We start from the raw sequence: 282774 nt of genomic DNA, 5'->3' as shown, positions 1-282774 counted from the left end.
GCTTGGTCGCTGCCTGTCCTTTCTCTGTTACACAGCAGCGTGCCTCAGGCTGTTGGCTTTAGTCACTGCAGAACCTAAGAGGTTTCTGTTGGGTCAGAATGAGTCCCTACTAGCCACTAAGAAGCAGCTTCAGAACTGGGCTGCTGTTGTACCTCCTCAAATGCAGTTGCTCTTTTAGCTTATGGGGTCTGTATTGTCTCACTGTGAAGAATAACCACAGAGAAGACATTCTCCCTTGGCCATCCCTGATCTGCCCCACCTGAACCCACAGAAGGCCAGGCCTGCCTTCAGTGTTTTAAAGTATAAAGTATAAATGGGTTGAATTCAGCCACTGAGGGAATAAGAGTGTGGGGTGGAAGGGGAGGTCCGCCTTCTTTCCCTGTTAGGACCTTGTGGCACTTTAGTTTTGGTCCATTTCTGCTCCACTGCCATTACATGAGACAGGCATGGCCAGGCCGCAGCTTTCACATTAGCCACTTATTGAGAAAAAATCAAAATTCTCTTCTTAGTTATTTCTTCCACTTCTCTTAACTTTATTTTCTTCACTTCTGACTTAAACATTTTTGGGAAGCAGGTTCTTTTGTAGGAAGATGTGAACAGGGATACTGGGGTGGTGATTAGGGAGACTGGCTGTGGGGTTCTGTGTCCTGACTGGGTGAGGATACAGCCGGGTAAAACCAGGACGAGAAGAAAGAGCCAAGCTGCTCTTCCGCTGTCATTGATTGAAGCTCAGACTTTGCCGATGAAATGATGAGTCTGAGTTTGACACAGAGGCCTGAGTGTCAGTCGTTCAGACGGCCGTTGTTTGAAGGGTGACCTCAGTGATTTCTTTGATTTGCAGCGTCATCTCCAGCAGTATTCAGCTGCTGGTTCAGGATCTGGATGCCGCCTGTGATCCTGCCCTGACGGCCATGAGCAAGGTAAGGTCGTGGGAAATGGCGTCTTACAAACTATCGAGAGCAGCCCCAGGTGGCGTCGACTGTCTGTGGCTTCTCTAGGCTCATTGGAGCTTGAAGGACCAGCTGAGAGGAGAACGGAACGGCCCCGGAGTTCCTGAGAGCACTCAGTGTGTGTTGCACCCGGGTCGGGTCAGTTGCTTGTCCTTTTAGAGACAGAGCATCACACAGTATTGGAGGATGGCAAAAAAAAAAAGAGACGAAGTAAATGTGTTTGATGAGTCTAAAGGAGATGTTGTCTGTGGTTTATGTTTTTTAGAGAGAGGGTCTCTCTCTGTCACTCAGGCTGGAGTGCAGTGGTGCCATCATGGCTCCCTGCAGCCTCGACCCTCTGGGCTCATCCGTCCTCCTGCCTCAGCCTCCCAAGTAGCTGAGACCACAGGCGCTTGCCACTGCATCCAACTACTTTTTAAATGTTTTGTAAAGCTAAGAGTCTTGCTGTGTTGCCCAGACTGGTCTTGAACTCCTCGCATCAAGCAGTCTTCCCACCGAGGCCTCCCAAAGTGCTGGGATTACAGGCATTAGCCGTGGTGCCCCACTGAGATGGATCATTTTTAATTACTGAGCGCTCCCTCATGTTCCTGTTTTTGGCTTTTATGTGCCTATGCCTTTTTTTCCCAAATGAATGTCAGTTCCGTAAGTGCACAGACCATGTCTTTCACCCCTCTTTTTTCTCTCGTGTAGTCTTGAATATGGGAGATTCATTTTTGTTAATTAAAACTGAGTCAGCCATGTTCCTTTATTTACGTATTATCTTTGATTAGTGTCTGACACATGCTGAAAACCTTGGTGTGGTCTCACCAGAATGGGTGTTCTCGTTAGTGCTTAAAGCAGTAACTTCTGACTCATTCTTCATTCTCGCCCACTGAGAGGTTTTTCCGACTCGTTCTGAGCTCTGGTGCCAGGGCGAGAGTCCTTGATGAGGCTGTGAACTCTGGTTTTCTAATATCCTGGTGGCCCATCAGTCAGCCCTTGGCCCTCAAGTCCCTCCTTTGGCACTTACCGAGCACTACCTCATGTTCCTATTTTTGGCTTTTATGTGCCTATGCCTTTTTTCCCAAATGAAGTCAATTCCGTAAGTGCACAGACCATGTCTTTCACCCCTCTTTTGTCTCTCATGTAGCCTTGAATATGGGAGATTCATTTGTGTTAATTAAGTTGGAAATGGGTCTTTGTTATGCTAAACCCGAGGAACATGAAGCTGCAACTCTAGAACTTTGCTGAGCAGGGATTGGTAAACTAGAGCTTGGGAACCAAATCTGGCCCACTGCTTGTTTTTGAAAATAAAGTTTTATTGGAACACAGCCACGTTCCTTTATTTACGTATCCTCTATAGCTGCCTTTTTGCAATATGGTGGTAGAACTGAGTCATTGCAACAGAGACTAGCCCACAAAGCTAAAAAAATTTAATATTTACTCTCTGACCCTTTATAGAAAAAGTTTGCCAGTGTCTGCTCTAGAGTCCTAGGCTCTTGTAGCAAATTCTGGAGAAATGATTTCTCTGGGTCATACTGGCCAGTACCAGAGGGCAGTGGGAGGAGCACTAACTTTGGAGTCAGACAGACCTAACTCTTCCAGGGCTTCCTTTGGGGGTCTTGAGCAGAGGATTCACCTGTCTGGGCCAACGTGACCTCATCTGGGCCCACGTACCCCAAGGGAACTGTGGATCTCTGCATCCCAGCATTGCTGTGAGGATGAAACACGGAACACACAGGTCTAGTGCCGGGCACATAGTAAACACTCATGAAATGTTAGTTCCCTCTCCCTCTTGTCAGGAGGAGTGACCATGTCACAAGGTTGTGTAAGCAGACATTTGGTCTGAATTTGGTTTTGCAGTAGATTGTAAATATTTAACAAAAATAAGATTAAAACCAAAACGTAGGCTTTGGGGTTTTATGAACTGAAGTGGCAAGTCCTAAAATAGCTCACGTCACAGTTTTATTCAGAAAGCTCATCTTTTTCACGAGTCCAGTGCTGACAGGCACGTCCGGCATCCTGGGCATTCACAGGAGGACGCTCCGGGCAGGCGGACGGAGGCCGATCCGGGGGATGCTCCGGGCAGGCGGACGGAGGCCGGTCCGGAGGCGTGGAGGAGTTCGTTTTGCAGGCTCTGCTTATCCCCTCCTGCTGGTAACCATTCCCCACATCCTGAGTGTGATCTGTCCCAGCTGCCGTCTCTCCTGAACTGCACACACTTCAGGTCGGAATGCAGCTGGTGAAAGCATTTTCACATTTACCAAAGGAAGAGTGGATTTTTTTTTTTTTTTTCAATAAAATCACAGTTGGAAGGGGTTTAACACTGCAGGTGTTGCTTATACCAACTGTCAGTTGGTTCTGTGGATTTCCCTCAAACCCTGCCTCGTCCCACCCTCTACTTCTCCCCGTGCCCACACCAGCAAATATTCACAGAGACCGTGCCTCCCGAGTCCTTTGTTTCTATCATAGGAAAACCACAGACTTGGGGACGCAGCAGCTGGGAGGCCGTTACTTTTTGTCTGAGTCTTCTGGAGTTGTAGCAAAATAAAATCCATGTGATGGAAGTAAACAAGCCAAGTGGTCACAAATTGATTCAACACGCATTCTGTGTTCTTTATGCCTGCATCCTGTTTTGTGTAGTTTCTTCTAGGATTTTAAAAAACTTCTGTGATAATGATTGTTTCTGTCTCTGATTCTATCATTTTTGCCGCTGGTTGGACAGTTCAGTTCAGACCCTGCCCAGCACAGTGCTGGGAGCTGCGAGGCTCAGAAAGGCGTAAACCTTTGGCTGAGGTATTTAGATTCCAGGAGCTGAGGGCAAGAGACGTGTAAGATGACAGCGACACCCGGTAACTTTACTAAAAGAGGTGAGGAAATCAGTGCCGTAAGAAAAGTACGAAATACGCCCTCTTTAAAGAGGGAGGAGTTCATATCCAGGTGGGGAGGCAAGGAAGGCCCTGGTAAGGAAGCGGTGTTTGAAACAGATCAGGGTGAAGTTCTGAATGAATTTGTGATTAGGAGGGCAGTTCAAACGGGGTGAAAACGTGAGTAAAGTTCTGTGAGGTGAGGAAAGCTGAAGAGTTTGGTGAAAACTGCCACTCTCAGTCAGCATCCCAGGGGCTCCTCCGGCTCCTCCTGTACTTGGACTGATAGGGTTAAGATGGGAAAGGAGACTGCCCCCAAGGAGCCTGTACCCTGCTGGGAAGAAAACTGAGAAGAACCAGTACTGTAAATAAACGTATCTTAGAAATGTCAGAAGGACGGTTGACTTGCCAAAATGGAGTGTAGTCGCTGGATGATTCTGAGTTGACGGAGGGAGCTTTCCTTGACAAGATGGATTGAGCCAGGCCACTTGGTTAAGTCATTTTCGTGGGAGACCTCATTCTCGTGGAAGGCGCCTTGTGGCCTCCGCCGTGGTTGGCATATAGAGCTTTCATTATCTGTCTCTTCACTCCACTGCTAGGTCAGTTTCTGCCGCTCCCTCTGGAGTATGTGGCCAGTTCTCCAGCCATAGCCATGTTTACTTCCCTGAATACACATTGCTCTTTTGTGGCTTCCATGCCTTTTCTCATTTTATTCTTTCTGCCCACAATTTTCTTCCTGCCATCATCTGCCCAAGGAGCACATCCTTTAAGATCGAGTTCGAATGTCTGTCCCCGTTTAAAAACCTGAGGTATAATTCACATACCATAGAATTCACCCTTTTAAAGTGTCCAGTTGGCCAGGCGCAGTGGCTTACGCCTGTAATCCCAGCACTTTGGGAGGCTGAGGAGGGCAAATCATTTGAGGTCAGGAGTTGGAGACCAGCCTGGCCAGCATGGTGAGACCCCGTCTCCACTAAAAATACAAAAAACTTGCTGGACGTGATGGGGCACACCTATAGTCCCAGCTCCTCAGGAGGCTGAGGTAGGAGAATCACTTGAACCTGGGAGGTGGAGGTTGCAGTGAGCTCAGATCGCGCCACTGCTCTCCAGCCTGGGCGACAGAGTGAGACTTATCTTACGACTAAATAAAGTGTACAATTTAGTTGTTTTTAGTATATTCACAGTGCCATGAAACCACCACCACCATCTAATTCTAGAACATCTTCATCACCCCCAAAAGAAACCCCATACCTCTCAGCAGTCATTCTCCATTCTGCTGACAACCATTAGCCTACTTTCTGTCTCTGTGGATTTGCCCCTCCTGACATTTCGCATACATAGAATCACATGGCGTGTGGCACGCCGTGCGCCTGGCTCTCTTCACTTAGCGTCGTGTTTTCAGGGCACGTTCATGGTGGGGCATGTGTCAGCACTCCATTCCTTTTTGTGGCTGAGTGACATTCCATTGTGTGGATAGACCACATTGTGTTTATTCATTCATCTGTTGGATGTTTGAGTTATTTCTACTTTCTGATTTTGAATATTGCTGTGAACATTCACGTACAGGTTTTCGTATGAACATGTTTGCAGTTCTCTTCAATATGTACCTAAAGGCTGGGCGTGGTGGCTCAAGCCTGTAATCCCAACACGTTGGGAGGCCAAGACGGCCGGATCATCTGAGGTCAGGAGTTCAAGAGCAGCCTGGCCAACACGGTGAAACCCCGTCTCTACGAAAAATACAAAAATTATCCGGGTGTGGTAGCGCGCACACCTACTCGGGAGGCTGAGACAGGATAATGGCTTGAACCTGGGAGGCGGAGGTTGCAGTGAGCCAAGGTCTCACCACTGCACTCCAGCCTGGGCGACAGAGGGAGACTGTCTCAAAAAAAAAAAAAAAAAAAAAGTGCCTAAGGAATGGAACCGAAAGAGCCGTATGGTCAATTTATGTTTAACGTTTTGAGAAACTGCCAAACTGTTTTCTGAAGTGACTGTGCCATTGTATATTTCCACCAGCAAAGTGTAAGGGACTCAGTTTCTCCACATCTTCCCCCACACTTGTTTTCCTTTTTTATTATAGCCATTTTCGTGGGTGTGAAGTGGTATCTCATTGTGATTTCAGTTTGCATTTCTCCCATGACTAACATGCTGGTCACCTTCTCAGGTGCTACTGGTGATTTGTATGTTCTCTTTGGACAAATGACAATGAAATGTTTTGCCTATTTTAAAATTGGGTTGTCTTTCTGTTGAATTGTAAAAGTTATTTTTATATCTGGATACTAGACTCTTTATCAGATATGAAATTTGTAAATATTCTCGCGCATTCTGTGGCTGGGTTGTCTTTTCACTTTCTTGATAATGGCTTTGATTTTCTGAAGTCTGTATGTCGTGTGTGTGTGTGTGTGTGTGTGTGTGTGTGAGAGATATCTAAAATACCACTGCCTGATCCAAAATCATAAAGATTTACTCTGTGGTTTCTTCTACGAATTTTAGTTTTAGTTCTTAAATTTGGGTCTTCACAAAAAAGAAAAAAGAAAACAAAAGGAAAAAAATGTAGGTCTTCAATCCATTTTGAGTTAATTTTTGTATATGGTGTGAGGCAAAGATTGAGCAGCATTCTTTTGCTGAAAGATACTCAGCTTTCCCAGCACCATTAGTTGAAAAGACTATTCTTTTCACGTTGGATGGTCTTGACACCCTCGTAAAAAATCAGTTAACCATAGATGTGTGGAATTATTTCTGGGGTCTCAGTTCTATTCCATCCATCTGTATGTCTGTCCTCAGCATCTGTATGTCCATCCTCAGGCCAGTACCACACTGTTTGGCTATAATAGCTTTGTAGTAATCTTTGAAATCAAGAAGTATGAGTCTTACAACTTTGTTCTTTGTCAACACTGTTTTGGCTCTTTCAGGTCCCTTACAATGTCAGCATTTCTTGCCTCAGCCAGAGCTTTCCTCTTTCTCCTTCGAGACACCGCAGTACCTAGACTACCTTTCTGCTTTGTTATATGATCATGTTTATGTCTTTGTCTTCCCTGTTAAACTTTGAGCAGCTTGAGGGCTGTGTCTTACTCATTTTGGAAACCTGTGGCATAGCACAGTACTTGTGTAACTGTGGTACTCCCTGAATGACTTTGAAGGTAAAGAGGGCGTGGGGTAGGAGACAGAAGAGAAAGAACCAAAGGACCACAAACACCCTTTTGACCAAAGATTGGTAAACAAGTGAGACACAGATAGAACTCTGCCGCACAGACGTAGCCAGGTGGAGCTGGTAGATGTAGAGTGGGAAACTTGGACATCTTTGTGGGAGACGGTGGGGTCACGGAATCCTGGAAACCTTCAGGTCCATAGCTAGTGCTGTTGAGGATGGAGTGATGCTCCTCGATGGCACCTAATAGCAGAAGGGCTTCTGACTTCAGCAGGTGGCATCCTGGAGCCGATTGAAGAGATGTCAGAATGAAGGACTAATTTTCTTGATTTTTAGTAAAGATGAGGTCTTGCTGTGTTGCCCAGGCCAGTCTCAAACTCCTGAGCTCTAGTGATCTTCCCACCTCGGCCTCCCAAAATGCTGGGATTACAGGGCGTGAGCCACTGTGCCTGGCCTCCTTATTGCTTATTTTCTTAGATAACCTCTATGAGTTGATAATAAGTTACTATTTACTGAGCACTTACCAGGAATTAGAACTCAATTAATTTCATTCTAACAATAAATTCGTAAGATGGCTATGCTATTTCCCCTTTTCACAGATAAAGAAGCTGAAACGTAGAGACATTAAATCACCTGCTCCAGATCTTTTAGCTACTCGGGAGGCTACAGTGGGAGGGTCACTTGAGCCCGAGAGGCAGAGGTTGCAGTGAGCCGTGATCACGCCACCACACTGTCTCTCTGTGCAGGATTGTGCGACGCCATACAGAGAGAGAGTAAGCCTTTTTGGCAAATGTGGCAACTGAGGCAAAATCAGCTTAAGTCACCTGCCTAAACGTGGAAGAGCCTCGGCCTCCCAAACTGCTGGGATTACAGGCATGTTGCCATCGCGCCCGGCCTGATATTTTTGAAAAAAAGAATAAAATTTAAATCACCATAATTTCAATTAGTTGATACATTTCTGTCAGTGTGTGCCCAGTCCTGGTGGGTCCACATGAGTGTTCGTGCTGATATGAGTATGAGTTCTTCAAGCATTCACCATCATCATGGTGTACATTCGTCTGCAGCTTTTCTTGATCTGACACCAGGACTTTTCTACAGAGGAGAATATGTGTTGAGCAGCCGCCCCACATGTTCCAATCTGCGGTGAACGTTTTTCCCTGAGAACTAATGAACTTTCCTTCTGGTATCTTCTTTCCTTCCTCCCTCCACTCCCTCCCCCCTTATCCCCCCTCCCTCCACTCCCTCCCCCCCCCTCCCCTCCCCTCTCTTCCCTTCCCATTATGCCCAAAGCCATATAGCTTATAACAGTGAAGCTAGAAGTAAAACTAGTTCTCCTGATTCTGGAAAAAGTAGTTACTTGGAGTGTTTTGGTGGAAATAAAAAGGATTCTGTCTTTTAGATTTAAATCCTACAAATCCTTAGAAATGAGTACGTCTGGTTATGCCCCTGTACGTAGGATAGAGAGCCGCGGGCTTCGAGCAGGGGCTGCTGATCCCACGGTCCCCTCCTCTCTCCAGGCCGTTTCCTAGGGCTGCTCACATCACTCAGTTAAGTAATCCAAGTCTCTGTTCAGAAGCAAACACACTTAGTGTTTTGCCCATTAATGGTAGTTTTAGGAAAAAACAGAAACTGAATAAATTAAATTTTCTTACAGTCTGGCACATAATTTATATTAGGTTTCAGGATTGTGAACATGTATCCATTTAGGAGGCTGCATTACGATCCCCCAAAGACATTTTGAAACAGTTAGAAGAGTTCTCAAGTCTGTTCTCATTTTCCTCAGTCATTACAATGCAGATCTGTTTCAGAAGACTGAGGGAAAGCCACGGCTAAGAAATCCTCAAGTTCACTGCTACGTAGAATCAAGACAAGTCTGTTCTCATTTCCGTTTTCCTCAGTCATTACAATGCACATCTGTTTCAGAAGACCCAGGGAAAGCCATGGCTAAGAAACCCTCAAGTTCTACCTAGAATCAAGATACAACTTTCTTTTTCATAAAAAAGATTTTTCCCATTATGATAAAACTAAATCACTTCCATTTTAGAAAAATGCAGTTTTTTTGTTTTTTTGTTTGTTTGTTTGACAGTCTCGCTCTGTCCCCCAGGCTGGAGAGCAGTGGCGCGATTTGTGCTCATGGCAACCTCTCCCTCCTGGGTTCAAGCAATTCTCCTGCCTCAGCCTCCCAAGTAGCTGGGATTACAGGCACCTGCCACCACACGCGGCTAATTTTTGTATTTCTGGTAGAGACGGGGTTTCATGGTGTTGGCCAGGCTGGTCTCGAATTCCTGGCCTCAAATGATCTGCCCGCCTTGGCCTCTCAAACTGTTGGGATTACAGGCATGTTGCCGTCACGCCCGGCCAGATTTTCTTGAAAAAAAGAATAAAATTTAAATACCCATAATTTCAATTAATTGGAACATTTCTGAATTAATTGATAATTATCAGTTATCTAAATTTAGTGATTTTTAGTGAGATTGCAAGTATTTATTCTTATTTTAAGAGTAGCTAAAATTTACTGTGGAATTAATACGTGTTGTGAGACACAGTGTTAAGAGCGTTCCATGCATTATCTTTCAATAATAGATTATAGATGTTACCATCATCCCAGTTTTATAGATGAGAAAACTGAGGCTCAGAGAAATTAGGTGACTTGTCCGGGTCACCCCTTTAGAAGGTTGCATAGTGTCAGAACTCAGACTGCTGACTCAATTTCAGCATGTTGAGTACCATCTTAATGACCTTTCCTGCTAACTTAGCAGTTGTGCTTCTGTAGGCAGGTCACTCGCTGTCCTCAAGCCTGTCTCATCCTCATTTATTATTACTCACAAAGAGGAGTAATAATACCTCTTCACTACGTCATTCATTCATCAGGCAGCAAGTTCATGTGGAAGTGTCAGGCACAGCGCCTGATACGTAGTAGATGCTTGATAAACGTTCCTTCAGCGCCCGGTGGGTAGTAGGTGCTTGATTAACGTTCCTTCAGTGCCCGGTGGGTAGTAGGTGCTTGATTAACGTTCCTTCAGTGCCCGGCGGGTAGTTGGTGCTTGATAAACGTTCCTTCAGCACCCGGTGCGTAGTAGGTGCTTGATAAACGTTGCTTCAGCGCCCGGTGTGTGGTAGGTGCTTGATAAACGTTCCTTCAGCGCCCGGTGGGTAGTAGGTGCTTGATTAACGTTCCTTCAGTGCCCAGTGTGTGGTAGGTGCTTGATAAACGTTCCTTAAACACCCAGTGCATAGTAGGTGCTTGATTAACGTTCCTTCGGTGCTGAGTGCGTAGTAGGTGCTTGATAAACGTTCCTTCAATGCCGGGTGCATAGTAGGTGCTTGATTAACGTTCCTTCAGCACCCAGTGCGTAGTAGGTGCTTGATAAACGTTCCTTCAGCGCCGGGTGCGTAGTAGGTGTTTTATTAACATTCCTTCAGCGCCGGGTGCATAGTAGGTGCTTGATAAACGTTCCTTAAGCGCTGGGTGCGTAGTAGGTGCTTGATAAACGTTCCCTCAGCGCCCGGTGCGTAGTAGGTGCTTGATAAACGTTCCTTCAGTGCCCGGTGCGTGGTAGGTGCTTGATAAAGGTTCCTTCAGTGCCTGGTGTGTGGTAGGTGCTTGATAAAGGTTCCTTCACCTCCTTGGTCCCCACCCAATGCTCGGTGCCATGCTGCGCTTGCCAAAGGTACCTATAAATATATCTGATGCTGCGGGAGTGAAAGGAGCCCCACCAGGCATCAGAGTGAGAGTGAGCGTGTAGGTGCGTGCCTGAGTAAAGTCCACTGCTTGAGGCCAGCATCCCGGCAGCCTCAGTTATAATATGAGACTTCAGTTGCCTGAAATGCTCCCAGAGCCCAACTGGCTGAGTCTATGCTCTGTGTCTCTCTAATCCGGTGAAGAAGTAGGAATTTAAGTATTCAGATTTTCAAGAAACCTCTTTCCAAGCTTCGTATGGCAATAGGAAAAAACGAGATCCACTGAAGCTAGTTGTGGAGCGCTGTTCTCTGATCCAAGTTCCTGCTACAGTAGGCTCTCTCTAGCAAGAGTGCTGGCCCCCCAGCCCCGCCGTGGAGTGTCACACAGAGCACACACTTCCTGCCCAGGCAGCGGAAGCCGGGCTCTGGGGACACGCTGGGCCCCGCAGTCTCTTCCTGTGGTGGTTAGACTGGGTTCCGGAGGTGCTCATCATTTTTATGTCTTCAAACTGTCTTGTTTAGATAGTACCAGTTGAACGCCATCTGTTTTCAACTCTACCCAAGCCCCCTAAACAAAAAGCACAACAAGAAATAATTTTAAGTGTAGAGGGGTAACTTATAAATGTCCAGTGAAAAGTTTACCTGGAAACGTTGAGGTCTTATTTCTACTGATGGCTTTTCATGATGTTTGTTCTTCCAATGCAAGGCACTGTTTGTTTCCTTTTTTGAAAGAGTTCTTTGGGCCGGGCGTGGTAGTTCACGCCTGTAATCCCAACTTTGGGAGGCTGAGGCAGGAGGATTGCTTGAACCAGGGAGTTCAAGACCAATCTGGGCAACACGGTGAGACCCCCGTCTCTACAAAAAGTATTAAAAAAAAAAAAAAAAAAAGTTTTTTTGTAATTCGCTGGGCATGGTAGTGTACACCTGTGGTCCCAGCTACTTGGGAGGCAGAGCTGGGAGGATTGCTGGAGCCCAGGAAGTCAAGGCTGCCATGAACTATGATTGTACCACTGCACTCCAGCCTGGGCAACAGAGACTCTGTCTCAAAATAAAAAAATAAAGAAAGAGTCCTTTGCTTGATCACTATGTTTCATTAGCTTCTCCTTGAGAAACAGGCCTTACCTGGAACAAAGGCCTAGTTAAGTGCTTTTATTCTTTTTTGCAGGCAAAGGTGGTGGGGTAGGGGGTGGGGGTGGGTCTGGGGGGAAGTTGTCTAGCAAGCACCTTGGTGTGGGGTTTGGGCTTTAGATGGACCTGGTTGTCCCAGCTTTGAAATTTTGTGCAAGATACCAAATCTCTTTGAGCCTTTTTAATTTCCTCATCTACAAGGTTGTTGCGAGAACGAAGTGAGATCATGTGTGAATAGTAAATGAGATGATGTATGTTTAGGGCCGGGCAAAGTGACCTGCGAAGTTCGGTCTCAATGTAGCTGTCTCAGGCAGTTCAGGTTGTGACCCAAACCTTCAGTCATCCATGGTGGATGACGGCGAGCATCAGCCATCTGAGGCTGGAGTGCAGCGGTAGAATCGCAGCTCCCTGCAGCCTCAACCTTCTGGGCTCCAGTGACCCTCCTGCCTCAGCCTCCCTGGTAGCTGAGATTGTAGGCATGTGCCACATATTTTAAAAATAAGGTCACCTTTTATTGTTTTCTAGTACTTTAAATCCCTTTCTTAGTTCACTGAGCTGACTGAAGTTTAAAATCATGAATCCATTTGGCCTTTGCTAATACTCGTTTTAACTTGACCGGTGGAGTCGTGACTGACCAGGGTATTAAAGCAAATCAGCTCTTTCCACGTGTTTCCAAATGTGGACACGCACCGACGTGGCCAGTGACTATCGAGGAGTTAAGTGATGAGCGTGCGGAATAACCCACACCGACCTGGCCAGTGACTATGGAGGAGTTAGGTGATGAGCGTGCGGAATAACCCGCACCGACCTGGCCAGTGACTGTCGAGGAGTTAGGTGATGGCGTCTGGGAATAACCCACACCGACCTGGCCAGTGACTATCGGCGAGGAGAGTTAGGTGATGGCGTCTTGAGATAACCCACACCGACCTGGCCAGTGACTGTGAGGGGTTAATTGTAGGTGATGGCGTCTTGAATAACCCACACCGACCTGGCCAGTGACTGTGGAGATTGAGTGATGAGCATGCGGGAATAACCCACACCAGGCGGTGGTGGCTCAAGCCACAATCCCAGCACTTTGGGAGGCCGAGAGGCAGGAGATCCGCGAGGTCAAGAGATCGAGACCGCTCCTGGCTAGCTGGTGAAACCCGATGCACTGAAAATACAAAACTGGCCGGGGCGGTGGCGGTAGCCTGTGATCCCAGCTACTCTGGGAGGCTGAGGCAGGGGGAGAATGGGGCGTAAACTTGGAGGCCCGGGGCTTGCAGTGAGCTGAGATCAGCCCTGCCTCAACCTGGAGCCACAGAGACTCTGTCTCAAAAAAAAAAAAAAAAAAAAAAAAAAAGGACCCACACCGACCTGGCCAGTGACTGTCGAGGAGTTAGGTGATGAGCGTGCGGAATAACCCGTGGAAGTTGAAGAAATCTCGGCCCCTGCTCGGTCTTGCTTGAGTCACTTTGTAACTGGTAACAGAGCACATCACCACCTCCTTTCATGGAGGACTGTCATGTTTCGATCGTTGCTGATAAACTGTTTTGAGATTTTGAAATACACAAAGCTGCCAGCCTGGAAAGTAATAGTCATTTCTGTGGAAGAGCGTCGCGTCCATGGGCTTTGGGGCGTCAAACCCTCCCAGGTCGCTGTATCTCCCCAGAGCATGCTGCTCCGAGTCCTGCTGCAGAGCCCAGGAAACGCTGACAGCACCTGAATTTTGGCCTCACCCTGTGAGCTCATTTAAAATCACCTAGGATGCTCGTTGTTTGGATGGGTCAAATCTTCAGAATCCAATGGAAAAAGAAGCCTCTTGCGCAAGATAAAAGATAATGAGGAAAACATTTCACGTAACCAAAACATTAGAGTATTAAGTCAGTTCATATTAGACCTTTCTACTACTTCTTCATTGTTGGTTTCTGTTTTTTCCCAGTAATAAATTAGAGTTCTTTTTCCTGTGTGGAGCCTGGTTATGAAGCCTTGCATAAGACTCTTCATGTCTCTGGGCCTTGGTTTTCTTATCTGTGAAATGAGGATGGAGGTCCCTTCCTGCTTTCTTGTGGTTCTGTGTGTACACATCGCTGAAGCTTTTAGAATACAAATATCCACTGATTTGAAAAAGCATTAGGAGTCATTTGAGCTTCCCACGGCTGAGGACTCATCCACGTGCGATGTGATTCTTTTAAACAAGCTCTCTCAGTATTGAATTTTTCCTTTCCCCAGGAGCTCTATAAAAATAGTGTTTTCTTGCCAGAGACACTGGGGCCTCAGAACTACTGACCTCCTTCTACGAACATATTATATGGTTTGTGTTTGGCTTAGGATCTCTTTAACAGCCCATCCAGCTCCACTGTGAGAGGCTGACTCAGCAGAACCCCCCAGACCATTCCCACTCTTCGGGGTTAGCGTGCCCTTCCCTGCCAGCCTGGGGCAGACTGGGAGCTGGTGCTGTGCCCGTCTCCTGCACGCCGCCTCAGGGATGGCACACTGCAGCACTGCCTCCTTCTGTTCCCAGGTCTCAGTGCTGCCAAGTGCCACGTAGTCCAGGAATCCAGCCAGTTTGCTGTAGGTGTTTTCCAGAGCCTGTCATTAGGGCTCAGGTTGAAGCAGGTCTGTCACTTTTGTTCACAGCCTGTTCAGGGACCACCTTGGTGCTCTCAGCAATGTTCTCCCCCCTTCGCCTCACTCCCGCCCTGTTCCCCATGTCTCCGTCTTACCCTCTGGTCCACCTGAGTGTTTGCCAGAGATTCTCTTTCCCTTCCCCTTGTTGAAATCCTGACATGATCCCAAAGGTTTTAGGAGTGTAAGATTCTACACGCATACCTCTTCAAGTGTTTTATTATGGAAATTTTGGAATATATTCAAAAGTAGAGGAAACGATATGGTCAGCCTCATGTACCTGCCACTCAGTTTCACGATCTTATCTCATCTGCACCTCTTCCCAGTAACTTCGTCCCCACACGTCACATCATTTCTAGTTTTCTGTGTTAAAGAATCCCAAACTGCTCCCAGTTGACTGGAGAGAAAGGGGTCTGTGAATTCCCCTCCAGGTTTCGTGTCATTTAGCCCAGCCACTGCTCTCATCTCCCAGGCTGCCGGTCAGCTTGGGAGGGGGTGTTCCTCCCTGTCCTGCTGCGGTCCCCTACTGTGGGGCACTCGGCAGGAGAACAGGATCCTTTACGTGTGGGTAGCTTAGCTAGGAAGGGAAGGCTGTTTCAGGCATGACGGGGACAAGGCAGGAAAAGGAAAGGGCCTGGGTCAACCTCACTGTCGGATCCACTGGACACACTTGTTTTTGTCCTGAGTGTCAGTCCCTATGAACAAATAAGAAATTCCCCAGGACAAAAGCACCTGATTCCTGGGATACCAAAGCTGTGACCTGATTTCCACTCCAGCCGCTCCCTTCCCCAGCAACAGGCGACACTGTTCTCCTGCGAGGGATTCAGCACCTCGTCCTTTCTCCCTTGCAGATGCAGTGGCAGAACGTGGAGCACGTTGGGGACCAGAGCCCCTACGTCACCTCTGTCATCCTGCACATCAAGCAGAACGTCCCCATCATCCGTGACAACCTGGCCTCCACACGCAAGTACTTCACTCAGTTCTGCATTAAATTTGCAAAGTGAGTCCTGGGCACTCTCATCTCTGGGCTCTTTTTTTTTTTTTTTAATAGACTTTATGTTTTAGAACAGTTTTAGGTTCACAGCTAAATGGAGCAGAAAGTTCAGAGCTTTCCAGTGTACGTGACCCCCACACATGCACGGTCTTCCCATCACCGACGCCCCACACAAAGTGGCACATTCGTTACAGTAGATGAACCTGCTTCAACACGGCATTGTCACCCGGACTCCGTGACGTCGTGCTGGACCTTCCCTGGGTCTGGACAAATGGACAGTGACGAGTGGCCGCCATTTCAGTGTCGCAGTCAACTAGGTTGTTTTTAAAACCATACTTCCCACCAGCACCCTCACAGTTTGGGTGTCTGCACCATCCAGCTGGGGTTCGTTCTGGTGCCTGCAGTACTAATTCTAATTTATACACAGAAGAAGCTTACTAATAAAACTAAATCTACTACTTAAAGTCATAGGCAACAGTAACAGCAGTACAGTCCCCAGCCACGTCAAGGCAAACAAAAATGAATGGGGCCTACGTTGTTTTGAACTGTGCAGGCATACGCACCCCTTGCCCAGGATTGGATGATTAAAATCCTTTTTCAGGGATTCCCTGTATGCATTCTGTTTCTCTGAGTGGCTTATAAATGCCTCTTAAGGGTAGGAGCCATCAGTTCTGTTTCTTTAGAGCCTTCTTCCCCTCCCTCTCCCTGGTATTTTTTACCATGGCTGCTAGAATTTATCTATTAATACTTGGACACACTCTTGTTCCGAGGAAGGCACTAGAAATTGGGATGCCCAAGTCAGGGAGCTCCATGGCCAAGGCAGGTGAGTTCACCCTGAGCCGGCATCTTCTTGCTGTGTCCTCGGGTGTGGCCATTTCTGCCCTGAGTTTTGAAGCGAGGAAATAGTTCGGTCCTTTGCCAATCACCATCTGGCTTAGCACCCTTTCCCGTGCTACCAGGCGGTGTTGAGGGTCAGTGTCTCCTCTGACCAGTTATCAAGCAAGCATTTTGGCAGACGTCTCAGGGAAGGGCTTCAGGACGGTCAGCCCAGGCCAAGCTGCTGTATCTGGGTTGTTCCCATCCAGGCCCCAGCTAGCGATTCAGGACTCCACGTTTCTGTCTTCCCCAGATCTCCCCTGGTTTTGCTCTGCCTCACAAATGAACCCCTCAGGACTAACAATTACGGAGCGGCTTGTGGTGTCAGCTTTACTTTCTAGTTTGTCAAGAAAGTATAGAGTGGACTGTCCAGGGAGGCATGACTGTTTGCAGATGGCAGACGGACCAGGAGGTGGAATTCCCTCACTCCCTGGGTGCCCATTAGCGTGTAAGAAGCGCTGCTGATAAATCACACTGTGACACTCCCCATAACTGCTGGAGGAAGCAGCGTCTCTGTAAAAATTTACTGTGACTGAAAATCTCCAGGGTGGCTGCTCTGGGGTCTGATTGAGTTTCTGTTAAGTGAAGGAGGAGTCCGTTGACTTATCCAGTCCCAGCGTCTCCCATCTCAGTCATATCATTGAGCTTATACGTTAAGTGAAGGAGGAGCCGGTTGACTTAGCCAGTGCCAGCGTCTCCCATCTCAATCATATCATTGAGCTTATACGTTAAGTGAAGGTGAGCCAAGACTTAGCCAGTCCCAGAAGCGCCTCCCCCATCTCAGTCAAGCATTACTGAGCTATACTAAGTGAAGATGAGCCGCCATGACTAGCCAGTCCTGTGCCTCCCATCTCAAATACATCATTGAGCTTATATAAGTGAAGGAGGAGCCGCTGACTCCCAGCTGTAGTCCCAGCTCTCCCATCTCAGTCATATCATTGAGTTTATACGTTAAGTGAAGGAGGAGCCGGTTGACTTAGCCAGTCCCAGCGTCTCCCAGCACCAGCCTCACATTCTCTCAGAGCCCTTGAATTTCATTGCTAAGCCCAGGTTGAGTGCACTGGGAATTGGATGCCCATCCTCACATCTGGAATTGTTCAGCCTGGGATCTAGGAAGTGGTTTTCTGTTTTCATCCATGGTGCCTTCTCATCCCGGTAAAATCCTGCTTAACAGAGGTGGGCTTGTGAGGAGACCCTTCCCTGGCCAAGGGCAGCAGCCACCACCGCCCTGATGGCCCAGAGAAGCCCTTGGCAGTTACCCAGCACACTGCTTGGTCTTCTTCCCACAGGACGCGTGTCAGGTCCTCGTATTCCCCCCACCCCACCTGTAGAGCGGTACAGACAGCCGGTTCAGGGGCACAGCCAAAGCTTTTTTTTTCTTTTCGATACAGGGTCTCACTCTGTTACCCAGGCTGGAGTGCAGTGGTGCGATCACAGCTCACTGCAGCCCCCATCTCCTGGGCTTAGGTGATTCTCCCACATCAGCCTCCTGAATAGCTGGGATTACAGGTGCTTGCCACCCTGCCTAGCTAATTTTTCTATTTTTTGTAGAGATGAGATTCTGCCATGTTGCCCAGGCTGGTCTCAAACTCCTGGGCTCAAGCAGTCCGCCTGCCTCGGCCTCTCAGAGTGCTGGGATTATAGGCATGAGCTGCTGTACCCAGCCCAGAGCATGTTCTAATGTGAAGCAATTTAGGTTACAAACCATTGTGTGCACAGTTGCCATTGGTCATGAGTTCAGTCTCACGTTACTTGTCTGGCTCTGGTTTCCAGCACTGAGGAATTCCTTCCAAATAGCCCCTTGTTTATTCTCCTTCCTGATCACAAGTCACCTCCAGATCTGATCTCCGGACTCCAGTTTCCTCTCCCTTAGCTTGCTTTCTACCCCACCCATGCAAAACCATAGATGTTTCCTTTTACCTCTGTTTGCTGTCTAAGCAATAGCAGCTGTTCCTACTGAGACATCTGAATCCATAGCCTGGTGGAAACTGCAGTTGAACTACAAGCAGCTTCCCTCATCCACGGAGCTGATCCTCCTCCATTCATCGAGGAGATGATGAGACAAATCTCACAGTAGTGGTTGGGAGGGTAAAATGAGAAATCACATAGTAACTTCCCGGTAAAGTGCTGATACCAAGCTGACATTCAGAGCGTGGTAGGCGGCCGGGCGCGGCGGCTCACGCCTGTCGTCCCAGCGCTTTGCGGGGCCGAGGCAAGTGGATCACTTGAGGCCAGGAGTTCGAGACCAGCCTGGCCAACATGGTGAAACCCCTTCTCTACTAAAAATACAAAAATTAGCTGGGTGTGGTGGGTGCCTGTAATCCCAGCGACTCAGGAGGCTGAGGTACGAGAACAGCTTGAACCCAGGAGGCGGAGCTTGCAGTGAGCCAAGATTGCGCCACCGCACTCCAGCCTGGGTGACAGAGCGAGACTCTGTCTCCAAAAAAAAAAAAAAAAAAAAATGTGTGATTTATTCAGTGTGCGTTCACTTGAGCGTCTCCTATGTCTCAGACCCAGCGTTAAATGCTTTGGCCTAATAAACATGGCCCCCATCTTCATGTGCCTTAACAGTCAGGTGAAGCAAAATGGACCCGTAAGCAAATGAGCATAATGAAGTAGGTTAGATGTGAGGGTGGAGGCCTGCGGACTCCATGGAGAGTACGGCGAAGGCAATGGAAGAAAGGCTTTCTAGAGACGCCGTTGAACAGGATCTGAGAGGTGCGTGTGTACTGACCCACAAGCCCCTTCTAGGAAAGGGAGGGAGCAGTGTAGGCATTAAATAGCCCCCAGAATCCTGGGATCTGCAAGCAGCTCGGTTGGGTTGAAGCCTAGGGAGGCCAGGGCTTAGCAGGATAAGGCTGGAGACGGAGAATGAAGAATCAAGGAAGCCTGGCCAGGCTCAGTGACTCACGCCTGTCATCCCAGCACTTCTGGAGTCCAAGGGAGGAGGACTACTTGAAGCCAGGAGTTTGAGCCCAGCCTGGGCAACGTAACGAAATCCTGCCTCTACAAAAGAATTAAAAATTAGCCAGGTGCAGTGCCTGTAGTCCTTTCATCCAGTCTGACTGGGCCAGCTTCGATCGTATCCCCTCTCAGGACACACAATAGTCACCAAAGGAATGCCGTGCTCTGACCAGCTGAGAATAGTTAGAGTTCACTGGGGGTCTAAGATGGATCCGGTTTTCCCGGGCCTGCCGGGGCCTCATGTAACTAAACAAACCCAAAAACCAGGGCTTCGCTCAGAAGAAAAATAAGGTAATGGGTGCTGGTGGGCGACAGTGGAGTCCACTTCGATTCTTCATTAAAAAAGATTTTTTCATGGAGATACGTGGAACCTTAAAAAAAGTTTTTGCATTTCTTTCCTCAAGAAAGAATAAGCCTAATTTGTCACTTCTTTTTTATCCACAGCTCCTTCATTCCCAAATTCATCACTCACCTCTTCAAGTGCAAGCCAATCAGCATGGTGGGAGCAGAACAGGTGAGATGAACTTAGTACCAGGCGTTTGCCTGGCAGCTTTTGTTGTAGATCAAGCACATGTTCTTATGGTCCAGATCTACTTGGCAGGAATAAAATTGATGATGTCCCCTGTTTGAGGACAGTATGATGACTTACCCGGAAGGTTTCTTAATTCATTCTTCCATTTATTTTTAAAAATTGTGTTTGAATGCCTACTAAGTTCTGGGTGCAGGGTATAACACAGCAAGCACCACAGAAAGGGCCCTGCTCCTAGTGCTCACACTCCAGTAAGAAGAGGTAGCTGGGCATGGCGGCTCATGCTGTAACCCCAGCACTTCAGGAGGCCTGGGCGGGCGGATCACCTGGGGTCAGGAGTTTGAGACAAACCTGGCCAACATGGTGAAACTCCATCTCTACTAAAAATACAAAAATTAGCTGGGCATGGTGGCAGGCGCCTGTAATCTCAGCTACTCGGGAGGCTGAGGCAGGAGAATCACTTGAACCTGGGAGGCGGAGGTTGCAGTGAGCCGATATCACACCACTGCACTACGGCCTGGGTGACAAAGTGAGACTCCATCTCAAAAAAAAAAAAAAAAAACTAACGAGAAACTTGGGATACCGGCCGGGCGCGGTGGCTCACGCCTGTAATCCCAACACTTTGGGAGGCCGAAGTGGGCAGATCATCTGAGGTCAGGAGTTTGAGACCAGCCTGGCCAACATGGTGAACCCTGTCTCTACTAATAATGTAAAAAATTAGCCAGGCGTAGTGGTGGGTGCCTGTAATCCCAGCTACTTGGGAGGCTGAGGCAGGAGAATCGCTTCAACCCGGGAGGCGGAGGTTGCAGTGAGCCGAGATCACACCACTGCACTCCAGTCTGGGCAACAAGAGCAAAACTCCATCTCAAAAAAAAAAAAATTTGCCAGGTGTGGTGATGCATGCCTGTAATCCCAGCTATTCGGGAGGCTGAGACAGGAGAATCACTTGAAGGTGGAGGTGGAGCTTGCAGTGAGCCAAGATCGCACCACTGCACTCCAGCCTGGGCAACAGAGATTCCATCTCAAAAAAAAAAAAAAAAAAAAAAAAGAATGAATCCCTGTGACAGGAGGCTGAGATGAGAGGATCACTTGAGGCCAGGAGTTCAAGACCAGCCCGGGCAGCATAGTGCAACCCCATCTCTCAAAAAAATAAAATATTAGCTAGGCACAATGGTCCACACCTACAGTCCCAGCTGCTCAGGAGGCTGAAGTGGGAGGATTCTTTGAACCCAGGCTGAAGTGAGCTGTGATCGTGCCACTACACTGAAGCCTGGACAACAGAGTAAGACGCCATCTCCCCTGCAAAAAAAAAAAAAAAAAAAAAAAAAAGTATTTTATTAATTATAGTAAGCTCAGACCCAAAGCCAATATCTTCAGAAAAATGCCAGTTCATCCAGTGCTTACATCCATTGTTATTTTTTTAACAAACCCACAATCAACATCCTCTGTTTACTTCCGTTTTGAGGTGTAGATGAGAAAACCATCTGCTGGAACTGGAGTTTTACTTCCTCAGACCCCGGGCCAGTGCCGATGGGCGATAGGGAGTGTGGGTCTTGACAGGCCCGGACTGGGGAGGGCGTGGGTGGGAACTACAGGGCAACGTGGCCCCTGAAGGCTTCTCACCTGAGTTGAGGTTTAGCTGGGCCTGTATTTGCCCTGATGTCTGGGTCTTGAAATGCAAGCAGCCATGTAGCTGTAGGCATGTTGACTCAGGCAGCAGGACCATCAGAATCAAGTCAGCTCAGCCGTGTTCCCAGGCTGAGACAGACGCTGCCTCCGGTCACGGAGCGGATGCCATCCAAACTTGAACAAAAGCTGTGGCGTTGGAAGCTGAGACTTAGCCCCCCCTCATCTGTGTCTGCCTTGCCACAAGGATGCCAGGTCCCGAGTGGAGGTTTTGCTCTGACACTTCTGCCGAAGCTGGGCTGGGAGACATTTTTCTGCTCTCTGTTCTCTGAGAACTGTACGAAGTGAGTTACTTATCTTTGGGCCCCAGAGTCCTCGAGCGGTTGCAAGGGCATGTGGAACCGACCCACACCGATGTGGATCATGCTTCTTGCTGGTTTGTGATCTTCAGAGCATCCTGATTTGCGGGCTCATCCCTGATTTGCAGGGTCATTCGTTAGTCTGATGGCTGTGTTCACCTATGAAGGCTGTTCGCTCCCTTGAGATTAAGGATGAGACAAGAACATCCGCCGTCACCGTTTCTGTCCCGTGTTGTCGGAAGTCCTGGCTGGGACAACCAGGCAAAAAATAAAGTATTCTTAAAAGAAACCAAATATATACAGATTAGAAAGGAGGAAACTAAGCGGCCATTTTTCATGGAATATGTGATTATGAGTGATAAATCTAAAAGGATCTACAGATAAACTGTTAGAATATAAATTTAGCAGGCCGGGCACAGTGGCTCACACCCTTAATCCCAACGCTTTGGGAGGCCGAGGCAGGCGGATCAGGAGTTCAGGAGTGCAAGACCAGCCTGACCAACACAGTGAAACCCTGTCTCTACTAAAAATACAAAAATTAGCCAGGTGAGGTGTCGCGTGCCCGTCATCCCAGCTACTTGAGAGGCTGAGGCAGGAGAATTGCTTGAACCTGGGTGGTTGCAATGAGCTGAAATTGCGCCACTGCACTCCAGCCTGGGTGACAGAGACTCCATCTCAAAAAAAAAAAAGAATATAAACTTAGCAAGGTTGCTGGCTGTAAGGAAAGTGTTTTAAAATGCATTTCTATATACCAGCAGCAAGCAATGTAAAAATGAACATTTTTTAGTGAAATACTTTTTTCTTTTTTTGTTCTGTTGCGCAGGCTGGAGTGGGTACGGTGGCACAGTCATAACTCAGTGCAGTCTCAACTCCTGGACTCCAACCGTCCTCCTGCCTCCACTTCTCAAGTAGCGGGGACTACAGGAAATGTGCCGCCACACCTGGCTTTTTTTTTTTTTTGGTAGATACAGGGTGTGCCTCCCTGTGTTGCCCAGGCTGGTCTCAAACTCCACCCTCCTCAGCCTCCCAAAGTGCTGTGATTACAGGCATGAGCCACAGCTCCCAGCCTTAAATGAAACCATTTATAATAACATCAGGAAACGTTAAATACCTAGGAGTAAATTTATCAAAAATATACAAGTCTTCTACACAGAAAACTGTACAATATTAAGACACAGAATCCACAAAGACCTTTAAAATGACAGGATCGCTGATGTTCATTGATAAGAAAGACTCGAAAAGAAAGAAATGTGGAGTCTGTCTGAGCCTGTTGTGGCTGAGGAGGCTGCCCAATAAAAAATAAATAACAATTTAAGAAGCAGTAAATTATTCCTAAATTAATCTGTAGGTAGAATTCAATCCTAATTACTGTATCAGTTTATCTATAGATACAGTAGAATCCCAGCAGGGGTATGTGTGTGTGTATGAATTGATATGATGATTTTAAAAGTTAGATGAAAATACAGAAGACAACAGCTAAAATAATCTTAGAACAGAATTGGAGGAGTTAAAGCTCAGGGTATCAAGACTTATTGTAATAGTATTGTAATTAGAACAGTGTGGCACTGGCCCCAGGGACAAATAGGCCAACAGAACAGATCTGAGCTGCGGAATAGACCTACACATATGTAGACACTTGATTTATGACCAAAGTGGCATCATTCATTTTAGGAAAGAGAGTCTCTTCAGGAAATAGTGCTGGGTAATTGGATATCCATATTGGAAAAAAATTAATCTTGACCTTAGCCACATACCATATATAAAAAATCAATCCAAAGAGGATGTGGGGAAATTAGAACATTCACACATTGCTGGTGGGAATGCAAAACGGTACAGCCATTTTGGAAAACAGTTTGGCATTTACATAGAGTTACCACAGGGCCCAGCAATTATACTCCTAGATATATACCCAAACGAATTGAAAAAGGCAGGGTATGGTGGCTCACACCTCTAATCCCAGCACTTTGGGAGGCCAAGGCAGGCAGATCAACTGAGGTCAGGAGTTCGAGACCAACCTGGCCAACATGGTGAAACCCCATCTCTACTAAAAATACAAAAATCAGCCGGACACGGTGGCGTGCGCTTGTAAACCCAGCTACTCGGGAGGCTGAGGCAGGAGAATAGCTTGAACCTGGGAGGTTCAGTGAGGTTGCAGTGAGCCGAGATTGTGCCACTGTACCTCCAGGCTGGGTGACAGAGTGAGACTGTCTCAAAACAAAAGAATTGAAAAAAATGTGTCCGGCTGGGCGTGGTGGCTCAAGCCTGTAATCCCAGCACTTTGGGAGGCCGAGACGGGCGGATCACGAGGTCAGGAGATCGAGACCATCCTGGCTAACACGGTGAAACCCCGTCTCTACTAAAAAATACAAAAAACTAGCCGGGCGAGGTGGCGGGCACCTGTAGTCCCAGCTACTTGGGAGGCTGAGGCAGGAGAATGGCGTAAACCCGGGAGGCGGAGCTTGCAGGGAGCTGAGATCCGGCCACTGCACTCCAGCCTGGGTGACAGAGGGAGACTCCTTCTCAAAAAAAAAAAAAATGTGTTCACACAAAAACTTGTACACAAATATTCATAGCAGCACCATTTATAATAGCCAAAAAGTAGAAATAACTCAAATGTCCGTCAGCTGATGATAAACAAAATGTGGTCTATCCATGCAAGGGGATATTACTCAGCCATTAAAAGGAATAAAGTACCCATTCATGCTACAGCATGAAGAGCCTTGAAACCATGTTAAGTGAAAGAAGCCAGAAAGGAAAAGCCACCTATTGTGTGAGTCTGCTTTTATGGAATGTCCAGAACAGGCACATCCGTGAAACAGAAAGTAGATGAATGGTTGGCAAAGGCTGAGGGAGGGGGAGATGGGAATGGCTGCTAACGGGTAAGCGTTTCTTTCTGGGGTGATAACGTGTTCTGAAACCAGATCACGCTGACAACTGCACAACCTCGTGAATAGACCTTAAAAACCACTGAATTGTACACTTCCAAAAGGTACATTTTATGGTTTTTGAATTATATCTCCATTTTTAGAAAATTAATTCCAGATGGATTATGGCTCTAAAAAATAAGACAGTAAAGCTTCTGGAAGTTACAATATAAGAGAATATCTTTATGACCTTGGGTTAGGCAAAGATCCCTTAAACAAAACATTAAAAGCACTAACCATAAAAGAAAGGATTGGTTATTTTGAGTACTGAAGGCCTTGGCCAGGTGTGGTGGCTTTTGCCTATAATCCCAGCACTTTGGGAGGCTGTGGCAAGAAGATTGCTTGAGCTCAGCAGTTTGAGATCAGCCTGGGCAACACAGCAAGACCCCATCTCTACAAAACAGTTTAAAAATTAGCCATGTGTGGTGGCACATGCCTATAGTCCTAGCTACTCGGGAAGCTGAGACAGGAGGATCAGTTGAGCCAAGGAGTTCGAGGTTGCAGTGAGCTATGATTGCACCACTGCACTCCAGCCCAGGTGACAGAAAGACCCTGTCAATAATAATTTAAAAGATTGATGAGCCGGGCACAGTGGCTCAAGCCTGTAATCCCAGCACTTTGGGAGGCCGAGACGAGTGGATCACCAGGTCAGGAGATCGAGACCATCCTGGCTAACATGGTGAAACCCCGTCTCTACTAAAAAAATACAAAAAAATTAGCCGGGTGAGGTGGCGGGCACCTGTAGTCCCAGCTACTCGGCAGGCTGAGGCAGGAGAATGGCAGGAACCCAGGAGGCGAAGCTTGCAGTGAGCCGAGATCGCGCCACTGCACTCCAGCCTGGGCGACAGAGCAAGACTCCGTCTCAAAAAAAAAAAAAAAAAAAAAAAGATTGATGATACCAAGTGTTGGGAAGGATGTGGAGCAGCTAGAACTTTCCTACGTGCTGGTAGAAATGGAAGTGAGCATGGCCACGTTGGAAAGCTCCTAGGCGTTAGCCAAGCATATGCCTACCCCATGATCCAGCAGTTCCACTCTTGAGTAGCTTCCACCCTAGAGAAATGAGGACTTTATGACCACCAAAGACATGTGCACGAACGTTCACAGCAGGTTCATGAGCAGGAAATAAGCTACAGTGATAGAGGGCAGGAGAGTTTGTGGGGAGGGAAAGGAGAGCATTGACCGGACGAGAGCATGAGGGAGGCTTCAGAGATGCCAGAAGTGTGCTCTGTCTTCTGTTAGGCAGCAGGGTGTGCACACGTCTGAACGCCGATCGAACGGCATACGTGGTGTTTGTGTACTCTGTGAAAGTTCTACCTAATTTTTTAGAAAAGAAAAAGAAATAGAACATGTGTCCACCTTGGTCCATCCCTCCTGGTAGCCTGAGCTCTCTCCCCTGTGCCACCTCATTGAAGAACTTTCTCGGGTGGGACCAATATGGTTCACACATGTGGTTTTGTTCCCATGGTTATTTGTCTTCTAGGAGTGTGGGCCTGTTTCTTACTTACTCAAATTTTCATCACTCTCAATAGTCATCATGTCCCCAAGAATTGTAGGAGGCTCCTTAGGAAGCAGAGAGCCCCTCTCAAAGGTTTCCATTGCTGTGTGATCGGCGTTCATGGGCGTGGCGTGCTGGCCACCCTCGCAGCCCGGCATCCCGTCAGCAGCATTAGCCAGCCCACACCACCCCAGAAATTATCGCTGAGGCAGAAACGAATTTGGCAATAGCCACCTCTTACCCAATGTCTCATGCCTAAGAAGATAAGTATCAACTATTTCAAAGATGAAAACTAGCAGATTTTCATGATAAATGGGACCTTTCTGTCTTTACTTCCCACGGAGAGCCGCCAAATCTGCCAGGCTCGTTCCCACCTTTTCTGACTGCCTCGCTTTACATAAACCTGAGCCCAGGGTTTTCACCCCTCAGCTGTCTGGTAAAGACAGAATTTTATGGTGACTGGCCAGGGAATGAAAATATCATATCTCCCTGTATATGAGGGACACTAGAGAATTATGTCTGGTGCGTTCAAACCCTTCTTGTCACTTAAGACTATACAATTATTTATGCATATAATATATCTCTGGGAAGTAGAAAAAGTAGGAAATATCTCCATATGCTTTAAAATACAATGACTGGTTTTTTTTCCTGCCAACAAATGAATGCTGAGCCATGGCTTTGATTTTGACAAGGCTCTCAAAATTTGCTACATGGAAGCCAGAGTTGAGCCTTGAATGGTATTCTTTAAACAAAAATTCCAGTTAATTAATGTACAGAAAATAATGTAAAAAACAGTAGCTAATCACCCAGCTCAGCAAAATATGTAACATGTTTCCACATTTGCTTTCCATCTTTTTTTTTTTTTTTTTTTTTTTTGAGACAGTGTCTTACTGTGTTACCCAGTCTGGAGTGCAATGGTGCGATCTCAGCTCACTGCAACCTTCACCTCCCGAGTTCAAGCAATTGTTCTGCCTCAGCCTCCCGAGTAGCTGGAATTACAGGTGTGCACCACCATGTCCGGCTAATTTTTGTATTTTTAGTAGAGATGGGGTCTCACCATGTTGGCCAGGCTGGTCAACTCCTGACCTTAAGTGATCCGCTCACCTCGGCCTCCCAAAGTTCTGAGATTACAGGCGTGAGACACCACGCCTGGCCCTTTTTTTTTTTTCTGTCTTTTCCTAAGAGACAGGGTCCCACTCTGTCTCCCAGGCTGGAGTGCAGTGGTGCCATCATAGCTCACTGCAACCTGGAATTCCTGGGCTTAAGCCATCTTCCCACCTCAGCCTCCTAAGTAGCTGAGACTACAAGTGTGTGCCACTGCGCCTGCTAATTTTTTTATTTTTGTTTTGGTAGAGACAAGGTTTCACTGTGTTGCCCAGGGTAATCTAATACCTGGCCTCAGGCGATCCTTCTGCCTCAGCCTCCCAAAATGCTGGGATTATAGGCATGAGCCGCCACACCCAGCCTGCTTTAGATCATTTTTATGTAAAGTAAATCATTACGGTTATTGCTGAAGACCACCCTCGTGAACCCCACCCTGCCCATCCCTTCCTCCATGCCCCAAAGTAAAGACTGTTCTGATTTTGATTTTTTTCTCATATGTGTTTTGATATGTTATATGTGTATATATTCACAAATGATATATGATTTTGTTTTGCATATTTTAAAACTATATAAATGGCATTAGACATATCATTTCCCCACTTGCTTTTTTTGCCCAACTTACTATTTTCTGAGATTTATGCATGTTGATGGATGCTGTGTGCACCCATTCATTTTAACCTCAGCATCATACTCCACTGCATGAATGCGCTGTCATTTGTTCATTCATTCCACTGTTGATGGACGTGTAGGTTGTTTCCAAACTTTTGCTTTTATAAATAGCAGATGCAGGGAATGTTTTTACGTGGGCAAGAATTTCTCTAATGGATATAAGTATAAATGCTGTTACGGGTTATATACATCTCCAACTAAGGAAGTGTCACTAAATTTCCCCTAACGTGCTTGAACTAACTTCTGTTCTCACCACGAGTCTGCATTTCAGTGTGGCTGTGCCCATGCTAGATTTATCACCTGTTTACCTCTGACTCTGATGGGTGTATTATGGACATCTGTGGCTTTAATTTGCATTTCTCAGTTACTAATCAGGTGACGTGTCATTTCATATGCCTTTCGGGCATTTGGTTTCTCGTAAACCAGTGCTGCGTCATCGCTGTGGTTCCGGCAAGGTAGTGTTTTACTTTGCAACCAGCCGTAGTGTTTGCCTTGTTGTGAATCCAGTGTTGGTAGGTTTGCCTGTTGTGAATCCAGTGTTGGTAGTGTTTGCCTGTTGTGAACATCCAGTGTTGGTAGTGTTTGCCTTTGTGAATCCAGTGTTGGTAGTAGTTTGCCTGTTGTGAATCCAGTGTTGGTATTGTTTGCCTGTTGTTGTCGCTGTTGGGATAGTTCGTCCTTTTCCTGTTGATGTGTAGGAATCTTCATGTTCTGAACCCCGTTCCCTTGTCAATGTTGCACATATCTTCTCCTGATTTGTGTCTTGTCTTTTACTTTGTTTGTTTCTTCTGATATAGACTCCTTTCATTTTAGGGTAGGTGGTTCATTTTTTCTCATGGTTGACATTCTTCTCCACCCATAAGCAATGAAAATAATCTCTGTATTTTCTTCCTCTTTTTTTTTTTCTTTTTTTTTTTTGAGACAGTGTCTTGCTCTGTCACCCAGGCTATAGTGCAAACCTCCCAGGTTCAAGCGATTCTCCTGCCTCAGCCTCCCAAGTAGCTGGGATTACAGGCATGCACCACCACACTCAGCTAATTTTTGTATTTTTAGTAGAGATGAGGTTTCTCCATGTTGGCCAGGCTGGTCTCAAACTCCTGACCTCAGGTGATCCACCTGCCTCAGCCTCCTAAAGTTCTGGAATTACAGGTGTGAGCCACTGTGCCCTGTATTTTCTTCTTAAAGTTTTTCTTTGTATATCTAAGAATTTAATCCACTTGGAATGCTTTTGAGGCTTGTACTGGGCTCCTCGGAGGAAGAGCAGTAGTCATTTCCACTGTAGTTCTAGAAATTGTGCTCACGCCAGGCCTTCATGTGGGCTTGGGCAATCTGTGCCATTCCCCCTCCTGGAGGTTTACATACCATTTTCTCTGAGCCCTTGGCCTTTTCAACAAAGCAGACACTGGGATAGTAAGAATTTCCATCTCTGGAAATCCAGAAAGGTCCAAAATGCCCTGCACTTTGCTGGCTACAGTTGAATGACCTGTGTGGTGCAGGTCTTTGACTAGCTGCAGAACCACGTGAAATTGCTCTGACTGTGGTGTAATTCCTTACCACATCTAAATTATTCCACATGAAACACTGACGTCTTCCCCACGTTTCTACCACTGTCAAAATTATAATTGCCTTAACCCTTAAGTTCACAGTATCTCTCATTACTTAGTTTCTCTTTAGTCATTCGTTCTTCTGTCCAAAGCAAAGTAAATGGGAAATTGGAGGATGCAAAGTGTCGCGGGGCCTGAAGAATCCCATTTCTCACCTGCCTGATAGGATGACAGAAGGCTTTCCCAAAGAAGCAGGCAGTGGCAGAGTACAGGCCTTGCCCTGAACATACGTTTGGCCGTTATCACTGGAGTTTAGTGGTGGCATTGGGAGCTGTCACCCCACTGCCGCCGTTGTCTGCTTGGTGACCATGTGGTTCCATTCTCCTAAGCCATCTCAACAGGCCAGAGTACACCCTTCTGGCTTCAGCCATTTCTCTGCTCCCTGGTTGCCAAAAGCAACGGCGGCAGCAGAGCAGGGCAGTCAGCAGGAGTAAGTGTGAGCTCGACGCCAAAACCACCTAGGGACATTTACCTGGCAACCGGAAATGGAATTGCAGCTTCCCGTCCACCTTTTGTCTATCCTCGTCCGTCGCATGAGATGAGTCTGGCGAGTTGTTAATCCTCTGGAACTTTTTCTCATCTGTAAAATGGGAACGATAAATAACCTCCAGGGTAGGTAAGGCCTTACGCAGATTAAATGCGACAAAACGTTCCTCATGTCATTCCCAGCAGTCAGTGGGCCTTCAGGACTATGGGTGTCCTTCTAGATAATTGGCATCCCAGAGAACCAGAACAAACAGGGGGAAAGGTAGATTGTTGCCAGGATACAATGTTTACATTTGGGTAAATCTCCTACATCCTCAATAACATCCAGAGAAATTCAAAGTACAACGATAATGAGTTACTCTTTTTTGTGTAATGAATAATCAGGATTTGATGAGTTTTCAGTGCTGATAAGGGTGCAGTCTACACTGCTGGCAGAGGTGTAAATGGGTCCATTCCATTGGAAAGATCTTAAAGTTTACACCGCCGCACACATCACAGAGTACTGCAGAACCATTAAAAATCACTGTTCTTCTTTAGAGATAGGATCTTGCCGTGTGGCCCAGGCTAGAGTGCAGTCAAAAACCATGATTTGCTTTTAAAGACTACAAAGACGGGAAAGTAGAATATAAAAATTGTATATATTAAGTGAGAAAAACAGGTTATAAACTGGTATATACGTACAGTATAATTCTGATCTAGTTTTATGGACGGGTTGTCATTTGTTTTTGAGACAGTGTCTCCCTCTATCACCCAGGCTGGGAGAGTTACCGTGGCACAATCTTGACTCCCTGCAGCCTCAACCTCCCAGGCTTAAGCAGTCCACCCACCTCAGCCTTCCCCAGTAGCTGGGACCACAGGTGCGCACTACCACGCCTGGCTAATTTTTGCATTTTTTGTGGAGGCGGGGTTTTGCCGTGTTGCCCAGGCTGGTCTCAAACTCCTGAGCTCAAGCGATCCTGCTGCCTGGGCCTCCTGAAGTGCTGGGATTACAGGTGGGAGTCACGGCTCCTGGCCCCCGATTCAGTTTTTTATAGACGTACAGTAGGCCGGCTCCTTGATGTCGTTTTTCCTAGGTAATGGGAATTATACATAATTTTTTTTCTTGTATATTTCTGTTTATTTCCCAAATTTTTTGCAACGAGAATGTGTTACGTGTATAATGAGAAAAACATGCCTCGTTGGCCTGGGTCCACTCGGCACTGGGTCGCTGGAAGGGGCCGGTAATGCTCTGCTTTGCTCCACAGCTGCTGCTGGACACCCACTCGCTGAAGATGGTCCTGCTCGATCTCCCCTCCATTGGCTCACAGGTGGTGAGGAAGGCACCGGCCAGCTACACCAAGATTGTTGTCAAAGGCATGACCCGGGCTGAGATGATCCTCAAGGTGATGGCTTGTGTCTTTCCCGGGGATTCTGTTACAAGGGGCCGGTTATTCAATCTCTTTTTCCGAGAAGCTTTGGTTTTGAAAGCACAGGGTGGGTCCCGTCCTCACCGGCCTCAAAGCACGTCCACCTTCTTGGGCTGGGCTGGATTTTGGCCTCATCAGATGTTGTTGAAAGTCTGTGGATCGTTACTGGGGCTCAGGAATTCCTTCTGACAAATGAATTTCTTGTTGTTGTGGGATTCTCTTGTCATCAGATGCAGTCAAGCCTGGAGGGCAGGTGGTCGCCACGGTGAATCAGTGTACGTCAGGGCTGTGCTTCTCAGCAGGAATGTCAGGCACAGCCCTCAGTTCCTCCCCTCCACATCAGCCTTTCTGGCTTTCTGTACTCTGCCACTTTACATGAACTCTGAACAGATGTTGTAGTAACTGAATCTAATCAGCAAATGGATTTTTAAAAGCTCCATTTAACAAAAGACTGTACTTTGGGTGAGGAACGTCTGAAGCCCTGAGCATCTGCCTCTGGTTTCCAGCTATTTGGAAGAGCGGGGATGAGGCCTGGAGAACAGATGGTCCTGTGGTGAGATGGTCTTAAAAGCCCAGGACCTGTAGGCTCTTCAGGGCACTTCCTAAACCAGATGACTCAGGGACAGCAGGAGTAGGAAGTGGCAGCAGGGCATCAGTCACCGGTGGGATGTGGGTGAGGATGGAGCAGCCTGTGTGTGTGAGGATGGAGCAGTCCGTGTGGGTGAGGATGGACAGCCCGTGTGTGTGAGGATGGAGCAGCCCATGTGTGTGAGGATGGAGCAGCTCGTGTGGGTGAGGATCGAGCAGCCCGTGTGGGTGAGGATGGAGCAGCCCGTGTGGGTGAAGATGGAGCAGTTCATGTGTGGAGGATGGAGTGCCCAGGTGGTGGATCGAGTGGTGGATGGAGGAAGCCTGTGGTGGATGGAGAAACAATGCGCGGAGGACGTAAAGAAAACCGCGTGGCGAGGACGGGTTGCCCGCGGCGAGTGACGGATACGCGTCCATGGGCCTGAGGACGGAGCAGTCCTGCGTGGTGAGGGGACGGATAAGTCCGCAGGGTGAATGGAGCAGTCCATGTGTCGATGACGGATATCCGGTGTGCGCAGGATGGAGCATCCGCAGGGTGAGGCATCCCGGCAGGGTGAGGATGGCAAACCATGCGGAGGACGTGATTAAGTCCTGCGGGTGAGGATGGAGCAGTTCATGTGCGGAGGACGGAGCAGTCCGTGTGGTGAGGATTTGGCGTCCATGTGCGTGATGACGGGAGCTGCGTCCGGCGTGCGTGAGGACGGATATGTCCATGCGTGGTGATGATGGATAAGTCCGCGTGGTGAGGGGATGGAGCAGCCCGTGTGGGTGAGGATGGAGCAGCCCGTGGGTGAGGATGGAGCAGCCCGCGTGTGGGTGAGGATGGAGCAGCCCGTGTGGGTGAGGATGGACAGCTCGTGTGGGTGAGGATGGAGCAGCTTGTGTAGGTGAGGGTAGAGCAGCTCATGTGGGTGAGGATGAAACTGCCTCATCATATTCTTCCCCTGCTGCTTACTGCTGGGGAGGAGAGCATGCGGTCTGGGAATTATCTGCAGAGGGTGCCTGAGTGAACTCCTCCTTGCCATTCTTTGGTTCAGCCTCAGGAATTCAAAACAAATCAGTCTGCTGGGGAAAGAAAATCAGATACTGCATTCCAGAACCAAATGGAAATGAATGAGGGTTGCAGTGCAGTTCCTTTGTTTGTGTGTTAATTGATAGTTTAACTGAGTTGTTACGTGAAGTTCCAGATTTTAAATCTTCAAAAAGGTGAGGCAGCTTTGGCATTTTTGTTTTTGCAGAAATCCACTTACTTATACCAGCTCTTTTTGCCACCCATTTCTCAGGAATCACAGTACATCAAGGCAGAAGGATCAAGCACCGTGTACCCGTGAAATCCTCCAGCAGGGACCCTCTCACGCAGGGTTTCCCAAATGGTTCCGATAGTTTAAAAACCACCTGGGACCCCACCCGGGCCTACTGAATTACGGTCTTTAGAGGAGGGGTCCAGGAACCTGTACGTCACAAAGGAGCGCAGGTGTATTTAGGATTCAGCAAATTTAGGACATTGCTGTAGTGGCATGTGACGATGAGATGGGCCACTGGGGCGTTTGTAGGTCGTGTTGCTGCTGCTTAAGGAAACCTCGCAGAATCCATTTTGTGCTCGGCTGGCAAGTGAGGAGTGCGTTTCCTGAGGGGCCTGCTCCTGTCTCCCCTGCCGTAGGTAGTGATGGCCCCTCATGAACCGTTGGTGGTGTTCGTTGACAACTACATCAAACTCCTCACAGACTGCAACACAGAAACCTTCCAGAAGATACTGGACATGAAGGTTGGTGCAGGGTCCTGTGTCGTCCACACCTGCTCATCCACCTCACCCTCAGCGGTTCTCAACCGGGGGGTTGGGATACAGGTTCCTGGGGGGCTCTCTCAAAATGCACGTGCCTGGCTCCACGGAGCAAACCGGATTCGGAGAAGCCTCTGGAGGAGGATGGCCCCAGGCCTGTGCCCCTCGGGATTCCGACAGGCCCTGCATGCCCTGCTGAGACCCCCTGCACAGGGAGGATGGGGCAGGGGCAAGGGGATGAGGACAGGAGTGTTGTCCTTCCCACCGTCTGGACCTGCCCCTTCTGTCTCAGCCCCTTCTTGACTTGCCCCTTCTCCTCTCTCAGCCCCTTCTTGACCTGCCTCTTCTCCTCTCAGCCCCTTCTTGACTTGCCCCTTCTCCTCTCTCAGCCCCTTGACCTGCCCCTTCTCCTCTCTCAGCCCCTTCTTGACCTGCCCCTTCTCCTCTCTCAGCCCCTTCTTGACCTGCCCCTTCTCCTCTCTCAGCCCCTTCTTTCTCTTCCTTTACCGTTTCTTCCCCTCTCTTTTTTCTCCCACACTACTACCCAGGGCTGGTGAGTCCCCTGAGGACAGGGTTCGCCGTCAGCCTGGAGTAACTATGCTGTCTACAGAGCCTCTGCTGACCCCATACCCAGGTACCGCGCTCTCCCCTGTGGGCCGTTCTGGCCCAGACTTCCTGACAGTTCTCCTCTCTCAACCTCAGGGGCTGAAGAGGAGCGAGCAGAGCAGCATGCTGGAACTCCTGCGCCAGCGGCTCCCCACACCGCCCTCAGGGACGGAAAGCTCCGGCTCGCTGTCCCTGACGGCACCCACACCGGAGCAAGAGTCGTCCCGCATCCGCAAGCTCGAGAAGCTCATTAAAAAGAGACTGTAGCAGCAGCAAGGGGCCCTTGCTCCTGGCCGGCCACCCTCAGCACCCCGTTCCCCAGAAGCCCCCGACCCCTCCTGTGCTCCCGGCACTCTCACATCGTCGGTCTTCACGCTTTCGGGGACATGTGGGTTGTAAGAGTCTCTCCCAGGCCCTGTCTCACTTCCTGCCCTAATCGAAGATGCTGAGCAAGGGCTGGGCTCTGAGGGCGGTTTCCACGATCTCCGGTTCCCGAAGCAGAGGCAGCAGGAGGGGGAAGATCCCTCAGCTGCCCTTGACTCATGTAGCCTCCCCATGGCAGTCGCACCCTCTGACACACGGGCCCCACCGTGCACCCACCCATCCAGGCAACCTGAACAAGGATGCCTGGGTCTCACTCCTCCTCCCTCCGGCCTCCCTCCCTCCTCCCTCCCTCCCCCCTCCGTCCTCCCTCTCTCTGTGGCCGGCTGAGGTTTCCCCTTCTGCCAGAGCTGAGTTTCCTCTCCCATCTCTGGGCTTGGCCCTAGGGCCTGAGTTAATGAAGTGGCAGGTGACAGGCTCTTCATGGAGGCCGTGGGACCAGGCGTATTCCCATGGAAATCCCAGTTTCCTGGCCCATATTTTGTTTCTGATGCTTGTCATGACCTTACATGGCCAGTTATCCCTGTGTTCCCGCGGTTTCTCAGTTGTCTCCAAAGGAGAGATGTCCTCTGTGTCTGTCACCAGGAAGGGCGTATGTGCCAGGCCTTCAAGCAGGTGTCCTGTCTGCCCTGGGGCTCCTGACTTGGATAAGGGCAGACCCAGATCTGACAGTGGCTCTGCCTGGCACACTCGCCGGGCTGTGTGAGCAGATTCTTTCCCTCTTTTTTTTTTTCTTTTAGAGACGGGGTCTCTGTCACCCAGGCCGGAGTGCAGTGGCACGATCTAGGCTCACTGCAACCTCTGCCTCCTGGGTTCAAGCAGTTCTCCTGCCTCAGCCTCCTGAGTATCTGAGATTACAGGCGTGAGCCACCGCGCCCAGCCCCTTCCTCCAATTCTTTACTCCCACTCTGCTCCTGGCTTCTAGGGAAGGGAAACCAGGAAGTTCACTTGGAAAACGTTTCCTGGGCTTTCTCATCCGATGAAGCCATGGGAACACTCAGAAGTCCATCCCCTCGAATCCCTTTCTGCCCACTCATCTTCAGGTCCACAGCACTTGCCGGCGTCATCTGAAATAGCAAAGGTGATGTGCACTGTCCCATTTGTATGTTCCTGTGTCATGAGAGGGAGCCCGGGGTTCTGGATGCCTCAGGAACAGAATATGGACCTTAAACACCAGGCTGAGAGCCTGGCCTGGCACGCAGCCTGCCCCCGCCTGCCCTTGCTGTCCACCACGGGCTCTCTGCAGCAGGGCTTGCCGAAGAGAGTGCTCCCGGCCTCTCGCATCATCCTGCATCCAGAGAACAGGCAACATATCGAGCCGTTACCCTGATTCACTCGGTTCCCTTGAAGCCAAGCCTCAGTTAACCATGACCACAGCTACAGCCAACCACTGTTGTCGCTGCCCGCTTTTGCTCAAGAATGATATCTTGACAGGCACAGTGGCTCATGCCTGTAGTCCCAACACTTTGGGAGGCCAAGGCAGGAGGATCGTTTGAGCCCAAGAGTTCGAGACCAGCCCAGGCAACGTAGAGACCTCTACAAAAATAAAAATTTGCAAGGTGTGGTGGCATGCACCTGTAGTCCCAACTGCTAGGGAGGCTGAGGTGGGCAGATTGCTTGAGCTCAGTAGTTGGAGACCAGCCTGGGCAACCTGGTGAAACCAAAACTAAAAAAACTTGACCGGGCATGGTGGCTCACGCTTGTAATCACAGCACTTTGGGAGGCTGAGGCGGGTGGATCACCTGAGGTCAGGAATTCGAGACCAGCCTGGCCAACATGGCAAAACCCTGTCTCACCTAAAAATACAAAAATTAGCCGGATGTGGTGGCAGATTCCTGTAATCCCAGCTACTGGGGAGGCTGAGGCAGGAGAATCACTTGAACCCGGGAGGCGGAGGCTGCACTGAGCCGAGATCACGCCACTGCACTCCAGCCTGGGTGACAGAGCAAGACCCTGTCTCAAAAAGTTTTCAGGACAGAGGAAATTTCCTGAAAATCCGTAAAACTCGTAACAGCCATACAGTAGGAACAAGGTTTGAAAATCTGCCTGGAAACCTGATTTCCTCGTCCCCACCTTGTTTCCCAGCATAACTACTGCTCTGTGCCCCTGCCCTCTCTGCCAGCCCTTCTCCCCGACGCCATCCAGCTCTGATCCTGAGCCTCATTTCTTCATCAGCTTCCAGAATGTCCTTGCTAGCCGGTATGACTCTCATGCATCGAGCATCTCAAATTCGAGAATGTGGAGGAGAAAATAAGTGGTGTGAGAAGGGCGTGCAGCCTTTAGTTGAGGTCTGTGAGGAAAAGATTCCAAATAAGACAAGGGCAGGGAGGGGGTCGGGGGAGCCCCCGGGAAGCCCTGTAGAAGGCCCCCCAGCCCACGGGGTTTCTGTGGTAACGCAGCCTGAGCTGTACAGTTGAGAAGGGGCAGTGGGGCCCATCTCCAAATAGCACAGCCAGTTCAGCCGTCTGTCCTCGACCTGGGAGAGCTGGGACAGCCAGTGGACTCCCGCACCTGGTTCTTGTCACTCCCAGCGTTTGTGTACAGATCCCCACTTCTCTTTTTGGTTCGTTGGTGAGGAGTCGTTTTCCGGACGATTCCATCACAGCATTGAGCTGTCAAGCTCCTGTTCTCCACAGTTGGTGGTCACAGCCAGGGAAGTTGCTGCCTTGATTTGTTACATTGTCAGTAATCCCCAAGGAGCCAATGGATGTCAGTAGGAGTTCTGTTCAGTGTCTCCTTGATGGGGACTGAGTACTGTGTAAAGGCACTGTGTTTCTCTTCTGGGGGTGTGCAGCAGAACCACCTGGGGCCTTTTAAAAACTACGGATGCGAGCCTGGTGCAGTGGCTCACGCCTGGAATCCCAGCACTGTGGGAGGCCGAGTTGGGCGGATCACCAGCTCAGGAGATCCAGACCATCCTGGCCAACATGGTGAAACCCTGTCTCTACTAAAAATACCAAAATGAGCTGGCTGTGGTGGTGGGTGCCTGTAATCCCAGCTACTTGGGAGGCTGAGGCAGGAGAATCACTTGAACCCGGGAGGTGGAGGCTGCAGTGAGCCAAGATCGCACCACTGCACTCCAGCCTGGCGGCAGAGCGAGACTCCATCTCAAAAAAAAAAAAACAACAAAAAAAAAAAACCATGCCTGGAGATGTTGAGTCCATCAGTTTGGATGGGGCCTGGCATACAGGTTAAAAGTCCCGTAGGTAATTATAACGTTTGCACCTCGTTTAGAGCCATTGCAGCAGAGACAGGTTTGCTTTGTGGAAGGGCTCCTGCCGCGCGTTTTCATGCGTGCCTGTGTTTCTGACTCTAAGCTACAAGTGTGCCGACGTTGCACTTGAGCTGGTACCAGCGTGGTAGATTCTTTTTTTGTCTTTTTTTTTGAGACGGAGTCTCACTCTGTCGCCCAGGCTGGAGTGCAGTGGCCGGATGTCAGCTCACTGCAAGCTCCGCCTCCCGGGTTTACGCCATTCTCCTGCCTCAGCCTCCCGAGTAGCTGGGACTACAGGCGCCCGCCACCTCGCCCGGCTAGTTTTTTGTATTTTTAGTAGAGACGGGGTTTCACCGTGTTAGCCAGGATGGTCTCGATCTCCTGACCTCAGGTGATCCACCCATCTCGGCCTCCCAAAGTGCTGGGATTACAGGCGTGAGCCACCACGCCCAACCAACGTGGTGGATTCTTTACTGATAACAGCTTTCATTTTAAACTTGGGTTGGGCCGGGCGCGGTGGCTCACGCCTGTAATCCCAGCACTTTGGGAGGCCGAGGTGGGCAGATCACCTGAGGTCAGGAGATCGAGACCAGCCTGGCCAACATGGTGAAACCCCGTCTCTGCTAAAAATTAAAAAAAAAAAAAGCCAGGCAGGTGGTGGGTGCCTGTAGTCCCAGCTACTTGGGGAGGCTGAGGCAGGAGAATCAGTCGAATCCAGGAGGCGGAGGTTACAGTGAGCCGAGGTCCCACCACTGCACTCCAGCCTGGAAGACAGTAAGACTCAACTTTTGTTGGTGGGGACCATGCCAGGAATTGGGCTCTGAACATACTAATTAGGATTCTTCTTGTTTTGATGACCAAACCCCAAGCAGAAGCTTTATTTATTAACATCACTTCAAAAATAACATATCAAAGGAGCACCCTAGCCAGGTGCTTTGGGAGACTGAGGTGGGAAGATTGCTTGAGCCCAGGACTTCAAGACAAGCCTGGGCAACAGAGTGAGACCCCATCTCTGTTAATAAAAAAATAGGCCGGGCACGGTGGCTCATGCCTGTAATCCCAGCACTTTGGGAGGCCAAGGCAGGTGGATCATGTGAGGTCAGGAGTTTGAGACCAGCCTGGCCAACATGGTGAAACCCCATCTCTACTAAAAATACAAAATAAGCCAGGCGTGGTGGTAGGCACCTGGAATCACAGCTACTCGGGAGGCTGAGGCAGGAGAATCGCTTGAACCCGGGAGGCGGAGGCTGCAGTGAGCCGAGGTCATGCCATTGCACTCCAGCCTGGGCGACGGAGCAAGACTCTCTTAAAAAAAAAATAAAAGGAGCACCCATGGATGAAAGCAGCAGCTAACAGCTCTGTGATTCAGCCAAACCTAGATATCGTGCCCATTCCTTCCCCTCGGTCCATTTTCTCTAGCCCCTTTAAAAACCAAAAAACAAGCAACTTTGAAGTCACATTGGGTTTAAAATAAATAGTGATAATTTGTATAATCAATAAAGGGTTCAATCTGCTCTTACTATGGGGATTTTTCTGAAAGCTGGCTTAGCGGTGCCTCGGCCAGAGAACATTCTGTGTGGACTCTGACAGTGACACAGGAGGCGTAGTGGACAAGGTGTTCTGATCTCCAAACCCAGCTCAGGGATTGAAGCTAACTACCGCCACTCCTTCCTCTCTGGAAGAACAAAGAGCCAGTACCCAGGACTCTGCCCATCCCCGAGAAGGGGTGCCTGATTTCTTACGTCTAGGGTGGCTCCTCCATGCAGATCAGACAGGACTGAGAGCAGACCAGCCGAGACCAGCATGGCCCACACAGGGCAGGTCTGAGGCTGCTGCCTGATGCAGGGTATGGCACGAACCCTTCCTGAATTGCCTCGGATAAGGAGACCTGGTTCCCTGTTGACAGAATGCCAGGGGAAATGCCGCAAGTGCACCGCTGGAAATGGGATTCCTTCCCCAGGAAGAGCCCTCGCAATAACCTGCCGCAACCTGCCTGCTTGAGGGTGACAGCAAGTGTCTCACACTTCTTGCCAACTCCAAGTCAGATTCCTAAAAATAAAATAGAGCTGCACTGGGCCATTTAAGCAAAAGCCTTAGAAACATGGACACGTGGAATGCTGGCCTACATGACGGGTTCGATTACATTTTATATATTAAATAAAAATTCCCAGTTTAGTATTCATCAGAATAGCCTCTTGGACCCTCGAAGTTCCACACCTTTGGGAGATACAAATTTCCTTAAAATAAAGGGATTTTTGTGTGTGTGTGAATAGCTTTCATTTTCTCCATCTGGAAGTGATTTATCCCTGCATGTCAGAGCACAAAATACTGCCATAAATTAGAGCGTTACTGGATGGCATTTGCTAGAATGTATTTCCTTACCGCTGACAGAAAACAGAGCAGACTCTAGGAAAGAATTAGCAGGCCCCTGACCTTGGCCCCTCCCAGCGGCTGCCCTCCCTCCCCTGACAGTCTAAGGAAGCAACGTGTGGGAGCAGAATGTGGCCGACCGAGCCCAGTCCTGGCCTGTCCGGTTGCAGTAGAGTCTCTGTAATGTGTAAAGTGTTTCGCTTCTGACTTGGAACCCTTCTTGCCCTGTGAATTTCTATCCTGTGAACATTCCCTTCTCTGTCCTTGCCGTTCCCCTCACAGCCTGCTCTTCCAGTGACTGCCAAGTGATTGCTCTCCTGCACGCGTGTGTCCATCCTGTTTCCTTAGTCGCTGGATGGACGTTTTGCCATGAAAACTCTTTGGGAAGTCCTGTGTCCTTTCAACAGTGGAAAGCTGGCTGCGGCCCTTCCATGAGGCTCCAGGATCATTACCTCGTTTCCATTCTTTCTTTTCAACAGCTCCCCATTGTACTAGGGAAGCCAAGGGATCAACCTAATGAGAAAAGAACCTTCCCTGTAGCCCACCTGGAAGGGCATTGCCTGCCAGCTCCTTCCTTCTCAGCTACGTGGACAGGAGGGAAGAGGAGGTGGCAATCCGTGGGACATGAAGGACGTGTCCACTTGAAGTGAAAGCAGCCTGGGATTGGAAGCGTCCACAGAAGACCTGATCTGCAAGGCCTTGATCTGGACCTGGCGCTTTGACACTGGGCGAGTCACCGATCCCCTGAGCATCTGTTTTCAATATTGCTGAGAGGGGATTATAATGAATATTGGCTGTGAAGGTCACACAAGACCGGGCTATATGCACTTGCTCTGCAAAAGCCATAAGACAGTGTGAAGTGTGATCGTGATCACCTGCGGGCAGGAGCCTGTGGCTGTCTTGCCTGGACTGGCTTTTTTAAACATGGCCGAGTGGTGACAAATCCTGCGGCCGCGTGCAGACTGCATCCGCAGCGAGGTCAGCATATCTGGTCTTTGCCTTTTTAGTTCATGGCTGTGATTTCCAGCCTACACGAGAGTTTTAAAAGACTGAGCAGGATCCCCTTCCCCTGGCAGCTGCTGCTTCCGTAGCATTTCGGGAGAAACCTGCAGACACTGAGAAGAGAGCTTCCTCCCTCGTGGGGCTGGTGGCGAGGCTGCCTGTTGTGGAAAACAGGGCACATCTCCTGTGAATGCGAACCATAAGGGTTGCCGGAGGCTCCCTTCCAGAAGACTTCCTTAGGTGTCTGGTGACCACAGAGCAGACACTTCTCCCGACAGGGACAAAAATTCTGCCTGCCTTTGTTTCTTTTTCTTTTTTGTCCTTTTACTTATTCTTGATTTTGTTTGTTTGTTTGTTTTTGCTATGATGCCCAAAAAACTAAGCAAGATTAACTTGGGACAGGCAGTTCTAACTGGGAACCCTGAGCTCGCAGGCTTCCCAGTTTGGATTACTTTCTAATTGTGTTTCAAAGATGTTTAGACTTTTCCCAAGGCCAGCCTAATCCTTGTAATCAGCCCAAAAGTTCCTCTCTGGCTCTGTCTGTCCCCTTTGAGGGTGTTGGCTCAGAGAACCTGGGGTGATATGAGATGTTAAAATAAAAATAATGTCCAGTGTCTGGGGCGATACGAGATGTTAAAATAAAAATAATGAGGCCGGGCTGCGGGTTCAAGCCTGTAATCCCAGCACTTTGGGAGGCCGAGACGGGCGGGGATCACGAGGTCAGAGATCGGTGACCATCCTGGCTAACACGGTGAAACCTCGCTCTCTACTAAAATACAAAAAACTAGCCGGGCTAGGCATGGGCGCTTTGTAGTCCCAGCTACCGGGAGGCGGCGGGAGAATGGCACAAACCCGGGAGGCGGAGCTTGCAGTGAGCTGAGATCCGCCACTGCACTCCAGCCCGGCTACAGAGCAAAGACTGCCTCAAAAAAAAAAAAAAAAAAAAAAAATGTCCAGCGTCTCGCCCCTGGGAGTGCTGCTCACTTCATTCCAAGGCTCCAGGAGCTTCTGCTCAGTCATCAAATGGAATTTGCACAATTGTCTTCCTCCTGTTTGGAGTAATTTTTCAACAAGTGAGAATTAAGAACAGCTTCTCAACAAACTTCCCTCTACTTCCAGGGCCAAGAAAAGTATTTGCAGAGTGGGCTGCAGCTTTCAGGGGTCTCAGGTGAAATGGTGGCAAGAAACTCCAGCTCCCTTCACGTGTTTGCTCTGTGCTGATGGAAAAGGAAGGTGTTTCTCTGCTGACAAAGAGACCCCGTTCCACAGGGTTCTTCACAAAATCAAGCACTGCGATGGACCGACGGGAGCAGCCACTGGAGGGCTTTAGAAGACAAATGGAAAACATATCAAATGCTGTATAAAGAAAACATCCATTTACACATACAGCCCCCCACAGCCTCATACCCACACCCAATATCAAATACTATATGTTACTGCTTATTATTAACACAGCCCCTCACAGTTCATAATGACACCCACACAATGCTATATAAGGAAACATCAGTTTACACACAGCCCCTCACAGCCTCGTACCCACACCCAATATCAAATGCTGTATAAAGAAACATCAGTTTACACACACACAGCCCCCTCATGAAGATTATTTACACCCCTAATATCAAAATGCTGTATAAACATCAGTTTACACACACACAGCCCCTCACAGCCTCATACCCACACCCAATATCAAATGCTGTATAAAGAAACATCAGTTTACACACACAGCCCCTCACTGCCTCATACACCCAATATCAAATGCTGTATAGACATCAGTTTACACACACAACCCCTCACAGCCTCATACACCCAATATCAAATGCTGTATAAACATCAGTTTACACACACACAGCCCCCTCACAGCCTCATACGCACACCCAATATCAAATGCTGTATAGACATCGGTTTACACACACACAGCCCCTCACAGCCTCATACACACACCCAATATCAAATGCTGTACAAACATCAGTTTACACACAGAGAGTCTCCCACAGCCTCATACTCATGCCTCTCACATGCTTGCACAGCCCTAAAGGATCCAGAGCATTGGCTCAGCAGCTGGCCAGCTCGGAGGTCAGAGGAGGGTGCTGAGGGGAGTGGAGGTCATTTGGGGTAGCCCTGGGCCCTGACTGCACAGTCCAGCTACCGTGTGGCCTGCCTGTATTACCTTTGGTCATGAGAGGGTCTGGGCCATTCAGGGCTATCTGTACATGTTGGTGGGGTGGGAAGGAAAAGGTAACTGCGTATTTACTGTGTCCTGGATACGTTATCACATCTCATTGGATCGAATTCCTGCTAAGTTTAACTCCGTTTACCGGATGGGACTTGGAGGCTCAGAGAGGGTAAGTGACAGGCCCAAGGATATGTGGCTAGTATGGGGGCGTGCCAGGATTTGATGTGTGACTAGTGAGGGGTGAGCCACGATTAGATGTGTGACTAATGAGGGGTGGGCCAGGATTTGATATGTGACCAGTGAGGGGGGAGCCAGGATTTGATGTGTGACCAGTGAGGAGTGGGCCAGGATTTGATATGTGACCAGTGGTGGGCCGGGGTGATATGTGACTAGTAGTGGCAAAGTTGATATGTGACTAGTGAGGGATGGGCCAGGATTTGATATGTGACTAGTGAGGGATGGGCCAGGATTACGATGTGACTGAGTGAGGGGGTGGGCAGGATTCAATATGGCGAGCTGAGTGAGGGTGAGCCAGGTTTGATATGTGGCTAGTGGTGGCCAGGATTTGATATGTGACTAGTGAGGGATGGGCCAGGATTCGATATGTGACTAGTGAGGGATGGGCCAGGATTCGATATGTGACTAGTGGGGGGTGGGCCAGGATTCGATATGTGACTAGTGAGGGTGAGCCAGGATTTGATATGTGACTAGTGGGGGGTGGGCCAGGATTCGATATGTGACTAGTGAGGGGTGAGCCAGGATTTGATATGTGACTAGTGAGGGGTGGGCCAGGATTTGATATGTGACTAGTGAGGATGGGCCAGGATTGTGATATGTGACTAGTGAGGGGTGAGCCAGGATTTGATGTGTGACTAGTGAGGTGGCCAGGATTTGATATGTGGCTAGTGAGGAGTGGCCAGGATTTGATATGTGACTAGTGAGGGATGGGCCAGGATTCGATATGTGACTAGTGAGGGATGGGCCAGGATTCGATATGTGACTAGTGGGGGGTGGGCCAGGGGATTCAATGTGATTGAGTGAGGGGTGAGCTGGAGTTTGATGTGTGACTGAGTGAGGGGATGGGCCAGAGTTTGATGTATGTGACTAGTGAGGGGTGAGCCAGAGTTTGATATGTGACTAGTGGTGTGGGATTTGATGTAGGCTAGTGATTGTGGGATTTGATGTGTGAGCTGGTGAGGGGTGGGCTGGGGATTTGATATGTGACTAGTGAGGGGTGAGCGATTTGATATGTGGCTAGTGAGGGGTGAGCCACGATTAGATGTGTGACTAATGAGGGGTGAGCCAGGTTTGATATGTGACCAGTGAGGGGGGAGCCAGGATTTGATGTGTGACCAGTGAGGAGTGGGCCAGGATTTGATATGTGACTAGTGAGGGATGGGCCAGGATTCGATATGTGACTAGTGAGGATGGGCCAGGATTCAATATGTGACAGTGAGGGTGGGCCAGGATTTGATATGTGACTGAGTGAGTGGCAGGGTCCGATATGTGACTGTAGTGAGGATGGGCCAGGATTCGATATGTGACTAGTGAGGGGGTGGGCCAGGATTCAATATGTGACTAGTGAGGGGTGAGCCAGGATTTGATATGTGGCTAGTGAGGAGTGGCCAGGATTTGATATGTGACTAGTGAGGGATGGGCCAGGATTTGATATGTGACTAGTGAGGGTGAGCCAGCATTTGATGTGTGACTAGTGAGGAGTGGCCAGGATTTGATATGTGGCTAGTGAGGAGTGGCCAGGATTTGATATGTGACTAGTGAGGGGTGGGCTAGGATTTGATGTGTGACTAGTGAGGGGTGAGCCAGGATTTGATATGTGACTAGTGAGGGGTGAGCCAGGATTTGATATGTGGCTAGTGAGGGATGGGCCAGGATTCGATATGTGACTAGTCGGGGGTGGGCCAGGATTCAATATGTGACTAGTGAGGGGTGAGCCAGGATTTGATATGTGACTAGTGAGGAGTGGCCAGGATTTGATATGTGGCTAGTGAGGAGTGGCCAGGATTTGATATGTGACTAGTGAGGGGTGAGCCAGGATTCGATATGTGACTAGTGAGGGGGTGAGCCAGGGTTTAGCTCAAGCCTTCATTCCAACATCCGTGCCCTTTGTACTACACCAGCAATTTTCAAATTTATTGGACAAAATTTTACACTGGATTGCCACTATGCAAAACAGATAAAAGTATTTTACGAATATATGAGTTCAAATATTTTTCACAGGAAATCAGTAAAAGCATTGAAACTATTCCAGTAAATAGGAAGCATTTTAAACCAAGGTTATGGATGAAAATGTGTATGTATCAACCCCAGTTTACTTCTGGATTTTGCTTTGGTTGCACAGAATAGAGAAATCTTGATTTAATCCAGCTAAGAATTTGCAAATAGTATCCATTTTGTTGCTTTTTTTTTTTTTTTTTTTTTTTTTGAGACGGAGTCTCACTTTGTCACCCAGGCTGGAGTGCAGTGGCCGGATCTCGGCTCACTACAAGCTCCACCTCCCGGGTTCACGCCATTCTCCTGCCTCAGCCTCCCGAGTAGCTGGGACTACAGGCGCCTGCCACCTCGCCCGGCTAGTTTTTTTGTATTTTTAGTAGAGACGGGGTTTCACCGTGTTAGCCAGGATGGTCTCGATCTCGTGACCTCATGATCCGCCCGCCTCGGCCTCCCAAAGTGCTGGGATTACAGGCTTGAGCCACCGCGCCCGGCCTTGTTTTGTTTTAAACAGCTCTTCTTGGAGTGGTAGAGGCTCTTCAATTAAACAGAAGTGGCAGGAGACTCTTTGTCTCCTGAGTCTTCACGGCGGTGAGCAGCCCTTGGAGTAAGAGGTTAACACAAGCAAGGGCCTCCGACATCTTACATTTGCCCCAGAAGACATTTGAGGATGTGCGTTGCGTTATTACCATTTTTAATGTTTAGTTTTTAGAACTGAAACTAAATGCATTTTAAAAGTGAAGTTAGGGCCAGGTGCGGTGGCTCACGCCTGGAATCCCAGTGCTCTGGGAGGCCGAGACGGGTGGGTCAGGAGATCGAGACCATCCTGGCTAACACGGTGAAACCACATCTCTACTAAAAATACAAAAAATTAGCCGGGCCTGGTGGCGGGCACCTGTAGTCCCAGCTACTCGGGAGGCTGAGGCAGGAGAATAGGGTGAACGCGGGAGGTGGAGCTTTCAGTGAGCCAAGATCGCGCCACTGCACTCCAGCCTGGGTGACAGAGCGAGACTCTGTCTCAAAAAACAAACAAACAAACAAAAAGGGAAGTTAGAATAAAACTTTTGTAGAGGTTCTCCACCAAAACATCACTGAAGATTTCCAGGTTTCCCCAGGTGTCCGTTTGGAAGCTGCTGCCCTCCTTGACACATGTCGTTCATTGTTTTTCTGGATTAGATGGGAGGGGAGCCTTGGCACTGTCACCTAGTACAGGAAAGGGCACGGTTTGACTTGAGGTAGCCACCCATTCAACAATAGCACCTAACCTCTCTCCCAAATTCTGTGCAAATTCAGGTTGAGCATCCCTAACCCGAGGTGCTCGGGCCCAGGAGTGTCTTGGAGTTCAGCTTTTTTTGGATTTTGGAATGTGTGTATTATATACGTACCAGTTCGGCATCACTAATCGGAAAATCCCAAATCCAGATTGCTTCAGTGAACGCTTCCTCTGGGTGTCATGTCGGCACTCGAAGTGTTTCGGATTTTGGAGCATTTTGAATTTCGGACGCTCGACCCGTAAGGCTGGGGGGCACAGTTGAGTTGAGGCCCTGTGGCCTTTGGAGATAACACGTGAGAACTCTCTGAGTAACCCCTGGTGCAAGGCAGACACGTTCTGAGAACAAAGCAGTGTCACCGGGATGGAGGAGGGGTTTGGTCAGAGTGAGGTGGGCGATCAGAAGCACCTGATCCTTCCAAAAAGCCCCAAATCTTGTGCTGGAGACCTGGCATGACCGCGTAGGCAGCGCTTCCCAACCTTTGCAGCCAGAAGTGAGGACATGAGTAACTCCTGTTGCCTCAACAGAAGAGGCTGCTGGGGCCGGAATTGATGGGCCTGGGGACACCCCCCTCCCTCCCCAGCCCCGAGGCTAAGGGGATGAGTATCTGCCCATTTGCCGGATACCTTTGCGGTGGCCCCAACTCTCCAGTTGGGAAACTCGGAATTGGGGCATGAAGGTTGGAATTAGAACATCGGGGTTGGGGGGCCTGTTTGTTTCCGTGTCGGGAACTCTGTCAAAGTCCCTCCGTTTGTAGATGGGACACTGAGATCTCAAGAATATGGATCACTGGCTTACTCCCCGCCATAGAAGAGGAGTGGCAAAAACTAAACCACCCGTGTGCATGCCGCTCTCGATACCACACCGCTTTCCCTAGCTGTCCAGTCCTGGGGTATGTCCTTCGCCCCACCCAGGTCCTCAGAGATTGTGCCCTTTCGCCCTCTGCTTGCAGAAGTGAACACGGGTCCCCCCGCTTTTCCTGATCCCACTCCCCCCACAGCCCGTCGGTTTTCTTAGTGCGTCAAGGGGAGTCCACTGCCCTCATCCACACATGCATTCCCGCCGAGCAAGTCAGCCTCCATCTCAACCTCTGTCCTGACCCTGCTCTCGAAGGTCACCCGTGCCCTTCTTGCCCGACTCACATCTGTCCTGACCCTTATGCTGAAGGTCACCGATGCTCTTCTAGCCTGACACATTCTTCACCTACAGATGGTTCCCGACTTACGATGGTCCCGCTTAACGAGTTTTCAACTTTACAATGGTGCAAAAGTGATTCGTGACCAGTACAAACCCTACCCGGAGCACCTGTACAGCCGCTGTTTTCACCTTCAGTGGGAACGGATGCGTAAGATGAATCACATGAGACAGTCAACACTCTATTGTAAAATAGTCCTCGTGTTACAGGATGTTGCCAAACTGCGGGATACTGTGACTGTTCTGAGCATGTGTAAGGTAGGCTAAGCTATGACATTGGGCAGGTTAGGTGTATTGAATGCATTTTTGACTTAACATGTCCAACTTACAGTGGGTTTATTGGGACGTAACATTCATCAGTGGAGGGGCATCTGTGTGTGAGTCCCCGCTCCCCCCGGAATCCTCCCTTAACTGCGTGAGTCCCCTGTCCCGAATCCCTCCCCTTAACTGAGTCCCCTCTGTCCCCTGATTCCCCTTTAACTGCGGAGGCCCCGCCTCCCTCTCCTCCCTAACTGCGGAGTCCTCCCCCGGATTCCCTCCTTAACCGCGAGTCTCCGCCTCCTGATTCTCCTTTAACCGCGCAGCCCCTCCCCGCTTCCCCAGATTCTCCCTTAACTGTGTGAGTCCCCCTGTCCCCGGATTCTCCTTGCGCGGAGTCCCTCCCCCGGATTCTTCCTAATCATGCGAGTCTCCGTCTCCCCAGATTCTCCCTTAACTGAGTCTCCGTCTCCCCAGATTCTCCCTTAACTGTGTGAGTCCCCTGTCCCCGATTCTCCTTAATCAAGGAGTCCTCCCCTGGATTCTCCCTTGCGCGTCCCTCCCCCAGGATTCTCCCTTAACTGTGAGTCCCCCTGTCCCCGGAATCCTCCCTTAACTGTGTGAGTCCCCCTGTCCCCGGAATTATCTCTTAACTACCTGAGTCCCCCTCCCCCGGGATTTCTCCTAACTGTGTGAGTCCCTCCCCGGGATTCTTCTAACTGCGCGGAGTCCCTCCTCTCGAATCCTCCTTAACTGTGGCGAGTCCCCCTCTCCCCGACTCCTTTAACCTCTTTGACACTTTGTTGTTTTTATCACCTCGGGACTTGTTAGTCTTGTTCCCCAGCACTCCTCTCCTTCTGAGCCTTGACAGCGGCCAGGCCTTGAGGTCTTAGGCCCCCTGTTTTCGTGCCAGGCTCCTGAGGACTTACCTGCCATCACAGGTGCAAACACCAGCTACACCTGAGCTCCCCGCGATTTTCAGTTCCTGTCCTCTAGCCCACTCCCATCATTAGCTTATATGCACCATCTCGAGGTACGCTCAGCCGCCTTCCTGAATCCCCCATTTTTCTTTCTTTCTTTCTTTCTTTCTTTTTTTTTTTTTTTTCCTTGTTTTTGAGACAGAGTCTCATTCTGTTGCCCAGTCTTGTCTCCAACTCTTGGGCTCAAGTGATCCTCCCACCTCGGCCTCCCAAAGTGCAGGGATTACAGGCGTGAGCCGCCGCGCCCGGCTGAATTCTCCATTTCTAAATGGCTCCACCTTCCTTTCCTAGAGCCTCAGTCTCAACACCGTAGTCACCGCTAACGACTCTGTTGTCAGCCAATATGGTTAGTTTATCATAAACTTTTTTTCTTAATAATTATACAGACAACAGTCACAGAAATCAAAAGAAAATCTTGCCCCAACAAATCAAGAATGGAAGCCCCAGGAAGCCCGCACAGGCGGGTCTCCGTGTGCGGAAGCCACTCTCCCCGGGCTCCGGGCTGGGCCTGCTGCACGCCTCTTTCCTTAGGTTTCTCAGAAGGTGCTAAGGAGCCTGGCTCCAGCGGGTGACTTCTCAAAACCGATGACACTGATGGCTCAGTGGTCTGTGCTGCTATTTACCCTATAATATTGCAATAGCAACACTCATTTTTAAAGTGCAATGGGCCGGACGCGGTGGCTCACACCTCTAATTCCAGCACTTTGGGAGGCCGAGGCCGGAAGATCACGAGGTCAGGAGTTCGAGACCAGCCTGGCCAACATGGTGAAAGCCCATCTCTCCTAAAGATAACAAAAAATTAGCCAAACATCGTGGTGCACACCTGTAATCCCAGCTGCTCGGGACGCTGAGGCAGGAGAATTGTTTGAGCCTGGGAGGGGGAGATTGCAGTGAGCCGAGACGGCGCCATTGCACTCCAGCCTGGGCAATAGGGTGAGACTCCATCTCAAGAAAAAAAAAAAAAAATTAGCCAGTTGTGGTGGCAGGTGCCTGTAATCCCAGCTACTCGGGAGGCTGAGGCAGAAGAATCACTTGAACCCAGGAGGTGGAGGTTTCAGTGAGCTGAGATCGTGCCACTGCACTCCAGCCTGTGCACAGCCTGGATGACAGAATGAGACTCTGTCTCTAAATAAATAGATAAATAAATCTACATGGAAATATATTAGAAGTGCTGCTCTCCTTTGAAGACTTCTCTGTGTCTTTATGTGGGAAAAGGAAGGGGACACTTTGCTTAAAAATAAAATAATAATAATATGAAGCATATTTTTCTGTGGCTTAACACTATAGTTGCCCCTCAGTATCCACGGGGCGTTGGTTCCAGGGCCCCCCACCTGCCAGATGACAAAATCCTGGATGCTCAGGTCCCAGGCCCCACGTCAGCCCTGTGGAACCCGTGGATACCAAAATTTGGGTCTTGACTTCTCAGCGTCCTGAGAATTCTGTATTTTTATTCCAGAGTTGGTTGAATCTGTAGCTGCAAAACTGAGGGATGCAGAAGGCTGTACATCTTGGACTTTTCCCTTGCCGTGTATAAATCTACTCAATCTCTGCGTGGTGTCTTATAGCTCAACTATGCCATCATTTTTTTTTCTCTTTCTTTCTCTCCCTTCCTTCCTTCCTTCCTTGTTTTTTCTTTTTTTTGAAGGAGCCTCACTCTGTCGCCCAGGCTGCTGGAGTGCAGTGGCACGATCTCAGTGGTGCGATTTCGGCTCACTGCAACCTCTGCCTCCCAGGTTCAAGGGATTCTCCTGCCTCAGCCTCTTGAGTAGCGGGGATTACACGTGCCCGCCACCACGCCTGGCTAATTTTTGTATTTTTTAGTAGAGACGGGGTTTCACCACGCTGGCCAGGCTGGTCTCAAACTCCCGACCTCAGGTGATCTGCCCATCTCGGCCTCCCCGTGTTGGGATTACAGGCGTGAGCCACCGCGCCCGGCTCCATCATTTCATCAGTGCTATGGTTTGAATGTATATGTCCCTCCAGAATTCTTACGTTGAGACTGAATCCCCGACGTGATAGTATTAAGACGCGGGGTCCTTAGGAAATGGTTAAATCGTGAAGGAGGGACCTCAAGAACGGGATTATGACCTTACAAAGAGGTGCAGGGGAGCTGTGTGATGCCCTGTGACTTTCTGGCTTCTGCCACGTAACAAGCAACATGGCACCATCTTGGAAACGGAGCAGCCCTGTCTGGGCACGGAGTCCGTCAGCACCTGATCTTGGACGTCCCGGCCTCCAGAGCTGTAAGGAACAAGGATCTGCTATTTATCAATTAGTCTGTGGCACTTTATTACAGCAGCGTGAACAGACTGAGACAGCCAGTCTTCTAGCGGCATAGCCAACAGGCTGTGTTTAGTTGTTTGGTATTAGGATAGCGTCATCTCTGAAAATCTTTCTGCAAATGTCTTTGCTTGCGTGTACTCACATTTTTGTAGGACATTATCCTAAAATGGTTACATTTCCACTTCAAATGATTAAGGCCGGGCATGGTGGCTCACACCTATAATCCCAGCACTTTGGAAGACCAAGGCAGGCAGATGACTTGAGCCCAGGAGTTTGAGAGTGACCTGGGCAACCCTGTGAAACCCCATCTCTACAAAAAATTATCTGGGTGTGGTGGTGCGCTCCTGTAGTCCCAGCTACTCGGGAGGCTGAGGCGGGAGGATCGCTTGAACCCTGGGATGTCAAGGCTGCAGTGAGCTGTGACTGTACCGCTGCACTCCAGCCTGGGTGACAGCGAGACCCTGTTTCAAAAAGGAAAAAAAAAAATCAGATTAAAGGACGTGTACATTTGAAATGTTGCCAGCTCTTGCCAAAACACCTGCTGTAGTTTGTTTTGCTGCACACCCCCATGGTGGGTGTGTGGGCACCCACCGCACATCCTCACTCACCCTGGGTGGTTTTTCCTGCTTGTTGAGATAGAGGATGTAGTTTCATCTCTATCTGTAGAAACCCAGTAAGCAGAGGTTCCCCTTTGGTTTTCATTGCACAAGACCAGCTGTGACCCAATTGTGTCTTACAAGAGAGTGTTCTTATTCAAGGTCTATTGAGTAAACACCCGTGCCTTTCCTCCCGGTCGGGGGTCCTCCAGTGCGTGGCTTGTGCCCTTCCTCCCGGTCGGGGGTCCTTCAGTGCGTGGCTTGTGCGCTTTCCTTTCCTCCCCGGTCGGGGTCCTCCAGTGCGTGGCTTGTTGCCCTTCCTCCCAGTCGGGGGTCCTCCAGTGCGTGGCTTGTGCCCTTCCTCCCGGTCGGGGGTCCTCCAGTGCGTGGCTTGTGCCCTTCCTGCCGGTCGGGGGTCCTCCAGTGCGTGGCTTGTGCCCTTCCTCCTGGTCGGGGGTCCTCCAGTGCGTGATTCTTGGTTCGCTCAGGATATCAATGATCATCCTTTGTATAGGTAGTGAGGTCACATGTTGCTGTTAAGTGGTTTTTCTATTCTTTGCCCCTTTCCGCAGCAGCAGGTGGGGCATCGTCTATGCCGTGCGCTCAGGTGCAGACGGTATCAAGATAATTGCTCGAATTCTTGTGTAGACTTTTGTAATTCTTCAGTAGAGACAAAAATCTTGGACTCCATGCCATCAATGTAAGAATGTTGGAATGCTGTTTTGGTTTGTTTTCTTATTCTAAAAGTCTGCCTTTAAATGTTAAGCACCAAAATGCTGAAGGATTTTGCACCAATCCACACTATCACCACAGGGATGGGACGTCTGGACATAAACATTTTTTTCCACCTAAAAAGAAAGAAAGTGGATTTTGCCCAGCAGGTGAGAAAAGAAAAGCCAGAGAGGCTTAAAGTCTTGTAGGTCCCTGAGAAGAAAGCCGGAGCCCCAGCACTCTGGGCCGAGCCCTAGTAGGAGAGAAACCCCCATCAGCTTGAGAGGATCCTAATCTAGAAGCCACTGCCTGGGTTCCAGCAATTCCCCTGTGAGGCTGAAGCCCCCATAGAGAAGTTCTATGTTCAATAGAGTGCCAGGAGACAGAGAGTGAGGACCTGAGGGTGCTGTTCAGCCAGAGAGGCCTAAGGGGGAGGCCTCTGTGTACCGCAGAGTCCCTCCTACCCCATCATGGGCAGGTAATGGCTGCTAAGAGCTCCCAAGCTCCCAGTAGTAAAAGGACCAGCACATTGGCCGAGACCTGGATTTGGGACAAGCAGAATGCAAAACAGGCGGCACGTGGATACCAAAGCAGAGAGTAGCACTGGGTGTGGTGGCTCCCACCTGTAATCCCAGCACTGTGGGAGGCCAAGGTGGGCAGATCACCTGAGGTCAGGAGTTCAAGACCAGCCCAGGCAGCCTGGCCAAACCCCATCTCTACTAAAAATACAAAAATTAGCTGGGTGTGGTGGTGCACGCCTGTAGTCCCAGTACTCGGGAGGTTGAGGCAGGAGAATCACTGGAACCTGGGAGGCAGAGATTACAGTGAGCTGAGATCGCACCATTGCACTCCAGCCTGGATGAGAGAGCAAGACTCAAAATTAAATTAAATTAAATTAAATTAAATTAAATTAAATTAAATTGCTGATAATAGCCGGGCAAGGTGGCTCACGGCTATAATCCCAGAACTTTGGGAGGCTGAGGTGAGTGGATCACTTGAGGTCAGCAGTTCAAGACCAGCCTGGTCAACATGGTGAAACCACGTCTCTGCTAAAAATACAAAAATTAGATGGGTGTGGTGGCAGGTGCCTGTAGTCCCAGCTACTCTGGAGGCTGAGGTAGTAGAATCGCTTGGACCTGGGAGGCGGAGGTTGCAGTGAGCTGAGATCGCATCTCTGCACTCCAGCCTGGGCCACAGATACTCTGTCTTAAAGAAAAAAAGCAGAGAGTGGCGCTCAATGGCTGAGCAGAACAAGTTACACATCAGTAGAGGCCAGGGAGGTGGGAAGATGAGCACGGGCCAGGTGCTCACCACTAGCCTCCCAGCCTTGCTGTCAGGATGCCAGATAAGCCTCCCAGGTGCCACCACCTTGGCCCAGCACCCCTCCCTTCTCTGCCTTGCCTTGCTTCTCCTCCTCTCCTCTTCCTTTCCCTCCCTCCCTTCCTCCCTTCTTCTCTTCCTTCCTTCGTCTCTCTCTCTCTCTCTTTCTCTCTTTCTTTCAACAGAGTCTCACTCTGTCACCTAGGCTGGAGTGCAGTGGTGCGATCTTGGCTCACTGCAGCCTCTGCTTCCCAGGCTCCAGCGATTCTCCCCCCTCAGCCTCCCAAGCAGCTGGGACTACAGGCACACGCCACCACACTGGGCTAGTTTTTGTATTTTTTGTAGAGATGGCATTTCACGGTGTTGCCCATACTGATCTCTTCTGAGCTCAAGTAGTCCTCCTGCCTCAGCCTCCTGAGTAGCTGGGATTACAGGCGTGCACCACCACGCCCAGCTAAGTTTTGTATTTTTAGTAGAGACGGGGTTTCACCATGTTGGCTACTAGGCTGCTCTTGAACTCCTGACCTCAAGTGACTCATCTGCCTCGGCCTCCCAAAGCGCTGGGATTACAGGCATGAGCCACCGTACCCAGCCCTCAAAGGGGTGTTTTTAAAACTTGATGTTTGTGTCTTGGTCTAGCTCTGCAGGGTTCAAGGTTTTTTTTTTTTTTTTGAGAGGAAGTCTTGCTCTGTCGCCTAGGCTGGAGTGCAGTGGTGTGATCTCGGCTCACTGCAGGCTCCGCCTCCCGGGTTCCCTCCATTCTCCTGCCTCAGCCTCCCGAGTAGCTGAGACTACAGGCGCCCGCCACCATGCTCAGCTAATTTTTTGTGTTTTTAGTAGAGACGGGGTTTCACCTGTTAGCCAGGATGGTCTCGACCTCCTGACCTCGTGATCCGCCCGCCTCGGCCTCCCAAAGTGCTGGGATTACAGGCGTGAGCCACTGCGCCTGGCCCTAGGGTTCAAGTTTGAACCCTACAGGGAAGGCAGACATAAAGGAAGCCACGGGGCTTCGGGACCACCCTACCCCTGTAACCAGGAGGACTGAGAGGCACTTTGCAGCAGAACAACCACAGCCTAGTGCCTGCGAGCTACAGGGGCCCTTTGCTACCACCAGTATTGGCAGCAGTGCCCAGGGCTTTGGGCGGTTCCTGGCAAGGGGCAAGGAGCAAAGGGCAAGGGGACCGTACCCGTGTGCCACTGCTGCCACCTCTCTCAAGCGGCTGCAGGGCCTGATGGTGCTCGCAGCAGGGGCACCCTATCGGAGGACCGTGGTGGTTCACTGTCACATACCTTAGAAGAACCAGAGGCCAGGATAGTGAGGGCTAGAAAAAGAAAAGAAAATTAATAGCAGGCATTCCATGTGTGTGACCAGGTTTATTTATGAGCTTATGAAAGACACCTTTGGGGATTCTTATGAAAGACGCCTTCGAGGATTCCCAGACGTACTTGTCAGTGGTTGGAGATGGGGGTGGAAGTCCTACAAGGGAGGGGGGAGAGGGGCAACCACACAGCCCCAGTTGGCCCCAGGCAGATGTGGCCTGGGAAGAGATAAGACCCTCCCTCACCCCAAGTTCTTCCCCCTCTGGCTCATTCTCAGTAAAGACCCAAAACTGAAACACATTTCTTCAAAGCATGTAAATGTCTTCAGCAAGTATCATGCTGCGAACCACAGCTGCCTCCAGCCTACACGTATTCTGCTCTGAACTGGGGTAGGAGAGGGATGCATGAAGCCACTGCCGCTCCTGGGAATGACACAGCTGGTCACCTGTCGTTGTGTGGAGCAAACAGGCTGCCTCCAAGGGCCCTCGCTCTCCGTCCCTTCCCGGCAGCCCCCGCAGACCCAAATCCTCAAGGGGTCCTAGAGGACTGTGGAGAACTTTGAGCCTGCCTTTGGAGTGTGGCCACACGGACCAGACATTTGATCCCTGGAGATAATGACAGCACGCCCTTCTAGCAATTCAGCCCAAGAGCCAAGGGTCTTCGATTGCTCAACCAATGGCTGTTTTTCTGGCCTGCAAGTCCTGGTCCAGTGTGAATATGCAGAACGGAGCCAGAAGTGCAAGTGTATTGATGCAGCTCCAAGGAGGCCATGGGCCCCGGCTCTTTGCAAAATCCCATCTGGAATTTATTTTGCAGAAGACAAGGAAGGTCCTTTTCTGTGTAACTAGGGAGCATTAGGGAGAATCAGCTCTTAGCTTACAAAGAGGCCTCCAGAGTGGAGCCGTGTTTGACGGGCATCAGGGGACTCCCCACACCGGGCACACTGGACTGACAGATGCCAGCTGCACTTGCTGTCTGGGTTTGTGTCATCATTTGGGCCTGGCCAGGCCCCATGTCTCCAACCAAACTGATGGTCTCCCAACCAAGAGATCAGAAAAAAAAAAGCCAACCGGGCACGGTGGCTCACACCTATAATCCCAGCACTTTAGGAGGCCAAGGCAGGTAGATCACCTGAGGTCAGGAGTTCGAGATCAGCCTGGCTGATCTCAACATGATGAAACCCCGTCTCTACTAAAAATACAAAAATTAACCGGGCGTAGTGGCGGGCTCCTGTATTCCCAGCTACTCGGGAGGTTGAGGCAGGAGAATCACTTGAACCCGGGAGGTGGAGGTTGCAGTGAGCCAAGATCGTGCCACTACACTGCAGCCTAAGCAACAAGAGCAAAACGCTGTCTCAACAACAACAACAAAAACCCCAAACAAACAAAAAACAAAACAAGCCAGCCTGTTCCTTCAGACCTGATAGTCCTAAAAGTGAGAAGTTTGGTAGCCCTTTGCCTCTATCTGGTTCAGGCCATCTTTGCGAGTCCCAGAGGCTCAGGGTTATTAATCGACCTCATCAACATCTGTGCGTACACTCATATGGGTTGTGTTGTATCAGGTTGTGTTTTTAATTCAGTTCGCTTCTTTACTGAATATGACAGATCCCTTTCGATGTTCTTTGAAAACTATCACCTTAATCTAAAATAAGGAGCAAAATAACTTTTTGTTAAAAACGTTTTTAGGGCAGGGTCTTGCTCCACCACCCAGAAGTGCAATGGCGTGATCATAGCTCATTGCAGCCTTGACCTGGGCTCAAGTGACTCTCCCACCTCACCCGCCTGAGAATCTGAGCTCACCCTCCTGAGAATATGAGACCACAGGTACCTGCCACCCACCTCACCCTCCTGAGAATCTGAGCTCACCCTCCTGAGAATCTGAGCTCATCCTCCTGAGAATCTGAGACTCTACAGTTACATGCCACCATGCCAGGCTAATTTTAACAAAAATTTTGTAGATGGCTGGATGCGGTGCTCACACCTGTAATCCTGGCATTTTGGGAGGCCGAGGCGGGAGGATGGCTTGAGCCCAGGAGTTCAAGACCAGCCTGGGCAAGACGGTAAGACCCAGTCTCTACAAAGATAGAAATAAATGTTTAAAAAAATTATAAATTATGAAAATAGAGCAATAAAAATATAAACATAAATTATAAAAGTAGAGCTTTACAGCTGGGTGGGTGGGGGGTGAACTCCAGTGGTCCCAGCAACTCAGGAGGCAGCAGTGTGAGGCTTGCTTGAGCCCAGTTCAAGGCTGCAATGAGCTATGATCGTGCCACTGCACTCCAGCCTGTGTGACAGAGAGAGACCCTGTCTCTATTTAAAAAAAAAAAAAAAAAAAGTATAGAGTTGGGGACTCACTATGTTGCCCAGGCTGGTCTCAAACTCCTGGGATGAAGCAATCTCCGCCCCTTGACTTCCCAAAGTGCTGAGATGACAGGCCTGAGCCACCATGCCCGGCCATAAAATTCTATTTTTCAAAAAGCATTTGGGTTGACTGGTGCATATGAAGGAAGAGAACACCTGGTTCAACAGCAGACAAATCCACACACCATGAGCCACAGAACAACCCAAGACCTGGGGTCTGGGAGCGGGAAGGTGTCAGGCACAGGGCAACAGCCAGCATGTGGGGCCCAGGGTGTGTTTAATTCACTGTCTGGCGGGGCTTACTGACAACACGCTGTTCCGAAACAGTACACAGCAGCGGTGTGGGGGTTCTGCCCTCTTCCTGTCTGACTTAACTCCCATTCGGGCAGTGGCTTAATTTAGTGCAGAAAAAACCAAAAATGCAGGACTGGCATTCATGGTGAGGCAGCTTTTGTTTCTCAGACCCTGCCGGGAGAGGCCTCGGGCCAGAAGCCAAGTCCCCTGAGGACACTGCATCTCCATGACCCAGGCGGAGGGCTGAGGGCCCCGCTCTGGAAGGACAGCTTTGAGAAGAGACCTGTCTTGCGCAAGCCCCTGGTCTCCTGGGGCCTGCTTGTTTTGTCTGACTTGCCCCTGATTTCTAGGTATATCCCAGCTGTTATTCAAAAGCAGGCCTGTCTTCAGAGCTGGTAAAGGTAGAATGGGCTGCCTTTCCCAAGATTTGATTTGAGTTTCTTTAAGCAATGTCCTTTGGAAAACATCTAGATAAGACGCAGGATGATGATGGGCCCAGTAGCGAGGCCCTTCCGAAAATCCAAAGCAGATTAGCTGTGTGGACTCACTGCTCAGGACTATGGAAACACTCCTTACTTTCAGAGGCTGAGCCACATGGCTCTTATGTAAGCACAAAGAAAATCGCCTTCTCTCCCACCCAGAAGGACTCTCAGGCAGGTTGGAATATGAGGAGTTCAAGAAGATGCCTCAGCCAGGCCACGGGTGCTCTCTGGGTTCCCCTCATGTCGCTTCCAGTTGGCTTAGGCTTCTCTTTGAGCTCTTTAAAGACAGGGGCGTGACCTTGGCTCACTGCAACCTCCACCTCCCAGGTTCAAGCGACTCTCCTGCCTCAGCCTCCTGAGTAGCTGGGACTACAGGCGAGCGCCACCACGCCCAGCTAATTTTTGTATTTTCAGTAGAGACGGGGTTTCACCATGTTGGCCAGGCTGGTCTCAAACTCCAGACCTCAGGTGATCCACCTGCCTCAGCCTCCCAAAGTGCTGGGATGACAGGTGTGAGCCACCGGGCCCGGTCCCCTCCTCAGCGTATTTTGATTGTCTGAACAGAACTGTGGGAGCCATGAGGGGTGTCAGTGTTTGGTGCAGCTTATTGGTGGGGTGGCGGCTGAACAGTTTGGGGGAATCTGCATATGGGACCCCGGTCTCCACCTCAGCTTCTCCATCAGTGTCAGTCCTGGGGCTGGATTCTCTCCAAGCCCCTCTGATTTCTTGTATGTGTCAGCATATCTGTAAAGAAGGAAGGCTGGGTGCGGTGGCTCACTCCTGTAATCCCAACACTTTGGGAGGCCAAAGGGGGAGAGGGGTAGATCACTTGAGGTCAGGAGTTTGAGACCAGCCTGACAAACATGGCAAAACCTCGTCTCTACAAAAAATACAAAATAGCCAGGTGTGGTGGTACACGCCTCTAGTCCCAGCTACTGGGGAGGCTGAGGCAGAAGAATAACTTCAACCCAGGAGTTCAACCCAGATTTAAGGAGGCAGAGGTGCAGTGAGCCAAGATTGCACCACTGCACTCCAGCCTGGGTGACAGAGTGTGATTGTGTCTTAAAAAAAAAAAAAAAAAAAAAGATTTTGGGCGCGGTGGCTCACGCCTGTAATCCCAGCACTTTGGGAGGCCGAAGTGGGTGGATCACGAGGTCAGGAGATCAAGACCATCCTGGCTAAGACAGTGAAACCCCGTCTCTACTAAAAATACAAAAACAAACAAACAAACAACAAAAAAAAAAACGGGCATGGTGGCGGGTGCCTGTAATCCTAGCTACTCGGGCGACTGAGGCAGGAGAATGGCGTGAACCCGAGAGGCGGAGCTTGCAGTGAGCCGAGATCATGCCACTGCACTCCAGCCTGGGAGACAGAGCAAGACTCCATCTCAAAAAAAAAGGAGGCCACGCTGGGTGACAGGAACCTCTCCTCAGTGCCAGAGTGGCACCTTGGCAAGCCCTTTTAGTAGATCTGGCTTCCTGAACCCAGAGGACAACCTCAGGACCGCCGTCTTCCCGGACACCTTTCCCAATCTAACCAGGTTTTCATGCTTGGCAGGCAAATTCCCTCCAGTGAGTCCAGGTCTCCCACTACCAACAAACCGTCTTTCTACAACCCCAGAAAGCACTGAGATTCCTCCTGTGATGCCACCTGGCTGTGCAGATGGTGGGATCCAAAGGGGTAGGAGGTACAGCTGCGTCCTTGTGTCAGAGGCCTGTGAACCGGAGTGACTCCATCTTGAAAAGGAGCTGGGTAAAATGAGGCTGAGATCTACTGGGCTGCCTTCCCAGACGGTTAAGGCATCCTAAGTCACAGGATGAGATAGGAGGTCAGCACAAGATACAGATCATAAAGACCTTGCTGATAAAACAGTCCGCAGTAAAGAAACCGGCCGAAACCCACCAACACCAAGATGGCCACGAGAGTGGCCTCTGGTCGTCCTCACTGCTACACTCCCACCAGCTCCGTGAGAGTTTACAAATGCCATGGCAACGTCAGGAAGTTACCTTAGATGGTCTAAAAACGGGAGGCATGAATAGCCCACCCCTTATTGAGCATATCCTCAAGAAATAACCATAAAAATGGGCAACCGCCGCCGTCGGGGTTGCTCTAAGGAATAGCCATTCTTTTGTTCCTTTACTTTCCTAATAAACTTGCTTTCACTGTATGGACTCGCCCTGAATTCTTTCTTGCGCGGGATCCAAGAATGCTCTCTGGGGGTCTGGATCACGACCCCTTCCTGGTAACACTCGCACTGCCCATTTGGCCAGGACTGTGCCCTGTGGATTTTGTCATTTATTCCCGCAGACCCTGAATGAATGAACCACCTCCCAGCACACAGGTGTGTGCCAGGATTTACCTTCTGTGGAGGGACGATGCTGGCTTTCTGTTCGCAGCAAGCTGTCTCGGATCAGCTGTGTGACTTAGGGCAAGTGAAATCGCTCTCTGTTTCCTTACATGAAAGTGACAGGTAAGGGACGTAAGTGGAGGGAACTTGGCCAGCGGGTCTCTAAGATCTACCTGCTCTGAGTTTCTGAGTTTAACAGATCTGTCCCAAGCAGGACAAATATCCTTGATCTTTGCAAGGATGTGGACTGGGCTGCCACTGTCTCAGCCAGGGACGTGCAGGGTGTGACTCCTCTTCTGAGCTGTCCTGTAGGTCTGGGTGAGGTTCCAGCTCCAGGCCCTCGGCTGAACACCCATCAGAACGCCCAGGGGAGGGGAGGCCTGCTGGTGGAGCGGGGACTCCCCGCACTTTCTGCTGACCTCGGAGACCTGTGAGAAAAGGGACTGGATTTGGGAACAGCCCAGTCCTACACCCCGCAGCCACGGAGACGGGTTCCCACTCAGGATAAGGCTTCGTTGGTTGTCAAGCCGAAGGGCTGGGGAGAAGGGCTGTCTGTTTTTCAGAAGGGGTTCTCCCGGGGTGGGGTGGGCAGCGCGGTGAGCCCCTGGGAGGGAAAACCTGCGGTCCCCACTGGGCGGCCGGCGGCCCTAGAGGCAGCCCGCGGTCAACCTGCTGAGCTTGTCCACGAGCCTGCGCCAGCCGCAGGTCTCTGCGCTGCGTGTCCTGTGTGGCCACAGCCGAGCACCGGGGTGACCCGCGCCTGCGGAGCCCCTGAGGACAAGCCTTTCTCCGGGACGGGCAGGAGCGCCAGAGCCCGCCTTCCTGGGCCAACAGGCGGCTGCGGCCATACGAAGCGCGTGAACTATTAGTAATTTCCAGTTGTTTGCTCGCTGGCTTCGCCCGGTCCCCCGGGCCTCTGCGGGATGGGATTCTGCTCCGTCTGGCTCCCCCGAGCGCCAGGTCGGAAGCTGTTAGCGCCTCCCCGGTCCCGCTGGACAGGGCGAGGGGTCAACGCGCCCCCAGAGCTCCAGCGCGAGCGGGTCCCCGCGTCCACCTGTAGCGCGCCGGGGGCCAGACCGGGCTGGGGGCTTTCGCGCTTGGCGTCCGCAGCGCGGGGATCGGCCTCTGGGGGCGGAGCCGGGAGCCAGAGGGCGGGGCCTGCCGTGTGGGGGCGGGGAGTGGGCGGGGCCGGAGGCGGGGCGGGGCCTAGGCCGGGGCCGGGAGCCAGAGGGCGAATTTCCCAAACCGGGGCCACCGAAGCCAGGGGCAGGGCACCACCCGTGTAGGGGAGCCGGGGCGATGGGCAGGCGGGGGAGGGGCGGGGCGGGGCCTGGGGCGGGGCCTGTGGGGCGGGCCCTGGGCCAGACCAGGAAATAGGAGCAGAGACCTACTCCAAGACAGGGGCAGAGACAGAGACACAGGGGGCGTTTGGAGGGAGTGGGGCAGAGACAGGGCTGGGGCAGGCGGAGACCAGAAGCTGGGAACCCAGGAGGCAGACAGCAGGGCAGAGGGAGGACAGCAGGGAGGGGCAGGGAGGGCAGCCGGGAGGCAGCAACCACGGCCTGTCTGCCCTCATCTGACCCGTTTCAGTGCCCTCAGAACCACGCGTGCACTCATGGTGACCAGCTGAGCCTGAGATGTGCCCGAGCTCATGGGACTACAGAAGAGGACAGCGCCACAGCAGCCCAGGACTCAGGCACTGGCGCCCCAGCCAGCCACTCAGGAGCTGTTGAGGGGCAGCAGGGGCGGCAAGCTGCCTGGTGCAGAGCACTGGAGCCGGACGGCAGCGGCCCGCAGCTCAGGTGATGGCTGACTCCCTCCCTCCCGTGACACGGCGGCTCCCGCCCCCCGGGCGCGGTGTCGGGACGGGGCGGCCATCGCCGGGAGCCCGGGGCGGGAGCGCCGCGAGCCTGGCCAGCTGGAGCCGGTGGCTGGAAAATTGTCATCGCCTGGGAGGCGCGGGAGCCCCGGGAGCGGCGAGTCGCCGTCTCCTCCCTCCGGGGTGGCGGCCCCCGGGGCTGCCTGGCTGCGGCTCGGCCACATTCCTGCCTTCGCCGGGCGGGGGGCGCCTGGAGGGAACCCCGGCCCCCCGGACTCCGGCCCGACACCCCGCGGCTTGGGGCTCCCACGGGGCTGCTCGCCTCCTCCCAGCCGGCCCGGGAGCGGGTGTGCCCCGGGCTCCGCATCCCAGAGCAAAGGGGCCAGAGCCTTCCCGACCTTTAGAGAAGGTCCCTGCCCAGCCTGCGGCCTCCCGGGGCCCCCTCTTGGCCTGAACACGGGGAGCCGGGTCCCGCACATAACGGCTGGGAGGCCTTTAGGTGGGTGGAAACTTCGACAGAGTAACCCGTTTACTTTACTTTAAAATGTTCATTTAAAGAGAAAACTCCACCTAATCTTTTGCCTTGGGAGTCGCTCAGATGTTGGTGTTTGCTGCCTTTACTTAGAAGTCTGCAAAAGCCACATCCTGCCGGCAGCCTCAGAAAAGCTGGAAGTGGGGCTGCAGCCCGGCCCGGCCCCCCGGGGATGGGGACATCCAGCCCCCTCCCCCGGGTGAAGTCGGCGGCGGCCACTGCTGTCCCTAGGGATCCCCACGGGAGCCCCGGTGGTGCTGGTGGTCTCGCCCCTCCCACCCTGTCTCCCGGTGGGCATCAGGGCAGTTTCCTCATTGCCATCCCAAGGCGGGGCTGGCTCCAACTTGGCCTTCAGTGCCCTCCCCTCTGGCCCCACCTGGCCTTGCTGTCCACCTGCCCTGGCCGCAGGCCGGGCACACACACCACACCAGCGTTTCTGCTGCCGCCCTCCACCCGCATGCCCAGGGCCTCTTACCTCTCCCAGGAGGTGTCCTGCTGGCCCCTCAACGCCCAGCTCACGTCACCTCCTCTGGGAGGCCTCCTTGATGCTTCCCAGGGGCCAGAGCCCGCGGCCACATCCCCGTTCCAGTGGCCCTTCATTCATGTGTCTGTTATAACCTCTGCTGCCCCTCAGCACCCCAGCCTCAGCCTGGAGCAAGGGCCGTGCTCAGGGAGGGTCTGTCGGGTGGGCGGGGATGGAAGAGCAGAGAAGGCACAGAACCGAGTGCTCCTGTAGATGCCTGGAAGAAGGCGATGGGGGGTTCAGAGATCACCAGCCTTCTCATGGGGACACCTGGGAGGTGCCCCCTTCTGTTGGGCAGGGTCTGGCAGCCAGAGAACTGGGGGCAGAGCAGGGCCCACTGTCACTATTTGGGGGCTGTTTGCAGAAGCCAGCGCCCACACCTTATGTACCCTACCCCCCCTGCCCCCCACCAACACACACACACACAATTCACTGACCTTGGCTCCCACCCACCCCCCCTCCTCTAGCCTGGCCTTGCTAAACCTCCACCAAGGTCCAGGACTTGGACCCCCAGGTCCCTCTGTGTCTCCATCCTGGCCTTGCTAAGCCTCCACCCAGGTCCGGGACCTGGACCCCCAGGACCCTCTGTGTCTCCATCCTGGTCCTCTTTGGCTTTCGCTTTTCCACCCCATGCCCCCACTTGACACACCGTGTCCTGGTCTCATGATAGAAACGTTTGCCTCCTTCTCCGTCCTGGGAGATGTGGGGGTGGGGCCGCTAACTCCACGCCCTGGCGCAAATGTACATCCTTCTCTCAAATTAGGCAAAGAAAATGATAGATCCCAAGTAAACCAGGGAACATAAAGGGCTTCTGAGTTCAGACTCCGCACTGCGTTTATCTTTGCACGCTTAACACAGAAGCCCTGATCCTGTAAACTGGGTGAAAACCAGCACCGTGTCTAGTATGCACCTGCCTTGTAGTGAGCCTTCTTGGTTAATCAGAACATCTCATGCATTGGCGGGGCTGGAAGTACTGCTGTGCTCTGGTTCACTGAGTACTCTGGATAGCGGAGGGTGACGGAGAACATTTGGTGTCCACCTGTCTCTTTTTTTTTTTTTCACATGGAGTCCTACTCTGTCTCCCAGGCTGGAGTGCAGTGGCACGATCTCGGCTCACTGCAACCTCTGTCTCCTGGGTTCAAGCGATTCTCTTGCCTCAGTCTCCCCAGTAGCTGGGACTTCAGGCACACAGCACCACGCCTGGCTCATTTTTGTATTTTTAGTAGAGATGGGGTTTCACCTTGTTGGCCAGGCTGGTGTCAAATTCCTGACCTTGGGTGATCCACCTGCCTCGGCTTCCCAAAGTGCTGGGATTACAGGTGTGAGCCACTGTGCCCGGCCTGGTGTCCATCTTACCAATGAAAGTTTTTTCTTTAAAGACAGAGTCTCCTGCTCTGCCCGCTCTGTTGCCCAGACTGGAGTGTAGTGGTGATCTCAGCTCACTACAGCCTTGACCTTCTGGGCTCAAGCCATCCTCCCACCTAAGCCTCCTGAGTAGCTGAGACTATAGGCGCGTACCACCACGCCCAACTAATTGCTGTATTTTTTGTGGAGATGGGGTCTTGCCATGTTGTCCAGGCTGGTCTCAAACTCCTGGGCTCGAGGGATCCTCCTACCTCCACCTCCCAAAATACTGGGATTACAGGTGTGAGCCACGGTGCTTGGCGAGATTGAATCTTTAGTTAAAAAACAAAAAATTCCCTGGCAGCATATACATATATATATTTTTACTTTTCCTAGAGTCTTGCTGAGACAGTGACAGAGGGAGTGCTACAGAATGGAGGATTCGGGTGAGGTGAGCCTCTGCTCACCAAAGTTTCTCACCGCAAGGCGAGGGGTAGCGGTCTGGCTCACGTTCGTTTCCTCTTTGCAGCTGTTCACACAACCTTAGCAGTGAAAGGGGGCGTCCGCCTTGCTGTGCTGATAAGGTCACAGGGCATGTGATGTGACTCCTCTGAGGGCACACGGCACAGTCGTGGTCAACCTGGGATTTGAACCCAGACCTCTCGGCTCCCTGTCCAGCGTGTCTCTGGTGTGCCCAGCACCGGGGACACAGATCCCAGTTGGGCCCATCAGCTAGAGGCTCAGAGCCACAGCCTTCTATGGGCGATGCTTAGAAATGGCCTGTGGGGGCTGGGCGCAGTGGCTCATTCCTATAATCCCAGCATTTTGGGAGGCTGAGGCGGGCGGATCATCTGAGGTCAGGAGTTCGAGACCAGCCTGGTCAACATGATGAAACCCTGTCTGTACTAAAAATACAAAACAATTGACCAAGCATGGTGGCACATGGCTGTAATTCCAGCTACTCAGGAGGCTGAGGCAGGAGAATTGCTTGAACCTGGGAGGCAGAGGTTGCATTTAGCTGAGATTGTGCCACCGCACTCCAGCCTGGGTGACGGAGCGAGACTCCGTCTCAAAAAAAAAAAAAAAAGAAAAAAAGAAATGGCCCATAAGAGCTCTGACTGCATTCTTCTCTGTCCTTGAAGAGTCCAGCGTCTCTCCCGCTGACTCCCGGCTGTGTGCTGAGGCTGTGTCCCCTGTCCTTTGGCGAAGGAGTGGAGTTTGACCCCTTACCACCAAAGGAAGTAAGGTAAATACAGCAGGCCCCAATTTTATTCTTTTTTTTTTTTTTTTTTTACAATTTTTATTTTTTATTCCAGATATTCATGCTTGTTGTTATAAAAAATTAGTTAATTGCAAAAATGTGACAAAGATGATTAATAGTTTGGTGGGTCCTCTTTCTGTTTCTGCATTCTAACCCATTAAATATACAGGCATGCTTTTCACATTAAAATGAAAATGAGATCGTGATTTGTATAAAGTTCTGCATTTTCTTTTTGCACTTCATGAATCATGGCCGTCAGAGGGTTACAATTTTGTCAAATATTAATTCTTATTTCCAGAGGCTGCTGCCCCCTACTCCCTTACCTTCCAACCCCCTCTCTGAGGTCTTTTAACCTTGTCTCAGAGTATAATTCACTAGCCAAGCACTGGTCTTCCTCTGGGGATTATCTCATCCAGCATTATCTGGCGGCAAAGATGCACTGACTGACTCAGGTAAAGATAGGTCTTTTTAGAGAAAGGAGTTTTACTTTTGGTACCTGGTGGTTTGAGAGCTGGAGTTTCCGCTGCATCAACACAAAGGCCCCTTTGACATGGAACAAAGGCGAGGTTCATCAGTTGGGAGGTGAGCAGTTCAGCCTTTTGTTCCTGTGGAGCTTGTATTTTGAGCAAAATGGGGCCATGACTCCCACCAGCCTCTTAGCTGCTTGCCTACAGAGGAGAGACGAGATTTCCATTCCACTCACAGAAAAGAATACTGATTCTTACTCACCTGACCAGTGGGTAGGGCTGGTTGGAGGCAGTGCTGTTAGATGTGTCTGCATGTGACACTCATACACTTTTCAGTATCTACAAAGCTATAAGAATTCAGTAAAATGCATTAAAGCTTTTGCTTCTATAAGAAAACTAACTTCTGGGCCAGGCACAGTGGCTCACGCCTAGAGTCCAGCATTCTGAGGGACTGAAGCAGGAGGATGGCTGGAGCCCAGGAGTTCGAGACCAGCCTGGGCAACAACAGTGAAACCCTGTCTCTACAAAAAATACAAAACTTACCTGGGAATGGTGATGCATGCCTGTGGTCCCAGCAACTCAGGAGGCTGAGGTGGGAGGATCGCTTGGGCCTGGGAGGTGGAGGCTGCAGTGAGCTGAGATCACACCCCTGCACCACTCCAGACTGAGTGACAAAGTGAGACTCCACCTCCAAAAAAAAAATAGAAAAGAAAAGAGAAGAAAATCACTTCCAAAATTAAAAGAAAGACTTGAAAAAATTAAGTGCCTGAGGAACATAGATGCTAATTTATCTTATGGAAATCAAGATGATAATTGGCTTTCATTGGTAAGGTCAGACACCTGTGTTTGGGGAGGGTCCCCAAACCAAATGCCAAGGTGAACAAAGTGTTAATATTTGGTATAGTCAAACTTTCAGAACCAGCATTCTGGGTTCCTTTGTCCTCTCATTAACTAGCTGACAGGGTGGGCGCGGTGGCTCATGCCTGTAATCCCAGCACTCTGGGAGGCCAAGGCAGGAGGATCGCTTGAGCCCAGGAGGTTAGGACCAGCCTGGGCAATACAGGAAGTCCTCATCTTTACAAAGAATAAAAGATATGTTTAAAAAAAAAAAAAAAAAGAGGCCGGATGCAGTGGTTCATGTCTATAATCCCAGCGTTTTGGGAGGCTGAGGCAGGCAGATCACCTGAGGTTGGGAGTTCGAGACCAGCCTGGCCAACATGGTGAAACCCTGTCTCTACTAAAAATACAAAAATTACCAGGGTGTGGTGGCGGGCGCCTGTAATCCCAGCTACTCGGGAGGCTGAGGCAGGAGAATCGCTTGAACCCGGGAGGTGGAGGTTGCAGTGAGCCGAAATTGCACCACTGCACTCCAGCCTGGGTGACAGAGAGACACTCCATCTCAAAAAAAAAAAAAAAAAAAAGAGGAAACGGAGGCTCGGAAAAGTGAAGTAACTTGGCTAAGGTCTTAAGCTCACACGAGTGGGAGCAGGATCCAGGGGCTGCTGCCTGCAGTGGCTACCAGTGATGCGGGATAAGCTTAGGAATCCTGCACCCCTGTGTTTAAATCTCAGCTCTACTATTCAGTGGCGCTGTGACCTTCACCTCTGCACCTCGGTGTCCTCTCAGGGTTGTTGGGGAAATTAAGTTGGATCCCGTAAGTAAAGTACTTAGAAGGGTACCTGGCACATAGTAAGTACTCTGCGGACTCTGTGACCCTATTTCTACATGTGCACCCCACAAATGACTCAGTCACGGTGGGGACCCCAAGCCCCTGGCTCAGAGGAGCGGCTTCACGCGGCCTTATGTCTCACGCGCAGGTACACCTCCTCGGTCAAGTACGACTCCGAGCGGCACTTCATCGACGACGTGCACCTGCCCCTGGGCCTGGCGGTGGCCTCCTGCAGCCAGACGGTCACCTGCATCCCCAATGGCACCTGGCGCAGCTACAAGGCCGAGGTGCGCTTCGAGCCACGCCACAGGCCCACGCGCTTCCTCAGCACCACCATCATCTACCCCAAGTACCCCAAGACCGTCTACACCACCACCCTGGACTACAACTGCCGCAAGACGACGCGGAGGTTTCTGTCCAGCGTGGAGCTCGAAGCCACGGAGCTCCTGGGCGGCGATGACCTCTCCGACGAACGCTGACTCGGCTGGGCCGGGGTCGGACCGGCTGCTCCGCTGTCCTGCCCCCGACTGCCCTGGCCAAGCCGGGCGACCTTACCCTTCATGTCATTCCAGCCCCAGAGGAGTCTAACCTAGAGAGACCTCCAAGCCCGGCCGGGGGAAGAGAAAAAAAAAAATCGCTGCCACTCATAATTATTGAGATCTTTGTGTTGTGATGTTTAAGCTGTTTTTTAGAGGGAGTATATGTCCTGGTTTGCTGCTGTGTTTCCCCAAAGCCTCAATCAGGTGAGGCAACAAAAAGACCACCGAGACCGCAGGAAAGCAGCAACCATCTGGGGTAGGGAGGGAGGAGGAGAGCTCTCCCTCCATGGCCAGTTTGTCCGAAGAAGAGGGTGGAAAAAGTGAGATTTTAGAAATTTCAGCCACGGGTGTCTTCACCGCGCAAAAGTGGTGCTAATTCAGTAAACGGCGACACCTGCGTGGGTTCAATCTGTGGGGGGTTGAGTTCCGTTCCTTTGTTTTTAAATTTCCATCCCTGTTTATGTTTCCTGTTAACCTAAACTCTTGTAATTCTCTAAATCTTTGTTCATGATATCCAAAAAAAAAAAAAAAAAAAAAAAACTCCCAAACCACAATGTAAGATGCCTTAAAAAAAAAAAAAAAGGTTCGTGTTGCCGCTCTGGGAAGGCCAGGCCGGGGCCGCCGGGTGTGGTTTTGGCCCCGATTACTTCCTCGCCATCAGTTCCAAGCACAGGCTCTGAGAAAACGCCTCGAACCCTTGGCATGTGCTGACCGTCCGCAGGCTTCCCTGAGTCTGGGACAGGTGTTTTGGCCTTTTGGAATATTTTCAGAATTACTTTCCCATTTTTTCATAAGGCAAAACGGAGCCGAGGACCTTTCTTGAGAGAAACAGCTTTCTAAGAGTATCCTTGGAAAACACACTTTTTGGGGAGTCCGCGAGGGGAGTGGACACGAACCGGTGGCCCTGGCTAAGACCTGCGGCCGCCCGGAGGAGGCAGACGCCGATGATGACCTGGTTCATCATGAGAGGGGCCGGGGTTGACTCATTCTTAGGATTTCGATGGCGTCAGAATTGCAGAGGGATTTTGCTAGGGCCTTAAGTCTAATTCAAACAGCCAGGAAGGCCGGGCGCGGTGGCTGGAGCCTGTGGTCCCAGCTACTCGGAAACTGAGGCAGGAGGATCTCTTGAGCCTAAGAATTCGAGACCAGTCTGACAACATAGTGAGCCTCCATCTCTAAAAAATATGGCAGAAAAAAAGGCGAGGAAATCCGTGTGCCCACCTGCCGACAGCAGACAAGGTGCATTCACAGTAGGGAGCGATGTCAAAGCCTGGCCGCTGTGGCTGCACGTCCTTCTTACCCACCGCACAGGTGCAAGTGGCATTCGACTGCCGTGTTCCCAGGGACCGTGAGAATTCGGCTGACCTGGCCGGGCAGTGGCGGTGGACCAGGGCCTGGTGGCTTCGGCTCTGCCTCCCACCACCCCATCCTCCCCCAGCCCCTTCTTCTTGGGACCTCCTGCCAACCCCTGTGGTGTCTGAGTAAAGAAAGTGGCAGATGGTTTTACTGTTTTCTTCCAAGATTAGAAAGAACAAACTAGATATTTCCTTTGAATACATGCAAATGATGTCAAGTGCCCGAGGGTCACCGGGCACCGTGAGCTCCGCTCCGCTGCGGCTCCGGGTTTCTATGGACGGTTTCCATCTGTCCCGAAAGCAGAACTGAGAGCTCCGTGGTGCCCCAGGGCCACAGCAGCAGGTGCGGTGATAATTGCCATCGTGTGCAGTCGCTGGAGGCCTGGAGAGCCACGTTGTCCTCTGCAGACCACAGCGTCCGTCCGCGGTGCCCCTCACCAATGCAAGCGCCCTGTGGACACAGCCTGGGGTCCACCCGTGGTCTGCGCTTGCCAGGCTGAAGCTCGGCTGGGACCCAGTGAGGGGGCACCCTGGCACCCATGGTATCCTCAGTCACGTGCAGAGCAAAAAATGCTTCCTGTGTTTGGAAGAGCAAGTGACGCAGCATGTATTGATAAAAATGGATTTTCTGTCTGATTTCATGCTGTGGTCATTTAAGTGGTCAATGTTTTTTTGTTTTTTTGTTTTTTTGTTTTGAGACGGAGTCTCACCCTGTTGCCCAGGCTGGAGTGCAGTGGCACGATCTCGGAGTACTGCAACCTCTGCCTCCCGGGTTCAAGGGATTCTCCCGCCTCAGCCTCCTGAGTAGCTGGGACTACAGGCGCACACCACCACGCCTGGGTAAGTTTTGTATTTTTAGTAGAGACGGGGTTTCACCATGTTGGTCAGGCTGGTCTCGAACGCCTGACCTTGTGATCTACCCGCCTCGGCCTCCCAATAACTTTTAAGTTATGTTAGCGGGATCCTCAAGGCCTTGCCCTGCCCCATGGAAACACTTGCTTGGATGAGCTCAGGAAACAGTACCAGCTGCGTGGCAGGCGTGGGCGTTGGGTGGGAGGACGTGGCCTTTGAACACCGCTGTGTTCTCAGATGTCCTTAGGAGATTTTTTTGGGTCTTATGGGGACTGTATTAAGTTCAGGCAAATCATGCTAGGTGTGGAGAGAGTCTGAAATATGTCAGTAAAGTAAGTAGGAGTGAGCGATTGTGAATGTGTAATGCAAATGGAAAACCAGGTTTTATTGTGTTAAGTTATTCACCAGGGAACCAACTGTAGTTCTTTCTAATCCTCTTTCTCTCCAAACCTACTTTGCTGAAAGTTGCAGAAAAGAAAGTGTGTGGAGAGAAAGAGAGCGTTTCAGGTGGGTCAGAGGACGCCATCCACAGTGGATTCATGTTCGTTTGCAGGGTGGAAGCAGTGATTTTTAAGACCACTGATTAAAAACAAACATCCCTCAGTGTATCTGAGAGATGCTGTTTATTTGTTAATGAAAAAGCTTTTTTCTCCGTCTCTTAAATAATGGCTTTCATGTAATAAGGATATTTTTAGTGAAAAGTTATTTTCCTTGCAAATTACAGACCTTTTTGAAAAACTTAATTTGAGCGAGTACCTTTTCATTTGACACTTTTACTGTTTCTAACCTTAGGAAAGCAGAACAGCGTCTGGCAGACACGACGTTTTCAGTTTACCTTTGACAGCAGCCCCCACTCCATTTCGCTTTGTGACGTCTTCATTTAACAATAAATTATCTGAAAAAACAAAACTCAGAGAGATGCTTCTGTTTTTAAAGTAGTGATGACTGGGAAGTAATTATGTCCCGGAGATGCAGCTCCGCCTTGAATGCTGATCCGCCCTGTTGACTTTGGATTCACCGCAGTTCAGCGAATGTCTCTATTTTATCTACCGTTGCTTATATAGGAACATGTACTCAGCACAGATCCTGCCCTGAGGCAGATTCACATAGCATTTCTGCCTTTCCCTGCAGGCGTCCCACACAATTCTTCCCTGTGGTGGATGAGTCCTGGGTCTAGGGGTAACAGCACAGGGATCCACCATCTCCCCTCGCTGCTGCCTGGGACCTCCTGGCTGCCGCTCCTGAGGCTTTATTAGATGTTTCTTTCTTAAAAACCTCTGTTCTTTAAAGACTCCATTAAGAAAACGTAAGTCAGAGAGTGGGAGAAAATACTCATATCTGACAAAGGACTTGTATCTAGAATATGTAGAGAACTCTTTAAGTCAACATTTCTTTTTCTTTTTCTTTTTTTTGATTTGGAGTCTTGCTCTGTGGCCCAGGCGGGAGTGCAGTGGCGTGATCTTGGCTCACTGCAAGCTCCGCCTCCCGGGTTCACGCCATTCTCCTGCCTCAGCCTCCTGAGTAGCTGGGACTACAGGCACCTGCCATCTCGCCCGGCTAATTTTTTATATTTTTAGTAGAGATGGGGTTTCACGTTGTTAGCCAGAATGGTCTCGATCTCCTGACCTCGTGATCTGCCTGCCTCGGCCTCCCAAAGTGTGGGTATTACAGGTGTGAGCCACGCCCGGCCAGCATTCTTTTTTTGAGACAAGGTCTCGTCTGTCACCCAGACAGTGGTGCAATTATGGATCAACTTCCACGTCCTGGCCCCACGCCATCCTCAGCCTCCCGAGTAGCTGGGACTACAGGCACGTGCCACCATGCCCGGCTAATTTTGTTGTATTTTTGTAGAGATGGAGTTTCTCTGTGTTGCCCAGGCTGGTCTTGAACTCCTGGGTTCAAACGATCCTCCCACCTCAGCCTCCCAGAGTGCTGGGGTTACAGCCGTGAGAACAACCCTATTAAAAATGAGCAAAAGACTTGAACAGACAGTTCATAAAAGAAGATATATGGATGGAAAATAAGTGCATGAAAAGATGTTCAAAACCATTAGATGTCAGGGAAATGCAGATTAAAGCTAAGGTTAAATAAAATTTGATACTTATCTATGAGAAACGAAAATGTAGGTCCACCAAAATGCTTGCACACAATAAAGTGACTGGTCATTCTGTTGATAGCCATATGCTAAAGGAACCAAAATGTCCATCCATCAACAGAATAACTGATAAACAAAGCCATAGTGTATATTAATATAGATACTAGAATACTATTTAGACCAGGCACAGTGGCTTACGCCTGGAATTCCAGCACTTTGGGAGGCCGAGGTGGGAGGATCACCTGAGGTCAGGAGTTCGAGACCAGCCTGACCAACATGGTGAAACCCCATCTCTACTAAAAACACAAGAATTAGCTGGGCGTGGTGGTGGGCGCCTGTAATCCCAGCTACTCGGGAGGCAGGAGAATCACTTGAACCCAGGAGGTGGAGGTTGCAGTGAGCTGAGATTGTGCCATTGCACTCCAGCCTGGGCAACAAGAGGGAAACTGTCTCAAAAGATATATATATATATATATATATATGCACACATATATACAAAATGGAATACTATTTAACAATACAAAGGGATAAATTGCTGATACATGTAATATTGTGGGTGACTCTCGCAGACACAATGCTGACAGGCACCAAAGGATGCATATAGTATGATGATTCCACTTATGAGATTCTTTTTTTTTTTTTTTTTTTTTTTTTTTTTTTTTTTTGAGGCGGTCTAAACTCATATCACCCAGGCTGGAGTGCAGTGGCGGATCTCCAGCTCACTGCAAGCTCCGCCTCCGGGTTCACGCCATTCTCCGGCCTCAGCCTCCCGAGTAGCTGGGACTACAAGCGCCCGCTCCACCTACGCCCGGCTAGTTTTGTATTTCTTTTTTTTTTTTTTTTTTTTTTTTGAGACAGAGTCTTGCTCTGTCACCCAGGCCTGGAGTGCAGTGGCCCGGCGATCTCGGCTCACTGCAACTCCGCCCTCCTGGGTTCCGCCATTCTCCTGCCTCAGCCTCCCGAGTAGCTGGGACTACAGGCGCCCGCCACCTCGCCCGGCTAGTTTTTTGTATTTTTAGTAGAGACGGGGTTTCACCGTGTTAGCCAGGATGGTCTCGATCTCCTGACCTCGTGATCCGCCCGTCTCGGCCTCCCAAAGTGCTGGGATTACAGGCTTGAGCCACCGCGCCCGGCCCCACTTATGAGATTCTAGAACAGGCAAAAGGATTGGTGGTTGAAAAGAATTAGACTGATGGTCGCCTAGCTGTGTGTGTGGTGGTTGGTGACTTACTGGGAAGGAACATGAGGATTCTTTCGATGGAATTGAGATGTTTCAGATCCTGATGGGGGAGGGTACATGGGAATCTGTTAAGCTAAATACAGGAGGAATGTAGTTTACAGTTTAATTTTGAAGCAAAGATGATAATCTGATATGGCTGATTGGCTGTGTGTCCCCACCCAAATCTCATCTTGAATTGTCATCCCCATAAGCCCCACAAGTCAGGGGAGAGACCCGGTGGAGGTGGTTGGATCGTGGGGCCGCGTCCCCCATGCTGCTCTCGCGATAGTGAGTGAGATCTCACGAGATCTGATGGTTTCTTAAGGGGCTCTTCCCCCGGGCTCAGCATTTCTCCTTCCGGCTGCCGTGTGAGGAAGGCGTCTGGCTGTCCCTCCACCTTCTGCCACGATTGTAAGTTTCCTGCGGCCTCCCCAGCCACGCTGAACTGTGAGTTAAACCTCTTTCCTTTCTAAACTACCCAGCCTCAGGCAGTTCTTCACAGCAGCGTGAAAACAGACTAACACACAACCCCTTTCCCAAACAAACCCCCTTTGGTTGTTAACAGAAGATGCGATGAATGCCTATATTTATAAAGCAAAGGGGCTGATAGAAAACTATGGAATTTAGAATAAAGCGTGTGAGAAATTTTTTTCTTTCTTTTTTTTTTTTTTTTTGAGTCTCGCTGTATCGCTGGAGTACGGTGGTGTGATCTCGGCTCACTGCAAGCGCTGCCTCTCGGGTTCAGGTGTTTGTTGTGCCTCAGCCTCCCGAGTAGCTGGGACTACAGGCACCTGCCGCCACGCGCGGCTAATGTTTGTATTTTTAGTAGAGACGGGGGTTTCACCATATTGGCCAGGCTGGTCTCAAACTCCTGACCTCAAGTGATCCGCCCACCTCGGCCTCCTAAAGTGCTGGGATTGCAGGCATGAGCTGCTGTGCCTGGCCGAAATTTTTCCTTTTGAAGGAAATGGTATCATGATCTAACATTTAGAGGGAGAGATGCAGGCTCACTCTATGTATCAGGTATATTTTTGCTATTAGCATGAATTGTAATAATTAGGAGTATGCTGAAGCTCCATAGTTAACTAAATTGTACTTGCTTAAAGCAGGTGTCTTTAAAAGTTCTTTTAGAAAAGTATTTATTTTTATAGATTTAGGGGGTACGGATGCAGTTTTGTTACATGGATATATTATATAGTGGCCAAGTCTGGGCTTTTGGTATACCTGTCACTCAAATAGTGTCCATTGTACCCAAAAGGTAATTTCTCGTCTCTCACCCTCCTCCCACCTCCCCACCTTTCCAAGTCTCCAGTCTCTCTTACTCCACCACCCTGTGCACACATGGTTTAGCTCCGACTTTTACATGAGAACATGTGGTGTTTGACTTTGTTTCTGAGTTGTTTCACTTGTGATGATGGCCTCCAGCGCCAACATGTTGCTGCAAAAGACATGGTTTTATTCTTTTTTTTATGGCTGAGGGGTATCCCATGGTATACATTTGCCATATTTTCTTTATTCAGTTGCCCGTGGGTGAGCGCTTGGATTGAATCTGTGTCTTTGCTATTGTGAGTTGTGCTGCGTTGGACTTGCGAGTGTGGGTGTCTTTTGGATAGAACTGCGAGTGTGGGTGTCTTTTGGATAGAACAGTTTCTTTTCTTTTTTTTTTTTTGTCTGGTTAATTTTTTGAGACGGAGTCTCGCTCTGTCACCCAGGCTGGAGTGCAGTGGCGCAATCTCGGCTCACTGCAAGCTCCGCCTCCCGGGTTCACGCCATTCTCCTGCCTCAGCCTCCCGAGTAGCTGGGACTACAGGCGCCCACAACCGCGCCCAGCTAGATTTTTGTATTTTTTTAGTAGAGACGGGGTTTCACCGTGGTCTCGATCTCCTGACCTTGTGATCCGCCCGCCTCGGCCTCCCAAAGTGCTGGGATTACAGGCGTGAGCCACCGCGCCCGGCCAACAGTTTCTTTTCTTTTGGGTGGACATCCATGATGGGATTGCCGGGTAGAAAGGTAGCTCTACTATTGGTTCTCTGAGAACTCTCCATGCTGTTTTTCTTGAGGGTTGTGCTGATTTACGTTCCCACCAGTAGAGTGCAGGCCTTCCCTCTTCTCTACGTCCTCGCCAACATCTGTTGTTTCCCTGACTTTGTAGAAAGTCTCCCCTGGTAATATGTATACAGACTTTAATAATTGATTGTTCTTTTGGCTCATCTGTTCTTCTCCAATGAGTTAGTGTTACTGGTATAATAAAAACAGGAATTAAGAATCAAAAAATAATTAAGAATAAAAAAAAAAAACGGCCTGGTGCACTGGCTCACACCTGTAATCCCAGCACTTTGGGAGACCGAAGTGGATGGATCACTGGAGGCCAGGAGTTCAAGACCAGCCTGGCCAATATGGTGAAACCCCATCTCTACTAAAAAATACAAAAATTAACTGGGCATGGTGGCGAGCACCTGTAATCACAGCAACTCCAGAAGCTGAAGCAGGAGAATCACTTGAACCAGGGAGGCAGAGGCTGCAGTGAGCCGAGATCACAGCACTACACTCCAGCCTGGGCAACAGAGTGACTCCATCTCAAAAACAAACAAGAAACAGACAAAAAATCCTTTCTTCTCAAAGTGTATACTTTGTCAAAATTGTCCAGCTGAGATCTGTGGGCCATGTGCTGTGGTGCACGCCTGTATTCCCAGCACTCTGGGAGGCTGAGGGAGGTGGATTGCTTGAGCCCAGGAGTTTGAGACCAGCCTGGTCAACATGAAAAAAACCTTGTTTCTACAAAAAATACAAAAATTAGTTGAGCGCAGTGGCGTGCACCTGTAGTCCTAGCTACTTGGGAGGCTGAGGTGGGAGAATCGATTGAACCTGGAAGGTGGGGGTTGCAGTGAGCCGAGATCACACCACTGCACTCCAGCCTTGGCAACAGGGCAAGACCCTGTCTCAAAAAAAAAAAAAAAAAAAAAGGTTTGTGCATTCTAATGTAATTTTTGTCTCAAAGAACATAGAGGGTCATCCAAAGGGTTTATCTTGTCCACTGCACAGATAGAGCCAATTTACCAAGACAGCAGTATTACAATAGGGCAATAGCTTAACAAACACAGAGCCAGCTAAGTAGAAGAACAGGAGTTTATTATTACTCAAATCCACCTCTGAAAATTCAGAGGCTAGAGTTTTGTTTGTTTGTGTGTTTGTTTTTAGACAGAGTCTCGCTGTGTTGCCCAGGCTGGAGTGCAATGGTGCAATCTCGGCTCACTGCAACCTCTGCCTCCCAGGTTCAAATGATTCTCCTGCCTCAGTCTCCTGAGTAGCTGGGATTTCAGGCACCCACCACCATGTCTGGTTAATTTTTGTATTTTTAGTAGAGATAGGGGTTTCACCATGTTGTCCAGGCTGGTCTCTAATCCACCTGCCTCAGCCTCCCAAAGTGCTGGGATGACAGGCGTGAGCCACTACACCTGGTGCTGAGTCATAATTTATAATCTGTGGCTAATTTGTTAGTTTCACAAAGGCAGTGTGGTCCCCACGCCAGGAGGGGGTCTGTTTGGGGTAGGGGTTGTTATCTTTGTTTCATTGTTTGTTTGTTTTCGAGACAGGGTCTTGTTCTGTGTCCCAGGCTAGAGCACAGTGGCACGATCTCAGCTTACTGCAACCTCTGCCTCCTGAGTAGCTGGGCCTACAGCGCTTGCCACCACACCTGGGTAATTTCTGTATTTTTTGTAGAGGCGGAGTTTCACCATGTTGCCCGGGTGGCTCTCGAACCCTTGGGCTTAGGTGATTCACCTGCCTCGGCCACCCAAAGTGTTGGGATTACAGGCGTGAGCCACCGCGCCCATTCTTAAAGTGCTCATTCTAAAACACACAAAAAATTCATATTATTAAAAATAAAAATCATTCATATTCTCCCCAACCATTGCTAAATTTTTGGAGAACTGCAGCTTTTAGTGGTGGTCAGAATGGAGCAGTCTAAGGGAATATGTTGCTTTTAGACTAAGTGCTATTCTCAGGCTCATAATGGTGTAGTTGTTGAATCAAGACAGAGCGTGAAGGGGCTTTTTTTTGTCGTTGTTGTTGTTCTTTGTGTTTGCCGGCTTCCTTTTCAGAATGAGAACAGGGGCCTTGGGCGTGTCAAACCAGTTGCTGGTAATTACAAATTACTTCTTTTCTCTAGAAGGCTTTGGGCTTTGTTTAGGTAATTAAGCTGGGAAGTACAAGTAACAGGATGTTCCCAATGCCGGCACACCACCTTCCCCACCCCAAGAATTATTACAAAGCAAGAAGGGTCCAAAAAGCTGGAGTGAATTGCTTCGTTTGATTCAGGTGTTAATCGTATCCACTCACTTTCAAAAGGAGATGGGGGTAGCTACAAGACGACGTGACAGAGGCACAAAAACCCTGTCTGTTGGTTGCTGTGAACCTCCTGGTTTTTGGAAAACTGACCCATTTTAGAGTTCAGGGTGATCACCGGGCACCCGCCACAAGCGACTTCGTTTTGCTCGCTCTGGCCTGTTGGGCCTAGTGTAGGAGCTTAGTCCAAATGGCCTCCTGTAAATTTTTTTACCCTAGTATAAGGAAGTGAGCCCCTAAAAGACGCTTTTTCTCGGGACTAAACTCGAAGAGGACTTTACTACCACCTGTATCTACACAGGGGACACAAAGTCAAAGATCCTCACATTGACCCAATGCCATTTCTTTTTCTCTTTTTCTCTTTGAATTGAGATGGAGTCTTGCTCTGTCACCCAGGCTGGAGTGCAGTGGCGCCATCTCAGCTCACCGCAATCTCCACCTCCTGCCTCAGCCTCCTGAGTAGCTGAGATTACAGGCACCCACCACCACACCCAGCTAATTTTTGTATTTTTAGTAGAGATGGGGTTTCGCCATGTTGGCCAGGTTGGTCTTGAACTCCTGACCTCAGTTGATCCACGTGCCTCGGCCTCCCAAAGTTCTGGGATGACAGGCGTGAGCCACCGCGCCCGGCCCCAGTGCCATTTCCTATTTGGCTCTTAGGAAAGGCAAAGAGGACATTTAAAACTGGGAGTAACCATAGTAGAATGAGTACACACAGACTTTGAGCCAGAATGCCTGGGTTCAAATCCCAGCTTCACCACTTATTAGCTGTGTGACCTTGGGCAAGCCCCTTAAACTCCCTGTAGAACAGGGAATGGCAAGAGCTCTTTTCTCCTAGAGATGTGGTGAGGATTAAACGAGTTGATATATGCAAAGTGCTTAGAACAGTACCTGTGTGAGTTAAAAGCTATATGAGTGTTTATAGTTTAATTATATTTTGGTTTATAATTTCACTTCAAAAACATACTCAAAACACTAGAAAATTACACTAAATGTGCATATGAGGATATTCATTGCAAAGTTGTTTAGAATAGTCAAAAAAAAAAAAAAAAAAAGGGCCGGGTACAGTGGCTCATGCCTGTAATCCCAGCATGTTGGGAGGCCAAGACAGGTGGATCACAAGGTCAGGAGTTCGAGACCAGCCTGACCAATATGGTGAAACCCCATCTCTATGAAAAATACAAAAATTAGCTGGGCGTGGTGGCGTGTGCCTGTAATCCCAGCTACTCAGGAGGCTGAGGCAGGAGAATCACTTGAACCTGGGAGGCGGAGGTTGCAGTGAGCAAAGATCGCACCACTGCACTGCAGCCTGGGCAACAGAGCGAGACTCCATCTCAAAAAAAAGAAAAGAAAAAAAAAGGAAACTAGATTTCCGCAGATAGGGAACTGAATAAACAGTTCCTACAATGGAGTACTAGGCAAACATCACAAATTATGATGTGGATGTCAGTTTAGTGATTTGGAAAGATATCCACACCATATATATTATATATTTTTATATATAATCTATATATATATAAAAATATATAATATATATAATATATATATAAAATATATATATATAGGCCGGGCACAGTGGCTCAAGCCTGTAATCCCAGCACTTTGGGAGGCCGAGACGGGTGGATCACGAGGTCAGGAGATTGAGACCATCCTGGCTAACATGGTGAAACCCCGTCTCTACTAAAAATACAAAAATTAGCTGGCGAAAGTGGTGGCTTCTGTAATCCCAGCTACCGGGAGGCTGAGGTAGGAGACAATGGCGGAACCCGGGAGGCAGAGCTTGCAGTGAGCTGGAGACTGCCACTGCACCCCAGCCTGGGTAACAGATGAGATCTCCATCTCAAAACCAAAACCTATATATGTGGGTTTTTTTTCCCTCTGAGATGGAGTCTCGCCTGTTGCCCAGGCTGGGGTGTGCAGTGCCATGATCTCAGCTCACTGCAACCCTGCCTCCCCGGTTCACGCCATTCTCCTGCCCCCAGCCTCCCCGAAAGTAGCTGGGGACTACAGCCGCGGCACCACCACACCTGGCTATCCTTTTTTGTATTTAGTAGAGACAGTTTTAGATTGCATGGGCTGTGGCTGATCTCGAACTTCCTGACCTCAAGTGATCTGCCCACCTCAACCTCCTGAAGCGGATGGGATTACAGGTGTGGGAGCCACCTGGACACCAAGTCATATTTTTAAGAAAATTATTTTAAAACAATTTATATATTGTTATCCCATTAATTTTTCTTTTTCTTTTTCCTTTTTTTTTGAGACAGAGTTTTGCTCTTGTTGCCCAGGCTGGAGTGTGCCGGCGCTAATCTGGCTCACTGCAACCTCTGCCTGGAGCTGACTTCCCGCCACCACTTCTGGCTAATTTTGTATTTTAGTAGAGACGGTGTTTCTATGTTGGTCAGGCTGGTCTCAAACTCCCGACCTCAGGTGACCACCTGCCTGAACTCCCAAAAGTGCTGGGATGACAGGGTGGAGCCACCGTGTCTGTAAGAATTTTTAAATGTTTTGTAGAGACAGGGCCTCCTCTTTGTTGCCCAGGCTGGTCTTGAACTCCTGGCCTCAAGAAATCCTCAAAGAGCAGGGGTTGAGCCACCATGCCTGGCCATATTTATTTATTTTATTTTATTTTTTAGAGCTAGGGTCTTGTTCTGTTATCCAGGCTGGAGTGCAGTGGTGCAGCTATAGCTTGCTGCAAACTTGAACTCCTGGCCTCAAGTGATCCTCCCACATCAGCCTCCCAAAGTGCTGGGGTTACGGACATGAGCCAACACACCTGGCAATTTTGTTTTCCTATGCTTAGATATATTAATAGAAAAAGGCTGGAAGGATGAATCCAAACAGATGAGGCTATCTCTCTCCTGATGGTGGGACTAGTCCATGTTTTTAAAACTTTCTTTTTTTTTTTTTTTTTGAGACAAAGTCTTGCTCTGTCGCCCAGTCTGGAGTGCGGTGGCACGATCTCAGCTCACTGCGACCTCCACCTCCTGGGTTCAAGTGATTCTCATGTGCCACTACACCCTGCTAATTTTTGTATTTTTCGTAGAGATGGGGTTTCACCATGTCGGCCAGGCTGGTCTCGAACTCCTGACCTCGAGCGATCCGCCCGCCTTGGCCTCCCAAAGTGCTGAGATTACAGGCATGTGCCATCATGCCTGGCCTCCTAAAACTTTTTTTTTTCTTCTCTGTATTTTTGAGTTTGCCTCGCCACCTGTGCATTTCTTGAAAAGTAAGATCTGAGTGAACATTACATTGTTTCTGGTGATCTAAGTGTAGAGAAACCAGATAATTCAATGGTTAATGTGTCTGTCACTTAGACCAGGGTCAGGAACTGGGAAGAATGAGCTTTTATGCTTTTAGCAAGCTAACAAGTTAGCCTGCTACAGTTTCTTTTCTTTTCTTTTTCTTCTTTTTTTTTTTTTTTGAGACGGAGTCTTGCTCTGTTGCCCAGGTTGGAGTGCAATGGTGCAATCTTGGTTCACCGCAGCCTCCGCCTCCTGGGTTCAAGCGATTCTCCTGCCTCAGCCTCCTGAGTACCTGAGATTACAGGCACCCTACACCATGCCAGGATAGTTTTTGTATTTTTAGTAGAAATGGGGTTTCACCATATTGGTCAGGCTAGTCTGGAACTCCTGACCTCTTGATCCCCCCACCTTGGCCTCAAAGTGCTAGGATTATAGGTGCAAGCCACCGTACCTGGCCGCCCGCCACAATTTCGTGGATGTTAGCTAAAGACAGGAGACTCTGGGGCCAGAGACAAAGGATGTTTATTAGTCACAGCAACAGCACTAGCTGGAGTGTTTGCAGTTGTGCTGGTTTCCTCAGAATCATTTCCTACAGGGTGACACGAGAACAGAAGGGTTTAGGTTACAGCAGAGGAGCTCTGAGCCCAGGAACCAGGATCTTCTGTAATCATTGAAGCTAATCGGCCCTTTGCTCTGGAGGGAGACACGATCTCTATCTTCCAAGGCCATTCATCCTATGAAAGAGGGTCTGAATCAAAGGTAGTCAGTGGGGACGTGGAGAAACGTAAGCAGAGTGAGAATTCCGTATGGGGAATTGTGTCCCAACAACCAGAGCCTCTCGCAGTGAGTGAGCCTAGAATCATCTGAGGACTTGGTTAAACTACAGGTTCTAATACAGTAGGTCTGGTTTGCAGCGGGGACTTGAGAATCCACTAACAAGGGAGTTTCTTTTGAAAACATTTTGTTAATTTTATTTATTTTCTTGAGAGAGTCTTGCTGTGTTGCCCAGGTGGGAGTGCAGTGGTGTGATCTTGGCTCACTGTAGCCTCAACTTCCCAGGCTCAAGCTATCCTCCCACTTCAGCCTCCCATGTAGCTAAGCCTATAGGCAAGCGCCACCACACCTGGCTGATTTTATTTTTTTTAGAGGCAGGATCTCACCATGATGCCCAGGCTGGTCTTGAGCCCTTGGACTCAAGGGATCCTCCCACCTCGGCTGCCCAACATGCTGGGATTACGGGTGTGAGCCACTGCGCCCGGCTGCTTTTAAAAAAAATATTGTCTGGGCATGATGGCTCACGCCTGTCATCCCAGCCCTTTGGGAGGCTGAGGTGAGTGGATCACCTGAGGTCAGGAGTTCAAGACCAGCCTGGCCAACATAGTGAAACCCCATCTCTACTGAAAATACAAAAATTAGCGGGGCGTGGCGGCGTGCACTTGTAATCCCAGCTATTTGGGAGGCTGAGGCACGAGAATCACTTGAACCCAGGAGGTGGAGGTTGCCGTGAGCCAAGATTGCGCCACTGCTGTTCGTCTCAAAACAAAAAGCAAAAAAAAGTTTACTTTTAGAAACAGGGTCTCGCTCTGTCACCCGGGCTGGAGTGCAGTGGTGTAACCATAGCTCGCTGTAACCTAGAGCTCCTGGGTTCAGTTGATCCTCCTGCCTCAGCCTCCCGAGGAGCTGGGAGGGCCAACTAATTGTTTTTTTTTCTTTTTGTAGAGGTGAGTTCTGGCTATGTTGCCCATGCTGCTCTCTAACTCACGGCCTCAAGTGATCCTCCCACTTCAGCCTTCCAATGTGCTGGGACTACAGGCATGAGCCGCCGTGCCCCACTAACAAGCCCCCTCCTGTTGGTTCTTCAGGTCCCAGGACCACATTTTGTGCAGTGCAGTCTTAGTCTCCCGTCCTCAGTGGTAAAGCGTGGGCAGGAGCTGCAGGCAGAGGCAGCCGAGCACAGCCTGGAAGTACGGCTGTGGGATGGTGGAATGACAGACAAGCCTGTCCAGTGACGGTCAGAGGGGATGTCAGTGGTGTCAGAGGCCAGCTTAGACCATGGAAAACCACATAGTGTGGCCAGGAGGTCTGAGACAATGGGGGACCTCGGGAGCCCGGGTTGGTGGAAGTTTCTGCCTCCCAGACCCCTCCTCCCCTTCTGGCCACAATTCCCAGGAACCTTCCTTCTTCCAGCACTTCTTCCATTCCACTGACCCCACTGACAAGCCCCACTGGACTACTTCCTCCCATTGCTGCCTTGGTCTATCTCCTCCCATTGCTGTTGACCCCTGTGGGGGTGTGGCTTGGCTCCCACCTGCTGAGATCTTAGATACTGCAGGGCAGTAATTAAGAGCAGGATCTTTGGAACCAGCCAGCCCGGGTGTGACATCCCAGCTTCTCCTCTAACTCCTGATGTGACCCTGGGCGAGTCACTTTCCCAGTCTGTGCCCATTTCCTTGGGCGTGATGGGAATTATAGCATCTTGCACCTCAAACGTTGTCGTGGAGCTGAAATAAAGTCATGTAGTTCGATGGCCAACACCGTGCCTGGGCAGAGGAGGTGCCACATAAACAGGGACTGTTAGTATCATTCTGGGAGCAACATGCAGAGAACTGCATGTTTAGCAGTTGCTTGATACATATCTCCTAAAAGACAATTGGAGACCTCAGAACAATTCTCTTAGGAATTGTGTAATTCTAGCAATCACCCCTCTCTAAGCCTAAGTTGTAAAATGGAAATGATTTCTACTGCAAAGGGAGCGAATGAGATAGAAGAAACTATAAACTATAAAATGCCGTAAGATATTATAGCTACAATTAAAGGTGGGGTCTCTCACAGAGGGAGGCACCTCGAGGCTCGACTGGGCTCCACCTGCTTCCAAGTGCACTCATGTGGCTGCTGGCAGGCCTCAGGTCCACCACGTTGGTGGACGGAGACATCATTTCTTTCCAGGGGGCCCCTTTCCTCAGGGCAGCCCACGACACCGCAGCTGGCTTTCCCCAGAGCAAGTTCCCGGAGAGAAGGGAAGAGGTTGAGTGTGTCAGGCCAGGCACGGTGGCTCACGCCTGTAATCCCAGCACTTTGGGAGGCTAAGGCAGGAGGATCGCCTGAGCCCAGGAGTTTGAGACCAGCTTGGGCAGCGTGGTGAGACCGTGTCTCTACAAGAAATACAAAACTTAGCCAGGTGTGGTGGTGTGTGTCTGTGCTTCCAGCTATTCAGGGGGCTGAGTTGGGAGGATCACCTGAGCCTGGGGTGGTTGAGGCTACAGTGAGCTGTGGTCACGCCACTGAGCTCCAGTCTGGGCAACAGGGCGAGATCATGTCTCAAAAAAAAGAAAAAAGAAAAAAAGTAAAAAGTGTGTCACATGGAAACCAGGGCCTCCCCCATTCCCTCTTTCTCTCTCTCTCTCTTTCTGTCTCTTGCTAATAAATAGACTTTATTTTTGTATTTTTGAGACAGAGTTTCACTCTATTGCCCAGGCTGGAGTGCAGTGGCGGGATCACAGCTCACTGCAGCCTCAACCTACAGGCTGATGGTCCTCCCACCTCAGCCTCCCAAGTAATTGGGACTCCAGGCACACGCCGGCATGCACAGCTAATTTTTTTTATTTTTTGTAGAGACAGGGTTTCACTATGTTGCCCAGGCTGGTCTTGAATTCCTGGACTCAAGTGGTTCTCATGCCTCAGCCTCCGGAAGTGTTGGGATTACAGGCATGAGCGACCACACGCGGCCTTGGTACCTTATGATTAACTCAAGTCCGTAGTTTACATGAGGGTTCACTCTTGGTGTATATTTTAAGGGTCTGGACAATGGTGTAACGACATTTAACTCCCATCTTGGCATCATACAGAATAGTCTCGTCGCCTTAAAAATCCCGGGCTCTACCTATCCATTGCTCCTCGTCCTCCTCCTGAACACAATCTCTTTTTGTAACTTCCTCTTGGAAAGTGATATTCCATCACTTTTGCCATATTCTGTTCACTAGAAAGAGCCGATAGGTTCAACCCACATTCAAGAGACCAGCATGAATACCAGGAGACAGAGATCCTTGGGGGCCACTGACCACGCCAGCCGCACAAAGGCGGCCACATCCCTGAGCTTGTCTTCCTGTGTGGTCCGCGGTGGATGTCCACGAGGCTTACACAGGAGCGCCTTGTTCCTGAGTCTCTCACCACTGCCTGTGTGTGTACGAAGCATCTCGGTGCCAGGAAACCCAGAGTCTTCTCGTGCTGGGGTCCCCTATTCTCAGCTGGTCGTGTGGGCACATTCTAGCCATGTGACTAGCTTGAAAGGTGGAAACTCAGGTGCCACCAAAACCAGGTGCAAATCATAACCCCAAATGTTATCACTGAACAGTGCTGATGGGCTGGCACACTCTGCTCCGAAACAACTCATGGACCCGTGATGGCAGAGTGCTGTTTGTCTTTATAAGATTCCGTAGCAATGGCCAAGGGTCCGTAGTGTTTGTCTTTATAAGATTCCGTAGCAATGGCCAAGGGTCCGTAGTGTTGGAGATAAGCATGTAGTCAATCCAGGTCAACTGAGATGGACTCATGCCATGTAGGCCACTCCCATGACCCTTGGTCAGAGGTTTTTAAATATATATATATATATTTTTTGAGACAGGGTCTTACTCTGTCACCCAGGCTGATTGTATGGCATGATCTCGGCTCACTGCAGCCTCCGCCTCCCAGGCTCAAGTGATCCTTCTACCTCAGGCTTCCAAGTAGCTGGGACTGCAGGCATGTACCACTATGCCCTGCTAATGTTTGTATATTTTGTAGAGATGGGGCTTTGCTATGTTACCCAGGCTGGTCTCTTAACTCCTGTACTTGAGCAATCCACCTGCCTCGGCCTCCGAAAGTACTGGGATTGCAGGCATGAGCTGCCGCACCTCACCAAAAATGAATCATTCTTGCTAGGTCACTGGATGGGGTATGAAAAAACAAAAATAAATAAAAATGAATCATTCTTGATAGGTCATTGGGTGGGTTATAAAAAATCTAAAAGTGAAAATTAGAATCATTCTTCATTTGGAAGGCAATGGACGAATCTGTTCTACTTGTCTCTTCAGGGAATCACTGTATTCTGTGCAGACTCTGCATTGGCCGGGCACAGTGGCTCACGCCTGTAATCCCAGCACTTTGGAAGGCTGAGGCGAGCCGATCGCTTGAACTCAGGAGTTTGAGACTAGCCTGGGAAACATGGCAAAATCCCATCTCTACCAAAAAATACAAAAATTAGCCAGGCATAGTGGTGTGCGCCTGTAGTCCCAGCTACTCAGGAGGGTGAGAGGGGAGGAGCGCTTGAGCTTAGGAGGTGGAGGTTGCGGTGAACCAGATCGTGCCACTGCACTGCAGCCTGTGTGACAGAACAGACCCTGTCTCAGACAGAGGAGAGAGAGAGAGAGACAGAGACAATCTGGATACATTCTTTTTTTTTTTGTTTTCTTTTTTTTTTGGAAATAGAATCTCGCTTTGTTGCCCAGGCTGGAGTGCAATGGCGTGATCTCAGCTCACTGCAGCCTCCGCCTCCCGGGTTCAAGCAGTTCTCCCACCTTAGCCTCCCAAATAGCTGGGACTACAGGTGAGTGCTACCACACTGGTTAATTTTTGTTTCTTCAGTAGAGACGGGGTTTCACCACGTTGGCCAGGCTGGTTTCGAACTCCTGACCTGAAGTGATCCTCCTGCCTCGGCCTCCCAAAGTGCTGGGATTACAGGGGTGAGCCACTGCGCCTGGCCAGATTCCGGATAGATTCTGTAACAATCTGTTTAGCTCATGCGTCCTGCTCGGCTGCCCTGCCCCGCTCCACATTCTAGGTCTCTGTAGCCATCAAACACCGCATTCGCCTGGCTGCTGGGATGAGTCCAGTGATGGACATATGACCCCTGCCAGGCCAGAGACCTCTTGGGATTGACACGGACACTGGATAGGGACAGAGGAGTAACTCTCTTTTCCTTACAAAACTGTAAGGATGTCAGTGGCTTTGCCATCCTGTGATGAGAACCTGCCTGAACATAAAGCTGATTTGGAGGAAGCAGAGGCTAAATACGGAGAGAGAAGGACATTCTGATGACACAGCGTGACCTCCTGGATCCGGCCACGACTGAAGCCACAGGCAACCCTGGACTGTTGGCTTTAAAAGTCGACCATTCCTGCCGGGCGCGGTGGCTCTCGCCTGTAATCCCAGCACTTTGGGAGGCTGAGGCGAGTGGATCACCTGAGGTCAGGAGTTCGAGAACAGCCTGGCCAATGTGGTGAAACCCTGTCTCTACTAAAAATACAAAAATTAGCCTGGCGTGGTGGCGCACGCCTGTAATCGCAGCTACTCGGGAGGCTGAGGCAGGAGAATTGCTTGAACCCGGGAGGCGGAGGTTGTGGTGAGCCGAGATGGTGCTACTGCACTCCAGCCTGGGCGACAAGAGCGAAACTTTGTCTCAAAAAAAAAAAAAAAAAGTCAACCATTCCCCTTGGTCCCTAAGGCGGTTTTCACTGTGGTTTGTTTCTTGCCCTGAAGGAGTCCTCACTGCTATGCCTGGGTATGAGAAAGATTAAAACTTCGAACCCAAGGTGTTCTGAGTTGAAGCCACTTGTGTGCTTCAGGAGCCTGCACCCCACCTGCTTTCTATCATTCTACGTTAAGCTCCAGCCTTCCGGGCCCTGGCTTCCTTCCTGCTCCGCTCGCTCCTGCTCCGGCCCCGTCATTGCTCTGCGGTGTGTGAATTCTGTCTCTTGGCCAGTCACTGAAGCCAGATTTCTTCTGTGGAGCTCACCCTTCCGGGAGGTAAGGTCTACACCGTCACTCGGGAGTCTGTCTAGCAGACACGTGGCCACACCAACCTGAAATACCACTGATTAAAGCTCTTACAGTAGTTTGCTTCCCGGGTGCCAGGCACCATCTCGATGCTTCATTGCACTTGATTCTCACAGCACTAAGGTAGGAATTTGCAGTCTGGTCTTCAGATGAGAACACTAAGGCTCAGAGCGGTGAAGCACTCCGCCAGGGGACACAACGCTACATGTGCTGGGAAAGAGATTGATTCAGCTCTGATGTCAAAGCTACTTGAAATCTTAGCTACTTTCCTAGAATGTTACCTCATGGTTGGGAGATGGCCATGACCCCCGCCCCTGCCTCCCACCGCCACGCAAGGCACTGCTAAGCGACCGTCTCAGCCCAGTGCACCCCCACACTCCTCCATGCCCCAGGCCCCAGCCACTGTGGTGGACCCGGAGGGCACACGCGATGCCAGCCCCGTGGCTGCCCCCTGTTCTTTCTCTGCCTTTGCTTTTATACCCTGGACACAAGTGAGGTCCTGTGGCTGGCACTGGAGTATTTCCTGCCCCTTCCTCTCCATGGACAGCAGAGAGGACGGGCCTGGCCTCAGCACAGGGAGGGCCATTCCTGTCTGCTAACCATTCTCCATGGCAGGACAGGACTCTCCCAAACGTCTCTTCAGTATATTCTAACACGGAGTGAGGGCAAATGTGGAAACTAACTGGCCTTTTAAGGAAGGGTGAGAAGAGGGCTGCTCTGCCGGCCCAGGGTTAGCAGGGACCATGATGCCCACTTCCACTTAACTTTTTTTTTTTTTTTTTGAGACAGTGTCTTGCTCTGTTGCCCAGGCTGGAGTGCAGTGGTACCATCTTGGCTCACTGCCACCTCCGCCTCCTGGGTTCAAGCGATTCTCCTGCCTTGGCCTCCTGAGTAGCTGGAACTACAGACACCTGCAACCATGTCCGGCTAATTTTGTACTTTTAGCAGAGACAGGGTTTCACCGTATTAGCCAGGCTGGTCTTGAACACCCGACTTCAGATGATCCACCTGCCCCGGCCTCCCAGGGTTGGGATTACAGGCCTGCGCCACCACACCCAGGCATTTCTACTTAACTGTCAAACGCGCATTCTGTGACGTCTGCATTGGCTTTTTAACTTCTCCTGTGTACACTCATTTCTTGTCTACCCCAAAACACTGTAAACTCTTGAAGGTCAGGGATGTCCTCTCAGCCCTCCACGCTGTCCCTCTCAGACCCACGGTGTTACTGAGGTAGCTGAGGCTTCCCTAGAGACCCCCCTTTTCCTTTGGACTCTTTCAGCTAGAAATGCCAGGACACACACACACACACACACACACACACACACACACACGCAGGACCAGCCCCCAGCCACTGCCTTCGGGGAGTATAAATTCCCCAGCTTCCTCACCCTTAGGTGGGATAATTCTAGAAGTGGGTTTCCCTGTGGAATTAAGCTCCAGTTGCCCAGGATGAAAACTGGCCTCATACGCCCTGGAAGGGGGGCCAGACACGGTGGCTTATGCCTGTAATCCCAGTGTTTTGGAAGGCCAAGGTGGGAGGATTGCTTGAGGCCAGGAGTTCGAGACCAGCCTGGGAAACAGAGTGAGATCCACCCACCCCACCCCAATCTCTACAAACATTTTAAAAATTAACCAGGCGTGGTGGTACTTGCCTATAGTCCCTGCTACTAGGGGGCTGAGGTGGGAGGATCCCGTGAGCCCAGGAGGCGGAGTGCAGTCAGAGCTGTGACCACACCACTGCACTCCAACCCGGCCAGCAGAGCTGGATCCTGTCTAAAAAGAAGAGTTCCCTTGGCCGGGCACAGTGGCTCACGCCTGTAATCCCAGCACTTTGGGAGGCCGAGACGGGCGGATCACAAGGTCAGGAGATCGAGACCATCCTGGCCGACACGGTGAAACCCCGTCTCTACTAAAAAATACAGAAAACTAGCCGGGCGAGGTGGCGGGCGCCTGTAGTCCCAGCTACTCGGGAGGCTGAGGCAGGAGAATGGCGTAAACCCGGGAGGCGGAGCTTGCAGTGAGCCGAGATCCGGCCACTGCACTCCAGCCTGGGCTACAGAGCGAGACTCCGTCTCAAAAAAAAAAAAAAAAAAAAAAAAAAAAAAAGAAGAGTTCCCGGATTGGCCATCTTCCCTTCTCTGTATCACCCTCTACTCATCCTTTCTTCACCTCCCAGACACTCTACTTGCGTTTGAATCCTCGTCTCAGGGGCTGCTTCTGGGAGGGCACGAACTGCGGCAGCGCATGGCCCTCACTGGCTGTTTGTGGCAGGGGGGAATGTGTACTCAGGAGAGGCAGTGGAGCGAGGCTTTTTCTAACGGGGGATTAGGAGAGGACCATGTTTATAAAAGCAGCAATATTCCTTTTGGGACTTCTGTAGTAACTTCCCAGGGATGAAGTTCTGGAACCCACTTATTCTGAGGCCGTATAAAGGCAGGACATGCATTTAATTAAAACAGAAAAAGGCTCCAAGAGGTTCAGGGCATTGTCCGTGGGCCGACAGAAGCAGGTACTGTGTGAGGAGTTTCACCATGAGATGGAGACTTTAAGATGTAAATAATCGACACACTTTCTTTTCTTTTTGGGGCAGATTACAGACATCTAGCTGTGGTGAGAAATAACAGAGATGCTTATTTAAGAAAAAGGAAATTCTGAAAAGAATTCTGTTCACTAAATTATGTTCTCGGGGAACTGTGGCTTTCCTGGGCAGCCAAGGGCATCTTGGTGATGGGAGAGTTGGCCTCGTGCGTGTACTAGTCTCATTTCCTTTTATGATGACTGTTTTTAACACATAAACTTGTGGTACAGAGAAATTACAAGTTTGTCGCATTGTGGGTGGAGTTTTACTCCAGCAGAGTAGGCGGTAAATCAGAGCGTAGAAGCTTTGGGGTAAGGTTTCCTTCAAAGTAGAGATTGGGGTGCTCGGCTTTCAGTGTGGGCTGCCTGCAGCTGGAGCTGCCGTCTTTGTCTGAGAGGTACAGTAAGTTCTCAGGGGTCTCCTCGGCATCGGGGTCAGACTGGAAGCCCTTGAGGGCATCGGGGTCAGTGTGGAAGCTCTTGAGGGCATCAGGGTCAGTGTGGAAGCCCTTGAAGGTGTCGGGGTCAATGTGGAAGCCCTTGAGGGTGTCGGGGTTGGACTGGAAGCCCTTGAGGGCGTCGGGGTCGGTGTGGAAGCCCTTGAAGGTGTCGGGGTCAGTGTGGAAGCCCTTGAGGGTGTCGGGGTCGGTGTGGAAGCCCTTGAGGGTGTCGGGGTTGGACTGGAAGCCCTTGGGGGTGTCGGGGTTGGACTGGAAGCCCTTGAGGACATCGGGGTCGGTGTGGAAGCCCTTGAAGGTGTCGGGGTCAGTGTGGAAGCCCTTGAGGGCATCGGGGTCGGTGTGGAAGCCCTTGAGGGCATCGGGGTCGGTGTGGAAGCCCTTGAGGGCCAAGCACCTGTACCGCTTTCTCCGGTTCAGTTTATAGATGCGAATCCTTTCCTTCTCTGCCTCTGGGTCAGCAAGAATTCCATCCCAACGCAGACTTTCGTTGATCTGGTTCGCAAGTTTCTCGGCTATTTCGGCAAAGTCGGGGAGGCTGACAGTGGAGGAGTCCGAAGGGAGGTGCTTGTTCTCCACTTTGTTCTGTCTGTGCTCCGGTTTCAGGCCACGGTCTTTGCCAGGACTTAAGATGTCATGAGAGGAGGAAGAAAGCAGCTGGCTCTTCACGCTCTGGCTCTGATGTTTATCTGCTGAGTAGATGAGCAGGTTAGTGTTTGTGGCAATGTCTGCCCTTGGCCTGCTGGGGATGGTTCCAAAATCACCCAAGATGGAAGAGGAGGATGGGGGCCCCTCCGTACCCAGGGCTCAGGCTGCCAAGTCCACCAGCCTCGTGCCCACCCACTGCCTGTGTGATTTTGCTGGAACCATTTTGGGGCAGGAGGAACCATTCATTGAGTGCATGGTCTAAGCCAGGCCCTCTGGGTAAAGGCCATAGGCCCTGTTTTTCGGGGGAGGAAATCGAAGCTCAAAAAGTTTCAGGGACTTGCCAATGTCAGGAGCGAGTGGCAGAGCTGGGACCTGAGTGCAGGCCAGGCCCCCGGTGCCCCGCTCTTTCTACCGGGCCGTGCTGCCCCCACACACCCTCACCATGTGCTCACCATGGCCATTCCCGGGTCTGGGAGACTGTGACTCTAACCGAGTCTAGACACTTTATGATGGAAGAAATGGAAAACAACAGAAAAGCTTCCTAAATTTGACTGATGAACGCAATATTATGCCAGAAATACTTCTGCTGCGTGGCTTGTACTGATTTTTTAACATGAATAGCACTTCAGAATTATTGAACATACACACAAAATGCTACAAATTGTGGTTCTTTTGTCAGCTCATCCTTTTATTTTAGGGGAGAGAGAAATATCACCTTCCCTAAGAAAAAAAGAAAAGTAATCGTCTTTTGACACTTCTCTCCCTTCCTACGCCCTGAACACTGTCTGGTGCCCCCTGCTGACGGTATGAGGAACGTGTCACTGTAATTTCTACAGCGAAAAGCTAGGCGAAAAGGACGGTGAACTGCCAAATTTCTTTTTGCAGATACACATAGGGCTTCTTCTTTTTTTTTTTTTTTTTTGAGACAGAGTCTCACTCTGCCACCCAGGCTGGAGTGCAGTGGCACCATCTCGGCTCGCTGCAACCTCCACCTCTCAGGTTCAAGCAATTCTAGGCACCTGCCACCACGCCCAGCTAATTTTTATATTTTCATATAAAATATATGAAAGACGGGGTTTCGCCACGTTGGCCAGGCTGGTCTCGAATTTCCAAAGTGCTGGATTACAGGTGCGAGTCACTGTGCCCGGCCACACAGGGCTTCTTGACCTGAACTGCAGAATTTCTTGCCTTTGGACTACGATGCCACCTGAGAAGGACTTATCATCTTCCCATTGCTCCCTTCCCACACCGCACGGCCAATATGGGCAAGGCTGCCACTCCTGCCTCCTGCTTGCCTTGGTGCCAGCTCTGCCACACAGGGCCAGGGCCCAGAATTGGAGCTTAGGGCCCTCTCCCTGACAGCCAAAGCCACTGAGGTGGGCCACACGGGCGACAGTGGCCTCACAGCACACACGGGCACCTGCATTCTCTGTCACTGCTGTGCTCTCTCTCCTCAAAGTGAGTGCTCAGTCCCTTTGTCAAGTAATCTAGGGGTTCTACAAGAAGAGCTTGGTGAGAGGTAGGGACTGGGGTTTATGGCAGGTGGGGTGTGTGTATTTGTGAAGGTATCCCTGAGACAGACTGCAATTCCTGCTTGCGTGTGACTACACACGTGAATGTGTAACACATTAACAGCCTGTGTCTGTGTAGACTATGAATGCATATGCATCACAGGGATCTGTGCTTTAGGGTTTTTTTAAATTATTTTTTTATTTTTTAAAGAGACAGGGTCTTTCCTGTTGCCCAGGCTGGGGTGCAGTGGTGCGATCGTAGCTCACTGCAGCCTGGAAGTCCTGGGTTCAAGTGATCCTCCCACCTCGGCCTCCCAAAGTGCTGGGATTACAGGTGTGAGCCGCTGCGCCCCGCCCTTTAGTTTCACTGTTGGTGTTACATTGCTGTGAAGTGGAGAGTGGTGGAGGGTGTCAGGGATTATTGGAGGATGTCAGAGTGACTGGCGTGATGGGGTTTGTGCAGTCCAAGGCTGCCCGCTTGGTGGGTGCGAGGGGGAGCCCATGCAGTGAGGACCTTTTATATACATGTCTGTGGGTGCGGGTGTCTACAACACATCCAGAGGCAGGCAGCCTTAACGCACGAGGGTGTGAGGAGAGGAGGCAAGAGCCTGCCCTTCCCTGTGCATGAGAGTGAGGGCCTTTCAAGTGGCATCAGTGTGTTTGGGGTGGGGAAAGTGTCTTGTGAGGAGGGCCTCTGTGGGGAAGGTGCAGAAGTTTAAGATTGCCAGTTTTGGCTGAGGGATTAGCAAGTTGAGTGGGTGTCTTTGTGTGGGGCTGGAAGGCTCTTAAGAATGGTGGATGTCTGTGGGGGTCTCTGTGTGGGGCTAAGGGATCGCAAAGTTGGCGGATGGTCTCCATGGTGGGGGGGCTGGGGGCATCGCTGCGCTGCTGACCGGCATGTGTGGGGAGCAGGAGGACCTCGGTCCGGGACCACTGAGCTTCTGTTTCCGGTCTGAAGGGTCTCCAGGTAAATCGGGGTCCCCGAAGAGTCTCCAGAGAACTGGAGCCGACACAGCCGCGCTAGCTGCTCCTCTTACCGTCCCCCTTGCCAGACCCCTTGGTCTTCTTCTTCCTTTTTTTCTTCTTCTTCACCTTCCGTTTGGCCAGCTCGGAGGCGCCGCCTGGGATGGGGGGCAGTCTAGACCCCTGCGGGCCCGCGGCGCCGCCCTCCCGCTCCTCCTCCTCGCCGTCATTGTCCTCGTACCCCGATGCCCCTGCCCCACCGCGGCGGTCCATCCGCCCGCTGGGCTGCAACCCAACCCGCCCCAGGGGCACCCGAGACCCGCTGCCAACTAGTGGGCGGCTCTTCGCGGGGACCGCCAGGCCAGGGCCACGCGTCTCCATGGCGACCACCCCCGCTGCGCCTGCGCAGTCAGGACGCTTCAGCCTGGTGCCCCACGGACTGCGGTGTGCGCATGCGTGCTTCTGTCTTTTGGCGACCTCAGCACACAGCGGTGCGCGCATGCGTGCTTCTGTCGGGGGCCCTTGACACACAGCGGTGCGCGCATGCGTGCTTCTGACGGAGCGCTAGGCACACAGAGGTGCACGCATGCGTACTTCTGTTGGAGAACTAGGCACACAGCGGTGCGCGCATGCGTGCTTCTGTCGGAGCGCTAGGCACACAGAGGTGCACGCATGCGTACTTCTGTTGGAGAACTACGCACACAGTGGTGCGCGCATGCGTGTGTCTGACGGAGCGCTAGGCACACAGAGGTGCACGCATGCGTCCTTCTGTTGGAGAACTAGGCACACAGCGGTGCGCGCATGCATGCTTCCGTCTGTTGGAGAGCCCGGCACAGCGATGTGCGCATGCGTGCTTCTGTCTGCTGAGCCCGCGCACACAGAGGTGTGCGCATGCGTGCTTCTGTCGGGGACCTCGGCACCCAGCGGCGCGCGCATGCCTGCTTCTGTCGGGGACTTCGGCACCCAGCGGCGCGCGCATGCGTGCTTCTGTCTGTTGGAAACCAGGTGACCGCACGAAGGTGAGGGTGGGCAGAGATTTTAAATCTCTGGGCTGACACGCGTCTCGTCCAGTCCCGTGCCTCCATCCTTCCGCCTTGGCCTCCCACCCCTACGCCTGGCTAAGATTTTTGGTTTTTGGTTTCAGGCTGGTCTCGCACTCCTGGGCTCCACCGATCTTCCCGCCTCGGCCTCCGAGAGCGCTGGGGTCACTGGCATGATCCCCCATGCTCGGCCTCCTGCACCTGTTTAAATGCGGTGTATTCTTCTGCACCTGTTTAAATGCGGTGTATTCTCACCTCAATTTTTATTGCCTGAGTTTCAGCCTCGTACATCTACCCTGGACCCTCAAAGCCAATGTGTCCAAAACAAACTTAACTTCTCCACTGTTTTCCATTTCAGTGAACAAAACCGCTGGACTGGCCGGAAACCTGGTGGGCTTCCATGTCCCCCACCCTCTCCCTGGTCCCTTACCCAGGCTGGGGCCGAGTGCCATGTCTGGCACTGGGACTTCTGGGTCCTCTCCTGAGTGGTCTCTGCTTTCAAACCCTCCCCACGAACTCTCTATCCGCACAGCTGCGAGAGCAAACTTTTAAAAACAAACCATTCACTCTCTTGCTTAAAACTCTCCAGCGATGAAAAACAAAACATAAAAAGCCAAAAAGTCCTCTAGTACCTCCTCATCACAGTTCACATCAAGATCTAAACTCTTGCCGGGCTCTGGGAGGGGCTGACACCCGTAGTGTCAACGCTTTGGGAGGTCAAGGTGGGTGGATCGCTTGAACCCAGCCTGGGCAACATAGTGAGATCCCGTCTCTACCAAAAATTAACCAGCTGTGCCGAGGGGCACTTGGGAAGAAACTTGAGCCTGCTGTGAGCCGAGATCACATCAGTGCTCTCCAGCCTGGGTGACAAAGCAAGACTCTCTCTCTTTTTTTTTTTTTTCTGAGACAGAGCCTCCCTCTGTTGCCCAGGCTGGAGTGCAGTGGCACGAACTTGACTCACTGCAACCTCCGCCTCCCAGGTTCAAGCGATTCTTCTGCCTCAGCCTCCCGAGTAGCTGGGGCTACAGGTGCCCGACCATGCCTGGCTCATTTTTTTTTCTTTTTTGTATTTTTTAGTACGGACGGGGTGTCACCATATTGGTCAGGCTGGTCTCGAACACCTGACCTTGTGATCCACCTGCCTCTGCCTCCCAAAGTGCTGGGATTACAGGCATGAGCCACCATGCACAGCCTCTGTCTCTTAAAAAAAAAAAAAAAATGTGTGGCTTACAAGCCCTGATATGATGTGTCACCTGCTTTTCTTTCCAGGTTTATCCTCCACAGATTCGATTATCTGAACATGGCTGCAGAGGCCGGGCGCGGTGGCTCACGCCTGTCATCCCAGCACTTTGGGAGGCCAAGGTGGGCGGATCACTTGAGGTCAGGAGTTTGAGACCAGCCTGGCCAACATGGAGAAACCCTGTCTCTACTAAAAATACAAAAATTAGCCAGGCATGATGATGGGCGCCTGTAATCCCAGTTATTTGAGAGGCTGAGGCAGGAGAATCATTTGAACCCAGTAGGTGGAGGTTGCAGTGAGCTGAGATTGCATCCCTGCACTCCAGCCTGGGTGACAGAGCAAGACTCTGTCCCAAAATAAAATAAAATGATAAAATAAATTAAAAATGGCTGCAGTAATATCTCTTTTCCCACATACTCTTCAAGAATCTTGCCATTCCCACAGCAAGACACAGAGTCTCATTCTACTCTCCTTCAATCTAACGGGTTTGTTGACACGCTTGTAACCAACAGTATGCGGCAGAAGTGCCCCAGTGTGTGACTTCTCAGGCTGGGTCCTAAAGGGAATGCAGCATCCATCCACCTTCTTAGCCCATGACGTGCTTTCTCTAGAGTCCTGAGCCTCCCAGTGAGAAGTCTGAGGACCCCAAGGCTGTCACAGCTTCATAAATCCCCACCTAGTCCACATGGAGAGCCTCTAAGACGTATGGAGAGAAAGATGCCTCAGCTTCTCCAGCCCCGACTTTCCTATCCAGCTCTCGTCCCACGGCAGCAGCAGGAGAGACCCCAGGCCAGACCCAGACAGACAGGCCTTTCCTGAATTCCTGACCCAAAGAAGCTGTGAGAGATAATACGATGGTTGTCGTTATTTAAGTTACAAAGGTTTGGAGTGATGTGTTATGTGACAGTAGATAACTGGATGTGTCTTTTGAAAAAGATACGGAACGGTATTTTATCGTTTATTTAATTTCAACTTTTATTTTAGATTCGGGGGGTACGTGTGCAAGTTTGTTACATGGGTACGTTGCGTGATTCTGAGGTTTGGGGTATGGGTGATCCCGTCACTCAGGTGGTGAGTACAGCACCCAAGAGGTAGTTTCTCAGTCCACACCTCCCAGCCCCTCCTCCCTCTAGTAGCCCCCAGTACCCATTGAAAAATCAGCCTTTGATTTTAGCCATTCTAGTGAGTAAGAAGTTGTGTTTCTCTGTGGTTTTAAGTTGAATTTCCTTGGTGATTAATGAAATCAAGCACTCTTGAATGTGCTTTCTGGTCATTTGTACGTGTGTGTGTATATATATATTTATTTTATTTATTTTTTTTTGAGATGGAGTCTTGCTCTGTGGCCCTGGCTGCTGTGCAATGGCACGATCTCCACTCACTGCAACTTCTGCCTCCCTGGTTCAAGCGATTCTCCTGCCTCAGCCTCCCTAGTAGGTGGAACTACAGGCGTGCACCACCAAGCCCGGCTAATTTTTGTGTTTTTAGTAGAGATGGGGTTTCACCCTGTTGGTCAGGCTGCTCTCAAACTCCTGATCTCAGGTGATCCACCTGCCTTGGCCTCCCAAAGTGCTGAGATTACAGGTGTGAGCCACCGTGCCTGGCCTGTCATTTGTATATCTTTAAGTGTCTTTTGAAGTCTTTTGGCCATTCTGTAATGTGGTTGTTTATTGTTGATTTGCTGTTGTTGATGTCTTTGCATAACTTGAATACAAGTGTTTTGTCAGCTTTATGACCACAAAGATTTTTTTTCCAGGTCTGTGACTTATCCATTTTCTGAATGGTGTCTTTGGATAAGCAGAAATTTGAAATTGCAATAAAGAAGTTTTTTCAATTTTCACTTCATTTGATCAGTTTTTTCTTTTTGTATGCTGACCAAGGACTCTTTGCCTGCCCCCTATTGCAAAGACAGTGTGCTATGCCATCTTCTAGAACTGTATAGTTCTGGTTTTAGGTCAGGTGCATGATCTACCTCAAATTAATTATTATTATTATTATTATTTTTTTTTTTTTGAGACGGAGTCTCGCTCTGTAGCCCAGGCTGGAGTGCAGTGGCCGGATCTCAGCTCACTGCAAGCTCCGCCTCCCGGGTTCACGCCATTCTCCGGCCTCAGCCTCCCGAGTAGCTGGGACTACAGGCGCCCGCCACCTCGCCCGGCTATTTTTTGTATTTCTTAGTAGAGACGGGGTTTCACCGTGTTAGCCAGGATGGTCTCGATCTCCTGACCTCGTGATCCGCCCATCTCGGCCTCCCAAAGTGCTGGGATTACAGGCTTGAGCCACCGCGCCCGGCCTAATTATTATTTTTTGAGATGGAGTTTTGCTCGTCACCTAAGCTGGAGTGCAGTGGCCTGATCTCAGCTCGCTGCAACCTCTGCCTCCCGGGTTCAAGCAATTCTCCTGCCTCAGCCTCCCAAGTAGCTGGGGTTACAGGTGTGCACAAACATGCCAGCCTAATTTTGTATAATCCCAGAGTGCTGGGATTGTAGGTGTGAGCCATCGCACCTGGCCTACCTCAAATTAATTTTGTGAATAAAGTCATATGTAGGAGTCGCGTTTATTTTTTCCCAAATGAATTTCCAGTTTTTTCCAGGAACTTCCATTGAAAAGACATTCCTTTTCCCATTGACTTGAGTTGGTACTTTTTATTACGATTTTTTTTTTTTTTTTTTTTTTTTTTTGAGATGGAGTCTCACTCTGTGGCCCAGGCTGGAGCGCAGTGGTACAATCTCGGCTCACTACAACCTCTACCACCCAGATTCAAGTGGTTCTTCTGCCTTAGTCTCCTGAGCAGCTGGGGCTACAGGCACGCGCCACCACGCCTGGCTATTTTTGTTTGTTTGTTTGTTTTTTTAGTAGAGATGGGGTTTCACCATGTTGGCCAGGCTGGTCTCGAACTCCTGACTTCAAGTGATCCCCCTGCCTTGGTCTCCCAAAGTGTTGGGATTACAGGCGTGAGCCACCGCGGCTGGTTGTTTCTGATTTTTATTTATTTATTTCTTTTTTTTTTTTTGAGACAGGGTCTCACTATTTTGCCCAAGCGGGTCTCAAACGTCTGGGCTCAAGTGATCCTCCTACCTTGGCTTCCCAAAGCGTTGGGATTACGGGCATGAGCCATCATACGCAGCCTTACTTGGTACTTTTGTAGAAAATCAGTTAACTATGTTTGTGGATCTATTTCTGTATTTCTGGAGTCTGTTTTGTTCTATTGTTTTGTCTGTCCTTTGACCAATACCATATCATCTTGACTTATCATCTTGTAGCTTTATGGTAAATCTTTAAAAAATATAAAAATAAAAAATAGAGATGGATTCTCAGTATGTTCCCCAGGCTGGTCTCAAACTCCTGAGCTCACGTTGTCCTCCCGCCTTTGCCTTCCAAAGTGCTGGGGTGACAGGCGTGAGCCACCGTGCCCGGCCCGTGGTAAATCCTGGTATCACGTAGAGTAAGTTTTCCAACTGTGTTCTTTCTGAAGATTGTTTGGGCGATTCTAGAGCCTTTGCTTTTCCACATACATTTTCAAATCTTCTTGTTTACTTCTTAAAATCCCCTTTGAGATTTTGATGGGGATTGCATCAAATCTATAAATCTCAGTCAGCACTGAGCAAATGACATCATTGGCGTGTGTGGACGCATCGCTCTGTAAGGGGCCGTTCTGTTAGTGGGATGTGTGTCCTCAGTCTTCCCATCCCCTGGCAAGCTCCCTGGTGTATCCAGCACAGCTTGGCAAGCACAGTGTGTGGTATCTGCCTCTTGCCTGTCTGCTTTTGTCCTTAGGAGTTAAGTGAAATACAAATGGCAGAAGTCCTTTGTGGAAATGACCAGCTACCTTCGATCTGTCTGGGGTCTGCATTTCAGATGCTCTTTCATACTCACCCTGGTACCTGCAGACGGTGCTTGGAAAGGCTGGCTGCCCTCCTGCCTGTCTTCCCTCTCAGCTGGTCCTTCTTGCCTCAGTGCTTAGCTGGCAGGAGACAGTTTGATCATTTCTCTTCTGATTTTAGTGAAGGTTGTGTCGAGGTTATGTTGAGCCAGCCAGTGAGCTATGAAAGAGACAAGTCACCTCAAGCAAAGGGATGCATCTTATGAATGCGTTTCATAAATAATCACAAAAAGGCCATGCAAGGAAAGCGAAGCTAAACGTTTACAGGTATTTTAAGTGTACGTTTTTCTGTCTGGTCTCCTTTGCAGTCTCTGTCTCCTCACTGACCCATCCCTTCTCAGCCCACTACAGTTGTAGTTCTTGCACCGTTGCGCTACCAAAGCAGCTTTACAATGTCACCACTGTCCTTCCAAGTCATCGAGCCCAGTGGGCAACCTTTATCCTTGTTGTCCCTGACCTGCCAGCAACATTTGACACTCCTGACCCCTCTTTCCTTCTTGAAATGTTGTATCTGCCCGGCTTTTGGGACACCATCCTCAGGATTCTCTGGCCATTCCGTCTCCTTTGCACAGAAATCCTCCCTTCTCAGCCTCTGAATGTTGGCCTTTTCTGAGCTTGGCGTAAGGACTCTGTTCTTGAAGCTCTGTCTGTCTATTTATCTACACTCAAAGCTGCAATCATGTCCTACATGCTGATGACTTCTAATTTTCTATCCTTAGCCGACAGCCCATCTATCCAACATCCAGCCCAGCCTCCCATCTTACTCACACATCCCTGGCACACAGACTGTTGGCTGCTGTGTTGGTGGTTGTGTTTGTTTGAGTTTCCCCAAATGCAAACTCTAAGATTAGGAATTGAGTGGAGTTTATCTGGGAGAAGGTCTTAGGAAACATGGGTGGAGGAGTGGGTAAGTGAGACAGGGAAGGCACGGACAGCCTCTAATAAAGCTGGTTGTCACTTATCCTGCCAGCTACTTCTGTGTGCAACCACAGCTCAGTCCTCTGTGCGCAACCACAGCTCAGTCCTCTGGGAGGACTTGGGAGGCGGTGCCAAACATGCCAGTGACCCCAAGTGAGGGGTGACGAAGCTTCTCAGAAGCTGGGTGTCACCCTCTACCTCTCAGAAGTTGGCTGTCATCCACCACCTCTGAGAAAAGGTGGCTTCCGGAGGTGCTAACTCTGTAGCACTCTGGCTTCTTCTGCGTGGGCCAAAAATGCAACTGGAGAAAGCCTCAGGCAGAGTCCCAGGTGTCTGGAGGAAGAAGCTTTCAGCACTTGGAGGTGAATGGTGGGGGATGGGGATGGAGCAGACACTGTTGGCTGCAATTACCCACCCAACCTTTGCCCCCTTCCTGCAGAGCTCTGACCTTGTTCTGGTCCCTGTGTCCACCTGCAGCCTGCCTTGTGTCTTCTCAAGAGAATCCTGATTGGTCTGAGTCATTATGGTCATCCCATTCTCTTTGTCAGTGATATGTTTGAGAAGGAACCTGTTACCCACTCCTGGCCAATCAGAGTGGAAGATCATCTACCTGAGGCTCTTGGGAAAGGTTTACTCCTTGGTAAAAGGGAGGAGGAGACACGTTCCTCTTCTGCTGCTGGGCATGGTCGGCCATGGATATGCTGCCTGGGTCTGTGGCAGACATCTTGCTACAGTGACAGGAGCTAATTGGAAGGCCACGCTGGTGTACTGAGGACGGCAGGATCTCTGGGAACCCCAATTCTTAAGATATACCCACGCTTGGCACAACTGAATGTTTAAGAAAAAAAAAAAAAAGACACACCCAAGTGAAATTCTTGCATATGGGCACCAGAGCCATCAAAAATGTTCATATCAGCAAAGCTCAGAGTAGCAAAAAGCTGGAACCACTCAGTGAGGTAGTCACACGTGGGATATTATACATCAGCGAAAGGATGATCTGTGCTCCTCAACATGGATGAACCTTGGAAACAAATTTTAAAAAGGGGCCAGGCACGGTGGCTCACGCCTGTAATCCTAGCCCTTTGGGAGATCGAGGCAGATGGATTGCCTGAGCTCAGGAGTTCGAGGCCAGCCTGGGCAACACAGTGAAAGCCCATCTCTACTAAAATACAAAAAATTAGCCAGGCATGGCAGCCTGTGCCTATAATCCCAGCTGCTCAGGAGGCTATGGAAGGAGAATTGCTTGAACCCAGGAGGGGGAGGTTGCAGTGAGTGGAGACTGCACCACTGCAGTTCAGCCTGGGTGACAGTGCGAGACTCTGTCCCGGCCCCCAAAAAAGAGAAAAGGAAGTCTGTTTACATACGTGCATTTATGATACAACGGTATTTTACAATGCAATAAAAAGTACAAACTTTAGGACAGGGACAGTGGTGACCTCTTGGTGGGGGCCGGGGAAAGGGGGAAGAGAGGAGTGCACAGGACGATGAGATGGTTGGTTATGTTTGGCTTCTTGGTTTGGATAGTTGGTTCATGCTTGTTTAAGGAAAAGATAAAAGAAAGAAAAAAAAACACCTGAATCTTTTTTCTGTTGAGGCCCAGGCTGGAGTGCAGAGGTGACATGTCAGCTCACTGCAGCCTCTGCCTCCCAGGTTCAAGTGATTCTCCTGCCTCCCGAGCAGCTGGGATTACAGACATGCACCACCACGCCTGGCTAATTTTGTGTTTTTAGTAGAGATGAGGTTTCACCACATTGGCCAGGCTGGTCTCAAACTCCTGACCTCAAGCGATCCCCCTGCCTCGACCTCCCAAAGCACTAGGATTATAGACATGAACCACTGCACCTAGCCCAATACTAGTTTTTAAAAATCATTTACCTCCATAAAATATACATCTACTTTAAAAAGTTAAAATGTATCAAAACTTACCCATACATTTACAGACCATGCCTGCAGTCAAGAGAAATGTAAATGAATTTAAAGATGCAGTGTTAAATCTAACTGTATAAAGTTAACTATAACACATACTGGACTAGTATAATAATTTAAGGATGCAGTGTTAAATCGTAACTTAAAAAGTTAACTGTAGTCGGGCGCGGTGGCTCACGCCTGTAATCCCAGCACTTTGGGAGGCTGAGGCAGGTAGATCACCTGAGGTCAGGAGTTCGAGACCAGCCTGGCCAACTTGGTGAAACCCGGTCTCTACTAAAAATACAAAAAAAAAAAAAATTGGCCAGGCATGTTGGCAGGCACCTGTAATCCCAGCTACTCAGGAGGCTGAGGCAAGAGAATTGCTTGAACATAGGAGGCAGAGGTTGCAGTGAGCCGAGGTTGCGCCACTGTACTCCAGCTTGCGCAACAAGAGCAAAACTGCATCTCAAAAAAAAAAAAAAAAAGATAGCTGTAACACATACTGCGCTACTGTGATAATTTTGTAGCTGTCTCCTGTTGCTATTTTAATGAGCCCAAGTGTTGCAAATATCCCCCTTAAAATGTCATGTGACAAAGTAAATTATCTAGCCCGTGGCTCATTCCTATAATCCCAGCACTTTAGGAGCCAGAGGAGGGAGGATCACTTGAGGTTCGGGAGTTTGAAACCAGAAATTTTTTGAAAAATTTAAAAATTACCCAGGCATGGTGGTATGTGCCTGTAGTCCCAGCTACTCGGGAGGCGGAAGCAGGGGATCACTTGAGCCCAGGTGTTTGAGGCTGCAGCGAGCCATGACTGTGCCACTGCACTCCAGCCTGGGTGACGGAACAAGACTCTGTCTCAAAACAAAAACAAAAACACACATGAACAAACCCGCCATGTGAGGCTAATTATCTCCACGTGAGCAGCTTGCCTCTCCAGGAAGTTATGAACAGCAGGAAAAAGTGCTCGACTGCAGTTCTCCGGGGTCTTTCACTGTGTTCAGTGCAATACCCTCAACCTTAGCAACACCCAGGACCCAGATGAGCAGCTGCAAAGGATGCTGGAAGTGCTCCCAAAAAGCAAAGGAAAGTCCTGACTTTACACGAAAAAGCTCAATTGCCTGATACGTACCATAGATGGAGGTCTGCAGCTGCGGTGGCTGCCGTTTCAGACAGACGATTCATCTTGTACACAGATGATATAAACTTACAATGATCAATGTCAGTACAGTACTGTCAATGTTTTCTCTCTGATTTTCTTAATCACATTTTACTTTCTTGTATATGATAATGTGATGCAAAAACGCACCATCAACGGTTTATGTCATTGGTATGATCTCGCCAATAGGAGGCTATTGTAGCCGGGAGCGGTGGTTCACGCCTGTAATCCCAGCACTGTGGGAGGCCGAGGCTGGCAGATCAGGTCAGGAGGACGTAACTCATCCTAGCTAACACGGTGAAACCCCGCTCTCTACTAAAAATACAAAACTAGCCGGGCGAGGTGGCGGCGCCAGCCCAGCTACTCGGGAGGCTGAGGCAGGAGAATGGCGTGCTGGAACCGGGAGGCGGAGCTTGCAGTGAGCTGAGATCCCCGCCACTGCACTCCAGCCTGCCATAGAGCCGCAGACCGCCTCAAAAGTAGGCTATTGTTACTTACGTTTTGGGGGAGTCAGAAGTTACACACGGATTTTTGACTGCACGGGGATTGGCATCCCTAACCTCCATGTTGGTCAAAGGTCAACTGTGTTTAAGTGGTGTATGTTTATGTTTATATATAAACATACATATATATTAACATATAAAATATATAAAAATATATTTATATATACAATAGATGCTTATATGGTATATGTTTTTGAGACGAGTCTCGCCTGTGTCTCTCCCAGGCTGGAGTGCAGTGGCGCGATCTCCTCACTGCAAAGCCCGCCCGTGGGTTCACGCCCATTCTCCCCGGGCCTCAGCTCTCCTGCTGAGACTACAGGCGCCGGCCACCACGCTAAGCTTGTATTTTTAGTAGAGACGGGTTTCACTGATAAGAAGTTAGATGTTCATTCTTTCTGCCCGTGATCTCGCTGCCTCAGTGCTGGGATGGCTTCGGAGCCACCGCCACCGCCATAGTATATGCGTTTATAGATACTATATATGTTTATGTATAATATATATTTCTGGTCAAGGGTGGCTCGCTCGTAATCCCAGCACTTTTGGGAGCCGAGACGTAGGATCACGGCTGCAGCCCAGACCATCCTGGCTAACATCGGAACCCCCGCTTGCTTGCACAAACTAGCCGGGCGAGGGTGGGCGCCTAGAACTTAGTTACTGGGAGGGCTGAGGCAGGAGAATGGCGTGAAAACCCCGGGAGGCGGAGCTGCAATGAGCTTTGATCCGCCACTGCACTCCAGCCTGGCTTAATAGTAGACTCCGTCCAAAAAAAAAAAAAAATATATATATATATATATACATTTCTTTCCTTCAAATTATTGAAGCAGTTTTAATATCCTATTGGTTTCTTCATCAAAGTGCTGAGTAAAATTTTACATCAAAGGTGTGATTTGACCTTTTTGAAAACCATAATTTAGCACTGAAATGAAATGCTTCCCCCCTTACTTTAAAAGAACAACATTCTATCTTAACTTTTTGTTTTCTTTTTATTTTTTTTGAGGCAGAGTCTCACTCTGTCACCCAGGCTGGAGTGCAGTGGCGCAATCTTGGCTCACTGTAACTTCTGCCTCCTGGGTTCAAGCGATTCTCCTGCTTCAGCCTCCCGAGTAGGTGGGATTACAGGCGCTGGCCCATCATGCCCAGCTCATTTTTGTATTTTCAGTAGAGACAGGGTTTCACCATGTTGGCCAGGCTGGTCTGGAACTCCAGGCCTCAAGTGATCCACCTGCCTCAGCCTCCCAAAGTACTGGGATTACAGGCGAGAGCCACTGTGCCTGGCCCCATTCTATCTTAACTTCTATTTATTTATCTGGAAAATGCTTCTAAGCCTGCAACAGCACATGGAATGGACAGCTCTTGGAGCACAGCTGTTTGTTTCAGTCGGACCAAGTTCCTTGAGGTCAGAAAGTATGAGAAAGTATGATGTCTTTATTTCTGCTCTTGCAGCCCTGCCCAGCTCTTGGCACAGAGCTGACGTTCTGTGAGTGGCTAAATGAGCAAAGCAAGGGTGATGGGACCGATTCTTGTAACTCTGAAAGAGACTGGTCAAGTGTACTCCTATTCGACAGACGAGGGGACTGATACACAGCGGTGTAAAGTGGATCGCTCAACCTCACAATGCTGGTTTGTCACCAAATGGGCTGGAACCCACGTTCCCAGTTCCACGTCTCCTGCAGGAGCGCGGCAGACCTCATAATGACGTTCACTGAGCAACAGGAGAGACGGTGGCGCCTTCACTGTTGGTGTCGGCTTCCTTGTTTATACCTTCTCCTTGCGGTCTGGGCGGCTGTTACTGTTACGAGCTCTTCAAACATTCTCCAGAGTGGAAGTTTCTCTCCCAAGAAGGATCAGGTTTTCCCCTTTGGCTGGCACTGATGTGGGCAAGCCCCGGGTAGGGCTTGCGGTTCCTGCCTTTTCTGCTGGCCCGGCTGGTGATTCCAGCTTTCTACTCTGTCCTGCCCACACCGAGTGTCTTCCCCAAGGCAGACAAGAGTGTCCACACTTCTGCAGCACCAGCCTTTGGTGTGGGCAAGAGGAGTCCCTGCCCTCTGTCTCGTGCTCCACTGGATCCTGCTCTGACTCCACTCCAGCTGTGTCTCTCCCTGAGTGTCAGGAATCACGTGGAATCGAGGGGTTTCACCCACGTACAGCCTATCCCCCCTCCTTCCTTCTAGTCCACAATCCGAGTACCTGGGACCTTGGAGTTTCTTGCCCAAATAGCCCCAGCCTGCTTGTAGGGCCTGTGTGGGCCTCTTTCCTCCTGAGCAGTCCTGGGGCAGCATGAATGGAAACCGCACAGGCAGGCTCGGGCGTCCACACCCATGTGCCCACGGGACCTTCTCAGCGCTGGAGCTGGAAGTAGGAAGAGGAGGTGCAGGCCGGGGGCGGGCCATAGAACCCTGAAGAATCGGAAATTCTAAATTTAAATCTGACCTTCCAGGTTGTTGCGAAAGTGTATTCGTCAAGGTAGGAGAACAGGACATATTTTCCTTAACAGTTTGTCATAACTTTTAATATTTAGACATAAGGTGCGTGGGCTGCTGTGTCTGCTCTTGCCCCTGCGAAAAGCAGGTCTGCGCTTCCCTTTTCCTCCTCCAAGAACTCACGCCAACCGCTTCCTGGTTTTCACTTCATACCTTAGGAAAAAAAAGGAAAAGAAAAACTCTACAACTAGTTAAGTACATTGCACCACATCCATATGGTGGATTACTTGGCTGCTTCTAAAAAGGAAGGAGGCAGCTCATTTTAGGCTGATGTGGAACAAAGGCCAAGACTGTTCACGGAGAGGGAGCGAGGCGCGGGGTGTGGGGTTTGCTAACCTCTGCTGCCCCGTGCTCCGCCCCAACCCCAGGACCTCCTTGCTGTTTCTCCGGCACCTGCTGTTCCCTGCCACTGGAACACTCTTGCCCTGGCTGTCGTCACTTTGTTCACATGTCACCTTATCAGAGTAGCCTTTCCTGACCTTTCCCCCATATCCCTTTGCTGTGCTTATTCCCCTCCACAGCACAAGTCACCGCTCGACATGTACATCTGTTTATCTGTGTAGCATCTTTCTCTTTCTACTAGAAACAGGAGAGCTGGAAACTTTGTTTTGTTCCTGGCTGTACCCCCATCACTAAAGTAGTGCCTGGCATGTGGCAGGCATTCAATCGATACTTACCACATAAACACGTGTGTAAAAAGGATGCATATATGCATATATGTATGTGCCTGGAATACTTACTACAATGATACATAAGAAATGGGTAAAATGATTGTCTCTTTGGAAGGAGAGGAAGAGACACTTAGTTTTCACTCTCTCTTCTTTTGTGATGCTTCACTTTGTTGCCACATGCATATAATACTCATTTTGAATTTCTTTTTTTTTTTTTTTTTTTTAAGACAGAATCTCTCTGCGACGCCCAGGCTGGAGTGCAGTGGCGTGATCTTGGCAACCTCTGCCTCCTGGGTTCAAGCGATTCTCCTGGCTCAGCCTCCCAAGTAGCTGGGATTACAGGTGTGTGACACCATGCCTGACTAATTTTTGTACTTTTAGTAGAGACAGGGTTTCACCATGTTGGCCAGGCTGGTCTCAAACTCCTCACCTCAAGTGTTCCACCCGCCTCAGCCTCCTGAAGTGCTGGGATTACAGGTGTAAGCCACTATACCTGGCCTGAATTTTCTTTTTTTTTTTTTTTAAGTTGCACAAATTCATCAACAGAAGGAAAAATTTTTTAAAGTGGTTGAGGGCTGGGCACGGCGGCTCATGCTTGCAATCCCAGCACCTTGAGAGGCTGAGGCAGGCGGGTCACCTGAGGTCGGGAGTTTGAGACCAGCCTGGCCAACATGGTGAAACCTCGTCTCTACTAAAAATACAAAAATTAGACTGGTGTGGTGGCTCACGCTTGTAGTCCCAGCTCCTTGGGAGGCTGAGGCATGAGAATCGCTTGAACCCAGGAGGCAGAGGTTGCAGTGAGCCGAGGTTGTGCCGTTGCACTCCAGCCTGGGTGACAGAGTGAGAACCTGTCTAAAAAAAATGGGGTTGAGGCCAGGCGTGGTGGCTTTTACTTGTAATCCCACTTTGGGAGGCTGAGGCAGGAGGATCACTCAAGGCCAAGAGTTCAAGACCAGCCTGCGCAACATAGGGAGACCCTGTCTCTCCAAATTTTTATTTTGTTTGATTGATTGATTGATTGAGAGGGAGTCTCATTCTGTTGCCCAGGCTGGAGTGCAGTGGTGCAATCTCAACTGGCTGCAACCTCCATCTCCTGGGTTCAAGCAATTCTCCTGCCTCAACCTCCTGAGTAGCAGGGATTACAGATGGACATCAGGTTGCTACCTTGGCATTTTAGTAGAGACACGCTTCTCACCACCTGGGTCAGGCTGGTCTCAACTCCCGGGATCTCTCATGATTCACCCACCCCGGCCTGGAAGTGCCATGGGGGGGGATTGAGCAGGCGGAGCCAGGCTTGGCCGACGGACATAGGTGGAAGACTTAAGGAAGAAGGCTGGGCTGGAGGATCACGGTGGAGTTCTAGGTGGAGCCAGGATTCCACCACTGCCTCCCAGCCTGGTGACAGAATGAGACCCTCTCTCAAGAAAAAAAAAAAAAGTGGTTGAGTTTCATGATGGAATATTATGTGACAATGAAAAACACACAAACGGTCTAACGTGACCACATGTACAAATCTCTCAAATGTGCAGCAAAAATCCTGTAAGTTTTGGAAGAATACAAATGGACAAATCCATGAGAAGGCAGGTTAGTGGTTGCAGGAGCTGCAAGGAGGGCGACACTGGGAGTGATTATTTCATGGATCCGATATTCTCGCCCCACCCCCCATCAATAGTGCTCAGAGAAAACGAATGTTCTTATATTATCTTCCTTGTATGTGGAGGTTTATTACGGAAATTGGCTTACATGATTATGAGCGCTGAGAAGTACCACAATCTGCCACCTGCCAGCTGGAGAACCGGAGAGCCAGTGGTAGAATTCAGTCCAAAAGTCAGAGAACCAGGAATTCCACTGTCTGAAGACAGGAGAAGGTGGATGTCCCAGCTCAAGACCAGAGAGGAAGTTCATCCCTTCCTCCTTTTTGCTCTGTGTGTCCCTACATGACTGGATGATGTGCCCACTCACATCGGTGAGGGCGACCTCCAACCTCCACTCAGTCCACGATTCAAACGCGAATCTCTTTCCAGAAACACCCTCTCAGACACACCCCCAAATAATGCCTAACGAGACACCTGGGCATCCCTTATCCCATCAAATTTATACACAAAATTAACCATCACAATTCTTACGGGGTGATTGAAAACATTTTGAAACTAGAGAGAGGTGGTGGTTGCATAAGATTGCGAATGCTCTAAATGGTACACTTTAATGGTTAATTGTATATTATGTGAATTTTGCCTCAATTTTTAAAAGCATACAGCATGACTGGGCACAGTGGCTCACGCCTGTAATCCCAACAGTTTGCCAGTCCGAGGCAGGCAGGTCACTTGAGCTCAGGAGTTTGGGACCAGCCAGGTGCAGTGGTACATGCTTGTAGTCTCAGCTACTCAGGAGGCTGAGGCAGGAGAATCACTGGAACCCGGGAGGCGGAGGTTGCAGTGAGCCGAGATCACACCACTGCACTCCAGCCGGCGACCCTACCCTCAGCGCTCGTGACCCCGTTCCACTCTGACCACCTCATTTCGCCGTTCGCACAATCACCTTAAACTGGCTGACCCGGAAACAAACTGTCTGCGCAGCCGGAAGCCTGAAATCGTGCTGCTCCTCCAGAATCATCCTCCCTCCTCCTCCTCCCCTTTCCCTCCTCCTTCCTCCTTCCCTTTGTTCTTCCTCCCTCCTCCCTTCCCCTTTCCTTTTCTTCTTCCTCTTTCCCTTCTCCCTCCTTCCTTTTCCTTTTCCTTCCTCTTCGCCGACTTTTTGTCGACCGATCCGCCCCGATCGACCGAAACTTATTGTTTTATCTTTATCTTGTTCTCCATTTGTTTAAGATCTGATAAAGCGATTGATTTCATGACGTCTGATGATCTCGATTATAGCGATGACGGGTCGCGCAAGATCTGCGCCCATTGTCACAGTCACAGGCTCTGGGAGTTAGGATGTGGACACATATTTTTCAGGCCATCGTTCAACCTACAAGATCTATGAATCCAAGTTTCTTTCCTCCTCCTCCTTTTTTTTTTTTTTTGGAGACAAGGTCTACTGTGTCTCCCAGGCTGGAGTGTAGTGTCACGATCAAGGTTCACTGAAACTTCCACCTGCCAGGTTCAAGCGATCCTCCTAACTCAGCCCCCCAACCTGCCCGGCCCCCATAGCTGGGAGTACAGGCACATACCACCACACCCTGCTAATTTTTTTATTTTTAGTAGAGACGGGTCTCACCATGTTGCCCAGGCTGGTCTCAAACTCCTGGGCTCAAGTGAGCTTTGAGCTCCCTGCTTTGGCTTCCCAAAGTGCTGGGACGACAGGCGTGAGCCACTGTGCCCAACCTAAACCCAACTTTCATTCTTTTTTTCCAATGCCACCACCTCCCTTCCCTGCAGCTCAGACGCTGGCAGGTGGAAGGAGGGCTCTCTTCTCTTTCTCCCTCATCCTTCTGCTTTGATCCCCTCCAGATGTGGGCATCTGAGGGTTTCCCAGGAGCCCCGTCATAACACATCCTCGGACTGGCCTCTTGATCCACTCCCGAGGAGCACCTCAGCCTCTGGTGATGGGTTCCCTTGCCCCCGGCGCTGCTTGAACCCCGCTTTCTTCCAGTTTCTACTTGGCTTTTGGGAAACTCCCTTGGTCCAAGGGTGGGAAGGCGGGCCTGCTCTGCCTCTACCCAGTTTTGCCCCACTGCAAGCATGGAGCAGTTTCCCCACCCCTAATTCTCTAGGCTAGAAATAGGCAACGGGCTCTGGGCACATGGTTTGGGTTAAGGGGTGGGGAGGGGGTGGGAGGGTGACCCCCAGGGGACATTTGGCAATGCCTGAAGACATTTTTTATTGTCACAACTGGGGGCTGGATGTGTGCCACTATGATTTAGGGGGTAGAGGCCAGGGATGCTGCTAAACATCGTACCATACACAGGACAGCCCCGTCTCCCCCCAGAGGATTACCTGGCTGAAAAAGTCAGTTGTGCTGTGGCTGAGTAACCCTGCTCAGGGTTACTGCTCCCGAACTCCAGGGCCCCACACTCTGCTCCTGGAGCTGCGGAGTGTCAGCCAGGCTTCTGGGGAGGGAGAGGCCCATCCTGCAGGCAGCTTTGATTTCTTGGAAGGATCTTCTGGGTCGGGTTGGGCGGGGGGGGGGTGAAGGGGGAAACACAGGTGGGGTTAAAGACAAGTTTGTCTTCTCATAACCCATTGACCTGTTGCCTGGGTAGCTCCCCTCCCAAGGAATACGGTCCTCTGCTATCAGTGGGGAGGGGTGAGGGGCAAAGGACCAGCTTGGTTCCCTCTTGGAAAGTCTTGAAGGGTGTCTGACAGCTCCTCTTTAGAGGCGAAGGTCCTTATCACCTATCCGTGGGTATGTTTGAACGTATCCCAAAGGCTTATGTGCTGGCAACTGAATCCCAGTGTAGCAGTGGTGGGGGGTGGACACGTTCAGTAAGAGCCTGATACGAGGCAACTGGGTCACCTGGGCCAAGCCCTCTTGAACGGGTTAATGTTGTTCTGGCGGAAGTGAGTTAGGTCTCGTGAAAGCAGGTTGTTCTAAAGTGAGTCTGACCCTGGTGACTCTCCCTCCGTTGTGTGCGTACTTGCTTTTGCCTTCTAACTTCCACCGAGATGACCTGCTCTCACCAAACGCTGGTGCCATGCTCTCGGACTTCCCAGGCTCCAGAACCACGAACTGAATACGCTTTTTTTTCTTTATAATTTACTCGGTCAGTGGCATTATGTTACGGAAACAGAGAGCAGACTAAGACAGCGGTTCTAGTAGAAATTCCTAGACAATAGGAAGTGCCTAGTAGTGTTCATTTGTCCGTTTATCCGTTTGAAGGCTGCTCCCCTCTCTAGACAGCAAGCTCCTTGGAGGGAGAGGAGTCTCTTCACCTCTGTATCCCCAGCTCCTGCGACAGTGCACAACAGTTATCTGTTGATGAGTAAATGGAGTTCACCTTGTTTAGAGAACCGCAGGATGTACAGCTAGCAAGATCTCTCTGTCTGTCTGTCTCTCTGTGAGCAATTCCGTAATTTATTTGAAGAAAGAGAAGAAATGAGCTTGTTTGGACCAAGGAGCAAAAAGAGAAGAGAGGCCACTTCGAATGTCACTGAGTAGATGGGGAACGAGGCTCTTGCCTAGACTATGGGAAGAGAAGTTAGTAAAAGTAAAAGGGCTGCATCACCAGCCCCTCCCCATGACATTGGCACGAGGAGCGGTGCAGTCTGGCGCCTGGTCTGGGGGGGTGCACACATGTGGACTGAGGGGCTGTGCAGCCTGGTGCCTGGTCTAGGGTGGGGTGCACACGTGACTGGGAGGGGCTGTGCAGCCTGGTGCTGCCTGGTCTGGGGTGCACACGCAGGACCGGGAGGGGCTGTGCAGCCTGGTGCCTGGTCTGGGGGGGGGGTGCACACATGTGGACTGAGGGGCTGTGCAGCCTAGAAGGAAGTCTTAGGGTGGAATGGACTGGAAGGAAGCCTGGAAGCCATGGGTCTGGGGGGGGAATAATGGACTGGAAGGAAGCCATGGAAACATGGACTGGGCTGTGGCCTGGAAGCCGGTTCAGGGGGGAATGGACCGGAAGGAAGCCTGGAATGGGGGGAAGGGACTGGAGGGGGCTGTGGCCTGGAAGCCTGGAATGGACTGAAATGGAGCCTGGGGGTGCACACGTGTGGACTGAGGGGCTGTGCAGCCTGGTGCCTGGTCTGGGGGGGGGGGGCACACGTGTGGACTGAGGGGCTGTGCAGCCTGGTGCCTGGTCGGGGTGGGGCGCAACGCAGGGGATCACCGGGAGGGCCGTGCAGCCTGGTGCCTGGTCTAGGGTGGGGTGCACACGTGTGGACTGAGAGGCTGTGCAGTCTGGTGCCTGGTCTGGGGGGGGTGCACACGTGTGGACGCCTGTGTGGCAGCAGCCCCCTCTGCAGTGAGGGAGGCCGCCCAATCTTAAGATGATGAGGGCATCTCACACTGGGTTGGGGGGAGGGGAGTGGAACAGTCCTAAGTGTGCTGCCTTGTGAGCCAAGGGGACAAACACTGGGGCAGGAGAGAAGGGATTGGCTTCTGGAGTTAGCCAGGAGGCTGCACCTGTGTTCATCTGTTAGCCATCCCCAGGGCACAGACAGAGAAAGGTGGTTTTGTTACTGTCATTGGGACCTTATGTGGTTAAGACCTGGGAAAACAGGGGTTAAGTGAAACGTGTGAGAATCCCATTTAGGAAGAGCTGGCACAGAGCAGAGGTGCAACAAGTATTTACTGAAAGCTGTAATCGTCAAGGAATAGAAGGTTGGGGGATTGGGTTCGTGTGGGCTCCCCTGGGGTACAGCCAGAGCCAAGAGGAAGGCTGCAGGGAGCAGCCTCGGGCCACCTATATGTCTTTCTCAGGCGGTTGGCAGTCCCAGGGAAGGCTGAGTCACCCCCAAGACACCGAGTGGTCTGCCACGGTCTGTGCAGGCGGCGGTGTGAGCAACTCCTGGGGGCTGGGTGGTGGGCTAAGGCCCGTGGAATTCCTGCCCCCTCCAGGCTTTAGGGTTAAGAAGTGACGAGGGAATATTATCATTAATAATGCTTTCCACTTGAGGGCCTGTAGTGAGCCAGACCTTGGGTCACAATCTCATTCAATCATCACAACAGGACTATTGTTGTCTCTGTTTTGCACATAAAGAAACTGAGTCTTGAAGTTCGAGACCAGCCTGGGTAACACAGTGAGACCTCGTCTCTACAAAACGTACAAAAATTAGCCGTGTGTGGGAGCCCTGCCCGCGGCCCCGACTACTGGGGAGGCTGGGGTGAAAGGGTCGCTGGAGCCCGGAGGCGGAGGCTGCAGTGAGCCGCGCCCCTGCCCTCCAGCGAGGCCGTGGGGACCATCCGGAGGTCGCCCAGCAGGTGCCCTCGGGCCGGGGCTCTGCAGCCGCAGGTCCCAGCGGGGCGGGCGGGGCGGGCGCGGGTTTCCCGGTTGCCGCCAGAGGGCAGCGAGGGAGCGCGCGGGCTGCGGGGCCGAACCCCAGGTGAGTCCGGGGGGAAGTGGGGCCGCCCCAGGTCCGGGGCCGTCCGAGGCCGGGGGGTGCGCGTGGCTCAGGGCGAGGGCGGGGACCCGGGAGCTCGTGGCGCCGCGGGTGGGGGCGATTCCGGGGCCGGCGGGGCGGGGGCAGGGCCTGGAGCCGGGTTTCCTCCCGCCGGGGGCCGGAGCCTGGGCTGCACCCGACTGCGCAGAGCAGCGCCCGGGCCGGAGCCCCCACTGCGAACGGCTCGCGCTCCGCCCGGCCTCGGGGACCCTCGGGGATCCTGCGGCGCCCCCAGCTCGGGGTGGGGGTGGGGGGGGGGGGGGCGCGGGGGGGGGGGGGCAGGGCGGCGCCGGGCGAGTTCCGGGGAGCGAGTCCACAGCGGCGGTTCCCAGCGCCCGCCCCGGCGCGCACGTGCGGGGAGGGGCCCGGTCCAGGCTGCCGCCCCTCTGCACCTGCCTCGCCTGGGGCGGGGACCCGACGTCGCACGAGACTGGGGGCGCAACGGGGGCCCTGGGCCCTGCACAGTCGGGCTTTCGCCCGTGGCTGGGTGGTCGGAAGGCGGGGCGCGCGTGGGGGATTGGGGGGTCCTTCTTACGGCCGGGACCGACGCCTCCACTCGCCCCGCCCGCCCCTCCCAGCCTGAGGCCCGCGAGGTCGGCTTCCAGCCCTGCCAAAGCCGCTTCCCGGAGGCGTCGGGGAGGCGCTTCCATCCGTCCGGGCGCCTCACTGCCCCGGGCGCCGGCACCGCCTTTCCTTTCCTGCGCTGCAGGGAGGCCTCTGCCGGGGGTTCTGGGGCTTGTGCCTCCTGCCCGGCTGCTCAGAGGGTCCGCCTGGGTCCATAAATCCCCGGGGGTCGCCCTGCGGGGAGGCGTCCTGCTGCAGGTGGAAACTGTCCCCGGGGAGAGATCAGAGCCTTGGAGATTCCGGGGAATGGTCACTGTCACCCTGCGTCTGTGCAGCCTGAGGGCAGGGGGAGCCCTGGGGACGCCCCTGCAGACCCTGGTGGGCGCGTGGGTACACTGAGGCCTGCTGTCCCGTCCCCGCCCCGCCCCACACCGGGGGAGACCGCACCCGGGCCGCCTCCAGCCCCCACCCCCGCCCCGTGCCTCTGACATCCCCTCGGCCTCCCAACTCCCATCTCCTGAAAAACACAAAACCCAGCATCTGAGCCTTCAGCTTGTTTTGTCTTTTCTCTATCACATTTTCCCACAAGAGCTCCGCACCTGCTCGCTCCCTCACCCAGCTGCCCCCCTCCATCGTCTGCAGCCTGGCTGCTGGCGGCCACCGCACTGAAACTGCTGAACCCAAAAGTCATTTTGTTTCCAAACCCGCCTCTTCTGTGGGGCCACCGTCGCTCTTCCGTGGAAGCGGACCTTGGCGCGCTGGGGTTCAGCTTGCAGCCTCCCCGCCGTCGTTTCTGGGCACACCTCTCTCCTGGTTCCTTCTCCTTTGCTGAGCCTTCTTCCCCCTTTCCTGGGACTGTTTTCCCAAACCCTGTGTTGTGCTTCTCACGGGGCTGGCTCGGGGAGTCCTCTGGGAATGGCCACTCTGACTTCCAGCCCATCCTGTCTTGCTCTCTGGGTGCCCCCGTGTCACCGAAAACTCAGCGCACCCGACTGGCCTCCTCCCGCTCCCCCTCCCAGGCAGCTGCCCTCACTCGCTTCCCACTGGTGGGTTTCCCTCATTCTCTATGATTTACACTCCTCTCCGAATGTGTCTGCCTCTCCCCTCTCCTTTGTGACCGATTCCTACAGGACTTGAACACGTCAGTCCAGAGTACACAGGCCTCTTAGCTGGTCTGTCTCCTGCGGCAACCCCCTCCAGCCCCATCTGGCATGCCACCTCCAGAATGATGGTCCCTTTCACCCTGTCACCGACCCCCTCCCCACCTAGATATCTTCAGAGGCTCCTATGTCCTCCCAGGCAAGGCTCAGCTCCCCTGCCTGGATTTGAAGGCCCTCAGTCACCTGGCCTCATTCTCGCAAACCAGTTTCCAGTCCTGCAGCTTCTTCCCTCCCGCCACTGCTTGAGCCCCTTGCCCCTACCCTCTGGGACTTGGCTCAGGTGCGGTTTCCTTGGAAAAGGTTTGCTCACCTCCTTGCTGCGCTGGGACCCTTTCCTGGCTTCCCACTCCACAACGCCCTCAGGCCACCAGCTGTGGGCTGATCTCACATCCTCTTCTGTCCCTGATGGCAGCGGGAAGCTTGTTCCCCTTCTCTCTGGCTCTCCAGGACTGGGCGCCCTGTAAGCACTCAATAGAGGCATTCCCACCCTCAGACCTTCAAGAACACCTCCCCAGCATCCTTTAGAGTTCAGTTCAAGCACCACCTCCCTCCTGGACGGTTCCCTTCTTCCAGTCCCTCTGCGTTCCTGCTGCACTTGTTGAAGGATCAGTTGCAGGTTGTGCCACACAGTTTAGTACTTTGTTCTCTGCTATTAGCCTCCTATTATGAGTGCGAGATATGCTTTTCCAGCTCTTAATCACTGCAGCTGTTTGTCGAGTGGGTTGTCCTGTGCCGGGCAGTGTGCTAATCATTCCAGGTAGTCTCTCGTTTTCCTTTATCCTAGAGACATCCAGAGGGGTAAGCATTAGGATTATTGTCCTCATTCTGTTTATAAGGACACAGAGAGGGCCAGAGACCTGCCTAAATCACACAGCATAGAGGTGGGCAAGGCGGAGGCTGGAACTCAAATCTGTCTGACTCCCAAGGCTGTTTTTAGATGGTAGGATTTGCTGTTTGTCCAGGAAGGTGTGTTTTTCAGTCCAGGGAGTGTGTGCTACACTTCCGTGTCCTCTCAGCCCCTGGCCTAGGTGTGCAGGACTTCCTGGTGGCTCGGTTGGTTGCTTGCTTGCTTGGGACTCTGCTGGACTCCAGGAAAGGACTTTGTAACAAACAGATGGTTAATGATGGGACCAGTGATCCAGGGAGGCTATGACATGAACCCCAGGACTCCTTGGAAACAGGCCGTTTTTTCTGTCTTGCCTTAAGTAAGAGCTGTGAATAGAGAGAACCTTGCAAGGGTCCTGGGATCATTTCTGCCTCGTAAGGCACCTTAAAATGCCTTTTCTTTTCTAACAAAACTCACTCCCCTCACCCCAAATGGGAAAGCCTCCAACTAAGTTTCTTCAGGAGACGTCCTTCCCTTCTCTGTGCGGGTCACTGTCATAAAAACGAGCTCCTGCTGTGAAATACGGTTACCGTGGCAACCAGTCTCGCAAGGCCGGAATCTCCTGCTCCTGGGCCTCTTGCACTGTATGTTTTGAGGGGGTTTCTTCCGTCTTTGTCATCTAAAAAAACCAAAATACTCCTCTTCACTCTTCTTTTGCATCAACGTTTAAAAACATTTTTTTTTTCCAGGCAGTGATTTTTGAGTATGTTGGGTGCTCCAGCAGGTTGTCACCAGGCCGCTGGCACACCATTAGTAATGACCCCAGCACAGTGACCATGGTCGAGGTCCCATTTTGAGTGACATCCAGTACAGTAGCTGCTGCTGCCACGCATCTCTGATGCCTGGAGAGGCTGAGGGATGGGAGCGATCTGGCGTGGAGGGGAGGGCTCGCTGGTGGGGCTCCGCTCCAGCTGGACGTGGTAGAGTTGCTTGTCCTCAGTTGCCATCTCCTTTTCTTTGAGGACCTTGCTCACAGATATCCAGGCAGGGGACGCCCAGAGCAGGCTACCGCAGGGGTGTTGAGAAAGACAGGAAACCTTCAGCGGGAATCGTTGCTGTGAACACTGATGAGGGCTCACCTTGTGCAGACGCTGCTCCCTTGTTTAAACCTCAGCCAGATGATGTTAGAGTACTAGTCCCATTTTACAGGTAAGGAAACTGATGCACAGAGAGGTTCAGTGTTTGTCCAAAGACACACAGCAAGGAGGGGACTTTAGTCCTAGAAAGTCTGACTCCTTTGGCCAATAGTAATCTTAAAAAAAAAATTTTAAATTATTTTTTCATTTTTAAATACCCAGACTTCAAGGAGATGGCCAGTACCCTTTACACGGTGCTCTGTAGACAGTGAAAGGACCATGTTTAAAGAATGAAAGGGTAAACTGGAGCGGGGGAGTACATTGACTTTCCCAAGATTTGAGGCTTAAAGCAGTAGTTTTCAACGATGTGTATTTTAGGATGGGTTACAGTGAAAAGGCATATACTAGAATGTTCACAGCGGCACTATTTGTAATAGCCAACCCCCCACCCCCGGAAGCCCCCTAATGTTTATCAGCAGTAGAATGGACACACAAATTGGGGTGAAGGCCAACTATGGAGCCCCCCACTGTGCTGAGACGGAACAATCCGTGATCACACGGCACACGTGGATAAATCACACAAACAATGTCGAGCAAAAGGAATGAGACGGAAAGGAGCATGTCCATGCCTGATTCCACATCGACAAAGTGCCAAGAGGGCCAAATGCATGGAAGGTGTTGGAAGTCGGGGTCGTGGTTTCCGGATAGCGCGGAGAAGGCTTCAGGAAGTCTGAGAGAGGAGAGGCAACGTGGGAGGCAGAGGACTCCAGGAGGCATGAGGGAGGGCATCCGGAGGCAGGAGGAGACTGGAGGGATGAGAAGGGGCTTCAGGGAGGTGGAGAAGCCCGGGGAGAGGGAGGGAGGGGTAACTGGGAGGCAGAGGAGGAATCCGGGAGGAGGACGGAGGGATGAGGGAGCCCGGAGGCCGGAGGGGATGAGGGGCCGGGGAGGGATGGAGGGCCCGGGAGGGAGGAGGAGGCTCGGGAGGTGGAAGGAGGGAGGCTCTGGAGGGGATGAGGAGGGGCCCGGGAGGGATGAGACCGGGAGGGAGGAGGGAGTGGATGGCCTGGAGGGATGGAGGGCGGGAGGAGGGCCGGAGGGGCATGGAGGGGTGGATGGAGCCCGGAGGTATGCCCGGGATGGCCGAGGAGGGCTCCGGGAGGATGAGGAGACCGGGAGGGATGAGGAGGCTTCCGGGAGGGATGAGGAGGGCATCCGGGAGGATGAGGAGGGCATCCGGGAGGCAGAGGAGGGCTCCCGGGAGGCATGAGGAGAGGGCTTCCGAGTAAGCGAGGAGGCATCCGGGAGGCATGTGAGGAGGGCTTCCGGGAGGCATGAGGAGACTTCCGGGAGGGATGAGGAGGGCATTCGGGAGGCTGGTACTGCCTGGTTTCTTTATCGGGGTGTCAGTCATAGGGCTGCGTTCCTTCCATCAGTGCTAACGCTAACCCGGGTGTACTCCTCTGTGTGTGTGTGTTAGGCTTAATACAATGGAAAGAAACGGGAATAAAGACTGCAGGGATCCTAAACCCGGGACGTGAATACAGACACACCATTCCAAGAGGCCACGTTGACTTCACTGTACCTGCAGCCCTGGGTTTCTTGTGACGGGTGGGAGGTGACATGAGGGTGAGCACCCAGGCTCCCGAGGGGTGAGCTCTGGGAACGAGGGAGCTGAGCCCGGAGCGGCTCTGGTTTCTTCCTGTCTCCCTCCACCCCGCTGGGTCTGGGGAGAGCTCTCTTAGCTAGAAGGTGGCTGCTTGGGTTGGGCAAGCCCCTGAAGTGGCCCTTTTCTTGCTTTTAGGATGCTTGGGGGTGTAGGCATGGTGATGTGTGTACCCCAAGCTGCCTGTGGGGAGTCCGGCCAGCCTGTAGAAACTGCAGAACGTGGGCAGAGCTGCCGCCCCGGGCACAGACATCCTCACCCCTCTGACAGCAGCTAGCTCCCTGCAAAGCACTGGCATTTCAAGGCCTGCGCCAGCCCATACAGTAAGCAGCATTCGTTGGGAGGGCAGCTCCTCCATTCACATGGCAGTTATGTGCTGCTAAAAATACCGGAGCTCCTTATGTAAGACCGCAATTACGTCGTTAGCACCTCGTGTAAGAGCACTTCTTTTACCATGGACACTTAATCAGTTGTGTTGGACACTGTCTGTCTCTATCCGGTCCTGTCTCTATCACCCAGCTGTGCTCATGCCGAAATTTACACGTTGGTGCATTTTCATCCTTGGGTCTGGCCCATCCCAGCTGTTGAGTGACACCGGGGTTTAGTCTCCTCTTGCTCAGCCCCTCCTTCTCGCTCACGGATGGCGTAACCCCTGACTCGCAGGTGCAGCACCTCAGAGTTAGGAGGCCTGCCTTCCTCAGCCAAGAGTCTTCTCCACCAGTAACCGGACGGGCGACCATTTGGGCTGTGCTCCAAGGCTGCCGGTGATGGTGGCAGCCCGTCTCAGGGGTGGGTGACGGTTTTCATAGAAAGAGGAGCCACAGAGCTGTGCTGAGGCCTGGAGTATCCCAGGGAGGTATCAGTGCCTGGCTGAAACCGACAAGGAGACAGGTCATGGAGATGGGATCTGTAAATCTCTGGGATCCGAGGCTTAGAAAGGAACATCATGGTGGATGCGGTTTTGCAGGACCTGTCAAAATAAATGCAACTGCCCTGTGACATGGTGATTCAGTGATTCTACTTCTCAGGATCTGCCCTAAAGAAACGCTGGCACCTGTGCACAGGTGACAACTTCTGGGACAGCCTTTGTGACAGTTTGTGGTGACGAAAGATCGTACAGAGTCTGAATGTATGTTCGTGGTGAGAAAACTCCGTAAACTTGTATTTTCATACCTTGGGCTACTGCGCAACATTGAAAAGGAATTAGGTCTTTATATAAGAACATGAATGACAGGTGGGCAGATCACCCGAGGTCAGGAGTTCAAGACCAGCCTGGGTAACATGGTGAAACCCCATCTCTACTAAAGAGATAAAAATTAGCCAGGTGTGGCAGTGCACACCTGTAATCCTAGCTACTTGGGAGGCTGTGGCAGGAAAATCACTTGAACCCGGGAGGTTGCCACGAGCTGAGATCACGCCACTGCACTCCAGCCTGGAACACAGAGCAAGACTCTGTCTCAAAAACAAAACAAAACAACAAAAAACCCTTCCTGAGTGGAGAATTCTTCGTTCCATCGGTACCTGAGTCCTAGGAGGACTGAGACAGCTTCACTGCATAACGCTTTGCATTTAGGGACAGCTCAGGAGGTGGAAATTCTTCCCTCTTTTGAGCTGAAATCTGCCTCTGTTGTCCCTCTGGAGCCATTTCAAATACACCTTCCATTTTCCACGGGGCAAGAGTTTCACTGGTTTGCGTTCCCTCTCATGCCCTCCTCCTCTGGGCACCTCCAGGGTTTCCTGCCATCTATAGGGTAATACAGCCCATGCCCTCCTGGGTCTGTGGTGCCGGCTCCTTGCTCACGCCCTGCCAGGCTCACCAGCCATCCCCCTAAAGTCTGTGCAGAACTGGACTGTCCGCTTGGATGTTGCTTGACCTTGACGTAAAAGTTCTTTTTTAAAAAAAAGATTTTTTTGAATTATAAAAGTAATTCATGTTCATTGGGGAAAATTTAGAAAAAGCACAAAGAAGAAAATAAAAAGCTATGATTCCCAATCTCCAGAGATAGCCAGTGTTTACTGTTTGAAATGGAGATGATACTTATAGACATGATTTGATAACCTGCATTGACTTCTCTATGTTGACTGACATATGTAACAAACATTTTTTCCCTCCTTTTGGCATTTTTCTTTGGTTATTTTTCTCTTTTTAAAGATCTTGTTGTATACCAAGTATTATGATTATTATTTTTTATTTTTTATTTTTATTATACTTTAAGTTCTAGGGTACATGTGCACAACCTGCAGGTTTGTTACGTATGTATACGTGTGCCATGTTGGTGTGCTGCCCCCATTAACTCGTCATTTACATTAGGTATATCTCCTAGTGCTGTCCCTCCCCGCTCCCCCCTCCCCACAATAGGACCCGGTGTGTGATGTTCCCCTTCCTGTGTCCAAGTGATCTCATTGTTCAGTTACCACCTATGAGTGAGAACGTGCGGTATTTGGTTTTCTGTCCTTGCGATAGTTTGCTGAGAATGGTGGTTTCCAGCTGCATCCATGTCCCTACAAAGGACACGAACTGATTATTTTTAAACATAGAGAAAGTTTAAATGTTTGTGTGGTAATACAGACTGAACGTTTATGTTCCCCAACATTCCTGGGTTGTGGCGCTCACCCCTAGTGCAGCTGTGTGTGGAGTCAGGAAGTAATTAAGGTTAAATGAGGTCAGAAAGGTGGGGCCCTGATGTGATATATTAGTGTCCGTATAAACGCAGATGCTGGAGGGCGTTCTCCTTCCCCTTCCCCCTCCTCTTTCCCCACTCCCCACTCTCTCTTTCTCAACCTCTCTCTTTGTCAATCTCTCTCTCTTTAAAAAAAAAAAAAAATTAACAGAGATGGGGTTTTGCCGTGTTGCTGGGGCTGGTCTCCATCTCCTGGGCTCGGGCAACCCTCCCACCTCGGCCTCCCAGAGTGCTGGGATTACAGGCATGAGCCACTGCGCCTTGCCTCTCTCTGCCTTTCTCAATCTCTCTTTCTCTTTCTCAGTCTCTCTCTCTCTCTCTCTCTCTCTCTCTCTTTCTCTCTTTCTCTTTCTCAGTCTCTCTCCCCCTCTCCCTTTCTCTCTCCTTCTCTCTCTCTCCCCCGCTTCCCCCACTCTGTCTGTCTCTGTCTCTCCCTTCCCCTGGGCCCTCACCATGTCTGCAAGGCAGGAGGAGAGGCCTTCGCCATGTCGCAAGCCAGGAGGAGAGCCCTCGCCAGAATCGGAGCCAGCTGGCACCTTGATCTTGGACTCCCCAGCCTCCAGGACTGTGGGAAAGAAATGCCAGCTGTGTCAGCCACCCTGCCTGAGGTATTTCGTGGCAACCTGAGCTGACTAATGCATTTGATTAAGTCCATCAGTCTTTTCATTTTATGATTTTCCAAAAACCTTCTGTTTTTGGGTTTGAAAGGTCTTCCTCACTCCAAGGTCAGATAAATATTCAGCTCTGTTTTCTTCAGGTTCTTTTTTGATTTCAGCCTTTCCATTCAGCTCTCTTTGACTTTCAATGCTAATCCAATCAAAATTTATTTTGTTTTATGATGGAAGGGAAGACCTTGATTTTCTTTCTTTCCAGATTGTTGACCTATTATTTCAGTTCACTTTGTTTGCCCACAAGCTGTATTTTAAACTTAAATTTAGTTTATTTTTGGAAGATACATTATAATCATGTCATTTAAAGGGCCGGGTACAGTGGCTCACGCCTGTCATCCCAGCACTTTGGGAGGCCGAGGCGGGTGGATCACCTGAGGTCAGGAGTCCAAGACCAGCCTGGCCAACATGACGAAACTTCATCTCTACTAAAAATACAAAAATTAGCTGGCTGTGGTGGCGTGCACCTGTCATCCCAGCTACTCTGGAGGCTGAGGCAAGAGAATTGCTTGAGTCTGGGAGGTGGAGGTTTCAGTGAGTGAGATGGCACCACTGCACCCCAGCATTGGCAACAGAGTGACACTGTCTCAAAAATACATAAATAATCTCATTTAAAATTCTAAAGGTATAAAAAGGCAAATGGTGAGTCTCCCTCGTCCTTTATCCCTTAGCCTTTACAGTCCAGGAACTGATGTTACTAGATTTGGGGTTTCCTTCTCTCTTTCCCTAACTGACTTCAAATATTAACTCATTTGCACACTGTGCTTTTTTTTACCCATTCTTTCCCTTTTAGATTATTACTGATTCGTAGGTGTTCTCCGTATGTCCACGTACTGGTACTTAATCAGACGCCTATTATGCTGCAAATACGTCTCTCAGTTTGTGGCTTGCTTTTTATCTCTCTTAATGCATCTTTTGAACAAAATAGTTGAATGCTTCAGTAAGCTTACCACAAACTAAAGTTCAGTAGTTGTTTATGGTATTTTTCTTCCATGGTAAAACATGCATACAATGAAATACACAAATCTTACCTGTTGCATCTGATGAGCTCAGATAAACCCGCAGGCTTGTGCAACCCAGGCTCCTATCAAAATAGAGAACATGACCACGGCCCCAGATCATTCTGTCACACCCCGTCCCCATCAATCCCTGTCCCACTCCCCCCGCAGTCAGCCACTGTTTGGAGTTTTGTTTTTTTTTTTTACCAGTGGTTAATGTTTTTTTTTAGACAGAGCTTCGCTCTTGTTGCCCAGGCTGGAGTGCAATGGTGCCATCTCGGCTCACCACAACCTCTGCCTCCCAGGTTCAAGTGATTCTCCCACCTCAGCCTCCCAAGTAGCTGGGATTACAGGCGCGCACCACCACACCCAGCTAATTTTTGTATTTTTGGTAGAGAGAGGGTTTCACCACGTTAGCCAGGCTGGTCTCGAACTCCTGACCTCAGGTGATCTGCCAGCCTCAGCCTCCCACAGTGCTGGGATTCCAGGCATGAGCCACCACGCCCGGCCACCGTGGGTTAATTTTTCCTGTCCTGGAACTTCACGTAAATGGGATCGAACAACGTGTTCTTTTGTGAAGGGCGTCTCTCGCTCTCATTTGGCGTCACGTTGTTGAGATTCACCCCGGTTGTTGTTTGGGTCAGTGGTGGCTTCCTTTTCATTGGTCAGTAGTATTCGGTATGAATATGTAAAACTTGCTTCTCTATTCACCTGGTGATGGACGCCCTGGGCTGTGTTCATTTTTAGCTGTTATCAGTGGAGTGGCCATAAGTATTCATGCTGACATTTGTTTGTATTCCCATCATTTACTTTATTTCTCTTACCTGTTTTACTGCTTTTAAGTGTGGAATTGCTCAGTCATGGGCTAGGTGAATGTTTTTTCTTAAAAAATCAAAGGATAGTGCCTGGCGTGGTGGCTCACGCCTGTAATCCCAGCACTTTGGGAGGCCGAGGTGGGCAGACTGCTTGAGCCCAGGAGTTTGAGACCAGCCTGGGCAACATGGCAAAAACCCATCTCTTAAAAAAATAGAAAAATTAGCCAGGTGTGGTAGCGTCCACATGTAGTCCCAGCTACTCGGGAGGCTGAGCCTTGTACCACTGCCCTTCAGCCTGGGCGACAGAGCAAAACCCTGTCTCAAAAGAGGGGAGGGGAAAAAAAGAAGCATCTATCAGAAAACGGCACACATCAGAAGTATTCTGCCTTTTTACAAAGTGGACACACCCCATATAGTCATCACCCAGCTCAAGGGGTGCGACCTTGGCCCACGCCGGGCTGCTTTGCTGGGCTCTCCACTCTGGGATCTGAAACTTGGCAGAGTGAAGCAAGGGGAGAAAGGATTTTGGAGCCACTTATTCCCGTAGTGAAGGCTGATGGGACTTGAAGGCCGAGACTGTTGCAGTCCCCGTCAGGATCTTCAGCCTTCTGATTGGTTCTGAGCTACAGGGAATTCTGCCAGTACCTTCCTTTCCGCTGAAGTCATGCAGACTTGATTTCTGTTGCTTCGAATCGAAGACCCCCGATGGATACAGTGCCCCCAGGCAACTACGAGAACCAAAACTTTCTGGGATGTCCCCCTCGTGCTGCTAAAACTTAGGGTGTAAATGGCCTTTAACCAATCCCTGGTTTGTACGTGACCCCATTTGGACAGTTGGATTCCTGGGCTGACAAGGTGAACTCTCAAACTGGCGGTCGCTTTAGATCTGACTTTAAAGTTTGTAACAAACTGCTCCAAACATTTGGGACTCGTAAAATGTTATTTTCTTTTCTTCCTCACTTTAAATTTAGTTCCCAGTTTCGAAACAATTTTCTCTCAGTCCCCAGTGGGACGTTACTGGAGAACACTGGCTTAATTTAGAAGGCGAGATGTAGGAATGCATGTAATTTTCTGGACTTAATTTTTGGAAACCAGGTTCATTCCTCTTGCTCCTTGATGTAGAGCGTGAGGGATTGGGGGAGGGGGACGTTCACTGCAGTGATGGGAAAACAAGGGTTCGATCCAACGTCTTTTTACACCATCCCTTGGGGACTGTTTGCTTACGAAGGCTCAACACCTACTGTTCTGCTCTAAGTGGGGCCTCATTTAAAAGTAAAAAAGGAAATGAATTCTCTTCTGGTTTCTTTTTTTAATGTCATCCAATCACACAGATCAGAGACGAGAAATGGCCCAATTTCAGCCGGTCTCTGAATTGCCACAGCCCATGTCCTTGTTAACGTCAGGGTCTGGGGAAGTGTTCGATTAAGGAGAAGGTGGCATGGGCGAGGTTCGCCAAAAAAAGGTCAGAGATGAATGTGAAATTATCTCTAACCCCAAACGGTAAAAGTCAGTCCAGGCCGGGACTCGAAGCAGCACTCGGCTGCCTGTATTTTCCCAGCGTTCGTCCCTCCCCTCCCGGCCACCACGGCCTGTTTAGAGAGATGATTCCTGGAGTGACCTTTTTAACCTGCCACTTCCAGTGCTGCTGGGGGCTTTCCTCATTTGCAGAAGCCACTTCTCAGGGTCTAGTGATGCCCACCTAGACATGAGGACCTTTCTCACAGCATCTGGGCTTGTTGTGACCTTATACTTCCGACGTGAGCTGAGCAGAAACAAGACGTGGTTCTTCGCTCTGAAGTCTCTTAGCCCCTTCAGACTGCTCCGTGAAAATACATCGTCTGGGTGGCTTATAAACAACAGACGTTTATATCTCATGGTTTTGTTTATTTATGGCTTTTTTTTTTTTTTGAGATGGAGATTCGCTCTTGTCGCCCAGGCTGGAGTGCGGTGGCGCAACCTCAGCTCGCTGCAACCTCTGCCTCCCGGGTTCAAGCGATTCTCCTGCCTCAGCCTCCCGAGTAGCTGGGACTACAGGCGCCTGCCATCACGCCCAGCTAATTTTTTGTATTTTAGTAGAGATGGGGTTTCGCCATGTTGGGCAGGCTGGTCTCAAACTCCTGACTTCAGGTGATCCACCTGCCTCGGTTTCCCAAAGTTCTGGGATGACAGGCCTGAGCCACCGCGCCCGGCCTATTTCTGATGTTTTGGAAGCTGGGAAGTTCCAGATCAAGGTGTGGGCAGATTCTGTGTCTGCCGAGGGCCCATTTCCTGGTTCATAGATGGCACTTTCTTTCTGTGTCCTCACACGGCAGGAGGGGCCAATAGGCTTCCTTAAAAGCCTGTTTTGTTTATTTATTTTTTCGTGGGAGACTCTGGAGTTTTATTACTACTCCAATCAGTCTCCCCGAGCATTCGGGCATCAGAGTTTTTAAGGATAACGTGCTGGGTGGGGGAAGCCAGTGAGCCGGGAGTGGTGACTGGTCAGGAATGAAATTACAGGGAGTCAAAGCGCTCTTGTTGAGCTCAGTCAGTTCCTGGGTGGGAACCTCAAGATCAGATGAGTCATTTTATTGATCTGGGTGGTGCCAGCTGATCCGTCAGGCTCAGGTTCTGCAAAATGTCTCAAGCGCTGGTCTTAGGGGCAGCTTAGGAAGGTCAGAATCTTGCAGCCTCCAGCTGCGTGACTCCTAAACCGTAATTTCTAATCTTGGGGCTAAAGTTAGTCCTGCAAAGGCAGAGTCTAGTCCCCAGGGAAGAAGGAGGTCTGCTTTGGTTAAGGGCTGTTACCGTCTTTGTTTAAACTATGAACTATAAACTAAGTTTCTCCTAAAGTTAGTTCAGCCTACGCCCAGGAAAGAACAAGGACAGCTTGGAGGTTAGGAGCAAGACGGAGTCGGTTAAGTTAGATCTTCCACCGTCTCAGTCATAATTTTGCAAAAGTGGTTTGAGTCCCTCCCTGTGGGTTTTATAACACCTAAATCTTGAGGGGTAGAAAAGCCCCTTTTACAAGAACACGAATCCCATTTATGAGGACCTTGCCCATAAGACCTAATCACCTCCCAAAGGCCCCACCTCCTAATACCTTGGGGTTTCAATATGGCTGTTTCCGGGGGTGGCAAGCATTCAGACCACAGCGGTCTGTCGCAGGGAGACTGCTCAGTAGGTGCTTTGAGCGTCCTGCTGGGCGAGAGCTGCAGGTCGTTCTGGATGTGGTGCGTCTGCCAGACTCATTTTGGCAGGCGGAGCATCCCACAAGGACACTGCGTAGAAGGAGCCGTTCCTGTGGTTTGCTGGTAACTTTCTAGTGAATGGAGTTAACGTTGTTGGTTTATTACGGTGCTTTCTAACCAGGTGGAAGACAAGTGCCTGGACAAGGGGCACCTCTTCTGATCCTGCACACAAGCACCATGCAGGCCGGGCTGGCCTCAGACTCCCCACAAACCCCTCTTCAGGTCTCAGCGTCAGATGGCGAACGGAGTCACCCTTGACAGAGGGACTGGGAACTAATTTAGCAGAAGGGGAAACTTGGGAGTAAAAAGGCCCTATATCGAATCGAAACTTCCTTTATGGAATTGAAAATTTCCGTGAGGGTCACGCTCCAAGGTCAGAGTGGAAAGGACAGGCCAGGCCGGGCGCGGTGGTTCACGCCTGTAATCCCAGCACTTTGGGAGGCTGAGGCGGGCGGATCACGAGGTCAGGAGATCGAGACCATCCTGGCTAACACGGTGAAACCCCGTCTCTACTAAGAAATACAAAAAATTAGCTGGGCGTGGTGGCGGGCGCCTGTAGTCCCAGCTACTCGGGAGGCTGAGGCAGGAGAATGGCGGGAACCCGGGAGGCAGAGCTTGCAGTGAGCTGAGATCCGGCCACTGCACTCCAGCCTGGGTGACAAAGCGAGACTCTGTCTCAAGAACAACAACAAAAAATAAAAAATAAAAAATAAAGAAAGGACAGGCCAAGGGGGCAGCCAGGACTCACCTGTGGGGTGACCTCACTTTGCACAGACCTGGTGTCCAGGGCCCGGGCTCAGCAGCGGCCCGGTCAGGGGTGAAGGTTTGCACTGTGGGTTCATTGCTTTGGGGGAGGTTTACCCTAGGATACTGGGGGGTGGGCTCTGCCTGCAGAGGTGGACGTGGACCCTCAAGTGTTCGTGCTGGGCTCTAGGACAGCGTGGGGGATATTCAGCACGTGGAGGCAGTTGGGAAGAGCTGGAAGTAGAGGCTCGGGGAAGGGCTAGGATGGCAAGAGGAACGTGCCTCGAGTGTGAGTGTAATGGGGGATAGGGCGGTCAGGCACATCTCCGAAGGTTGGCAGGTTGGAATTCAGCCAGGCTGTGTGCACAGGGCTCACCGGGAGGTAACAGTGTCCTGACATCCAGGCAAGGACAGTGATGGGCAGTCTCCAGACAGATTTTCTTTTTTTTGGAGACAGGGTCTTCTCTCTCTGATGCCCAGGCTGGAGTGCAGTGGTGCAATCATACCTCACCACAGTCTCAACCTCCTGGGCTCAAGCCACTCTCTGCCCCAGCCTTCTGGTTGGCCACTTTCTTTCTTTATGAGAGAGGGTCTCTCTTTGGTGCTCAGGCTAGAGTGCGGTGGTATAATCACAGCCTCAACCTCCCAGGCTCAAGCAATCCTCCTGCCTCAGCCTCCCAAGTAGGAGGGACCGCAGGCACGTGACCACACTCAGCTAATTTTTTTTTTTTTTTTTTTTTGAGACAGAGTCTCACTCTGTTGCCCAGGCTGGAGTGCAGTGGCGTGATCTCAGCTCACTGCAAGCTCCGCCTCCCGGGTTCCCGCCATTCTCCTGCCTCAGCCTCCCGAGTAGCTGGGACTACAGGCGCCGCCACCTCGCCCGGCTAGTTTTTTTTTGTATTTTTTAGTAGAGACGGGGTTTCACCGTGTTAACCAGGATGGTCTCGATCTCCTGACCTCGTGATCCGCCCGTCTCGGCCTCCCAAAGTGCTGGGATTACAGGCTTGAGCCACCGCGCCCGGCCTCAGCTAATTTCTAATGTTTTTGTAGAGACAGAGTCTCACTATGTTGCCCAGGCTGGTCTCAAACCCCTGGGCTCAAGCATTCCTCCTGCCTCGGCCTCCCAAAGTGCTGGGATTATAGGTGTGAGCCACCACGCCCGGTCCAGGACAAGAGGCCATTTAGAAGTGTTGGGAATGGAGCCTCAGCAAGGAAGAGGGTCTGTCTGTAGCTGACTCAGAGCCAGAGACCTTGTGCTCAGGGTCTGGAGTATGTGGGTGGGTCCAGCCTAAGCCAAGCCGAAGCTCGATGGCTTGGAGGTTAAGGGCTTGGAGGCTCTGGGTTCGGACTTGCTGGGTGTTCATCCTGGCGCCACTCCTTCCTTACGCTGTCGTCTTCGGAAGCTGCTTTGCCTTTGTGAGCCTCAGTTTTGCCATCTGTTAAGTGGGAGCAATAATGGTGTCTGCCACACCGTCGGCGAGGATTAAATGAGAAGTCATTTGCGCAGCAGCCTGAAGGGCCCTTGCCTGTGGATGGTGGTGATCACTGTTGTTGGGATTGAGGACTCCCCATTTTGGCCGGATTGGACCCGTTCGGCCTCCAGGGCTGCTGCTTCTGTTGGTTTGATACTTTGTTCCTAGCCCTCATGTTTGTGTCTGTGGCTGCTGGAAGCCTGGAGTCAGACGTGTTGCTTAGTTTAATCATCTGATTTCTGATGACACCTTCTCTTCCTGCTCTCTGCATGGCCTCTGTTCTCTTTGATCCTTAAGTTGTTTATTTTTTATTGCGTTTAGCCCTTAAGCTGCCTCAAGCCCTCCTTGAAAGAGGCAGTTATAAATTTTGAATGAATGAGTAAGATTTCAGGTCCTACACTGACTCAGAGTTAGAACGTAAGCAAGCATGCTCTGCCTGCCCTCGTCCTTGTCCTCGCCTCGTCACCTGAGTCTGGGGTGTCATTGAGGCAGTGAGAAGTCAGCTCCTGGGACAGGTGAGGGTGCACTCGCGCCCCCCTCCTCAGCCCCACAGTGGAGGAAGAACCGCAGGTGTTTGGCTGTGCAGATGAACTCAGGCCCAGTGGTGGAACTGGTGAGGGAGAAGGTGGAGAAGGACAAAGCCTAACTCAGCAAAGTACCTACTGTGTGCCTGGCGCTGTACTCTGTGCTTAGCACACTCTGCGCCACTCCAGGAGCTGCTGGCCCCAGAGATGAACTGTGGGACTGTGGGATTCTGGGAAGTTTATCCTGTAAGTACGGAGGAGGCCGATGGATCTGCCTGTGGAACTAATCTGGACCCAATTGTGGGCCACGTGAAGACCTTCCCCAGCACTCACTCCCAGCCTTCAGACTCACAAGGGCATATGTCTTAGTCACCTATTGCCACCATATCGTGGTGCAACAGGCTGCCCCCAAACCCACTGGGATATGGCACTGAGCATTTATTTCCCTCTCATGTATGTGGGGGTTGGGTGAGGTTTGGCCGACCTAAGCTGCCCTCAGGAGGACTTGGCTGGCTTCAAGCTGCAAGCTGGGTTTAGATCTGTTCCATGTGTCTCGTGGTGACAGGAGGAGGACAGAGACCACCCAAAGCCTGTTTGGTTTCGTGGTGACAGGAGGAGGACAGAGACCACTCAAGGCCTGTTTGGTTTCGTGGTGACAGGAGGAGGACAGAGACCACCCAAGGCCTGTTTGGTTTCGTGGTGACAGGAGGAGGACAGAGACCACCCAAGGCCTGTTCTTTCTCGTGGTGACAGGAGGAGGACAGAGACCACCCAAGGCCTGCTTTGTCTCATGGTGACAGGAGGAGCACAAGAGCTCCAGCTCAATCGTACACACATGTTTTCAGCCTTTTCTCACATCATGTTCACTAACATCCCATTAGCTAACACAAGGCACACGGCCAACCTCAACACAGGCCAGGGACGTACACTGTCTACTTGCAGGCCGTGGCGTGGTGTGGCTGTTTACAGCACTACAGGGAGTGAGAAGCTGAGACCCGTCATGTGGGCTACTCTCGGATGCGTTTCATTCATTCACTCAGTAAATGTTTACTGAGAGTTTACAGTGTACCAGGCATTGGGTGGCTTCTGGGGACAGAGTAGTGAACAAGACAGGCTTGGTTCTTCCTTATGCAACTTACATTCTAGTGGTGGGAAAATACAGGAAAGAGCTCTGTCCATCATTAATTGTTGAATTACAACGGTGATAATCACTACAAAGGGGAATTCCAGAGGAATGGAGTGCCGGTATCAAAGGGCCTGGCCTAGGCCAGGCAGGAAGATACGGTTGAACTCAGAATTGAAGGGCGAGTGTTAATAAGGCAGGGAACACTCATGAGATTAATAGCACAGCTGACTTCTCATCCGAAGCCCTGGACGGCAGGAGGCAGTGGGTGTCACAGCCAAAGTGCTGAAAGAATTTTAAAAATCCTTTTTTTTTTTTTTTTTTGGAGACAGAGTCTCGCTCTGTGGTCCAGGCTGGAGTACAGTGGCCAGATCTCAGCTCACTGCAAGCTCCACCTCCTGGGTTTATGCCATTCTCCTGCCTCAGCCTCCCAAGTAGCTGGGACTACAGGTGCCGCCACCTCGCCCAGCTAGTTTTTTGTATTTTTTAGTAGAGACGGGGTTTCACCGGGTTAGCCAGGATGGTCTCTATCTCCTGACCTTGTGATCCACCCGTCTCGGCCTCCCAAAGTGCTGGGATTACAGGCTTGAGCCACTGCGCCCGGCCTCCTGGCCTTATTTTTAGAAAATAAGTTTAATCTTATTTTTTAATTTTTAGAGACAGAGTCTCGCTCTGTTGCGCAGGCTGGAGTGCAGTGGTGTGATCATAGTTCGCTGCAGCCTCGAACTCCTGGACTCAAACGATCCTCTCACCTCAGCCTCCCAAAGCACTGGGATTGCAGGCGTGAGCCACCACACCTGACCTACGTTTATTTTTTTGTAGAAATGGGGTTTCACTATGTTGCCCAGGCTGGTCTTGAACTCCTGGCCTCCAAGCAATCTTCCTGCCTCGGCCTCCCAAAGTGTTGTGATTACAGGAGTGAGCCACCGTGCCCAGCCTTGTTTCCCAGATTCTTAAGGGAGGGACCTTGATGTGCCAGTCTGGCTTAGGTACTCCCCTGGAAGAGCCAGCTGGGCCCCAGGGGCCTGGCCGCAGTGTAAACTCAGGGCTTCCAGAGCCCACCCCTGACGGTGGCTGGACAGCTACAGGGACGTCGTTGGTGGGTGGCGAGGTTGCCTGTATTCAAAGTCCCTTCCCACTTTCTTCGGATAACCTGCTGCCTGGGATCCGGCCGCCTCTAGGAATCAGCCACACGAGACCCTATTTGGTCACTGGAACTGATTTGCAAACAGCCCTTCAACTGTGTATCACCCCCTCCTTTTTTTTTGCCCTCACTTTCAGCATGTGGCTGGGCAGGGAACGTTCCAGAATTTAGAGTTAATCTTACTACCTTTGTGAATTCCGTCACTTCCCCCAGAAAAGAAAGGACGGTCCGTGCCCGCCTGACACACGTGCTGAAAAGGATCCTCGTTGTCATTGACTCATTTTCTCCTGTGATGTAAAACCCAGTGGTGCGGATTCAGGTGCCTGGAAACCCTGGTGACTGTACATGAGCCTGTGATGGGGGACAGGAGAGCCTGGGAGGCCATGCGGGAGGCACATGCAGGGGTGAGGTCCGTGAGGTCATGCGGGAGGCACACGCAGGGGTGAGGCCTGGGAGGTCATGCGGGAGGCATACGCAGGGGTGGGGTCCTTGAGGTCATGCGGGAGGCACACGCAGGGGTGCGGTCTGGGAGGCCGTGCGGGAGGCACACGCAGGGGTGAGGTCTGGGAGGTGATGCGGGAGGCACACGCAGGGGTGAGGTCTGGGAGGCCATGCAGGAGGCACACGCAGGGGTGCGGTCTGGGAGGCCGTGCGGGAGGCACACGCAAGGGTCGAGGCCTGTGAGGTCATGCGGGAGGCACACGCAGGGGTCAGCTGCCCCAGGGCCCCAGGTTTCCAGCCTTGGCCTGTCCTCTTTCACCTGGCCCACGGGCGATGTGTGCTGTGCTGGCCTTTCTGCAGAGGACAGTGTGGTCTGGGGACTGCGAGGGCTGTCAGAGCCCCAGCCCTTTGCTCCATACCAGGGCAGCCGTTTCCAGTCCTGAGGGTCGCACTGATCCTGACTGGGACTTGCTGTCTTGCTAAGAGATGCAGGGGATCGAAGTCCTTCAGGCAGACGCTGCTCTCAGACGTCAGAGGGGCAGGACACTCTGAATGCAGATGTGGGTTCTGAGGGCTCCTCTCTCTTTGAATTCCCGCAGCATTTAGTAGGAGGCCGTGCCATTTGGTGTCTTATTGTTTATGGTCGAACGTGGGCTGCCTGGAGTGTCGTCTCTAATACTAATAATGACGCCAGCGTCCTGCATGAAGCCGGTGTTGACGGCACAGTCAGGAACCTCCCGTGTAATTTCTGTTACCACCAGGGGAAGTGAGCAGCGCAGATTAGATGATAGACATGTAAGAGTTGATAAAACCTCAGACTGGCTGGGGTAAGGACTTGCGGGGCTGTGTGTGTTTAACTTGTTTCCCTTCACAGTCACGTCGCTGGTCCGTGCTGGGACTGCGAGTCCGGCTTCTGATCTCTATTTCCATGCTCTGTTCATGACAGAGTGCAGCTAACTGTATTCTGAATTCTCTCAGCAAAGGTTGTCTTATGTTTTCCCTGGTATTTCCTGTCTGTCATCTATCTGTCTAGTCATTTATTCCTCTATCTTGTTCTATAAAAGAATTGAGGGTACTTACAAGAATATATTTGTAACTCTCTCTATATTTTATGCATATAAGAAATATAAAGGCTGGGTGTGGTGGCCCATGCCTGTAATCCCAGCACTCTGGGAAGCGGAGGCAAGAGGATTGCCTGAGCCCAGGAGTTCAAGACCAGCGTAGGCAACATAGTGAGACCCTGTCTCTGAAAAAAAAGAAAAAAGGGAGAAGAAATATAAGAAATAAATATAAAAAGACATGTTAATGGCTGGGCACGGTGGCTCATGCCTGTAATCCCAGTGCTTGGGTAGGCCCCGGCAGGTGGATTGCTTGAGTCCAGGAGTTTGAGCCAAGCCTGGGCAACATAGTGAGACCCTGTCTCTATTTTTTAAAAAAAGATATATTCATAGACAAAAGGTAAAGTAGGTTTTACATACCGGGCCTATATGTAGATATTTTATATTGATACATGTGTGTATGTCTGTTTACATATGTCTCTATATATATGTGTGTATGTTTATGTACATGTAACTAAATAGAAATCATAAAAATAAGATCAGGACTAAAAATACAAGAAAATTAGCCGGGCGAGGTGGCGGGTGCCTGTAGTCCCAGCTACTCAGGAGGCTGAGGCAGGAGAATGGCGTCAACCTGGGGGGGCGGAGCTTGCAGTGAGCAGAGATCGCGCCACTGCACTCCAGCCTGGTGCACAGAGCAAGACTCCGTCTCAAAAAAAAAAAAAAAAAAAAAAAGATCAGGAAAGACATAGATGTAGATTATCTAGAAGGTTGAAGCCAGGGGGAGCGTGAGACCCCCTATTCGGGCCATCGAGCTGTATACAGTTTGCTGTATTTGAGCCACACATTTAGCTCTGAGCTAATGAGCAGTCGAGGCAGGAAAAAAAAAATCAGTGACCTGGTTCACGTGGCCCCTGAGGAAAGGGCGGCAGATGCGGATGCTCGTCCAGGCAATTAGACCTGAAGGAGGTTTCTTGCCTGAGTGGTCATTTGTGCGGCCCTGGGTGACAAGGAAAATACGTGGCCAATGTGCCTCTGTGTGTTCTGCCGTCGCCTGGCGGACACCACCAATCTGTCAGGGCTGTTCCCCCCGAGCGCAGAGGCGGCCTCACTGGGCGTCTGTGCCTGGTGCTCCGGGGCTGGAGTCTGCAGGGAGACAAAACCCGCTTGCTCCGCAGCCCCAGGGCTGCTGGTGATGTCAGGGAGGCTGTGAGGGGTTCTGAGCGGAGGTCCTCCCATGTGCTGGTGAGCGCACTCCGCGCGGGTGACACGGGTGACACGGGTGGGCCCCGTAGGAGGCGTGAGGGCTGGAAAATGCCCCTGGTTGCCAGTCGGAGGGACCCATCGGGGTGACACGGGTGGGGAAGTTGTGTCTGGAGCGACACGGGGCACACGCTCGGGATTTCTGGCTTGTTAACCGCTCATTTGTTCCACACATGTTCAGCAACCACCAATTATGTGCCTGGAGAGCTGCCCGACTCGCGCTGCTCACCCCTCTGGCCCCAGCCGAACGTCGCTTTCTGAGTCTCCTCCCCCGCCTCCTCCGTCTGCACTGACGCTCGCCTCTCCATCACCTCCACCTTCTATCCCAGCCGATATCGCCGCTTGTCCTGACGTATTTACTGGTGTTTATTTGCTTCGTGTTTTGTTTTCTTTCCGAGATGGGAGTGTCAGGACGGCAGGGACAGTGTCTGTCTTGCTCATCACTGCGTCCCCAGTCCTAGCGTGGGCTCTAGCACATAGGAGGCGCTCAATTAGTATTTGTGGAATCAATGAATGAAAGAATAAAAAGGATACAGAGATGAGTCCGGTAGAAGATAAGTACATGAACAAATACAGCATAAGCTCAGCAGGAAGCAAAGGGACAGGCAACTAGTTATGGGAGTTTGGGGTGGGAGAGGTTCCTTCCAGGAGGGTGGGGAGGTCAAGAAAGGCCTCCCAGTGGAGGACATTTGCTGGGTCCGGAAGGATGAGGTGGAGGGAGGGGCGCCTGGGGCCCTGGGGATAGCAGGAGCAAAGGCAGAGGCAGACCTGGAGGGGAGAAGAACCAGATTTTGCTTGAGGTGCCCTTAGGGCAGTGGTGGGGAGGAGCGGCCACCCAGGAAGGGTGGATCTGAGGCAGCTGCAGGAGCTCCGCACAGACCAGCTGGGCAGGTTGGGGAGAAGCAGAGATGAGTGGAGCGCAGGGTGAGAGGGGCCTCGGGTAGGCAGGGCAGGAGAAAGAAGAGCTAGGGGAACTGGGCAGGCCCGAGTTGTGGCCTGGGGGTGGTGGAGGCAATGCCCTGCGAGAATGCACAGCCTTTACTCCCCAGCTGGGTTATATCCTGCCTCTCCCACGCCTGTTGGTCCTTGGGGACTGCCGTCCAGCAGGCCCTGGCCCCAGGACCCCACACCAGCCCTAGCTGTGCCAGCTGCCTTCCCGCTGGCCTGGCCCAGCCCTCCAGAAAGCCTTCATGCAGCCGGTTGTCCAGGGAACACCATGCCCCACGCATTTCTAATGTTAAAATATGAATCGATCACATCTGTAGCATGTTATCTTGAGCACACCTTCTTGTAATGCTTTGATTTTGCAATTATAGGTTTATTTTCTTCATTTGTCTTGAGCTTTTTAAGGTGTTTTCTGTCACTCAGCTGAGGACTTTAAATTTCCTATTTATATTAATGATCACATTATTTCATATACGAGTCATTCAGCTCAGCCCTTTTTGGCTCCTTCTTGCACCTCTCACGTGTGGATTTATTAGGCAATTCAGCACCTACTTTCACGTGCAGACTCAACTGGCGAGATTTTACCTGGAGGGTGAGGACATGTCATGGCCATGGGGCCCTGTTGTTCGCAGTCCCTGGGTCAGAGGATGGTGCCGGATGGGCAGGTGCTACGGATGCACACACCGCCCTCGGGTTAGTGAGGGCGCAGCTGTTAGCATGTGTGGTGTGTGGTCTCCTGTGAGGACGTCGGGCACCTGTTAGCATGTGTGGGGTGTGGTCGCCGTTCTCAGCTGTGCAGAGGACACTCAGGGCTCGTCACACCTTCGTGACTGGTGCCCCCGGACCTTCAGCAGAGCTGGCCTTTCCATGAAGCAACCTCTGGACACACGTGGAAACCAGCCTCTCGCGGCCGTGCCTGCCCCAGGGACCGACCGAGATCAGCTCTGGTCGCCGACACAGTCCTCCCGTGTCTCTGGCCTCTGGTCTCTGGATCTGCACGTCTGGCCCTGACGTCTGCATCAAGCCCCTGTCCCTGCTGGGTTCAAGTCTCTTTTCCAGAAACTTGACTTGGCTCAAGCATCTGCTTGATTTGGTGTCACTTGCGTTTCTGAACTTGGTCCTCCTGGCCTGTGGTCCTGCCAGGGGAAGAGCAGAGTGGCCAGGCTGGGCCCTGGCAAAGGAGGCGTCTCTTCTGCACACACGGCACATGTGCATGACGGAGACCAGCTGATTGCCTGCAAGCCTGGGTGTGTGTGTGGGGTCCCGCTCACTCAGAGACGGCTGCTAGCACATTCCACGCTTTCTCTTCTCTTCTCTCCTCTTCTCTTTTCTTTTTTTGATACGGACTCTCTCTCTGTGTCGTCCAGGCTGGAGTGCAATGGCACGATCTTGGCTCACTGCAAGCTCCACCTCCTGGGTTCAAGAGATTCTCCTGCTTCAGCCTCCTGAGTAGCTGGGACGACAGGGGCCCAGGACCATGCCTGGCTAAGCCTTGGCCTCCCAAGGTGCTAGGGTGACAGGCGTGAGCCATTGTGCCTGGCCTCCCTATGAATTTTATTTTATTTTTTAAATTTTAAGACAAGGTCTCACTCTGTCACCGAGGCTGGAGTACGGAGGTTAGATCATGGCTCACAACAGCCTCAAACTCCTGGGCTCAAGCCCCCCTCCCACCTCAGCCTCCTGAATGGCTGGGACTACACCATTGCCACCAAGCCCGACTAATTTTTATGTATTTAGTAGAGATGGGGTTTCACCATGTTGGCCAGGCTGGTCTCGAACTCCTGACTTCAGGTGATCCTGCCCGCCTCAGCCTCCTGAGTAGCTGGGGTTACAGGCGTGAGCCACTGCACCGGCCTCCTTCTACCCTTTCATATAACCAGAAACACATATCAGCACTTCTCAACTTTTTTTTTTTTTTTTTTTGAGACAGAGTCTCGCTCTGTCTCCCAGGCTGGAGTGCAGTGGCCGGATCTCAGCTCACTGCAAGCTCCGCCTCCCAGGTTCCCGCCATTCTCCTGCCTCAGCCTCCCGAGTAGCTGGGACTACAGGCGCCCGCCACCTCACCTGGCTAGTTTTTTTGTATTTTTAGTAGAGACGGGGTTTCACCGTGTTAGCCAGGATGGTCTCGATCTCCTGACCTCGTGATCCTCCCGCCTTGGCCTCCCAAAGTGCTGGGATTACAGGCTTGAGCCACCGCGCCCTGCCACTTCTCAACTTTTTTACTGCAGGATCTTTTCTTCAAATGAAATCCTACCTGGAAGCCTGATAGATGAAGAAGAAAAAGCTGAGTTGCTCTGAGTTGAGCTGTAATAGCCCCCCTTGTTCCCAGTCCCCTGCTTGTACCTGCACAGTCCTGAAGAGGTACCCGGCACCCCTGGCTCCGTGGATCCCAGTTTGAGAGCCTCTTGGCGATTATATCCCTCTGTCTGTCTGTCTCTCGGCAGCACTTGCTGCTGCTCCCATGGGGATACGTTGCTGATGATGTTTTTTTTTTTAAGCATCAAAACATTTTCTTTTTTCCATCAGTAGCTTGTTGGCACCATGAAAAGGTCAACAAAGAGATCCTTGTCATCCTCCTCCTCTCTGCAGGAGGACGTGAGGCTGCAAACGCTCCCTCGCTGTGCCGGGGTTCATTTCGTTACCCTTGTCCTCCTGGAGGCACCTCCGGGAAGCTGCTCCGTTTGCACGTCTGTCAGGTTGTCTGTGCTTCAGTTTGCCTTCCTCCCGAACAGCCGCCCCCAGAAGGGGCCCGGTCCGGGCAGCCGGGGCTTCAGGAAGCGATGGGATGCTGACGCCCCGTCCCACCCCCACGGCTGTAAGGACTGTATTGGATGCCTTTTCAGAAAATGTGCCCTTTCTAACCAAAAAAAAAAAAAAAAAGCTTGAAATGTGTAAAAGTGGCCAGACGAACATTCCCACAGAGGGCTGCGGTGTAAGAGGAAGCGTCCCAAGTCTGCTCAGTTTTGGACTCCGTGACTGGGGGACGTGGTGGGGCCTTGCCTGGCTTGCGTCCACGAGGAGAATCCAGGCCTTGGTTTGGCTCCAGCTGAGCCTGCCTGGTGGCTGCCACTTATTGACTTAAGTCCCAGTGATTCAGCTCCTCATCTGGACGCCGCGGGTCTCCCCTGACAGCGGCGGTGGGAGGGAGAGCGGCCTCCTCCTCCCCTGTGCGGGGCCTTGTCTGGGTGAAGCCCCTCCGTTCCCGGTAGGTGTCTGGGTCTCATGGCTCCCCTGGAGCGTTGAAACATCAGAAGACGCCTCCGTTTTCCTGGAGTCGGGGCCCAGTCCATGCAGGGATTCTCCCAGAACTTTGCTAACTTCCGGGGAAAAGCTTTGTGTCTGCGCTGGGAGAGTGTCTGGTTAATCATTAACGGGAAACTTGCCCCAGGTCCTCAAGGGGCAGCCGGGGCTGGAGAACAGGCCTCGTGCCCCGCTGGTGCCTCCAGTGCTCTTTCCGTGTGGTCCTTTGAAACACCCCAGTGGACAGATGGATTTGGGATGCGGGGCGGCGGGGTTGTGTGCTAGCAGCAGATGGGCCTGGGGTCAGGCAGAGAATGGGGGCCACGCAGCTGAGCACACCGGAACATGCTGCTTGTGTTTGTGTTGTGCTGTGGGCAGGACCGGCCCAGGGGCTGCAGGCTCTGCGCTCCCTCCCCTGGGATACTCACCTTCGGTGACAAGTGCCCAGATGACTGTGAGATGGGGCCAAAACACCCAAGGGCCCCAAAGAAAGCAAAAAAATAAAGTGCCAAGGCCACGTGTCTTAGAGCAGGAGGAGAGTTTTGAAGACTTTAGAAGGCCGTGTGGCCAGCGGACTTGGTCAGGAGCAACTGTCAGGACTGAGCACTCCCCAAGCCCATACGCAGGGGCCCGTTCCAGGACCCTTGCCCCTCGAGGTGCTGTTCCATTTACAACCTATATATAGGTTTACCTCGTCAGGCACACAGACAAGCATTTCAGTGTTTTCCTGTTGATTTATTTTCATGTGTATTAGAGCATAACTTGTTTTTATTCAGTTGCCTTCTATTTATGGCATATGGGATGGTTTTTCTATTTATGGTGGAGATACAAAGTTTCCTTTGAAAATAAATTTGTTCAAGTAAAAGAGTGGGTTGATTTAAAGGGAAATATTAAGTAAAGAATAGTACGGGAGCCGCACGGGGATGGCAGGTGGCACGTGGATGCCCGCGCTTTGGAAATTGCGTGCTGGAGGAATTCAGAGATGAGAAAAAGAAAGGATCATGGAAGAGACAGGTGGGGTGCGGGAGGAGTGAAACCCAGCTAGGGGGAGATGGAGGGTGAGTCTGTACTTGTAGGTCCAGAAATGTGGGCACGATTCTTGGTGTGGTCTATTTTGGCTGCGGCAGGCGAGTCTTGCAGGAAACAGAGGGTAGGGTGGAGGGTACGGTATTGTGGAGGACCATCAGTCTCAGGGTGTGGGCACGATTCTTGGTGTGGTCTGTTTTGGCTGCAGCAGGCGAGTCCCGCAGGGAACGGAGGATAGGGTGGGACTGTATTGTGGAGGACCATCAGTCTCAGGGTGTGGCCTCTGAACTTTTCAGGAGGCAGTGGGAGCCATTGAGGCTGCTTGAGGAGGGGAGTGTTTCTTGACGGTCCTTGAAGAGTCTCGTTTTACCAGGACTGAAGGCAGATCACTAGTCAGGGGCCCAAGTAGTGAGGGTTTCAGAAGCCAGACTAGGGCCATAGCCAAAGACAAGCCACCCAGCCACCCAGGCCATCCCGTACTGGCTTGGAGGGCAGCCTAGAGGCGCTGGAGTGAGGCGGGTCGGAGGTGGACGAGCTGAGCCCTGGCCCTCTGTGGGGAGGCCGTGGGTGATGGGCAGGTCAGTTGTGCATGGAGTCCTGGACGGGAGGGGCATCTTCTCCTGGCTGGGCTGGGAGGAGATGGTAAGAGCTACTCAGTGACCTCTTCCTGGAGCCTCCTGGCCTAGCACGGAGTGTTGTGGAATGTTCTGGAATGTTCTGGGGGAAGTGGGTGCGGTCGGCTGAAGGAAGCTCCCTCTGGGCCAGAGTTCATGCGGGAGGAGGAAGCCGGCTGTTTCCTGCCCTCTGGTTTGGCCCAGATGCCCTTGGCTGACGGCCCCAGGCCAGGATTTCATTCATCATCAGGGTCTGCTGTTGTTTTAAACTCCCATTTCATCCTTTTAGTGTGGAGAAGTTCATCAGCATTCAGGGGCCAGCTTGGTTTAAAAAACAGGTTTGTTTTGTTTTGTTTTGTGAGGGCCTGCTACATACCAGATACTGTGTTTGGAACTATTTTTTTTTTTTTTTTTTTTTTTTTTTTTTTGAGATGGGGTCTCGCTATGTCACCAGGCTGGAGTGCAGTGGCGCGAACTCAGCTCACTGCAACCTCCGCCTCCTGGGTTTAAGTGATTCCCCTGCCTCAGCCTCCTCAGGAGCTGGGATTACAGGCACGTACCACCACGCCCAGCTAATTTTTGTATTTTTAGTAGACATGGGGTTTCACCATGTTGGCCAGGACGGTCTCGATCTCTTGACCTCATGATCCACCTGCCTCGGCCCCCCAAAGTGCTGCGATTACAGGCGTGAGCCACCGCGCCCGGATAATTTTTGTATTTTTAGTAGAGATGGGGTTTCATTATGTTGGCCAGGCTGGTCTCAATCTCGTGATCCGCCCGCCTCAGCCTCCTGAAGCGCTAGGATTACAGGCGTAAGCCCCCGCGCCCAGCCTGGAACTTTTACTCGGTTACCACAATTTACTATGGACAAAACCTGTTGAGAAATGCATTATTTATTACTGCTGTCGTACAGAGGAAGAAATGGAGTGGAGGGACATGTAACAAGCCCCAAAGTAAACTGCTGGTGAGCTGTACAGTCCAATTGCAAACTTACGCCTCTGAAAAGAAGGCCGTGTCTGTAGTAGTGAGGCTGTGGACACGCCGTTTAACTTGGAGGAAGCTAATTGGCCTCTGCGCTCCTGTGTGTGGGTGTGGGCTGTCCCTGCAGTGTGCTGGGCACATCTGTAATATTGGGGTGCTGAGGGCACTCGCTGGGATTGCAGGGGAGATTGTGAGTGATGATATAGGTAAGGTGTTATAGAAATGTCAGCTACTGCTGCTATTACTATATAAAACCAGAGTTGCAGAATCCTGGACTCGATTTTACTGGAAGACATTTTTGGAAGGACTATCTCTTAGGGTGGAGAAGAAGCATTATTCTCATTAAATTGAATTAATTAATTAGTACATTTTAAACATTTATTTCTATTAAAAAGTTTTTTTTATACAGATGGGGTCTTGCTACATTGCCCAGGTTGGTCTCGAACTCCTGGCCTCAAGCAATCCTCCCACTTTGGCCTCCTAAAGTGTTGGGATTACAGGCGTGGTCCACTGTGCCCAGTCATTTTAATTTTAAAAATCATCAATATATGGTGGGATAGAATGTGAATTTAACCTTAAAGCCGTTTTGAGTTTGGGCTGGTGATTTCTTGGCACGCTCCTGGCCCCTGGATGTTGGGAGATGTGGGTGACATGGGGAAGGGGAGGGTCTGTTCACTGTCCTCTCTTTTCAGCCTGACTTCAGTGAAAGCTCGACGTGCACTTGGCTATTTCTACGGCTTCGGCACTCCTAGCTCTGCCCAAGAGGGTGCCAGCGAGCTGTGACCTCAGGGCAGTCACTAACCTGCCCAGACCAGTTTGCCTCCCGCCCAGCTACCCTAGTTCCCTGAGTGAGTTTCCTCTTCCTTTCTGGCACTTCTGGGAGGACAGTTCTTTCCCTGAAATGTGGCCTTCTGCCTGCCAAGTCCCTCCTTTTCCCTCTGAGCCCTGCACCTCGTTCTTCTCTTTGAAGCCCTCCGGGACTGCCGCAGAGCAAGATCTTCCCTGCGCCTTCTCTTTGCTCCCGGTGTTCTTTGCTTGGCCCCAGCATTTATTGGAGCCACTGTCCGAGTCGTTCGGGATTCATCTCGTGCACCGTACAGTACGAACTGGTTCTTCGGTGGCAGCACAATGGAGGTGACCCTTCTCCCCGTGCACCTTCCAGAGATTGACACGTAAACAAAGAAATAAACACAGATTCCAGCTGTGATGCCTGTGATGAAGAATAAGAATTGGGGCCCAGTATTTGTCGACCTTTCAGTATTCTGCACTCCCAAGGGAGGGCTGCGTGGTGGGGATGGAACACAGGCATGGACAGTACGTACCTTCCTCCTTTGGCAAACAGGGATGACGAGCTCCTGTGGTTAATCCACACAAAAGCGTTCGGGACGGTGTGACACCCAAAGGTAATATTAGTGGCATGGCAAGATTCTTCCCCATTGGTGATGATGGATGTGGTGTTTTTTTTCTCTATGAAGAAGAAAATTTAAATTTTTTTCATTGCATTTGGTAGCACTTTTTTGTTTTTTTTGAACAGTGTTAGAATTACAGAAAAAAATTGAACAAGAAGTACAGAGTTCCCGTCTAACCTTTTACCTCTTTCAATTTCCCATGATTAACATCTTGCTTTGGTGTGGTACATTTGTTACAATAAACGTGGTAAACTGATACATTGTTATTAACCAAGATGTATAGTGTACACTTAGGGTTCTATCTTGGAGGTGTAGGTTCTATCGCTTCAAAAAATGTGTAAAGACATGTGTAGAGAATAATAACTTCACTGCCTTCCAAATCCCCTGCAATCCATTTCCTCGTTCTTCCCGTTCCACCCCCAAATCCCTGGTCTTTTTGTTGTCTCCGTAGTTTGGCATTTTTCAGAATGTAATAGACGTAGTTGGAACCGTGCAGTAAGTAGCCCTTTCAGACTGGTTTCCTTCTCTTAGCAGTATGCGTTTAAGATTCCTCCATGTCTGTCTGTGGCTTGCCAGCTCTTTTTTTTTTTTTTCTTTTTTAACTGCTTCTTGCAGAGAAGGGTTACCCTATAGACAGTGTGCCCAGAGTAGCCTCATTTTTCTTTTTCTTTTTTTTTTTTTTTTGAGATAGAGTCTCGCTCTGTCGCCCAGGCTGTAGTGCAGTGGCTGGATCACAGCTGACTGCAAGCTCCGCCTCCCAGGTTCACGCCATTCTCCTGCCTCAGCCTCCCGAGTAGCTGGGACTACAGGCGCCCGCCACCTCGCCCGGCTAGTTTTTTGTATTTTTTTAGTAGAGACGGGGTTTCACCGTGTTAGCCAGGATGGTCTCGATCTCCTGACCTCGTGATCTGCCTGTCTCGGCCTCCCAAAGTGCTGGGATTACAGGCTTGAGCCACCTCGCCCAGCCCATTTTTCTTTTAATTAATTAAATTAAATAATTTTTTTTTTTTGTGGAGACGGGATTTCGCTATTATGCCCAGGCTGGTCTTGAATTCCTAGCCTCAAGTAATCCTTCCACCTCGGCCTCCTAAAATGCTGGGGTTACAGGCATGAGCCATCCTGTCCAACCTTACTAGCTCATTTTTTTAATCGCTGAATTATGTTTCATCGTATGAATATATGGTACCATATTTTATTTATTCACCTGATGAAGGACATCTTGGTTGCTTCCAAGTTTTTGCAACTATGTATAAATATTTAGTAAACATGAGGGTGCCGGTTCTTGAACAGAGATAACTGTTCAGTTCATTTGCATAAATGGTCAGTTCATTTGCATAAACTGTCGGGTTATTTGCATAAACGGTCAGGTTATTTGCATAAATGGTCAGTTCATTTGCATATACCAAGTGCTTGCATATTCATGTGCTTGCTGGATCCTTCGGTAAGAGTATAGTCAACTTTGTAACAAAATACCTTCCCAAGTGGCTGTACTGGTTTTTTTTTTTGGAACGGAGTCTTGCTCTGTCACCCAGGCTGGAGCTGAGTGTGGTTGCTGTCCCGGCTCCCTGCCGCCTCGAGCTCCAGGGCTCAAGCCGTCCTCCCATCTCAGCCTCCCGAGGAGCTGGGACTGTGGGCATGTGCCCTCACTCCTGGCTAAACATGTTTTTATTTTTCATGGATACAGAGTCCCACTGTGCTGCCCGAGTTGGCTGTGCTGTTTTGCAATGTTTTGGGGGTTCCTGTTGCCGCACATCCTCACCAGCATTTGGTGATGTCAGTGTCACCAGCATTTGGTGATGTCAGTGTCACCAGCATTTGGTGATGTCAGTGTTTCAAATCTGGGCTGTTCTAACAGATGTGTAGTAGTATCTTGTTTTAATTTCCAATTCCCTAATTACATATCATGTTGGGCATCTTTTCATTGGCTTGTTTGCCATTTGTATATCTTCAGTGAAGTATCTGTTGTTTGTTTTCTTATTTTTGACAAAATAGTGTTTTTCTATTTAGAATCTTAGCTATTGTCTCTGACTTATCTGAAAGGAGAAGGAAAAAAGATGATGTGTGTACATGGGATGGCTACGAAATGGTGCGGCTGTGTCCCCACCCAAATCTCGCCTTGCACTCCCACCTGTTGTGGGAGGGACCCGGTGGGAGGTCATTGAATCACGGGGGCAGGTCTTTCCCGTGCTGTTCTCGTGATAGTAAGTCTCACGAGAGCCGATGGTTCTATAGGGGGGAATTTCCCTGCACAAGCTCCCTCTTTTCCTGCCGCCATCCACGTAAGATGTGACTTGCTCCTCCTTGTCTTCCACCGTGGTTGTGAGGCTTCCCCAGCCACGTGGAACTGTAAGTCCATTAAACCTCTTTCTCTGGTAAATTGCCCAGTCTCGGGTAGGCCAACGGACTAATACAACTGCGACGGGGAAAGGCCCCAAACACACATAGTTCTGTCCAGCACAGAGTACCATGAAGTGTGAGAAGTTGGACTACGCTTGTGGTTAAGAGCTTATGCTTGGAGTTCAAATCCTGGACCTTTGTCACTTACCAGCTGTCATTCACCTCTCTGAGCCTCAGTTTGCTCACCTGTACAATGGGGGTGTTAAAACCTGCCTCACAGGGTTACTCTGAAAGATAAAGGACATGATTCCATAAAGCACTTGGCACTAAGCCTGGCAAATGGTAAAAGCCCTCAATGGTGGTTCTCCTAATTGATCATTGACAGACAAACCTTTCACCTCCCCGCCATGTGACATTTTGTGTTTCCCTTATGTCCTGGAGTCTTTGAGACTCAGAGCCCACTAGCATCCCATTTGTCCATAGGAAACAGGTGGTAGACGGGAGCACGATGCCCAGCAGGGTGTGTGGACGGAGACAAAGAGTGCCCTGAATGGAACACGATGCCCTAGTAGTAGATGGACTAATGGAAGGGGTGGTAGAATGGGGGAGCACGGATGTTCTAGTAGGGGAGAATGATAAACAGTAGAGTGAATGATGTTCTAGTAGATGGAAAGACGATGGAGACGGGGAGAATGGAGGTGGAGACGATAAACGGGGACCGGAAGATGTTCTTAGGGACGGGAGGAATGACAAATGAAGAGACGGGGAGCACGCATGCCCCAGCAGGGTGTGTGCAGACGGGGAGCACGCATGCCCCAGCAGGGTGTGCACGCAGACGGGGACCACACATGCCCCAGCAGGGTGTGCACGCAGACGGGGAGCACGCATGCCCCAGCAGGGTGTGCACGCAGACGGGGAGCACACATGCCCCAGCAGGGTGTGCACGCAGACGGGGAGCACGCATGCCCCAGCAGGCACCCACTTCTCAGCCTCAGGGCACTGCTCCTGGCCTCCTGTCACTTGCCCCAGGACTCAGTTCTCTAGCCAGTCCTGGGTGGCTGTTTCTGTTTCCCCAAGTCTGGCTACACAGGTGTAGAAACCCCAGCGATCCCCCTTCCAGCTTCTCTTAGCATGAACCCCCTGGTGGGTTTGTTCGAGGAAGTTCCTGCTGTGGCAACGAGAAGTTAGAGAGGTGGGAAAGTGACCAGGCAGACGGAGTCCTCACAGCAGTGGCTGTAGACTTGCCAGCTACTGGCACCTTTGCGGATGGGATTTACAGTGTTGTGCTTGTTTGTTTGCCTTTGAGACAGAGACTCACTGTGTTGCGCAGCCTGGAGTGCAGTGGTACGATCACGGCTGTCTGCAGCCTTAACCTCCTCAGGCTCAGGTGACCCTCCTACCTCAGCCTCCCGGGTAGCTGGGATTACAGGTGCATGTCACTGAGCCCAGCTAATTTTTTCTTTGTGTGCGTGTTTTTTTTTGTTGTTTGTTTTTGTTTTTCAGAGACAAGGTTTCACCATGTTGCCCAGGCTGGTTTCAAACTCCTGGGCTCAATGGATCCTCCCGCCTTGGCCTCCCAAAATGCTGGGACTACAGACTAGGATGGTTTTTGATATGGCCTCACCAAAGGCCTCCTGCCTCTCTCAGCAAGGCCACGTGGCCTTTCCCCTCATGCTGATTCCTCTTCCCAGTAGATACACTTTCTGTTCATCAGGCCTCCTGCCCAGATGTGAGCCCCTCTGGGCATTTCCCACAATACAGAGGAGGATGATGGTGAGGGCAGTGATGATTGATGGTGACAAGCCTGATGGTGGTGAATAGGATGATGGTGACAGTGATGACGGTGATGGTGATTGACAATGATGGTGATGATGATGAGGATGATGATAGTGGTGTTGGTGATGATGGTAATAATGATGATGGTGATGACAGTGATGATGACAATGTCTGATGGTGGTGATGGTGATGATGACTGATGGAGGTGAATATGATGATGATGGTGACAGTGATGGTGATGATGATGAGGGTGGATGGAGAGTGGTACAGATGGTGGATGGTGGACAGGAGAGACAGTGGATGTGGTGGATGGACTGATGGAACATGATGATGATGATGGAATGGATGGTGATAGTGGATGATGGTGGATGGTGGATGGATGGTGGATGGATGGATGATGGATGATAATGTTCATGGTGGATGGTGGATGGATAATGATGGTGGATGGATGGACAGGATGGTGGATATGAAGGAAGGAATATGGATGGACAGCAGGACAGTGGATGGAGGATGGTGGATGGAGGAAGGAAGAGATGGTGGATGGATGGAGGATGGATAAATGGATGGTGGATGGATGGATGGAATGGATGGAGGGAATATGGACAGGACAGGGATGGATGAGGGATGATAGTGGAAAAGGATGGTGGTGACAGCATTTGACAGTGATGGCGGTAGGCAATGATGGCGGATGGCACACCGCATGACGACGGTGATGACCGGGATGGCAATGATGGTGATGGCAGGCGATGATGGCGGATGGTGGCAGATGATGGTGGTGATGGCGAGGTGACAGGGCACAGGAGATGGATGGTGATGATGGTGACAAGAGACGACAGCATGACACACGATGGTGAGGGTGGTGATGATGGTGATGGTGGTGATGATGGTGATGGTGATGATGGTGATGGTGGTGGTGATGGTGAGGGTGATGATAGTGGTATTGGTGACAATGATGGTGATGATGGTGGTGACAGATGACAGTGATGATGATGGTGATGATGGTGATGGTGGTGATGATGGTGATGGTGGTGATGATGGTAATGGTGGTGATGGGGGTGATGATGGTGGAGGGTGATGATAGTGGACATGGATGGTGGACAGGATGGATGGAGGGTGGATGGTGGTGGTGGATGGTGGATGGATAGTGGAAGGACGAAGGATGGATGGATGGTGGACAGAGATGGACAGTGGAATGATGGATGGACCGGATGGTGATAATGTGGCGCATACCGGCGATGATGACGATGGTGATGATGAGGACAGCCATGATGGCCCTACCCTGAGAGTGCACACTGTGACAGGCTTTGTGCTGGTTGTGTTACCTGCACCACCTCTATCAGGTTTTCTCAACTCAAGTGCTTTGGCGTGTAGGCTGGATAACTCTGTCATGGGGGCTGGTTTGTGCCTCAGGGATGTTTAGCAGCGTTCCTGACCTCTACCCACTGGATGGATAGTGGTTAGTAGCACCCCCTACTGTGTCTCCAGATATTTCCAAAAGTCTCTTGGGGGACAAAATCACTCTGATTCAGAACCACCGATTGAATTTATTCTTCCCAATAGCCCCAGGAGGCAGCTACTCATTTATGGGTGATGCACCTAAGGCTTAGAGAAATGAAGTTGCCCGAGGTCACCAAGCTCATAATTCACAGAGCCAGAATGCAAACCTCAGATACGTGACCCTGAGCCCGGACCTGTAACCACTGCCCTTTGTCACCTGGCAGAAGAAGAGAATTCTTCTAGCGGGGCTACCTGGAGTGTGTGACCGGGTTGAACGCCTGCTTGGTCAGCCCCAGCATCCTTTGCCAGATTCATTTTGAGGTAATAAAAATAGTGGCTCTGCCCATTTTCTGACTCGCTTTGAACTCAGAGAGCTGAATGTGTTAAAGTAGAGACTGTCTCCACAGTCCCCAGTCCTGTGCCACGATAGGGAAGTCCTGCATCTTCCTTCAGGCAGCCGTGTCACCTGGTGTGTCACCTGTGGACACCTGTGGGGAGCAGGAACAGGCATGGATGTGTTTTATTGCAAGTGGGAGCTCCCAAGGTCTTTGTCTGTGTTCTCTTAATGTTGTGAACCTGGGTTTTATGGGTTGAATGCCCAAGCTATCTACTTGTAATTTTACTTTTATAATAATTTGTTATGAATAATTAAAAACATGCAGCAAAGTGGAACAAATGTTATAGTGAAACTTACATGCCTGACCTTCGGATTCCATCACTGACAATTTCCTTTATCTGTTGTGGTGTTTCTTGTTTTTGGAACCCAGATTAGTATCACGTCTGACTGGTTGGTCAATGAGACACTATAAATTCTCTATGAGGAGAAGAAATTCATAACATACCCAGTGGACATGAGGCAAAGATGGTCTTCATTTACCAGAGTAATGGGCGAGGTCATGGATGACCTTCTAATCACCATCACCAATCATCACCACAAACAAACCCCATTCCCTTTTGCTGTCACCCTTCCCTGACCCCAAGAAGCCCTAGGCAACCACTAATCTACGTTCTGTCTCTATAAATTTGTCTGTTGTGAACATTTTACATAAATGGAATCATATAATATGTGGTCTTTTGTGACTGGCTTCTTTTAGCAGATTTTCAAGGTTTGTCTGTGTTGTAGCAGGAATCAATACTTCATTCCTTTTTATAGCCAAATAATATTCTTTTGTATGGATACATCATATTTTGTTTGTCCCTTTTCCAGTTGATGGACATTTGTGTTGTTTCCCGTTTTGGCTATTGTGAATGGTGCTGCTGTGAACACTGGTATACAGGTTTTTATTTGAACATCTGCTTTCAATTCTTTTGGGTCTATGCCTGGGAGCGGAATTGTTGAGTCAGATGATAATTCTGTGTTAACTTGTTGAACTGCCCAACTGTCTTCCATAGTGGCTTCCATTTTCCATTCCCACCAACAAGGCACAAGTGTGCCAGTTCCTCCACATCCTCGCGAACACTTGTTATTTTTCATATTTTTTCGTATAGCCATCCTAGTGGATGTGAAGTGGTATCTCATGGTGGTTTTGATTTGTATTTTCCTGATGGTTAATGATGTTGAGTCTTTTTCCAGGTGATTTTTGGGCATTTGCGTATCTTCTTTGGGGAAATGTCTTTTTCAAATCCTTTGCCCATCTTTAAATGGAATTGTCATTTTGTTGTTGAGTTGTGAGAGTTATTTATATAGTCTAGATACTAGACCCTTATCAGATACGTGGTTTGCAAATATCTTCTCCCATTCTCTGGGCCATCTTTTCACCTTGTTGATAGTATCTGTTGATGCACAAAGCTGGAAATGATGGTAACGTCAGCCAGGCACCATGGTGTATGCCTGTCATCTCAGCAGCCTGGGGGCCGAGGTGGGAGGACCACATGAGCCCAGGAGCTTGAGATGAACCTAAACAACATGGCAAGACCCCTGTCTCAAAAAAATTATGATAAAAAGTCCAATTGGTCTCTTTTTTCTTTTGTCATGTATGGTGTCATCTAAGAAATCATAAGCAAATCTTAGATGACACCAAAACATAGATGACACCTATCTAAGAAATCATTGCCAAATCGGAAGTCATGAAAATTTATCCCGACATTCTAATGTTACCATCATTTCCAGCTTTGTGCATCAACAGATACTGTCAACAAGGTGAAAAGACGGCCCTGAGAATGGGAGAAGATATTTGCAAACCACGTATCTGATAAGGGTCTAGTATCTAGACTATATAAATAACTCTCACAACTCAACAACAAAATGACAATTCCATTTAAACACGGGCAAAGGATTTGAAAAGACATTTCCCCAAAGAAGATGCGCAAATGCCCAAAAATCACCTGAAAAAAGACTCAACATCATTAACCATCAGGAAAATACGAATCAAAACAAGAATTTCATAGTTTTAGCTCTTGTTTTAGGTTTGATCTGTTTGAGTTAAATTTGACAATGGTGTGACCTCGGGGTCGTCATCGTTCTGCACGTGGCTCCTCTTGTCCCAGCAGATGTTGAAAAGACTGTTCTTTCCCCATGGTATGGTCTCAGCACTGTTGTGGAAAGTCAGTTGAGCACGGATGTATGGGTTTATTTCCGGGCTCTCAGTCCTGTTCTAGTGCCACATGTTGTCAGTACGGTCTGGGCAGGAGGCACCCTGCTCTCCCGGAGTGTTTGCTCCAGTAGGAGAGGTCAGACGTTCACCAGAAACTGGGAGTTCTGGGAAGAGGGAAAAACAGTGTGCTTCTGAGGGACAGAGGCAGGCGGCTTGCTTTGTGAGGGCGGTGAGGTGCCGATGTGGGGAGGTCTGGGTGAGGGACGGTGGTGTGAGGGATGTGGGGGGGGGTCTGGGTGGGGGGTGGTGAGGGATGTGGGGAGGTCTGGGTGGGGACAGTGAGTGAGGATGTGGGGAGGTCTGGGTGGGGACAGTGAGTGAGGATGTGGGGAGGTCTGGGTGGGGGTGAGTGAGGGGATGTGGGGGGAGGTCTGGGTGGGGGTGAGTAGAATCTCGAAAGTCGATAAAGATTTCAATAAAATAAAGATATCTCCGAGAAAAATCGATAAAATGAAATAAAGAATCTCAGAAAAATCAAATAAAGAACAATAAATGAATAAAGAAAAATCGTCCGGAACAAATGAAATCTCGTCAAAAGAATCCATCCGAGATAAATAAATCTCGTCTCGAAAAATCTAAATCCGAGACAAAATAAGAATCTCGAGAAAATCAATCCGGGAATAAATAAATAAAGATAAAGAAAAGAATCGTCGAGAACATAATAAAGATATTCGGCTCGGTAGAACAATAAATAAAATCTCGAAAAGAATCATCCGTCATCAAGATCTCAAAACTCATCGAAGATAATGAAGTAAGAATGTTAGAAAACCATTGAGAATAAATAAATAAGAATCTCGAAGAATCCCTAAATCGAGACAAATAGAAATAGAATAAAGAAACCTAAGTAAAGAACAAGTAAATAAAGATATTAAGAAACAAATTAAGAACAAATAAAATAAAGATCTCGAGAATCTAAATCACGAGACAATAAAGTAAAGATAAAACCACGTCAGAACAAAATAAAATAAAGGAAAACAAACCGGAACAATAAATGCGATCTCGAAAACCATCCAGAACAAATAAATGAATAAAGAAACCATCCGGGAATAATAAATCGTCGAAAGCAAATAAAACAGAAATAAATAAAGATCTCAAAGAGAAACAAATAAAAGATAATGCGTAAAGATATTCGAATTCATTAAAGGAGACAATTAAGTAAAGAGATAAAGGGAGAATCTAAGAGTAAAGAGAACAGTAAGAGATGTAAAGGGAAACCTAGGTAGAGACAGTAAAGTAAAGAGATGTAGGAGGAGTCTAGGTGAGGGGGCAGTGAGTGTGGATGGGGGAGGCCTGGGTGGGGGCAGTGAGTGTGGATGTTTGGAGGTCTAGGTGAGGGCAGTGAGTGTGGATGGGGAGGCCACAGGTGAGAACGGTGAGGTGGTGGATGGGAGGCTGGGCATAGATGATGCCAGGTGTTTGTTTGGATACAAATTTGGCATGGCAGGGTGGAGCCTGTGGATGGCCGTGAACTCCCGGATGAGGACCCTGGGCTTGATTTTGAGGTGTCTGGGTGGAGCAGGGCCTTTGGAGGGCCTGTCTGATGGCAAGATTGGGCGGGTCTGAGCTGGGGAGCCTGGAGCCAAGGGGACCCCTTAGGACTGTGGGGTGACTGAGGTCTGGGTGACACCTGGTTCAGGCAGTGGGTCTGCTGGGGAGCAGGGGCTGTCTTTGAAAATGCCCCAGGCCTCTCACACCAGCTCCTTTGTGCCTCTCTGCTCTGAGGGCCAAGGGTGGGATAACAGCGGTGCTGGAGGCTGCTGACCGAGGTCCCACAGGCCTCGCACCTCTCATCCCAGCCCCGCCTGCCCCAGGGAACAGCCAGCCCATCTCCTCTGCCGTCCCCTTCAGGCTGCCCCGGCCCAGTTCTCAGAACTGTTTGGCCAATTACTGCACAACTTAGTTTCTGGGAACTCCTTGCTCCCAGCTGCTGGGTGCAGGGCAGGTGCTCGGATAATACCCCGGCATATTGCTTTCGTTGGGCACCACACCTGCAACCCAGTGCCTTGGGAGGCAGAGGGGGATAGAAAGCACTTGGGCTCAGCCCAGCTCCGTTGGGCCAAACCAGGCACCTGGTGCCGGCTTACGGGGTCTTGGGCAAGTGGCTGCACCTCTCGAGCTGGTTTCTTCTTTTCTGGAAGGAGCGATGGTCGCGTCTTGGGCTTGTGATGATTCCACTTGGCCGGCCAGTGGCGGCACCTGGCAGGTGGGCAGCACCCATGAAGGTGGCTTCCCCCTCCCAGTTTGGTAGCGCAAGGTCAGGTTGAGCATGTGTAGGGACGTTTGTTAACTTGAGGGCTCCTCCTAGAAGCCCTGAAAACTAGCTAAGTGCCAGTGGTTGTGTCTGACCCTTTCCCTGCCCGCCTTCTCAGTCCCAAGCCGTGTTCTAGGTCCCCCACTGTTGCCTGAGCCCTCAGCTGGCCTCCTTATGGGCACCCTTACTTATTTGGAGCTTTAGCGTCTGCCAGGAGAATGGGGAGTGTGCAGAGAACCGGACAGCTGGTTCCCAGGCAGGGCAGTGCCTAACCGTGGAGTTGCAACAGAGAAACGTCTGTTTGTGTTTCTGTGAGTAAGAGGAGACAGCTGGGCCCACAGATAGCCGGCGAGGTCAGCCGGGAATGGCCTTGGCTGCTGGCTGTAAGTAAACCCTGGCTCTGGTGAGGTGGGGCCAGGAAGGCTGGAGAGGTACCGGGCAGGGCCCGCGGAGAGCCACCTGGGAGCTGGAGTCTGGGCTGGGCTGTGCAGAGGCCGCTGGGGGAGGCAGGGGTGTGGGACGCTGCTCCCCAGGACCTGGAGCACACCCGAGGACCCCGCACACCCGAGGACTCCGCACACCCGAGGACGGGGACTCTTCCAGGCAGGTGAGGAGGGTGGGCCTTCTTTTTTCCCCAGAAGCTTCTCTGCTTCATGGAGAGGTTTCTCTCGGGCTCCTGCAACAAGCAGCTCCTGGGTGGGAGCTGAAGTCAGGTTTCCTCTGCAAAGATTCCGCCTGCCTGGGATGTTCCAGACCCACATAAATCACGTAAACGGAAGCAGGCCTGCATTTCTGCATTCAAAGACAAATAGCTTGAATACTTGACACTGCCCGTCCCAAGCCCGGTGCCCCGCAGCCCGGGAGGACTTGGGCGTGTTCTGGGCAGAGAGAGCCCAGGGGCCACGGGTACCTACGTGTTATTCTGGTCACCTTTGCACTAAGTTTGAATTTCATTTTCTTCTCTCTCTCTCTCTCGTTACCCTGTACATTTTTTTTTTTTTTTTAGGACAGGGTCTTGCTCTGTTACCCAGGCAGGAATGCAGTGGCACGATCATGGCTCACTGCAGCCTCCATCTCCTGGGCTCAAGTGATCCTTCTGCTCAGCCTCCTGAGTATCTGAGACTACAGGTGCATGCCACCGTGCCCGGCTAATTTCTAAATGTTTTTGTAGAGACGCGGCCTTGCTCTGTTGCCCAGGCTGGTCTTGAACTCCTGGGCTCAAAAAGTCCTCCCACCTTGGCTTCCCAAAGTGCCAGGATCACAGGTGTGAGCCACCACGCCCAGCCTGGTTACCCTGCTGTTGCTGCCTTCAGCTCCGTGATTGCCTTGATACAGAAGTTCTACCTACCCTGTTTCAGGCCTTTCAGAAGAGACAAACGCAAGCTATGCCTCTGGGGACACGTAGGCACGGCTGTGGCTGTTAAAAGCTGAGGGCTGGCACTTGAAACGAGATGGGGGAGAAGTAGGTTATTTCAGATACCCTTTGGGTTGGAGGCTTTGCAGGGCGTTTCTGCCTGGGAAGGACAGTAACAGACGAAGAGACGAGTAGGGATTTGGGGTCCACCGGAGGGGGAGTTGCCTGTCATTAAAGATGCCCAAGGATCTACTTTCCTAGGTGAAGAAAGACCCACAGGATTCAGTGAAACCTCCTACGTGTGCCCCACGCAAGGCCTTGCGGGGTACCAAGGAGAAAACGCCGCCCAGCCCTCGAACAGCGAGACCGAGCTGCTGGGCAAGGACCTGGTGCCTCGTCAGCACCCAGCGCGTGTTTGACGAACGAGGCCAAGGAAACTGAAAGGTGCTGTTGTTGGTCCTGCTGAGGACAGTAGCAGACGCTTAGCTCTGTGACCAAGTGGGGCGGCCCCCGGACGGGATCCTGGGTAGCATGTCCGGGGTCGCTGCTCCTCAAAGAGCACAGACAGGAAAGGCTGCGGGAGTCTCAGCAGGGGCTGGAGGGTCCGTAGAGAGCCCAGGTGTAGAGGCAGGGGGGAAAGAGGCAGGTGAAGGAGGTGACGGGTTCACACTGTTGGGCCTTAAATTTCAGGCCAGCGAGGCTGGACCTTATTCCGTGAGGCGCTTTTTAAGACAAGATTTTATTGGCAGGCTGGGCGTGGTGGCGTACTCCCATAGTCCCAGCTACGTGGGAGGCTGAGGCAGGAGGATTGTTTGAGACCAGCCTGGACAACAGAGCAAGACCCTGTCTCTACCAAAAAATTTAAAAATTAGCCAGGCGTGTCGTTCCAGCGACTTGGGAGGCTGACACAAGGATCACTTGAGCCCAGGAGTTGGAGGCCGCAGGGAGCTACGGCTGTGCCACTGCACTCCAGCCTGGGCAACAGAGCAAGACCCTGTCTCAAAAAGAATTATTGGTGCCTAACCGATTACACAGTTCCGGTGAGTGGCAAACTCTTGATGGTTATAGTCCCCTGAGGAGTACTGGACACCCCCCGTGTCTGGGCATCGGGGTAACGGGTGAAGACCCCGGGATGCGGGCAGAATGAAGTGCCAATGGGAGGGAGGTGGGCTCAATCGGAACGGGGGCCAGATCGGGGGAGCCAGAGAGTTCCCAGGGGAGGTGGTGCTGGCCCACCCCCAGCTGGGGGAGGTGGACAGCGTGAACCAAAGGCGTTCCAGGTGAGAGGTGCCGGAGACAAGGCTGGGCAGCTGGGGCGCATCCAGGTCCTGGCGGCTGGAGCGCCAGTTTTGCAGAGGGGTGAGGTGGCTGCTAGAATGGAAGGTGGTTTGTGCCAGATCATGGACGGCCTTGAGGGCAGCTTGGGCTCTTCCTTGGTAGTGGGGAGCTGCTGAGGGTGTTTGAGTCAGGGAGTCACACAGCCGGACCTCTGGCTGCACGTGAAGAGGGGCACCCGGGAGCCCCAGCAGGTTCCAAGGCAGATGAGGAAGGAACTTGCCTGTCTGGGTCCGGCAATCAATCCGGAAAAACTCAGGCAAAACTCGGAAATCGCTCGAAAAACCATCAGGAAAACTCTCCGGGCTCGGAAAAATCGGAAAACTCAGGAAAAATCCGGCCTCCGGAAACTCATCTCAAAAATAAGATCAAAGAGATTGAAGGAGTTTGTGTCAGACACTGGTTTCCCCAGGGCTCCTGTTTCAACTCCAGAATCCGCTCGAACCTGCTCGGTGCATAATCAGCCTGCGATGTCTCCGAGTAAGTGGTAGCTTTGGGGTTTAGACAGGCCTTTGAGGCTCCCTCTCTAAGTCTTTTATCCTCCCAATGAGGCCTGACAGGTGGGGGAAATGGTGACGTCTGGGTTCACCTTATCTTGCTGCTCTCCTCGTGTTCCCGTATCGTAGTAACAGAGCAGATGTCAGGGCTGTTGCTAAGGGTTCCCTGGGATGTTAATACCTTGGTGTTGAACGGAGGCTCCCACACGGTGTCTTCGAGGCCTCGGGACACACCGGCTTAGTGGCAAGTATCCTTTTATATCTGTCCCGGCTTCTTTTCCCTCCTTTAAACCCGTCTCCTCCCTGTCGCCCTGGCTGAGGCACAGCGCCCTGGCGGGATGGCTGACTCACCCCCTCCATGCAAGGGGCAGACGTGACTCACAGATCATAGCGTCCTTTCCCACGGAGGCCGGAGGCGCTCAGCCCCTCCAGCCCGGCCCTGCAGAGCGCCCAGATTTGGCATTTGGGACGAAGCCTCTCTTCCAGCCCTGCAGAGGCCACCTGGGAAGGCACCAGGCCCTCTCCGCGGGTACTTCCTGTGGCACCGGGCACCTGGGGAGGCTCCAGGCCCTCTCCGCGGGTACTTCCTGTGGCACCGGGCACCTGGGGAGGCTCCAGGCCCTGCCTCATGGTACTTCCTGGCACCGGGCACTGGGGAGGCTCCAGGCCCTCTCCGCGGGTACTTCCTCTGGCACGGGGAGGGTGGGGAGTGGGTTTTGTTTGCCTCTCGCGTCTCCTGTTTGCCTCCCTCGTCTGGTCTTTTGGCCTTTGTACCATAAGTGGAAAATCAAACTCTGAATAGTTCTGGACACTGAGGTCAGGGTTGGGATTTTATCTGCCAGATGCCATTTTTATCTATTATGTGTTGCTGTGGTAACACTGCGTGACAAGCATACCTGTCCAAACCTGGGGGTTTGTGACCTACATTTATTACCAAACTTGGGGGTTTATGACCTCCATTTATTACCAAACTTGGGGGTTTACGACCTCCATTTATTACCAAACTTGGGGGTTTACGACCTCCATTTATTAGCAAACCTGGGGGTTTACGACCTGCATTTATTACCAAACTCGGGGGTTCTGACCTCCATTTATTACTAGCTGGGGTTTCTGACCTCCATTTATTACCAAACTTGAGGGTTTGCGACCGCCGGGTGTGCGCCACGCTCCAGTCCTATGGGCTGGCCGGGCCGTTCTGCTGCTCTGGGCTCAGAGGGCACCAGCCGCCCCTGGTGTGGAAGACGCACCTGAGCCCTCTTTCTGTGGCCAACAGGAACTGGCGTCCTGCAGCGGCTGGTGGCCCGTGTTGGCCTTTGCATGGGGGTGTCCCTCCTAGGCACAGCAGCTTCCCTCAGCCCCTCCATCCGCCGCCTCTTCCCCACGGTGCACCGGGCATCATTTCCTTCATTCTCACCGTGGAGACGGTCTGTGCCGGACACCTGCGCCCTCATCCCCCGGCCTCCTCTGCCACCGTCGCCCCCGAGTCACAGCGTGGCCGTGCCCGTGGGAATGCGTTTCTCTGGGGGTCTCTCATGCACGTGACTTCAAGGCAGACCCCGGCCAAGCAGATCCGCGGGTCTCAGGGGCTGGGATCTGCTGCCCTCTCCCCACGGGTGGGGCCCTGTGGCTGGACGAAAGCGCGCTTGTTGGTGCCGCACCCGAGGGAGTGTGAAGGCTCAGTTACATCCGAACGTGTCCGTGAAACGAGATCGAGGCGGTGAAAATGCCAGGGTGTAAGGTGGGGAGCGATCGCAGCCTGGGGGAAGGTGTGGGGAGAAGAAGCCGCACGTGGTGGGATGGTCGCCCCGTCCCTGTCCCCGTCCCCGTCCCCGTCCCCGTCCCTGTCCCGCCGCAGCGGACGCGCTGTTTCCAGGCTTCTTGGAGGCAGGTGGTTTTGCCCCCGGATGTGTCTTTCAGTCTGATGTGTGTCAGAGACTGACGGCTGCAGGCGGCTGGTGTTTTCCTCACTGTGCTGAGGCTGTGGAGGGATTTGGAAGGTCAGGGTTGAGCCAGTTTTCCTGGAGTGATGACTATTCACGCTGCTTCCTAGTGCGGACGGGAACGAGCTCCCGAGGCACGTTTTCGGGACCCGCAGGCAGGCGGAGAACAGTCGCTGGAGGAGGGTCACGTGACCGGCCCCAGCCACGGGGTCACTCGGGGCTCTCAGGCCCGTGCTGGCTTTACCAGCCTCTGAGCCCACAACTGCTGCTGAGGAGATAGAAGGCTTCTTGTCAGTAGATGCAACTGTTTGCGAAGAAGAGACTTTTGTTTGTTTGTTTGTTTGTTTGTTTTTTGTGACTAGAGGATCGTGACCTTATTGAAACCATCTAATCGGAGAGCCACAGATTAGGCTCCCAAGACGCGGCTGCCGCCAGCAGAATTTCTGTGGTGGACAATTCTAGGTGCACTTTGGAGAGGGCAAGCATGAGGCCTGCCGCGGACAGCTCTGAGTGGCTGTGAACGTGGCTGTGGAAAAGGTAACTTAAAGAATACACTTAAAAAGTGTACGAGGAAAATTGGAAACAAGCCGTGTGCCCCCCACAGGAAGATGGTAAAGCCTATTGTATTCAGAATACCAAGTTACCGTTTAAAATCCTATTGTTAAAGAACTTTCATAATGTGGGAAAAGTACAATGTGGTTAAAAAAAACCAGCAAGCAGTGTATGTAGTAAGAACCCAGTTTTATTTAGGATTTGTACGTAATGCATAGGAAAGGTTGTAAGGTGCCACATTAAGGTGTTGAGAGTCGCCATGGGGGTGGCTGGCGCCTGAATTTAAGGTGTTTTCTTTTTGGGATGAATATCCCACAGCCCCCAGGAGCGACCGCGTGAGGCTGCATAATGGCTGTGGCTGCGGCTGCAGCCTTTGTCTGCAATGACTGACGCCCGGGGTGGTGAACTCTCATGGGCGTCTCTGTGTCTGCGGTGGTGTCTGCGGTGGTGTCTGCGGTGATGTCTGCGGTGGTGTCTGCGGTGGTGTCTGCGGTGGTGTCTGCAGTGACTGACACCCAGGGTGGTGTCTGCGGTGGTGTCTGCGGTGACTGACGCCCGGGGTGGTGAGCTCTGGACTTTAGAGAGAGAATTGCATCCCCCTGGAGGAAGGGGTTGTGTTTACGGATCTGTCTCAGGAAGTTGCCTGGAGCTGATGAACCTCTGTCCCCTAGGAATTTTCTGAGGAAATTATCACCAGGCAACTCCTGTTCCCCTCCCTGTTCCCCTTGGGCCCTCCTAGTCCCGTACTGTGGGGTTTTACCAGGGGCTCAGGAGCATCCGCCTGCCGGGCCGGCCGGCCTGAGTGCAGCCCCTGCTCAGCTTGTCGCCCGGCGGGGTCGAGGTGGCACCTGGAGGTCTCAGCTTCCCAGAGGAGGCTCGGGGGGCACCAGCCCGCAGCCAGGAGCGAGCCCAGCTGTCAGGTGGAGCTGCCGTGAGGCTGACGACCCCGTGGGGAATCTGAGGAACAAAAGGCTTATGAGCCAGCCAGTCGCAGAGCCTGGTTAGAGCCCGGCTGTCTGCTCTGAGCACGTCTGGGTGGTTTTCTGAATTCTTCCTTGTCTGGGGGAGGCCACATCTCTCTGATGAAATGCAGTTGAATTAAATGGATATTCCCTGAACACCTACTTTGCAGCAGGCCCGGTGCTGGGCATCAGGGAGGGAGGGAGGGAGGAGGATGTAGGGACCCTCTAGGGAGCCACAGTCCAGCGGGGAAGGAGAAATGGAAATTTCATGTCGAACTCAAGACTTCGGGGCGGGCTCCTGGGAGGGATGTCCCCCCTCCCCTCGATGGGCCTGCCTTCCCCAGCCGCGGCCTTGGCCTGTGGGCTCATCGAACATGCTCATGTACACACGCGCGCGCACACACACCCTGCACACACACGCACACACACATGCACACACACCCCCCCACATGCACACAAACGCACACACACACCCTGCACGCACACACACGCACACACACGTGCACACGCACCCTACACACGCAGCTTGCACGCGCGTGTGCACGCGCACACACCACACACACACACACACACTTCTGGCCTCTTACCTGTCCCAGCTGGGAGTACCTCAGAGACAGACCTGGCCCTGGGGATCACGTCTCTCTAGTTTACTGAGGAATTGGCCAGAGCTCCACCAGCCCCGTCCACAGAACCTGCCTCTTCTCCCCTCAGAGCTCCACCAGCCGTGTCCACAGAACCTCCTGCCCCTGCTCCCCAGGCCGATTCCATCCTCCCTCGCGAATCTGGGGCTTTGCCCTCCCTGCTTTTCCACTCACCTTCTATAAGGCCCTATTTTGTTCCCTCATCAGTTTAATTTTTGTTCAGGACAAATGGCCGTATATCAGTACAAGGGCACGGTCCCTGTTTAACGCACAAGGCACTGCTCTTAAGAGAGAAGGGTCAGACTCCCTGCCATCCATCCGAGCCCGGGAGGTGAGCGCTGGGTGGTGGTGAGCACAGTTGACCCCCTGGTGAAGAGGGTGCCGGGTGCCGGGCATGGGGATTGGCTGGTGAGGCCCTCCGTGCCGAGTCAGGGAGCTGGCAGCCAGTGCAGGCTGAAGAGGTTTGGAGAATCGAAGCTGACTCCGTGGGCAGTTTCCTAAAATGTGCCTCCTCGAGTTGCCGTTCCTCTCGCGCCATCTGTCCCAAGGTTGCTCTGTACGAGTGAAGGACAGCTGTGCCTTCGGAGGTGCCAGCCACGGCCAGGGTGGGGGTGCACAGCCGTCCCAGAGCCGGGGCCTGAATTCTCCTGGGTTCTCATGTCCGACATCTGCTCGGGGCCACCCCTGTGAGCGTGGTCAGCCACAGACTTGCCATCGACGATGAACCTGCCCTGCCACTGCCCGTGGCCCCAGCCCTGGAGGCGACATCCTTCCGTCTCCCTTGACCTCTGCAGCGTTTGGCTCTGTGGTTCCTTTGCCCGGAAGCTACAGCAGTGAGAAGGGTGGAGACATGGAGGATACAGTTCTTGTGGCCGCCGCCTCTGTCCTGTGGACTGGGCTGGGGAGGGGCTCCGTTCCCACCTCCCACGTGGGAGCAGCCAGCAGCCTCCCTCGCCTCCCTCGCCTCCCTCGTGTAACTCAGCAGGGTCAGAATGAGGCGTTGAAATTACCCAAGGCAGTCGCTCTGTCCGACAGCTCTGTTGGGTACCAACGAGGAAACTGAGGCACGGGAAGAGAGTTGACTTGTTCCTGGACTTCTAGTAAGTTCACATAAAAGCCAAATTTTCGCCGGGCGCGGTGGCTCAAGCCTGTAATCCTAGCACTTTGGGAGGCCGAGACGGGCGGATCACAAGGTCAGGAGATCGAGACCATCCTGGCTAACACGGTGAAACCCCGTCTCTACTAAAAAAAAAAGTACAAAAAACTAGCCGGGCGAGGTGGCGAGCTCCTCTAGTCCCTTTTTTTTTTTTTTTTTGAGATGGAGTCTCGCTTTGTTGCCCAGGCTGGAGTGCAGTGGCGCGATCTCGGCTCACTGCAACCTCCACCTTCCAGGTTCAAGCGATTCTCCTGCCTCAGCCTCCTGAATAACTGGGATTAAAGGTGCCCGCCACCACGCCTGGCTGATTTTTGTATTTTTAGTGGAGATGGGGTTTCTCCATGTTGCCCAGGCTGGTCTCAAACTCCTGAGCTCAGGTGACCTGCCCACCTCGGTCTCCCAAAGTGCTGGGATTCCAGGCGTGAGCCACCACGTTCAGCCTGTAAAGTGTATTTAAATGTTTACTCTGAACAGAATAGTGCTTTCCACACCCATGTAGGGTGGTGTGACTGCAAAGTACAAGATAACCGAAGTTTTTAAAAAACAAAGCAAAGCAAACCGTAGTGCTCTAAAGGCTGGGATGGGGCACTGGTTTAAAGTTGTCTGAGGACTGTGTCACTTTTGACCGTGTCTTTCCTTGCTTGTCCATTAGCCTCATCGGGGAGAAGATGGAGCCTACATCTGGGGGGTCCCAGGTGATATGGGCCTGGCCATGGGGTTTCCACATTTGGCTATTTGGGGCCTGGGGCTGTCCAGGTCTCTTTGCCGAGGCAGCCCACTGGGGAGGGTCAGGTCTGATCTGGAAGAACAGGTGCCTGGACGTGTCCCTGGGGTAGAGGGACCCGTGTGGTCAGGTGGTGGCCTGGACCCGTGTGGTCAGGTGGTGGCGGTCGGTGCGTCGTCAGGGAAACGGGTGGCCCTGGCCTAGAAAAGCAGTTCTCTGAGCTGGGGCCTCTCTGGGGGTCCCCCAACTCCCTTCCGGAGATCCACAGGGTCAGAAGTGTTTTCATAAGAAGAGTAATGGGACCGGGTTTTATCCTCTCACAAATGTACAGAAAAGGAGAAGTTCATTGATGTGGTGAAAGGACACAAAGATAGATGTGTACCCGCCCCCCCGCTACACCCTCGTTCTGCTCTCTAATCTTTGCACATACCAGAGATTTCGTAAGTTCTGTGAGTACCTGGTTTTCTGCACGTACCAGAGATTTTGTAAGTTCTGAGGCAAGGTCACAAGACGTGTTTAAGTAAGATAAACTCTTGCTGCCATAAACCTGCTCTCCCGCCTCAAAGTTTGAACCAAAATATCAGAAATGGTGGGAACCAATCATAGTTAGCCAAATCGCCTTGTTCAAACACTAGCCAATCATATATCTGATTTGTATAATAACTCTATGCCCACTTTTCTTAGACTGTATGACACTGCTCGGAGCTCAGTGGGGGAGCTCTCCTGCCCGTCTCGTTTGCGAGCGAGGGAGAGTTCCAGGTTCGAACCTGTAATAAAGATCCTTGCTGCTTAGTTTTGACTCTGGACTCTGGTGGTCTTCTTCGGGGAATAAACGGTCTGGGCATAACAGTAGTTTCAGATGCCGCATTGAAACTAGTCTTTAAGAAACTACCATTTGTGGAGTTTGGGTGCAATATCAAAGAAAAATATTTACAATTTCTGGAAAGTAAAAAAGAGTGCTCCTCTTTTCAGCCATCGTGCACATTTGTGAGGGTCTGGATGTCCTTCATGGACTTCAGTGAAACCACCTGTCACAAATGTGTGAGTGAAGAATCAGATATGAATGTCCCGCTGTTTTTTTTGTGAAGCCAAACATTAAAAACAGTTGTAAAAATGTAAAACAATGTATTTGTCTAATTGCTTTTTAAGTGTAGTTTTTCATAAAATATGTAAATCGTGAACGTCTAAAGGGTTTTTTTAAAATTATACTTTAAGTTCTAGGGTACATGTGCACAACATGCAGGTTTGTTACATATGTATCCATGTGCCATGTTGGTGTGCTGCCCCCATTAACTCGTCATTTACATTAGGTATATCTCCTAATGCTATCCCTCCCCCCTCCCTCCTCCCCACAATAGGACCCGGTGTGTGAGGTTCCCCTTCCTGAGTCCAAGTGATCTCACTGTTCAATTCCCACCTATGAGTGAGAACATGCGGAATTTGGTTTTCTGTTCTTGTGATAGTTTGCTGAGAATGATGGTTTCCAGCTGCATCCATGTCCCTACAAAGGACACAAACTCATCCTTTTTTATGGCTGCATAGTATTCCATGGTGTATATGTGCCACATTTTCTTAATCCAGTCTGTCACTGATGGACATTTGGGTTGATTCCAAGTCTTTGCTATTGTGAATAGTGCCGCAATAAACATACGTGTGCATGTGTCTTTATAGCAGCATGATTTATAATCCTTCTGGTATATCCCCAGTAATGGGATGGCTGGGTCAAATGGTATTTCTAGTTCTAGATCCTTGAGGAATCGCCATACTGTTTTCCACAATGGTTGAACTCGTTTACAGTCCCACCAACAGTGTAAAAGTGTTCCTATTTCTCCACATCATCTAGCACCTGTTGTTTCCTGACTTTTTAGTGATGGCCATTCTAACTGGTGTGAGATGGTATCTCATTGTGGTTTTGATTTGCATTTCTCTGATGGCGAGTGATGATGAGCATTTTTTCATGTGTCTGTTGGCTGCATAAATGTCTTCTTTTGAGAAGTGTCTGTTCATATCCTTTGCCCACTTTCTGATGGGGTTGTTTTTTTCTTGTAACGGGTTTATTATTTTTAATGAATTAACAAAATTTTAAAGATTTTCTCAGTTTTAATTTCTGGTAACTAGCAATGGTCATAGCCCATGTGTTCTGGATTCCTTAATAATGTCTTTTTTTTTTTTTTTGAAGACGGAGTCTCACTCTTGTTGCCCAGGCTGGAGTGCAATGGCACGATCCCGGCTCACTTAAACCTCCACCTCCCAGGTTCAAGCGATTCTCCTGCCTCGCCCTCCTGAGTAGCTGGGATTACAGGCATGTGCCATCACGCCTGGCTAATTTTTTTTTTGTATTTTTAATAGAGACAGGGTTTCACCACATTGGCCAGGCTGGTCTTGAACTCCTGACCTCAAGCAATCCTCCCGCCTTGGCCTCCCAAATTGCTGGGGTTACGGGCCTGAGCCACCACATCCGACCTCAATAATTTTTTATAGCATTTTGTTGTTGTTTTTTTGAGAGAGAGTCTCGCTCTGTCACCCAGGCTGGAGTGCAGTGGCGCCGTCGTGGCTCCCTGCACTCAGGAGGAGGTCGAGTGTAGCTGGGACCACAGATATGCACCACGCCCAGCTAATTTTTGTTCTTTTCGTTGAGACAGGGTTTCACCACGTTGCCCAGGCTGATCTCGAACTCCTGGGCTCCGGTGACCTGCCCAGTTCAGCCTCCCAAAGTGCTGGGATTACAGGTATGAGCCACCATGTCCAGCCTATGAATGGGTTATAATTCATTTTTTTCGTGGTCTGTATTGGTGCTGAAGTTGTAATTCATAGACCATAAAATTCACACTTTTAAAGGATGCAGTTCAGTGGTTTTAGTATATTCACAAAATTGTGTAACCATCACCACTGTCTAATTCCGGAACATTTTTATCACCCCAAAAAGAAGTCCTGAACCCACTGGCAGTCTGTTCCCTTTTCCTGCAGACCCGATAACCACTTATCACCTTCCCTCTCAGATTCGCTTATTCTGGGCACATCATGTAAACGGAATCATACAGTACGTGGTCTTTTACGACTGACTTTTCTTACTTCGGATGTTTTAAAGGTTTGTCCATGATTTAGCTGGTGTTAGTACCCCATTCCTTTTTGTGGCCAAATAATAATCCCTTGTAAATAATCCATTGTACGGAAATAGCACATTTTCCTCATTCATCGGTCGGTGGATATTTTCGTTGTTTCCACTTGTTGGCTGTTGTGAATAATGCTGCTGAGAACATTTGTGCACAGGTTTCGGTGAGGACATGTCTTGGGTCTGTAACCAGGAGCAGAGTTTCTGGGTCATATGGTAAATCTGTATTTAACATTTTGAGGAAGTGCCAAATGGATTTCAAACCTGGATATTTTTTAAGAGCGTAAAGGGGTCCTGGGTTTGAGAACCGCTGGCCAAGCTGGAATTCGACCAGGGGAGTGTGGGTGACTCAGGAGAGCCCCTCATTCTTGCTCTGGGATTGAGATACCCTCAGCCTCATCCCACTCTCCCTTCAGAATGCACGTGTGGCGTCCTCACGATAGATCACCAAAGATAATCCTGTCCTTGGAGGCAAGGAGGAAGCCGGCTACACTAGACGGTGCACAGGTGACCCATCGGGGGTCCTGGAGCAGGGTCACCTCCCTGCGGGATCCCCAGATGCCATGCTCATGGCAGTGTCTATGGGCGGCACCCCTTGGCACGGTGCCGGGTGGCGATCCTGGCTGTAGCTGCCACCCCCTGCCCTCTTGCCTCCCCTCGAGGGCATTGTGACCATCGGTGTGAATCTGTTGGGAAGGAGAGCCAGGTCCCCAGGCTTGGGAGAGGTGTAGGGTTTCAGCCTGTCTGGCCATCACCCCTCAGCCCAGCCCCTCCTGCTGGGTGACGTGGTCGGGTCAGCCCCTGCTCTACTCTGGCCATCACCCCCCAGCCCAGTACCTCCTGCTGGGTGACGTGCTCAGTTTGGCCCCTGCTGTACTGGGAGGGGGCAGGGAACAGATGGCCTCCTGGGCTGAGTTGAAAACTGCTAAGGGTGTGCCTGCCCTCTCCTTTCTGAGTCTAACCCTTTGATGCCAGTCACGTTCACTCTTGGCACTCGGCCACATGATCCACCTGGTCACCCTCCCAGAATCATGAGCCTTCTGAAGAGGAGTCTTGAGGAACAGTGTTTTGCTGGAGAGACGGTTCGCACAGTGAGATTCCAGGCATCCATGGGGACAACGCATGGAGGTGCGGTGGAGGGGCTGAGTGCATAGAGACCCCGTCTGCCATCTGTACCCCAGCCAGTGATGCACTCTTTCTTCTTCCCTCCTTCATCTCAGATGTGACTCCCCTCCCCCAGCCGGGTGCTCCGAGCCATGGCCGACACCATCTTCGGCAGCGGGAATGACCAGTGGGTTTGCCCCAATGACCGGCAGCTTGCCCTTCGAGCCAAGTGAGTACCTCTGGGGCCCCCCAGGCCTTCGCTTCCTGCGGCCTCCCTGCTCTTCTCCTGTCTTTAGCAAGATTCATTCCCAGGAGCCCTGAAACAGGTGTTTGCAGAGAAGTGCCCGTCGGATGCACACCACACTCCGGGCCCTGGACACAGCCATCCACTCATTCAACTACCGTGCAGAATTTATCCCCATTTCCCAGATGAGAAAAGTGAGGCTGAGCTCCTTGCCTACGTCACTTAACTTGTGGGTGGCAGGGCTGCGACCCGCACCTGGGTCCAGCCGACTCCTAAGCCTGTGTCCTTTCTATCACAAAAGGCCGCAGGGACCCACCTCACCTCACGTGCCTTCTCTCTTGTCACTGAGCCGTAGGACTGCAAGTCCCTTAAGACAGGGAGCCTTTGGTCCCTGGATGCCCAGTCATAGCCGAGTGCCTGGCACTGTGAGACGGGGGAACAAAGGCCTGTTGAATGGACGAAGAGCTGCCCCTCAGGCCGAAGCGCGACCAGCCCAGAGCTGTCCCAGGGCCTTCTCCGTGCTCTCCTGAGAACCTCACTAGTTCCTCACTTCCAGTTTCTTCCCTTGGGGGTCCTGGTTTTCCTTTTTTTTTTTTTTTTAAGACTGAGTCTCACTGTGTCACCCAGGCTGGAGTGCAGTGGCGCGATCTCAGCTCACTGTAGCCTCTGCCTCCCGGGTTCAAGCGATTCTCCTGCCTCCCGAGTAGCTGGGATTACAGGTGCCACCACGATGGGCTAATTTTTGTATTTTTGGTAGAGACGGGGGTTTTGCCATGTTGGCCAGGCTGGTCTCGAACTCCTGACCTCAAGTGATCCACCCGCCTTGGTCTCCCAAAGTGCTGGGGTTACAGACATGAGCCACCGTGCCCGGCCCTGGTTTTCCTGCAATCCCTCAGCCTAGTGAGCTCTCAGCTCTGGGTAGGTCAGGCCATCTCCACCGACTGTCCACTGTGGCTGCAGATGGGGGTCTCAAGTGCCTCGGCTGCCTTCCAGCCCCTCCCTGTCCATCCGAGGGGCTGGGGGTCTCCGACGTCTGATAAGTCCAAACGGGCCCCTTCGTCCTTCAACCCATGCCAATCACGGGAGCCAGCGTTTCCCGAATGGGACCAAATTCAAACACTTTGTAATGAGATGTTACGAACCTGCAGGGGACAGAACGGAAACATCATAGGGGAGTAGAAAAACTAATTTGAAACGCCCGAGAAGAGTGGAGTCCTGCGTGATTTGCAGGAATCTTGGCACCACAGTTAACTTCTCTCCTTCGCCGGGAGGGCTCAGCTCCTTCGTGCGGCCCCCACAGTGGGTGAGGTTGGTCCCTCTGCCTCCCTGTCCTCTGATGCCGGGCAGATGAAGTGTCCTCCCAGGCAGGGTAGGAGTTTCCAAGGAGCGCGCTGCCGCTGTGCTCTAGACACGGCCCAGCAGGACTCGTGACCCTCCAGGGTTCCCTTCGGCACTCCCTGACCTTGTCTCTCGCTCAGCAGCAGCCAAAAGCTGCCGGAGCACCTTTGGAAGAGAGAATGCCTTTATCCCCTCCCTTGGGGTGCTGCCTGCTCGAGCCTGGCACAGTCTCCGGAAAGGAGAGGCGTACTAACTCCCACCCGCAGAGCCGGGAGCTGTGCCCCGTGGGACCCTCAGGGACGTCGGGGCTGCAGCTCGGGGCTCTCCTCAGTCCTCCAGCTGCCACCAGACATTTTCTAACCCCCTGTTACGTGCCAGACACTGACTGCACAGCAGTGAACAGGACCAACACGGTCCCTGGTCTTAAAGCACAGGTGGGCAGAGGCGGGCATTATTTGAATAGTTAGGTAAGTTGCTTTGATGGTGACAACAGGCAGTGGGGACGTGGGTGAAGGTGTAGCCTAGTCGAGATCAGGAGGGGCTTCCCTGAGAGTGTGCGGCCTCCACTGAGACCCAGACGATGGGGCAACGTTAGACGGCAGTGGGAGGGACGCGCTTCCAGGCAGAGGGAACAGCATGTGCGAAGGCCCCGAGGTAGAAGGAACGGGGCAAGTGGAGCCCTGGCCGGAGGTCAGTGTGTTGCGAGTGCACAGTGTGAAGGCTGGACAGTGTGGAAGGAAGACGGAGAGATAGGCAGGGGCCAGGGGCAGGGCCTGGTCCTCCAGAGACTCACGTTCTGGAGGGGAGATGGGGGGTTTCATGTTATCTCCTAATAATGTATCAGCCCAATGAAGGACGTGCACCCAGGCCTTCCAGGAACTCTGAGAGTAGATTCTTTGCCTGTTTTGGATCAAGGAAAAGCCTCCAGGTGAAGGTCATGTGTAAAGAAGTCTTTAGAAAGAATAGGCTGGGCATGGTGGCTCACGCCTGTAATCCCAGGACTTTGGGAGGCTGAGGTGGGTGGATCACCTGAAGCCAGGAGTTCTCAAGACCAGCCTGACCAACATGGTGAAATCCTCTCTCCTAAAAATATAAAAATTAGCCAGGCATGGTGGTGCATGCCGGTAATCCCAGCTACTTGGGAGGCTGAGGCAGGCGAATCGCTTGTACCCGGAAGGTGGAGGTTGCTGTGAGCTGAGATTGTGCCGTTGCACTCCAGCCTGGGCGACAGACTGGATGGATGGATGGATGGATGGATGGATGGATGGATAGATAGACAGATGATAGACAGATGGATGGAGAAGTAGATAGACGATAGACAGATAGATGACAGACAGATAGATAGATGATAGATAGACAGATAGATAGACAGACAGAATAGGAGTGAGAGGTGGACAGAGGGTTTAGGGAGAGAGACAGGTGCCCCAGGTGAAGGGTGCAGCATGAGCAAAGGCCTGGGGACTGCAGGCAGCCTAAAACACGAGGGAGAAACTGGAGAGGCCAGGTGAGCCGAGAGACGAGGGCGCCGTGCGGGGGAAATGACAGGCGGGGCTCCCAGACGTGCGGGTTCTTCCTGGAGGTTGCTGCCCATCGATGTCAGGTGCCCTCAGGTTGGCCGCCTCCTCCTACGGCCGTGTGGACGGGGCATTGCGAGGGGGGTGGGCAGCACGCTCAGTGGAGCTGTGGCCGTAGGCGGGAGTCAGGGCCTGGAGCAGCAGGTCAGATGAGAGGACGTGGATGGCTGGGGCCAGGAGGCGGAGCGGATGGAGGTAGGAACCTGGGCGCAGAGGAGGCCCTGGGGGAGCCCGAAATGCTCCCAGGCAGGACTGTCAGCAGCTGCTGGGTGTGAACTCCGCAGGTCAGTGTTCAGGCCTTGAGTCAGCGGTGGAGGCGGCCAACCCCCGATTCCTGCTGGCCGGCTACCTTCCACCCCCCATCTCCTCTGAGAAACGGGAGGCCTGCCTCGCAGGGTGGCTGAGGGTTGGGGCCTTACAGGGCAACTCTGAGGGTCTAGCCTGCCTTGCAGGGTGACTGTGAGGGTCCAGGCCTGCCTCTCGGGGTGATGGAGGGTCTGGGCCCACCTCGCTGCAACAGCCGGGACCAGGCAAGACATGAGACCACCGGGGCCCATCCTGTGTCAGGGAGACCCCGGGAGAGGGTCCGCCTCCCTCAGCTGCCCTAGGTCCTGCCTCCAGGACTCTTCTGACACTTCCCTAAAGAAAGAAAGAAGAAGCCTTTCCAGAGCCCATCCCCTCCCTGCCGGGAACTCTCTTGTTTGTTCACTTCCTGCCGCCACCTGCACGTCCCACCAAGCAGCGTGTCCCTGCGCCCAAGAGGCCGGGCGTCCCAGCCGGTGCTTTATAATGCGTTGAATGAAAACGCCTCACACCTGTTCGTTAAATAGGTGTCTGAGTCATTGGTTTGGCATCTGCCTCCCCCACCGTACTGCAGTTCTTCAGGGTGCAGAGGCTTTTCCCGTCTCATTCATCTCTGCACACAGCAATGTCACAGGCACGGAGTGTGTCCCGGAAGCTGGCGCCCACCCAGGGCAGGGGCTCTGCGGTTTGATCTGCTGCTGCCGCTCTCTCCCTGCCCAGAAAAATAGAAGGAGTTTGAGTCCTTCCCCCGCCCCAGTTACAGCCTCAGGAGGCAGCACCCCTGCAGCCCAGTGCAGCGGAGAGCTCAGCCTCCGGACCCACTCCCAGCCCTGCCTCGCCGTTGCCTGCCCTCACCATAGCTCCTCTGGCGAAACCCGCTTTCCCCTCCTGCCTTGAACCTGCCAGTTCTCAGGGTGTTCATATCAACAGCTGTGTCTTGACCCTGATTACATTCCTTTCCTGTCCCCTGGTAAACTCCGTCTCACCACCTGACGGAGCTGGGAGCTCCCTTTTCCTTCTCTTGGTAATCTCTCCTGCTCCTCCCTTGACCCTCATGTGCCGTGACCTTGGCCTTCTGTGTGTCCCTGAGGGTCATATTCCGTGTTTCTGCCTCCTGGGCTAAGATGGTGCTGCCGTCTTTGCCAAGGCCCAGGAGCCGGCGGATGGCAGGGCTGGTGCCTGGAGCCTGTGTCTGCCCCGTCTCTGTTGCCCACACTCCTCGCCCCCGGCACGTAGCACCTGGGCTGTCCACTGACTGTTCTCAGGAGGGCTTGGTGGATGTGGTAGGGGCTGCAGGAGTTTGCACTGGGGAGGCCTCAACGCGGTCTGTGTTGCTCCCTCTCGAGGCTGCAGACAGGCTGGTCTGTGCACACCTACCAGACAGAGAAGCAGAGAAGGAACCAGCACCTCAGCCCGGCGGAGGTGGAGGCCATCCTGCAGGTCATCCAGAGGGCCGAGCGGCTGGACGTCCTGGAGCAGCAGAGAATTGGGTGAGGCGGGGCCGGAGCCAGCTCAGTGGGAGGACAGCAAGGGCTTTGGTGCAAGCACAGGGGACTGGGAGGCCGGCACGCTGCGTCCTGGTGCTGCATTTCACCTCTGGGAGGGGTCAGGAGGTCACTGGCTCTGCCTCAACACCCCGGAGTGTAACTCAGCCTGCTGAGGCCTCAGGATAGGCCCGTCAGAGCACGCTAGCAGCTGAGGTGTGCGCCCCGGCTGTGGGCGCGAATGAGCGTGGTGAAGCGCCCCGGGGGCTGTTTGGCTCTGTGCACCTGCGGGTCAGCTGTGGTTCAGCCAAGGGAGGGTTCGGGTCGCCCTCAAAAGCTCCCGCAGGAGCCGCTCCCGGCCTCTGACTCCAGCGCCCACCACAGCTCAGTCTTCCAGCACTTTCATCGTGTTCTGTGTTTGTTTAATTACAAAAGAAATTTGTATTTCCTAGAAAATCTGAAAACCACAGAAAAGCACGAGTAGGAAGAAAAAATGCACTGGGCAGGAATCGATTTCATTCTGCTGGCCTCCTACGTATCTTTCATCTTTTCTTTTCTTTTTCTTTCTCTTTTCTTTCTTTCTTTTTTTTTTTGAGACAGGGTCTCTGTCGTGTAGATTGGAGTGCAGGGGTGTGATCACGGATCGCTGCAGCCTCAACTTCCTGGGCTCAAGCGATCCCCCAACCTCAGCCTTAAGTAGCTAGAACCGCGGGTGGGTACCAGGGCACCACCACACCCAGCTTTTTTTTTTTTTTTTAGAGACGGGCTCTCACTATGTTACCCAGGCTGGTCTTGAACTCCTGGGCTCAAGCGATCCGCCTGCCTCAGCCTCACAAAGGGCTGGGATTTCAGGCGTGAGCCACCGTGTCTGGCCTTCCTGTCTTTACAGTGGGAAAAACAGGCCAGATGGCATGGCTCGTTCTTCAGCTGTGAGTCCACCTGTTCTCTGAGAGCCATCGCTGGTCCCCATGGAACATGCCATTGTCCCTCAATCTCCCTTGCCCTCCTTCCCTTCAGTCTCCCTCAGTCTCCCTCCCCTCAGTCTCCCTCCCCTCAATCTCCCTCCCCTCAGTCTCCCTCGCCTCAGTCTCCCTCGCCTCAGTCTCCCTCCCCTCAGTCTCCCTCAGTCTCCCTCCCCTCAGTCTCCCTCCCCTCAGTCTCCCTCCCCTCAGTCTCCCTCCCCTCAGTCTCCCTTGCCCTCCCTCCCCTCAGTCTCTCTTGCCCTCCATCCCCCCAATTCCCCCTCCCTCCCGCCACTATTTCCATTTCATCTCCCTATCTGAAATCAGTTTGCTTGTTTTCTTGTTTATGAATTTCCTTCCTTATTGAAGGTAAGTTCCATGAGAGCAGGGACCATGTCTGTCTCTCGCGTGTTTGCTACGATATTCCCCGTGTCTGATGACTCAGGTGCTCAGTGAATAGTTGGTGAGTGAACGAAGGATTCGCAGTGAGCCAGGGAAGTGCGAGGAACAACCACCTGGGTGGGGGACAGCACATGTGGCGCGGTACGGTTTTGGGCCTCGGTGGCAGCTGCGCCCAGGCGGGAAGCACGTTCCCTCTGACTCTGTGTCCTGTGCCGCAGGCGGCTGGTGGAGCGGCTGGAGACCATGAGGCGGAACGTGATGGGGAATGGCCTGTCCCAGTGCCTGCTCTGTGGGGAGGTGCTGGGCTTCCTGGGCAGCTCGTCGGTGTTCTGCAAAGACTGCAGGAAGGTAAGACCCTGCTCTGGCCCATCCCAGCCTGGACCCGCCCTGGTGCTCTGTGGCTTTGCATCCTGGCTCCCAGGACTGTGTGCGTCTGCGTTGGGCGTGTGGTGTCCTCTGCCTCTTGGCCAGAAGGACTAAGACTTAAAAATCAAATGGCCTGACGTCTAGGGCCAGCTCTGGGTCTCGTCGCGTGGATGTACCTTCCAGCCCTTCTGCTAGATTCACGCCCAAGCCACGAGACCCAGAGCTGGCGTTAGAAGTCAGGGTGCGAATCTAGCCCTTCTGCTAAGACCTCAGAAAACTCGTTTAGTATCTCACACCTGATGTTCCTCATCTGTAAAATGTGGTCATGATGCCATGCACCTCACCATGCTCAGAGGATTAAATATTCCTAAATGCAAAACTCTTCAAACCTTGCCTGGCACATAGGCACTCAGTAAGTGTTATCTCCAGAATATATTAAGTCAACAAGAAAAACATGTTTTCAGTTGTTATTAGATACATCCTATTTTCTTCAAGGCCACACAGTGTGCCAGGATGGCACTTTCTGTTCTACTGGCTTACTTCTGTTGATCCCCAGTTACTCAAAGAAGAACGATCTTTGCAGGGAGGTCAAACTGATTTTCTCCTTATACTGAATTGTGCCACATATTAAATGGTTTCATATTGAATCTAGGACTTTTTAAATATAACTTTTAGTTTTTCCTGGAGTTTCGACTTGCCTTTTTCTTATTGCTGAGAGAATAATGTGCCTTCTAATCCTCAAGATTAGTTAACATCTCGATTTTACAATTACATGGAGGCTGTTTTTTTTTTTCCTGGCATAAACCCTTCTGGATTCTCACTCCTGCTCCTCCTAGGCTGGGAGCTGCACGGCTGTTACAATGGGGTTCCCTTTGCTGCCCTCCCAGGTTAGAAACACTGTTCTCAGGAGACCACGTCTTCCTCTTTTTTGTGCTCACCTTAGTTTTTCTGGAACCATCCTCAAGTCACTTCCATGTGCTACTCAAGTTTTCTTTTGTTTTTGCTTTCTGGAGACAGAGTCTTGCTCTGTCACCCAGGCTGGAGTGCAAATGGCGCAATCTCGGCTCACTGCAACCTCCACCTTCCGGGTTCAAGCAATTCTCCTGCCTAAGCCTTCCGAGTAGCTGGGATTACAGGCGTGCACCACCACGCCCGGCTAATTTTTGTATTTTAGTAGAGATGAGGTTTCGCCATGTTGGCCAGGCCGGTCTCGATCTCCTGACCTCAGGTGATCCGCCCACCTCGGCCTCCCAAAGTGCTGGGATTACAGGCGTGAGCCACCGCGCCCAGCCTAGTCGTGGTTTTAGGACTTGAGTTACTATACTGAAAAAGACAGAGAAGGAACTTTTTTGAGATTATATTGGGCAAGGGAACTAAAAAACAAGTAATGATCAAATAAACAAGATGATTTCAGGAAATAATAAACCCTAGGAAGAAATAACAGAGGACAGAAGATGGAGGATGGAGGATGGGGTGGGGTGGGAAGTGCTGAGAGGACCGGGAAAGATGGAGAAGTCAAAATAAATGAACATGGACGTGGATCATGGAGGCCGTTGGCAACCTGGAGGGCATTTTCAGGAGCACTCAAAAGCGGGATGAGAAAACCAAGGGTGCAGTGAGGTTAATCTGCCCGGTAATAAGTAGGGAAGCCAGGATCACAGCTGTGGTCAGTCTTTTCTCCTGTTCTGTCATATGTGGTAAACTGGGCTGAGGAATGTGGATTAACTGGTCCAAGAATACTGGAGGGATGATGGGGACGTCGGTGTCAGGCTTTGCTGGCTCCTTCTAAGCCCTGTGAAGGGCCTGGACTACAGGTCCGCGGAGGTGGGACGGGGACTACAGGTCAGTGGAGGTGGGACGGGGACTACAGGTCAGTGGAGGTGGGACGGGGACTACAGGTCCGCGGAGGTGGGACTACAGGTCCTGCCTTGAGCTGTGAGGCGGGGGAGCCTTTGAGCTTCTGAGGGGCTTGTTCCAGGATTGAGGTGAGAGGAGAGGGTGTGAGGGGAACACCGCTGGATGGTGGGCATTTGGGGGCTTCGGAGGGTCACTCTAACTTCTTGGAGAAGGTGGTGTCGTTCGTTCATTCGTAGTCACTTGTTCTTTAAACAATAGCCCATCGTGTGCAAGCCCTGCTCCGGGTGCTGGCGACGCCGCGAACGAGACAAAGTCCACCCTGTGGTGGAGACGACTTTCCAGGGGTCGGGGCCTGGAGAGGACAAATGACTAAACATGGAGCAGCACTAGGCACCCCGAGGACACCGCTGAATTAACGCGGAGCTCCTAGCGGGCGGCCTGGGGGCCTCTCCCGGCTCAGGCCCAAACAAGCAGGAGCTGGCCCTGGGAAGATCGGGGTGGAACCGTCCCGGCGGAGGGAACGGCAGGCTTCCCCCGGATGAGTCCCGAAGGCCCTGAGGCAGGAACCAGCTGGGCATGTTCAAGGGGCAGATGGTGGCGTCTGGGGCAGGGAGTGTGAGCGGCGGGATGGCCCATCACAGGGAGCCTCGCCGGTCAAGGTCAGGAGCTGAGATTTCACCTGCGTTTAATGGGACGCCAGCGGAGTGTCTGAAGCAGGGGTGTGATGTGATCTGTGTTTTTAAGAGATGACCGTAGTGCTGGAGACAAGTTAGGTGGGGATGGCCGTCACCGGGAGATGATAGGGTTGGGGACAAGGCCACGTGAGGACTGAGGCCATTTGCTAAGACAGAGCGTCGGCCTCTTCAGTGTATTCTCAGCAGATGGGGAGGAATTGGGGTGAACGAGGGTTCTGGGAAGGAAAGAGCCCCAGACTGCCGGGGGCCGGGGCGAGAGGTCGCTTGGTCCACCCCGAGCAGCAGGTGGTCCTGGACTTGCCGGTGAGGACTGTCCCCACGCAGACGCCACGCAGTGCTGGGGCTCGTGCCCGGATGGGAGGAACTCGTCTGTACTTTCAGGGGTGCCTCCGTGTTCCTGCAGGGACCGGCAGGGCCAGCTTCCCTCCTCCCTGGCTGCAGGACTGTGAGGTGGTCGCGCGGAGCTGCAGGACCAGACGGACTCGGGTTGAGGTCCCAGTGTGGCCACGGTGGTGCGGTCTCGTACAGGTCACTTAACCTCTCCGGGCCTCTGTTCTTTCATCTGTGAAATGGGGTCATTAAGCTTCGGTCTCTGTTGATGGATGCCGCGGTGCAGCATCACTTGCCTAATTGCTCAGGCTAGAACTTCCAGTACTATGTTAAATATTGTGATGAAAGTAGTATCCTTCGCCGACCGCCTGGCCCGCGGGCAGCCTGCAGTAAAGGGTGCCTGTGGTGGTTAAGAATCCACTCCAGGGTCCGGCCTGCTGAGGCCACACACGTGTTACCAAGGATGGAGCAGATCCCCAGACATTGCAGAAGAGGCTGAGTGACTCCCCGTGGCGTAGTCGGCTCAGGCCGCCGTAACAACACGCCGCAGACTAGGCGCCTTCAGCAGTAGGCATTTTTCGGAGTTTGGAGGCACGAAATTCTGAGATCAAGGTGCTGGCTGATTCTGTGTCTGGTGAGGGCCCTTTCCCTGGCACGCAGACAGCTGCCGTCTCCTCGTGTCCTCGCGTGGCAAGGGGAGAGGGCTCTGGTCTCTTCCTCCTCCTGTTGCTTTTTTGTTTTTTTGACAGGTTCTCACGCTGTCACCCAGGCTGGAGTGAAGTCACGTGATCATCGCTCACTGCAGCCTCCACCTCCTGGGGTCAAGCAACCTTCCTGCCTCAGTTTCCCGGGTAGCGGAGACTACAGATGTGCGCCACCATGCCTGTGTAATGTGTAATCTTTTGTAGAGACAGGGTATTGCTTTGTTGCCCAGGCTGGTCTCAAACTAGCTCTCAAGCAACCCTCCCACCTCCGCTTCCCAAAGTGCCGGGATTACAGATGTGAGCCACAGCACCCAGCCTCTTACTTTTCTGATAAAGACACGAGTCCTATTGGATTAGGGCCTCACCCTCGCAACCTCATTTTACCTTAATTACCTCCTAAAGACCCTCTCTCCAAATACAGTCACTCTGGGGGTCACGGCTTCAATATAGGAATTTTGAGGGGACACAGTTCATAGCACCCACATTCTCCTCCCTGGAATTCTTGTTTTCTTAAAATTGGAGCTCCCGCAGTTAGTCCCATGTTTTCTATAATTTACATAGAAGCCTCTGGAAGCCTTTGTAGCTCACTGGACGTCCTGAGCCAGCAGGGACAACCCTCAGTGTTTGTGCGAGTTATTCATGTAAATGTCTCTCTCAGTCGCTTAGCGTATTGTGTGCCAATCCTGGGTTAGGGGGATCCAAAAAGAGAGGTGTTCAGGGTGGTCGCTTCCCTCAGGTCCTGACGGTCACGATGGGCCGACGGTGGTACTCTCTAGCGTGACGCGTGTGGCTGGGACTGGGGTTCCCAGGACTCAAAGCAGCCAGGAGGGCTGCCTGGAGGAGTGGGCCCCTGGAGGCTGGGCAGACTTCTGCAAGGCTGAGGGCAGAGGGAAGGGCATCGGGGAGGGGAAGACCACATAGGCCGAGGCTCGAAGCTGGAAACAGGCTGGGCAAGCGTCCAGCTGTGAGGATGATGCCTGGGGGAGCACAGAGGCGTGTGCGGAAGGGAAAAGGAGCACAGGACGCAATGGCAGATTCGACTTAGGGACAGTGGACGGTGGAGGAGGGATGGGGCCTGCTCCCGCTGCCTCTGAGGCTGAGATCCTGCAAACCCAGGGCAGAGCTGAGATCCTTGGGACGCTGAGCTGTAGGTGACTTGTGAGAGGGTGGAGTCTTTCGGAGGACCAGCTGCATTTCAGCAGTGAATGGGCAGGTGCAGAGGAGTCTTTCGGAGGACCAGCTGCGTTTGAGCAGTGAATGGGCAGGTGCAGAAGGCTTGGGACCCCAGGGAGATGATCGCAGAGACACTGACCCCCTGGGGGCCCTGCTGTAGGGGTGGTTGCCTAGAACCCGAGTCACTGGAGATGCAGGGAGGCCCAGACATAGCCCCTGCGAAGCCCTCGTCCCTGCAGGGCTCTCTGATGTCTGGGAGGAGAGACAATGCCATCCGTTCCTCATCCCATGAATATTTATCACACACCTGCTGGTGTCAGGAGCCAGGCAGATCCCAGTGCTGGGGGCCGGGGGAGGTGTGAAACCATCATGGGTAATTAATTACAGCTGGGGTTGGGGTTAAGCCGGCAGCCCTGGGGGGCTGGGAGGGCTCAACACGGTGCAGGGAACGCCCTCCACTCTGGGCCTGCCGGCTTCTGGGGCACCTCCCTGTTTATTTCCATCTCCACATTCCGCCTCCGCACCTTCTGTGGACGGCTGCAGCCCGGGGCCCTGGGAGGTGTGTGGGCTCAGGCAGGCTGGAGAAGGGATGCTGGGGAGATCCCCGCCGTGGGAAGCATCCAGGCCCAGGCATGGTTGGGGAGGACAGAGCCTCAGGTGCTCCTGGACACACAGAGGCGTCCCCAGCAAGAGCCCTGGCAGCGTTCAGCAGCTACAAGCTAATGAGCTCGCGGGCGGAAGCCGAGATGCCGGTCCTGGGCGCTGCGTCCCCTCCGTAATTGGGCCTCCTGTCTTGGCTGCCTGCCCTCATTATCTGAGGGCCGTGGTGGGAAGGGAGAGGGGCTGGCTGGTTCATTAGAGAGGCCTGGTGCTCCTAATTGCTTGGGATCTGAGTCAGCCAGCTTTGAGTCTCATTGAGAGTCCAGCCAGCGATGGGGAGCTGGGCGGGGCCACAGCAGAGCCCACCTGAGCCTGGGATGCCTTGTCACTGTTTGAGGGAAGCGATGGGTTTTTTTCTGGTCTCAGCCAAATGTGTCCCACAGTGTGGGTGCCGGGGAGCCTGCTATGAAACGATGGCCTGAGTCCTAATGGAGGAAGACTGGGCAGTCTCATATTTACCCGAGTCACTTAGAGGAGGTCCAGCTCAGGTGGGGCAGGTGCCACCCGGCCCAGCATGGAGAGAAGGGGCTGGGCCAGAACCTGACCTTTCCCCCAACCTGGCTTGAGCCCACTTTGCTCTGAGGAGGGGGTGTGTCGTGCTGAGAGTCATCCCGGACCCCGCAGGGGCGCGGGCTGGATGGGGGACATGCCGTATCCCGGACCCCGGCAGGGGCGCTGGCAGGAGCCCGGGGCTGGATGGGGGACATGCCGTATCCCGGACCCCGGCAGGGGCGTTGGCAGGAGCTGGGGCTGGATGGGGGACATGCCATTTTCCTAAGGTTTCTGCTTCCCTCTCTGTTCAGTATCTGGGACTCGAGGCCCTGAAGCTGTGGAAGGAGCAGGGGGAGTGTCCTTGTTGCTCTTCTGCCTGCAGATCCCGACTCTTTCCATCAGTGTGTTCCTTTTTTAAGAGACAAGGTCTTGCTCTGCCTCCCAGGCTGGAGCGCAGCGGCAAACACAGCTCACTGCAGCCTCAAACTCCTAGGCTCAATCGATCCTCCTACCTCAGCCTCCCTCATAGCTCGGACTACAGGCATGCACCACCTCGCCTGGGTAATTTTTTAGTTTTTGTAGAGACAGGGTCTTGCTATGTTGCCCAGGCTGATCTCAAACTCCTGGCTCAAATGATCCTCCTGCCTCGGCCTCTCAAAGTGCTGGGATTATAGGCGTGAGCCACCGCACCCAGCCTCCATCACTGCTTTATTCCCAGCAGCCAGCCCTCCACTCTTAGACATGGCGGTGATTCGTGACCTGCCTGCAGCAGCTGCCTGGAGAGAGTCTGCTCACCCCTGAGGGGTATTCTCCTGCCTTGGGAAGCTGTGGGGGTCACGGCACCATCCAGTTTACAGAGAGCTCCTCCTGGAGATGGAGGCGTTAGGGCTAGCGGAGAGTTCCGGTGCTGATGGGGTCTCTGCTACTCAAAGTGTGGGCCGAGGACCAGTGATGTGGACCCTCCCCTGGATGTTCATTACAAATGCAGAATCTCAGACCCCACAGACCTCCCAGACTGGAAGCTTCAGTTGAACCAGACCCCCTTTGCGTAATGCTTTCAAGGTTCATCCGTCGGAATTTCCATCCTGTTCAAGGCGGAGGAACATTTCGTTGCACGCGCTCTGTGTATCCACTCACCTGTGATGGACGTTTGGGTTGCTCCACGTTTCAGCTACTGTGAACATGCCGCAGTGAGCATGGGCGTGCGCACCTGTCTGCGACCTGCCTTCGATTCTCTTGCGTCTATACCCAGCAGTGGAATCGCTGGATCGTATGGCAGTTCTGTGCTTGCTTGTCTGAGGAGCCTCCATCCTGCTTTCCGTGGCAACTGCACCATTTTACATCCCCACAAGCATAAGACTTAGGAGAAGTCAGTGTTTTGCAGAGCCTGCCTCCCAGATGGGTGTGCGGTGAAAGTCCTCCGCGGCCGCGTCCCCTCCTCCCTTTCCAAACCTGACCCTCAGTGCCCGTCCTTTGGTGGAGCTGTGGAAGCTCCTTGAGCCATTTCATCCGAGTCGCCTGCAAATTGGCCTCACGATGTCCTTTCTCCTCTTGACCTAATTCCGACGTGGAAGACGTGCGTTTGTGACTCATGACAAAGATGGATTTTTTCATTCAGCGACTGAAGCTTCCTAAATTCCCGGAAAAAGTCACTTAATTCGTCTGCCCCGAGGGGCCTGCTCCGGCGGCTCCGGCATCTCCGGCATCTCCGCGGCTGTTCGGCAGGAATGGACTTGCCCCAGTTGCTGGGATCGGAGGAGTGGACCAGACACCACACGGCGTCTTGGAACATTGGCCTTGCTCGGAGTCTGACGAGTGGAACGTGTCCACTGAGGCCTCCTTTTCTCTCGCTGTCTCGAGGCCTGCGTGTGGCTTTTCTTCTTCCAAAGAAAGAACAGCTACTTTGTGCGCTGCTGAGCCCCTGCCGTTCACCCCAGCACACTGCCGACCTTCAGCCCAGGGTCATCAGCATGGAGGCAGCCAAGGGGCTGCAGAGACCCAGGGCGGGCCTGGGCAACCACACGGATCCCTGGCGAGGCCCAGAGCTTTCTGGATGGAGCTTTGCGTGACCTGTCGCTTGGTCAGTTCCTATGTGCACTCAGCTCACCTTCGTGCCAGGCCGCAGGGCTGAGGAGGTGGAGATGCCAGCCCCGCCCTCCAGGAGCTCATGGTTGGTGTCAGATATTGCAGTGCAGTGAGAAGTGCTGCAGAAGTAGAAGGCAGGGATGAGCGTGGGGCAGACCTGCCGCGGGGAGAACCTGCCGTGGGACAGACCTGCTGCTGGACGAGCTTGCTGTGGGGAGGACCTGCCGCGGGGAGGACCTGCCATGGGCGAGCTGTGGCACCTGGGGAGGTGGGGGAGGACCCCAGGCTGCCGGGTAGAGCGATATGGCAGCTGAGCCTGGAGGCGGGTGACCAGGTGCCAGGAAAGGGCACTTCCGGAGCAGGCACAGCTCTGCAGGGACAGGGTGCCGAGGAAGTGTGGGGGCACTGGGCGCAGCTGGGGGTCTGGTTATGCCGGAGAGTGAGAAGGAGAGGAAGGGAGGAAAAGGGAAGAGGAGGATGGCAGAGGGGAGAGGAAAAGAGGCCGTGAGGGGTAAGAAGCGGATGGGGAGGGAGGGAGGGAAGGAGAGAGACGTGAGGATCGGGAGGGCTCTGTGTGCCGGGCGCAGGGGCTGGGCTTGTGTCCTGTGGGCAGCAGAGCCATCGAAGGGCACTGAGCAGGGAAGTGAGTCTCGGGGCCTGGGGGGAGGTTAAGTCCAGAGGCAGAGGATTCGTGGATATTGAATTATCCAGTTCGCCATAATGAGGGCCTGAATTAAGGCAGGAGCGGCCGAGATGGAGACTCTGAAGACAGGAGTTAGCAATGGCAAAGCTGCCAGCCGTGGAGAGCTCACTTAGAGGCACCAGGTCCGCACCCACCTGAGGAGCAAGGCCACCCTGCGAGGTCACGGTCTCCACGTTGCAGGTGAAGAAATGGAGGCGAGGCGGGGGTTAGTCCCTTGCCAGGTCACACGGCGGCCAGTGCTGGGTCCGAGGCCTTACCGGCCAGGCTGCGCGTGGGCACGGGGCCTGCGTGGAGGGTGGTCTGCGGTGGGAGCAGATGTGGGGAAGGGGCTCGTGGGGCGTGGTGGTGGTGGGGCTGGGGGTCCAGGGAGGCTGTGTATTTTCCAGTGAGTCCAGGCTGGATCCCAGGCCGTGGGTTAGAAAGGGGCCAGGGAAGTCGGGCGCAGTGGCTCACAGCTGTAATCCCAGCACTTTGGGAGGCCAAGGTGAGACCAGGAGTCTGAGACCAGCCTGGGCAATGTAGTGAGACCTCATCTGTACCGAAAAAAAAAAAATAGCCGGCCATGGTGGTGCTCAGTTATGTTTCCCACTACTTAGGAGGCTGAGGCTGAGGCTGCTTGAGCCTGGAAGGCTTGAGCCCCAGAGGCGGAGGCTGCATTGAGTCACGATTGTGCCACTGAACTCCAGCCTGGGTGACCTGTTTCAAAAAAAAAAGGAGGGAGGGAGGGAAGGGAGGGGCTGGGCAGGGAGGCTGGCAGCTCAGAGGCAGATGTCGTGGGGGTGACTGAGTGATGTGAGCAACCTGGGAGAGAACGGGGGGCCCAGGTTGAGGAGAGGAGCCCGCCAGGTGGGGCGTGGTGGGAGAGTGGCCGGGCGGCTGTCTTCTCCCCTCGAGCCGGCCTGAATGTTGGTGTGGAGACACTCCTGTGACCTGGGGTCTCCACGCGGTGTCCTGCTGCTGGGATGCTGGGGCTGGGACCGCCGCTGGGCACCTGCCGCGTGTGTGGTCAGGTCACCCGACGCGGGAGGAATGCAACTGAGATCCAGTTGGGGAGGAACCGGCCTGTAACCTGGTGAAGCTGCCGGGTGGGACGTCGGGGCAGAAGAGGCTGGTGTGACCTGGGCCTCCAGGATGGATTAGTCCTTCCCTACCCAGCCTGTGAGCTGCGAGGCAGGCACCACCCACCCTCCTGGACTGTCCTGTGGGGGCTCTGCAGTGCGGCGGGCGCAGCTCGGGGCTGTTGTGCTCCACCTCAACTTCGCCTCGGCTCAGGCTTTGACCCTGAGTCCCACCTGGGCCAGTGCTGAGACACGAGGCCGAACCTTTGGCTGTTTCCAGAACTGGTGACTCCGGCCACCTCCCGGGCTGTGTGCCTGCTGGTGCAGACGCCCCGGAGCCCTCCCCAAGCACCGGTGACCCTGTTCCTCTCTTGCGCCCGGGCCTGGAGCTCGTGGCGCTGGACGGGGGCGGCCCCGATTCCGTAGCACCTGTGAGCTAGGATGGTTTTTACATTTGTAAATAGCTCGGGGGGTGGGAGGGAACAAAAGAAGAAGATCATGTGGCATGAAACTTCAGTGACTGTAAATCTCAGTGTCCTTCGAGGTTTCCTGGAGCCCAGCCACGCTCTCGCTCACTCGTTCTCCTGTGGCCTGCGGCCGTTCGGCCCGGCCCTGGCTGGATAGAACCCTTATAACAGCCTAAAACGTTTACTTTCTGGTCCTGTACAGAAACGGCAGGCCCCCCGCCCCAGCCGTGAGCCCACGCAGGCACCAGCCGCTCAGAGGTGAGAAGGGGCCTGACTTCCTTCTCCTCTGGTTATGTCGTTGGTCGGGGCGGCCTGGGGTACCAGCCTCAGTGGTCTGAGCCTCAGCAGATTCCAGAATTTAATGATTTAGCTTCTCTTGGTCTTATTCGTTTTCTTTCCTCGGAATTTTAAAAAGTAACTTATAGTACTGTGCAGAGGTTTGGAACACCGGACTCTGGCTTCCCGGGTTCTCCCACCTCTCTCTGCCTCGGCTTTCTCACCTGGACGTTGGGAGTCATCATAGTACCTGCCTCGGGGTGGTTGTAAGGATTGCAATGAGGAAAGTATGCGATAAGCTCTTAAACGGTGCCTGAAACGTGGTCCCTGCTCCATAATTATTAAAATGTCAATACAGCCCTTCCTCCCTGCCCCCTCCACCTCTTTCTGATAACTGCTGGGTGATCAAATTCATTCCTAAGTTGTCAAATCTTTTGTTTTTTTGTTTCGTTTTTGTTTTTTCAGACAGGGTCTCGCTCCGCTGCCCAGGCTGGAGTGCCGTGTTGCGATCCTAGCTCACGGCAGCCTCGACCTTCTGGGCTCGGGCGATCCTCCCACCTCAGCCTCCCGAGCGGCTGGGACGACAGGTGCGCCACCACTCCTGGCTAAGTTCTTATTTTTTTTTTTTTAAAAAAAAAAAAAAACGCTCTGTCGCCCAGGCTGGAGTGCTGTGGCCAGATCTCAGCTCACTGCAAGCTCCGCCTCCCGGGTTCACGCCATTCTCCTGCCTCAGCCTCCCGAGTAGCTGGGACTACAGGCACCCGCCACCTCGCCCGGCTAGTTTTTTGTATTTTTGGTAGAGACGGGGTTTCACCAGGTTAGCCCGGATGGTCTCGATCTCCTGACCTCGTGATCCGCCCGTCTCAGCCTCCCAAAATGCTGGGATTACAGGCTTGAGCCACCGCGCCTGGCCATAAGTTCTTATTTTTTGTAGAGACTGGGTCTTGTTACGTTGGCCAGGCTGGCCTCAAACTCCTCAGGCGATCCTCCTGCGCAGCCTCCCAAAGTACCGGGATACAGGCATGAGCCGCCAACGTTAACGATAAGTCGTTAAAGCCTCAGATTTTATCTCCACCCGGAATCCTGTGGAGAACTGCCAAGGTTATTTTCTGATTGGGATGCCTCGTAGACATTACATATTAAGGACAATCCAACCCTAGAAAATAAGTCAAACACCGCAGGTGTGTGTGAAATAGGACGCTCCCGCCCCTGGCCGTGGCGGTCTGTGTGTTTGTCCTTCTCCCACCCTCCCTGTCTCCACCCTCACATGAATGTTCGCAGGATGGACGCGTATATACACTCTCCTTGGGACCGAAATCTGTTGCTTATTCTGGAATTCCCTTTTTCATCTTCTTTTCCTACTTAATCAGATATCAAAACCATCGTCCCATGACTATACATATAAATCACACTTCCGTTTTAGGAGCTGTGTCGTAAGTGGGGCCTTTTCACACTTCCCTCTAGCCCCCCTTTTCCAGGCGGCTCACACACCTGCAGGGCAGGCCTGGGGTGAGTGTAGGGGCAGCTGGGAGGGCCGGGCCTGGACCCACCCTCCCTCGACAGCAGACGCCTCCCATCCTGTTTCCCGCTGAGTTTAGCCTCTTCCTGGGGTCCGAATCTCTCCTGGGGCCCTGGCCCTCTCTGCAGGGCGGCTCCCATGGCTTCCTCCGCTGTCTACTCCCCACACCGCGCACAGACACACCTGCCCACGTCTCAAATCCAGCTGAAGGCGAGGCTCAAGTTCATTCCCTCCAACGGCTCCTTGGACCTTGTGTGAATCGAAGGACAGACATGGGGGTGGGGTGGGGCGGTGGCGTGGGGCCGTGCTGCCTAAATTCACAGGTAAAACACATCTGAGCCTCCGTGTACGTGCCTGGTCTGCTATACCCAGACCTGCGGGAGTCGGAAGACGGCGATGCTCAGAACCTCCTGCGTGACCTCATGAAAATCTGTTCCCTTCTCTGGCCTTCCAGTGACAGGCGAAGGCTGGACGAGAGAATCTCCTGGGCCTGCCTGCGGTTTCCTCCCAGGCGGCTGGGGCTCGGTCCGGGCCTCGCAGCCTCGCTGTCCGCAGATGCCACAGCGGCAGCCGCTGGGCTGGGAGGCGAAGCTCGTGCCTCATGCCTCTGGGACACAGCTTGACGGGTAGTTATTTTAAAGCCGTGGCAGGTTTGCTGCCCGGTTCACTTTGGCTCAGGCCGTAGTGAGTCTGCCCTCTGAGCAGGAGGAGGTGAGGGTAGGGGGCACCTCTGAGAACCCCTGTGCCTGACATGTCTATGATGTCGTGTGTCCCTCGTGGCCCCCAGGAGATGGGCAGGCAAAAGGCAGTGTTTATACTCATTTTCCAGATGGAGACACTGACCTCGGAGGGGTGACTCCCTCTCGGTGACACAGCCAGTGCCTTGCAGTTACTCCTACACTTTGGGAGGCCAAGGTAGGAGGATCACTGGAAGCCAGGAGTTTGAGACGACCAGCCTGGGCAACAAAGCGAGACCCTGTTTTAACAAATGAAAAAAACTAGCTGGGCATGGTGGTGCCCCTGTAGTTGCAGCTACTTGGGAGGCTGAGGCAGGAGATCACTTGAGTCGAGGAGTTCAAGACCAGCCTGGGCAACATGGCAAAACCCCATCTCTACAAAAGAAAAAAAATATATATACAAAAATTAGCCAGAAATGGTAGTGTGCACCCATAATCTTAACTAGTGGGGAGACTGAGGTGGGAGGATTGCTTGAGCCTGGGAGGGGTTAAGGCTACAATGAGCTGTGGTCCCACTACTGCACTCTAGCCTGGGTGACAGCGTGAGACCCTGTCTCAAGAAAAAAAAAAAACGCAGAGAACTTTGTCTATGTACCTTTTAAGATGTAAAGAGATCTAAAGATGCACAGGAGACGCCCAAAGCAAGGTGATGTCTGGCCCCACTTCTGAATGAGGTGGCCGGTGGAACGAGGTGGCCGATGGAACGAGGTGGGCGGTGGAACGAGGTGGCTGGTGGAATGAGGTGGCCAGTGGAACGAGGTGGCCGATGGAACGAGGTGGCCGGTGGAACGAGGTGGCCGACGGCTAAGTACCCCCAGTGCCGGGGAAGGGATCGCAGCCCCTGTGGCCGAGCGTCTGGGGTGAGAGGTAGCACCCAGCCCTGGGCCCCCCGAGGCAGGGCCCCCTACAGAGTGGGCCTGAAACCTTGCCCTGGTCTGTCCCACCCTTGAATTGGCTGGACAATGGTTGGATACGTGGAGGAGTGACGGCCCTGCCTCGCTGTGAGGCCAGCCCCTGCTGGAGCCGGTAAGAGCTTCTGCAGGCCTAGGCCGGGGTAGCTGGGACACTGGTCAGGGCAGCTGGGACACTGGTCAGGGCAGCTGGGACACTGGTCAGGGCTGTCCTGCAGTGACTCCTCCTCCCCAGGCACCGTCTTCCCCGGGTCTGGTCAGTGTAGCCTCGGCAGCAGGAAGAAGGATCGCTGGCAAATCCACTTAGGGGCCGTTACCAGGCGCCGTGATTTTGTGCAGCCTCTCGTCCTCTGTTGTGGTAAATAACAGATAATGACATTTGCGGTCCAGCGCTGCCCCGTGCCGCACACCTCGCCGGCCGTGCCCTGCGCGCTGCCACACTCCGGGAGGCCTGCGATTCTTCACTGGCCTCCAGTCGTCCCTCTGATGCTGGCTGTGACATTTCCCTGCAGCCGTTTGCCGTTCGAGGACCTTAACTCGGGATGGACTTAGCCCGTCTCGTTCCCTGTGGGAGGACGCGGGGGGCAGTTCTGCTGACGGGGGATTTGAGGGGAAAAGAGGGAGCTGGTTCATTTCCCCCAGGATCCTTGTAGCCTGGGCCTCAAAACTGAGAATCAGGCCTTTGTCGGAGGCCTCTAGCCCTCTCCTCCCAGACTCTCCTCTTACCCTTGTTGTCCTGCCTCCCATGGGAGGGAGGGAGGGAGGATTCTGCCCCAGGTTACAGATGGATAAACTGAGGCTGAGAAGGGCGAGACCCTTCTAACCAAGAACCATATACAGACTCAGACAGCAGCGGCGTTCGGGCCCTGCAGGGAGTGAGGCCGGAGCACCCGGGTTGCCAACCCAGGGGAGGGGCTGCTGGGCCATTGCAGGGCCCCACTGGGTTCCAGACTGGATGAATCTCCTTTGCTTTCCAGCCAGTCCTCTGCTCCTCTCTTGCTTGTTCAAACGCAGCTCTGGTCAGGTCACTGTCTCCCTCCTTCCCCCCAAAGTCTTCAGTGGCTCCCTGCTGCCTGCAGCATCAACTCTAAAACACCCCCACAAGGTCCCAAGGCCCTCAGTTCCTTCCCTGGGTGCAGCCGCGTGAGTGAGATCTGCTGCTGGGAGTTCTGAGGCCCAGGGCCAGGCTGGCTCCCCCGGCCCCGACCTGCCGTCCGCCTCCTTGGAGCTCCGTTCTGTGCATAGCAGGTCCCTATGGGATCGTTAGTGCCGTTGCTGTTAGAATATTAAGAAATCCTGCAATTCTTGTCTAGTCTGCTGCATTTTTCAAATAAAAAAATAAGTCCCAATAACTTGCATTTGCTGGTTGGGAGTTTTTGTTTTTTTGAAACAGCGTCTCCCTTTGTCACCCCGGCTGGAGTGCAGTGGCCTGATCTGGGCTCACTGCAACCTCTGCCTCCCGGGTTCAAGTGATTCTCCTGCCTCAGCCTCCCGAGTAGCTGGGACTACAGGAGCGTGCCTCCATGCCTGGCTAATTTTTTTTTTTTTTTTTTTTTGTATTTTTAGTAGAGATGGGGTTTCGCTGTATTGACCAGGCTGGTCTCCAACTCCTGACCTCAAGTGATCTGCCCACCTCAGCCTCCCAAAATGCCGGGATTACAGGCATGAGCCACCGTGCCCAGCCTGGCCTGGAGACTGTTGACTGTCTCCCAGGCGTGGGAACGAACACAGGGAAGGGAGAGCGTGTTTTTACGGACTGACCTTTTCAGAGTTGTGATAATCCTGGAACATCAGAGGCCAGTGCTCTACCCCGGGATTGGGGTAGGGAGGGCTACCGAGGGGCCCCGCCCGCCACGCTGAGCTGGTGGGGGCAGAGCTGGAGGACGTGGACAGTCTCCTGACTTTGGCCGGGTGGTCTGTGCTGACTCGTTTTCTGGTGGACCCTGGCCCTGGGTCACGGGGGAGGAGACAGACGTCAGGGTTCCTGAAGGATGCGTAGAAGTTTGCCAGGTGGGAGCCACAGGGCACGGAGGCAGGGAGGTGGCTAGAGGGTTGGGAGCAGAGAGCAAATGTGGGGCTGGCGTGGTGGGCTTGGCAAGGCCAGTGGGGGTGGGACTAGAGAGAGGTGGGGCTGGGAGGGAAGTTGGCGTGTGTGTCCCTGTGTCGTTTTCTCGCCTGTCTCCCCATCAGCTCGTGAAGCCCCCCGTCCTCTGGCTAGTCCAGGGCCCGCTGGTAACAGGGACTTAGACGTGTTTGCGGGATGCCCTTGGCAACATTGGCCCTGACCTGTGACCAACCCTGCTCTTCACCAAATTCCAGGGGACGAGATGGTGGAGAGAGAACCGAGGCTGCGGCTCACCCTCCTGGGAGTTTTAAGCCTTCCGGAAGCACCGGACTTTAGCATCTTGGGCATCAGGCCCTAGAAATAGAGGAAAATACCGGGGAAAGTGCCTTTTCTCTTCTCTCACAGTCAGTCAACACAGCACGCTCCTGGGACCTCCGATCACCGAGGTTTGTGCGGATTTCTCCCACCCACTCGCCATCCGTGTTCCGCAGCAGGTTCTCCAGGGGGCTGTGCTCAGTTCAGACGCTGTCTACCCCGAGGTAGCATCAGATCCCGCAGGACGAGGGCTCGGCCCCAGGAGACTGTCCCCCGCCCCGATGCCAGTCGCACGTCCAGGCCTCTGGAACTTCTGAGCAGCTGGCTGCGAACTGGGGTTCCCACAACCCGTACTTTGGGTTCAGTAATTTGCCAGAGCGGCTCACAGAACTCGCAGGGAAACCCTTTGCTGGTGTTGACTGGTTTGTTACGAAGGAAACTACAAAGTACACGGATGAACAAGGCGGCCTCCAGATGGGAGAGGAGCCCCGGGTGGGGCACGTGGGGACGGGTGAGGGGCTCTCGGGCCCTCCACGTGTTCACAGCTGTATCTGGAATCTCCCCAAGCCCCGTCCTCTTGGGTTTTCGTGGTGTCTTTGCCACGTGGGCCTGGTTGATTAAACCATTGGCCACTGATGACGGACTCAATCTTTTTAGCTCCTCTCTCTTTTCTGGAGATTGGGGGTGGGGTTTGGAAAGTCACAACCGCTTGATCATGGCTTGGCCTTTCTTGTGACCAGACCCCAGCCTGAAGCCACCCAGGGGTGCCCCACTCCAGTCAACCCACTGGCATACAAAAGACACTCATTGCTCCAGAGATCCCAAGGGTCTGAGGAACTCTGTGTCAGGACGAAGATCAAATATATTCCACAGCGTCCCAGGCCCACAGGCTGGTCAGGTGCCAGGAGCTGCAGAATTGCTGAGCTAGGATCTGCTCTGCCAACCTGAGCTCCTTGTGAGGCCAGGGCTGGCCATAGCGGTGTCCTCCCTCCCAGGCGAGGCTTCTGGCCGCCCCCAAGGAGGCAGAGTCGCTTGTAGCCATTGGCTCAGGGGCTGCTGGGAAGGACGGGGTGTTTTCGGGGATAAAAAACAAGGATTTTTTTAACATAGCCCAGGCCAGGTACCTGGCATCGACCCCTTCACTTCTCTATGAGAAACTGTCTGTGGGACCCCTGCAGGGCTTCCAGAACACAGGCGGGTTCTACAAGCAGGGCGAGGCAGTGAGCCAAATGTGACTTGGGGCCGGGCGAGGCGGGTTCTGAGCAGGGCTGAGTGGCCGAGGCCCGTGATGTGGCTCTGTCTGGGGTTTTGCTTCCAGCGTTTGTGTTCCCAGGCAGTAGCATTACATCTGGCCGGGCTGCCATTCTCCTCAGAGGCCGGGGACCCCACCTACCACCATACACAGGGTGGCTCGTCCTCTTTCCTTCTCCCGGCTCCTTTGTAACCAGGGATGTTCGTTTCTCGGCTCGGTGTCGGGCAGACCTGGGAGGCTTGGAGAGGGTTGTGTGCCAGAGCTCCTGATGGAACTCTCCGCAGAGGGACGGCTTGGATGCGCGTGGATTTCCAGTCCTCACTCACCCTCGGGGAGAATCGGTGTCACGGGTTGTCCTCACACAACGCCCCACGAGACCCAGGCTTGTCCCCTTGGATGTTTGAAGGGGATGATTCTGGAGTCTCCCAAGAGGCCTCCCGAGCAGGGCTGGTGGATTCCTATTCCTTCTCCGGCAGGACGTTGGAGCGGCATCGATCCACATTTCAAAACCCAGGCTCCCTTTGGATACTCGTGGAACCCTTCCACATCCTTTTTTTCATACGTGATTTGAAGTTTCAAAACAGTATTGTGTGTTTGAAAAAAGTGGGCATGACATTGAGTAGCCCGTCTTTGGGCACTGCAGGTTCCGACTGCCCCCGACAGCCCTCAGAGGCGAAGGTGCGGACCAGGGGGTGGCCGTGGCGACCCATCGGCAGAAACGAGCACACGGGGGACTTGCCTGGCCTCTAGGCTTAACATCCTTGGTCTCATTACCAACGTGGGGCTGGTCCAGGAGCTGCTCCTAGCTGTGTCCTCCGGCCCCGTAAGGACAGCTCCTCTGTCCGTCCCACACTGAGGTGCGTTTCCCCGATGTCCATTTCTGCACAGGTGTGTTTCAGTCCCGGTCAGACTTAATACTCTGTCCACTCAGGTTGGCCTTTTAAAAATTTGAGTGGGTCTCACTCTCACCCAGGCTGGAGCGCTGTGGTCCAATCACAACCCACTGTAGCCTCGACCTTCTGAGCTCAAATGATTGTTCCGAGTAGCTGGGACTACAGGTGTGCACCACCAGGCCCGGCTAACTTTTGTATTTTTCTTGTAGAGACGGGGTCTTGCTATGTTGCCCAGGCTGGTCTTGACCTCCTGAGCTCAAGTGATCCGTCCCCTGCTGGCATTTGTACATCTCTTCACCACATCAGCAGTCCCCACACCTCACGCTGGGCTCAGACCTGGCACCCACCGTGTCCTCCACAGGTGCTGAATGAACTCCTGGAGACCAAGCCCCACGTCCTGTGCTTCCCCCTTTGATTGAACGTTATTAGATTTGCTGGGTTTTATTTTTATTTTATTTTTTTGAGACAGAGTCTTGCTCTGTCACCCAGGCTGGAGTGCAGTGGTGCCATCTCAGCTCACTGCAACTTCCGCCTTCTGGTTTCAAGCAATTCTCCTGCCTCAGCCACCAAGTAGCTGGGATTCCAGGTGCGTACCACCATGCCCAGCTAATTTTTGTATTTTTAGTGAAGACGGGGTTTCACTATGTTGGCCAGGTTGGTCTTGAACTCCTGACCTCATGATTCGCCCACCTTGGTCCCCCAAAGTGCTGGGATCACAGCCATGAGCCACCGCGCCCGGCCAGATTTGCTGGGTTTTGAAAACCCCCCTCTCACCTTCTGGTTTAGCCACCCCATCCACCCCTTGGCCCAAGCTCCTGTTGAATGCAGCGTGCCCCCGTCACTCATGCTGCACAGCCCTCGGTCCAGTTCCAGACGGCTCAGACCTCCTTTGTTCCCCGTGTCCAGCCGGAAAAGATGTAGAAACCTCTGTGGGACTGAGAGGGGACGCAGAGGTTAACCAGGACCGGGAAGGGGTTCACCGAGGCCCTGTGGGGTGGGCAGGTGAGGCGCTGTCTCCCCTGGCCCCCCGGACCCCCTGCCCCCAGCCAGCCTGGCGGCTTCATCTCGTCAGAATAAACCGATTTCCCTGCGACTGACACTCGCCGAGGCACGAGTGCAGAGACGATCCGAAGCCCCGTCCAAGCCATGATTTCTTATTATGCGCTCTGTGAATGTTAATAGCCGACAGCTGATGCTGTTGCCTTTTTTACCCTCCTCTGCACTCGGGACGTGGCGGTGACCGCGTGAGTGGCAGGCGGGGGGAGGAGGTGTTTGGCGTTTTGGAAGCGGAGCTTGAAAGCGACAGGAAATGATGGTGCTTGCTTTCGACTGGGAGGGGTGGCTGGGGGCTGGCACAGGCCTGGGGTTTGCAGGTGGTCCCCAGGCTGTGTCAGAGGCTCTTCCGATGGAGGGGAACGGCCTGCTGGGTAGTGGTGCTGCAGCCTGCCAGCAGCCTTGGTAAAGGGGTGGCTCTGCCCTGTGGCTGGTTCCCCTGGGAGCCACCAGCAGCCAGGATGGAGGAGGCTGCCCTGTGTGGCTGGTTCCCCTGGGAACCACCAGCAGCCAGGGTGGAGGAGGGCTGGTCCTCCCTTTGTAGGACATGGGTAGGTAACCCAGAGAGACTCGTCTTCCTCCTCAAATGTTTCTCCGCTTGCCTCTGGCTTCTGTCTCGGACCAAGCAGCAGGTGGCTGCCATTAAGGCTGTGCCTCTTTGGGGCCTTCTGTGACTTGGTATTTGTGGGTGGTCAGGGCAAGATCGAGAGCTCGGCGTGGCCCCCCGGCTGTGTCCTGAGGAATGGGAAGAGGGGCCTGGCTGTGCCCCTCCCACTTGAGGCTTGACCTCATCTGTCATTCTGGAAGAGGAGCCAGGGCCCAGGGAGCCAGCCCTGCCTTCCCTCAGGGTGGGGACAGTGAAGTGGGGTCCAGGCAAGAGGATGCTAGCCAGGCAACCAGGCCCGGCTGGGGTAGCAGGAGCCCAGTTTGGAGGCTCAGACAGAACAGGGTTCACATCCCAGATCCCCGCGTCCAGTTGCTTAACCTCAAGCCTCAGATCCCTTGTGTCACACAGGAACAGTCACACCCACCTCGGAGGGCTGTGGTGAAAATTAAATGAGATTCTGCGTCAAACAGCGAGCTTGGTGCCTGGTGTAAGCATAAGTACCCAAGAAAGTGTATAAATATTTATAATTATATACATCAATATCTGAACTGTATATACATTTAAAGTCATTTGGCAGCAGGGCCTGGGTTCCAGACAGCGTCTACAGCAACAGAGCCATATCCAGCCTTTCCACGGCCGGCCCACTGGGGCAGGTGATGCTTCTCCAAGCCTGGTGGATGGTGCTTCAGGGGCTGAGCAGGGCTGAGCTTATGATCGGAGGGGCCGGTGAGCCAGGGCAGCATCTGGGACCCGCTGTGGGGGTGCACAGGCCTGATTACACTTGGGCCACGGTCAGCCACTGTGACTGTCTCCTGTCTGTCTGCGTGGACACTTTCAGCTTCTTTAATCCATCCTGACCTGCAAAAATCCAGACCTGGTCAAAAAATGAAGTTGGGGCAAGTGACTCTCCAAAGCATTTAGCATAAGCTTCCTTTAAATAGGAATTCTGCTTATCCATTTAAAATAGATTTTGACTTTGCACAGTTGGATTTCCATTTGGGCTGATATCCTTCTAGATAGTTCTCTGTGTATATATAGACGCCTCTGTAGATACGGACGTATCTACATATTTATGTGGTGGATGGCCCTGCCATGCAGACTGTTTCCAACGTGCTTTTTTTAACTTAATTTCTGGTGAATATTGCCCCATACAGCTTCGTCATCATTTTCGCCACTTTTTCTATTTACATCATCATTGTCTTTATCGCTTCATAGCCTTCCCCTAAACCCAGTAAGATTTTCCCTTTTGAAGGTTTGATTTCTAGCATCAGGAGGACATTGTGTGGTGTGAACCACACACGTGGCGGCTCCCTCGTCATGCTGCTTTGTGCGTGCACCGAGGTCGTTCAAACGTAGCTATTTCTTTCCCTGTTTTATCGCGGCAGGGGCTGACCCCTCTGGAAGCAGCTATTTCTTTCCCTGTTTTATCGGGGCAGGGGGATGACCCCTCTGGAAGCAGCTATTTCTTTCCCTGTTTTATCGGGGCAGGGGGATAACCCCTCTGGAAGCGTCGTCCGCGGCAGGGTTCTTCCTGAGAAACCAGCTCACCTGCCAATTTCAATTCACTGGAACTCTCAGGAAAGTAATTTTCCAGACAGAAGATGGCTATTTTTTACATGAGATGGTCGGGCGGGGCGGGGGCTCACTATGTTGCCGAGGCTGGTCTTGAACTTCTGGCCTCAAGCAATCCTCCCACCTCGGCCTCCCAAAGTGCTGGGATCACAGGCGTGGTCCACTGCACCTGGCCCTAAGTTTTGCTAGTTGATAAACGACTCCGTTCCATGGGACACTCTTTGAGGACCAAGGGCCGTGTCTTGTTTGTCCTCAGCGTTCTTAGAATAATGCCTTCCCTACAGTATAGTAAACATGTTTGTGAATTGAAGCTCCAGACGTTTAAACCAGCCATCTTCAGCGTTCATTTCCACGGCACAGCGTACGTTTTCCAGGCCTCCTTGGACAGAACGTTTGGGCGCAGTTTCACCCTAGCCCTCTCCGTGTGGTGGATGGTGACACTGTGGAGCCAGGAGCATGAGGCTGTTGGCCGGTGACCCAGTGACTCCAGACCGCGGCTGCTGTGAGACGGCGGCATCTGCTTTCAGAGCAGTTTCGTTCCCTCCCCCCGTGTTGGCACTAAGCCGCTTCCCATCTTCTGATCTGTGGGCGCGTGAGAACCGCGCCACGGAACGTGCTGGAATTCCGCATCGTGAAATGGATCGGTGAGGACTCAAAGGCCAGCTTGGGCGTGACGACCGAACTTCAGGGCGGCCCAGGAGACCGTTCTGTTGTGTTTTGACTCCTGGGTGCCGTCTGGAAGGAGAAGGGGTGGGATGGGAAATTGCAGGAAGCAGAAGCATCACTGAAGTGACCTGGATAAGAAGGACGTTGAGGAAGGTGCCTGATCAGGCCTTGGAACGGGTCTGCACACGTAGGCGGCTGCAGCATGAGCCCGGGGGAGGCAGGCAGGAGCCGTCACGGGAAGGGTCAGGTAAACATCCGCACTCCTCACCCTTAGTGAAGAACTTCTGGTGTCATTTCCGCTGTGGCCGGGCCAGCCTGAGTTTATGCTCCACACCCTGAGAATGAGGCCCCCCGGCCAGCACCCCATCTCCTCGGACACTCACCCGTGTGCGGCTGTCTCTGGCGTGGCCTCTCACAACCCTGCTGGTCAGCATCACTCCGTGTGGACGCGATCAGTCCTGCTGGTCAGCGTCACTCCTTGTGGACGCGATCGGGCCCTGCCTCGTGCCGTGGAGCGAGCGCCTTCACACCTCCATGCAGGTTGTCTTCTCAGCAGATTGGCATGTTCCAGGAGGGACCCCGTCTCACCTTCTCAACTGTAATATCTTAAGTAGCTTCTGTTTGTTCATTCCGTTCTTCTGTAAATAGCCATTGTGCCAGGCACGGGGAGCAGGAAGGTGAACAGAAATAGACGTGGCCTCTGCCCTCAGGGAGCTGACAGCCCAGCGGGGGAAGTGACAGGAGCCCTACAGCACACAGTGGAGGGTAAAATCACAACCTGGACAGCGGAGAAGAGCCAGGAGCCCATTCTGGAGGCTCTTACCGTGGAAGGAGTCGAGGAAGGCTTCGTTGAAGACGTGGTGCTTGCTGAGGTCTGAGGGCTGCATAGGTTAATGAGGAGACAGTGTGGTCAAGTGCATCCGAGACAGAGGGGGCAACACGTGCAAAGGCCCTGTGGCAGAAGGACCAGGGGCTGACAAAAGGCCCACACGGCTGGAGCTGAGGGTGGAGGATGGGGAAGTGGAGCAGGGCCAGCCCGAACGCCTTCCGAAGTGGGTGGTGATCACCCCAGAGCAGCGGGGAGCCTCTGATGGCTTTTACGTTGGGAGGGATGGGAGAAGTGACACGAGGAGACTGGGCTGGCTGCCACGTTGGGAACCAGTTGGAGGACAGCGGCGGTCGGGTAGGGAGATCTGCCGGCGGCCTTGGTGTGGGTATGAGCGCTGGCAGCAGAGATCAGGGACGGGGCTGCAGGGAAATTCACAGGTTGGAGACAGATTTGAATTCTTGGAGACGGATTATCTGGGCAGGAGGGAGGGACGATGGGGGCCCAGGATGAGCTCTGGGCTGTGGCTTGCGTGACTGACAGATGCTGGCCACCTTCACCGAGAATATAAAACCTTCACCGAGAATATAAAACCGAGAATATAGAAGCCTGAGGTTGCTGCCTGCCTAACCTTTTGTGATGCTAAGCACTTTCTTGGCCATCTCCCTCGATCGCCTCATCTGCAGCCTGCGGGGGTGGGGGGAGGCGCCTGTTACCAGCGACCTACAGATGAGGAACCTCTGAGCCTACAGATGAGGCTCAGAGAAGGTGAGTTCCAAGTCCAAGGTTGCCTCTCAACGGCACACCCTGCTCTGTCCTGCCCCAAAGCCTGTGTCCCATGGGCAGTCCCTGGGGAACCCCCTTTCCGGTGTTCTTGGGGGTAGAGAGAATATACGTTTCTTTGCAAAAGAAGCTCGTGGAGCGACTGAGACAGGAGTGGGGAGTGAGGGTGCACGGTCTGAAGGCCTGGAGCCGTGTGGCTTCTACCCTGGGTTAGGCCCAGAAGCTTTGTTGGTTTAACACTCACAGTTCCAGGCTGCAGGATGCATGAGGCAGCCAAGCCCGGGAAGCCAGGACTCCCTTGCCCTGGGCAAATCCACTCCGAGGAAGCCCATCTCAGGCAGGGAAGTGAGTGGCCCCCCCGGGCCCCCGGACTGGCCTTAACGGAGGTTGTGAGGTGCCGTGTTTGCACCAAGCTGATGCAGAGGCTGGCTTGCGCGCGCTCTCGTGGGTTTTAAAAATTATCACCTGTTTATTGGAACCTGGGAACAAAGACCAAGCCCGTAAGAGGCAGCTCATTACTGTCTTACTGACCTGAGATTTACTGGAGCAGCAATGACGTGTTATTTGAATGGGAGCACGTCATCTTTCCATAGCCTTCGCCTCCTGGGAGCGCCCCGTGCCCCCTGCCAGCCGGAGACACTGAAGGAAGCTGGGATGACTGAGACGTGGAGAACTGACCGTAGGTGCCGCCAGCGTTGGTTGGTAGCGGGAAACAGGCTGCCCGAGGTGAGACGGGATTGTCCTCTCCACCTGGCCAACCACAAGCTCCCGTTGTGGCCCGGGGAGCGGGCAGCACCAGACCCTACGGGGAAGGTGGAGGTTCCTGGGCCCTTCACCGAACCTCTGGAGGCCGACTGGCCCACGCTACTCCTGTCCCCAGATCTGCTGGCTCCGCGTCCTCGTGGTCTATGAGTAGAGACAGGACTCAGTCCCGTGGACACCCTCCTGCTTTCTCCCTGCCCTCCACAGCACCCTGTTTCATCAGTGAGACACGTGTACACTTGACCCTCAAAACCCCCCACAGGGCAGCCGAGCTCCCCCCGGCAGCGGCAGGGGGACATCGGAGCAAGCGTTTAGGGCCTGGGCCCCACCCTGTTCGTCCGTGTCCTGTCAAGCCAGGCCTGTGCCCCTCACGGGTGCTCAGCAGGTGATGGTAACGTGGATCAGTGGATCGGGGGGCGGTGAGCGCTAGATGGGGTGGGGGTGGAGACAGAGCCATGCTGACGGGCAGCACATGAGCGCATTAGTCTGATTGGAAGCTGTAGGGGGGCGGGGGAGCAGGCTGGTGGCAGGTTGAGTGGCGAGTCTGAGGGCAGGGTCCTCCGGCCCAGCGCTGTCCTGCAGAACCTCACGGTGAGGATGAAAATGTATTTCTGTCCTGTCCCATGCAGTAGCCGCCGGCCACGTGAGGCAACGGAGTACCTGCAATGGGGTCAGTGTGGCCTCAGTGCTGTTTTTCATTTTATTTAATTGTAATCAGTTTGCATTTAAATAGCCACCGGCAGCTGGTGGCTAGCGTGTTCGATGGTGCGGGACTGGAGGAAAGTCGTGCCAGGCCGCAGAAGGCGGTGCGAGGGCTGCACTTGTGATAACCGCAGCTGCCGTTCATCGAGTGGCTCTTATGTTGATCCTCAGAACAACTCAAGGGTGTAAGTGTTTCCCCACTTCACAGATGAGAACGTCTGAGGTTTAGACAGGCTTTGGTAGCTTGCCCCGGGGCCCACCCAGGTCTGCCGCCCCCTAAACCTGTGCACGGTGCCGTGCGGCTTCGGAAGGAGCTGAGAGCCACGTTTCAGGAACCGGACTTGGTTCTAGTGCAGGACGGCGTGAGGTGCAGACTCAGGAGTTCGGACGGCTCGAGATGGCTCCGGGGCTGGGAGAGACGATGATGCTCCCGTTTCTGGGGCTCCCGAGTACAAAAGCAGAGAGAGGATCCCAGTCCTGGTTGGGGGCAGCTGTGGACTGAATGTTTGTATCACCCCAAGATACCTACGTTGAAGCCCTTGCTCTGACGTGGTATTTGGAGATGGGGACTTTGGGAGGTGAGTAGAGGAGGTCCTGAGGGTGGGTCCCTGTGATGGGACTGGCGTCCTTATCGGAGGAGGAGGAGGCCAGACCTCACTCTCCACCCTGGGAGGGCACAGCAAGAAGCTGCCATGCGCACGCCAGGAAGCGCCCCCCCCAGAACCTACCGTGCCGGCACCAACCGGGGCGTCAGGCCTCTGCAGATGTGACACACACGCTTCTGTTGTTTCAGCCACTCAGTCTGTGGTGTTTGTGACAGCAGCGTGAACTGACTGAGAGGGGGCAGAGGCTGTCCCCTCCCCCTTGGCTGTGTGCATAGGGCAGAGGCCCGGCTGTGAGGGCGCCTGTGGGGTGCAATGGCAGGCCGCGGGGCTTCCTGCTGACAGCTGGAAACCTCTCCCCCCACACTGGGAGACAGCACGGAGGGCAGGGCCAGACTCCCCAGCCTGGGCCGCTGCTCCTGGAGCCAGCATCAGGCCACACCCACGGCCCCAGCAAAGCTTCGTCCCAGGCTCAGCCCCTGGCACCTTCTCTGCCCCTTGTTTTGAGAACCACCAGCACGTGCCCGGGGACCCGCCTGAGCAGAGCAGTTCTCTGGAGAGCCTGGCACCAGCCTGGCACCAGGGCAGGGGAGGGTGTGACCAGCTCTCCTGAGATCTGAGCAGAGATCCCGCTTTACCCCCAACGAGCCATGTGACCTCGGGCAGCCAGAGCCATCCCTGAGCCTTTGTTTCTTCATCTGTGTAGTGGGGATCAGAACACCCGCCTCCCTCTTACTCCGTGGCCTGGGCCGTGGTCCCTGGTCTGATACCTCGTCCGTGGTCCCTGGTCCGGTCCCCGGGCCCTGGTGCTCACTAACTGTGCTGTGGGTGTGTGATTCCCTCCTGTTCCCGCACCATCGTCTCGTTCAGCAGCCTGCGCAGGGCACTCAGGGCACTCTGGGTGTTTGTAAGGTGAGCGGCCCTCAGCCTGTGCATGTGTAAAGAGTGCAGAGGGAGAGCTCACGTGTCTGAGGGCCACACTCGTTTCCACCTGTTCCCGTGTACACGGCGATGCTGGGAATCTGCAAGGAAAACGCAGCTAAGGAGCATCAGTGCCTCCCTTCTTTCTCCTTTACCCAGAGAGGAGAGGCCCACGCTGTGGTTCTGGGACCCACCTCACAGGCTGATGGGGTCCCTATTGTAGAGGTAGAAAGATTGGGAGCGAAGGGTGGGAGGGGTGGAGAGAGGCTGCTCTCTTCGGGAAGGGGAGAGTCACCGGACTGTGTGAGGGATGGTGGCCTAGAGTTCCAGGGGGACAGGTTACCGGTCCTTGGAGGGGCTGAAGCCCAGCCTAGCAACAGTCCGAGACCCAAGACTGGCACAGACGTGGCCACGTGCTCCCCCTCCCTCTCCAGGGGCCACGAGAGCCTGGGCAGCAAGCAGGCCAGCAGTGAGGTGTATGGACAGCGCTCAGAGGACCCTCTGCAGATGGGCTGGGCCGTCAAACACCCCAAGCCTGGGACCTTCATGAGAGCTTGGAAAGGGGCCCTAAGTGTGGCCGAGGCTTGGGCAGATTTTCCTGCCACCCAGAGGGACAGGAGCTTGGAGCAGATTGCGTTTTATTTGGAGAATTAAAAGAGAGGTGACATTTCTCGAACCTGACTGTTGGATGGTAGCAAATCCGTCCCCCGCAGGAACGTACCGTAGCTTCTGTCCCGCGTGAGCTTGCTCCCCGCTCCCCGGGGCACTGAGCTCAGCCGCCCGATCGGGCCAGTGGCCTCCACACACTCGACACGGAAGCCAAGTTGGTGACCTTTTCCTCTCCGTGGAGAGGTGTGCTCCTTGCTGAGTTGGCAGCCTGTAGAAAAGGCCAAGCAACAGATGCCGCCTTCCCTCGGCGGGGGGCTGCAGAGGGCCCCCACCCACGCAGGGACCGCGTGTGGCAGAAAGATGGATGAGCTGGGGCACCAGTCCTGAGGCGTCGCCAGCTATCGCTGAATCAGACTCCGCCGGGGTCAGCCTGGAGCCGGCCTCAGCCCCAGCAGATCCACCTCGGCCTCCCAGCATGCGGCCTCTGGCCTGTCCCACCTCTGCTTGTGGCCGCGCATTCAGGGGAAGCAACAGAAGTCCAGTCACGCATCCCATAGTGACGTTTCGGCCAACAAATGTCCCACCCCGTTATCATACCACATTCTTACTGTACCATTTCTACGATATATTTAGATACAGAAATGCCTTCCGCTGTGTCACAGTTGCCTGCGGCATTCGGTACAGTAGCACATCGTACAGGTTTGCAGCCTGGGGGCCCCAGAATACACCAGCGAGCCTGGGTGTGCAGCCGGCTGCACCATCTCGGCGTGTGTCTGTGTGCTCTATGTGGTATTTGCAAAATGGTGCGATCACCTAACAGTGCCTTTTGTATTTTTTAGTAGAGACGGGGTTTCACCGTGTTAGCCAGGATGGTCTTGATCTCCTGACCTTGTGATCCGCCCATCTCGGCCTCCCAAAGTGCTGGGATTACAGGCTTGAGCCATCGTGCCCGGCCCATAGTCTTGTTTTTAAGTAACACTAACTGTATTTCTAAATTATGAGCTTAATCAACCTTGCTTAAAGCAAAGCCCCTTTACAGTTCTCATGAAGTGCCTGGGCTTGGGGTCTTTGAGGGCCCAGCACGTCAGCAGACTGTAGATTCTAGATTCTGGCTATTTCTGTGTGCAGAGAACATGATAAAATGTCTCCAGAGTGCAACCTGAATCCGTGGTTGCCATGTGGACCTGAGCAAACCCTCAGACTCTGCCAAGCACCGGGTTCCTCACCTATAACGTGGGCCCGACGTTGGCGTAACTGGGGCACGAGGGTCACTAAGCGGCGCTTGGTGTAAAGGAAGCGCTCACGTTCTTACGAGTGTTTCTCGCGATTGCGTCTTCCGACGTGTCAGGCCCGCAGACGAGTTTTGGGTACGATTTTACGCGAATGTCTGTTTCTTTGGTGAAGCACATTGTTTCCTGCCCCATTTCCAGGTAGCAACGCGACCCGCTGTGTGAAGCCCAGATCACCTGCTGTCGTGTTTGCCCGGACCCTCCCCGGTGCTGGGCGTCTCGGTTTTATCCAGTTCTTTGCTGTCAAACACGGTGCAGCCGTGAACGTCAGCAAGCTCAGTTTCCTCGCTGTGACTAACAGAACCGAACTCTGGGGGGAGTCGGTATCGTGGAGGTCCGTGGATGGGGCCATCCATTATGTCCAAAGCCAGCTAAGGATTTTTAGATGATCTGTGCCTTTGAGGTGATTGATTCCTTCTATCCTGAAGCACGAGACACTCCTTGGCAGATGCCAAGTGTCCCTTCGTTACAGTCGTCCGAGTCCCTTGGTGGAGGAGGAAGCGGCTGCCGTCTTGACAACCCCATGTCCTCTCTCTCGTAGAAAGTCTGCACCAAGTGTGGGATCGAGGCCTCCCCTGGCCAGAAGCGGCCCCTGTGGCTGTGTAAGATCTGCAGTGAGCAAAGAGAGGTAGGGCATCCAGGCGGTGGTGGGGAGGGCGTCCAGGCGGTGGTGGGGAGGGCGTCCGGGCGGGGTGGGCAGGGCTGGGTGGGCGGATGTGCTCTCAGACGAGGATGGGTGGACGGTCAGGGTGGCGGTGGGCAGGGCTGGGCGGGTGGATGTGCTCTCAGACGAGGATGGGTGGACGGTCAGGGTGGCGGTGGGCAGGACTGGGTGGGCGGATGTGTTCTCAGATGGGGACAGGTGGACGGTCAGGGTGGTGGGAGAAGAGGTGCTGGGGACACTGGGGACCAGGGAGGGGCCCACTGACAAAACGACGTTTGAGCAGAGATCTGAAGCATCTTCTGTGGCTATGTGGAGGGGAAGCATTCCAAGTAGGGGTGCAACAGGTGCAAGGGCCCCGAGGCAGACGTGTGTGCTCGGCAGATTGGAGGCACAGCGCAGAGACCAGCGTGGCAGGAGTTAGGTTGGGGCTAGGGAGGGGTTGTCAGATGTATTAGTCTGTTCTCACGCGGCTGATAAAGACGTACCTGAGACTGGGTAATTATAAAGGGAGGAGATTTGATGGACTCACAGTTCCACATGCCCGGGGAGGCCTCCCAACCATGGCGGAAGGCAGAAGGCACGTTTTACACGGCGGCAGGCAAAGAAAGAATGAGACCAAGTGAAAGGAGTTTCTTCTTATAAAAACATCAGATCTCGTGACACTTAGTCACTACCACGAGAACGCTCTGCGGGAAACCGCCCCCTCAGTTCAATTACCTCCCACTCGGTCGCTCCCACAGCACGTGGGAATTATGGGAGCTACAGTTCATGATGAGATATGGGTGGGGACACAGCCAGACCATATCGTCAGAGACATGATAGGGTGGGTCAGAGCGTGTCGGTGCTTAGAGACCTTTGTGGGTCAGATCGTGTCGGTGCTTAGAGACCTTTGTAAGGACTTTGGGTTTTGAAAGTCGTTTGTTTACTTTGTTTTTCTGAGACAGGATCTCACTGGGTCACCCAGGCTGTAGGGCAGTGCCACGATCTCAGCTCACGGCAACCTCTGCCTTCAGGGCTCAGACAACCCTCCCACCTCAGCCTCCCAAATAGCTGGGACTGCAGGCTGTGCCACCACGTCCAGCTAATTTTTTGTATTTTTGTAGAGATGGGGTTTTGCCATGTTGCCCAGGCTGGTCTCAAACTCCTGAGCTCAGGCAATCTGCCTGCCCCAGTCTCCCGAAGTGCTGGGATTTCAGGCGTGAGCCGCTGCACCTGGCCAAGACTTTGGTTTTACACTCAGGAAAATGAGGCGCCCTTGGAGGGTCTTGAGTAAGGTAGAGACAGAATCCCATCTCCCCCTCTTTTAAAGGGTGCTCTGGCTGCTGTGTTGAGAATAAACTGCAGACTATCTCAAAGTCAGTAGCACAGTATTTATTTTTCTTATTTAATATCGCCCAGATACGTAAGTTCTTGTCTGTTATAATCTTTGGAAGTTTTCATTTTTTTAACATATTTTCTATACATTTTACTCTTTTCTGATGATAAAATTAATACGGATCATTGAGGAACATTTACAATTACAGATAAGCATAAAGAAGTACACACCTTCCAAAAATCCAGAATCAGAGATAACCGTTGGAAATTTAGTGTATTCCAATCATTGTTCTCTGCCTTTTTTCTTTATATTATTGAACCTGTGTTTTAGAATGGATATCTCAAGTCTTTTCTGGTGTAATCAATAACTCTTTGTAAACTTTCTCGCTGATATTCTGTCATACAGATATTTTCCTAATTGAGGACATTTAAATTGTTTTCATTTCTTCTCTTATTACTGTGTGCATAGCTCTTTGTCTCCATTTTAGATTCTATCCTTAGAATGGATTTCTAGAAGGAAAATCAATGATTATTTTCTTGTAGACCCTTGAGTTATTATTTTTATTTATCTAAGAATTAGCTGGTCTATAATTTTATGTAATTTAAAAAATAAGGGTGCATGGATGGTACGTTTTCTGAGTCCAGGGGTATCTGATACTTTTTGCCTTTATACAAAAAAGACCACTTCACTGGTAATGCAATTAATCCTAGTCTTTCCCACTTAAAATTCTGTGGATTTTACCCCTGTTGTCCACCAGCCACATGAAGAAAAGCAGGAGAAATGGAAAATACAACAGCTAGGACAATGGTACCCAGAAAATGAGAGAGAATAGTGAAATGGTGAAAGAGATGATAAACGTGTTTTTAAAAATTACTTAAAAGGTGTAAGAGAGGCTGGGTACGGCGGCTCACACCTCTAATCCCAACACTTTGGGAAGCTGAGCAGGAGGATCTCTTGAGCCTAGGAGTTTGAGACCAGCCTGGGAAAAACGGCAAGATTTTTTCTCTGGAAAAAAAAAAATTAGCTGGGCGTCGTGGTGCACACCTGTAGTCCCAGCTCCTTGGGAGGCCGAGGTGGGAGGACCACGTTTGCCCGGGAGGTGGAGGTGGCAGTGAGCTGAGATCGTGCCACTGCACTCCAGCCTTAGTGAACAAGGCTCATGAAGGTCTTTAGAGCAAGACCCTGTCTCTAAAATAAAACAAAAGATCTAAGAGAAGGAATAGAAACCAGTTTGAACAAACCAGACCTTTGAGAAAAGTACAAACAAATTTGAAAAAGAACCCCAGGAACCATTTTCATTCCTAAAAATGAGAGATCTCCTAATGAATTTTAAACTCAGCTGAACTGTATTTTAGTCATTTTTTTTGTTGTTGTTTCACATGTGCACAATGTGCAGGTTTGTTACATATGTATGTATGTGCCATGTTGGTGTGCTGCACCCATTAACTCGTCATTTACATTAGGCTTTTCTCCTAACGCTATCCCTTCCCCCTACCCCCTCCCCACAATAGGACCCAGTGTGTGATGTTCCCCTTCCTGTGTCCAAGTGATCTCATTGTTCAGTTCCCACCTATGAGTGAGAACATGTGGTGTTTGGTTTTCTGTTCTTGTGATAGTTTGCTGAGAATGATGCTTTCCAGCTGCATCCATGTCCCTACAAAGGACATGAACTCATCCTTTTTCATGGGTGCATAGTATTCCATAGTGTGCATGTGCCACATTTTCTTAATCCAGTCTGTCACTGATGGACATTTGGGTTGGTTCCAAGTCTTTGCTATTGTGAATAGTGCCGCAATAAACATACGTGTGCATGTGTCTTTATAGCAGCATGATTTATAATCCCTTGGGTATATACCTAGTAATGGGATTGCTGGGTCAAGTGGTATTTCTAGTTCTAGATCCTTGAGGAATCGCCACACTGTTTTCCACAGTGGTTGAACTAGTTTACAGTCCCACCAACAGTGTAAAAGTGTTCCTATTTCTCCACATCCTCTCCAGCACCTGTTGTTTCCTGACTTTTTAGTGATGGCCATTCTAACTGGTGTGAGATGGTATCTCATTGTGGTTTTGATTTGCATTTCTCTGATGGCCAGTGATGATGAGCATTTTTTCATGTGTCTGTTGGCTGTATGAATGTCTTCTTTTGAGAAGTGCCTGTTCATTTCCTTTGCCCACTTTTTGATGGGGTTGTTTGATTTTTTTCTTGTAAATTTGTTTAATTTCTTCATAGATTCTGGATATTAGCCCTTTGTCAGATGGGTAGATTGCAAAACTTTTCTCCCATTCTGTAGGTTGCCTGTTCACTCTGGTGGTGGTTTCTTTTGCTGTATTTCAGTCATTTCTTAGTGCGGTGAACCTTGTCATTCCTGAAACAGCCACAGATGTTTCCTTATCATTTGCTTCTCATTGGTTATTTTTAATTTTTGATTCCTGATCGGTGCTCCCAATTGTCTCGTCCCTGATTTCCTCTCTACCAAGTCCTGGAGACGAGGTTCTTGAGACCACACAGAACCATGACATTCTCCTAATGAGCTGCCTTTGTAAACTGGCTGCTTGGCTCAGTGCTCCGTTTCCCAGCTCTGGACTCTCCATTCCTGCCATGGACTGGCACACTCTAGTCCCTCGCCTGGTTTTCCTGCTGGTGGATTAATAAACTGTGACGTGTGTTCAAGATTTAAATAAAAAAGGGAATAAGCCTGGACATGGTGGCTCATACCTGTAATCCCAGCACTTTGGGAGGCCAAGGTGGGTGGATTGCTTGAGCCCAGGAGTTTGAGACCAGCCTGAGCAACATGGTGAAACCCCCTCTCTACAAAAAATCCCTAAATTATTAACCAGGTATAGTGGCACGCACCTGTAGTCTCAGCTAGTCAGGAGGCTGAGGTGGGAGGATTGCGTAAGCCCCGGAGGTTGAGGCTGCAGTGAACCATAATTGTACCGACGTACTCCAGCCTGGGCAGCTTACAGTTCTAAACTGGACTCAAAAAAACTCGTGTACAGTTTAAAGAATCATAATAAAAGAGGTACCTACTAATTACCACGGGAGCTGAGAAACAGGTCGTTACCACACAATGCTTAGTTCTGCTTGTGTTTGCGTGTGACATAAACAAGGTGGGTCTGTGTGTATTTTTCTGTATGTTTCTTCTTTATTCATTCAATTTTGTGATCCTGAAATTCACCCATGTTGACACGTGCAGCTGGATTCGTTCCCATCACTGCGGTCTATATCCCACTGTAAAAAATACATACCTGGGCCGGGCGCGGTGGCTCACACCTGTAATCCCAGCACTTTGGGAAGGCGAGACGGGCGGATCACGAGGTCAGGAGATCGAGACCATCCTGGCGAACACGGTGAAACCCCGTCTCTACTAAAAACTACAAAAAACTAGCCGGGCGAGGTGGCGGGCGCCTGTAGTCCCAGCTACTCGGGAGGCTGAGGCAGGAGAATGGCGTAAACCCGGGAGGCGGAGCTTGCAGTGAGCTGGGATCCGGCCACTGCACTCCCGCCTGGGAGACAGAGTGAGACTCCGTCTCAAAAAAAAGCAAAGCAAAACAACAAAAAAAACATACCTGTTTATCCGTTCTACCTTGGTGATCATTTTAGTCACTCTCCGCTTTTTTGCTATTATAAATAATCTTGCTGTGAACATTCATGGCTCCTGGAGCACATGTACCTGTGCAAGAGTTTCTGTGGATTTTAGGCCAAGGGTTTCTCTTGGATTACAGGGTGTGTCCACATTCAACTCTACTGGGTGATTCTTGATCCTTTTCCAAAGTACTTGTGTTAATACCAGCTGATGCTCTTATGCGCCTAGAAGAGCATCCCAGCCACTTCCGTTTTCCTCGCAGCCATGTCTGCTCTTTCCCCCTCCAGTGTAAGTTTTGGTTCTGCTCTCCACTCTCTGGTTTCCACTATTTCCTTTATTTTGCTCGTTTTCTTCTTGCGGTTTTCTATTTTATTAGTAAGGCCAGTCTTTATGTTTCCTAGACACCAAACAATTGTCTAATTATTTTCCCGAGCCCCAGCAAGCCACATTCACCTGCACGAAATGCTTTAGAGGTTTTTCCCCTCCCTGCTTCTACCGCAGCCTGTCCCAGGCCCCTGTCTCCCTGTTTGTCCACCTCCGATGCGGCGAGCCCTGCAGGCCCAGGACCGGCTCCAAGGCATCTTCTCATGGCCCTTCCCTTGGCCCGGGATTGTGCCTGTGACGCTGCCCCACGCAGGAGGCACCTTTGACTCTCCTGTGACCTGGCCCCTCAGAACCAGGGAAGACGAGGGACCGCAGCCCCTGGCTTGTGCTGTGTCCTCGGCTCTTCCTGCCTCTTCCTGTTCTCCCAGATGGAGCCTTGCTTCATGAAATACTCCTTCCGCAGTGCAGCTCACATCGCCGGCCTGGCTGATTCTGGAAGCTGTATCTCCCAGGGCTGACAAGAGGGTTGGAGGAGGGAGGACAGCCCCTGTGGCCCCAGGAACTGACAGCCCTGCTGTGCCAGGAAGGCTGCCCAGGCAGCTTCAGCTCCTGCCCCCATCCCAGCCAGGCAGGCGAGGCCCAGGTGGGCAGGTGAGGCTCAGGTGGTCCATAGCACGCCTCCTCCCCTCACCTGATGTGGAGCCCGGCACTGAGCTGTCAGAGGCCCCGTGCTGGGGTTTCGCGGTGCCTTTTTCACGTGCTTTCATGGGTGCGACAGTTGGGACTGGGAGGAACTGCACTGGCAGCTTCTAAGCACACGATGTTGCAAACCAGAAATTCATTTCGTTTACTGTTTAGCCTTGAATCCCTATCCACTAAAAGAAAACAAAGAATGACTCACTCCAAGTTATGCTGCAATCAGTAGAGAAGTTCGTTGGAATCGAGATTCCCCAGGATTCTGCAAACCATCCCTGCAGCCTCTCAAATGTACCTCGGCCATGATGTACCTCTCAAATGTACCTTGGAGGACACGGGTGTCATCTGAGGGGGGCGGCCTAGAAAGGGGTGAAGAAGACCAATTTTTAAGGAGCTGGAGGCTGGTTAAGACAATTAGCGTGTTCTTCTCTGTTCAGTGTTGGCTTTGCCTCCTCAGTTTCCCGCCGCATCCTGGTTGGAACCCAGCAGCCGCGGGCAGCAGCCGGCAGTCACTGTGTCTCCTGCAGTGTGTCGTATACAAAGGCACTCGGGAAATGTTTGTGGATTGAAAGAGAAATTTGCAAAGAAATTTCGTGTTCTGATCTCTTCAGAATCTTTTCCCTGTGGGGCACTTTGGATCTCCCTGACGTCACCCTCGCCGGGGTCTGTCCCTGACGCCGCCCTCACCCGGGGTCTGTCCCTGACGCCACCCTCAACGGGGTGTGTCCCTGACGTCACCCTCGCCGGGGTGTGTCCCTGACGCCACCCTCAACGGGGTGTGTCCCTGACGCCGCCCTCGCCAGGGTCTGTCCCTGACGCCACCCTCAATGGGGTGTGTCCCTGACGTCACCCGCCGGGGCAAGGTGTGTAACCCCTGACAATGCCCCTCGCCGGGTAAAAACTGACGCCGCCCTCGCCGGGGTCTGTCCCGACGCCACCCTCAACGGGGTCTGTCCTGACGCCGCCCTCAACGGGTCTGTCCCCGACAACGCCTTCAACGGGTCTGTCCCTGACGCTGCCCTCAACGTCTGTCCCTGACGCCGCCTCGCCCGGTTCGTCCTGACGCCGCCCCTCCCTGTGTCCTGACGCCCTCGCTTTCGTCTCTCGACGTCGCCTCGCCGGAGTCTCATCGTTTCACTGTCACGGACGCTGGGTCTGTATTTCTTCCTCCTTGCCCCTCTCTCCTGCTTGTTGATTGACTAAAGAGTTGTGCGCGTATTTCCACAGGTTGGTTTGACGGTTTTTGCGTGTGTACTTTGTTTTTTTAATACTTTAAGTTCTAGGCCATGTGCACAACGTGCAGGTTTGTTACGTATGTATACGTGTGCCATGTTGGTGTGCTGCACCCATTAACTCGTCATTTACATTAGGTATTTCTCCCAATGCTCTCCCTCCGCCCTCCCCACAACAGGCCCTGGTGTGTGATGTTCCCCACCCTTTGTCCATGTATTCTCATTGTTCAGTTCCCACCTATGAGTGAGAACATGGGGTGTTTGGTTTTCTGTCCTTGCGATAGTTTGCTGAGAATGATGGTTTCCAGCTTCATCCGTGTCCCTACAAAGGACATGAACTCATCCTTTTTTATGGCTGCATAGTATTCCATGGTGTATATGTGCCACATTTTCTTAATCCAGTCTGTCATTGATGGACATTTGGGTTGGTTCCAAGTCTTTGCTGTTGTGAATAGTGCTGCAATAAACATACGTATGCATGTGTCTTTATAGCAGCATGATTTATAATCCTTCGGGTATATACCTGGTAATGGGATGGCTGGGTCAAATGGTATTTCTGGTTCTAGATCCTTGAGGAATCGCCACATTGTCTTCCACAATGGTTGAACTCGTTTACAGTCCCACCAACAGTGTAAAAGTGTTCCTATTTCTCCACATCCTCTCCAGCATCTGTTGTTTCCTGACTTTTTAATGATCATCATTCTAACTGGTGTGAGATGGTATCTCATTGTGGTTTTGATTTGCATTTCTCTGATGGTGAGTGATGATGAGCATTTTTTCGTGTGTCTGTTGGCTGCATAAATGTCTTCTTTGGAGAAGTGTCTGTTCATTTCCTTTGCCCATGTTTTGATGGGGTTGTCTGATTTTTTCTTGTAAATTTGTTTAAGTTATTTGTGGATTCTGGATACTGGGAGCATTCCCTTTGAAAACGGGCACAAGACAGGGATGCCCTCTCTCACCACTCCTGTTCAACACAGTGTTGGAAGCTCTGGCCAGCACAATCAGGCAGGAGAAAGAAATAAAGGGTATTCAGTTAGGAAAAGAGGAAGTCAAATTGTCCCTGTTTGCCTATTTAGAAAACCCCATTGTCTCAGCTCAAAATCTCCTTAAGCTGATAAGCAACTTCAGCAAAGTCTCAGGATATAAAATCAATGTGCAAAAATCACAAGCATTCTTATACACCAGTAACAGACAAACAGAGAGCCAAATCATGAATGAACTTCCATTCACAACTGCTTTAAAGAGAATAAAATACCTAGGAATCCAACTTACAAGGGATGTGAAGGACCTCTTCAAGGAGGACTAGAAACCACTGCTCAGTGAAATAAAAGAGGACACAAACAAATGGAAGAACATACCATGCTCATGGATAGGAAGAATCAATATTGTGAAAATGGCCATACTGCCCAAGGTAATTTACAGATTTAATGCCATCCCCATCAACCTACCAATGACTTTCTTCATGGAATTGGAAAAAACTACTTTAAAGTTCATATGGCACCAAAAAAGAGCCCACATTGCCAAGAGAATCCTAAACCAAAAGGACAAAGCTGGAGGCATCATGCTACCTGACTTCAAACTATACTACAAGCCTACAGTAACCAAAACAGCATGGTACTGGTACCAAAACAGAGATATAGACCAATGGAACAGAACAGAGCCCTCAGAAATAATACCACACATCTACAGCCATCTGATCTTTGACAAACCTGACAAAAACAAGAAATAGGGAAAGGATTCCCTCTTTAATAAATGCTGCTGGGAAAACTGGCTAGCCATATGTAGAAAGCTGAAACTGGATCCCTTCCTTACGCCTTATACAAAAATTAATTCAAGATGGATTAAAGACTTAAGTGTTAGACCTAAAACCATAAAAACCCTAGAAGAAAACCTAGGCAACACCATTCAGGACATAGGCATGGGCAAGGACTTCATGACTAAAACACCAAAAACAATGGCAACAAAAGTCAAAATAGACAAATGGGATCTAATCAAACTAAAGAGCTTCTGCACAGCAAAAGAAACTACCATCAGAGTGAACAGGCAACCTACAGAATAGGAGAATTTTTTCTTCTTTTTTTTTTTTGTGGAGATGGCATCTCACGATGTTGCCAAGGCTGACCTCAAACTCCTGAACTCAACCAGTTCTCCTGCCTCTGCTGCCCTAAGTGCTGGGATTACAGGCATGAGCCGCCATGCCCGGCAGGGTTGGTCTTTAAATGATCTCCAACCCACTTATCCTGGAGGTGACAAGCAGCACACTGAGGTCTTCCAAGTAGGAGACTCTTCCTCAGTCTGGGCCTCACAGGCCTATGGAAGGTCAGGATCATCGGGGGCTCCCAAATTCCGCAGCCAGCCCAGCCGCTGGTGGGAACTGGCCGTGCTCGCCAAGCCCGAGCCCGGCATCCTTGTGGCACCTGCTTCCCGGGCAGGCGGCCTGTGCTCACCGCGCGCTGCCATCTGTTTCTCTACGCTGTTTCTTTCTCTCCTGGTTCTGCTGTTACTTGCAGTTTGGATTTTTGCTGCAAACAGCTTTGCCAGAGGGCCCCCTCCGGAGGCCTGTGAGTGCGTTCGGGAGTGGGTGGCTGGTGCTGCGGTGGGCGGCTGCCTGAGCACCCCTCCGTCTGTGCCTGGCTCCCTCTGGGCTGCTGTCACGGCGTCCCTGGGGGACCCGGACGGTCACACTTCCTCAGTGTGCTGGTCGCCTCCCACGCCTCCGTGGCTCTGCCGGAGAGACCCGCTATCAGGGCAGCCTCCTGGCCTCCCACGTGTGGGCGGTGGCAGGAGGAGCGGGCTCCTGGTGCCCACCAGCCCCCAGGGCAGTCTGCCTCATGGGGACTCCTGCACTGTGCCCCTGTAGGCGGACTCAGCCGTCCCACCCTCCCCTGCCCCTTGCCTGGGGCGTCTACCTGAGCGGTGCCTGTGCGCTGGAGAAGTTTGCCTCTGAGAGATCCAAGAGGCTGCTGACTTTCTCAGCGCTGTGCCCCAGTCCGCGAGTTCGTTGTTCGCACCCAGGCACGCGAAAGGAGTCCCGTCGTTCACAGCAGGCACGAGCTGAGTGCCCACTAAGGGCCAGGCCGTGAACATCCCACTTCATCCCCACGGGAGCCCATTGTCCCCTGTGCCAGTTGGAGAAACTGAAGCTTAGAGCGAGGAGTTCACGAGCCCAAAGACGCTAGATGTGCCTGCTGGAGCCAGGCTTGAAGCCAGATGTATCTTCCTCCAAAACACCTTCTCACAACTCTATTCATTGAATCACTTACTCCTCTAATGTTCACTGAGGATTTGCCACGTGCCGGGCACTGTTTGAGGCCCTTGGAAAACAGCCGTGGTGAACTAGCTCTGACTTGAGCTTGTGTTCTAGTGGGGACTGGGCCTGGGGGTGGGGCACAGACAATGAAACCTAAATAAGCAGATCATATCACACATTAGGTCTGAATAGGAAAAAGAATGAGTAGGTCAGGCACAGTGGCTCACACCCAGCACTCTGGGAGGCTGAGGCAAGAGGACTGCTTGAGGCCAGAAGTTCAAGACCAGCCTGGGCAACATGGTGATACCTTGTCTCTGAAAACTAAAACATCATCCGGGCCTGGTGGCGTGAACCTGTTCCCAGCTACTCAGGAGGCTGAGGCAGGAGGATTGCTCGAGCCCAGGAGTTTCAAGCTGTAATGAGCTATGATCACACCACTTCACTCCAGCCTGGCAACAGAGCAAGACTCTGTCTCTAAAAAGAGAAAAGAAAAGAGAAAGAACTAAAAAGAACTGCGTAAAGGAATCAGGAGTGTTGGGAAGGCCGGGTGGGCGGGAGGTGGCCGTGTTAAAGTAGACTGGCCACCACCGCATACCCATTAGGATGGCTGTTATCTAAAACGCAGAAAGCACCAAGCATTGGTGAGGATGTGGAGAAATTAGGACCTTGTGCGCTGTTGGTGGGAATGCAAAGAGGTGCGGCCGCTGTGGAGAGCAGCGTGGCGGTTCCTCGGAACGTTAAACAGAATTACCACTGGGCTCAGCAACCCCACTGCTGGGACTACGCCCAGAAGAACTGAAAGCAGGGACTCAGATCGATGTGTGTACACCCGTGTTCCTCGCCACATTATTCTCAAGAGGCAAAACACGGGAGAAACAAGTGTCTGTCGTCAGACGGACGAATACACAAAACATGGTATACACGTAAATGTTACTCGTATTCTTCAGCCTCCCAGAGGAAGGAGATGCTGACACTGGCTGCATCTCAGATGAACCTTGAGGACAGAGCACCAAGTGAAAAGAGCCGGACGCAAAAGGACAGATACTGTGGGATTCCATTTATATGAGGTCCTAGAACAGCCAAATTCTTAGCGACGGGAAGCAGAAAGGCGGTTGCCAGGGGCTGGCAGAGGAGGCAGATGGGGGGCGTCAGTGCTGAATGGGCAGAGTTCAGTCTGGGATGATGAGAAAGTCCGAAGGATGGATGGTGGCGATGGTCGCACAACCCTGTGGATATACTTAATGTCACTCAACTGTATACCTAAAAGCGGTTAGAATGGTGCCTCGTATGTTTTGTACATTTTATCACAGGTAAGAAAGGTAGACGGGCCAAGCTGGGCTTCTTTGCAAAGGTTCTGTTTCGGCCGACTTGAAGCAGAGGCAGCAGGAGGCCAGCGGCTATCTGCAGGGAACGTGGTCCAGGGAAGGGGACGCTGTCTCACGCTCAGGGTGTTCACAGTGAAGCCGGGGGGCCAGCGAGGCTCCCCACTTTCTAAGTACTGGGCCCTGGTTCCCCTAAGGCAGGTGGCAGGTGTCAGGTGGTCCTAGAAGGCTCCCTGGCTGTGGGCAGTAGGGAAGTGGGCTGACGTGGTTCACCGAAACACCCTGGCCCACCAGAAATGCAGCCCACAGCTCCTGACATTTGACTCTGTGGGGCCCCTGGGCGACCATCACTTTCTCAGCCATAGCAGGTGAGCTCAGAGTGGGCAGAGCTGGGAGCCCTGCAGCCTGCAGCCTGCAGCCAGCCTTGACTGCGACAAGGTGCAGGGTGCGAATCCACCCCACGGGTCAGCTGATGGGACGCTGTCCAGACACAGCAACCACCCTGCCTACTCCCTCCTCCCTGCTGGGCCTCCTGCTTTTCCCCAGTGCCATGCCCTCCTGTGCATGCCCCTGGAGAAGGGGGCGACAAGCTAAGGAGAAAGCATCTGAATTTGGTCTTTCTCTTGCATTCATTTGAATAAAAATTTGGATGAGCCGATTCTCCTGCCCGTTTTTCAGATGCCAAGTGACATTGGCTGGCACAGTGGTGCCCCTCCCCCTAGCCAGCTGTCTCGCAGATGGAGACTGGGGAGTAGAGGGTGGCACCCTCCTTCAGGAAGTATTTAATAAGCTCCTAGGGGGTGCCCAGCCTGGAAAAAGACACCCATCCCCTCTTCTCAAGAAATAATTCAAGACGCATGTTCTCCCGAGATGCCAGAAAATTCTTCTGAAGAAAAACAGAAGCAGAAGAGAACTGGCCCTTGCTGAGATCCTCCTCTGGGCGTGGCATGAGGCTTGGGGAGGGGGGAACCAATGTTCCCGTTTTCCAGCTAAACGGAAGCTCCCGGCCCTTACGTGGGAGTCCGAGGACTCGCAGAGCTGGAAGGTCCACCCGGGCTGCTGGGCAGGCTCTTCCTACTGGATCAGCTCCCTCCCCCTGCGCTCAACTAGATCAGCTCCCTCCCCCTGCCCTCAGACCCTCCTGTTCCAGGCCGAGGCTGCAGGCTGGAGAAGTACATTTAGACAGAAGTGGCCTTTCATCCCTGTCTTCTCCTTAGTTGCCAACGTGGTGACTCCCGACTGTTATATCTGGGGGACTCCTGAGTCCCTGCTCCTCATCTCCTTGCCCTGACTTTGTAAGTGGTTCCTTCCCAGACTGGGTTCATGCTCCCACAGAAAGCCCAGCCCAGTCTGGCCCTGACTGTCATGTAACAATCTGCATCTCTGAACTTGGCTTTGGGTCCCAGGACCTGGTTGTCCTCTGGGCCCTTGAACTTTGCCAGCTGCTGCCAACCCCACATTGACTTGAGGGTCAATGTCATGGCCATGGACCAGCTCCTGATGCTCCTTGTCTACAAATTAAATCCGAGAAGCCTCTTCTGCAGGAGTCCCGGCTGGTTCATCGTATTGCACCTGGCACCTCGTAAGTTCTAAGTATCATCTTCACGACATTTGACCTGGAAACCTGCTCCTAGGTGTGGCCCCCAGAGAGGCTGTGCTCCCGGGAAACAGGCCACAGATGCACGCGGGAGTATTTTTTGTAAGAGAAGAAAGCCCTGGAAATAATAACCTATTATACATGTCCCTTCACGTAGAAAGGATGAATTTTGGCTGTGAAATAATAGGCAGCAGTGAAAAACGTAACTGCAGCTAAGCTCACCAAAGGACGCATTAAAAATACAGTGAGGCTGGGCGTGGTGGTTCACACCTGTAGCCCCAGCACTTTGGGAGGCGGAGGCAGGAGGATTGCTTGAGCCCAGGAGTTTGAGACCAGTGTGGGTAAGAAGGCGAAACCTGTTACTACAAAACGTTTTTAAAAATTAGCCTGGTGTAGTGGCTCATGCCTGGTGGTCCCGGCTACTCGGGAGGCTGAGGTGGGAGGATTGCTTGAACCTGGGAGGTGGAGGTTGCAGTGAGCCACGGTGGTGCCGCTGTACTCCAGCTCGGGCAACAGCGTGAGGCCCTGCCTCAAAAAAACAAACAAACAAACAAAAAACAAAAAGTTAAAATCTTAATATAACTATTAACTCTCCAGAGCTTAGCTAACAGCCTGCTGTTGACTGGAAGACTTACCAATAAAGAACATTCAGTCAACACATTTTGTGTATTATATGCATTATATACTATATTCTTAAAGTAAGCTAGAGAAAAGACAATGTTATTAAGAATGCCATGAGCAAGAGAGAATTTACTCTTCACTAAGGGAAGCAGGTCATCGTGATGGTCTCATCCTCGTCTTGGTGTTGAGTAGGCGGAGGAGGAGGAGGAGGAGGAGGAAGGGCTGCCTTCGTTGTCTCTGGGGTGACAGAGGGAGAGGAAAGTCCAGCTCGGAGTGGGCCTGTGTAGCCGCAGCCCATGTGGTTCATGGGTCAACAGTATTTATTTAGAAATATGGCCGGGCGTGGTGGCTCAAGCCTGTAATCCCAGCACTATGGGAGGCCGAGGCAGGCGGATCACGAGGTCAGGAGATCGAGACCATCCTGGCGAACCAGGTGAAACCCCGTCTCTAGTAAAAATATACAAAAAACTAGCCGGGCGAGGTGGCGGGCGCCTGTAGTCCCAGCTACTCGGGAGGCTGAGGCAGGAGAATGGCGTAAACCCGGGAGGCGGAGCTTGCAGTGAGCCGAGATCCGGCCACTGCACTCCAGCCTGGGCAACAGAGCAAGACTCTGTCTCTAAAAAACAAAACACAAGCCAGGTGCAGTGGCTCAAGCCTGTAATCCCAGCACTTTGGGAGGCCAAGACGGGCGGATCACGAGGTCAGGAGATCGAGACCATCCTGGCTAACACGGTGAAACCCCGTCTCTACTAAAAAAATACAAAAAAATAGCCCGGCGAGGTGGTGGGCGCCTGTAGTCCCAGCTACTCGGGAGGCTGAGGCAGGAGAATGGCGTGAACCCGGGAGGCGGAGCTTGCAGTGAGCCGAGATCGCGCCACTGCACTCCAGCCTGGGCAACAGAGCGAGACTCTGTCTCAAAGAAAAAAAAAAAAAAAGCATACATATGTGGTTTTTTTAAACTAGAAAAGCAAGAGATTGCTTAATACAAAATTCCAGATGGTGGTTACCACTGAGAAGGGAGGGTGGGTTACGGGAGCTGCTCAGATCCGGCACCATTTTATTTCCTGATAAACTCACAGGTATTTACTCGAATATGATTCTTTGAAATGTCTGTATGAAATACACTTTTGTAGGTTTGCTGGCTTTCACGGGCATACACCCAAAAGATGAGAGGAGGTCACTAAAATCAGGCAAAAAATAAGAAGCTTGAACCAGTGATACGGAGAGAGACCTGTAAGATCTCCCAGAATGCAGGGAAAAGCCAAAGAGCTGAACGTGGTCAGGAGGCAGTAACGGCTCTGGAAGACGGAGAAAGCAGCGGAATCCAGAGCTAGAGGCTTTCCCTGAGAGGAACCAAGGCCTGTCGGAAATGAGGTGCTGATCAAATACGTAACTGGAAAAGTGTCCCCAGATGTCGCCCCCGCACCGCACCACCCTCGAACCCCGCTGAGGAGGGCTCGGCCCAGACAGGGTTTCTCTTTGGCTTGGGAGCGTGTTTCTGAGGCTGTGTTTAAACACAAGCATGTTTGTTGTCCTGGGAATTGAATCAAAATCATGAAGCTCCTCTGAAAAGACCTGGCTCGGTCTAACTGGCCGGCCCCATTTTCTGCCTCCAGCCCCTATTCATTTCCCGTGTGCAGCCCACTCCATCCGGGCACAGGGCACGGCTTCACAGCCAAACACCGTGGTACAGACCTGCCCTCTCTCAAGCCGGTGGCAGAGCAGCCTCAGTACCGGGGCTCGAAAGGATTCCATGCTGCGTGCCGGCTGAACGTGAGGGGAGTGTGTGTCAAATGTTGACCACACGAGTCTTTAAGAGCAGCAGATGAAAGTGTCATTGGCCTCCGTGGATTAGCTGAGCTTCCAAGAGCATCTGGACAAAGGGAGAAGATGGTGTGCAGGACCAGAGAGCAGACAGGGGCCCCCGTTCTCAGCAGCTCCTAGGGACCTTTCCTCATCACAGGTGACGTGAGAGACGATACAAAGGCCATGGGGCGTCCGTGGGGCACAGACCCCGAGGCTGGGCTACAAGGCGGGGTGAGGCCAGACGTGAAGCTTGGCAGCCGGTCACGAAGTTCTGCCTGATTCAGGGCCGCGCAGCCCTGCAGCCATCGGGAGCCAGCGCTGGGCGACACCTCCCTCTGTGGCTGGCAAGCGCTCCTCACGGGTAATTGTGTAGAAGCCGCACAGAAGCCAGCCCCTCGCCAGGGGTTAATGGAAGCCGAAGCATTTCCTCTAGTTCTGAAATAATCTAGCCGAGGTGTTTAAATCATCTGTCAAGAAAACAGCGCCCTCGGAATTCTGTTTCTCACTCCTGCTTTTCCTTTCTACTGTGCTGGCAATTGCCTGCCTCCCAGACTGACCTGGTTGCTCAAAAACCCACTTGAAATGAAGAGGAAACTCAGGCTTTGGAGAAAGCTGTGCTCTCCTAGGCTGAGTGGGGAGCTTTGCTGCTCTGGGGGGATTTGGAAGAAAGGGCAGGTGCAGGTGCGTGCTCTGTCTTTCCTGGGGTGTGAATTCCAGCCCATCTCCTGGTGAGGGCAGGGCCCTCCGACTGGGTACAGGGGAGCCAGCCAGTGGGGGCGGGGGGGCAGCGGACTTTCCAGGCGGGATGAATTTGATGAATCTGTGCACTCCCACCGGGGTTGTGGGGAGCACAGTGATGCTGGGGGCTTTCTCCCTGGCTCACCAGCATGCACGCAGGTGGACACACACACACACACACCACACACACCCCACTGGGGAGCACAGTGATGCTGGGGGCTTTCTCCCTGGCTCACCAGCATGCACGCAGGTGGACACACACACACACCCCACAGGGGCCTTAAAGTGTCATCTTTTAAAACACAAATACATGAATCCTCCTGGAAGGGGGGTCTCACTTCGCTTTGAGGTCACACCTCAATTAGGAACGAGTTAGCACTTTAGAAAGCATTGGACCGGATGGATGCCTGGGTGGGGAGAGAGGCAGGAGGAAGAGGCTGCCCACAGCTCTGCCCAGCTGTCCTGGTGCGGCTCAGACCCTCTTGGGGGCTTGGATCCCTTCCTTGTGCTTTGCGCCCTCACGCTGAACATCTGCCGCGAGCAGAGGCTCACCCTGGGCTGGAAGTCAGTGGAACCCTCCCAGAACAGAAGGGCCCGAAGGCACGGCATAAACCCTCATGCAGGAGAGAAGACAGCACGCTGTGGATCTGTGCCCCCGGCCTCCCGTCTGCAAGACCATTGGATTTTGCTTCCTTAGCTCGATCTTAGAACTGTACAGGAGATGCTTAATAAATGTGATTTGGATGAATTAATATCCACTGACTCCCTCTTCAGATGCTGTTTGTGTCATTTCCCGAGGTCAGGGAAGGAAATAATGAGGAAGGAGTTACCCTAAACTTGATTCCTACTGAATGGAAAAGGACAACAAGGAGAAATTATAAACAGAGCCCAAGAGAGGGAAGAGGGAAGGAAGGAATAAAAGAAAAAACCGTGAGCAGGTCAAGTATTTCAGGATGACAAAACTGTTTCCTAGTTTTAATTCTGCTGGTTGTCTTAACTGGATATGTGTATGCATATAAATAACTTGAATATTCAAAGCTATACTTATCTAATCACTTATATTACAATAGACAAAATAACTCTTGGCCAGGCACCTGTAATCCCAGCACTTTGAGAGGCCAAGGTGGGAGGATCGCTGGAGTCTAGGAGTCCGAGACCAACCGGGCAAAATGGTGAAATCTCATCTTTCTTTAAAGAAATTACAAAAAAAATTAGTTTGGCATGGTGGCACACGCCTGCAGTCCCAGCTACTCGGGAGGCCTAGGTGGGAGGATCGATTGAGCCTCAGAGGTGGAGGTTGCAGTGAGCCGAGGCTGCACCACCACGTTCCAGCCTGGGTGACAGAGCAAGGCCGTGCCTCAAAGAAAAAAAAAAGTCTCTTCCCTCTTCTTATAAAGTGTGAGGGACCCAAAGTGTTTATTTCCAGCTACTTTTTGGGTTTTATTGAGACAATCTGGAACTTTGGGTCAGATTTGTTTTGTTAACTGATTCTTTTCTATCTACTTTCAAAGCATAATTTCTTTCAGATTTTCATGTTTTGTAGTTATGGGTACATCAGTAATTTAGGCTGAATTTTGTCTTTCGTTGACCACCGAATTCTCGGGTACCACGAGTTCCCCATTCCCGAGATTTTTATTTTACTTCATCCGCTGGTCACCTGAGCTATGATACACCTGTAAGCAGGTGCTTGGGGAAGAATGGCTGCACCTCTGTGTTCCGTCTTTCCCGATGCCAGTCACAGGTGGAAGCGTTGTCCTCCACCCTTGGAAGAGCAAATGCTGACCTCTTTCTGCGTTGGTCCCGCGTGGTCCCAGATGCGTCCAACAGGCCTTGTGACGTGCTTCGTGCACTCCTCACACCGATCAGCGGAAAACCACCATGCAGTGGTCACACACACGCTGCGGATTCCGAGTCCCCATCCGGTGTGCACAGCTCGGAAGGATAATCCTGCTGTAAACACGCTATGGATTCTGACTCCCCATCCAGCGTGCACAGCTCGGAAGGATAATCCTGCTGTAAACACGCTATGGATTCTGACTCCCCATCCAGTGTGCACGGCTCGGAAGGATAATCCTGCTGTCCACACGCTATGGATTCTGACTCCCCATCCAGCGTGCACGGCTCGGAAGGGTAATCCTGCTGTCAGCCAGAACTTTGAGGTAGGCTGGTTCTATTCGGTTTTGAGTGACAGATGGCATTTCCGGTAGAAAACAATGCTAGAAACAAGTATGTATGTTACCTCAGCACACCTCACGTCAGCTGGGCTTGTTCAGTATTGGTGTGGGTCCAAGGCTCTTGGAAAGTCCAGCTTGTCGCACGTGGCCAAAACTGTGGCTTTGAAACCTGATCAGAGATCACCGCCCAGCTGTCTTGGAAAGTAGCGTTGTGTCCACTAACAGCACGATACCCCCAGGCCCTTGTTTCCTGCTGGACCCAGCTCTGTCTGCCCCTCTGCAGTGAAACTTTGGTTCCCCTTGAAAACCTGACGAGGTGCCCGCGGCCAAAAATCTGACTCTGAGTGGTTAGGTGGGGGCAGTGATGTGCCAGAAGGAACTTGGCCTTCTTCAGGGACAGAAGTGTCGGTGTGTTCCCAGCTTACATTGACGTTCTCAAACTAACCATAACCTCACAAAGTCTCTTCCATGGCAGAAAATTTTACTTACTATGTTCCTTTCCTTTCCTGAGCTACCAGCTTTTCTCCCTTAAGCTGCATCCGGACTCAGGATACCAGCCATAGACTGTGCCGGCTCCCCACGAGTCGACCTACCGTGCAGACTGAGGATTTAATAATATCAACATCCAATTACCAATCTGTTGCATTTTAATTTTAATCAAAGTAACACATCATATGGTTTTAAAAAATCAAATTGTTCAGAAGAGCTAACGCTGGGGAACGGCAGTCGCCCGGCGGGTTCCTTGCCAGCACGTCACCCGCTGCTGCCTGTTCGTCCACGTGCCGGTTCCTGCCGTGCCTTTCTTGATTTACCAACTTGGGAGACTCTGTATTGACTCCTGGCCATGCAAGGTGAGGAGCTGGCTAGTTTGGACTGCTCTGCTTCTCGTCTCTCCCCTGATGTTGATCATTTTGTTATGACTTTCAGCTCTTGATTAAGTTTGTGACTTTGTATAATATTCTCCTCTGTCGTCTTCCATCAGCTTTGGTACCCTGGACTCCCTCTGTGTGAGCTGTGGGTATGGAGGCCTCCTCTTCCTCCCCCACGCCCACCTCCCTCCTTGTCTAGTTGGTATCTTTACTTGTAGATTGCCAGCATTTACATTTAGATTCTGTTCTTTGCTATGATTAATTCTTCCACGCTTTATGATTTGTGCCCGGGTCTTTGGGCAGGTGACGGAGTGATGACACCAAGAGGCTAATGTCATCGAAAGAATTTCTTGCTCACGGTTCCCGAGAAGAGGGGACCACCTCGTCGGGCAGGGCCACGTGGGAAGCACCAGAGCCAGTCGCGGGCAGAGGAGAGGGGAGAGCACGTCCACAGCCTTTACTGGGGCTCCTGCGGGGACAGCAAGGTGGGGCCAGTCTGAATAACCCCGCGGGCTTTGTGGCACAGGGGCTGTCTCTCGTTGTCTGGTCCCTGGCTCTGCATTGATTTAGGGCAGGGGAAATATTGACCTGGTGTGTGGGTGTTAGATAAAGGAGATGGCTCGGGACATGGACTTGGGATTCGTTTGATGGTTTGTCGCGTGACTTTTGCACACCCACAAAAGCTGGGTCACAGGGAGGATGTAAACAGCTTGGCCAGGCTGGCCTCAAATTCCTGGCCTCAAGTGATCCTCCCACCTCGGCCTCCCAGAGGGTTGGGATTATGAGTGTGAGCTGCTGCACCTGGCTGGGATTTACATTGAAAAAAAATTATTTTGTAGACCAGGCACGGTGGCTCACGCTTGTAATCCCAGCACTTTGGGAGGCCGAGGTGGACTGATCATGAGGTCAGGAGTTCCAGGCCAACCTGGCCAACATGGTAAAACCCCGTCTCTACTAAAAATACAAAAATTAACCGGCGTGGTGGCGGCACCTGTAATCCCAGTTACTCGGGAGGCTGAGGCAGAGAATTGCTTGAACCCGGGAGGTGGAGCTTGCAGTGAGCCGAGATCGTGCCATTGCACTGCAGCCTGGGCTACAGAGCGAGACTCCGTCTCAAAAAAAAAAAAAAAAAAAATAAGCATTAAACATCTTAGGCTCAAACGTATGCGAGGATCACATTTTTATAATGACCTTGACCCCTAGACCGCCCCGAGGAGAATGTTCCCACTATTCCGAGCAAACATTCCTTTTCAACTCTGAATTTCTCCAACCCTGTCACATTTTAATTTACCCAGTATTTGGGCCATGATGTTCTGGTGTAACTTTTAGTTTTTCTGGAGTTTTTATTGACTGTGTTTCTTACTGACAACAGAATAATGAAACTTTACGTCCTCTTTTATGCAGTTTTTTATTTTACCATCTATCGTGTGGAGCCTTCTGTTTTCCCGTGAGATCCCCTCCAGACCCCGGACTAGTTCCCGATTGCTGCCAGGAACTTCCCCTCAGCTCACCTTTTGAGGTGGAGACCGTTTCCAGGATCCTACGTTTTCCTCTTTCTTGTTTTTCACTGGTGTGTTTCTGGAACCCGTCCTTAAGTACTTCTTAAAAGGAGTGTGTGAGAGGGAAACTCCGCGTCCTTGCCAGTTTAAAAATGCCGGTATTCTGCCCTCCCATTGGCTTGATAGAATTCCACATCCAGAGTCTTTCGGCAGCCACTGTTCCAGCGGCAGGTCCAAAGCGATTCTGAGCCTGCTTTCCTTATAGGTGGCCTATCTCTTCCCCGTTCGTCAACTCGAGCCACCGTAACGACGTACCACAGACTGAGCAGCGCAAACCGTGGGAATTTGCTTCTCACCGCTCTGGGGAGGGGGAAGATCAAGGGGCTGTTTCAGATCCCTGGTGACTTCAGATCCCTGGTGAGGGCTGTCTTTCTGGCTTGCAAGTGGCTGTGTTCCCGCTGTGCCCTCACAAGGCAGAGAGAGAGAGGACGCACATCCTCCTGGCGTCTGTCTCTTCATAAGGGCAGCAGTCACCCTCATGGCCTCATCTAAACCTAATTCCCTTCCCCAGGCCCATCGCCACTCACCAGCACGTGAGGGTTAGAGCTTCAACATGTGGATTTGGGGCACACAGTTCAGCCCCCGGCACCCCCGAAGAGCCTGTGCTTCTCCTAAGTAACCTGAGTTACTGAAGCCTTGCAATTTGGATGTGTGTTCAGTTGACTATTTGTTGGGTATCTGCCGTGCGCTGGCACCTGCTGGGCGCTCTGCTGGGCTCCCACTGTCATGGAGCTTTCCCTGCAGCAGGAAACAGACACAGAAACAGGTGCTTCTAGCCCAGGGTGTGTGCGTAGCAGTGGAGACATGCAAGATTCTGTCTTTGGAAGCTTCTGGATAAAAGTGATTTCCCAGAGGCTGGAGATGAGCTAGTCCAGGGAAGCGAGAAGTAACAACGTCTTCAAGAGGAGAGCTTAGTGTGGTTAAGGGAGTGAGAGCAGGTGTGCCTGGCGATGGGGTAGGGGGGTGAGAGGTGAGGCTGAGAGGGAGGCCGGGTCCTGGGGCGTTGTTGGCCTGCTGTGGAGTTTAACTTGCCTGTTACGGTTCCTGGGAGGCCAGCATTGTGAGTGTGTGTTCAGGTAACGGGGGAGGGAGGGGTACTGCGTCTGCTCTGCCCGAGAGGGTTGGCCTTGAAGAGATCTTTCACCGCAGTATAGACGGGAAGACCGCTGTGTCACAGGTCTTTCCCGTGGTTCTCCAAGACTGGTTCAGTCTGGAGCTTGTTAGGCAGACAGCGCAGTCTACCTCGAAGGCAAGGTCTCCCCTCTGTCCCCTGGAGACCTTTGCTTGCCCTTCGTTGTCCATGTGGCCGGTCAGTAACAAAGCAGGCTCCTCACTGGGTCCCGGGAATCCGGAGACGGCTCAGGCACGGCTCTGCCCTTGAAGAGCTCACAGCCTCCTGCTCAGGAAGGTAGGTGAGTCAGCTCCAGCCCGGGCGTGGCGTGCTGTGCCAGTGGGACCACATGGCCTCCAGGAGTGTGGCAGAGGGACCCTGATTCTGCACGAAGGGGCACCCACTGAAGGCCTCCAGGGGAAGCGCGGCTGCCTGTTAGAGATGCCGATGAAAGGCACTCCAGCGGAAAGGAACAGCAGGTGCACAGGCCACAGACCGTCCCCTGCTCTGACCCGTGGGGCTGGGGCACAGGTTGGACCCCGGGGCCAGTGGATAGGCTCACCTGAGCTCAAGCCAGGTGCACTCTCAGGGTGGCGTGGGAGAAGGCGTAACACATGGAAGGGGTGGAGCAATGGAAAGAGAGGGGTCTTCAGGCTCCCCCTGCCCCACCCTCTCGGGTGGCAGGTCCGTGAGACTCTTGTTTCCAGCACCAGCCTGACAATTACCACCTTCTCCAGCCACAACCATTTAGGAAATGCTAGCGATTAGCCATTGTTATGGTAATTAAAATTCCCTGGGAACAGCTGGGCGAATATCCATTCGTATCTGCAGTCAGATTGGCCGTGAGCTGAAACGGTGATGCACTCCCCCGAGCAGGGAGAACAGCAGCACCAGGAGCATTTACTGCTGCCGGACACCCCGGCCACTGCCATGGCGGCTGTAGGTCTTTTCTCATTAAATGGCATTTTCAAGGCTGGCTGCTTTGCCAGCCTTATCACAGCAAACCACACGTGGGGAGCCGAGTGGGGTTTTGCAGAATTGCTCGGCTTCTCCAGTAAGGAACTGATTTTCAATCTGTGGGATGGCCTGGGGTGCGGGGGGGGGTTAATTCCCACAAGGGCTTTTCCTGCCACTGTTCCCTGTGGGGAGCGGGCTGGGGAGGGGCAGGTGTGGATGCCAGACAGCGGGTGATGGGCCCAGATGCACAGAGCAGAAGTCACGTGATTAAGGCTACCGAGGTGTGTTTTGCAGAGTAGGGGCGGGCATCGAGGAGAGAGAAGGCCTGTGGGTTTGCATAGATTGGCCTGGGGGGTGGGGGTTGCAGCTCAGAGCTCAGCCCAGCTGGGGTCGTTTGCACCTCACCTCACCAGACCTGCTCTCCCACGCGGAAGGCATTTTCCAAAATACTGACAGTGTGTTTTGTGCACATCCGCATGGGTGCACCTCCCATACTGGCTGATACACCTGTGTGCTCCGGTCCCCGATGCTAGGACTTAGGAACTGCTGCTTCTCATGCTGCTCCAGATCACCGGCCACGCTGGGTGGTCAGGGTGAGTCCTCAGACCTTCCACCTGGACTACACGACAGCACGAGAGAGTCGGAGCAGAGGCCCCGTTACGGTGGACTCACAGGGAATGGCTGATCCGTCGGGTGCTCGTGGCTGATCCGTCGGGTGCTCATGGACCTGCCCACAGATCCCCAGGGAGGAATGTGGCCTGCCCGGCCTGTGGGGTCCTTGCCCCTGCTGGGCATAGATATCAGGGTGAATCGTACGCAGTCGATGGGCTTTTTTCATAGTTCAAAAATGATTGACTTAGCCGGCTGTGGTGGCGTGTTCCTGTGGTCTGAGCTACACGGGAGGCTGAGGTGGGAGGATTCCCTGAGCCCAGAGTGTCAAGGCTGCAGTGAGCCATGATCGTGCCACTGCACTCCAGCCTGGGCAATAGAGTGAGACCTTGTCTGAAAAAAAAAAAAAAAAAGGTTGACTACCCCCGAATGGCTGAGCACCAATGGCAGTTCAGCCTGATGCTTGGGGTCGTGTGATCTTTATCCGTCTTCCAAAAGAACTTCGCTGAGCAGCGATTGTCGAGTGGGGATGGGAGACAGACTGTTGCAGCAGGAGGCAAGGCTGAGGCACGGCTGGGGGCTCTTATATGCCAGGGGAGGCCAGGCAGCTAGGGAGGAGAGGGTGGGAGCACCCTGGGCAGTCAGGGAGGCTCACTGGGGTTTCCTCTTCACCAGCACACCCCCTCAAGCCCTTCCTCTCTATCCCTCTTTTAATCTGAAATAGGAAGTCCATTTAATTAATTATAGGAGCTTGGGTGAAACCCCCAGGCCTCTTCCCCAGGAAGGTGGCAGACTGTAGGTTGAGACGTGTTGCAGCAAACGACGCACAGCTGCCAACACAGCCATTCAGCCAGCGTTTACTGAACACCTACGATGTGTCAGGCGTGTGCTAGGAGCTTGAAGACGGTGGTGAGCAAGACGGCTGTGATGCTGCCTCCTGCTTGGTGGGGCCTGGTGGGGGGACAGATGACAACAGAAGGACCAGCCAACAGGTGGAAGCATCCCACGCACCTATCAACAGATGACAAAATGTGATCTATTCGTGCAGGGGAACGTTGCTCAGTCTCGGGAAGGAAGGACATTCTGATATAGGCTCCCGCATGCGTGAACCCTGAAGAAGTGATGCCGAGTGAAATAAGCAGCAAAAAAGGACAGACACCGTGCAGCTCTCCTTATAGGACATGCATAGAGTAGTCATATTCCTAGGGACAGACAAGGACAGACACCGTGCAGCTCGCCTTATAGGACGAACATAGAATAGTCATATTCCTAGGGTCAGACAGCAGACTGGGGTGGCCAGGGCCCAGGGCGGCAGAGAGCTACTGCTTAGTGGTTACAGAGTTTCAGTTTTGCAAGATGAAGAGTCCTGGAGACGGATTGCACTTAGGGTGATACATTTTATGTTATGAATATTTTAACACAATGAAAACATTTAAAATGTTTTTAAAAAGGATCATGCACACCCAGAGGCCAAACCCGTGGTCCACGGCTACAAAGGAGAAGCCCAGAAGGCCGTGAGATGAGGACTCACTGGCACTGATGAGGTTACAGGAGGTTACAGTGTGTGGGAATGCAGCTCTGGGGCTTCTTAGTCTCTTCCCCTGACGCCTCACAACAGAGATGGCTCGGCCACGTTGCCGCGTCACCCTGAGCATTAACCTGCCCGCTCCCCATTAAACAGAGCCTTGACTGGCTGGGCGTGAGGTGGAGGCAGCGCACCCTCAGCCCCGAGGCCTGTCCTAGAGGTGGTAGGGCAGCTCCATTGTTCGCCCTGCGCCCGTCACTCCGGTGACCTCACGTCCTGACGGACACCTCGCCCCAGGCCCACCATGGTTCCGTGGGAACCGCCCCCGATCAGGTCCACAGAGGAGGCCTTGGATTCCACCAGGGAGCGTACGCTGAGGTCCCCACCCTGAAAACACTCACTGGGGCCTCCTGGGAATGTGGCGTTTCCTCCTGGAGGGTGGCCTGACCGTGTCGTCATCTGAACACACACAGTTCTCGACCCTGCCATCCCGCTCTGTGGAATACAGGCTGAGTATCATTAATCAGAAAACCCAAGGCTGAAATGCTCCAAAATCTAAAACTCTTTGAGTGTGTGATGCTTCAAGAAATGCTCATTGGAGCATTTCAGATTTCAGATGCTGAACTGGTTAAGTATAATGCAATTATCCTAAAATTCGAAAAAAGTCAAAATCAGAAGGACTTCTGTCCCAAGCATTTTGGAAAAGGGCAAAATAATCCCGCATTTCCTAAGGGCAATAACTGAAAACTGGCCCGATGCGGTGGGTACGGGTGATGGCAGCGGTGGGTACGGGGTGAGGGATACGGTGGGTACGAGGTGAGGGATACGGTGGGTATGGGGTGACGGCCGTGGTGGGTACGGGTGAGGGATGCGGTGGGTACGGGGTGACGGCCGCGTTGGGTACGGGGTGAGGGATGTGGTGGGTATGGGGTGACGGCCGCGTTGGGTACGGGGTGACGGCCGCGTTGGGTATGGGGTGAGGGACGCAGTGGGTACGGGGTGATGGATGCGGTGGGTACGGGGTGAGGGATGCGGTGGGTACGGGGTGAGGGATGTGGTGGGTACGGGGTGAGGGATGCGGTGGGTATGGGTGACGGCCGCGGTGGGTATGGGGTGAGGAATGAGATTGGAAACACGGGTCCCTTGGTGGGGCGCTGGATTAATTAAGTTTAATAAATCCAAACTGTGGAACAATTAGAAATGATGATGGAGAAATTATGAATCCGGAGCGATGGCGTGATGTGTAGTCAGGTGTTGAGGGGCGGGAGCAGGTGGCATCTACATTAGCCCAGTTTTCAAACAAACAAACAGTTTGCCCAGCCAGGGTGTGAGGAACTTCCCACCGCCACGCTCCGCAGGGCTGTCTGTGTGCAGTGATGTAATAGGTGGCCTAGTTTCATTTTGCTTTTTTGTTATTGTGCTCATTTTGTGTGCTAGGTATGTATTTTTCAGGAAGATAAAAAAAGGGAGAGGCTCATGCTTGTAATCCCAGCACTTTGGGAGGCTGAGGCGGGCAGATTGCTTGAGCCCAGGAGTTTGAGACCAGCCTGGGCAACATGGTAAAACCCCATCTCTACAAACAATACAAAGTTAGCTGGGTGTGTTGGCGCGCACCACCTACAGTCCCAGCTCCTCAGGAGGGTGAGGTGGGAGGATCCCCTGAGCCTGGGGCGGGGAAGGCTGCGGCGAGCCGATCGCACCACTGCACTCCAGCCTGGGTGACAGAGCAAGACCCGGTCTCAAAATAAAAATAAAAATAAAAAAGAGAAAGCTTCCGTGGCGGGTGGGGGAGACAGTGCGGTGTGCGGTTCAAAGCCTGCACAGGCCTCGCCGTCCACAGATGGCTCTTAAGGGCTTGCTTCATTGGTGTCCCCCGGCCCAGCCCATGGCGGAGGACAGGGGGGCGGCGCGCTCAGGGCAGGATGGGCGCAGGGGGGCGGCGCGCTCAGGGCAGGATGGGCAGAGCCTCTGCTCATCAGTGGGAGGCTCAGCGAGCCCTTTGCCGGCACCCGTGGCCCCCGTGACCTCTCGGACTTGGGCACCTGCTCTAATGAGCCTCGCAGGAGCTCCCCAGAGACGGGGTGGCCTTGGTGGCTGCTGTGTGTTTGCTTCTTCCTCGTGTCGGGCAGTCCCCTCCGCTCTGGGGTCCTGCCTGTAGGACACTAAGAGTTCACACTGACGTCCGACCCACTGAGGGTTTATTCATCTGTAGTTTAGTGAGCATCTGCTTTGCGTCTGTAAACTGTTGGGTGAGACTCTGGGGCCTTCCGTGTGGAGTAGAGGCCCATGGAATGGTGTGCTGGCCTTGGGGAAATTGCTGAACTTGTTGGAGCCTCAGTTTCCCCACCTGAAAGGTGGAGATAATAACCAAGCTTCTTTGAACCCTGTTAATCACCGCATGCTTCTGGGAATGGGGGAGGAGACTGGCTACTTTCCCACTTTGTGGATTTTTAGACCACGAGCCTTCATTACCCATTCAGATAAATATGTGTTGTAGGAAGGATTCGAGAGGATCAGAAAGGGTTTTCCAAAGTGGGTGCCACGAAGCATCCATCCCACCAGACAGGCTCAGGCCGTTCAACAACCACACAAAAGCAGGCCCTTCGCACAGCGTGGCTGGGAAGGCCAGTGAGGGGTTCACGCCAGGGACCTCGTCTGGACTTGGCCGTCCGTGCCTGGTACTCTGAGCAGAAGGAGGTGCCCACAGCCCACTCGGCGGTGCAGACGCACATCACTCTATGAGTGGACGGTCGGTGCTGCTCAGTTAGGTGCGGAGTCTATGCAGACCCATTACTACGGTCGAGTTTTTCTAGGAACCATCCGGGCAGATTTTGGGTAGAGAGCACGGTGTGTTCTTTTGCCCCTGGGATGACCCTGTGCACCTGAGCTTAGTAAAGGCTCTGAGAAGTCCCGCAGTGGTGGAGCCCCAGTCAAGGCTCTGAGAAGTCCCGCAGTGGCGGAGCGCCAGTCAAGGCTCTGAGAAGTCCCGCAGTGGTGGAGCCCCAGTCAAGGCTCTGAGAAGTCCCGCAGCGGTGGAGCCTAATAAAGGCTGTGAGAGTTCCCGCAGCAGTGGAGCCTAATAAAGGCTCTGAGAGTTCCTGCAGCGGTGGAGCCTAGTAAAGGCTCTGAGAGTTCCCGCAGCGGTGGAGCCTAGTAAAGGCTCTGAGAAGTCCTGCAGCAATGGAGCTTCGTTTAACCTAGTACTTTTCAAGTGTATGTGATTAGAAAACTTTTTTGGTTTTTTTTGGCCTGGCTCTTGTTACTATCCCACAGTATTAACGTGCACAGGAAGTTTGGGGGGTGGGAAGCAATGTCTCAGAATCAGGTGGACTCTGGTCTTCTGGTTTTAAATTCTTCTAGTAGGGAATTGACCCACCGGTGATAACGCTGTTTGTGTTTGCCAGGTGGGAGGAGGGGGTGGCAGTGGTGCCCATGGGCCTCTCCTCTGTGGAGAGGCTGCTCTGTGGCTGGCACTGACCCTTGAGGCTTCACGGTCATTCTTGGGCCTGATCCTCAAGTCCTCCCCGTGAGATAAGCCTTGCTCCTGTGTTTGCCTAACGATGAAGAAACCGAGGGCCAGGGAGGTCAGTGTTTCCAAATCACACCGGTGCTGGGTGCCGGACCCCGGATTCAAATTCAGGACGTCAGCTCGGAACCTTGGCCTGCCCTTCTCTGAGAAGGGTCATGTCAGTTGAGGTTTTTGCAAAGTGTTCGTTTACAGGCTCCCACGTCTCCTGACTAAATACCCTGAATTTATGTCCTTCATCAGAAAAGAGACTACACAGCATGTGGTGCTTTCTGAAGGAGGCATTAAAAATTTAGGGACCTTAACTCAGTGGCTGCTCTGAATTCCAATTGGTAGCTCCCTCTAAGACGCAGACCTTTCTGCTCCTGTGGGAGAGGCTGTCCCATCTGAGAAGCCTCAGAGAAGAGCTTCCAAGGGCTGTGATGTGGCCCAGCCCGGCTCTCCCTCCAGCCTCTGTTGGTCCCCCCTGGAACCCTGAGCAGAAGGGACAGGAAGGAGGCAGGCAGGTGGCATCTTGTGAACACCTTCTGGGTGCCGTGTGCTCTGCTGAGCACTTCCAACTTTCTCAGAAGCTATCACATTTAATCAATTTAATCAATAAGGAAACTTAGGCTCAGAGAGGTTAAGTAACTCTCTCAAAGCCACACAGCGAGTGTGGAAGCTGCCATTGATCCAGCCTTGCTTCCAGGGACAGCAGGAGTGGGGAGCCTAGGTGTCCGAGCCGGGGGTGGTGGAGGAACAGAGGGACCCCTCAGAGCCCAAGGGGTTGTGCATCCCAGACCAGAGCACCTCCCGCCCTTTGAGTTCAGGGTGGGCATCCCTGGATTCCTGGGGCTCTGCCCGCCTTTGGGGATGTCTGGCCAGGTTTAGGGTGACTCCTCTCACCACTTCCCCAGGGCGGTGATAAAGGGATGCTCTGCACCTGCTTGGGCCCTGGCGGGCACCCTCTGACCCATCTGGCTCTCAGAGTTCCTGGGGGCCACATGGGGTCAAGAGGGGCTCCTGGGAGGCTCAGGACCCAAGGAGGACAGAACTGAGGCAGGAAAGAGGGTGGAAAGTCAGTGGCTGTGCCCTGGGGGCAGCCAGAACAAGCCTAGAGCTTTGTGGCCACTTCTGAGCCCCTCTCCCAAGAGACGGTGACAAACACAGCGAGAGGGGGTGACTCGACGAGAGGGGACTTGGGACAGCTGAGGAACCGTGCATGTTGTCCTTGAGAAGCTGGGGGTCTGGGCGTGGCACCGAGGAGAGCTGGGGGCTGGGGAGGTGTCTGCAGGACCTCGCGGCTGGGAGGGTCCATCCCGTGCAGCCCTGTGCCTCGGGCCAGCAAGAGAAGGTGCCCGTGAGGTCAGCTGGCAGGAAGGAAGTGCCAGTCACTGGCAGATCTAGTGGAAACTCAGCAGTGCCTGGTGGCTTGTGGGCTTCCTGTCACTAGGAGTTTTCCAGCAGGAGCCGGACAGGCCTGGGGATGGGCAGGGGTCTGACTAGGCAATCTCTGGGATCCCGCGTTGTGGAGGAGACAGACGGTAACAGTGGTCAGTTTTCACAAACATTTCTCACATGCCGGGCCCGTATGGAGGTCCCTGCTCTGCAAGAGAGAAGCAGGAGGACGTGGACTTGTCTTTAAAGCAGGCGTAGACCCAGGTGCAGCGGTCCTGGCTGCTGAGGAGGCTGAGGCAGGAGGACCGCGTGAGCCCAGGAGGTGGAGGCTGCATCACTGCACTCCAGCCTGCGCAACAGAGCAAGTCCTTAACTCTAAAATAAGGGAGAGAAAGAGGTAGAGAAAGAAGATTTGGAGGGTTCATGGGCCTTAGCTCCTGGTTGTCCTGAGTCCTGGGAAGGTGAGTGACAGCCCAGCCCATCGGCCGGGGAGGGCAGAGCCAGCGTTCCCGCTCCCACTCTGCGCCTAGCTCTGCGCGTCCTGCCTCCCGTCATCTGGGCGAGGAGCAGGAGGGGAGACTCCTCTGCGTCCTGTGCCCCAAGCAGCTCTCTCCCCCACGCAGGTCTGGAAGAGGTCGGGGGCCTGGTTCTACAAAGGGCTCCCCAAGTATATCTTGCCCCTGAAGACCCCTGGCCGAGCTGATGACCCCCACGTCCGACCTTTGCCGGTGGAACCTGCAGAGCGAGAGCCCAGAGGCTCCGAGACCGGCCGCATCTACACGTGGGCCCGAGGAAGAGGTAAGTCCCCTCTGCGTGTCTCCCAGGACAGCCTGTAACGTCTGGGTCGTCAGGCAGATCGCAGGCCCAAGGCCAGTCCCCGTACCCTCCATCCACGTGGCTCATTCTGGTGACGCGTCCCTCCTCGTGCCCTCGGCTGCACACCTTCTCCTGAGTGAGCAGCGGGGACCTCCAGCCGTGATGTTCGCTCTGTGCAGGGGAGCGGCCGGAGGGCCCACGGGGGGCACCTTCACATACAAGTTCTGATCTGGGGGTGAGGGTGCCGTGAGCGGCACTCTGCATCTTCACAGAAATGGGATGTCAATGAGGTTTTTTGCGAAGTATGAAACCTGCGTCCTTCCCAGGCGGGCCCTCACCCTCTCTTCCTGGCGCTTGTCTTGTGTCTCAGTAAGGGAGGACTCCTGGCTTCCTGGCCCTGATGAGTAAGGTGACTTTGTGCCCAGTGCCCCTGGGCATTCTGGTGGCTGCACTAAGGTGTGTGTGTCCCAGGCGGCCTCCCCACTTGGCAATGATGGTGGCACCTGGTTGTGGGCCGCTCTCCGCAGTTTTCATGATGCTTTGATGTTTGTGGTTTTATTTTCAAAGTTCCTGTCTCACAACAGGCTCGGAAGGTGGACAGGGTGGTTATTTAACGACTGCGTTTTGCAGACGGGTGTACCTGTGGCTCAGAGGAGAGGAGGGACTCTCTCAGCAGGCGTGTGGCCGAGCTGGGATCCAAGGGCAGGCTCTCGCCCTCTCTGGTGTCTGGGTCCTCTTGCTCTGAAGTGCTCACGTTTCAGCCGAATATTTGGAGTCTGAGGGTCTTAGATGAGACAGGCAGAGCGGGGGACGGAGGCTCATTCGGATCATGGCTCATCTTGGAGGAATGGACCCGGGACAATAGACCTGGTGGCCGCTGCTCAGGGACTGTGGAACATCTTGGTCTTTGGTTGTGACCTGACGTCTGACCATCTTTATGTCATTCAGGCTTTTTTTCTTGCTACAAAAGTAATGCGTGTTTAGCACAAACATGTGAAAGTTGGCCAGCGACGTATGTAGAAGTACAAATCCCTCATCCCTGGACCTCCCAGGTAGATCGGCGTCCGTTTGTCCTCAGCACCCCGGTGCCCTCGTAGCAGCCGCTCCTCGCTGGTCCTACCGGACGCCGTGGATGCCTCTGCGGCTGTGAATTCAGCCCGCGACATCGCTGCCATGCACAGACTTTTGTGGGGACTGTGGGATGCAGTGCAGTGTGGACCCAGCCTGGAACTGAGTGTCCGATTGGCTGGGGAAGGGGCGTCCTCCACCTGGTGCCTCTGCCTGCCACCCTCGGAGCCCAGGCTTTCTCCTGCTGAGCCCTGAGGTTTGTCCACGTCCCGCAGACAGTGAGAGCAGAAGCTGGTGGACACCTGAGGGTTTAAAATGCTGCTTGGAGCCAGTAGAGCAGGGGAGGCTGAAGGCCTGTGGGGCAGCTGCAGCCTACGCCCCCTTTCCAGAGCTGTCACCGCCCCGGCTGCTCCAAGTCAGGGCACACGCACACGCTCACACCTACATACACACATCCATATAGACACATACACACCCCACACACACACACACATCCACATCCACACACGCTCACACCTACACACACATCCACATGCACACACACTGACATCCACATGCACACACGCTCGCTCACACCCACACACACAATCCACATCCACATTCACACACGCTCACACCCACACACACACATCCACATTCACACACGCTCACACCTACACACACACCCACATGCACACACAAGCTCACACACTCGCACTCACACACACACACACACGCACACATTCACACGTGCGCACACACACTAGCTTTACACACACACTCCTATGCACATGAGCACGCCCTGGGGAGGAGCAGAGCCCCCTCCCCTCAGCCACGCAGATTTGCCTTTTAATTCCGTGGGCGAGGAGGGCAGGGGCCCCCACTCTTGCAACAGACACTGTTTATTAACTGACTTTGCACAGAGGCCAGGCCAGACAGTGCGGAGGCTCCCTTGTGTGAACTTGTGATGCCTCCAAGGCACCGACTGCAAACCCCCTCAGGACCCTCCGTGCCAGGCTCTGTGCCACGCACATCGCGGCCCTGTGGTTGTCCAGTGACCCATGTGATGTGTGTCAGCCCCCGGGCAGCAGGGCGGTCCGGGCTGATGGCCAGGCTGCTCGTGGCGGCTCAGGAGGCATCTGTGGCCACACGTGGGTGGAGGGGGCACTGCCTGGGAGGCAGGAAGGAGGGAGATAGTTTCTGTGCCCAGAAGGCAAAGTGCCAGATGTGCAGGGCGACTGCGGAGGACCACGCTTAGGGGATGCTCCGGGCCTGCCTCTGGCCTGTTCCTGAGCGGCCGCGATGTGCTCTCTGATTAGCCTGTGCCAAAGCCAAGGCGTGTGCCTTCTGACTGAGTGGTGCCTTGGCCATCCCAGACCTGGCTGTGTACCTGCAGGGGTACACGGGGTGGCTGCTGGGTGCCTGTGGGAGGCCAGATGACCCTGCCCGGCTGGAACTGTCCGTACAGCAGCAGTCCTGAACCTGGGGGTGGGGCAGAGGCCTGCCTCTAGGAAGCCCCCTAAGCTGCCAGAGGCCACTGCCTGACTGCCCTTTCCTTCTCAGGCTGGTCTCACAGCTGTCAGGCTCCTGCACAAGATGGCCCTCAGCGGGCAGTGCTGGGAGACTGGGCCCGTCTCGTCTGCTGCTGACTGAGGACCCCACTGTTGTTTTTCTGCCCCTGAGAGTGGCATCCCTGCACCACCCCCAGCCCCACCAGCGCGGGCGCCCCGATGCCAGGCAGCTAGCTGGGCTCAGGGCTGCAGCTGTGTGCCACGTCAGAGCCCGTCTGACAAGCACAGCCCTCACGGCACCAGACTCAGCCCAAACTGTGCTCAAGGGGAAGCAGAGTGGCCAGCACTGAGGCGTGGTCCCCCAGCACCCTGGAAAGTCCAGGTGGGCAGTGCCAGGTCTGTCCTGAACAGGCCGATTCCTCAGCACGTGGCAGGGGGCAGGCACGGGATAGATACTTATTAACACGAGTGAACAGACGAATGGACGAGCCGCCCACACACTCCTGAATGCCTGAAAGGCCTGCGGAGAGCTTTTCATTGAGGCCGGCCGGCTTCTCCGGGTCGGGGTCTGCTGGAAAGTCCCAGGAGATACTCAGAGGCTGTGAAAACCTCCCTCTGCTCTCACCAGACGCTGTTCCTCCCGGGACACAGCATGGCCTCCTCCTGCCCCAGAGCCCCTGTCACTGGCCTGGAGCCGATCACAGCGCCAGCTCGCTCGCGCTCTCAGCCTCTCTCTAAGCCTCTTTGCCACCTCCATCCATCTCTCTCTCTCTCTCTCTCTCTCTCTCTCTCTCCCCCCCCCTCCCCCCTCCCCCCCCCCCTCCCCCTCTCCCTCCCCCTCCCACCCCCCACATCCCTTAGGCTTGTACACCTGCAGCTCCCAACTCCTTCAGCTTCTTCTCCCTGCATCCCAGCCCACCCCATTTTCTTTCTCATGCGCTGTTGGAAGAGGAAGGGTAACCAATGGATACTACAAGTCGTGAACTTTTCAACCCACAGAGCAATCGGGTGAAAAGCATTGACGTTGCTGAGGTGGGTTCCTTTGTCTTACTCCTTTAAGTAATTTTTGTTAATGGTTTTTCTTTTTCTTTTTGAGACAGTCTTGCTCTGCCACCCAGGCTGGAGTGCAGCGGTGTCATCTTGCCTCACTGCAACCTCCACCTCTCGGGTTCAAGCAATTCTCATGTCTTAGCCTCCTGAGTAGCTGAGGTTACAGGCGTGCACCACCAAACCCGGCTAATATTTGTAATTTTAGTAGAGACGAGGTTTCACCATGTTGGCCAGGCTGGTCTCAAACCCCTTGGCCTTAAACAATTCACCAGCCTGGCCTCCCACAGTGCTGGGATTGGAGCGTGAGCCACTGTGCCAGGACTTTCTTTGTTTATTTTTAATTACATAAGAATACATGACATATTTTAGCAAGTTAATTCAAAAGGTGTATGAAAAAGAAAAAAGTCTTCTCCCTCCCCTCATCTCCAAACCCTTTCTCTGTGTTCCTACAAACCTGTACTTGATAAAGGGGTGGGGTGTTTTTTTTTGGCTTTGTTTTAGCAATAAAAATAGGCTTTCTTCACTTAAAAGAATAGCATGAGCATCCCTCCAGGCCAACAGATACAGATTTTACATTGTTCATTTTCATGGCTGAGTAAAATCCCACAATATTGTGTATTATAATGTGATTAATCACCTATTGATGGACATGGAGATCAATTTCTAGTTTTTTTTTTTACTTTTTTTTTTTTTTAATTTTAGAGTCAGGGTATTGTCCTGTCACCCAGGCTGGAGTGTCGTGGCGCAATCATGGCTCACTGCAGCCTTGACCTCCTGGGCTCATGTGATCCTCCTACCTCAGCACCCCCGGTAGCTGGGACTACAGGTGCACACTGTTGTACCCAGCAAACTTTTAAATTCGTATGTTTTTGTAGAGATGGACGTCTCACTATGTTGTCCAGGCTGGTCTCGAAATCCTGAGCTCAGGCCGTCTACCCACCTTGGCATCCCGAAGTGCTGGAATTACAGGCACGAGCCACCATCCTTGGCCAACAAGATGATTTTTTTTTTTTTTTTTTTGAGGTGGAGTCTCACTCTGTCCCCAGGCTGGAGTGCAGTGGTGCAATCTCGGCTCACTGCAACCTCTGCCTCCCGGGTTCAGACAATTCTCCTGCCTCAGCCTCCTGAGTAGCTGGGACTACAGGCATGTTCCACCACACCCAGCTAATTTTTTGTAATTTTAGTAGAGACGGGGTTTCACCATGTTAGCCAGGCTGGTCTCAATCCCCTGACCTCGTGATCTGCCCACCTCGGCCTCTCAAAGTGCTGGGATTACAGGTGTGAGCCACCGCGCCCGGCCTAAAATGATTTTTAAATATTCATAAGGACACAAGTGTTCACAGGAGCATTATAACCAAAGAGTGGCAACAACTCATACGTCTGTCAACTGATGAATGGACAGAATGTGGCGTAATCACACAGTGGAACGTTATTCAGTCATAAAAAGGAGGGAAGGGCTGATCCACGCTGTAATCTGGATGAACCTTGAAAACACCATGTGAAGTGAGCGAAGCCGGGGACAAAAGGCCACGTGGTGTGTGATCCGATCTCACGTATACGAGCTGGCGGGAACAAGCCAATGCACAGAGGCAGAAGGTCGACGGGTGGTGGCCAGGGCTTGGGGAGAATGGAGAGGGCAACGCGGGCACAGGGTTTCCCTCAGAGCTGATGGAAATGCTCTGAACTAGATGGTGGTGGTTACACAAATGTGTGGCTACACGAAAAACCACTGGATTGTGTACTTTCTAAAGGTACATTTTATGGCATATAAATTATGTTTCAATTTTTAAAATTTGTAAGGTAGAGAATAGCTTAACAACAAAAATCTTTTTTTTTTTTTTTGAGATGGAGTTTCTCTCTTGTCACCCAGGCTGGAGGGCAATGGTGCGATCTCAGCTCACTGCAACCTCCGCCTCCCGGGTTCAAGTGATTCTCCTGCCTCAACTTCCCGAGTAGTTGGGGTTACAGGTGCCCGCCACCACGCTTGGCTGATTTTGTATTTTTAGTAGAGACGGGGTTTCTCCATGTTGGCCAGGCTGGTCTTGAACTCCTGACCTCAGGTGATCCACCCACCTTGGCCTCCCAAAGTGCTGGGATTACAGGCGTGAGCCATCGCACCTGGCCAAAAAACACTTTTTAAGAATAGCAAGGGTAGGCTGGGTACACTGGCTCATGCCTGTAATCCCAGCACTTTGGGAGGCCAAGGCAGGAGGATTGCTTGAGTCAAGAGTTCAAGACTAGCCGGGGCAACATAAAGAGACACTGCCTCTACAGACAAATTATTAAAACTTAGCTGGGTATGGTGGCACATACCTAGTCCCAGCTACTCAGGAGGCTAAGGTGGGAGGATCACTTGAGCCCAGGAGCTTGAAGCAGCAGTGAGCTGAGACCACACCACTGCACTCCAGCCTGGGTGATAGAGTGAGACCCGTGTCTCGCAAAAAACAAAACAGAATCGCAGGAGTAGTGGAAAGAACTGTCCAGCCACATTGTAAAGCTTTCTATAAAGTTACTGTATTCAGTAAGAACAGTATAGTATTGGCATCAGGACAAACAGAATATTTATTTGCAGAATTAATCAATAGACAAGTGAAATAGACAAGAATAGAGAAGCGGTAGCCTGAGAATGTATGGACGCCAGCCGTAAGTTGCTTTTCAACTCAGTGAGAAGCTAACACACCTGTCTTAAAATCGAGCTGGTGCAATTAGATTTCTTTCTCCTTCTAGGTGTATCCAGAGACACATCACACATAGATAAGATCGAAATGTTAAAAATAATGCAATGAAAGTGTTAGGGAAAGAGGAGACGTGTTCCCGCCCTCTGTGTTACCTCAGGGAGAGCCAGCGACTGCGCTGCAGACGCAGGACAGGTGCGCTGACTACCTGAGTTTGCTGCTCTCTCCCTCCCCTGGACGCTGGGTATTGATTCTGGCCGAGGATTTGCCTGCACCCCCCCGGTGGGTCTCGGCAGGGCATTCCTTCTTTCCCCAGGAGGGGTCGGGGAACGGCATGGCCTGAGTCCCTCTTGGTACCCGGCCCCAGGGTCTGCCTCTGAGCAGTGTCTCTCCCCCTCCACCCGATCCCTGCCAACAGCGTGTGCTCTGCCCTGCCCTTCCTGGCACATCGTTGCGCGTATATGACAGCAGTAAAATCAGCTTTTGCATGCGGCCTGGTCTCTTCGGTCCCCCGTGGTATATGAGGTGTAAATGGTGGCACCGGTGCTGCAGGTTCTGGGGTTGTGACACCGTTAGAGCTGGGCTCAGCCCCTCTGCAGGCTTCTTTCCTTCGAGCTGGATTCCTACCCTATGCACAGAGAGAGAGCTGCTGGGGGTGGGACTTGAGAGTAGCCACACCAACCTGGCATATCTGAGTAGCGAGAGTACATCTTTTCCTGATAAAATACGGAGCTCAGAGGCAGGAGCGACGGCTTCGGTTCGGCAGCTCAGCGACGCCAGGACAGACGTCTTTGCAATTCTTCTGTTTCCCTCATGGTCGCAAGACGGGTGCTGCAGTTCCAGCTGTCACTGTAAAGAAGGGAACGATAGAGGCGTGGCTGGAGGAGCAAGGCTGCCTGGAGTCGTTACGCTGGATTCTCAGATGGAACGTTCTTCGCCTCCGATGCCGAGGACAGTTAGCAGCCTCCAGAGCTGTGATCCAGCGGCACCGCTGCCTGGGTCGGCCCCAGAGGGAGTTAGTTCCTTCTTTTATTTTCTTCCCTCCCTCCCTCCCTCCCTTCAAGACAGGGTTTCACTCCGTCACCCCGGCTGGAGTGCAGCGGCTCCGTCTCAGCGAACTGCACACTCGGCTTCCCGGGCTCGAGCAATCCTCCCACCTCCGCCTCCCCAGTAGCTGGCCGTGTGCTACCGCACCTGCTGATGAGTTTGTATTTGCAGAGATGAGGTGCTTCCACGTTGCCCAGGCTGGTCTCGAACTCTTGAGCTCAAGGGATCCGCCCGGCTCAGCCTCCCAAAATTCTGGTATTGCAGGTGTGAGCCGCCACACCTGGCCTGCTCTGTCATTTCTGTCTGCCTTTCTCAGCTGCGACTGAGTGCCTGACACCAGGGGCCTGAAGCCTGTGTTCAGAGGGCTTTTCTGGGACACGTGTCCTTCTCTCAGGTGGGAGCCAGGACCTCTGGATTCATGAGGTTTTACCATGTGGACCTCGGCCCGGGATCCTGGGGTATCTTCGAAAGCCTTGTCACTGGGCTGTGGCCTGGCCAGGTTTGGGGAGGCCTTCCCACTTTGCCCAGCACCATAAAAAGCCCTGCTAACAGGTGGAAATACCCATTTCCTCCTCACGTCCACACGCCCGTAGAGAGGAACCAGAAAGCTCCCAGGCTGGGGTACAGGCACCTCCGGCTGTGAGGCAAATTCCTTTTCCTTTCTCTGCTGAGGCCTGGGTCATCGTCCCTCCTCAGGCCTCTGTGCAGGAATCCTGCTGCCTCCCACCCTCCGTCCTTCCCCAGAGGGCAGCGCAGGCCTCCTGTGGGGCTTTGAACAGGGTGGCACACAGGTTCCCCTCAAGGTCTGTCCCAGAACAGGGTGGCACACCGGTTCCCTTCACGGTCTCTTCCAGAAAAGCTCTTCCAGGCTTTGGATTTGTCCCAGATGAGGAATTTCAAGGAAAACGGGAGTTTCACGATCACTTCAGTGGCTCACGTGATGTCAGACAGGTTTTAAAAATCCTGAACTGTGGTCCTTTTCGTGGTAGGGTGAACGTAAACTTGAGGGTTCTGTGTGGGTTGGACAGTCTGGTTCAGCTCAGGCCACAGACGTTGACGGGGGCCGCCCTTCCCCGGTGAGCCCCCCACTAACCTGCCGCCCCCAGCCCACGCCCTCTACCTGTCTTCCTGGAAAAGCCGAGTCCCTCCGAACTGTGCTGGCCCCAGCGCTCTGTGACTCACGGCCATTAACCCAGCCGATGCTCAGAGCAGCCTCCAGGGCAGCTACAGACGGTGGAATCGACTGCTCATGACGGATGAGGAGGGGAAGCCTGGCCAGGGTCCTGTGGGCGGCCAGGCTGTGCCCGAGAGGACCCGGGATCCCGGCTTCCGAATCCCATGCGTGCCCCGCCGTGGGAGAAGCCGTGTGGAGTGAGGCTCTCGCTCGGCTCCCCACGGTCACTGGCTCTTTCTGTTCTGACTGTTGGGAGTTTTTGGTTGTGAGGATCATGGACCTGAGGAAGGTTGTCCCAGAAGCAGGGCGGGAGACGGAGGGCGGGAGACGGAGGGCGGGAGGTGGAGGGCGGGAGACGGAGGGCGGGAGACGGAGGGCGGGAGGCGGAGGGCGGGAGGCGGAGGCTGGCGAGGCCACAAGGAGACAGACGGGGGCTGAGCTGCTTCTACTTGTGCCAGCTCCATGCTCCCGACGCCCAGTCTGCAGCCTGCCCACCCTCCAAGCCAACACCTGCCCCGCCCCGCCCCGCTCTCAGGGCCCCACGCCCATACTTGGGAGAAGCAGCGATTGGCCCCGTTATTTCTCTTCAGTGTTCGATAGTCAGACATAACGGGCGGCGTCGCCGGCTAAGGCCACTTTTCCCAGAGCAGAGCTGAGGCAGAGCAGGGGACACTTAGGCTTCGTTGATCAACAGCCATCCAACCACAGAACTGGGTGCTTTGCATCTGACGGAGGAGTGAGCTCCCTGTCAATGGGAGCATTCAAGCCCAGAGGCAGGACATTAGAGTGGGGGTCCTGCGGGTCAGAAGCTATGAGAAGCTCACCGTGGGCTGGCACTGTGTGTCGAGTTATGCCCAGGTTGGGAGCAGGGCTGGCGCAGGGCGAGGCCTTCTGTGCTGCAAGATCAGGGAAGCCACGTGGCCCATGCAAGCTTCGGAGCCAGGACCCACGTCTTGTAGTGCTGGAGCCACCGCCCGACCAGAGGCAGAACCGGGACCCACGTCTTGTTTGTTGAGTAGAGCCACGCCGACCGAGCTTGGAACGGGACCTGTCTTTGTGAGTCTTGAGCCACATGACCCAGAGCTTGGGCTTGGGACGTCTTGTGGTCTGGAGCCACCGCCTGACCAGCCAGACGGGTTACGTCTTACGCCGGAGTGCGGGAGCCACCGCCGACCCGAGCTTCGGAACCCGGGACCCGTCTTGTGAGTGCGGAGCCACCGCCCGACAGAGCTTGAACCGGGACCCGTCTTTGTGAGTGCGGAGCCACACGCTGACTGACTTGAACCGGGACCCGTCTTGTGAAGTCGCGGAGCCACCGCCCGGCCAGGCCGAACCCGGGACCCGTCTTGTGAGTCGCGAGGCCACGCCCGGCCGAGCTTCAGACCGGGACCCGTCTTGTGGTGTGGAGCCACCGCGGCCCGAGCTTGGGGCAGGGATCCCGTTTTGTTAGTGCGGAGCCACCGCCGACCCAGGCTTGAACCAGGACCGTCTTGTGAGTGCGGAGCCACCGCCGACCCGAGCTCCGAACCCGGGACCCGTCTTGTGAGTGCGGAGCCACCGCCGACCCGAGCTTCGAACCCGGGACCCGTCTTGTGAGTGCGGAGCCACCCGCTAACCCGAGCCGAGGCCGGGACCCGTCTTGTTTGTTAGTGGAGCGCCCGACCCGAGCTTGAGACGGAACCCGTCTTGTGAGTGGAGCCACCGACCGACTTTGAACCCGGGACCGATCTTCAATGAAGTCTTGAGCCACCGCCGGCAGGCTTGAACCGGGACCCGTCTTGTGAGTGGAGCCGACTGGAAGGCGAACCGGGGACGTGCTTGACAGTGCAGAGCCACGCCAACCCGAGCCGAACCAGGACCCGTCTTGTGAGTGCGGAGCCACCGCCGACCCGAGCTTCGGACGCGGGATCCGTTTTGTTAGTGCAGAGCCACCGCCCGACCGAGCCGGACCCGGGGATACGTCTTTGTGAGTCGCGAACCACCGCCGACCAGACTTACGGACCGGGATCCGTTTTGTTAGTGCAGAGCCACCGCCGACCCAGGCTAATAAGCAGCCCTGTGGCTGCCGTGTTTCCATCAGACGCATATGCTGTTTCCTGACTTCTTCACGCGGCCTGCTATTTATACCAGCCGATCCATTCATTCTTAATGAGGCGCAGTTGTGGCTTGTAGAATGTTTTATTTTCAGACAGGATTGCTCACTGCCCAGAGCCAGCTGCTGCTGTACTGCCTTCCTTCTCTCTCTGTCCCTGAGAGATTTGCATTTTGAAAGCTCAGCCTCCCTCTCCTCACTCCCAGCCCACTCCCCACCCCAGTATTTTGCTTGCAGACTCTGGATTTGCCTGTCACATACACCAGCCACGGTACGTGAATTCCCCGCAGCCTGCAGAGCAGCTGGGAGTGTGTGTTGTACACATCGGGCCGGGGGCTGGAGCTTGCAGGAGGAGGCAGAATGGAGTAGGAAGGCCTCCGTGTCGGGAGGTGGTGCCGTCTGTCCTCAGGGACCAGACATTGCCTGTGTTATGGGTCACAGACTGGGGGAGCGGTGATTCAATCTGGCCTGCTGCTTAAAACTCATTGTCAACTTGTTTAAATGTGGAGAATTCTCATTTTTTTAGAAAATGGAGCTCTGGCTTCTTTTGGGGAAATCAGAAGGTCTGCCGATACCTCCCTGCTGGGGGAGGTTGGTCAGGGTCAGTGGCCGCTCCCCGCTCAGGGGAAGTTGGTTGGTCAGGGTCAGTGGCTGCTCCCCACTACAGTCTCCACCTGGCCCTATTATTTCTGACACCCTTTCAGCATCTCCGTTGCAGTGTTTTTAAGAAGAAAGGGAAACCGTTCTTGTCCCACGTCCCTATGAAAAGAGAGAACAGAAGATAGACCAACAGGGACACCTGTTGCAAGAAAAATGGGCGTGCTTCTCTCAGAAGGGAAGGGTCCTCATGTCCGGCTCACGTCACTCCCTGACCTTCGCACCTGGCCCGTGGAAGGCAGGGGCCTGACCAGGTCACGTCTGTGTGTCTGTTCTCCTAACCCTGACCCCTTGACCCTGCCCCTTGTGGCTGCTGTGATCATGGCGGCAGCTTTTTCAGCAGGGCTTACGGTCCCAGCCCCTGCAGGGCAGGTGTTTTCTGGGGGACTCCTGGGCTGGACAGTCTTGGTGTTGGAAGTCCTTTTTCCTCTCTGGGTGTTGGTTCCCCCACAAGTAGACTGGATGAGGGGCTGGGACAGAGTCTCTTCTCTCCCAGCGTTCACGTCTTACAGGTCTGAATCCAAGGGAATGAAGCTTACCAAGGAATTCCAGGCAGGTGGTAGAGCAGTGGCTGATAAAGCAGCTCTCAGATCAGCCTCTGCTGGAAAGCCCAGCCCCATTTCCGCATTGGCCCCACCCTCTTTGCACACACACGCACAGACAGGCGTGTGCTGCCAAACGAAATCCCGTCAGACCCACCGGCACCCCCGCTGTGCTGGGATAAACGCTCACTAAGTGCCGCGAACTAACCGAAGCTTCCTGCCCAGGTCCTAGGCCCAGGAAGGCCTCTTATGCTCAATTAGCACCTTCTCCGTCTCGTTCATTTTCCTCCCTGCATGGGTTCTACCTCTGAGATCCGGTCCCTCCCTTCCATTCCATTCCTTCCATTCCTTCCTTGTTCCCTCCCTTCCTCCACCCTCCCTCCACCCAGCACCTGCATAGAAAGGACCGTTAGGGTGTCTTTAGACTCCACAAAGAACCCTTCATGGGCCCGTGCTTGGCACCCCTCCAGAAGCCACTTGTCCACATCTCCTGGTGCAGGTCTGCTGCTTGGGTCAAGAAAACAAACCATCAAACAATGTCATAGACAGTGGTGTCTGTGGCTCTGGTCCAGCCAATTTGGGGTGAATGTAGATTGGCACAGGACAGGGAGGGTGGCCGCCCGCGCTGCCCGGGCAGCGGTGGGTTGGCTGGGAGGAGACACTTTGACAGTGCGGCCTTAGTGTTTCTCAGGCGGCTGCACCATTCCTGCCCATTTCGGCTGAGCCTGGGTACCATTTGCCCATCTGTATCTGTGCGGAATTTAAAGGGCCGGGCTTTGGCCAGTGCCGAGTCAGATAAAACCTTCGGCGGCAGCGGCCACGGATGACCGTTTGCTGATTTGTAGCGTACACATGCTGGGGCTATTGCATCTCTGTTATTCGTCCTGCCCCATGTGGGCGCACTATTGTGTTTTGCAGAAACTACATTACGGAGAGGTCAAATAATCCGCACCGTCGTCTCAGCATGGAAAGGCAGAGAAATACCCGCAGCGGTCAGGAAACCGCCCTTTCCGTGAATCTCCGGGGATTGGGGCCCGCGCTCTGCGATGTTTTTGAAAGGAAACCCACCACGAATTTTGTTTGACCTTTGGGCCCTTGGTTGGCCAGACACACAGAGCGAGGGTGGTGGGCGAATGGAGAACCCCAAGAGAAGTCGGAACCTGAATGAGCTACTGTTGCTTTCCTCACCTGCTGCACCTGACCCCTTCCCCCACCCGCCCGTTGTGGGCCTCCTCGCTGGCTTAGAGATTGGTTTCCAAGAAAAGGCCCTCATCAGCCACACCACGGAAGTCAGGAGCGTGGCTGTCGCCTCTAATCTGCCCAAGACCCAGTGGCAACCTTAGCTGCAGCTGAAGCCGATCCCAGCTCCAGTGACATCTGGGCCTGCCTATATCTTAGCTGAACTGGGAGAGTGGAGCCCAGCCCCCAAGGGCCAGCCTCCTGGCTGCCCTCAGGTGTGCAAGAGCTCATTATTGTGCCCTGGCGTGTATTGTGCCTGGCGTGTGAAGCAAAGCGTGTATGTGTGCCGCAAGTAATGTGCCAACCATGTGCCCGGTATAATGAACCTCCTGACCCATCCCGGAGGGCCTGCCTTGTGCAGTGAAGCACGTCCGTCTCCAGCCGCTCACCTGTCTCGGGGACTAAGTGAAGTGATGAATAATCCGGGGCCTCCACTTGCTTTAGCCTGACTGTGGCGGGGGCCTGGGGACCAGCGCCTGGCTCTCAGCTCAGCTCGCAGCCCTCTCCCACGGCCTCCTGTCCGTCACAGGTGAAGCCTGGAGCCTGCCGCGTGGAGGCTAGGCTTTGGGGCCGCTGCTGGTGTCCGGGCTTAGCTGGGGCTGGCCTGCAGGGGGCTTAGCGGGCGGGGCCTCCCTGCCTGGCTTGCCCCTGGGGTAGACAGGGAGATCAGGCAAACAGGCAGCCTGACCTAAAGCTGACCACAGACCCTGAGATTCAAGTCAAAAGATTAGGGGAAACTAGAGAGGCAAACCAGAATAAGAAACAGGAGGCCCTGAGGGATGTGACAGACCTAGGGAGAAAAACCGGAGATGGAAACCTGCTTGATGAAACGTCCTAAGAGGGAGCTGTGGCATGAACCAGAAGGAGGAACCAAGAGACACTCAGGAGAGGCTCCAGACACACAAAAGGCATGAACCTGTGGAGGAAATGGGAGACAACCAAAGAAATTCAGAGGCAGAGGGAGATTTTAGAAACATCAGCAAGAGGCCGGGTGCTATGGCTCACGCCTGTGATCCCAGCACTTTGGGAGGCCGAGGCAGGTGGATCACTTGAGCCCGGGAGTTCGAGACCAGCCTTGACAACATAGCAAGACCCTGTATCTATTTAAAAAAAAAAAGCAAGAGAGGCAAAAAGAGATGAGGTGAAAGAGTGGCGAGAGACCCAGACACACACACACCAAGAAAGAGCTGATCAGGAGACACACACAAGCCACATACCGGCACAGTTGTGGGCAGGAGGCACGGACTTGCTGTGCTTCATCTCTGTGATAAACCAAAAGCCGTCATCATCCCTGACAGCTGGAGCCACACCCAACCCAGGCCGGACGTATACACCATGCACACTGAGCCTGGAGCCTTTCTCCTGAGCCAGCGGGACTGTCCTGGCCCCAGAGGAGTCCACTCCTGGCCTCTGCTTTTCCTGTTCTCTGCCCAGGATGCCTGGCACGCCCCAGGCTCAAGCTGATTGCAGTATCTCGTATACCCCATCCCTTTAATTCCACCTCTTCCAGAGCCCGCTGCGACACGTCCTGGGGAGTCCGTAGCCCCTTAGCGTTTCTCTGGAGGCGTTCTTGTCTTCCCATCAAATCCAACCTTCGCTCTGTCTAGAGCTCCCTCAAAGCAGTCCCTGCAGGGACCACAAGATTTCAATGCTGGTGACCACATTGCTATTGATTTGCGGATTTGTCTTCATTTATCCGGTCCACATGTCTCTGGGCCTGAAGGAGGGAGTAAATGAACATCGATGGTAAATGAATAAGCAAGCACAGGACAGCCTCCTCCACTCCTGAGGTCGTTCCCAATCCCACAGCTGTGCCCATCAGCATCTCCACGTACCTGGGAGGGCTGTCAGCGGGGGCCTTTCCTGTTGGCGGCCTGGGCGGGGGACTGGCCGAGGGGGCTCAGGGTGCCCGGCATATAAGCCTCTCAGGGTAGTCCTGAGGCTGTCAGGCGTGGTCAGGTTGGCATGGCCGGGGGGCCAGATGTACACCGAATCTCGACTCCAGGGCCCTGAGGGGAGAGGCGGGGCCAGGCTCAACAGAAACCTCTTCTGGCTGCCAGTGGGCTCCTCCCTAAGAGGTCAGGCTCTGCAGGCCCCAGGGTTTGCCACTCCCTTCCAGCCTACCTGGGAGTTACCAAACCCAAGGGAAGGCTTGTTTCTGGCCTGCACCCGTGGAGGTGGGTTTGGAAGAAATGGGACACTCATCCGTGTCTAGAGCAGGCACTTCCACAGCTCCTCCCCATTCAGCTACTTCCTTGGGCTGAGAACCGGCACCCTCCCTGAGTGTCCCTTTGGGGGAGGCTGGGAGGCAACCTAGTCCCTCTCGTGGCTCAGAAGGGCTGCCCGCCCTGCTCTGTCAGAGCTGGTGCTGGGGAGTGGGAGGCGGGCCCGGGAGCCCTAGGTCACCGTTCCCTCTGTGGCCAGCCCTTGCTGACCCCAGCCGGCCCTGCTGTCTTTGCGCAGCGCGGTTTCCCGTCCTGGGGAGGAGTTTCGGGAAAACAGCAGGCTCACAGAAATTGCCACCCGCCGTTGTCAAAGCCCCAGCCGTGGGGCTGCATATTCAGGTCTGGCCTCGACCTCGTGTGGTGCCTGAAGCTGTTGAGGAAGTCAAGGCAAGCATCGGTAGGAGCTAAGAAATGTAGGCGGCATCCTAAGAGGCGGGGAGAGGGAGGAGGTCGCATCTTCCCTCCAGCTGGCACCGGTTGGCATTCCTTGGGTTTATTTGAGGAGACTTTTCCAGTGGAGGGTAGTTTGAATGGGTTCGAGGGGTGGATTGGGTTCAGAATTTTTTAAAGAGAAATATTTCAAACCAGCATTTTACATTTGCAGGCGTTTGTCGATGGTGAAGTTGTTTTATGCTACTGCAGGAAGACTGAGGTTGAAGGAGATTCATTGTTGCCCAGGAGCCTCGAGGGCGGGATGAAACAACCCTAGCTACAGAAGCTGACTGGGGACCACTGCGGCCTCTACTCACGACAGGAAAAGAAGTCCAAGAGAGAGCAGAAGGCATGGTGGGGCCGGGGGACTGGCGGCGTGGAAGGATTTCTGGGGTAGAGTGGCCCGCTGGGTCCAGGCGGAACCCTGGATAGAAAGCACAGGTTCCGTCCAGCTCTGCCTCTGAATGGCTTCTGAAGGCATCCTGTGTCCTGGGTGTCCTACAAAGCCCAGCTTGGGAACCCACGCTCCCTCAAAAGGGGTGAGTCCGCCAGCGAGGGTTGGCCGAGACACCCAGGGGCCAGCTGTGCTGGCATTGGTCTCCCTATCAAGAGTACCTACCACAGGCCGAATTACCCGTGCATTCTTCTTTTGACCCTCGACAGCCCTCTTTTTTGACCCCTCACGACAACTCCGTGGGAGCCCCCAATCCCCCTTTCCACAGGGAGCCCCTGAGCACACAGGTAAAGGACTGCTCCAGGGCCGGACACTCACGCCTGTCATCTCAGCACTTTGGGAGGCCGAGGCAGGAGGATTGCTTGAACCCAGGAGTTAGAGACCAGCCCTGGCAAGTAGGGAGACGACGTCATTACAAAAAGTGAAAACTAGGAAACTGGCCTAAAGTCATACCGCTGGGAAGTGGCAGAGGCAGGGCACCAACCCAAGGCTCAGAGCCAGAGACTCCCCACCCCAGACTCCCCTCCTGCTGCCGCCAAGATGGAGCCCGGCCTTGGGAGGCATCTCAGTGGGACTTCAGGCCCCACATCCTACCCTTCGTGCAGGTGGAGCGGCCGTCCCCCGTCCCAGCAGGGACCGAGAGCCCTGCGTCTCTGCAGCTGGGCCTGCCTGATGGGCTGGAGACGGCTAATGGGGAGTGTCTACCCTCCCCGGGGCCTTATCATCGTTCCTTTACATTAAGAGAATTTTTTTGTTTTGTTTTTAGTCTGCAAAATTTTCCACCATCTGCTTTGCCTTGGCAGCATGTTTGCTGAAAATATCTCTTTTCCTCTATAATTCCCATAATTTCTGGGGGCTTTGGGAGCCTCCAGGCGGAGCAGTGGTAGCTCACAAGTGCCTCCCAAACTCACAGGCTGTCCTTTTTGTACCGGGCAGCAGCGTCGTATGGCCCAGAAGGAGCATTTCCCCATCCCCAGACCAGGGAGGGGCACCAGGGCTGTCTCCACCAACGGGCCGACCCGAGGCTGAATCCCAGGATTCAGGACCCAGGTGGGTTTCCAGGTCAGTCTCCTCAGGTTTTGTAGCGAAGCCTGGAGAGATACCTTGGGTCACGCAGAGAGGTGGTGGCTGAACAGAGCCTGGAAGCAGGGCCCCCCGCTGGCCCCAGTGGGCAGTGCCGCGGAGCCACACGCTGGGGCGTGAACTTGTCCCCCGGACCATCCCAGGTCGTGGGCTTCCACAGCACAGCTGCCGCCCGTGTCCTGTGAGGCACTCAAGAGTTTCCAGAAGGAAAGGCTCTTCCCCCCGCTCCATGTACCAAAACGCTGAGTTTCCATGGTGACAGTCAAATTGCAAATCCAGCCAAGAGTGAGCAGGAGAAAGACAAGCTGGCCTCTCCCCAGAGAAGTGGGCACGGCTGGCGCTGGGGCTGGCTGCTGCTGAGGATGAACGCCGGGCAGGCAGGCAGCCCTTCCGGGCCGTGGTGGGGAAGCCTCAGGGATGCCAGGTCCCCAGCAAGTGGCTCAGGCCCCCGTGGTGAGGCTGGAGGCCCCCACCCCTGCCCGGAGCTCAGGTCCCCGTGGTGAGCCCGGGAGGGCTTCCCCACCCCTGCCCGGCTCAGGCCCCCGTGGTGAGCCCGGGAGGGGCTTCTCCCCACCCCTGCCTCGGCTCAGGTCCCCGTGGTGAGCCCGGGAGGGGCTTCTCCCCACCCCTGCCTCGGCTCAGGCCCCCGTGGTGAGCCCGGGAGGGGCTTCTCCCCACCCCTGCCTCGGCGGCAGCCAGGTGACTCCATCTGATACTTCTTCCTCCGAAAGGCAGGTGGGACAGCCTTCTCCCTGGTGTACTCCCGTCTTCCATCTGAAAAATCAGACGTGGGCAGAATACAGGGCTCGTCGGCGAGCCATCCCAGACTCAGCCTTTGGGGAATTAAAGAGGAAAAAATATATCAGCCTTCAGACACAGCGTGGTGTGTTGAGGATGGAAGAGCAAGGGCCAGAAGATGCGTGAGCCTACAAGCTTTGTTAATAGGCCTGGAAGACTGACAGTCCCAGCTGCTATGGAGGGAGAAAGGTGGCAACGGCAATCGAATGGCAAATTAGCTGAGGTCTGGGTTTTACGGTGACGTTTCAGCGGAGGGAGGAAGAAGAAGAGGCTCCCCCTCTGCAGCCCGAGGAAGCCAGGAATATCTGGGGACACCGTGTTTGTGCCGGGCCAGGGCCTTCTCAGCGGAGTTTGCTCGGTGTGGCCCGTCCATCCTGCCAGTACATGCCAAGGCTGCTGCGGGCACTGCTGACTTCCTTTGGTTTATTTCTTTTGAGTGGTGTTTATTCGAGTGGATTAGAAATGGGATTTGGGTCCGTACCACAAAGACCTCTAAGCCCCAGTTTGAAATCCCAGGCACAGCGAGCAGCGATGCTCCAGCCACGGAGAGGCTCCTCCCCACTTCTTCAGGGCTGTGGCCCTTTGGGGTCTATAAACGGAGACGAAGAACAAGCTGACTGTAACTCGGGGAGGGTCGCTACCTTTTTTTGTTAATCGTGGTGCACACGGGCACCACGTGGGGACTAGGCCATTGTTGTCTTGCGGTTTTTGCCTGCTCCCAGCCCAACTCCATAACCTCGTGTGATAGATGACAGAACAGGGAAGAGGGGAGACGGAGGGTGAGACTGTCTCCCTAACCCCAGTCCTGGGACATCCCATCCCGTCGTCTCCTTCCAAGTCCTTTGGCATCTGTCCCTTTGCACCAGAGGAGCCCGGCACTGCGTGGCACCACAGAGCCCCATGCCCACCCCCAGCCCTGCACTGTGTAGATTTTGCATATGAGCCGTGGGGGAGATGGGACATTCCAAGTCAGGAAGCATGACTAGACCTCCCGTAAGCATCTCTGCCAGAGAGAGGCGGACAGCAGCGTGGAGGCGAGCCGCCCTGCCCTCCGCAGGACTGTCCTCCTGCTGGACACCTCCCTGCTCCCGGGGGCATGAGCCACGGGCCTCTAACTTCACCGTAGCTGCCCCAAGGGCAACATGGAGAACGACGTGCTCCAGGAGCCCAGCAGGAATCCCTGGCTCCTTCCCACCTCCTCCTATCCCTGTTTCATGGGACCCATGAGGTTGGCATCTAATCAGTGAGTCAAAACTACACACATGCTTGTAAAACCGGACGCCCACGAGGTCTAGTCTTGGTGGAATCGTGATCAAAGCAGCTCAGTCCAGGACCCAAAAAACAATCACAAAATAAGGCAGGTTTTCAAAGTGATTCAAATAATGACACAATAACAACAATAACACACACAATATTATTATCATCACCAGGCACGCAGACCTCACACAGCCATTTCACAGCCATGCCCCTGGGCAGGCTCCATCTCCTGCTGGGCTACAAGGCCACAAAGTCCAAGGAGCCAAAGCACAACTCTTCCCCCGGACAGCAGGACAGAAAGAGGCAGAGCCTTTGAGCAGATGGAGGAAGGAGTTGCCAGGCTCCAACTCCCCATGTTTCCATCACTTCCGTCCCAGCACACAACACAGAGGACACAAGACAGGACATAGAGGGACAACATGAGAGGCCACCGAGGGACACAGGAGGGAGGGCCCACAGAGAAGAGAGGCCACAGGAAGGAGAGGGGAGGAGGCCACAGAGAGGGAAGGCCACAGACAGGGGAGGCCACGGGGAGGGGAGGCCATGGGGAGAGGACACAGAGGGGGAAGAGGGGAGGAATGGAGGGGAGGAGAGAGGCACAGGAAGGAGAAGCACAGGAGGAAGGGGAGACGGAGGAGGAAAATAATGGGGAGGCCACAGAGGGCACAGATAGGGGGAAACAATGGAGGGAGGGGAGGGAGATTCAACATGAGGGATACCAGATGGGGATACCACGGGATGACATTCAACAAGATCAGATACCAATGGGAGGGATACCACGGGGATGAGCACACGGAGGATGAGGACGGACAGGAATGGACACAGGGAGGGGATAAAATAACAGAGGGATAAATAACAATGGGGAGGGAGGGAATGGAGAGGACAAGAGGGGGAGGGGCAGAGGGAAGAGAAGAGCCAACAGGGAGGGAAGAGGGAACAGAGGGAGGGGGAGGAGGACACGGGGAGGAGGGGGGAGGAATGGAAATACAGAGGAGGGGCCACAGGGAGGGGAGGCCACAGAGAGGGGAGGCCACAGGGAGGAAAGGCCACACCAGCCTCATTTGCATGTGCAATTTGGTGTCCGCCCTCGAGGAGCCTCATGACCTGCTAGGGGAAGCAGACATGCAAACAGCAGAAAGTGGTTTGGTGCCATTGTAGCAGAGAGCACAGGGTGTTCAGCCAGCCAGGGCACAGGTGAGATGGGCTTCCTGGAGGAGGCAGTTTTCTAACTGGTCCGAGAGAAAACAGATGGGCAGGGCAGAGGCAAGCCAGTCCCAGTGGGAGGTGGTGGCAGGAGGCACAAGCTGCAGGAGGCTGGAGGCACCCAGGGCGAGACAACGAGGGGCGTGGGATGCAGTTGGAAATGCAGACAAAGGGCAGGAGCCCAGTGTGGTCCTGGGGGCATGGGGAGCCTTTAAAGACGGTGAAGCTGGGATCAGCTACCCTCGGTATAGACAGATTTTGTTTCCGGCCTTATCTCCCACCAGCGGGTACCATGGCTCAGGGCTGTTTGGAAGACGGAGGAAGATGGCACTCAGGGCCCAGCACAGTGCCTGGCATAAGAGCTCAACCCGCCCTAACCTTCCTCCATAAACACCAGCGTTTTACATTCCCCAAGGAAAACCCTGACAGGCACCCTGACTCCTGCCCATCTGCTGAGTTTCTCACTTGTGAGAGCTGGTTACCCTTGATCCAGACCTTTCTGTGCAGTTGTACTCGGTATTGCAATGATATCACTTAATTAAATGTTATGCAAATTGACGGAAAGAGTTGTAAAAGAGACAGAATTGTTTCATGAAAACTGAGACTTTGGAAAGTCGTTTTTGTTCGTTTGTTTGTTTGTTTGAGATGGAGTCTCGCTCTGTCACCCAGGTTGGAGGCAATGGTGCGATCTCAGCTCACTGCAACCTCTGCCTCCCGGGTTCAAGTGATTCTCCTGCCTCAGCCTCCCGAATAGCTGGGATTACAGGAGCCCGCCACAACACCAAGCTTATTTTTGTATTTTTAGCAGAGACGGGGTTTCACTGTGTTGGCCAGCCTGGTCTTGAGCTCCTGACCTCAAGTGATCCACCTGCCTCGGCCTCCCAAAGTGCTGGGATTACAGGCGTGAGCCACCGCGCCCCACCCCGGAAAGTTTTGAGGGAAGCAACTTGCTTTATAAAAATCTATGGAATTAGCAGGACAAGTGTGAGAACCAAGAGGAAGAAACGGAAAAAGGAGGATTCTACAGTTGTCCTGCTTTGCCAGGGTTTGTGGGTCCCGCTGCAATTCAGAGAAACTGCAACTGGGGTCGCAGACAGTGCAATACGTGTGCAGTTTATACCTGAGAGACTGTGCGGACCAGTCTTGCAGAAGCACCCAAGCCTGGCATCGAGAGATTGGTGAATGGATGTACATTTCTGTGTTTAAAATAGAACGTTTAAAGGGTAGCTATATCCTGTATTATGACTCCCACTGTTGATTACCCAGCCAAATACGGTTTCCATGTAGTCCAGAAAACAGAGTTTCTCCACGGTAGGTGTTCACTGTGACAATATCCTCGCCTCCCCTTGCTGGGATTCCAGCCCCGTCCGTCTGGCTCCCTTCCGCATTTGCGAGGCCCCACTGTGCGTTACTGGATGAGCTGGGATGAGAGCCCAGGCCTGCTGGCTCCCAGTTCCGTTCTTGCAGTGAAATCAGAGGGTGGTGAGCAGGGTCTGTGGAACCAGCCTGCTGGGAGGAGACTCCTGGCTCTTCCACTACAACTTGGGTGTGTGCCCCGTTTTCTTGCCTGTGAAATGGGGGTCGTGCTGTTCCCTACCTCCCAGAGTTGTACTGAAGCTTCGGTGAATGTGTCTGTGGAAAGTGCCTGGAGTGCTCCCCGAGGGTCAGCGCTCAGCTCGGACTCTCCCCACCCCGCACCCGCAGGGCAGGCCTTGGGCCTTTTGCCTCCCGAGTGGAGGCCTCAGAGCCGTCCCGTCTGCACCGTGGTGAGAATCAGCCTCCGCCGCGGCAAGTGGGTTCTGGTTCTGCCAGAGGAACTAGAACGGGGGGTGGCGTGTGGAGATGGCTGGCCAACGGGCGAACGCTGTCTGCTGGTCACGCAGAGCCCACGTCCCAGCCTCCTCACACCAGGACTCGCCTCTTTGGCCGGCAGAAGCGCGTGTCCCCCCATCCCCAGGCCGTCGTTCCTGCCCCGGCCCCTCCGCCCGTGCCTGCAGGAGAGGCTGGTGGGGTGACCTCCTGTGCTCTGGTCTGTCTCTTCCAGTGGTTTCCAGCGACAGTGACAGTGACTCGGATCTCAGCTCCTCCAGCCTAGAGGACAGACTCCCACCCACTGGGGTCAGGGACCCGAAAGGTGACAAACCCAGGAGGAGCCAGGCGGGGCCAAATGCTGCTTATCGGGCTGGGTGCACTCCTGCCTGGGCAACAAGAGCAAAACTCCGCCTCAAAAGAAAAAGAGAGGTCACGCCGGGTGGCTCAAGCCTGTAATCCCAGCATCTTTAGGAGGCCCCAGATCGATCACGCAGGTCAGGAGATCGCATCCATCTCATGCAACACGTGAAACCCTCGCCTCTACTAAAAAATACAAAAACTAGCCGGGCCAGGTGGCAGGCTGCCTGTAGTCCCAGCTACTCCGGAGGCTGAGGCAGGAGAACAGCGGAACCTGGGAGGTGGGAGCTGCAGTGAGCTGAGATCCGCCACTGCACTCCAGCCCGGCGACAGGAGAGACTGGCTCTCAAAAAAAAAAAAAAAAGAAAAAGAGAAAGAAAAAGAAATGAAACTATTAGGCTGGGCACAGTGGCTTTGCGTCTGTAATCCCAGCACTTCAGGAGGCCGAGGTGAGTGGATCGTGAGGTCTTGAGACCATCCTGCCCAACATGGTGAAGCCCCGCCTCTACTAAAAATAAGAAAATTAGCCGGGCGCGGTGGCGGGCGCCTGTAATCCCAGCTACTTGGGAGGCTGAGGCAGGAGAATCACCTCAGTCTGGGAGGTGGAGGTAGCAGTGAGCCGAGACCGCGCCACTGCACTCCAGCCTGGGGACAGAGCGAGACTCTGTCTCAAAAAAAAAAAAAAAAGTGCTGCTTATTTCCGAGGCCCCAGGCACAGAGTAGCTTTGCTGCACCTGGGATTGCTGCTTCCCAGAGGGTGTCCACGGAGTTCTTCTACATCTGGAAGGAGAAGCGGGCCTAGGGACGGGACAACCAGGCTCTTGGAGGCTCCTCTGTACACACAGTGGGGGAAGGAGAGCAGGCAAGGGACAGGAGTCAGGGCCAGCCAGGCCACCGCATGCCCTTGGCTCACACACCTGGGACTCCTCCCGCGCCCACCTGTGAGCGTTCCCCAGCTGAGAGTTCATCTCCTGAATCGTGAGAGCTGAGAAAATCAGGTACAGAACTCCCTGCACTAGGTCATTCCTGCCATGAAACCACCGTGGGGTCCCCAGGACCTGCTGCGACCTCTGGGCCTGCATTTCCTTCTCGTTAGCAAGTGAGACAGAACGGGTGGCCTCCAAAGCGCCTTCTGACTTGGATATCCCTGAGCTCACCCTCTGGGACCTGCCTTATGAAAGAGAGTTAACTGGGGCATTGAGACTGGTGCAGAGAAGGCCTGGGAGAGGCAAGGAAAGACATTTTCCTGTCCTTCAAACACACGAAGGACTTCTGGAAAAAAAGCTTCAGTCAGTCACTCCACAGGTCAGAACTGGGATCCTTGACAGAAATTTCAGGGAGGCCAATTTTAGTACCTAAGAAGAAAGGGTTCTGTAATAACTGCCCCAAACAGGAATGAAATGCCTTGGGGGTCCTGTCTTGGGACCAAGACTGGGTTGGGAATGGAAGTTTGAGCTAAATCAGAGCCGGCAAAGGCCTGGCACACGTACCACCACCCTCCACTCCCGTGACCATGGCAGACATTACTAGGTGCTCGTGATACTCTTTCCACAGAGCCCTGATGTGCCCTCCGAATCATCCTCAGTGCAGTTTTCTAAGTGGCCAATATCAGTAGGTAGAGATGGTGCAAGAGATGAAAACTGTCCCCGGACCAGTGACTTCCTAGGCCCCTCAGGCTGAAGATTCTAGAGATTTAGAAGAGTATAAAGGAAACTTACCTGCCGGCCTCGGTTTCCAGGGCAGGCTTTATACTCCCTTCTGCCTCCCACCGCGGGCTCTTGTGCCCTCGCTCCACACCCACCCTCAGCTCTAACCAAGCAGGACTGGGAGACAGCGAAGCAGCGGGCTCCACGTCTGCTCTCTTGGCCAGGCCAGGACCAGAAACCATGTTTGAGTGAAGACCCTTTAGTGAGTTAAGGCAGCAGTCAACATCTCTCTCTTATTTGGTTAACCGAAATACATATCAACCCCCACCCATTCCGTGATCATTGTGGATTTTCAAGTTGGTGACGTGTGACTTAGTGAAACGACCTGCAGGCCCGTTCTTGGACCCAACAGCAGCGGTCAGAGGGTGGGGTCATGCCAGAGCCTGGCAGCCATTTGGGTGGGGTGGGGGCAGACGTCCCATGGAGACCCACCACAGTTCCGAACGAGGAACTGGACTGAGACCACCCTGTCTCAGTTTGAGATCCACAGGCCCACACGTGGTCTCCCACAGGTGGCAGTGTGGAGGCCCCCAGGATGGGGTTCACGTACCCGCCGGGCCACCTCTCCGGGAGCCAGAGCAGCCTGGCCGGTGAGATGGGGACAGGCTCTGCCGACCCACAGTGGGGGACCCTACCCCAGGCCGCCCCGAAGGGCCCCGGTGAGTATCCAGCTGCTGTCTTCTCCCCTCTCCTGCCCCCGCTGCTGCGTCCTCTCTCACTCACTCCTTCCAAACTGGAGACTGGTTGGTGACATTTTCAATTCTGCATGTTTACCAAGCACTGTGCGGGGAACCAGGTGAGCCAGACCCCGTCCCTGCCTGCAAGGAACAGAGAGAGGGACCCGGAATGAGAACGGTAACCATCCCTGGCCGCTCTCACTAATTACAGCAGTGGTCACCATCCTCCGCTGTGTAAAACGTGCCGGCTCCTCTGGGCCGAACCTTCGTTCTGTTGGCAGAGTGGCTGGGAGGCTTATTGTCCCCATTTGATGGGTGTAGAAACCAAGGCACAGAGAGAGTGCCGGGAGAATCGTGGGCTCCCACCCTGCCCTGTGCCTCTGGACCCAGTCCTGGCTGGCCCGGGAACATCCTGTGGCGGGGGTGGGAGGCTTCTTAAACTAAAGCCAGAGAGAACTGCGCAGGTGCAGGATCAGCCCTGTCTCCTTCAAGAAGGAAGCTCCGGGCAGGTTGGGCCCCTCCCTGGCCAGAGGATTCATGGGTCCACGTGTGCACCAGGGCGGCAGCTGATCTCTGTCCCCGGAGGTGGAGGGCACCTGGCAGCCCCCCGCGGGAGCGCCTGCCCCACCCCTCTCCTTCCCCACTTGATGGTTCCCCAGGAGCTGCAGAGCATCCGGGAGGCATCTGTGGCCGCAGAGCGGACCCTGCCCCCTCCCTCTGGCCTCCTGGAGGTCCTCCACAGAGGACAGTGTGGAATCCGGCAGCCCTGAGTTCTTGTCCCAGCCTTGCCACCCACAGCCACGTGACCTTGAGCAGACTCCCCAGGTTGAACCATATGAAATTGCATTTAAAAAATTTTTTTTGAGACAGGATCTCATGCTGTTGCCCAGGCTGGAGTGCACTGGTGTGACCACAGTTCACTGCAGCCTTGACCTCCTGGGCTCAAGAGGTCCTCCTGCCTCAGCCTGCCAAGTAGCTAGGACTGTTGGCAAGTGCCGCCAGGCCCGGCTAATTGTTTTGTATTTTTCAAAGGGACGGGGTCTCCCTGTGTTGCCCAGGCTGGTCTTGAACTCCTGGGCTCAAACAGTCCTCCCACCTTGGCCTCCCAAAGTGTTGGGATTACAGGCAAGAGCCACTGCACCCAATTGAAATTCTGTTTTTCTGGTTCAAAAACGTGAAATATCAGTAGTTTGATATGGTTCGCCCTTAGGTTTGATCTCTGCGCCCAGTTCTGTTATCAGTACGGTGTCCTTCGCAGGGTTCTGGGGAGAGAAAAGTCAGTGTCATGTGGACGGCCTTCCCCTAGGAGGTCCTCAGTAAACGTCCGGTAATAAAGGGGGAAGCCGTGTGGCCTAGCGCAGAGAGGGGGTTCCTGGGCTTAAGAAACAATGTGGGAAGGATGGGCGTGGAGGAGGATTTTCTATCTCCCTGCCCATTTGCTCCTTGCGGCATCCTGAGGTCGCCACGTTGGCCACCTGGGTTAGGAGGGGGCCTGAAGCCCAGAGGGGCAGGTGACTTCCCTGCCATCACACAGCAGAGCAGAGCTGTCAGCAGAAGGCTGCCTTCCCCTCCAGCCCCTCCGTCTCATTCCCAAAGGCTGGGCTGTCACTGGGGCGGGAGGGACTCCACCCCTGCTCACCCTGCGGTGGCCTCTTCTCTCCTCCAAAGGTAAAAGACACACCTGGACGAGCCCCCAGCGCTGACGCGGCTCCAGCTGCCAGGGCTGAGGCGTTTGGTGCCTGGAACAGACTTCCCTGCGGAGGATTCGTGCCAGACCCTGCCCGGCTCCCACGACCGGTCCTTGTGCCCTCGCCAGCCACCCTGTTGGCCATGACTCAACAAACCAGTGTTGGGAGCTGTCTGCCTCCCCGACCCAGTGCCTTTCTGCGCCCCTTCTCTCCCGGGGAGCTGTCTGCATCCGCCGCCCCCTCCAACCACTGCCCTCAGCCCCTGACCTTATTTATTGCCCTCCCCTCCCACACCCCCAACCTACCTTGTGATGATTTTAAGTTTGTGTGTGTGTTGGGTTGGGCTGGGGGCTTCCCACACGCAGTGTCCGAGCGGCCGCCTGGCCGGGCTTTCTCGTTGCTGTATTAATGGAAGACGAAATGCTAGGGCACGGCCTCTGAAGCTGCGTGTGGTCCCTTAGAGGCGAGCCCTGGAGCCAGAGCAGTGAGCGTGAGATTCACCCACCCTCTCCCTCTCCCTTCAGCTCTGGGAGGCAGGAGCAGTGCCCCCTCCCATGGGCTGGCCCAGGACCGCAGGCAAAACCTGGCTCTGGTTTCTTTGGTTTTTGTATGTTTGTTTGTTTTTGAGACAGAGTCTCGCTCTGTTGCCCAGGCTGGAGTGCAGTGGCGCAATCTAGGTTCACTGCAACCTCTGCATCCCAGGTTCAAGCGATTCTCTCACCTCGGCCTCCTGAGTAGCTGGGATTACAGGTGCCCGCCACCACACCCAGTTCATTTTAATAGTTTCAGAAGGGATGGGGTTTCTCCATGTTGGCCAGGCTGGTCTTGAACTCCTGGTGTCAAGTGATCCACCCGCCTCGGCCTCCCGAAGTGCTGGGGTGACAGGTGTGAGCCACCGCGCCCAACCCTGTTAGGTTTCTTTGAATCCCCTCATGGCCTGCCTGGTTTTTGCTCAGCCTGTCTTCAGCTTGAGGAGCTGGGAAGCTCCGGTGGACGCTGTGAACTCACTCACTGAAGAGCAGCCTTCAGGTGCATCCCCGGCCAGGGCACGTGGCTCCGTCCGCCATGAATTCACTTCTCTTCAGGAGGTTTGGCTTGGCATGAAAATACTTCATTCAGAGTATGGGCAAATGCTTCTGGAAAACCCTTCCCTGAAGAGAGAGAACGTACGCGTGTGTGTGTGTGTGTGTATGTGTTGGTCGGTGTTCACACCCTCCCATCCTTCCTGCCTCCTGCCCCAAACCCTGGGTCCCTGGGTCTGGAAGGGCCTCCTCTCCAAACTGGGAGCTCCTGGGCCCCCACCGTTCACTTTTTGTCCTAGCTGCTGGCAAATAGTAAAGAAACTCACTTTCCCTGTGGCACGTTATGCTTCAGAATTAAAACAAGGAAGATTAACATTTGCATTGAGCCACTGTGTTGATCAAAAGACCGTGATTGCCTGTGTTTCCGAGACGCATCAGTGGAAAAAACTGTGGTGCCTTGACTTGCTGGAACACTTCCTAAGCTGCCGTGAAAGGAGGGGCCAGATCTGTGTGTTCATGCAGCTCACACACGTGATGCTGAACAGATAAGGCCATCTACACACAAATAATCAGAATGAGTTCTACAAACGTACATGTACGTACGTAAAAGTGTCTTTTAAATGGACAAGCACTTCGGCTTACGTGTGGTGCACTGAATATATTCATGTTTTCCTCTGTCCCTCAAAACCCCACTAGAATGACATAAAGGAATGAAAATGGCATAAACCACGAACACAAAAAGAATAGGAGAGAAGATGACAGCGAATGACAGATATGTGAAGAGCTCTGGAAGCCGTAACAGTAAGATTTGCTTAGTGTCAACCCCAAAATGTCTACAAAGAATGAAGCCAAAAGCACGAACAAGCACGAACAAGCCCATTTACTCTGCAGAAAAGCCCAAATGCACAGAACTAGGAGGGGCCAGGTGTCCCGAAGGTGGAAGTTCAGGGTGGGTCTGAGGATTGTCTTGACTGAAAGAAGTGTTTACACCTGCAGGTCCCCTCTCTCGGCCTGGTGACTGCCCTTCTCTGACCGTGGTAGGAGACAGGTTTACTGCCGGCCACGGCTGATCTGAAAAGATTCTGGATTGGGGACCCCAAGGGTAGCCAAAGGCTGGGGCAAGGTGCCTTACTGAAATCAGCATGTAAATGGAGAAGCCCTAATTCCCCACTAAAATCCGTGATGGAGGCTGATAAAAGCCAGGCCTAGTCCCCATCCATCCACCCCCAAGGCAGGACATTTATTATTTTGAGACAGAGTTTCGCTCTTGTCGCCCAGGCTGCAGTGCAATGGCACGATCTTGGCTCACTGCAACCTCCGCCTCCCGGGTTCGAGCGATTCCCCTGCCTCAGCCTCCCGAGTAGCTGGGATTACAGGCATGTGCCACCACGCCCGGCTAATTTTGTATTTTTACTAGAGATGGAGTTTCTCCATGTTGGTCAGGCCGGTCTCGAACTCCTGACCTTGTGATCCACCTGCCTCAGCCTCCCAAAGTGCTGGGATTACAGGCGTCAGCCTCAGCGCCCGGCTGGAGGACATTATTGAATTTCTGTCTGGGAAACTGATCAAAGAGAACAGATGGACAAGTCCTGACACTGGGGGTTCCCCAAACAGTGGGTCTCTGCCCAGTCCACTGTGAGACCTCCGGTCCACAAGCCTCACCCACAGTTCAGTGCTGCCTAGTAGCTTTGCTGTGTTTCACTCATAGTGGGGACAGCCAAGGGCATCCGACGTCTGATGAAATCCAATAGCTGAAAATACAGAGACTCCAGTACACAGAAAAAAGGAGTCAGAGGAAAATCCCCTGAAGGAGTGCACCTATTAAATGAGAAAAGAATGTTATTTTTTTAAAGGCAGTGTTAAAATTCTTGAACATTAAAAATATAATAGCAGGAATTTAAAATGCATGAGAAGGGATGGAAGAGGAGGGAAATCTCCGAGAGTAAAATGCATAAACGCAAAAAGAGGGAAAAGTCAAGAATACTGGAAAACAACAAGGCCAGCTCAACACAGGAGATCCATCAAACAGGAATTTCAACCCGAGAAACAGAACACAGAGGAGAGGAGAAGGTTGAAGAAATGACACAGAATACTTCCCAGGACTGAAGGGAATGGGCTGCCACAGAGAACCCTGCAAGTGCTCAGCACAGGGACACGAGGCCTCTGTACCCATGTGGCCCCGGCCACCATCCCGAGCAGCAGTTTGGTGATGCCCAGTAGGCGAAGGTGGGCGCAGCCTGCAGCCGTCCCTGAGGTCTTGCTGAAACACAGATGCTCACTCGCCAGCTCTGGGGTGGGACCTGAGTGTGCACATCTAACAGGCTTGCAGGTGACACATGGTTGAAGGGCCACACCTTGAGTAGCATTGGAACCTTGGTCCCGGAGTAGCACTGGCGCACTGGTCCCGGAGGAGCGCTGGAGCACTGGTCCCGGAGTAGCGCTGGCGCACTGGTCCCGGAGGAGCGCTGGATGGTCCCAGAGGAGCGATGGTCCCGGAGGAGCGCTGGAGCACGGGTCCCGGAGGAGCGCTGGAGCCTTGGTCCCGGAGGAGCGCTGGTCCCGGAGGAGCGCTGGAGCACGGGTCCCGGAGGAGCGCTGGAGCACTGGTCCCGGAGGAGCGCTGGTCCCGGAGGAGCGCTGGAGCACTGGTCCCGGAGGAGCGCTGGAGCACGGGTCCCGGAGGAGCACTGGAGCCTTGGTCCCGGAGGACCACGGAGTGATGTAATGAGAGTGAGTCTCAGTCAGTGCAGAGATTTCGCCCCCGTTTCGGAAACTGTCTCGTGTCCGTGGCCCCACCTGGCTGTGAGCCCCAGGTTCGAAGCTCAGCCTTCCTTCATGGGCACTTGGGGGTGGGTTCGCTGAAGCAGCCGCCCTTGCAGGTGCAGGGGTGGCTTTGGCTGGGAGCGTTTCCAGCAGCTTCCATGGATCAAGTGGGCTCTCAGGGCCTTTGAAGCCCAGGGCCTGTCTCTAGGCTGACCTTCAACCTCAAGGAGGGCTGTGGGAGCCGGGCCACGGAACGTGGCGCCTGAACTCCAAGAAGGGGAGCTGATCCCTCGGGCCCCCAGCACCGCTCACAGGCTCCCACAGTTGTCTCGTCTTCCCACAAGCACCTGCCTCCCCTTTTTAAAAATTGCAGCAAAATTAGGTAGAATTTAAGTGTATAGTTCAGTGGCACGAAGTACATTCACAGCAGTGTGTAACCGTTACCATCAAACATTTCCAGAACTTTCCCACGATCCCATAAACAACTCCCCGTTTCGCCTCCCCCAGCCCCAGGAACTACCCTTCCACTTTCCGTCTCTATCGCTGACTACCCTGGGTTCCTCATATAAGTGGAATCATATATTTGTCCTTTTGTGTCTGGCGTCTTTCACTTAACATCATGTTTTCAAGGCCCATTCCTGTTGAAGCACCTGTCCGATTTTTATTCCACTTTATGGCTGAATGATATGTGTGTGTATCCATCATCTGCCGATGGACGCTTGGGTTGGTTCCACCTTTTGGCTGCTGTGACTAAGGCTGCTATGCACTAGGTGTACAGATATCTGTTTGAGTCCCTTCTTGCAGTTCTTTTGGGTAAATACCCAACAGTGGGCCGGGCGCAGTGGCTCACGCCTGTAATCCCAGCACTTTGGGAGACTGAGGTAGGCAGATGACTCGAGCCCAGGAGTTTGAGACCAGCCTGGGCAATGTGGCAAGACCCCATCTCTACAAAATATACCAAAAAATTAGCCAGTCACAGTGGCCCACACCTGTAGTTCAAGCTACTAGGGAAGCTGAGGTAGGAGGATAGCTTGAGCCTGGGAGGTCGAGGCTGCAGTGAACCATGATCATGCCGCTGTACTCTAGCCTGAGTGACAGAGTCAGAACTTGTCTTTAAAAAAAAATTACCCAAGAGGAATTGTTGGATCATATGGTAATTGTAGGTTGGCTTGTTTTTAGGACCGTAGTCCACTGAGGCCATACCACTTCACACTCCCACCAGCGATACACAAGGGTCTGCCTTTCATTTGAACACAGGACGCCATCCTCCTGAGCCCCGCACTGGCCCCCAGCACCATCCCCTGCCCCAGGAGCTTCAGCTGTTCCCGTGATGCTGACCGCATGGGCTTGCACCCTGGGCAAGCAGGCAGGGCCCTGGGCTCGGCTCAGTGATCTGCTGTCGCCATCTGGAAATGCTTCGTTTCGTTGAATAAGGGTCCCCCTGTTTTCATTTTGCACCAGGCCCTGTGATTGTAGAGTGGGCCCTGCCTGGCCTGGCTGTCTTTCTGGGCACAGACTCTGTAAGTGCAGCTAGATCAACGGTCCAGGCCGACCGGGATGAGTCGTCTGACTCTGCAGAGGGGCCTCCTGGGGAGGTGGCAGGAGTGCCTGACCGGGCGTCTGGGACACAGGTTCACATCCTAGCCCTGCCTCGAGCCCTCCGTGTTTGTCACTCCCCGCCTGTGAGATGAGAGTGTCCCTCACCGTGTTCCCCAGTGGGGAGAGAAGCCTCCTATGCAGGGTGACCGGCTGGAGGGCCCAGCTGTTGGAGGTCCTGGGCAGAAGCGGCCCTCGCCAGGGGAGATGGACGGCCCACTGACGCACACACACGTGTGCATACACTAGTATGTACAGACACAGAAAGCTTCACCTGTTCACAGAATACGGAGGAGGCCAGGTGCAATGGCTCTTGCCTGTAATCCCAGCACTTTGGGAGGCCAAGGCAGGAGGATCACCTGAGCCCAGGAGTTCGAGACCAGCCTGGGCAATATGGGGAGATGCCATCTCCAGAAAAATAAAAATATAGCCAGACGTGGTGGTGCATGCCTGTAGTACCAGCTACACAGGAGGCTGAGAAGGGAGGATCATTGAGCCCAAGAGTTGGAGGCTGCAGTGAGCTGTGACTGTGCACCTGCATTTCAGCCTGACTGACAGAGCAACACCCTGTCTCAAATATATGCGGAGGGCCTGTGAGTTTAAATTGCTCATCCAAGTGCCAGCAAATGCTCTTCTGCACAGGGGAGGGATGAGACCAAAGGAAAACCTGGCACTAGCATTGCCCGGAGCATGTGAGGAGAAGGGCCTCGCCAGGCCATGTGTGAAGAGCATTGGCAGGGCCCCTGCCACGGCTGAGTCCTGGCGTCCCCTGCAGAGCAGGGCCTTGATGCTCCAGTTTCCTGTCCCTTTCCTTTCCTCTGCAAACGGTCAGGGCTCTGACCTGCAGCGCCTGGCGCCACCCCTGGGGCTGTGTCTTGTGCAGAAAGCACAGCAGAGCCTGCCTCTCCCAACCCCACAGTACCGTGGAGAGCAGACAGGCGAGAGGAGGAGGGGGTGGGAGCTCAGAGAGCCTTGGGAGCCTCCGACAAGGTGCCCCCGGTCTCCACCAAGACGGGCCGAAGCTCTGAGCCTTTGATGCAGACCCCAGGATGTCTGCAGCTTCTTCAGTGCCAATTACCAGAAAATAATTCAGCGTGCTCACCCCCTGCCTCTCAGCGGCTGCTCTTTGGGGACATTTTAAGTCTGACTGTACCCCTCCCTCCTTCCCGTCTGCCATCGCCTCCACCTCTGCCCAGGCTCTTTCATGGGGAAAAGGGAACCAAAAGCTGGGCCGTGTCATCCCTGCCCCCAAAGCAGGGACCCGCCCAGATCAGTCGCTGCACCTCCTTCCCAGCTCTGCTTCCAGAGTGGTGGGGCAAGGCGGGGTCCCTAGAGCCGGCTCCTGAAGGCAGAAGTCAAGGCTTATTCACCTTTGGGTCCCTGGTTAGCTGTCGAGAAATATTGCTGGATCAATGGACGCACGGACGCATGGGCAGATGGAGGGGAGGGGGTGGGTCAGTGGGTGGTGGAGAGGTGAGGAAGGTGGGGGGATGGGTGGATGGCAGATGAGTGAGGGGATGGATGGGGGGATGGATGAGTGAGGGACGGGTGAGGAGATGGATGGGTGAGTGGGTGGAGGAGTGGGGGATGGGTAGGGCGATGTTTGAGTGGGGAGTGGGTGGGGGAAGGATGGGTGGGGGATGGGTTAGCGGATGGATGGGTTGGGGAAGCGTGAGTGGGGGCATCGGGGGTGGTTGGATGGATGATTGGGTGGGGGATGGTGGGGGTGGGTGGGGGGCTGGGGGATAGATGGGAGGATGGATGATGGACAGACTAATGGAGCACTGGACAGACGGACGGAGAGACAGGTGCATAGATATTCTGCAGGGACCAACGTGCTGAAGGACGTCTGAGAGGATGGACACGTGAGCAGAGGATGGACCGCTGTCCTGATGGGACGAAGGATGTGTGGATGGATGGAAACACTGCAGTGCCAGGGCCCGTGTGCTCTGCATCCCTAGGGAGGGGCCCGCAGACCAGGAGCCCCAACCCACAGTTCCCACAAGCTGTGGGTCCTCGGCCAGGGGTGCTGAATTCAAAGTTGCCACAGGAATCCTGGGCAGAGCAGCTCTTGAAGCCCCGCCAGCCACTGGGGCTTGGTCTTCTGGGCCTCAGTTAGTGCCCTGCCTGGGGACTAGGCCAGGCCTTCAGGCCTTGGAGCAGCCACCACCCAGGGAGGGAGTAGCAGCTCTGGCCTGCCAGCCTCTAACTGCCCACTCACTGCCCAGGCCAGCACCCGCCCAGGCTGGCTCACTCTCCATGCCAGGCCACTGGCGAAGTGGAGTGGGGCTGTGAAAGGTGCCAGGTGCTTGTGCGGAGCCCTGGTCTGTGTGCCCAGCCTGCCTCAGTGACCCCCAACGAACTCCCCCCCATCAAAATCACTACACCTGTAGCCCCAGCTACTTGGGAGGCTGAGGCAGGAGGATTGCTTGAGCACAGAAGTTGGAGGCAGCAGTGAGCCGTGATCTCGCCTCTGCACTCAGCCTGGGTAACAAAACAAGACCCTATTCAAAAAAAGGAAATGAATGAAAGAAAACTCACATTCCTTTTGCTAATAAGACAACCCTAAAGTGTTTGTACGGATGAGGATTAACTGATTTACTTGACATGTTAATTAGCCAGCCCTTAATGTGTGTGCAGGTTAGATCTCACTCACACTCATTCGCACAGAAGTACAGGCACGTGTCACCTAAAACCAGGGTACGATGGGGATACTTCCAAGAAATGTGTCATCAGGCGATTTCATTATTGTGCAGACATCATAGAGGGCACGGACGTAAATCTACATGGCAGAGCCTACAGCACACCTAGGCTGTGGGGGAGAGCCTATGGCTCTCGGGTTACAAACCTGTACAGCATGTGACTGAACACTGCAGCAACTGCAACACAGTGGAATTATGTGTGTAGCTAACCATAGAAAAGGTACAGTAAAAATACGGCATAAAAGATATTTTAAAATGGCACAGGTGTGTACAGCACTTACCGTGAACGGAGCCTGCAGGACTGGAGTCGCTGTGGGAGAGTCAGTGTGTGGTGGGTGTGAGGGCCTAGGACATTACTGTCCACTCTTATGTGGCTGGCAGTGTAGTAGGTTTACAGCAGCATCACCACAAACAAGGGATAGCGTGTTGCACCGTGACATTACAAGAGCTGCTACACCACTAGGCAATGGGAATTTTCAGCTCCTTTGTAATCTTATGGGACCACCGCTGGATATACAGCCGGTCACCGACAAACTTCGTTATACGGTGCATGACTATGTTTTAAACTAAATCACGCAGCTAGGCCACAGCACCCCTCTCCTCCGCTCTGCCGCCTCCAGACTGTGTAAGTTCAGACAGGTCACTTGTGCCAATATGCGCCTCAGATCCCTGCTAAATCCAAGATTGAGTCAGACGCACTCCAGGGTCTCTTGGCCCTGAAAGTCTGTGACTTCGGGACGTCTCTGCCCTAGGCGATGGGGTGAGACCAGGCCAGGTCGCCAGGCTTCTCAAACTGGGGGAGAGCCCTGCATCCAAGCCCAGCAGCTCCCGCAGAACCTGAGAGCTGTGCCAGGCACACCCGGGAGAGCACATCGGCCAGACTCTGAACTGGGATCCGGAGCCACCTCCCTCTGAAGGAGCTGCTGACGTGGCTTGGATCTGTGCCCCACCCACGTGTCACGTTCAGGTGTAGCCCTCAGTGTTGGAGGTTTTCTCATGACTGGTTGAGCACCGTCCGCCTTGTAAGTTCTCACCAGCTTGGCCGTTTACGCGTGTGTAGCGCCTCCCGCCTCAGTCTCTTGCTGCTGCTCTGACCGCGTGGCGTGCCTGCTCCCCCTTCGCCTCTGCCGTGATTGTAAGTGTCTGGAGGCTCCTCAGAAGCTCAGTACAGGCCAACATCAAGCTTCCTGTACAGCCCGAGGAACCCTGAGCCAATTACGTTGCTTTTCTTTATAAATGACCCAGCCTTGGGTGCTTCTTTACAGCAGTGCAGGAAAGGACTAATACAGCCAGGACGGTGACCTGCAAGGCCTGGAGCAGCCACAGATGTGTCCTTCCCCAGCTCGTAGCGCCCTCCACGTCTGAACCGATAAGCACACCTGCCGTTTTCTGAGCAGCTGGGGAGGGAACGGCTCCTCTTGGAAAGCAAGTGTCTTCGTTCAGGAAAAAGCTCCTTTGTCATTAGCCACTTTAAAGGCACATTTCAACCAGGGGCCAAGAGACATTAGAAACAAACACAATTTAGAGGAAAGCGCAGAGGTCAGAGCGAGGAGTTGAGGCAGGAGGTCCCTGAGTGAAGCTCCCTTCCCCCCCTGCGTCCCCCGCACTTTGATGGGGCGGCCAGAGGACTTGTGTGTCATGTTCCGTTTGACGCTGTTTGCGTTACAGTGATCTCAGGGCCTCCGTCCCACCCCAAACGTCTGCAGTGTCTCCCACACACCCAGATGCCTTGTGCCTATGCATTTATGGGGGAACAGGGGCGGAACGTCACGTCTGAGTCTCTGTGGTTCAGAAATGTGTGCAAGGACACGTATCCACCTCAACACTGAAATAACAGCCACAGGCGATGTTACGGAAACCTCAGCAAGGGCTGCGGCCTTCCGCAGGACACCGACGTGACCTGGCACATTTGTGCAGGGAGGAGCAGGAGGCCACAGGCAGAGCAAGCACCCACCCAGGTTTTCCAGGACCAGCGGGTTTCGCCAGGTGCGGGACTTTCGGGGCTGAAGCCAGGAAAGTTTCCAGCAAACTGGGGAGAGTTGATCACCGTAAACAGCCACCACCTAGGTCACATGGGCCCCGGCCGGAGGCCAGACTGGGTTTCTCCACACGTGCCCTCAGTCAGCTCTTGCATTAAAGGAATCTTGGGGGTGGACACCATGCCCTCGGCTTCACGGAGGAGGAAACTGAGGCTGAGAGAAGTCCATCAACTTGCACACGACCACACCGCCAGCGAGTGGCAGAGCGAGGATTTCAGCCTGAGGCCCGAGCTCTTCGGCTCTGTGCTTGTCACGTGGTCTCCTGAGGCTCCTCGACCTTAAACCAAAACCAACACCCTCGACAGCCTTACCCCGTGCCCTGGTGCAGAGCCTGGCCCAGGAGTCCCCTCGCTTTCCGTAGCCCCTCCCCATTCCTACCAACGCCTTCCCTTCCTCGGGCCACCCCTGGCTGCAGGTCGCGGTCTCCCTCTGCCACCCTTCCCACGTGTCAGCCCAGCAGAGCCCTGTGGACCTTCACTGCACGCCCCGCTCTGACCCTCGGCCAGGCCTGCAGGCGGCACCTCCCTGTCTGCTCCTCGGTCAGGAAACAGCAATTCCCGCCCAGCCTGGGGATTTCCAAGCTGGAAATTCAAACAGCTCAGCACGGAAGAGGCTTAAACAGGGTCAGGTAATGGAAATAACAAGATGATAAATTATTCCAGGGAAAGGGCAATTTCCCTCATACCCTGCCTGACTCCAGGAACACCGTGATCATGGTGGAAATTGGAGGGTCAGAGCTGGTATCCAGGGAAAGAGAAAGGAGGTCCCTCTGCCTGCCGCTGTCAGTGCAGCTCCAGGTGCGAGAGGGGGTGTGAGGTCAGTCCCAGGCTGGGCCCAGAACCGGCCACGAGCAGGCGCGTCCTCCCTGGAGGCCCAGGACCTGCCCCCAGCCAGCTGAAGAGGCCGGGGACTCGAGGCCGAAAGCCAGCATCCGGAGCCGTACAAACGCGTGCTCTCGTCCCAGCTCTGGCACATGCCAGCTGTGTGACCTTAGGTAAGGAACTTGACCTCTCTGAGCCTCCTGGACACAGCAGTAGCGAGGGCTGCATGAAATCACGTGGGGCACATGGTCAGAACGGTGTAGCGGTAGATGGCGGCTGCCCGTTCCCGGGATCAGAGGGCTCTCGGGTGCGAGCTGCAGCAGGGCGTGGTGGGAACTGCCATGAGATGCAGTACCCTCCAGTTATCTAGGGAACCAGGCCCGTGTCAGAGGAGCAGCTGCAGAGGTGAGCACACACCACTGCTAATTCTGCAGAGGGTCCAGTCTGACTCCGACCTCCCACCCAGCCAAGGCTCTCACCTGCGTACCCTCTGCTCTCTCTGAGGCGTCCGGATTACGTGAGTTTATCTCTTGCCTGTTTGTGTTTTGTTGTGGTGTTATGATGGCTTTTCAGCCCGTTTTATGGGAATCTTTCTAAGATGTACCAGGAGCGCCTCCTTTTTCCAGATAACGTAGAAGTGTCTTGTAAACTCTGATGACTCAGGGTGCTGTGGAAGTGAGGAGACCTCTCTGCCCCCACACTGCCTGACCCCAGCACATTGGAGCTGCCTCCTTCTCCAGCCCCAGACAGCCCCCCCCCCCGCCCGCTTCCTCTTGAATCTGCCGCTGGTTACCCCTGGGGAGACCAAGCCTTGCTGGTGGAGGGGAGATAAACAAGCTCACCAAATCATTATTCTTAATTTGCAGGAAGGCCAAAGCTCTCTCTGAGCCGAGCTCTGTTCTAAAGACATTTTTTACTGTTTAGAAGCCTTTGATTCCTTTACTTCCCAGCAACTGGCTGAGTTCCCAGGGCTGAAGTTGCCTTGAAGCTTGACTGCTGAATAAGAAAAAGAGTTTTCCTCTATTTTGTTGTTAACTCAATCCAGAGTTTGAGCTGGTAGCATAAAGATTTCAAACATACTGAATAGGATTTCTTCAAATAGATTGTTTTGGAAAATACAAATGTGAAATCTGGGAAGGACAGATACAAAAGAAAAACAAGTCTGAGTTCCAGGCTAAGGTGGATGGAAGGGGGGATGCCGCAAGGAGGCTCGAACCTGAGACAGTCTGTAAACCAGAAAAACCTCCCCTACATTTGGGGGCTGGCGTGCAGCTGCTCACATTTTTATCTTGCCAAATTAAGAATATAAAATAATAACCATTGGATAAGATCACCCTTATTTTAGAAAAGAAAGGGGAAAAGTCAACAAAAAGGCTGTTTTGTTTTGTTTTAATTAAAGGGATTTACCTTTCTGAAAAACTTCCTACATTACCCTCTGCTTGTCTTATTTTGTCATGGGTGAGTAAAGCCGTCAGCTTCTCAGCTGCTGTAAACCACCAGGGTAGGAACAATACTTGGAGGCCGGATACTAGAACGCCTGGGTTCCAGGGTCGGGATCCTGCTGTGAACAGGACATGGACAGACTGATGGAGCATTGGACAGATGGAGGGAGAGACAGGTGCATAGATATTCTGCATGGACCAATGTGCTAAAGGGCATCTGAGAGGATGGACAGAGCTTGGAGGTTCCAGGGTGGGGATCCTGCCGAGGACGCCTGGGTTCCAGGGTCGAGATCCCGCTGTGAACACCTGGGTTCTGGGGTCGGGATCCCACCGAGGACGCCCGGGTTCCGGGGTCGGGATCCCGCTGTGTTGCGTGAGCTGGGTTCAGTTCGAGTGTTCTCTGTGCTGGTTGTGCAGTCCAAGTTGTGCAGACACACAGCCTGGGTTTGAATCTGGGTTTGAATCTGGGTTTGAATCTGGAGTCCATCTCCAGCCACGGGGTCCTGCAGAAGGCCTCCGTGCCTCAGTTTCCCTATCTGTAAAATGGCAGTGGTTGCCGTGCCCTGCTCATGGACGTATGGTGAGGCCCCCTCTCTGGCACTCGTGTCTGCTCACTGGCTGCTGCTTGTGGTTGCTTGTTGGATGTGGCTCCTACAGGCCCTTGCAGGTCTGTGTAGACTCAGAGGAGCTGGGGGCAGAAAGGAGCTTTGGTGATGGAAGCACCCAGGTCAGGGAGAAGAGACGCAGAGGATTCGACTCCTGGCCACAGGGGCCAGGCAATCCCCAGGTCCTGAAACTTGATCCAAGGACCTCAGCAGGCACTTGGGAGCACAAAGAGAGGGTGATGGGGCATGGGGCCCTCCCGGCTGAGAGTGCCTTTTGGAGAAGGGGTCTGCCCCGATGCAGCATTTCTCAGATCCGGACCCTGACAGATGGGTCACCAGGGGACCCCGGAAGATTGAACTCCCATCTCCCACCACACACACACGTGCACACGCATGAGCACACGTACACACTGACATTCTCCTCACCCTGAGTAACACAGGACCTGTGAACACCAATTCTAGTCATTTGAGTGTGTGTACAGCTGTGTGTGTACAACTGTGAGTGCGTGTACAGCTGTGTGAGTGTACAGCTGTGTGTGTGTACAGCTATGTGTGTACAGCTGTGGGTGTACAGCTGTGGGTGTACAGCTGTGTGTGTGTGTACAGCTGTGTGTGTACAGCTGTATGTGTGTGCAGCTGTGTGTGTACAGCTGTGTGTGTGCAGCTGTGTGTGTGTACAACTGTGTGTGTGCAGCTGTGAGTGCGTGTACAGCTGTGTGAGTGTACAGCTGTGTGTGTACAGCTGTGTGTGTGCAGCTGTGAGTGCATGTACAGCTGTGAGTGCGTGTACAGCTGTGTGTGTGTACAGCTGTGTGTGTACAGCTGTGTGTGTACAGTTGTGTGTGTGTGCACGTGCACATGAGCATCTGTGTTTACACGTGTGCCTGTGTGGGTGTGCACCTGTATGTGCCTGTGGGGGTGTGCCTATTAGGGTGTGTACACCTGTGTGGGTGTGCATCTGGAATGGTGTGTGAACACATATGTGGTCTTGGGTACACGTATGCATGTGTGTGCACACACATGTGCAGCCTACACATACAGAGCTGTGCATACACTCAACTAACTAGAGCTGGTGTTCAGAGATCCTGCATTGCACATGTATGTATGTAAGTATCTGTGGATGTAGGCTGAGCATAAAAGGATTTAAAAGTTTGTTCTAGTCGGGTGCAGTGTCTCATGCCTGTAATCCCAGCACTTTGGGAGGCTGGGACGGTGGATCACTTGAGGTCAGGAATTTGAGACCAGCCTGGCCAACATGGAGAAACCCTGTCTCTGCTAAAAATACAATTAGCCGGGCATGATGGTGGGCGCCTGTAGTCCCAGCTACTCAGGAGGCTGAGGCAGGAGAATCACTTGAACCCAGGAGGCGGAGGTTGCAGTGAGCCGAGATCGCGCCACTGCACTCCAACCTGGGCGACAGAGCCTGACTCTGTCTTTTAAAAAAAAAAAAAAAAAAAAAAAACTTTTTCTGATGTCTCTCTCTCCCGCTTTCCACCCATCCTCCTCTTTTCTGTCTTTTATTCCTTTACTGTAATGAAGAAAAGGAAAGGCAGCTGAGGAGACCAGCAAAGTGCCAGCGAGCTTGAAGTCACGTAGACCTAGATTCAAACCCCAGCTCTGTTATTCTCTGTCCAGTGATACTGAGCAAGTCACTTAACCCCTCCAAGCCTCGGTTTCTCATTCATACCGTGGGATAAAAACATTTGCCTGACATAGCACACGACAGTAAGAGTGCATGAATGCGGAGTGGGTGGCTGTGTAGTGGGTGGCTAAGGGCTGACTCTGGGGTCAGACTGGGTTTGCAGCCTGTTCTGTGAGTTTCTAACAGGGTGGCCGTGGACAGTTTGTTGCCCCCCTGTGCCTCCGTGTCATCCGGAAGACTGTCAGTTTGTAGAGTTGCTGTGAGGAGTGAATGTGGTGGCAATTTAACTCCTTACTGCAGTTCTTGGCACATAGCAGGAGCTTTATAAGGGGCAGTTTTTAAAATGTGTATCAAAAGCACTGAGGAAAAAAAAGAGAGAGAGCCAAAAAGCATTTAGACTTCTTTTCTTTTTAGAGACAGGATCTTGCTCTGTCGCCCAAAGCCGGAGTGCGACGGCAAGATCCTAGCTCACTACGTGCTGGAACTCCTGGGCTCAAGCAATCCTCCCACCTCAGCCTCCCAAGTAGCTGGGACTGCAGGGGCAGCCACTGTGTCCAGTAATTTTTGAAAAAAAATATTTTGTAGAGACAGGATCTCCCTGTGTTGCCCAGGCTGGTCTGGAACTCCTGGCCTCTGAAAATCCTTTCATCCTGCCTTCCCAAAGTGCTGGGATTACAGGCGTGAGCCACCGTGCCCAGCCTATTTAGAGTTTTTAGGAGGGATGGAAATGTTCTAAAATTGGATGGTGCTGGTGGTTGCACAACTCTTTACATTTACTAAAAATCATTAAATTGTGCACTTGAAATGGCTGAATTTTATGGTGTATAAATTATGCCTCAATAAACCTGTTTTTTAAAAAGCACTTAGAGTTAGTGAAAAAACAACTTGCAGAAAAATATACACACTATTGTTGTCATTTATGAAAAGTTTTAAACTATGTAAAACAAAACTTCTCTAATACAAACATATGTAGTGAAAATACCGAATGCAGCCTGGAATGGTATGCGTAAATTTCATAATTACGCTCGCTCCCTGGGGTGGGGCTGAGACACAAGAAGGGAATTTTTATCTGTAATGTTTTATTGTATTTATATTTTTAAAAGACCAGGAAAGCGCCATGTGCAATGGTGTCACGTAAAGTCACAATAAAAAAAAGGCAAAGCCAGGCACAATGGCGTTGTGGTCTCAGCTACTCGGGAGGCTAAGGCAGGAGGATCGTTTGAGTCCAGGAGTTCAAGTCCAGTCTGGGCAATATAGCAAGTCTCCATCTCTAAAAGATAAATAATCATGGGGGCAGGGAGAGGTGCCTAATGGGAGAAACCCGTGCTGGGGTGGGGAAGGCTGGCAACTTCTTGCTGCGTGACTGGTGGTGATTATGCTGATGTCTCTTTGTAACTAATCATTTGAGGCAACTGTGTTTTACGCAGTTTTATATGCCATCGTTCACAATCTTATGAGTTCAAAAATCTCAGGCTGGGAACGGTGGCTCGCACCTGTAATCCCAGCACTTTCGGAGGCTAACCAGGGCGGATGACTCCAGCCCAGCAGTTTGAGAGCAGCCTGGGCAACATGGCGAAACCCTGTCTCTGCAAAAAAAAAAAATACAAACAAATTAGCCGGTTGTGGTGGCATGTGCCTGTAGTCCCCGTTACTCAGGGGGCTGAGGTGGGAGGATCACTTGAGCCCAGGAGGTGGAGGCTGCGGTGAACCGTGATTGTGCCACTGCGCTGCAGCCTGGGCGACAGAGCAAGACTCTGACTCTTAAAGAAAAGCAAACCAAACAAAACCCTCCATAAAAAATGAAAGTGTTAGTTTGGGTGGATATGTTTTGGAATTTGTTATGTTATTTTCTACAGTCTTGTGTAATAAAATTCAAAATAATTAAAACAAAATTATGGCCTGCCTTGCAGGTTGGGGTGGGGGCTGTGAGGAATTTGGGATAACACACGGAAGTGCCTGGGGAAAGGGAGGGAGGCTTGTCCGCCCTCTTCAACTAGGGGAGCCCAAGGTGTGGCTGCCTCCAACCCCCAGAGGAGCAACCTGCCCTCCCAGACTCCCGGACGCCAGCAGATGCTTGGCAAAGGGCCTCAGACAGCCTCCCTGATTTACGAGGCTCTCCACGTTCCCGCTGATGGACGGCCCTCCGCTCGCCCTCCCTCCTCCCTCTAAACGCTGCTGTCTCCAAGGCCACAGGCCTAGAGTGGGAGCTGCACCGGCAGGGAGGAGCCGGGCTGGCCTCCCTCCTCCTCCCACCCAGCTGCCCCGTCACCCAGTGGTCTCCCCCACGCTGCCTCCCTCCCACCTCCATGAATTGAGGGCTTGCCCACCACGAGCCGGGCACCTGGCTGGGTCTCTGCCCCCAAGGAGCCTCGCAGACCAGAAACAGCAGGACCTGAACACAGCTGCTTTCCACGTTCCCCAGGCCTCTCTAGGAGTCCGCCTCGAGTGAGACCTTCAGTGAGAATGAGCCCCCCAGGGGATGGTTTGGTGCCAGAATGTTCCAAGAGGAGGCCCTGGCCAGTGAAAGGCCCTGAGGGAGGTGGGACCGTGAGCCTGGGCAGGGGTGAGAGTGGGGAGGGTGGGACAAAAGCACTGAAACGGGTTCTTCCTGAGTACTAAGAACTTTCTACCAAGGCCCTGTGGGAGGGGATGAGCCACAGTCACCACTGCGGCTGCGGGAAGCCAGGTGGGGCAGGAACAGTCCCCCCGCTGGCCGCACTGGGGTGGACTTGGAGCCCTGAGCTGGAACCCCAGAGGGAGCCGGGAGCCCTGGCCCTGCCTCATAGTTGCTCTATGACCTTGGACAGCTCAGGCCACCTCTCAGCCTCCGTTTCCACGTTCGCAAAGCTGGTGAAAGCTCTGGCGGAACCCCCGCTTCAGAACACTGGCCCTACCCTGGGCTTGAAGCCTGGGCTCCCTGGGAATGGGTCCTGAGAATCTCCCAGAGGGTCCCAGGGCAATCAGGTTGGACCCCACAGCTCAAGGGCCACAAAGATGGCGATGCTCCATGCAGGTCCTCAAGAAACTCAGCCCTGCTGGGGAGACACACCTGAACAGTCATCACCGAGTGTGATAAGGCCCGTGAAGGTGGCACAGATGTGGCCATGCCAGGGGACCACCGTGGAAAGCTCGTCTGCATTGGCTTCACGGAGGAACCTGAAGCAACACCTGGGTAGTGTGTTGAGGGCAGCGTAGGAGTGTGCCCGGTGGTCAAGGGCGAATGAGGGTGCCCAGCAGGCAGGGCGGCCCGAGCAGAGGCGTGGTGGCTGGAGCTCACTGGTGTGTTTGGGCGCTGGGCTGTGGTGGGGGTGGGGAGATGGGGGCACTGAATGAGTTATACGGACGCTTCATCCCTGAGTCTTGGACTCTGAATGCAGACAGCAAAGCGCTCCCCGCACTGACCCATAAGGCAGGTGGAGCCCACAGCATCAGTGGCATCCAGGGGAGTGTGACAGGAGGGTGACCAGGCGCCAAGCCCAAGGGACAGGTGCGACAGGAGCCACTGGGCCTCCACCCTCTGCCCCGTAGGGCCCCTTCACACCGAGAGCTCCAGCCAGGCTCAACCACAGGCAGCTCCCCAAACACCACCCTCCTCCCCATGCCCGGCCTCAGCACGTGCTGTTCCCCCTGCCCAGACCCCTTCCTCCTTCCTGCAGCTCTTTGCTGGGCGAACCTTTTCTCAGCCTTCAGGTTTCAGGGCTGAGGCCAACACGGTGCCTCCAGCTCCTGCCTCAGGGCAGAAGAGAGATGAGGGAGGCAGCAGGTGGGGCTGCAGAGGCAGGGGCTGCCATGTGGTTAACCTGATGCAGACCCCCGGCCCTCTGAGGAAGGCTGGGCGTGAGCCTGAAGGCCAGGCCTTGTAGGGAGTCTGGGACCCCTGGGTCATTGTCCTGTGGGTTTGAGGGAGCAGAGGACTGGCCTAGCACTGGCAGGTGCCACCGAGGATGGTAAACAAAGCTCAGCTCAGCTCGGCCTCCCTACTTACCAGGGAAGAACTATGCTCTGCCCCCTACAGCCTTAACATGTTGGCAAGCATGTCCCGTCCCAGGAACAGGCGACTGTCACAGGCCAGGGGCAGGTGGCAATGGTCAAAGTGTCACTTCTGGAGCCGGACTGCCAAGCCTCAGGCCAGCCTGCCTCTTTCTGGTTATGAGACCTTGGCCGTTTGCTTAACCCTCAGTGACTTAACACAGCCTATTCCACTGTAATAATTATGTATTTATTTCAATGTGCCATCGAGAGACGCAATCAGCACATCAATTCCCATCGTAGATATTATTGTTAGGACAAAGCTAACCTGGGTATTTAAGGGATTTTTAAGTAAGTCTGTTTAAAGAAAAGTACTAAGTAAATAATAGTGCAGGTTCCAGGTGGGAAGTTGGTGTGTAAGTGATGAAAGTGAAGGTCATGCCAGCTGGGAATTTCCTTGGACCCAATAGTCTTCGAACTGTTCCGCAGACCCTGGGAGCTCCAGAGGGTTCCAGGCAGAGATGCACAGACTAGGGGCTGGGAGAGGGTTAGGGTTGCTCTCTGGGGAGCGTGAAGAAGCTGCTCACCCCTGTGGACTAAGCGCTCCCCCCGGTGCAATTAAAATTTGTTTATTGTGAGCTTATTTTTTCCTGCTCTTTTTATCGTGGTAAAAGACATAACCTAAGATATATCATTCTAACCATTTTTCTTTTCCTTTCTTTCTCTTTTT

At 52.8% G+C, this 282774-nt stretch overlaps 4 protein-coding genes, 1 non-coding gene and 1 pseudogene across 8 annotated transcripts in view; 4 read left to right on the top strand and 2 right to left on the bottom strand.

Annotated features, from left to right (window-relative positions):
• VPS53 (VPS53 subunit of GARP complex) overlaps positions 1-36310 on the top strand; it is a 175328-nt gene extending 139018 nt beyond the window's left edge. For both annotated transcript variants that reach the window (XM_031657228.1, XM_009189285.2), the window contains exons 17-22: positions 842-920; positions 15209-15357; positions 19636-19705; positions 31232-31369; positions 33642-33746; positions 34464-36310. In XM_031657228.1, coding sequence (XP_031513088.1) covers positions 842-920; positions 15209-15357; positions 19636-19705; positions 31232-31369; positions 33642-33746; positions 34464-34634 — 712 coding nt within the window. In that variant the 3' untranslated portion in view covers positions 34635-36310. The remainder of the gene's footprint in view (positions 1-841; positions 921-15208; positions 15358-19635; positions 19706-31231; positions 31370-33641; positions 33747-34463) is intronic.
• Positions 36311-42418: 6108 nt separating this feature from the next.
• On the top strand, positions 42419-43428 carry LOC101005344 (annotated as a pseudogene).
• Positions 43429-65683: 22255 nt separating this feature from the next.
• RFLNB (refilin B) lies at positions 65684-72428 on the top strand. 2 transcript variants are annotated; one of them, XR_004179304.1, is made up of 4 exons: positions 65684-65827; positions 66519-66622; positions 68922-71507; positions 72312-72428. XR_004179304.1 is itself a non-coding variant. In XM_021928505.2 (3 exons), exons 1-3 carry the CDS (start codon positions 65810-65812, stop codon positions 69250-69252), a joined length of 453 nt encoding a protein of 150 aa, XP_021784197.2. In that variant the 5' UTR covers positions 65684-65809; the 3' UTR covers positions 69253-72428. The 2 variants fall into 2 exon arrangements, 1 of the variants encoding a protein (XP_021784197.2); XM_021928505.2 differs by having other exon boundaries at positions 68922-72428.
• Positions 72429-91657: 19229 nt separating this feature from the next.
• On the bottom strand, positions 91658-95799 carry C17H17orf97 (chromosome 17 C17orf97 homolog). Of its 2 annotated transcripts, XM_031657226.1 has the most exons (3): positions 95461-95799; positions 92646-92953; positions 91658-92615 (listed from the first exon to the last, which is right to left on the bottom strand). In XM_031657226.1, the coding sequence occupies exons 1-3, from the start codon at positions 95765-95767 to the stop codon at positions 92073-92075; spliced, it is 1158 nt and encodes a 385-aa protein (XP_031513086.1). In that variant the 5' UTR covers positions 95768-95799; the 3' UTR covers positions 91658-92072. The 2 variants fall into 2 exon arrangements, with proteins under 2 accessions (XP_031513086.1, XP_003912083.3); XM_003912034.4 differs by having other exon boundaries at positions 91658-92953.
• On the top strand, positions 92887-264843 carry RPH3AL (rabphilin 3A like (without C2 domains)). Its single transcript, XM_031657227.1, is given in 10 exon segments — positions 92887-92972; positions 169902-170014; positions 174591-174734; positions 176311-176440; positions 205584-205670; positions 236525-236699; positions 259248-259346; positions 261576-261697; positions 261699-261737; positions 263424-264843. Coding segments are annotated over 9 exon segments (1302 nt in total). The 5' UTR covers positions 92887-92972; positions 169902-169937; the 3' UTR covers positions 263853-264843.
• Positions 162259-164566, bottom strand: LOC103878580. The gene is made up of 3 exons (XR_004179303.1): positions 163864-164566; positions 162847-163043; positions 162259-162685 (listed from the first exon to the last, which is right to left on the bottom strand). It is a non-coding gene; the product is annotated as an uncharacterized LOC103878580 (transcript).
• Positions 264844-282774: the final 17931 nt, after the last annotated feature.

The sequence above is a fragment of the Papio anubis genome, chromosome 17 (assembly GCF_008728515.1).
Source record: "Papio anubis isolate 15944 chromosome 17, Panubis1.0, whole genome shotgun sequence".
Taxonomy (NCBI): Eukaryota; Metazoa; Chordata; class Mammalia; order Primates; family Cercopithecidae; genus Papio; species Papio anubis.
Note: the sequence above shows the minus strand (reverse complement) of the source record. Positions and strands in the feature narration are given on the sequence as shown.

Bases quoted from the DNA above. Each gene is read 5' to 3' on its own strand.
- RFLNB (XM_021928505.2), top strand. The intron at 66,623-68,921 runs GTAAATACAGCA...TCTCACGCGCAG, and splicing joins TTACCACCAAAGGAAGTAAG to GTACACCTCCTCGGTCAAGT.
- C17H17orf97 (XM_003912034.4), bottom strand. From the start codon at position 95,767: ATGGAGACGCGTGGCCCTGGCCTGGCGGTCCCCGCGAAGAGCCGCCCA. The intron at 92,954-95,460 runs GTAAGAGGAGCA...TCTACTCAGCAG, and splicing joins GGGGTCTGGCAAGGGGGACG to ATAAACATCAGAGCCAGAGC.